The 266,663-nt window shown below is 35.8% G+C and overlaps 2 protein-coding genes and 1 pseudogene across 15 annotated transcripts; 2 read left to right on the top strand and 1 right to left on the bottom strand.

Moving 5' to 3' along the window:
- Positions 1-45,622: 45,622 nt before the first annotated feature.
- Positions 45,623-75,365, bottom strand: CUNH4orf33 (chromosome unknown C4orf33 homolog). Of its 4 annotated transcripts, XM_025874182.2 has the most exons (8): positions 75,251-75,365; positions 74,432-74,519; positions 65,920-66,109; positions 61,534-61,594; positions 58,950-59,001; positions 58,604-58,803; positions 56,254-56,408; positions 45,623-52,610 (listed from the first exon to the last, which is right to left on the bottom strand). In XM_025874182.2, the coding sequence occupies exons 2-7, from the start codon at positions 74,435-74,437 to the stop codon at positions 56,303-56,305; spliced, it is 615 nt and encodes a 204-aa protein (XP_025729967.1). In that variant the 5' UTR covers positions 74,438-74,519; positions 75,251-75,365; the 3' UTR covers positions 45,623-52,610; positions 56,254-56,302. The 4 variants fall into 4 exon arrangements, with proteins under 4 accessions (XP_025729967.1, XP_025729966.1, XP_073748370.1 ...); XM_025874181.2 differs by lacking the exon at positions 45,623-52,610 and having other exon boundaries at positions 53,928-56,408; XM_073892269.1 differs by lacking the exons at positions 45,623-52,610; positions 75,251-75,365 and adding an exon at positions 75,040-75,236 and having other exon boundaries at positions 53,928-56,408.
- A 105-nt stretch (positions 75,366-75,470) lies between these two features.
- On the top strand, positions 75,471-259,306 carry SCLT1 (sodium channel and clathrin linker 1). 11 transcript variants are annotated; one of them, XR_003208832.2, is made up of 21 exons: positions 75,471-76,094; positions 86,929-86,996; positions 103,762-103,820; positions 104,650-104,722; positions 108,467-108,522; positions 124,264-124,399; positions 129,796-129,918; positions 132,059-132,124; positions 137,448-137,518; positions 156,662-156,752; positions 159,855-159,946; positions 168,660-168,837; positions 172,768-172,866; positions 184,434-184,505; positions 195,110-195,184; positions 197,593-197,738; positions 207,180-207,372; positions 213,947-214,143; positions 234,482-234,558; positions 251,188-251,266; positions 253,791-253,845. XR_003208832.2 is itself a non-coding variant. In XM_073892263.1 (21 exons), the coding sequence occupies exons 1-21, from the start codon at positions 76,061-76,063 to the stop codon at positions 256,095-256,097; spliced, it is 2,034 nt and encodes a 677-aa protein (XP_073748364.1). In that variant the 5' UTR covers positions 75,471-76,060; the 3' UTR covers positions 256,098-259,306. The 11 variants fall into 11 exon arrangements, 9 of the variants coding, with proteins under 9 accessions (XP_073748364.1, XP_025729964.1, XP_025729963.1 ...); XM_073892263.1 differs by lacking the exon at positions 234,482-234,558 and adding an exon at positions 256,068-259,306 and having other exon boundaries at positions 253,791-253,886; XM_025874179.2 differs by lacking the exon at positions 234,482-234,558 and adding an exon at positions 257,646-258,206 and having other exon boundaries at positions 75,471-75,861; positions 253,791-253,886.
- Positions 204,977-205,656, top strand: LOC112825952 (proteasome subunit alpha type-2 pseudogene; annotated as a pseudogene).
- Positions 259,307-266,663: the final 7,357 nt, after the last annotated feature.

The following is a 266,663-nucleotide window of genomic DNA, read 5'->3' as shown; positions in this document are numbered from 1 at the left end:
TATATATATATATATATCCTGTTCCCATTGTTTCCCAGAGTGATTTTACTGAAACATTAATACCACTGAATATTTATAAATAGTAAGTATTAAATGTGGGAGACAGCTTAGAGTAATAATTGAGTTCAAATTATGCCTACTCCACTTATGTGATCTTGGACAAGTTTTTTTTTTCTCTTTTTTTTTAAAGATTTATTTATTTATTTGAGAGAGCAAGAATGAGAGAGAGTACATGAGAGGGGGGAGGGTCAGAGGGAGAAGCAGGCTCCCCGCTGAGCAGGGAGCCCTATGCGGGACTCGATCCCGGGACTCCAGGATCATGACCTGAGCCGAAGGCAGTCGCTTAACCAATTGAGCCACACAGGCGCCCTTGGACAAGTTTCTTAACTGCTGTATGCCTCAGTTTCCTAATCTATGAAATAAAGATAAAAATGGTATCTGGATCATAGGCCTAATGCATGAAGTGTTTAGAATAGTATCTGGCACATAGTAAATACTCAATAAGTGGCAGTTGCCATTGTTATTGATACAGCTGTTATGAAAAAGTTCAATGGACAAATATGTTTGTAATATTTGGGGTTAATAGTATAAAACATATTTTTCTTTTGAAGGATTTTGGAGTTACTAATATGCTAATATTCATAGTGACTCTCCAAGGGACAAATAGAGTTTGCAATGCTTTCTATTTTTTTTTAAGATTTTATTTATTTATTTGAGAGAGAGAGCATGAGAGGGGGGAGGGTCAGAGGGAGAAGCAGACTCCCTGCTGAGCAGGGAGCCCGATGTGGGCCTCGATCCCAGGACTCCGGGATCATGACCTGAGCTGAAGGCAGTCGCTTAACCAACTGAGCCACCCAGGCGCCCTAGAGTTTGCAATGCTTTCTAAACCTCTCTCATTGGAATCTTTTTTTCTCCTCCCTCAACATATTTTTCAAAACTAATATCAATGAACAGATCTGAAGGATATAAGTAAATGAAAAGAGGATTTCAAAAAGAATTTTTTAAAAAAGATAATACAAGCAAATCTATCTACTACAATCACTTTAGTAAGAAATTGTTAAAATTCTAGTTCTAAAATCAGACTTGCTCAGTCATTAAGCATCTGCCTTAGGCTCAGGTCATGATCCCAGGGTCCTGGGATGGAGCCCCACATTGGGCTCCCTGCTCAGGTAGTAGCCTGCTTCTCCCTCTACCACTCCCCCTGCTTATGTTCCCTCTCTCACTGTCTCTCTCTCTCTCTCTGTCAAATAAATAAATAAAATCTTAAAAATAAATAAAATAAAATAGGACCTGGCTTTGAGTACCAGCTCCATTACTTATGTATTATGTGATCTTAGGCAAGATAATGAACTTCTCTAAGCCTCTGTTTCCTCATTTGTAAAATGATGATAGTAACCATATCTATTTCACAGGATTGCTGTGAGGATTAAATGGAAACAATATTTGTAAAGTACTTGCCAGAATGCTGTCAAACTGGGGACAAATATTCTGCTTGGAGCATCCTGTTTACTGAGGTGTCTCCATTCACCTACCCCATCCAACTGAGTCTATGACCCTCTGATGCTGAGAATGACTTGAGAACCAGGAGAATTCAGATATCTCCAAGTATTTCTGGTTAAGGATACATTATTGCTAGTATAAGATCTTTTTGAATGGTAACATTAATCCCAACCATAAAAGAACTATGGCATAACAAATTATTCAGCATTATGACTGAGCCCTGCTGGGACTATGTCTCTACTAGGACTTAGGAGGGCCAAAGGAAGCTGTTCAGAGAGATCTTATATTTTCTCCTGGTTTTTGTGTGCTTGCTTCTGCTAGATTTCTGTATTTGTTATTATTATAAATTGGAAAATTAATGTAATTAATTATATTGTGGTTTGGGTGGGATGGAAGACAGGAGTTCTTTCTATCTTAGCTAAACACTATGGCAAAACTGTGACAACATAAGCATACAATGAATATGAACTGTTAACAACTATCATTCCCATTCAGGGTTGGATCCAAGGTTTGTGGGGCAGAAGCTCATACAATTTGGGAGGACTCTGTCTGAAAAAAGGAAATATAAAATTAGACATAGGACCTTAGAAGGAACCCATGCAAGAGTCCCTGAAGCATAAGCTTTATTAGCTTTATAGTAAATCCACTCAGAGGACAGAAAATATATATTCCTGCCTTCAAGGAGTTTTAAATATAATAAGGGAAATAAGTAAGACAGGACCTAAGAGTTTAGACAGCAGTGTAAATTATAAGACAAAATTCAATATAGTGATACATAAAGGTCACAAAGCAGTACATAATACATTTCTAAATGAAGGTAGAGTTAATACATATTACAGGAGTTCAAAAGACAGAGTGATCACCATGAACTGGATTATACTAGAAGGCTTCACAGAGGAGGTTATATTTTAGTCAGGTTGAAAGGGTAGAATTAGGGTAGGCAGAAAGAAAGGAAAATTCTGTGTTCAAAGCTTCAAACTATTTAAGTTAAAATGACAGATCTGCTTCACTGAGGCAGAGGTTTCTGGAAGACAGCAACTGAATATGGTTTGAGAGCAGCCAATTAGAGACTTTGAATAGCAGTCTAACAATTTGGGCCTTAAACTTGCAAGCAAAATGGAGCTACTAATCTTCTTGAAAATAAAAAGTGGTGTTTTAGGACCACCAGCCACGTCATTGTGTGGGATAAGCAGGATCAGCGAGACACTTGCAGCAGGAACACTATCTGAAAGCATATTATAATAGTTTAGATGGTCTTTGAGAAGTAATGTTGAGGATGGAAATGAAGGGACATATTCAAGGGACATCCCCAAAGAAGAATCAATGGGATTTGATAACTACTGGGCCAGGGAGGTTGAAAAGGTCAATGATGACACTGGGATCTCAAGGGTGATAACTTAGAGAATAACTTAACAGAAACTGGAAAGTCAGAAATAAAAGTGATTTTGTATGACAAGTTGTTCAGATTTAGATATGAAAATCTGGGGTAGAGAAAAAACATATTCAGGTTTTCACGTCTATAACAAAGTTGTAAATACGGTTTCAAGAGAGATTTAAGAGAAAGAATTTTTACCATCAAAATCTAGTAGCTTAAGAAATGGGGAAGGAGGAGCAAGATGGCAGAGGAGGAGGAGACCTAAATTTCATCTGGTCCCAGGAATTCAGCTAGATAGGGATCACACCACTCTGAACATCCATGAACTCAACAGGAGTTGGAAGAAAAGAATAGCAGCAACTCTCTGAACAGAAAAACACCACTTTCTGGAAGGTAGGATGTGCAGAGAAGTGAATCCGAGGGGATATTAGGGAAGATAGATGGGGGGGAGGGGACCTCCGTCAGCCACTACCAGCAAGTGATAGAGCAGCGAAGTACAAAATCAGAACTTTTAGAAGTTGGCTCCGCTGAGGGACGTCCCTCGAGTGGCTAAGCGGGGGGTGGAACCCTCGCAGGACAGTGTGATCTCAGGACCCTCAGGGTCACAGAAAGACCGGGGGTGCTTGAGTGTGGCAGAGCTCCCAGGTATCAGAGCAGGGAAGCCGGCTGCAGAGACGGAGCCGAGGAGCAAGCTCTCAGCTCGGGGTCGCCATAAACCGTGATCCATGGTACAGTCGGGCCACTGCTCCTCCAGCAGGGACCTAACAAGCGGCAGATCTGGGGAAACTCCCCTTCCTCCCCTGGGAGGAGCGGTGCGGGAGCTCACCACAAGAATCTGCTGGGTTTGGAGACTCCAGATGGGGTGGTGTGCCAGAGATAGAAATGCTCTTCACAGGCCAGGTGAGCACGGAGTGCGGCCAGAGCCCAGGGAGACAGGAGTGATTGATTGCTTTTCTCTGGGGGCTCACTGAGGAGTGGGGCCCTGAGTTCTCCGCTCCTCCAGGCAGAGATTGGGAGGCTGCCATTTTCACTCTCGTCCTCCAAAGCTGTACGGAAAGCTTGCAGGGAACAAAAGCTCCCAAGAGCAAACTCGAGCAGATTACTTAACATGGCCCCTGGCAACGGCGGGGCAATTCTGCCTCCAGCAAAGACATTTGAGAATCTCTGCAACAGACCCCTCCCCCAGAAGATCAGCAAGAAGAGCCAACGAAGACCAAGTTTACCAATCAATGAGAACAGCAGAACTCCAGCACTAGGGGAATACAGCACGTAGAATTCATGGCTTTTATCCCCCTGATTCTTTAGTCTTCCAAAGTTAATGTTTTTAATTTTCTTTTCTTTTCTTTTTCTATTTTTTTAATTTTTCTTTTTCCCTTTTTCAGCTAACATCTTCTTAGTCCCTTTTTAAAAAATCTTTATTTTTCATTTTTAGAGTCATATTCTATCCCTTCATAGTAGTTAACCTTATTTTTGGTATACATACAAGTTGTTCTCTATTTAAAATTTTGGGATACAGTTTCTTCTCACTGACCAAAATATGCCCTAAATCGCTAGGGTATGGCTTTGTTCTAGTCTCCTGCCTGAACACATTCTCTCCCTTTTTTTTTTAATTTCTCTTCTTTCTTTCTTGAACCAACTTCTTATTAATTCCTTTTTAAAAATCTTTTATAATTTTCATCTTTACAGTCATATTCCTTCTGTTCATCATATTTACCCTTATTTTTGTACATATATAAGTTTTTCTTTCCTTAAAATTTTGGGAGGCAGTTTCTTCTAACAGACCAAAATACACCCCAAATCTAGTGTGTAGTACTGATCTATTCACCAGCCTGATCATATTTGATCTTTTTTTTTTATCTTTTTCTTTTGTTTTTCTTTTTTCTTTCCTTCCCTTTCTTTTCCCCCGGTTTCAGGTTTCTTCTGATTTGCTTAGTGTATATTTTTCTGGGGTTGTTGTTACCCTGTTAGCATTTTGTTCTCTCATTCATTTATTATCCTCTGGACAAAATGACAAGATGGAAAAACTCACCTCAAAAAAAAGAACAAGAGGCAGTACTGCCTGCCAGGGACCTAATCAATATGGACATTAGTAAGATGTTGGAACTAGAGTTCAGAATGATGATTTTAAAGATACTAGCTGGGCTTGAAAAAAGCATGGAAAATATTAGAAGAATGCTTTCTGGAGAAATAAAAGAACAAAAATCTAACCAAGTCGAAATCAAAAAGGCTATTAATGAGGTGCTATCAAAAATGGAGGCTCTAATTGCTAGGATAAATATGGCAGAAGAGAGAATTAGTGATATAGAAGGCCAAGTGATAGAGAATAAAGAAGTGAGAAAAAGAGAGATAAACAACTGCTGGGTCACAAGAGCAGAATTTGACAGATAAGTGATACCATAAAACAAAACAATATTAGAATAGTTGGGATCCCAGAAGAAGAAGAAAGAGAGGAGGGCAGAAGGTATATTGGAGCAAATAATAGCAGAGAACTTCCCTAATTTGGGAAGGAAACAGGCATCAAAATCCAGAAGGCACAGAGAACCCCCCTCAAAATCAATAAAAATAGGTCAACACCCCGACATCTAATAGTAAAATTTACGAGTCTCAGAGACAAACAGAAAATCCTGAAAGCAGCTTGGGAGAAGAGATATGTAACCTACAATGGCAGAAACATTAGATTGGCCACAGACCTATCCACAGAGACCTGGCAGGCCAGAAAGGACTGGCATGATATATTCAGAGCACTAAACGGGAAAAACACGCAGTCAAGAATACTATATCCAGCTAGGCTGTCATCGAAAATAGAAGGAGACATAAAAAGCTTCCAGGACAAACAAAAACTAAAGGAACTTGCAAACACGAAACGAGCCCTACAAGAAATATTGGAAGGGGTCTTCTAAGCAAAGAGAGAGCCTAAAAGTAACATACACCAGAAAGGAACAGAGAAAATATACAGTAACAGTCACCTTACAGGCAATACAATGCCACTAAATTCATATCTTTCAATAGTTACCCTGAATATAAATGGGCTAAATGCCGCATTCAAAAGACACAGGGTATCAGATTGGATAAAAAAAAAAAAAACAAGACCAATTGATATGCTGTCTACAAGATACTCGTTTTAGACCCAAAGTCACCCCCACATTGAAAGTGAGGGGGTGAAAAACAATTTACCATGTTAATGGACACCAAAAGAAAGCTGGGGTGGCAATCCTTATATCAGACAAGTTAGATTGTAAACCAAAGACTATAATAAGAGATGAGGAAGGACACTATATCCTACTTAAAGGGTCTATCCAACAAGAAGATCTAACAACTGTAAATATCTTTAGCCCTAACATGGGAGAAGCCAATTATATCAGCCAATTAATAACAAGATCAAAGAAACAGATCGACAACAATACAATAATAGTAGGAGACTTTAACACCCCCTCACTGAAATGGACAGATCATCTAAGCAAAAGATCAACAAGGAAATAAAGGCTTTAAATGACATACTGGACCAAACGGACTTCATTCAGAACATTCCATCACCCAGCAACAGAATACACATTCTTCTCTAGTGCCCATGGAACATTCTCCAGAAGAGATCACATCCTAGGTCACAAATCAGGTCTCAATCGGTGCCAAAAGATTGGGATTATTCCCTCCATATTTTTGGACCACAATGCTTTGAAACTAGAACTCAATCACAAGAGGAAAGTCAGAAAGAACTCAAATACATGGAGGCTAAAGAGCATCCTACTAAAGAATGAATGGGTTAACCAGGAAATTAAAGAAGAATTAAAAAAAATTCATGGAAACAAATGAAAATGAAAACACAACAGTTCAAAATCTTTGGGATGAGCAAAGGCAGTCCTATGAGGAAAGTATATAGCAATACAAGCCTTTCTCAAGAAACAAGAAAGGTCTCAAATACACAACTAACCCTACACCTAAAGGAGCTGGAGAAAGAACAGCAAATAAAGCCTAAACCCAGCAGGAGAAGAGAAATCATAAAGATCAGAGAAGAAATCAATGAAATAGAAACCAAAAGCACAGTAGAACAGATCAATGAAACTAGGAGTTGGTTCTTTGAAAGAATTAATAAGATTGATAAACCCCTGGCCAGACTTATCAAAAAGAAAAGAGAAATGACCCAAATAAATAAAATCATGAATGAAAGGAGATCACAACCAACACCAAAGAAATACAAACAATTATAAGAACATATTATGAGCAACTCTATGCCAGCAAATTAGATAACCTGGAAGAAATGGATGCATTCCTAGAGATGTATAAACGACCAAAACTAAAACAGGAAGAAATAGAAAACCTGAACAGACTTATAACACTAAGGAAAGTGAAGCAGTCATCAAAAATCTCCTAACAAGAGCCCAGGGCCAGATGACTTCCCAGGGGAATTCTACCAAACATTTAAAGAAGAATTAATACCTATTCTTCTGAAACTGTTCCAAAAAATAGAAATGGAAGGAAAACTTCCAAACTCATTTTATGAGGCCACCATTACCTTGATCCCAAAATCAGAGAAAGACTCCATCAAAAAGGAGAATTACAGACCAATATCCCTGATGAACATGGATGCAAAAATTCTGACCAAAATACTAGCCAATAGGATCCAAAGGTACATTAAAAGGATTATTCACCACGACCAAGTGAGATTTATTCCTGGGCTGCAAGGTTGGTTCAACATCTGCAAATCAATCAATGTGATACACTATATTAATAAAAGAAAGAATAAGAACCATATGATCCTCTCAATAGATGCAGAAAAAACATTTGACAAAGTACAGCATCCTTTCTTGATTAAAACTCTTCATAGTGTAGTGAAATCAATATCATAAAATCTATCTGTGAAAAACCCACAGTGAATATCATTCTCAACGGGGAAAGACTGAGAGCTTTCCCCCTAAGCTCAGGAACACAGCAGGGATGTCCACTATCACCACTGCTATTCAACATAGTACTAGAAGTCTTAGCCAGAGCAATCAGACAACAAAAAGAAATAAAATGCATCCGAATCGACAAAGAAGTCAAACTCTCACTCTTTGCAGATGATATGATACTTTATGTGGAAAATCCAAAAGATGCCACCCCAAACTGCTAGAACTCCTACAGGAATTCAGTAAAGTGGCAAGATATAAAATCAATGCACAGAAATCAGTGACATTCCTATACACCAACAACAAGACAGAAGAAAGAGAAATTAAGGATTTGATCCCATTTACAATTGCACCCAAAACCATAAGATACCTAGGAATAAATCTAACCAAAGAGGCAAAGAATCTGGACTCCGAAAGCTATAAAATACTCATGAAAGGAATTGAGGAAGACAGAAAGAAATGGAAAAACGTTCCATGCTCATGGATTGAAAGAACAAATATTGTGAAGATGTCAATGCTACCTAGAGCAATCTACACATTCAATGCAATCCCCATCAAAATACCATCCACTTTTTTCAAAGAAATGGAACAAATAATCCTAAAATTTGTATGGAATCAGAAAAGACCCCGAATAGCCAGAGGAATGTTGAAAAAGAAAAGCAACCCTGTGGCATCACAATTCCTGACTTCAAGCTCTATTAAAAAGCTGTAATCATCAAGACAGTATGGTACTGGCACAAAAACAGACACATAGATCAATGGAACAGAATCGAGAGCCCAAAAATGGACCCTCAACTCTATGGTCAACTAATCTTCGACAAAGCAGGAAAGAATGTCCAATGGAAAAAAGACAGTCTCTTCAACAAATGGTGTTGGGAAAATTGGACAGCCACATGCAGAAGAATGAAACTGGACCTTTTCCTTACACCACACACAAAAATAGACTCAAAATGGTTGAAAGACCTAAATGTGAGACAGGAGTCCATCAAAATCCTAAAGGAGAACACAGGCAGCAACCTCTTCAACCTCAGCCGCAGCAACTTCTTCCTAGAAACATTGCCAAAGGCAAGGGCAGCAAGGGCAAAAATGAACTATTGGGACTTCATCAAGATAAAAAGCTTTCGCACAGCAAAAGAAACAGTCAACAAAAGCAAAAGACAACCGACAGAATGGGAGAAGATATTTGCAAATGACATAACAGATAAAGGGCTAGTATCCAAAATCTATAAAGAACTTATCAAACTCAACACCCAAAAACAAATGATCCAATCAAGAAATGGCAGAAGACATGAACAGAGATTTTTCCAAAGAAGACATCCAAATGGCCAACGGACTCATGAAAAAGTGCTCAACATTGCTCAGTATCAGGGAAATCCAAATCAAAACCTCAATGAGATACCACCTCACACCAGTCAGAATGGCTAAAATTAACAAGTTAGGAAACGATAGATGTTGGCGAGGATGTGGAAAAAGGGGAACCCTCCTACACTGTTGGTGGGAATGCAAGCTGGTACAGCTACTCTGGAAAACAGTATGGAGGTTCCTCAAAAAGTTGAAAATAGAGCTACCCTATGACCCAGCAATTACACTACTGGATATTTACCCCAAAGATACAAATGTAGTGATCTGAAAGGGTACGTGCACCCCAATGTTTATAGCAGCAATGTCCACAATAGCCAAACTATGGAAAGAGTCAAGCTGTCCATCAACAGATGAATGGATAAAGAAGTGATATATATATACAATGGGATATTATGCAGCCATCAAAAGGAATGAGATCTTGCTATTTGCAACAACGTGGATGGAACTGGAGGGTATTATCCTGAGCAAAATAAGTCAGTCAGAGAAAGACACGTATCATATGATCTCACTGATATGAGGAATTCTTAATCTCAGGAAACAAACTGAGGGTTGCTGGAGTGGTGGGGTTTGGGAGGGATGGGGTCACTGGGTGATAGACATTGGGGAGGGTATGTCCTATGGTGAGCGCTGTGAATTGTGTAAGACTATTGAATCACAGACCTGTACCTCTGAAACAAATAATACATTATATGTTTAAAAAAAAAAAAAGAAGAAGAAGAAGATAGTAGGAAGGGAAAAATGAAGGGGGGTAAATCGGAGGGGGCAACGAACCATGAGAGACTATGGACTCTGAGAAACAAACTGAGGGTTCTAGAGTAGAGGGGTATGGGGGGATGGGTTAGCCTGGTGATGGGTATTATAGAGGGCACATTTTGAATGGAGCACTGGGTGTTATACGCAAACAATGATTCATGGAACACTACATCAAAAACTAATGATGTAATATATGGTGATTAACATAACATAATAAAATAAAATTTTTAAAAAATGGATTTTTCTTTAGCAGATCTACAGCATATATTGGAAGGTACTGGATTTGGAGTCAAGAGGCTCTATATGTAGACACAGGTATGTTTAAAGTAGCTATAGACTACTGGACCCTTCACAGACAGAGTTCCAATATACTATGATTCCATGACAAAGTCACCTTATTTTTTCTAAACTATTCAATTAAATCTATAAATTACAACAACATAAAATATATGGGTGAAAAATCTTTCTCAAAATATATAGCTAAATTTTTTAGAAGTATCACAATACTACTGTGAATTAAAAAGGGGGGTACAGCTTTAATTTATAGTTCCTAGAACCTAGAGAATACTGTCAATTTAAATTCAATGATGCATGCTTGGCAAATACCACTCAACACCTGAAATAAAATAATTATCTATATTTATTACTTGGACTAACATGTTCACAAGCTTTGCTATTTATTATTGTTTCACAGATAATTTTAAGTGCCTATGAGATATAGACTGTTCAGTCCAAAATCTTAATTCCAAGTCACATAATTTTTGACCCCAGCTTAACCATGTCAGCGAATTTTCAGATACTCAGGTTAAATAGCATGAGGTATTTAGAAACTCTGAGATGAGTAATAAATATTGTAAGAGAGCATTGCCATATATAATAATATGTGACCTCTATTTCTCTCAGCTTTGGTACTCAAAATAGAAAATTTTTCACATTCAAATTCCCAGAATCCATCAAGAGACTGATCTGCTTACCTTGGTGGTGATGGCGGATCATCAAAGAAAGCATTCACTTCTGTCAGTAAGCCTTGACTCCTAAGTTTAAACTCGAGAGTCATGGGCCTGTGCAACATTAGTAAGTTGTTCCATGTAGTAACCCTATATTCCAACCGTCAAAAAGAGACAGAAGAGCAAATACGATGATATAAGTAAAGAAAGCAATGTATTTCTTGCTCCCCGGTCTTGATCAAATTAAACTTAAATAACATTTTTTTTACTAATATCCTCAAGGCAATCAACATCCCATTATATTTTAAAGAATTCTATTAATTGCAGTAAAACGTTTTGTATGGTATTCACTCATAGCAAAATTTGCACCAAAAATACTTTGAGGAATTGCTTTTTGTGACTTAATACACAGGTACATTTATTTATGTAGTATTTACAATGTTTAACAATGTGAATTTGCTTTTATTCATTCCACAAATAATTTTTGAGGACAAACTATGTGTGCAGTTTCTCACTAGGTTGTACAGAGAAAATTCAAAGAAATTGAAGATATAATCCCTGCCCTAAAAGAATATCTAATCTTTATAATCAGAAAGGAAGACAAAATGTATATCTACAAAATAATTAATAAATTCAAGGAAACATAGATTTAGAACCAGACTGGATTGCACAGAATAGTAACAGAAACATGGAGATAAATGTGAAGTTATAGTAGTCAGAAAATGCCCCCTGGAACTTGAGCTTCACAAGAAAGGAAAATACATATGCTGAATATAACTATCTTGGATAGCTTATTTGGAGTGTTTATTTAGCCTACCTAAATTTCAAGTTTTTCAAAAGCTGAAGATACCGACATCAGTTGGTCAGCATTTACTGTTCGCATTCCATGCTAGGTGCTGACTCCTATGTGTTCCTCCCCACCAATCTATTTGAACATTGTTCTTACCTAGGTATACATTAAATGTTTATTAAGTGTTAATCAGTTAATGAAACAAACATTTTTTGTGCAGCCACCATCTGCTTTTTCTGTGCTACCTGTTAAAACTACAAAAACAAGACATTTCCCTGGCCCTCGAGTGACTCACAATCTAGTGTAAAAGAGAACTATAAACAATATCTGAGAAAACTGTGAAAAGTGCTTTAATAGAAGCTTGGGAACACAGAGCGGGAGCCCCTAGTTCTGACGGTGGGAACTGGAAGAGCGGGAAGTGTCTCAAAGATTTGACAGAAGTCACAGTTAAAGATGTGTAGGAACAGAAGAGGAAAGGAAACCAGTGTATTATAAATGGGGAAAAAATAGCATGAACAAAAGCACAGAGCATGTTGAAAACTGGTAATGCTGGTAGAAGGGGGTGCAGATCCCAGGAGCTAACATCAGAGTTTATGCTGAAGCCACGTGGAACCACTGGAGGGTTTTAAGCAGAGAATTTACAGACAAGGTTTACGTTTTAGAAGAATCACTTTGGAGGATGTATAGAAGAACAAGAACTTGCAAATTTCAGTAAAACTATCACCTTTAGTAAAAAATCAAAATGTCAAATTATCTTGTATAGGAAATTTTAGTTGTTTTGTTATATAGTTTAAAAATATCAAATGCCAACAAAAAACTTATAGAACAAAATAAAATTAATATGCATGGACAGAAAGCACATATTTTTTATTCTAGTATTCAAATGTTCTCTGGTATGAAACTTCTTAAATGAGGTATTTATTTTATTAAACATACTTAGTATATAAAGAAAAGCTTAAATGTAAAAACAAAACAAAAACCTCACAACACCATACATAACAGTTTTGGGGTATCCTAATGTTCAGTTGCTGATGCAATTATGATGTCAATCCCATTCTGAAATACCTGATGTTTTACTAAATTCTCAACTGCTTAAAGAAACTTTCTATTAAACTTATGAATTTCCCATTTGATGCCAGCACTACATAGAACAGAATTTGGCCTGATGAAGCTTTAGTTTTAGTTTTAGTTTCTTTTTTTTTTTAAAGATTTTATTTATTTATTTGAGAGAGAGAATGAGAGAGAGAGCATATGAGAGGGGAGAGGGTCAGAGGGAGAAGCAGACTCCCTGCCGAGCAGGGAGCCCAATGCGGGACTCAATCCTTGGACTCCAGGATCCTGACCTGAGCCGAAGGCAGTCGCTTAACCAACTGAGCCACCCAGGTGCCCTAGTTTTAGTTTCTTAAATCAAACTTCCACAAAGGAATAATACATCACCTATAATAACAGGGACATGTTATTTGGCCAAGAATGTTATGATTCCTGAAAGGCAACACTGAATTTTTCTAAACTAGAGTAAGTAAACTTCTAAAAGTCAATAAAAGAGCAGATAACACTCTTAACAGACATGTGTTATTTAGCTATATAACCTTTTACTGATTTCCTTTTTTCATTTTTTTAAATTTAAGTAAAATTGACATATAATATTATATTAGTTTCAGATGTACAACAGAATCATTCAAGATTTGTATTCATGTGAAGTGATCATCACAATCAGGCTGGTTACCATCCTTCACCATACAAAGAAAAAAAATTCTTTTTTCTATCTTTGTGATGAGAACTCTTAAGAGTTGGCAACTTTAACATATGCGGTGCAATATTATTGACTATAATAACCATGCTGTATATTACATCCCCATGATGACTCATTTATTTTACATCTGGAAGTGTGTACCTCTTGATCCCATTTACCCATTTCTCCCATCCCCAATTCCTTTCCCCTCTCACAACCACTAATCTGTTCTCTGTATCTATGAGGTTTGCTTTCTTTATTCATTTGTTTTGGATTTTTTTTACATTCCACATATAAGTAAAATCATACATTATTTGCCTTTCTCTGTCTGACTTATTTCCCTTAGCATAATGCCCTCAAGTTCCACTCACGTTGTTGCAGTTGGAATAATTTCATTCTTTTTTATGGATCAGTAGTATTGCATTGTATATATACACCACAGTTTCTTTATCCATTCATCCACCCAGGGACATTTAGGTTGCTTACGTATCTTGGCTATTGAAAAGAAGGCTGCAATAAACATAGGGGAGCACATATCTTTGAATTGTTTTTTTTTTTTTCATTTTCTTCAAATAAATATCCAGAAGTGGAATGCTGGATTATATGGTAGTTCTATTTTTAATTTTTTGGGGGGAACCGCATAGTTTTGCATAATGGCTATACCAATTTACATTCCCACCAACAGTACACAAGGGCTCCCTTTTCTCCACATCCTCATCAACACTTGTTATTTCTTGCCTTTTTGATACTAGCCATTCTAACATATGTGAGGTAATATCTCATTGTGGTTTTGATCTCCATTTCCCTGGTTATTTGTGAAGTTAAGCATTTTTTCATGTGTCTTTATATCTTCTTTAGGAAAATGTCTACTTAGTCCCTCTGCTCGTTTTAATTGGACTATCTGATTTTTTGCTATTGAGTTGTAGGAGTTCTTCATATATTTTGGATATTAATCTCCATTAATCATAATCAAATATATGATTTGCAAATGTTTTCTCCCATTTAGTAGACTGTCTGTCCATTTTGTTGGTTTCCTTGGCTGTGCAGAACCTTTTTAGTTTGATGTAATCCCACTTAAGTATTTTGCTTTTGTTGCCTTTCTTTCAGAGTCAGAGCCAAATTAAATTTAGTGCTCCTGGTTTCATTGATCTGTTCTATTTTTTTTTAGTTTTTATTTCACTTATTTCTGCTCTAATCTTTATTATTTCCGTCCTTCTACTGGCTTTGGGCTTTGTTTGTTCTTCTTTTTCTAGTTCCTTAGGTGTAAGATTAGGTTGTTTCTTGAAGATTTTTCTTGCTTCTTGAGGTAGGCCTTTATTACTATCATCTCTTTTAGAACAGCTTTTGCTGCATCCCAAAGATCTGAACCATTGTGTTTTCATTTTCATTTGGCTCCATGTATTTTTTTATTTCTTCTTTGACTTCTTGCCTGACCCATTCATTTTTTAGTAGCATGTCATTTAACCTCCATGTATTTGTGGGTTTTTTCCAGAGTTTTTCTTGTGATTGATTTCTAGTTTCATACCATTGTAATCAGAAAAGACACATGATATGATTTCAATCTTTTTCAATTTGTTGAGACTCATTTTGTGACCTAACATGTGACCTATTCTGGAGAATGTTCCATGTGTACCTAAAAAGAATGTGTATTCTGCTGCTTTAAGAAGAAGTGTTCTGACCATATCCGTTAAGTCTATCTGATCCCATATGTAGTTTAAAGCCACTATTTCTTTGTTGATTTTCTGTTTGGATGATCTATCCATTGGTATAAGTGGGGTGTCCCCTACTATCATTGCATTTTTATTGATTTCTTCCTTTATTTCTAAAACTAGTTGCTTTATGTTAGGTACATAATATTTACAATTATATTTTCTTGTTGATTTGTTCCCTTTATGATTATATAGTGCCCTTCTTTGTCTCTTGATACAGTTTTTGTTTTACAGTCTATTTTGTCCAATATAAGTATTGCTATCCCAGCTTTCGTCCTTCTTCCATTTGCATGATAAATGTTTTTCCATCCTCCCATCTGCATGGGTCTTTACTTACTAAATGAGTCCCTTGTAGGCAGCATATAGATGGGTCTTGCTTTTCTATCCATTCAGTCACCCTAAGTCTTTTAATTAGAGCATTTAGTCAATTTATATTCAAAATAATTAATGATAGGTATATGCTTATTGCCATCTTGTTGCTTATCTTATGGTTGTTTTTGTAGCTCTTTTCTGTTCCTTTCCTCTCTTCCCTTGTGATTTGATGGCTTTCTTTAGTGGTATGCTTGGATTCTTTTCTATTTTTTGCATATCTATTATAGGTTTTTGATTTGTTATTACCATGAGATTTATATATAACATCTGGTGCATATAGCAGTCTGTATTAAGTTGATGGTCACTTTTAACATTTGAACGCACTCTAAAGGCACTAAATTTTTACACTCTCCTCCCCACCCACCTCACCCCCATTTTATGTAAATGATGTGATATTTACTTCCTTGTATTCTGTGATAAAATAGTGCCCATCAGCTCTTTTGTTCCTGGAGAAGTCTCCTAAAGATCTGCCCCTCCAGAGCACATTCTGAGATTAGTAAATAAATCTGCTTCCCATAAACTCCAGGCACTTTTCAAACTGCTGCTTCTATGCTGTATCTTGGTGGGGTTGTTTGTTATGCTGTCTCTTTAAGGGCAGGGACTCAGTGTCCTGTTTCCCTCCAGCTCTCCCAGAGCTGAGCCTGCTGACTTTTGAAGTACCCAGAGTTAAGTCCCACAGATTGTAAAAACTGAAGCTCCACTGGTTTTTGAAGGCAAATGTTATAAGGACTTGTCTTCCCAGTGCATGTCCCCCGTGTCATGTGTAGGGTCTGTTCCTCTCCTCTGTTCCTCTCATTTGTGGTTAGTCTTGCCAGGAATTTGGTACCTGACTGGGTCTCTGACCCTCCAACCTTCTTCCATGTGGTCTCCTCCCTACGATTAACTGTGTAGAATCTGTTTTGTCAGTCTCCAGGTTGTTTTTTGAGTTGGTTGCACTGATGTGGCTGTTATCTAGGTATACCTGTGAGATGAGGTGAGCTTAGGATCCTCCTACTCCAACGATCAGGCTCCCAGTGTTAAATCCTCATGTTGGATTGATCCCTTTATCATTATGCAATGCCTTTCTTTGCCGTTTATTATATAGTCTTTGTTTAAAGTCTATTTTGTCTAAGTATATCTACACCAGTTTTCTTTTCATTTCCAATTTCACAGAATATCTTTTTCCATCCCTGCACTTTCAGTCTTGTATGTCCTCAGATCTGAAGTGAGTGTCTTATAGGCAGCCTATAGATGGGTCTTGTTTTTTTTTTTTTAATCCATTCAGTGACTCTGTATTTTAATTGGAGAATTTAGTCCATTTACATTTAAAGTAACTTTTAATAACTATGAAATTTTTTCCATTTTGTTAATTGCTCTGTGGCTGTTTTTGTAGTTGTCTCTGTTCTTTTTTTTTTTTAATCTCTCTTCCCTTGTAGTTTGATGACTTTCATTAGTGTTATGTTTAGATTTTTTTCCCATTATCTTTTGTGTATGTACTACAGGTTTTTGCATTGTGATTGCCATGAGGGTCACATTCACATATTACAGTCTATTTTAAGTTGATAACAACTTAAGTTTAACTATTCTAAAACTCTATATTTCCATCAACACTTTGTGTTATATATGTATTTTAAATTTTTATTCTTTTAAGTGTAAATGTTTTATGTTTTTGATGTCACATTTTACATCTTTTTATTTTGTGTATCTCTTAACTAGTTATTATTTGTAGTTAATTTTACTACTTTTGCCTTTTAACCTTCATACTAACTTTATGAGTAATTAATCTACTACCTTTACTGTATATTTACCTTTCCAGTAAGATTTTTACTTCCCCCATCTTCTTACTAATCTTCTTACTAATTAATCCATTTTCTTTTCAGCTTAAAGAAGTGCCTTTAACATTTCATGTCAAGCCAAGTTTGTAGCAATGAATTCCTTAGCTTTTGCTTGTCTGGAAAAATTCTTTATCTTTCCTTCATTTCTGAATGATAATCTTGCCAGGTACAGAATTTTTGGTTGGAATTTTTTTTTCTCTTCAACACTTTGAATATATCATGCCACTCCCTTTTGGCTTGAAGAGTTTTTGCTAAAAAATCTCATGGGGGAGCTTTTGAATGTAACAAGTTGTTTTTTTCTTGCTGCTTTTAAGAGTCTCTCTCTAATTTTTCACATTTTAGATATAAAGTGTCTTGGTATAGATCTGTTTGGGTCCATCTTATTTAGAACCCTCTGTGATTCCTGAACCTGGATGTCTGTTTCCTTCTCCAGATTAGGGAAGTTTCAGCCATTATTTCTTCAAATAAGTTTTCTGTCCCTTTCTCTCTCTCTCTTTTCGTATTCTCAGATCCCATAATGCAAATGTTATTCTGCTTGATGTTTTCCTATCAGTCTTTTGAGTTATCTTCACTTTTTAAAATTCTTTTTTTCTTATTGCCTCTCTTTTTGGATGAGTTCCACTACCTGTCTTCTAGATTGCTGATCTGTTCTTTTCCTTCATGCAGTCTGCTATTGAACCACTCTAGTGTATTTTTCACTTCAGTTATTGATTTTTCAGCTCTGTGACTTCTGTTTGGAACTTTCTTATATTTTCTGTCTCTTTGCTGAAGTTCTCACTGTGTTCACCTATTCTTCTCCTGAGTTCAGTGAACATCTTTTGACCATAATTTTGAACTCTGTATTGGGTAGATTACTTATCTCTATTCCATTAAAGTCTTTCTGAAGTTTTATCTTTTTCTTTCATTTGGAACATATTCCTCTGTTTCTTCATTTTACTTGACTATATGTATTTCTATGTATTAGGTATAACAGCTACCTCTCCCAGTCTTGAAGGAGTGGTTTTTCATAGGAGATGAACTTGATCATTCAACCTTGCCCTAGTCTTTGGTTGTCTCTCCAACTTTTGTGATTACCCAAGTAGCCTAATTTATTCTTGATAAATCCCAGTTGTTGAGGGTGTGCCAAGATATGTCAGTGTTCCAAAGGGTGGCATCTCAGCACCTACTTTCAGACTGATTGGAAGCCAGATCTTCAAGCAACAGCTTTTAAGGTATGCAGATACATACCTTATGTATCTCATTTTTAAATAGATTGCAATTTTAAATCTTGCTGGCCTCTAGACTAGGAGATCTGGAGGTGTCCCCTGGCCAATTGTTGCAAAAATCTGGGCTTCAGACAAGTGTATAAGCTCCTTTCTAGGAGGCACCTGTGAGCTGTAGGGAGGGCAAAGGAGAATACAAAGATGATGTGTCCCTGTCTACGTTCCCTGAAAGCTTCTCTATACCCTCTAGATATATGGCAAACCTAAAGCTTTTATCTCAGACTGAAGGTCTAGACCAATAGACCTTTGTCACAGGAAGACTGGGGGTGTGTTTCACTCTGCTGTCTGTGTAGTGCCCTGGGGGGTGGTAACCTGCTGAGAACTGTCTTTTTGATTGCCCAGGCGCAAGTCCTCCTGACCATCAGGGTCAGATGACCAAGGGGCATCCCCTGTGTGGACTGCATGCAACCACTGGCTTTAGTAAGGCAGTGGGAGAGTGCTGAGGCTGGGGCACAACCTCTGGCTTCAGCTAGGCAGTGAAAGAGCACTGGGAGTGGTGGGGCACACCTGTTAGCTTTAGCAAGGCAATAGTAGAGTGCTTTGACTGTGTGCATCTGCTAACCTTAGCAAGGCAGCAGGAGGGTGCTGTGACTGTGACCACCTGTGTTAGCAAAGGAGCCAGAGAGAGCAAAAATGGCACCAACTAGTGCCTCCATCATTGGAGAATCCCAGCTGTCCCCTGCCTCTCTGGTAGATGCTTTAATATTAGCAAATGAATCTCCCTCACATATAGTCTAGGTACTTTTCAAACTGCTTCTTTCATCCTGGGTTCTGGGACAAGTAAATCCACATGTGAGCCTTTTAAAAAAGAGTATCTCAGTTCCCTACAGCTTTCTGGGTCCCTTGGACATTAGCCTCATTGGTTTTCAAAGCCAGACATTTTAGGAGCTTGTCTCTCCAGGGCAAGTCCCAAGGGTTGGGGTGCCTGATGTGAGGCACACACCACTCACTTCTCAGAAAGGAGCTCTGGACTTGTGAGATCCCTCCCAATGGTGGGTCACAGCACTAGCAGTGGGGATTTTGGCAAGACCACATCTCTGCCTCTCCTAACTGTCTCAGAGAAGTCCCTTTATCTTTGTTTGTGGAAGAGCTGTTGAGCTAGTTTCAGGTCTTTTTCAGGGGGAATTGTCCCATATGTAGTTGTAGATTTGGCATGTCTCTGAAAGGAGGTGAATTCAGGTTCTTCCTGTGCTGCCATTTTGTTGATAGTTTTCTTTTTTAAAAGTTTTTATTGGAAAACCACCAATGATTTTCAAGTGATAATAATTGGGAACCAAGCTGCATTAAAGTTAGGGCTGAACTATATCAAATTAGAGAATTTTATTTCTAGATTTTCTACTTGCATCTACAAGGGCAAAGAGTTACAGTTATGCAATTATGTTGAGTTGAGAGAGTCAATGTAAATACACAGTCTGGGTAACTAGGCTAAAAACTCCTAGCTATATCATTTCTTCAATTATAGAGCATATAATTTATGTCCAGCTTTTTTCAAATATGTATTCCTATTCTCTACCTTGCCTATGTATACACTACCCTTTGAAAAAAACCAATAATTTATGTAAGGTTCTACAGCCATTTTTTATCCTTCTGATAAATACATTTGAAATTATATTTTTTCACATCTAATATTAGTACTGAGTTACAATTACTTTTTTAAGATTTTAATTATAGGTGAGCAAATTATAAAATCAAACTGTCACTCTTGCTTTAGAAAGATCAGCTTATTTTACACAGTGTATGAAGTGTCAGCAAAATAAAATTATTAGCTTTGTCTAATGAGATCTAACCATGGCTAGTAATTTATTTGTATTAAAATCACTGGGATTACTATCTTGAATTCAGGAAAATAAGCATATATGTGCTATTGATACAAAGTTGCTTTATAGAATAAAATGGTGAAGCAATTATAATCTGAATTTATTCATCTGCAATTATAAATACATAAATACATATATATATGTGTGTGTATTCTAGGTAATCTTGTATTACCTAGATATATGTATTATCATACATATATCAAATTAAAGTAGGATTTAACAAGTACCATTTTTATTCCCATTAAGATATAAAACAATATTTAATTTTAAGTTTTAATTAAGCCTTATCTGTAAGCAATACATAGAACAAAATAGGGAAATAGGCTTAAAATTATATAAGGGTCTCCTACATACATTTCTATCAACTAAAATAGTGATGAATTAGATACAAATAATATTATACGAGTAATATAGAATATGAAATCAGGGGAAAAAATGTTACAAGACCCACATTGAACTGTACATATTATAATACCATAAAGGTTGTCCCACTGTAGAACAAGGTGATCTCTGAAATTACAAGGCAGTGAATTCAGAACTATAAAAAGGAAATATTACTTCATAACCTTTAGTTAACCTATAGCTACAGTTCCATAGGAGGTCATAAAATCAAATTCTGTGGTTGGATTTAAAAGCTGGATAATTTTATAGCCACTCATAATATCAAGGTTCAAGCTCATTGCCTTCAGGAGCTAGAATAGAATTCTTTGATCATTCATATCAGTAGACTACTAGGTATGAATGTGTGTGGTACTATATTTTGTGTTAAAAGTTAAATACTGAAATAACTTCTTGGGAGTCAAATGACACTGTTTACTACATTAGTCTCCTTTCTAGCATATGTTAGAGTGGTGAACAATGGAAGCCACAGGAAGCTGTCTTCAGAAGTCAGCTTCTATTCTATTATCATTCTATTATGATGAGGTCTTCCCGTCAGTTTACAAATCCACATGCACAGTTAGCTCATGTTTGATAAAACACAGGCATCAGATGGATGCTAGTATCCTTATTTCTAGGTTATTTCATCTTGAGTGATCTTCTGTTTCTTTCCAGTTTTTCATGAAGTGATCCCTGATCTCTTCAGATTAAAGTGATACTCCAAACCTACCCTCTCTATCCAGCTTGTATGTCCAAAACATGGTATCTATATTTCTAATATTTATCCATTTCTGCCTTATTCAAAATGTATGCATAAATGAAAAATGGCTTACCTCTTGATTAGCTCTCTTGTAGAATGTAAAAATCTTATAAACCGTTGCTATGCCTAAGTCATCCCTCGTGTGTTTCTAAGCACCTAGTCCAGTGTCTTCAATGTGCCAATTGCTCAGTAAGCATCTGTGGCACCAAAGAATAATTAAATGAATGAGGTTTGATGTTTATGTGGGTGTGTGCCTCCTTGGACAATCATGCATATGAAGAATTATTTTGTGGCATACCTGTTACCAATATCTTTATATAATTCTTACCTCTCCTCTTCCAGCTGGCAATTATTTTCTTTTTTGGTTACTTTTGAAAATTCCAATACTTTAAAATAATAAAAAGAAAACTAACCAATACAAAAAATTAAAAAATTCTTAAACCCAGTATTCATATGAAAAGAAATACTGTAGTAAAAATATATAAATGAAAGAATGCTGAGGCTGCATTATTTTAAACACAGTCTTGTGGTTGTTTCTGGGTAGAATTGAATGAAGCACCAAAAATATCATTTTGTTAACCTACTTCTTCCATCTAGTGGCAATAAGCAGTAAGAAACAATGTCCCAGAAAAACACCATGATCAAATGGTTCTAAATGCCATTTCAGGAACTACTGAGAGTACAACATCCAAGGTTTAAGTTATAAGTATATTTAAAAAAGTGTATAAGTATATAAAAAGTGTATTAAAATATTATAAAAATAATTCTAGCAAATTGGTAGAGTTCAGCTAGGGTAACTGTCAAAGTCACTTAAATTCATATGCGTATTTGCACATTTTAACAAGGACTTTTTTTTTTAAAGATTTTTATTTATTTATTTGACAGAGACAGAGACAGAGACAGAGAGAGAGGGAACACAAGCAGGGGGAGTGGGAGGAGAAGCAGGCTTCCCACCGAGCAGGGAGCCCAATGCGGGGCTCTATTCCAGGACCCTGAGATCATGACCTGAGCCGAAGGCAGACTCTTAACAACTGAGCCACCCAGGCACCCCAAGACTTCTGATACATATATAAATGTATATATCACCTTGTACTAAATTGGGATGAATTTGTTTGAGTATATAGTTATATTCCTGGACCAAATTTTGGATAACTATTTAGAATTCATTATTCCTCAACTATAGGCACAGGGCTCCTATGCTGTTATAAGCCTCAAGAAATATAATTGAGAGCCACTGAAATTGACCTATCCCATTGGAATTACCAGTCAAAATACTTTTGCAATAATAGTCAGTGAAATACTTTATGACCTGAGGCATAGGGTCAAGTGCAGGGTGGGGAAAGTGACAAAGTTTAAAGGAGGCACAATCAGCTATTCTGCATTGTTAGAGCTCCTTCAAGGCATTAATGGAAAATAATATGTAATGCATAGCAAATTTGTACATTCTGTGCACTCTCAAAGGCCACCAGCTTATCCCTAATACATGAGGTCTAACTGCCCTTCTAAGACTCCGTTTGCCTCACTGCAAATGTAATTAATGTTTTAGAAGTTAAATGTGGGTTATACAGAAATGGAAAAAATGTTCTCCAACACAGCAAGCTTTTCCCTTTCCCCTATTTAACTGAGCCACGTAACATGTTCACAGTTTAGAATGGTAATGTAAACTAAGAGTTTATTGGGGTGCCTGGCTGGCTCTGTAGGTGGAGTGTACAACTCTTGATCTTGGGGTTGTGGGTTTAGCCCCACTTTGGGTGTGGAAATTACTTAAAAATAAAATCTTAAAAATAAATAAATTAAGAGTTTGTCAACATTTAAAAATATATTAAGACTACATACAGGAAATGTAAGTATTAGTGAATATCATAATTATTTCAAATTCAATTATGTTTTATTAAAAGACTTTTTGTTTGTTTCCTAATTTCCAAGAACAAAGAAACCCTGCCTTACCACCCTCAACCCCAAAAGCAAATATGAGTATAGTAGGATTGGCTGCAATGCAACAAAGCCCTAAGATCAGAGAATGGAAAAAAGCCATTCCAAAGAACCCAATCAATTTTTCTGTCCCTGTGTAATCTGAGTTGGAGTAAGGCTACAATATGGTAAAAAAAATTTGTAAAAATGTATTTAGAGAACAGAGACATATTTTCATACCTGGACAGAATACATTCAATACTAAATGCCTATTCAAGATTTGAAACTCTATTCTTTATAATTAAGGAGGAAGAAAGGACTGTTATAATTTGCACACAAATGTATCCACTCACTCTTGTTTTTCTGAAGCCAACTTGTAATTACTAATTGATCATCTTTAACATGCAAAATATTTCTGAGGGACTCCCAAGATTACAAAAAAAATACAAGATAACCTTAAAATATTTTTGGCTTCTAAGTGAAAGGTTTTTTTGCATGTCACATACTTGTTTCTTCTTTCTGAATCTACACATCATTTTAAATAAACTCAGAAGATAGAGATGTGCCCAGTTTTGACTCAATCTGTTGGACTTTAATGTAGAATTTTCTCTGATTTACCTATGCCAATCTGTACGTCCCACGAAACATGAGATTTGATGCTGAACATTCTTTAACAGTTCTAAATTGTTCTGTTAACTATTCACTAGCAAAAGGGCCTCTAGCATGCAGCTTTCTTTCTCATCTTTTGAAATGAAATTCTTTTAGATGTTTCTACAAGTGCTCCTGAAAAAGTTTACCCCAATTCAACAATGATTTAAATGTAATCCTTCCTCAATAAAAACTTATTTGTCTGAAACTTGAATAATTAGAAATATTTACCAGTATAACCAATATCTCATTTCTCTATAATATCTAATAGAAATTTTACTGCACCAGTTTTATTTTAAGCACACGGTGAAAAAGAAAAAAAATACTCAAGCAAAATTCTTCATAAGACAGGAAGAACTATGACCTTTCCTAACAAACAGTAACTTCCCTGCAGGATTGAAAAATGATAAAAATGAGTCAAATACTTCTTTGGTAAAGAGCAGCATGCAGGACCTCCATAGCATGCTGCAATAAGAGTTAGGATCAGGATTGCCTTCACTTTTAAAAACTAAAACATAAAGGGGTGCTTAAGCATCCAACTCTTGATTTCAGCTCAGGTCATGATCTCAGGGTTGTAAGACTGAGCCCTCGGTTGGGTTCCACACTGGGAGTGGATCCTGCTTAAGATTCTCTCTCTCCCTTTTCCTTTGTCCCTACCCCCGCTCTCTCTCTCTCTCTTAAACTTAAAACAAAAATGCATTTTGGATATTGTTTATATCTTAATATAACTTATCAAGCTTACGGCATTAGATTTCATATTTACTTGAAAGTTTATGACCAGCAATATTTACTGTCCTTGGTTGTATTTATTTACTGATAATGGTGACAGATCAATGTGGCAAATATATGGTCAGAACAAGGTGGCAAGACCAATATAACATAGACTAATTCTGAAAGGGACACTTACAGTCATTACAAGCAATGCTTACTTTTTTAAAAAGTTGTTTGTTCTTTTAAAATATCACAATAATATTATTAATGGAGAGAAATTGTTTATAGACTCATTGCATAAGTGTAGAGGAAAGATTTTTAGCAACTCTTAATTAGTAATCAGCCTTTAGCCTTTAATATAACATTTGTTACATCTTCTAAACTAGAATTGGGAATAGATCTTCTTTAACTAAATTATTTTCATTTATTCAAAATTATTTCTAGGACTTACTGGATACAAAACATTCAGCTTATACTGTAGTGAGGAAAAGGCAAATTAGGCACAAGTCATGTCCCCAAGAAACTCTACTGTTTAGCTGGGGAGATAACCGAATAGATAAGGCAAATGCAAAAATAATAAAGCACAATAAGAAAAGCATGCAGAGAAAAGTTTTATGAAATTTTTTAAAAGCGATTTTACTAAACACAACATTGAAAGTTGGGATAAGATATATGTATGTTCTAAGGAAAAGATCTGCATTCATTCACTTATTCATTCTTTCTTTCATTCATGTGTGAGCCAATTACTCTACCAGGACACAGATTTAGATTTGTCCACTCTGTGAGAGGAATTTGTAATTTCCTTCCCCACTAACCAGAATATAGCCATGCAATGTGGTATAGTTTTGAAATTCTTCACTCTTGCATTGTAGGGCCTAGAAGTTCCCAGAAATCTGAAATTCAACCAACACCTCCAATTATATGTGTGTGTATGTATGTGTATGCATGCATGTGTGTGTGAGTGTGTGTGTGTGGAAAGGAGATAAGAATATGTTCAGAAGCATCTAAATGGTCAACTTGTAGGAGGAGGGAGGGTTTGGAATATTTTCTGAATGAAAACTACAGACAGAGGTTTAGGGAGTTAGAGGATTTTGTATGGAGGTAGAGATCCATTTCCTACTCCTATACAGAGCCCTTGGGACAGAACCTTTGCCTGGGTAGGATGGAAATTCAAAGAGGCTGACCACAAAGAAAATAAAAGACTTCTATGACCAAGCTTGAATAGCAAGCAGCAGAGTTATGAGTTCAAGGGAGCATATTGGTTTGTACTATCATAATATTAATAGTAACCAATGTAGATAGAAGAACATAAAACCCGGGTGCTTGAGTGGCTCAGTCGTTAAGTGTCTGCCTTCAGCTCAGGTCATGATCCCAGGGTCCTGGCATTGAGCCCTGAGTCGGGCTCCCTGCTCTGCAGGAAGCCTGCTTCTCCCTCTCCCACTCCCCCTGCTCGTATTCCCTCTCTCACTGTGTGTCTCTCTGTCAAATAAATAAATAAAATCTTTTAAAAAAAAAAGAACATAGGACGCTTCCATAAATATTCTGCAGTAAGTAAAACTCTTAGAGTTCTTAAAACATCCTAGAAAGGGTGAAAAGACCCTTGAACCATGATTAGTACTGAGTTTCCTGCTAGATGCAAGCACAGTCTGGGAATAGATTATCTGTTCTAGGTAAATTTTAAAAACTATAATATTTCTTTACTCACGTTATAAAAGCAAAATTCATATCTGCTACGTATTCAATTATTCAATAAATATGTGTCCAGTTCATACTGTGTGTCAAGAATGGTTCTGGGGAAAATCTCACTTGGAGCTTGTAGTCTAGTGAGGGGAATATACATACAATAAACAAATAAGTATTTAATATGCCAGGTGGTAATAAGTGCTATTAATAAAAATAAATCAGAGTATATAAAACAAAGAATGAATAAGAAGGAAATTGCTATTTATATGACATAATCAGAGAAAGCCAATGTGATAAGTAACATTTAACCAGAGATTTAAAGTCAACTGAGAAAATTAGTCCCAGTGCTATCTGGGGAATATGTGTTCTAGACAGAGTTAACAAGAGCAAAGACCTTGCAGCAGGACTCTCCTAGGTATATCTGGGGAGCAATGGAGTTGATGAAGTTGGAATGGAGAGTATGAGAGGAAAACTAGTTACACACGAGATCTGAGAGATAAATGATTGAGGCCAATGATTGAGATGACAGGCCATTGGCATTGTTGAGCAGAGGTGTGGCATGATCTAACATTATAAAAATAGTCTCTGAACTTCTTTTTTTTTAACATCCATCACGTCCCATAGTTATGATTTTATTTTTTTTATTTTATTATGTTATGTTAATCACCATACATCATTTAGTTTTTGATGTAGTGTTCCATGATTCATTGTTTGCCTATAACACCCAGTGCTCCATTCAGTACATGCCTTCTTTAATACCCAAAACCTCAGTGAGGTTTGGGTATTAAACCTCACACCAGTCAGAATGGCTAAAATTAACAAGTCAGGAAATGACAGATATCGGCGGGGATGCAGAGAAAGGGGAACCCTCCTACACTGTTGGTGGGAATGCAAGCTGGTGCAACCATTCTGGAAAACAGTATGGAGTTCTTCAAAAAATTGAAAATAGAGCTGCCCTACTACCCAGCAATTGCACTACTGGGTATTTACCACAAAGATACAAATGTAGTGATCCGAAGGGGTACATGCACCCCAATGTTTATAGCAGCAATGTCCACAATAGCCAAACTGTGGAAAGAGTCAAGATGTCCATCGACAGATGAATGGATAAAGAAGAAGTGGTATATATATAGGTATATACATGTACAATGGAATATTATGCAGCCATCAAAAAGGAATGAAATCTTGCCATTTGCAATGATGTGGATGGAACTGGAGTCTCTGAACTTCTGCTTCTACCTATGAAAAGGTAATTGCTATGAGACTTGTATATGGGACTTGCTATAGGACCAGCCATAAACAACTAGAAAAACTGGATAAAATATATGGAGCCACTATTGTCAGTTATTAGACAACATGCAGCACAAGAAAGGGAAAAAAGTGAGCCCATAACTACTCTTGCTTTTGGCCTGGAAGCAATTTCCAGAACTAAAAACACAGAGAGCTTTAAATAGTCTCAAAAGGATCAATCTGGCAGCGTAATGGGATATCATTTCTGATAGTAGGTTATAAAAGACTGCAACTTCTGTCTTGGGTGCACACACTTGCTCTCCTACACTCTTAGATTGTTTGTTCTGGGGGGAAGTCAGCTGCCATGTCAGGAAGCACCCTGTGGAGAGGTCCAGAGTGTATAGAACTGAGTGTCAACAGCCAGTTGAATGAGCTTGAAAGCAGATCCTTCTCCAGTCAAGCCTTCTGATGAAACTGCAGACCCAGTCAGTAGCTTGACCATAATCTCATGAGAGACCTTGAGAACCACCCAGTTAAGCCATTTCCAAATTCCTAACCCACAGGAATTGTGAGATAATAAATACTGTCTTAAGATGCTAATTTTGGGAGTCATTTTATATGCATCAATAGGTAACTATTACAATACCTGGAATGAAAATTTAACCTGATAGGATTGATAGCAGATTTGACACTGCAAATGACAGGTTTGGTGAATGTGAAAACACAATGATAGTAACTCTCCAAAAATAAAACATAGAGCAAAAAGACGGGGAGGGGGGCAGAGGCGGAATGAATAGACTCTCAATGAGCCATGTGACTAAATCAAGCAGTCTTGATTGAGAAGAGGAAGGCACAGGAAAAGTATTTTAAAAATTAATGGCTAAAAGCTTTCCACATTTTATTAAAACTATAAACTCAGAGATCCAAGAAGTTCAATAAAACCCCAATTAAGATAAATACCAAGAAATCCACACCATGGCAAATCGTAAACAAATTCCAAAAACCCAATGATAGAAGGAAAAATCACAAAATTGAGTGAATGAATTAAAAAAGACACATTACAAACAAAATTAAAAAGATAAAAAGATAGCACACTTTATCAGAAACAACATAAACAAGAAGGCAATGGAATTACATTTTTATCATACTGAAAGAAAAAGCCAACATAGAATTCCATGCCCAGTGAGACTATCTTTCAAAAATTAAAATAAAGACATTTTAGATAATAAAATTCTGAGTGAATTCCTCACAGCAGACCTATACTCTAGTAAATGCTAAAGGAAGTTCTTTAGGCAAAAGAAAACGATGCCAGATGAAAAAGAAACTTGGATTTCAAAGGAATGAAAAGCACTAGAAATAGTAAATATGTAGGCGGACGTAAAAAAAAAAACCTTACTTTTCCCATTTTTAAATTTTTATAAAATATAATTGACTAATTCAAGCAAAAATAAAAATATTGTATTGTGGATAGAAGAGTAAAAGAAAGTATTCTAGCAGTAGATTGTATTGTGAATTCAGAGTAGACATTTTAAAACATCTACTTTTTGAATGACACATTTTAAGAAAATTAAAAGGCAAGGCAAGCCATAGACTTGGAGAAAATATTTGCAATCTGTAAATTTGTCTAGGGACTTATATTCAGAATACATTTTTTTAAAACAGCTCAATTATAAAAAGACAGAAATGGGCAAAATATTTGGACAGACACTTGACAAAAGATAATATATGAATGGCCAAGAGGCACATGAAAAGATACTCAAAATTACTGGTCAGTCAAGAAATACAAACTAAAACAATTTTGAGAAACCAGCACACCCACACTTGAAGGTCTAAAATTTAAGGATTGACAATATCAAGGTTGGTGGGAATGTAGAACAAGAATCCTCATGCATGTTGGTACTATAAAATGGTAAAACCACTTTGCAAATAATTTATCATCTTTTTAGAAGCTAAATATACTGTTATCATATAATCCAGGTCTCTTAGACATTTACTGAAGAGAAAGAAAAACTTATGTTTGCAAAAATACTTGTATCTAAATGTTTGTAGCAGCATTACACAAAACAGCCAGAAATTGGAAGCAACCTGAATGTCCATCAACAGGTGAAGTCAATCAATAAATTGTAGTCTATCCATATGATGGAATAGCACTGAGCAATAAAAGGAACAAACTACTGATACATGCAACAACATGGAAAAAATTCCAAAAACATCATGCCAGTGACATCCCAGATACAAAGAACTGGGATCACAGTGTACAATTATAAATATATAAAATGTCTAGGAAAGGAAAAACTGGGGACAAAAAAATAGATTAGCTGTTGCTTGGGTTTGAGGATGGGAGTAGGGATTGACTATACACAGGCATAGGGGATATTTTCCCGTGACCAAACTGTACATTTAAATGAGTACATTTTAGGGGTGCCTGGGTGGCTCAGTCTATCAAGCATCTGCCTTCAGCTCAGGTAATGATCCCAGGGCCCTGGGATTGAGTCCTACATCATTGGGGCTCCCTACAGTTTTTCCTGTCCTTAAATTAATAAATAAATAAAATAAAATCTTCTAAAAAAAAGAAAAAGAATGATCGAGTCAAATCTCCTTGTAAATAAAATCATGACAAATCTGGCAAAATATGTGCTAGCAAGAGATTCCCAACCTATGGAATGCTTTTAGCAGGATGTATTTGGTTGGCTTGAGACTGCTTATGATAAACAAATAAACAAACAAACCTAGACTTGGATTTATGGGGTATGGATCCTTGGAAAATATCATAGAAGAAGTGTAATAATTTGAATATAAAATGAAGATTGTTATTGACTGAAATATAGCCCCCTTTGGTGTTAAGTCCTATAGCTGAAAACATGGGTCATATGGCCTTTGCTCTTTTTATAGGGGATTTTGACTAAGTCCACCCTTCACCTAACTTTAATTGGCCATGCTGAGCAACTCTGGAATTGGCTGAATACTCCTCAGTGGTAAACATTAAGCAAAACAAGATTCTAGGAGGGCAACAATAGATCACACTTCTAATTAAGGACATGGTTGAGGAAGCAGTTGCGATTCCCATTAATTCCCTTTTTAGCAGTCCTAGCTACCATATAAAACAGAAAGTTCCAAGGGATGCTTGGCTGGCTCAGTTGGTAGAGCATGTGACTCTTGATCTTGGGATCATGAGTTTAAGCCCCAGGTTGGGCCTAGAGCTTACTTAAAAAACAACAATAACAACAACAACAACAACAAAACACACAAAGAAAACATAGAAGTTTCCAGAACATTCCTAAAGATAAACAATAGACTGTCAAAGATCAAACAAAGTAGTCGAATACTGTTAGCCACTATCTCAAAGTCATTAAAAATAAATCTTATTTCAAGTGGGGTCCTGAGAAGAAACAAGTATTAAAGGATTTACAGAGGATGATGGCACAGGGAACACCACTGAGACCTCATGATCCTACTGGTTATGTAAGACTATCCACCGCCAGGATATTTGTAGTTGTGAAGACTTTGGAAGAAATCAAATAGTGCTACTCCACAAAGACCTCTTGGATTTGGATTTAAAAACTAACTGTGGCAGTTGCTCATTAAAGTCCATTTGAAAGATATTTGCTAGCTTGTTACTGGGTATTTAGTCAGTAGCCGCAGACCACAGAAGGGCATTAGATAATTCTGAGGCCAAATAATAATCATGTCTTGGATGATGTCAATGACCCAGAGTAAATGCTAATATGGTAGAGTGCCCTAAGGTGGGAAGTTCAGGGGGAGTGCCCTGAATACATAAGCAAGCTGCTCATCCATCCAATGAGAGAGCCCTCCAAGAATTTCCCTTCCCCACATTACTCTGACAAAGCAGCTGACTGGTTCAGTGATAGGAGTTCCTGGCTGGAAGGCCGTGTTACTGTTTGGAAATTGCCAACTATGTGCCTTACTGATAGAAAAAAAAAAAAAAAAAACTTGAGAGAAGGAACAGGCAAGTCTGAAAATTTGGCAGAGTGGAGAACTGCTAATTTAGCAGTATGAGAAGATTTAGTCTCCTGGTCTCAGAGGAGCATTTGGATATTTACAGACTCTGGGTTGTAGTCAACAGCAAATGGGTCCTAGATCACTAGACAATAGAGAATACCCTTATGTGACACTCAATTAAGTAAATCTCTGTGAGAATTAAGGAGAATTAAAGGGGTCATGTGGATGTTCACAAAACAAAACAGTTTTGTTCCAAAACAGTTCCTAAACTACCTATCTAATGGGTAGGCATGTTCAGATACAGTAGCAACCTGTGTCTTCCCTAGCAGGACATCTATAAAAACTTGTACTATAAAATCTGGAACAAGCCAAATGGGATCCAGAATTTACTGAACAATGGACTCTAGGGACCAACTTTATAATGGGGAACGTAGCATATGAGAAATCACTTCTTTGGGAAGAAATAGAATAATCCTGCAATATTAACCGATCTGTGGTATGACAAACATTTTTAACCACACTTCTACATCTGTATGGTGTAACAAAGGATTTGTAACTTTATTTATATAATTAAATAAAAAGCAAGATATATGTAAGCAATGATTTGCCAACATGAGAAAATATTCTGGGAAGCTGAATTAAATATCCCAAAAGAAGTAATACTTATGAAAACTGATTAGTCAGAGAAGGCAGTGAAATTGGCCTTAGAAGAAATATACACTGAGGTTAAATGCTTCCATCTACACATTGAAAAAGGTTCAAATAATTGTGGATAAAAGGAGGAAAAAATAGTAACTGAATTGGTAAGAGAAATTAAAAGGTCTATGGAGCTGTATGGTCATCATTAAGGTATTTTGTAGAGAGAATTCTCTACACAGCAGCTGCTGGCCTGTGATGTGCTTCTCTCTGATTACCAAGGGAACATTTTCTGGGAAAGAAGAAAAGATAGGTGTCCCCATCTAATCTTCTTGTAAACATGCTGATAACTGACTTCCTTAGGCTAAAGATATTTGTTAGCAGGAGTGTTCTTAACTGTGGAATTCTCTTAGCAAGACTGTTCCTAGAATCTGTGGATTTATAAGGCATGGCTGCTGGGAAAATATCACATAAACCCTTTACCAATCTAAATACAAAATGGATGTTTCATAACTTAAACAACCCCTCTCTTATTATGTGAGGTCATTCATAAACCTTATTTAATTTCCTCATCTATTACTGGCCAGAGAAGGTGTCCAATGCAGAAAGGAAGGGCCAAAGTAGCCACAAAGGATAGACTAGATTTTTCTCTGATTTGCCTGAGTGTTTTGACTGTTTATATCCTTGAACATATTAGTAAATCTGGGTAAGACTGCTTATTTATGTAAGTCTACTTTGACAGTGCAGTCTTTTCTATTAGATATAAATGGTAACATTTATATCTAAGTTGGAAGAAGAGAACATAATTATTTACACATATTTGCTTATATTAAAAAATGGAAGCATAAACTATAAATTTTGTTAATGGTAATCTATAGAGAAAGGGGGGTTATGGGGTAGAGGAAACTAGAATAGAAGCCGAACTTTGGGTATATCTTAATTTGTACACTTGAATTTGGAAACTCACAAATATTTTAAATTATTTTAAAAATTCCCCAAAAGTGAAAGGGGAATGAAACCAATGAACCTAACTGTGTATTGAGTTCAGTGGCATAATACAATGACAGAAACTACTTTCAACACAGAAATTTGCTATCTTTCCTTGGTGGGATAAACTCTAAGGTCAAAAGCAATAGCAAAAACAAAAATAATACACTCTTTAAACTCTTTTTGGTAATCATATTGTTGCTGACAGTATTATTTTATTCAGTCTATGGTGCATATTGTGGGAAAAAGCAAATGAGAAATTGTTGAAATCACTGAAAACTTATTTGGTTTAGAAGGGAAACAAATATTAAGTAGGAAGTATCGAAACAAAGTCATGATGTATTTGCTCTTTAAAAGGCCTAGAGGGAGTGGGCGCCTGGGTGGCTCAGTCAGTTGAGCATCTGCCTTCAGCTCAGGTCATGATCCCAGGGTCCTGGGATTGAGCCCCGCATCAGGCTCCCTGCTGGCGGGAAGCCTGCTTCTCCCTCTCCCTGCTGCTCCCCCTGCTTGTACTTTCTCTCTCCATCAAATAAGTAAACGCTTTAAGAAAAAAAAAAAAAAGGCCTAGGGGACCCTGGTGGCTCAGTCAGTTAAGCGTCTGCCCTCGGCTCAGTCATGATCCCAGGGTCCTGGGATCGAGCCCTGCATCGGGCTCCCTGCTCCGTGGGAAGCCGGCTTCTCCCTCTCCCACTCCCCCTGCTTGTGTTCCCTCTCTCGTGCTCGCTCTCTCTGTCAAATAAATAAATTTAAAAATCTTTTAAAAAAATAAATGAATAAAAAATTTTAAAAAGACTAGAGGGATGCTTGGGTGGCTCAGTCAGGTAAGCATCTGCCTTCAGCTCAGATCATTATCCCAGGGTCCTGGGACTGAGCCCCAAGTTGGGCTCCCTGCTCAGTGGGGAGTCTGCTTGAGATTCCCTCTCCCTCTGCCCCTCCCCACTGTTGGTGCTCTCTCTCTCTCTCAAATAAATAAATAGCCTAGAAAAAGGGCACCTGGGTGGTTCAGTCATCTAAGCCTCTGCCTTTGGCTCTGGTCATGATCCTGGAGTCCTAGGATCAAGCCCCACATTGGGCTCCCTGCTGAGCCCTCCTGTGCTCCTCCTTTTCCCTCTGACACCCCCAGAACACTCCCCCATGCTCTCTCTCTCTCTCTCTTTCAAATAAATAAATAAAATATTTTTAAAATAAAATAAAATAAAAGGCCTAAAAAAAAAAAAAACACGCTACCATTAGCAATGGGCACTCCTAATGTCCAAATAAGTGGTCTGTAAAAATCATTTGCCACTAAGAGAAACCAAGACTTATTGGAGAAATGGCTAGCTCTGTCTATAGCAGGCAATGTGCAAGATGAACCTAGAGCATCTTGCCATACCAGAAAGCAAATAAGCTATTAAAGACTACTAATTAAAGTCATGTTAAAAGATTTAGAAGCCAACATAAAGAGATTCCCATTGGCCAAAGATGGAAAACACTGACCATTAATGAGAAATCTGCAATGGATAGATATACTAAACTATTCTTAAATCCATGAGTTCAGAGAGATTTTTAAAAATTCCATTATAATTAAAATACAGTATTATATTAGTTTCAGGTGTACAATACCGTGTTTCAACAATTCTATGCATTATTCAGTGCTCCTCATGATAAGCATACTCTTAATCCCTTTCACCTAATTCACCCCCGCCACCACCTCCCATCTGGTAACCATGTTTGTTCTCTATAGTTAAGAGTCTGTTTTTCAGTTTGTCTCTTTTTTTCTTTGCTCATTTGCTTTGTTTCTTAAATTTCACATATAAAAAATTTCCACATGAGTGAAATCATATCGTATTTGTCTTTCTCCAACTGACTTATTTCACTTAGCATAGTACTCTCTAGATCCATTCATGCTGTTCAAAATGGCAAGACTTCATTCTTTTTCATGGGCTGAGTAATATATATATACATCATATATATATATCTCACATCTTCTTTATCCATTCATCTATGATGGACACTTGGGCTGCTTCCATAAATTGGCTATTATAAATAATGCTACAATAAACATAGGGATGAATATATCTTTTTGAATTAGTGTTTTAATATTCCTTGGGTAAATACCCAATAGTGGAATTACTGGATCATAATGATAATTCTATTTTTAATTTTTTGAGGCAGTTTCCATTCCCACCAGCAGTGCACAGGGTTCATTTTGCTCCACGTCCTCAACAACACTTGTTTTTTTTAGTCATTCTGACAGATGTAAGGTGATATATCTCATTGTTGTTTTGATTTGCATTTTCCTGATGATGAGTAATGCTGATCATCTTTTCAGGTATCTTTTAGCCATCTGTATGTCTTCTTTGGAGAAATGTCTGTTCATATCATCTGCCCATTTTTAATTGGATTATTTGGGTTTCTTGGTGTTCTTTACATATTTTGGAGACTATCAGATATGTCATTTGCAAATATCTCATTCCACGGGTTATCTTTTAGTTTTCTTGTTTCCTCTACTATGCAGAAGCTTTTTTATTTTAATATAGTCCCAAATGCTTATTTTTGCTTTTGTTTCCCTTGTCTCAGTGGGCATATCTACAAAAAATGTTATGGTCAATGTCAGAGAAATTGCTGCCCATGCTCTCTTCTGATATTTTTATGGTTGCAGGTCTCATGTTTAGGTCCTTGATCCATTTTGAATTTATTTTTGTGTGTGGTGTAAGAAAGTGGATCCAGTTTCATTCTTTGGCAAGTAGCTGTCCAGTTTTCCCAACACTATTTGTTGAAGAGACTTTTTCCCATTGCATATTCTTGCCTCCTTGGTTGTAGATTCATTGACTATATAAGTGGGGATTTATTTCTGGGCTCTCTTCTGCTCTATCGATCTCTGTGTCTGTTTTATTGTGCCAGAACTATACTGTTTTGATTCTTGTAGCTTTGTAGTACGGTTTAAAATCTAGGATTACGGGACTAGGAAAGATGGCAGAGGAGTAGGGGACCCTATTTCTTTTTTTTTTAATATTTAATTTATTTATTTGACAGAGAGAGACACAGTGAGAGAACACAAACGGGGGAGTGGGAGAGGGAGAAGCAGGCCTCCCGCCGAGCAGGGAGCCTGATGCGGGGCTCAATCCCAGGACCCTGGGATCATGACCTGAGCCGAAGGCAGACGCTTAACAACTGAGCCACCCAGGTGCCCCGGGGACCCTATTTCAACTGGTCCCCAGAATTGAGCTGGATATCTACCAGACCACTCTGAGCACACACGAAACCAGCCTGAGACGTAAGAAGATTTGGATCTCTACAAACAGAATATCGCAGGTGGTTGGTTTCGAGGTATGAAGTGGGGAGCCATGATTCTGTGGCCAGATATCAGAGGATAAAGGGCAGCAGGAGGGTGCCTGGCCATGGGGATCCTACACCGCTGGTGAGTGACAGCCTCGTGCACTGGGGATGGGGCACAGACTCGCAGACTGGTAGCTGTGGGGAAAGGACTTCAGGGCAGCCCCTGGGGGGAAACCTGGAGCAGCAGGGTTGCGCATGAGATCTGGAGGCGGCTGGCAGTTTTAGAAGCACAAAGGGCAGAGACATGCTAGGACCTGGAAGCAGGACTGGGAGCGCTGCGGAGGGGCGCACAACCCAGGATGCTGCAGTTTATAGCAGCACGGACAGAAACGGAGACAGTGTGGCCTGGAGAGCTCACTGAAAAACAGACTGCGTCTCTCTGCTCTGAGGCAGAGGGTTGGAAACGGTCTCTTCTGCTCTGACTCGTGGAAAAGATGCACAGAAAGCTGTCAGGGAAAGCCGCCAGAGAACAAAAGGCCCCCAAACTGATTCCCACTGAGCTTATCCCCTGCCATAGCGGGGAGGGCAACTTCACGCAAACAGGGTTGCCTGAGTAACAGCGCGGCAGGCCCCTCCCCCAGAAGACAGGCTGGGAAAACAAGAGGCCAGCAACCATAAGGTCCCAAGAAAACAGGTGCATCTTGCTTGGGTTCTGGTCAATAATCTGGACTCTATACATTCCCTCAAACACTCATCAACAGAATGACTAGGAGGAGGAGCCTCCAAAATAGAAAAGACTCAGAGATTATGACTTATGCTGCAGATTTACAAATGAATGCAGATATAACCAAGATGTAGGAGATGGAATTCAGGCTAGCAATTGTGAAGACAATGGCTAGAATGGAGAAATCAATTAATGGCAACATAGAGTCTCTAAGGCAGAAATGAAAACTGAATTGGCAGAACTTAAAAATGCTATCAATGAGATCCAATCCACTCTAGATAATCTAACAACTAGGGTAAGTGAGGCAGAAGAACGAATAAGTGACCTGGAAGACAATATAATAGATAGAAAGGGAAAAGAGGAGGCCAGGGAAAAACAATTCAGAATCCATGAAAATAGAATCAGAGAAATAAGTGACACCATGAAGCATTCCAATGTCAGAATAATTGGAATCCCGGAGGGAGTGGAGAGAGAGAGAGGACTAGAAGATGTATTTGAGCAAATCGTAGCTGAGAACTTCCCTAATTTGGGGAATGAAACAAGCATTCGTGAGGCAGAGAGGACCCCTCCCAAGATCAAGGAAAACAGGCCAACACCCCAGCATGTAATAGTAAAACTTGCAAATCTTAGAACCAAGGAAACCATCTTAGGGGCAGTTAGGGGGAAGAGATTCCTTATGTACAGAGGGAGGAACATCAGAATAACATCAGACCTATCCACAGAGACCTGGCAAGCCAGAAAGCCCTGACAAGACATATCCAGGGTACGAAATGAAAAGAACATGCAGCCAAGAATACTTTATCTGGCAAGGCTTTCATTTAGAATGTATGGAGAGATGCAAAGCTTCCATGACTGGCAGAACCTGAAAGAATATGTGACCACTAAGCCGGCCCTGCAAGAAATACTAAGGGGGGTTCTATAAAAGGAGGAAGACCTCAAGAGTGATATACAACAGAAATTTACAGGGACAATCTATAAAAACAACGTCTTCACAGGCAACATGATGACAAGTAATTCATATCTTTCAATAATCACTCTCAATGTGAATGGCCTAAATGCTCCCATAAAATGGCATAGGGTTGCAGATTGGATAAAAAGACAGGACCCATCCATATGCTGTCCACAAGAGACTCATTTTGAACCTAAAGATACATCCAGACTGAAAGTGAAGGGATGGAGATCCATTTTCAATGCCGGCGGACCTCAAAAGAAAGCTGGGGTAGCAATTCTTATATCAGACAAATTAGATTTTAAACTAAAGTCTGTAATTAGAGACACAGAAGGACACTATATCATTCTTAAAGGGTCTATCCAACAAGAAGATCTAACAATTGTAAATATCTATGCCCCTAACATGGGAGCAGCCATCTACATAAGCCAACTGTTAATCAAAATAAAGAGTCATATTGATAACAATATGTTAATTGTAGGAGACCTCAATGCTCCACTCTCAGCAATGGACAGATCATCTAAGCAGAAAATCAACAAGGAAACAAGAGCTTTGAATGATACACTGGATCAGATGGACCTCATAGATATTTACAGAACATTCCACCCTAAAACAACAGAATACTCATTCTTCTCGAGTGCACATGGAACGTTCTCCAGAATAGACCACATACTGGGTCACAAATCAAGTCTCAACCGATACCGAAAGATTGAGATTATTCCCTGCATATTCTCAGACCACAATGCTTTAAAACTGGAACTCAATCACAAGAAAAAATTTGGAAGAAATTCAAACACTTGGAAGTTGAAGACCACTCTGCTCAAGAATGTTTGGGTCAACCAGGAAATCAAAGAAGAACTTAAACAATTCATGGAAACCAATGAGAATGAAAACACATTGGTCCAAAACCTATGGGATACTGCAAAGGCGGTCCTAAGGGGGAAATACATAGCCAACCAAGCCTCACTCAAAAAAATAGAAAAATCCCGAATTCACCAACTAACTCTACCCCTTAAAGAACTAGAGAAAAAGCAACAAACGATGCCTAAGCCATGCATTAGAAGAGAAATAATTAAAATTAAAGCAGGGATCAATGAATTAGAAACCAGAACGCAGTAGATCAGATCAACAAAACTAGAAGTTGGTTTTTTAAAAGAATTAATAAGATCAGTAAACCACTGGCCAGACTTATCCAAAAGAAAAGAGAAAGGACCCAAATTAATAAAATTATGACTGAAAGGGGGGAGATCATGACTAATACCAAGGAAATAGAAACAATTATTAGAAATTATTATCAACAACTATATGCCAATAAACTGAGCAATCTGGATGAAATGGGGCCTTCCTGGAAACCTATAAGCTGCCAAGACTGAAACAGGAAGAAATTGACAACCTGAATAGGCCAATAACCAGTAACGAGATTGAAGCAGTGATCAAAAACCTCCCAAAAAACAAGAGTCCAGGGCCTGATGGATTCCCTGGGAAATTCTACCAAACATTCAAAGAAGAAATAATACCTATTCTACTGAAGCTGTTTCAAAAAATAGAAACAGAAGGAAAACCTCCAAACTCATTCTATGAGGCCAACATCACCTTAATCCCCCAACCAGGCAAAGACCCCATCAAAAAGGAGAATTTCAGACCAATATCCCTGATGAATATGGATTCCAAAATCCTCAACAAAATCCTAGCTAATAGGATCCAACAATACATTAAAAGGATCATCCCCTGGGATGTAAGGATGGTTCAGCATTAGCAAATCAATCAGTGTGATAGAACACATTAATAAGTGGAGGGAGAAGAACCATATGGTCCTCTCAATTGATGCAGAAAAATTATTTGACAAAATACAACATCCTTTCCTGATTAAAACTCTTCAGAGTATAGGGATAGAGGGAACATTCCTCAAGTTCATAAAATCCATGTATGAAAAACCCACAGCGAATATCACCCTCAATGGGGAAAAGATGAGAGCCTTTCCCTTAGGATCAGGAACATGTCAAGGATGCCTACTCTCGCCACTATTGTTCAACATAGTACTAGAAGTTCTAGCAACAACAATCAGACAACAAAAAGAAATAAAAGGTATTCAAATTGGCAAAGAAGAAGTCAAATTCTCTTTTTGCAGACGACATGATACTTTATGTGGAAAACCCAAAAGACTCCACACCCAAATTACTAGAACTCATACAGCAAAACATTCAGTAATGTGGCAGGATACAAAATCAATGCACCAAAATCAGTTGCTTTCTTATACACTAACAATGCAACTGTAGAAAGAGAAATTAGAGAAACGATTCCATTTACAATAGCACCAAAAACCATAAGATACCTTGGAATAAATCTAACAAAAGAGGTAAAGGATCTATCACTCTAGGAACTACAGAACACTCATGAAAGAAATTGAAGAAGACACAAAAAGATGGAAAAATATTCCATGCTTATGGATCGGAAGAATAAACATCATTAAAATGTCTATGCTACCCGGAGCAATCTATACCTTCAATGCCATCCTGATCAAAATTCCAATGACATTTTTCAAAGTGCTGGAACAAACAATCCTAAAATTTGTATGGAATCAGAAAAGACCCCGAGTCACCAAGGAAATGTTGAAAAAGAAAAACAAAGCTGGGGGCATCACGTTGCCTGATTTCAAGCTATAGTACAAAGCAGTGATCACCAAGACAGCATGATACTGGCACAAAATCAGACATATAGACCAATGGAACAGAATAGAGAAACCCAGATATGGACCCTCAACTCTATGGTCAAATAATCTTTGACAAAGTAGGAAAAAACATGCAATGGAAAAAAGACAGTCTCTTCAATAAATGGTGCTGGGAAAATTGGACAGCCACATGCAGAAGAATGAAACTCGACCATTCTCTAACACCATTCACAAAGATAAACTCAAAGTGGATGAAAGACCTCAATGTGAGAGAGGAATCCATCAAAATCCTAGAGGAGAACATAGGCAATAACCTCTTTGACATCGGCAACAGCAACTTCTTTCAAGATACATCTCCAAAAGCTAGTGAAACAAAAGCAAAAATGAACTTTTGGGACTTCATCAAGATAAAAATCTTCTGCACAGCAAAGGAAACAGTCAACAAAACAAAGAGGCAACCCACAGAATGGGAGAAGATATTTGCAAATGACACTACAGACAAAGGGCTGGTATCCAAGATCTATAAAGAACTTCTCAAACTCAACACCCAAAAAATAAATAATCAAGTCAAAAAGTGGGCAGAAGATATGAAAAGACACTTCTCTGAAGAAGACATACAAATGGCTAACAGACACATGAAAAAATGTTCATCCTCATTAGCCATCAGGGAAATTCAAATCAAAACCACATTGAGATACCACCTTACACCAGTTAGAATGGCAAAAATGGACAGGGAAAGAAACAACAAATGTTGGAGAGGTTGTGGAGAAAGGGGAACCCTCTTACCTGTGGTGGGAATGCAAGTTGGTATAGCCACTTTGGAAAACAGTGTGGAGGTGCCTCAAAAATTTAAAAATAGAGCTACCCCCTATGACCCAGCAATTGCACTCCTGGGTATTTACCCCAAAGACACAGATGCAGTGAAAAGAAGGGCTATATGCACCTCAATGTTCATAGCAGCAATGTCTGCAATAGCCAAACTGTGGAAAGAGCCGAGATGCCCTTCAACAGATGAATGGATAAAGAAGATGTGGTCCATATATACAATGGAATACTACTCAGCCATCAGAAAGGATGAATACCCAACTTTTACATCAACATGGATGGGACTGGAGGAGATTATGCTAAGTGAAATAAGTCAAGCAGAGAAAGTCAATTATCATATGGTTTCACTTATTTGTGGAACATAAGGAATAGCATGGAGGACATTAGGAGAAGGAAAGGAAAAATGAGGGGGGGGGAATTGGAGGGAGAGATGAACCATGAGAGACTATGGACTCTGAGAAACAAACAGGGTTCTAGAGGGGAGGGGGTGGGGGGATGGGTTAGCCTGGTGATGGGTATTAAGGAGGGCACGTACTGCATGGATCACTGGGTCTTATACGAAAACAATGGATCGTGGATCACCACATCAAAAACTAATGATGTACTGTATGGTGACTAACATAACATAATAAAATTTTAAAAACTATATAAAAAGTAAAATAAAATCTAGCATTGTGATACCTTAAACTTCGTTTTTCTTAAGATTGCTTTGGCTAATCTTCTATGGTTACACTCAAATTTAAAGTTTTTTCTAGTTTTCTGCAAAATGTTGTTGGTATTTTGATAAGAATTTCATTAAATCTGTAGATTGCTTTGGGTGGTATGGATATTTTAACATTTGTTCTCCCCATCCATGAACATGGAATATCTTTCCATTTGTTTGTGCTATCTTCAATTTTTTCCATGAATGTTTTAATTTACAGAGTACAGGTCTTTCACCTCCTTGGTTAACTTTATTCCTAGGTATTTTATTATTTTTGGTACAATTGTAAATGGCTCTGTTTTCTTAATTTCTCTTTCTGCTACTTCATTATTCATTATTAGTATATAGAAATGCAACAGATGTATGCTATGGTTTTGATCTTTTTAAAATTTGTTGAAACTTGTTTTTGACCTGATATATGATCTCTCCTGGAGAATGTTCCATGTATACTTGAAAAGAATGTGTATTCTGTTGTTTTGGATCAAGTGTTCCGACTATATCTTTTAGATCCATCTAGCTTGAGTGGAGTCAGACCAGGTATTTTCCAGGACTGCAGTAGCACCAAACTGCAGGGCACCCTCCCTGTGTTGTCCTCTCAGAAGCTTTCATGGGTTGGCGGGGCCTGCAGTCAAACCACGTCTGCCTCCAACCCACTGCTGAAGCTACAGTCAGACTGGTATGTGTGGTTATCTTCACCTCTTCCTGGGGCAGGAGTTGCTTTGGGGTGGTGCTGGCCCCTGCTGGGGCTGCTTGCACACTGCCAGGCTCGTGGCACCACTGTGGCATGTTGAAGGGTGTGTCTGCAGGAGAACGAGGAGTTGGGGCACAGGTCTGCATAGGTCTGCTGTGGAAGGGGACCTGCGGGTACCTGGGAAAACTCGTGCTGAGGCTGGTTGGTTTGGAGGGAGCAGATCTGAAGAAACATGTAGAACAGGCTGCTAGCAAGCTAGGTAGAGGGTGTTTTCAGTGCACCGATTCCTGCAGGTGTTCATGTGGGGTCTGGGGTCAGGGGAGGGAAATGGCACACGCCATCTCCTTTGCTCTTGGAGAAGTCTCCCAAAGTTCCCTGCCCCTCTAACATATATTATGAGATTATTAAATAAAACTTCCCATATATCCCAGGTATTATTGAAACTTTTTTTTTTTTTTTTTTTTTTTTTGGTGTATCTCAGCAGGGTTGTTTGTTGTATTGTCTCCTTTAAGGGTGGGGACTCAGCTTCTCCCTCTCCCTTTGCCTCCCCACCATCCTTACTGGAGCTCTCTCTCTCTCAAATAAATAAAATCTTTTTAATAAAAAGAAAAAAAAAAAGGATGGGGACTCTTTCCTATTGCCCTCCAGCTTTCCCAGAGTGGAGCCTGCTGATTTTTAAAGTTCCAAGTGTTAAGCCCCATTGATTGCAAAAACTCATGCAGCCAGGCCTCTCCCTGGAAGTCTAAGAGATAATTTCAAAAATCTCATTGGTCATCTTTGGAGATTGCTATAGAACCAATTATTCATAAAACTGCTAAATAAAAGAATCAAGCATTTATCCTGTAAAAACAGTGTTTCTTGGTATCCAAATAGTTGAATTGGGATTATTTTATTTTTTTTAAGATTTTATTTATTTATTTGAGAGAGAGAGAATGGGTGAGACAGAGAGAGAGCATGAGGAGGGGAGAGCCAGTGGGAGAAGCAGACTCCCTGCTGAGCAGGGACCCTGATGCGGGACTAGATCCTGGGACTCCAGGATCATGACCTGAGCCCAAGGCAGTCGCTTAACCAACTCAGGTGCCCCAAGGATCATTTTTTTAATAGAAATATTCCAGCTAAGAAATATGTAATAATGACAAAATTGGATTATCAACATTTTACAAGCCCTAATGAATTTATGAATTCAGGCAATGGTCATCAATGGCTCCTAATATCACAAAATGGAGACAACCAGTCATTATGCATCTCCTGACAGAAGAATACAACACCATCTATGAGATACTCCTACCAAATATTGAACCTGAATGTAATCAAGCTTCTAGATATAATTCACAGAAAATGGAGGAGGTAGATGAGAGCACGGGAACACAATTATCAAAATCCAGACTGAAGAATTTTATTTTTTTAAGATTTTATTTATTTAGGGGCACCTGGGTGGCTCAGTCATTAAGTGTCTGCCTTCAGCTTAGGTTATGGTCCCAGGGTCCTGGGATCGAGCCCCACATCGGGCTTTCTGCTGGCAGGAAGCCCGCTTCTCTCTCTCCCACTCCCCCTGCTTATGTTCCCTCTCTTGCTATATCTCTGTCAAATAAATAAATAAATAAATCTTTAAAAAAAGATTTTATTTATTTGAGAGAGAGAGTGAGAGAGAGAGAGAGCACAAGCGGGAGGGAGAAGCAGGCTCCCCACTGAGCAGGGAGCCCAATGTGGGGCTCAATCCCAGGACCCTGGGATCATGACCTGAGCTGAAGGCAGATGCTTAACCAATTGAGCCACCCAGGTGCCTCAAGGCTGCAGAATTTTCTAAAATATGAGGAAAATATTTAGAATAGTGGCAAAAATCAGAGTATTTTCTCTTGCACTGGACTTTGTGGTTTGTCATTTTGAGACCTGTAACACCCACAGTCATTTCATCTGCAAAAAGAAGCTGTCTTTAGATGAAGATGACCTAGAAGATGACAGAGCAAGAAAACCCCAATATAAATGGAGCTAGAAACCTGATGACACAGTGTGATTATCAATTTCTACATCAAACTGCAAAAAGTCTGTCATACCTCCTTTTACTGTTTAAGCTGGTTTGAGCTAAACTTACTTTTACTTGTAAACCAAAGTTTCTTAATTTATAGATTAGAAAGAGAGCTATATACTATGAAAATGAACCACTTCCAATGAATACATTTACAATTTGAGGCTCCATATATGCAAGTTCTATCCATCCATCCATCCATCCATCCATCCATCCATCCATCCATCCATATATGTTTTCTTTCAAGTTATAAATAAAATCAAATTGAAGAGTATAGTAGCAGGCTGTCTTTCTTTCCTTAGTTTTTAAGCTGCACTGGAGGCATGTTTAAGCGTAAGGTTCCCCTCCAAATCTTCTCCAGTCATTAATCATTGAAAATATTTTGGATATTGACTAGTTACCCAAAAGATAATACTGTGAAAAACCAAAGTGCAAAGTGTTTAAAACTGGTTTCTGTAAACACTCTAAATTGATGGACCTTGAACATTTGTGACTGGGTCCAAAATAAGAACAAAACTCTTGAAACAAATGTATACACATAATAAATGTGAGGCAGTCTGATATTTTCAATTCTATTTAATTATTTGTGTGTTACAACTCACTAAATAGATTCCACAATCCACTCCCTAACAGGTTTGCAAACTGCAGTTTGAAAAAGTCATTGATATAAATTACTTCATTATTTTTGAAAGAAGATGGTCCTCTCAAAAAGGAGAAAAAGATATATTGCCACTATTGCAAACAGTAAAATATTAAGGACAGGAAAACAGACATTCATTATCTTTAGGTTTTCTACACAAGTAGTCTACAAGATTATTTAGAATAAATTATTGCTAAATTACTTCAGTTTCTGATATGTACAGATAAAAGGCTATTATAGTTATTGCAGGTTACTCAAGGGTGTGATTTGGTTGCCAAAGTTTTCAGATCTTCTGAAGCTTGTCTTTTGATCTTTGACAAAAACCAAGGTAGTAAAAGCATTTAGTATAGATGCAGTCTCGTTTTCCTGCCTCTCTAATGTTCTGCTACACTATGATTCATTCCTTAATCATGACAAATCCTAAGAGATCTGCATTCACTTAGCCACTAGTCCACCACTGAAATAACACCTGTTGCAATGACAAATTTTCAGGTGTGACACTGTTGCAATAAATAATACCCTAGAGGGGCCTGTGGAAAAAATGTGTTTCTCTTGGCAAGTAGCTTTTAATAAGAAGTGGCTTGAACATTCATCTTCTCTGTGAGTGTACCACATAAGGTGAGATTTGTACAGACACCCCTCACTTTTCATAGATTAATAATTTCTGGTTTCCTATATTCCTCACACATGTGTAATCTTACCTCTAGTGATAACTCTTTTTACTATTCCTTAGATGAAAAATGATAGTTGGTGATAAATGCTTCTGATGTCAATTTATAAATTTGCTCTACAAGAGCAAAATTAGGGTAAGAAATGATCAGATAGCACCAGGAACGATGATTTAACAAAAAAATATGCTGCCCATATAAATCTTCAATTAGAAGATTCATTGTGCAAAATACTCATCTTAAGATGCATATGCTACCTCTTGCACTTAAGTCCAAAAATCCATTAAGTATAAATTAACCTAATGAAGTCATTGAGTCAATACCTAGTAAAATCAGCACTTAATGGAGTAAAATTTTTTACTGTGACGAGGAATAAAGGACAAGTTGGGGGTGGGTAAAGAGGACTGGGAAAGACAGAAACTTGGGACAGACCGAAGGAAGTGAGAGGTCCCTCATGTTTAGAGGCCAGAAGCAGCAGCAGAAGTGGCTATGGAAATTCTGAAAGAAACTCTATTTAGAAATCAATGCCTATTGGCTATGTACTATACAAATAATATTTTAGTGTAGGCACGGCTGAAACTAGAATAAATTAGTAAGACATGGTTCCTTTCTTTTTTTGTCTACTATCTATTACATGTAGGACACGGAAGGTCGCTTGTATGCCAGGAAAAAAAATCTTTGTTGCAAGCTGCTGAAGTCTGAGTTATAATCTGGGGAAAAATAAGAACTCTTTGATTTCCTAAATATGGGCCCATTTTCCCAGTCAAAACTAACCATCCCTGTGTCTCCCGTCTATGTTCGAATGAAAATAAGAAGGTAAAAGACAAAGATGAAGAGCTAAGAGGAGAAAAAGGGTCATGTATGGATGTATTTCCATCTCTCCTTCCCTCATTAAAACCAGTATCATTGGGATTTCCAGAGACTCTATCCCGTAGCCTTTTATCTGTACATATCAGAAACTGAAGTAATTTAGCAATAATTTATTCTAAATAATCTTGTAGACTACTTGTGTAAAAAACCTAAAGATAGTGAATGTCTGCTTTCCTGTCTTTAATATTTTACTGTTTGCAATAGTGGCAATATATCTTTTTCTCCTTTTTGAGAGGACCATCTTCTTTCAAAAATAAATCATTGGTTCAGGGTGAATACTATATCCTGTGGAACAGCAGCCCAACCTTACAGAAAGCTGAGCTTGCACTTAGTTAACACTTTAATAAGCTATTTCTTCTTTTCATTCTTTTAAGTTGGCTGCTCTCGGGTAATGCAGTATATGGTAGCTTCTACAGGAATGTACCTATTTTCATTTCTCCTCTGTCATAAAATGGGTCACTTGTTCTTGGGTGATAAGATACAGGATCTAATGTCAGGAAATCAGGCATCCTGTAAACTTTTTGGATGGTGGTTCTGGAAGATGTGTTAGGCATGGAAAGCAGATCCAAATTTAGAGTAGATGCTGATCACAGCATGGATGAATTATTTTTTCTCAAATAGGAGTTCGATATAATCAACTTGCTATCAAGTAGCTGGCAAGTCTCCTCAAGAAATGGTATCATGTTAAGGTCTTGGTATTGGCCTCGATTGCTGCGACTTGGGGCATTAAAGAGTAAGTCACTAGTTCAACATGGTAAGAAGGAATACATGCTATTGGGCCCATATGTAGCCCCTATCCCTGTCAACATGGTCCTTCTGCTCATGAATGCATTATGTAAACTCTAGAATGTCTGAGGACAGAAGCTGGCTAATATCCACTGGATGAATCACTGTGTCTACCTGGTTGTTCAGGGCTTCCTCCACAGTGTCTCTGCTCTGATAGAAATTAACGTGAAACATAAAGATCCTCATGCCTTGTGCCCCTTACTGTAAATCCATCCACATACCTCTTTCCCAAACTTCCTTGCCTCCCAACGTCAAATCTTATCCTGATCAATTAGCCAAACCATTTGCCAGGGGTCCTTAAATATGTGTACTTAAGGACATTTCTCCACAAGTAAATGGCAAAGTAGATTGCTCACATGACTGCTCACTAGAAGGCTTTCCCTTCATCACTGTCATCTGGGGCCTTTCCTGAATGGATCTATCGTATGGGAACAGTTCACTTTAAGCTAGTACCAACATTTCAAGGTAACCCATTAGACTTGTCTTTTTCCCTCTGTTATTTACTTGTGGAAATCTTCCCATGAAGCCATGCGTGTAAGTGGAGGGAAAGTCATCCATGCAATAGAAGTAGGTGACATAGGGTTCTGGGACATCTATTCATGCAACTTACTTTGTGCCCTCTGGACCTTGTCAGACTGGATCCTGAAAGTAGTACTTCCATCATATGATGGACTGTTGTTGTGCCCTCTTGACCTTATGACTTGGTAGATTTGATAATACCTATTTCATGATAGAAAGCTCTGGTCATAGTCACTTGTATGTTCTATGGTCAGGTACTCATCCTTTACTAGAAGCCAGGGACATGGCAGGAACTGCTTTTCAAATATTCTTAGCTAAGAAGGCATGGCCTTGCTCCAGAAACCTAAAGAGTCTATACTATATCTCTCCTATTGGGGCTTTCCAGAGACTCTATCCCGTATCTTTATTCACCACAGAAACCTTTAGCATAATCAGATCTACTGGGTGACAGGGCCAATTGCACCACGGCCAAAACTGCTACGATATCCTCTCTTGCTCCTAGGAATGACCACAGGGTGAGGGGTGGACCTATTGGACTTACTATGAGATATTCTTAGCCAAGATTCCTTTGATCACCTGGTCCCCATGTGTCCCATTCTAAGAGAGGGCCATAATGGCAATTCAGGTCTCTTACTATCAATGTCAACTCAGTCACTAAATTTACGGTATTCAGCAATCCGAAACATCTGAGTAGTCACCTTTCTTCAGACTAGAGTTATTCTGGTTAAATGTCCACATATCTCCCTGGGGAAAAATTAGGAGAATATTTATCATATATTCTTGGGGTAACATTTCTGGTTATTTTATTAAGGGGACCCAGCTTCTCTTTCAGTCAATAGGCTCTGGGTTTTAAAACTGGAGTAAGGGCGCCTGGGTGGCTCAGTTGCTTAAGCAACTGCCTTCAGCTCAGGTCATGATCCTGGAGTCCCGGGATCGAGTCCCACATCCGGCTCCCTGCTCAGCAGGGAGTCTGCTTCTCCCTCTGACCGTCTTCCCTCTCATGCTCTCTGGCTCTCATTCTCTCTCTCTCAAATAAATAAATAAAATCTTTAAAAAAATTAAAAATAAAAAAATAAAACTGGAGTAAATCTGCAAAAAGGGTGACAAACCAAAATGATCTATTCCAAGAGCTGAAAATAGCCTACTGCTCACCAGCTCTCAATTTTTTTTTTTTCTGGCTTATAAGTCAAGGTGGCTAGCTACCCATATCACTCTTAGGTACACCTTGGACTATTAGCTAAAGTCATGGATATCTGATGTTAATGCACTCTGACTGCCACACCAGCCTTGCTGCTCATTACAGTAATTACATTCACATGGCTTCTGTTAATTAGCATCTCCATAGGAATCTGATATTCTGGAAATTTATCAAACCCATCAACACTAGACATTCCAGTTCTATGGCAGCACTGCCTACTCAGTCCTGGGCCACAGAGGCTACCTATAGTTACCCAGATCATAACTGAGTTTCTCAAGAATGATAGTGCTCCCCTCTACAGTCTCCTCTATTCTATTCTCCTTGAGGTAAACACAGTCAGATGGTGGGTTCTCTGGTCTCATATAACATTATACATTTATAGTCTAACATCATAACATTATTATCTCTCCAAACCTTTGACCTTTCCTCGATACTCCACCAAGGCAGTTTTAGCATTTCTGCTTCACATACTATAAGCCACCATTTTATCCAATTTCAAGAATTAGCTCAGCAGCGTATTAGGTTCCAGGTGTCCTCGTGAAGATGTTAAGCCCCAAGTGTAACATCCCATGTCAATAAGCTTTTTCCCTTTCCAGCCACAGATGCTGACTTCTCTAGATACACATGTGCTCCCCTTGTTCCAGGTCCTGTATCCTTTCAGTGTGTACACAATACTTCTCACAGCATGTTCTTATTATTTCCACCACCCCTTGGGAAGTGCTGTAATCTGACCCTCATTTTAAGTCTGGTGAGGAGATGGTATATTATCTATGAGGCACCTGCTTCATGTTAGGTTTTTGGGGGAAGTGTCAAGGCAAGTTGAGGATGACTGCCTCCAACTAGGGTAAGGGAGCTGCTTCTGCCAGCCCAGTGAGTGAAAGAAAATCTGGGGTTCAAGATATGCCAGAATAGGCTCATCTATACAAATGTCCCAATCCCAGGTCTCAGGGTCCCACTCTTTTCATAAGGGACCCCTCATTTCAAAATAGGAGACCTGTCAAGGTTTAGTATTTAGTAGCATAACCATCCTTACCATTAAACCCTGAGTTTGAATTTCCATATTGTTTGTGCTCCAGCTGCTGTAAATAGGGTTTTTCAAATACTGAGGTGCATTTTTCTGATGCTCACTGTATACCTTGAGTTTGTAGTTACCTATTTTTTTCTCAAATCTCCTAAAGACTTTAACAAAAAGCAGTCAACTCCATCTTCAACAGACTTCAGAATTAAAAAAAAAAAAAGGTTGTATCAGACATTCCACCAGTGCAATTGTTGTCTAGGCGGAAACAGAGATTCCTGTTGCTTCCTATTCGACCATCCTCCCAGAATCCTCTCCAAATTCCCAAATTGTCATTTTTTATCAGTGGAGAAATACCAAATAAAATTATTTCAATGTCAGAATTATTTAAGAAAGAAAAGAAGCCTTCAACTTCATAGTCCTTGTTATTACCACTCTCTCCGTGTCAAGTGTTACCTATCACTTATACTGATGTTTGACCTACAACTGCTCCTCAAGCCAATCTACCACTGGAGAAAGTCTTAGTAATTGTGATGTTATACCAGGTTCATCACCAGAGGGGTCCCTATCACTAACTGCCCCAAGAGTGATACAATACCTGACTCCCATTCTGACAGGCTACTTTCTAGAGCTACTTCAGGTAACAATTGACTTAGCCTGGGTTCCCCATAAGACAGATCTGGGACAAGAGCCTGCATGTAGGTTGATTTTTGTAAAGTAATTACAAACAGGAGTAGGGAAGTAAGAAGAGCAAAACAGGAAATGAGAAAAAGGCAATATGAAATGTGTTATTAGTTGGCTATTACAGCTGTTATCAGTTGGCAGCTGAAGCATGATTCCTTTAGTGACCTTCTGAGGAACTGTGTGGAAGGGACCTCAGAATTGCTAACCTGAAGAACAAGAGAGGAGCATTTAACCACTGCCTCCCATCCTCCTTGTTCAAGAGTTGCCCCATGGGTTATTAGCTCCTTCACACATCCAGGGTAGTCTATGGTGAGAATGGGTAAGGGGGTTCCTGCATGTGTTCCACACAGCTGAGGCAGCAGCAAAGCTCTGGTGCAGGAAGCAAGGGGTACACAGTGCAGCTAAGGCAAGGTGCTGTGAGTTCACAGAGTACAACTGGTTGCTGTAGTAAAAATATTAGGCTTAAAGGATGAGAAGAGCTTTCCAATACACAGTAGGATAAGTGCTCTAATAAAGCAATGTTAAAATACTACGGAACCTTAAATGGGAAGGAGAAGATGATCCTTGGGCTTTGAAGCACGACTGGAAGAGTTGAGGGCTTCCCATCATTGCTTCCCCATTTGTATCCTTTTTCTTTTTAAATATCGAATTAATTATATTCATTATCTTCTTCCCCCAAAGCCTAATGTTTTAAAAAGGAGGAAAAGGAGGAGAAAAACTTATATTTTCTGTGGCAATTTTTTTTATGTGAAGAAAAAGTAGTTGCTGGCTAAAAATACAAAGTATATAATAGCCCTCCCCACCACCTTATCTTCAGGGGATATGTCCCAGACCCCCAGTGAATGCCTAAAACCATGATTAGTACCCAACCCTATATATACTATGCTTTTTTACTCTAGATACATGCCTACAATAAAGTTTAATTTATAAATTAGGAACAGTGAGAGATCAATAACAATAAAACCAGCACGAATTTCTTCTTTCCTTCTTCACAATTTCACAGATAGATTTGTTCTTACTATAGATCTCAGCAACCTCGGCACATAATTTTTTTTTTCTTTCCCTATTTAGTTGAGACTTTTCAATTCTTCACTTCAAGGAAGTACTTTCCAGCTTTTCTTTGGCACCTCTGAATTGCCAGTATCATCATCCTTGAGTTTTGGGACCTTTATTAAGTAAAATAAGGGTTATTTTAACACAAGCATACTGTGACAGCAGATCTGATGACCCAGATGGCTAAGTGACTAACGGGCCGGTAGCACATATACAACATGGATGCACTGCACGAAGAGATGATTCATGTCCCAGGCAGGACAGTGCAAGATTTCATCAGGATACTCAAAACGGCATGCAATTTAAAAATTACGAATTTTTTCTTCCTGGAACTTTCCATTTAATATTTTTGGACCACAGTTGACTACAGATAACTGAAACCAATGAAAGCAAAACTGCAGATAGGGGTGGGGGCGACTACTGCATTTACCCCTGGACTGTGACTTACACTTTACTGGAGCTGTGAAGAAGCATGAGAAAATACTTGAATAAATGCATGTACTGTGTAATCTATATAGGGGGTGAGAAGAGAGAATCTGCACGATACCGTAGTGAACAATTCAGAACACAGCAAGGAAATGCATTTATACATATATTAAACAACGGAATGATTATTCTTTCATGGTCCTGAAGTTGAAAAGCAAATTTGAAACAGTGATTACAAACCCCATTCTCAAATACTAACTTTCTATAGGGTGCACTGTTTGTATGTTACTAATGGACAAATTTTCCAAAATTCTGTGGTTGAATTGCATGCCTCTTTCAAAAGAAAATGGTTATATAAGGTGCTTTTGCTTGCTTGGTATTGGAAGAAGGAAAATATTTCTTACCTAGATGAGAAAAAGTTAAGAGATGTTCTAAAGACACCTAAATAGATAAAAAGAGGATCCCTACTGGGTTTTAAAAAGTTCACAAATCACAGCATTCAAATTCAATATTTTTATGGTTATATCTAAAATATTTGTGCTTTACTTTTCCCCATATTATAAACACTTATGCTTTATATCTGAACCTGTGATTCAGAATGACTGATTCACTTTTCAAATCAGGACACACTAAATATGTATCTCCTTTTTTTGGATTGTTTTATACGCATTTTTAAAATTGCTTCAGGTATTTTATAAGTAAGTCACCACAGACTATTTTAAATATGGCTTTCCTATCCAAAACTGGCATATTGTTGCCATATTAGTCAATTTTTAAATTATTTCCTGTATTTATCTAGGATGCCTAACACTGCCACCATTATATGTAGTTATGAAGACACTTATGGCCTTTTGTAAAAGTCTATTTATCTTACACCAGCTCTCTTTTCAGATAGAAAACATAATAAATGAAAAAAATAGTTAATAAGCCACATTTAGCTAGCACCAGTGACTGTTCTATGGAACAATATACAGTAGAAGTTAACTCCATTTAATTTACAGCTATTTTATAACAATATTTTATTAAGGTATAATTTACATATAGTAAAATCACAAATCTTAAATATACAGCTTGGGGAATGTTGATAAATGTATGCAGTAACTGTCAGCCAGATCAAGATACAAAACATTTCAACTACCCCCCCCAAATTCCCTCATGTCCCTTTTCCAACTAATTTTAATCCCCTGCTCTCACCCAGAGCAATCACTGTTCTGAGATGCATCACTACAGCCTAGTTTGGCCTATAATTGGCCTTCATATAGACGGTTATGCAGAATGTTGTACCTGGTTTATTTTGCTCAATGTGATGCTTTTGAGATTTATGTAGGTTATGGCACATACCAGTAGTCCATTCGTTTTCATGTTACTCCACTATCTGACTATATTGCAGTTTGTCTATCCATTCTCCTGTGGATAGAAACTTGATTGTTTATAGTTTTGTGTTATGAATAAAGCTGCCATAAACATTCATTTCTCTTGAGTAGATACCTAAGAATGAAACTGCTGAAACACAGAGTAGGTGTGTATTTAGCTTTAGAAATTTCCAGTTTTCCAAAGTGGTTGTACCATATATTACATTCCTATCCATAGTGTATAAAAGTTCTAGGTACTCTACATTCCCATTATTGCTTGATATTGTCAGTCTTTTTCAGTTTTAACCATTTAACCAGTGTGTATATTTTGTAATTTTAGTCATTTAGTGGTATCTTGTGGTTTTAATTTGCATTTCCTTGATGATAAGTGATGTTGACTTTCTACATACTTATTGGCCTTTTGTATATTTTTTTTTTCTGTGAAGTGTCCTTAACTGGCTTCCCCTTTTATTACTGGTTTATAGGAGTTCTTCATATATTCTGGGTAAGAGGTTCTTTGTCACATACGGATATTTTGAATATTTTATTCCAATATGTGGCTTGCTTCTTCACTTTTTTAGTGGAAGCTTTTGATGAACAGAAAGTTTTGATTTTGGTGAAGTCTAATGTCTCTTTCTCTCTTTCCCCAAAAAAGCCTTCTGGGATTTTTAACTGGGATTGTGTTGAATCTAGAGATCAATTTGGAAAAGGAAACTAGGCAGCTTATTTTCTCCTATATAAAGAAATCTATAGGTAGGCAGTCCAGATATGATACATTACTCTATTGCACTGTTCAGAACCCAGGCTCCTTTGTCTTACTGCTCAGCTGACCCTGGATTGTCTCCTCATTGGTACAATATAGCTAGTGTGTTACCTCAGGTTTCAATTATGCAATTCAGGAAAAAGGAAGGGGGAGGGCAAAGGACAAAAGGTAAAATGTGTATGGCATCTGAATCTTTCAAAAACATCTTTTCTTGAAGTTCCACCTAACACTGTATACTTACATCTCATTAAACTGAACTGTTTTATCATGTCATTTCAATCTGTAGAGGAATCTGGAAAAATGTCTTTGAGCAGTGACCCTAAAAATTCAAGTTCTGTTAGTAAAAAATAAGAGGATAAAGTATATCATTGGGTAGACAACTAGGTGGTCTGTACAAGTAATAAAAGTTCTTTGAAAAAAAAAAAAGTTCTGCAAGACTGCTATTCTCTGAGTTAAGAATGCTAGTGAAGGACCAGGTTTGGTGGAGAAGTTCATAGATGATCTACTAGACGGCTTTAAACTCTGAACTATACCACATCACAAAACTTGAAAAATCCTACACCAGGAGTGTTTGATGTTTACAAAATAAAGTGAAGATATTTTGGCATTTGGTTTAACAGCATTAAGAAAATGTCATTTGTTTGTAAATGAAAGCAGAAGCTGTTGCCCAACTTCAAGACTACTTCATTCCATTTCCTTCTACAGACTAAAAATAGTCACAAGACAGGAAAAACAGCTGGTTAAATACATATGTATCTTAATGATGCCTTAACAGATGTGGATCTCCTGCTCAACTGAAATAGGTCATTGTTTTCAACCCACTTCAAGAATGCATAGAAGATTCTGAGTAAAGAATTACTGTACATTACATGGAACTTAAAAAAATGCACAAATAAGATGTTCCAGTCTCAGGCTGGCTGAGGTTTAGGGAAGTGGGAGGAGAAATAATGGTGTTGGTTGACAGAGTCAGGGATATCTGGGGTGATGGTAATGCAAGGCAGATAGAACTGATTGATGTGACAGCTCTTAGACTGAATGACTCTGAGAAACATTTGAACTTCCTACAGTCATCTACAAACTTTCCATTTTCTTGTTAACTCATATACAACTTGCCGCAAAGATACTATATTTTCACTGACCTCTATGAAAGTAGTTGTTCTTGAAGTGTGCTGGTGATATCATGATTAAAAGAGATTATACATATTATTGATTTACCTTAAAAGATACAGAGAAGAAATGACTGATATGATCATCTACTATACTCCTAGACATCAGGTTTCTCTATTAACCACAGCTCTGATTCTGGTTGTTTCCATTCTTCTCCAAGCAGTGTATTAAAACTGAAAGGCTTGAAGTATTCCAGACGATGACTAAACACAAAGGAAAAGAAGGTGAGAATTGAAATGAATTCCGCATTTAGTAATTAAGTAAATTACTATTTACTTTGTCACATTTGTGATAGAACATTCTATTTTAAAAATAGCAAAGGTAAGATGTATTCTATGTATACAACTTTCTCACTCTTGCTATCAAACATTCAGCTCTGAAATTCACTGACATCTCAAAACACTCTCCTCTTAATTCTAGAAAAGCTCCCTCACAGCTGAGGGAAGAAATAAAAATCAACCCTCAAAACCTGACTCATCCTATCTAGCCTTAAACAAATATTATACTCTTAGAGATGTTTTTACATTCAAATTTTGATATATTTTATATGCCATATAGATAATCGTTTTAAAGTTTCAGCTCTGTAACTTAGAGGATAGACTACTTTGCCAAAGCAAGAGAGGTGAATGTAAAAGAGATTTGATCCTACTTCTTTTCTAAGAAAACCATTTAAGTATTGTGGCTTAATGAGGAGACAATGACTTAACTAACATGTTACAGTGGATCTCAGCTGTGCAGGAAATCGTTCCGCCCTGACTCTACCTTGACCAATGGTATACTCATACTTTTATCTAGGATCAGTCTCCAGTAACTTGTAAATGAGGAGCCTGAATACAGGAAGGCATTAGCTGGTGAAGAGCCAGAGAAAAAAGCCATCTTGATATGAGGGCCCTGAGTGAGTTCCATCTGGATTCCTGTCCCCTTCTGCCTCGCACTGAGCAGGCTGAACCAGGCTGAACCTGGTTTAGAGTCACACTGTCAATCCAGAGTTAAGAAGTTTAGGAAACTTCCAGTTATGAAATGACTAAGTCACAGGGATAAAAAGTACAGCCTAGGGAATATAGTCAGTGGTATTGTAATAGCATTCATTATACGGAGACTGATGGTAGCTACACTTGTGAACATAGGATAATATACAGATTTATTGAATCATTACGTTGTATACCTGAAACCAATGTAACATTGTGTAGCAACTATACTTCAATTTTTAAAAAAATTAAAATAACAAAAGAGGTTAGGGAAACAACAGAGACGGATAAGAGGTAGCAAGAAGAGAAAGGCAACAGGGAAGGGTAAGAAAAAGAGTCAGGACTGGGGACAAAAGCAAAGGGAAATGTGTGTCAGGCAGAATAAAGGAATAGGCTAGAAAAGATAAGGCAAAGTGCGTGAAGTAAGAGCACGACAGGAAGGAAAAAGCTAACAGGGAGAAGGACAAGGTAGCACTTCCTAAGAGGAAAAAGGCAGGAAAGTCAGTCTACCATGGTTCAAAGTCCATCAGGATATCTCTTTAGGCTCTTCTAAACATGAAATCTCAGACTGGGCCACACCAAGTACACCCAGAGAGATCCAGAGCAGGAATCTCAGCTTGCCCCAGGACACCATCTGCTTCTACTGTGTTTATAGCAGTCCATGGAGCACTTATAAGGCTGGCCAGGAGCTATATTCTCCTCAAGTGACAGCTTCAGGCGCAAAGAGCTAAGACTCAAACTGAAAAAGTGTAGGAGATACCTTAGCTTACATGCCTGCTGCCCCACAGGAGCCATCTCTTGTAATAATAACTTCATTATTATAGTTTCCAGCATCCCCATGGGAAACAAGACTGCTAAAGGGAAATCCCAAAGCCATGTGGCCCCTATCAGGTATTCAGAGTTTATTCATAATTCCTCTCAGATCAGAATCAGTTTACCAATTAAGGCTCATTATTATGACAGGCAAAGTTGCTTAGAAATATAGTTGACATTTTTATCCGTATGAGCTTACTAGGGGAAGAGAGCTAGAGAGTTAACTGAAGATCACATTCTCAAACTGCAAGAAAGGATTTATTAACCCTTTACCCATACCAGGAAACACAGATGTCTCTGGCCATTTAGCTCTGAAAGGGATCATAAATGAATCTGCAACCATACTTTGATACTTGCTGTTGCAATACTCACTAAGCAAGATTTTTCTCATAGCACTATGGAAATATAAGTGCTCTACTGACAGCAGTGAGAGAGACTATGTCTGTCCAAAGTCAGTCTGTCAAGTATTTACTGAGGACAATCAGGGAACACATGGCTCTGCTAGGCATTTGTACACATACGTCTTCTTGGAGTGAAAAATGTTACTACTGTTCTACCCAAAATTAGTTTCCAAAAAACTCAGAGTTGGAACCTATCTTCATTTATTTTCTACTTACAAATCAGGTTTTTGTCCTTGTTGCAGTTCATGTTGAGGTACCGGGTAGAGAGCTTCGTAGTTTCTTTTATCTTTTGATCCATGAATTGCAAATGAATTGAATTTTGTCACACTTGGTGGAAAATAACTCCAAGGAAGATAAGCTCTGCCTTCCCATTTTGTCTCTCCTCTAGACACTTTGTATGACAGAGCAAGTTCTTGCTACAGAAACAACATGTGAAACACAAAAGGTAAATTCAGATTTATACTTTAAACATTTTATATAAGATATATATATCTTTTACATATGACATATATATCTTTAAGATTACATTTAAGGATTTTGTCTAATATTTTTATTTACTTACTTTCCATACATTTCTTCTTCCAGAGAGTAAGAGCACCAAATGTTGTCCATGACTGTCAAAATTAAAACTCATCATGAGTGTTTGAAAGAAACAAATGTTATTTTCTTTACTTTCCTTCATATCTGCAATATGTGCTTATAACTAAATTTCCAAATAATTAAAAGATGCAATATGAACTGGGGCACCTGGGTGGCTCAGTTGTTGGCATCTGCCTTTGGCTAAGGTCATGATTCCAGGGTCCTGGGATCGAGCCCTGCATCTGGCTCCCTGCTCAGCGGGAAGCCTGCTTCTCCCTCTCCCACTCCCTCTGCTTGTGTTCCTGCTCTTGCTGGTCTCTCTCTCTGTCAAACAAATAAATAAAATCTTTAAAAAAAAGATGCAATATGAATATTGGATAATTATAGGGAGAACCAGTGTGTTCAGTTACTCAGAAATACCAATCTTTGAGTTTATCATTTTTCAGACAACTGCAGTCAAATGCATAAAGCTACACATGTCCAGACTGCTTTTTATATTCTGTAAATAAGAAATTATATAAAATACTTCAACTGGTTAGATGGTGCAAAGTATGAAAAAGGGGTGGAGGATACCATAGTATCTGGTGCTCATAATTAAACCCATTTCAGAAACTAAAGTATCCTAAGGGAAGCTGGCACCAATTTCTAAGTCTGAATCTAACAACTTTACTAAAGGTTATTTCGGTAAAAAACTATCTTGAAGCTCATTAGGAAGACAGAAAGTAAAAACATAGATTGTCTAATACAAGTCAACAGGCTGAAGATTTTAATTTGGATCTATTCTCTCCCACAACTGTCCTCGACCGGCCTGCCTCTTGTATTTTCCTGCTTTCTACCATTAGTTTCAGACACTGATGACATATTTTCAAAGAAACAAAACATATCCTCAGATGGAATTCTATTAAGAAAGCATAATTGGGATTAGCCAGGTCAGTAAGAATCAAAGGATTTCAAGTAGTTACATGAAGCAAATTTACTGTCATTGGAAAAGACTAAACATTTCTCCTCAGATGGTCTGTTGTGAGCTTTTCAGGGAGGATTTCCCTGCAGTAAACTATTCTAACAGAAGACAGGTATTATTTTTCATTAAAAGTTCTCTGCTTATTTTTATTATTATTATGCAACTTTAAGAATATCCTAAGAGGGATAAAAGTCCTTGCAAATTAAAACAACAATATTCCCAGAGGTTAATTAACTGTCACAGAAGTTGACTGCCTGAAGCAAAACCATGATTCTTGATTATTAACTGTCCCGTAATATATGAAACCAAACTACTCTATGGATTTTTTAACTTATTAATAATTTAACTTAAAAATCTATTTTTTAAATTATTAATTTTATACATAATGGTTATCATATAATTTTAATAAGAGAATCTAATTATCCTATTCATCTATTACTAAGTCATCACCTTGTGAAAATAAATTGATATCATCTAATAAAATTAAAACTAAGGATAAAACTAGAATTCTAGCATATCCAAGTTCTTAACTGCTTTCTAGACAAGTTATAAATCTATTTGCCTTAGCTTTCTCACCTTTATGATGAAAATAATCACACAAGAGTTGAAGTTTTCTTACCTCACATGACAGTTAAATCATATTTTTCAATAAAAGATTCTGGCATGTTAGTTAAAAGGTAACACACAAAGATACATGATTATTCTCAAAAAATATAACTGTGAACAGCTATTTTTTCTACCTTAGAATTAGCAAGAAATCAAACTAAGGAAAATGAAAATGGTATCTAAAATCTCACTTAAATCAAATGTTTGGGATGCTGCCCACCCTAAAAGGGACAGAGGCTACTGGGTATTAGATACTGAGAGGTATTTAAAAGTCAATTAAAATGAATAATGGCAATACAAAGAAATATTTCATTACTAAATATTTTACTAATTTAAAATGTTATATAGATGACAGGCATAAATTTACTTTTTCACATATATAGGAAAAAACTGCCAACAAGGTAAAGAGGGTTCCCAAAGGACTGGTTAAATTTGAACAAAAGAGTCCAAGGTTAATATTTTTAATAAGTCTAAAAAAAACTATGTGTGATTTAATTTTTATCCCTGGCACTGAACACGAAGTGACATAGTATATACTCAATAAATGAATGATGAATAAAGGAGAGAATACATAAATATATAATTACATAATACATAAAATTCAAGTTTAATATAGTTGTTTAAAAAATTCTCTAAAAGAAACTAGTTCAATTCATTGTATCTATATCTCCCTTTATTTCTGAATAGCTAATACATAATGATGCAAATTTCAGAATAAAGAGTGAGAGACAGTTTCTGTTATTTATAATGATTTTTCATTTTACAAAAAAACTTTCCATTTATTAGAAACCCAGCCACATTAGTGAATTGAAAATAATATCAACATAATATTTTCAAACATTTATAAAATATGTTATATGTTTACTCGAAAATAAAGAATTATATATAATTCAGATTAGCATTCCTCCTTTTGGTTGAGCTTTTACCATGGACCATATAATTTATAACTAGAAATTAACTTATTCAAATTATGTAGTAATTAGAAAAATTTTATACTTACGGACAAAGTTCAACTTCTAAATACTGTTCAGTTATGTCATTCAAGAAAAATGTTTCCACAACTTTTGAAAACAGAGATAAGACATACCGAGAAATTTAATTTTACTTCAGTAATAAATAATTTGTTTATTTTTTAGAATATAAAATGAATTAACTCATTATTTTTAACTATAATTCTATCCCCATAGGAAAAGGGGAAAAGCAAATAAATACACATTGCCTGGAAGAAATACACAGAAAATAAATCATCAATTTTTTCCCATATCAAATTGTCCTAAGTTAAAAAAACTAATAAAGCCTAGTGTTGGGTGAGGTTCTAAAAAAAATGAATGTTATTACGCAGACTTTGAGCCAGTTACCTTCTTCTAGGAATTTATCTTAAGGAAATAATCAGACAACTGGGAAAAGTAAGTATAATGCTGTTCATCAAAGTATTGCTCAAAAATAGGGAATGATCTACATGGTTATCTCCTATGATATAAATAAAACTCCTATTATATAGGAGAGCTGTTAAATAAATTATGGAATTTATATATTCCATGCAATAGAATGGAATGCCAGTCATTACAATCAAATATAAAGTTACATATTTTTTGATATTGGAAGACAGCCATGATATTTCATAAGCAGGCTGCAGAAAAATAACCAAATGTACATGGAATAAGAATGTGCATGTGTGCCTGTGTGTCTAGATGTCTGCAAAGTATGCATACACACACAAAAAATGACTTGTTATCTCTGATAGAGGGAATACAGGTAGGTGATTTTTCTGCTCTTTACAAATTCCTGGAGTTTTCTGAGCATGTCATCCTTTAAAAATTATTTAATTATGAAAGTAATATATATTTCTTATAAATGATTAAAACAATATAAACACATATGAAGTAAAAAGTCAAAGTCCTTTTCTTCACACTTTGCTCTAAAACCTGTCAGACTTTTTCTGTCCTTCTACAGCCTATTTTACTTGCATGGATTTTAAAAAATAAATATGGAATCATACTTGCCTACAACTATCCTTTTTCACAAAAAACTTTCCAGCATATAGAATCCTAATGCTTTTAAATTACTACATAGTACTCTTCTATAGAATGTTATAATTCATTCACATCATCCTTTATGATAGACATTTAGATTGTTTCCAGTTTTCCATGTGTTATTTTTATAATGACATATCTAAGATACAGAGTTCCATCAACAGTTCAGAGTCTTGTCCCTTTCTAAATGAATTAGAATGCTTCCATGATGCTTAATTTTATGTGTCAACTTTAATCACAGTACCCAGGTATCTAGTCAAACATTATTCTAGATGTTTCTGTGAAGGTATTTTTTTGGATGAGATTTAACATTTAAATCAGTAGACTTTTAGTAAAGCAGACTACGCTCCATAATGTGGCTGAGTCTTACCCAATCAATCAGTCTCATCCAGTCGTCTAAGCCTTAACAGAAAAAAGACAGACCTCCCCTGACCATGAAGGAATTCTGCCAGCAGACCAGCAGACTCAAACTGCAACATCAGCTCTTCCTTAGGTTTCCAGTCTACTGCTCTACCCTGCAGATTTTGTACTTGCCAGCCTCCAAAACTGCATAAGCCAATTCCTTAAAATAAATCTTTCTCTACACACACACACACACACACACACACACACACACACACACTTTCTCTCTTTGTCTTTCCCTCTCTCTCTCTCTCCCTCTCAGTCCTGTTTCTCCGGAGAACTCTAATACATCTTCTAATTACTATTTTGCATATCATCTTAAAATCATTTTTGCATCTTCTCTATATTAAATACTGTATCAAATTCTGGGAGTACCTTAATTAGTTTACAATCTAATCAGACATGAAAGTGGATACTCTTCTTTTTTAAGGTTTTATTTATTTATTTGAGAGAGAGAGAGAGCTAGGAAGAGAGAGCAGGAGTGGGGGGTGGGGGTGGGGAGAGGGAGAAGCCAGAGCAGGGAGCCGGATGCAGGACTCAATCCCAGGACCCTGGGATCATGACCTGAGCTGAAAGCAGATGTTTAACCTACTGAGCCACCCAGGGGCCCCGCAAGTTGATACTCTTTTAATAAAATTACCACAAGGGAAGGAGATACAGGTTGCTGCTACACACAAAAAAAGAAAACACTTAGCTCCAAAAAGTGGTTTAGGGAAGGATTCCTGGAGAGAGTGTTATCTAAGCTCCACCTTGAAAGACGAGTTGGAATTGGGGGAAGAATGATGGAAATCGGGCATCCCAGGGTGAGAGAGAAGTATAATCAAATGTACATGATTAGGACATATCATCCCTTAAAGAACTACAAGCAGTTCAGTCTTCCTAGGTAAACATTTCAGTGCACAAAGAAGTAATGCTGCAAAGAGAATAAGGGGCTAGATCATGGAAAATCTTATATAGAGATCATAACAAGAAGGGTGAAACTATCCTGAGAGGACAGGAAGCCTGAGAAGGTTTGTAAGGACCTGAATTATGAGTTTGAATTTTCATTTTCGATAGATCACTCTGGCTTCTAAGTGAAGGATAGACCTAAGGGTAAAAAGACTATTAAGGACGCTTTGACTAGCCCAGGTAAAAGATCATAAAGGCCTAACCTATGGTAGGGATGGTGTGAATGAAGAGGAGGTACTAAATTAGAGAAACATCGGGCGCCTGGGTGGCTCAGATGGTTAAGCGTCTGCCTTCAGCTCAGGTCATGATCCCAGGGTCCTGGGATCGAGTCCCACATCGGGTTCCCTGCTCCTCGGGAGCCTGCTTCTCCATCTGCCTCTCTCTCTCTCTCTCTCTCTCTCTCTCTCTCTGTCTCTCATGAAAAAATAAATAAAATCTTAAAAAAAATAAATAAATTAGAGAAACATTTAGGAGGTGAAGCTGATAGGACTCATAAATCTAAATATGGAGAATGAGAGAAAGGGACATCTTGGAAAGATCTCATATTTCTATATTTAGTGAATTGATGTATTATAGTGATTGGGCACATGGGGAAAGAAGCAGATTTATGAGAGAAGTGGATGAGTTGAGTTTAGGCTTCTTCAGTTTGGTGTCTATAGTACCTCTAGTAGATAAGTCACATTAATGTCTATACCAGTAAGTAGCTGGTATGTAAAAGTTCTGTATCAGTAAAAGATAACATATGTTTTACATATGATAAATTAACACTGAAAAATGCATGCTATACAGATGTTAGTATGGACTACAGGAATCATCAAAGGTTTCTTTAAAGAAATGAAACCTATATTAGACCTTGAACTAAGTACATTAGAGGCGGGGGGGTGGAGGTGGGAAATAGAATGAGAAAAGGTACATGGGTTAGAATATGCATGGAGAGTAAGACCACTAGCCTTTCAGAAGTCAAGAGTTTTTGGTTGACATATGATTCCACTTACATATTGAATCTAGAAAACAAAACAAATGAGTAAACAAAAGGTGGAAACAGACCCATAAATACAGAGAACAAACTGATTGTTGCCAGGGGCTGGGGGGGGGTGCAGAGGGTAGGGAGATGGGCAACATGGATAAAGGAGAGTGGGAAATACAGTCTTCCAGTCATGGAATGAATAAGTCACAGGGATAAAAGTCACAGCATAGGGAATACAGTCAATGCTACTGTAACAGTGCTGTGTGAAGACTGATGGTAGCTACACTTGCAGTGTGCATAGCATAATGTACAAACTTGTCAAATCACTATTTTGTGAACCTGAAACTAATGTAACATTGCTATATTAAAAAAGAGCTTTTTATTGAATAGAAGAGCCCAATTTATGAGTACTCCGAAAGCTTATAAGAGGGTTTGAACTTTATTTCAGGGATCGTTACGGTTTGTGATCTGAGGAATGGAATCATAAAGAGTATTGCAGAAAGATAAGTTTGGTAGCCTAATTACAATATATTAGAAGGGGATCATACAGCAAACCTGGCACAGTGTAATTTTATGGCATGTCCTTTAGCCTTCATTTGACATGTGAGATTAATTGCCAGTATAAAATGGAAACTACATTTCATATTAAAGTTGATAGTATTTCTATAAGTGAAACATCCCCAAACTTCCACAAAGAAGGTTTATAAGGTTAAAGCAGCAATTTGAAGATACTTAAAGACAAAACAGAAATGGTGAACTCTTTTTAAAATAGGTATCAGAAGTAAAGGAAAGAAATACGGCTGCAATTTAAAAATCTGGATTTGTACTTGCCATTTTTCACTGTTCTAGTTATATAGCTGAAGTCACATAGGTGATGGTGAAAAAGAATAAGAGACTGGTAGAGAATGGAAGAAACTGCACATGTCAGTGGTTCAGAAGAGCACTCACTTCCATACAGCAAGATAAAATAATAATTCAAGGAGAGGTTATTATAAAGAGATTTATATTTGCAATAAAATACAGTACTTCCACTTACCTTCATAATCCCAGAGTTCATTGTAAGGTTTTCCTGGTTCTCCGAGTGGGGCTGGAGGATCATTGAAAAATGGAGCACTAACTTCCATCATCACCCCTCCATCACCTGGATTCAGCCTGACAAACACTGGCTCATGCTTCACCAGAAAACCATCCCACGTGTGTTCAATTTTAAAATCCATCTGAAGATTCTAAAGGAAAAAAAATTAAAACAAACTCTAACAATAAACAAATGTTTCCTTTAGTTGGAAATGAAATGAAAATTTCAATGTCAAAAAGCAGACAGGAAGGCAGCAGAGTGACAAGAACACAGTTCTGAGAGTCAAAAGGCCGTTTGTATTATGGCAAACCATGGACAGTTCTATTGTAAAATAGGTAATTGGATCCTAAAAGTTTTAGAACTAGAAAAGTTTAAGAACTAAGTCTAGATCCAGCTCAAGTCACCTTGTAAAGAGTATATCAAAATCATTTTTAAAAACTATAATTAAGTCCACAGAAGAAACTGTTCATATATACTTATGAACTTATATACTTAACGACTATAAACACTATGAGTTTCTGTGCCATTCTTTGTCTTTTATTCTAAAGTGTGCAGGTGTCTGAATTATTGGATCCCTTAGGAATCAAGATCTTTATAAAATTCAGTCTGATAAAAAAAATAACTATAAATCAGCAGAAGCACTGCTGCTAACACTTGTTTCTTTGACTAAAACCCTTTCTTTGTAGGGTGGGAGTTGCAGGGAGGGGAGTACTCCAACCATTTCAAGGTTAATAGAGTTTAATATTGTCTTCCTTGGTCTCAGGGTATAGATTTTCTTAGCTGCTTCAATTGTTGAAATTTCACATGTTAAATGACCACATGTTTGGTTAATCCCTTCTCTCCAATTGAAAAATGGGAACAGATTTTATCATTCAAACTTTGAAATAGACTAAATACATTTGCTACAAGCAGTCTTTGCATTTTAGATTTTTTCTCTAAGGATTAAATGGACATAAATAGCATTATATTAATAAAATTACATTTTCTATTAAACACTATGTATCAGGCATTTTACAAACATTATCTCATTTAATTTCACAACAAACTTGCAAAGGAACTATTTTTATCCTCATTACAAATGAAGACATCGATTTGTCCAAGGTCACACGGCTGGCAAATCATGAAACTGAACCAATGTAAGCCATGTTTTCCCAGATGAAGATATTTCAGGAATCTGCAAGGAGATGCAAAATTTATTTTAAGAGTGGTAGATTCCCCAAATCATATTAGGTCCTTATATCTTGTTCTTGATTAGTAAGGATGCTATTTCCAGACTTCAATTTCCCTTATCTGAAGTCTTTGAATACATGTCCTTGCTTCATATGTTATTTTTACCGCAAATAATAAAGTTAAGTTTTGGATAAATTTATTTCAATTAATAGGTATTGAGTACCTATGAGGTACCAATCATTCGGAGATCCGAATATATAAGCTCTGTGGCACACAGGAATCCAAGATCTCTGAAAACCTTTTTCTAAAGTATGCGGCTCTTTCTAATTTTCACTCCAGGCTAACAAATTTTAATTGATAACCTCAAAAATTTTAAAAAATAATTCTGGTATTATATAACCCATTTGCAACTAATAGTATTTGAGAAGAGGATATATTCAACAATTTATATTCCTTATTATTAAAATAAGCTCAATGAGTGATAAGATGGTATAAACTGATTCCGATTTTTGTAGAATTTAGTACTGATTTATAAGGAATAAAATACCTCAATAATATACTGATTTTCTTTAGTTGAAATATCAGGTACATTCTTCATATATAAATGGATAAATCTCTATCCCAAATTTTGGTACTAGTAAGTATCATCTTGAAGCATATAGGAAGAAATAAGAATAAATCAAGATGTTAGAAATGCTGACTAAATCTGATTTTTATACCAATATGCTGAGAGAATATGCTATTCTCCTAACTTGGAGCTTGACAATCCTGGCAAAATATAACTTAGCGACTAAGAAGTTTTGGCAGATTCACTCATTCTCCACAGAACCACCATATCTACAAAAATACTGCACACATTAAAAGGATCCCTATCCTAATCAGTAGGGTTTCCACTAGGAATTTCCAACTCCCAGCTCTTGCAGGCAATCATCTTTACATCTAAATGGAATTAAAGCATATCCAGGGATTTGATCCTAAAAATGGCTGGTCAGTTCCATGCACACATGGTGGGTCTTGTGGTCAGAGTGAGGTGTACTTTATAGTTTCAAATTAATTCAAAATGTAATCTTTACCTGAAAGTTAAGAAGAAATTAAATATAAAAGCAGAGCTAATTTGCTGAGAGTATAAAGTAGTGGTACCTCAAGACTTTGTACTGGTCCTTTTCCCTGATGTTTTTGAGCAGTGTTTGAAATTACTGCAAGAAATACTGACTAGACTTCCATCAGCAGGGAGGAGTGCCATGGCTGACATGCCCAAGGGTAGAATGTAATTTTGGCTTTAATTGCATAAAATGGCATAGTTTCCCATTAGAATGACAAATTTGTTAATTTGCTTAAAGAATACTCATGTTAATCCAAGTTAATCCAAGTGTGCATAATATTTATAACAAAAGTAACCTAAAAAGTATAGTCCTGCCCACTAGTTTACAATGTAATCTAAAGATAACATGGACCCCGACAGAAACAACTGATTCTCCTTTCAACTTCCTGGGGATACTTAGAACTGTCTCCTGAAGCTTAATTCTCACTACCTCTCAATTTTTTTGTTCACGCACGTGCTCATATGAAGTAAAGACAGTTCAACTATCGATGTCCTTTGTGACCTGCACTAGTGTGCATCCTCTGCTCTACTTCCTGTCATTCTCTACTGCCCGTACACTGCTCTGGTCTCCCCATTCCCAAATAGAATGCCTGTAAGTAATAGGAACTCATTATTTATTTGTCAAGTGAATAATCACCCTAGTCTCTGGATCCAAAATTTCATGATTCTAAGGCTTTGTGCAAAAGAAATCAGATACCACAAATTGTTTGTGGATCATTCTCTTTCAACCAAAACAAAGGTAAGTAACTAAAGTAATATATCCAGAAACTTCCTTTCAGTTTAGTTTATCAAAGGTTTATTAACTAATCACTTGTTTCGAGTACCATACTAGGTGCTAGGGAAATTAAGCATAAGCCTATGGGGAGTTAGAGATGATTCTCATGTAGCTAATCAATCAGGTCTCATGTAGCTAAACCAGCTAGGTCTATTATCAATCGGTTCATTTTGTAGTCCAATTTAATAAGGTCAAATCCCTACACAAAACTAAGTTTTAAATGAATCAAAGATTTACAAATAAGAACCATATTAAAAAAGAAAAAAATGAATTTTTAAAGATGACCTTAGAGTAGAAAAAGCCTTTTAAAATATAACCCCAAACCCAAAAGACATCAAAGAAAAGAGTGATATATTTGGCTGCATAAAAATAACAAAACTGAAAGCAGGGGGTGCCTGGGTGGCTCAGTCATTAAGCGTCTGCCTTTGGCTCAGGTCATGATCCCGGGGTTCTGGGATCGAGCCCTGCGTGGAGACCCGCATCGGGCTCCCTGCTCAGCGGAAAGCCTGCTTCTCCCTCTCCCACTCCCCCTGCTTGTGTTCCTTCTCTCGCTTTGTCTCTCTCTGTCAAATAAATAAAATCTTAAAAAAAAAAACTGAAAGCAGAATTCTGCCTACACCCACCAAAAAAAGCCCACCATTACAAAATCAAAAGATAGTTTGGGGAAAAAAATATCTGCAACTTGTATTTCAGACAAATAACTAACTTCTTTAATGTTTAAAGGGCTCCTAAAAATCAATAAGGAAAAAGATTCAATACCCCAATGGAAAAATGGGAAAAAACAGTTGACAGAAAGTAAATACAAAATGTTCAACCTCACTTATGATAGAAATGCAAATTAAAACAACAATAAATTACTATTTTCACCAATTGGAAAGTTTGATAACATGCTGTGATAATGAGGACACTGAGAAATAATCACATTACTGTTGGGACATAACTGGTACAGCCTCTGTGAAGAGCAATCCCTCAAAATCTATCAAAACAAACAAACAAAAAAGCAAATATCCTTTGACTCAGTAATTCTAGTTCTAGGAGTCATTACACCTGCACATATTCAAAATGACATAAGTATAAAGATATTCACTGCAACACTGTCTACAATAACAAAATACCATAAGCAATTTCAATACCCATCAGTAGAGGACCGGTAAGGAATTTACGCTGTATCATGCAATGAAATACTATGTAGCTGCTAAAACAGAGTGAAGCAGCTCTCTCTATATATCTAAAATATATTAAGTGAAAAAAGGCAAGGTGCAAGAAGTATGAATTTATTTTATTAAAAAGGAAGACTATTTGCATCTATTGTTGTGAATGCATACACTATCTCAGGAAGCATATATAAGAAACCAGTGGTGGCAGTGGTTACCTCTTTTGAGGGAATTATCTGCTTGTGACAAGAGAGCAAGGGAGGCTTACTTTCAACTGTTATTACTTAAAAAAAAAAAACTACCTGAATTTTATACTATGATAGATATACATTACTATTAAAAAATTAAATGAATAATTTAAAAATATTTTTTAAAGTCCATTTTATGGCTGGATCTCTCAGAGCACGTGATATACTTCTTCTCTATATTATATATGCTGAACATTTCTTAAATGTCAGAATGAATACTAGGAATATTAGAATATATTCATTCAAAGTGATCACCAGCCTAATAGGCAATTTTGATTTTGACTGTTTAGACTTTCTTAAAAGAATGTTTATTGTTAATTTGTTTTTCCACATTTTAACCTCTATTCTTCAAGTTACTCTTTCATCAAAAAAATCACAATTTTTAAATTATTTTCATGCTTGTCTGTACTATGGAAATGAAGGAAGAGAAAGGAGACAGAACCGCAGAGCACTAAGTGCCTAGGAGACGAAAAATGTTCCACAAAGGTTAAAAGAAGGAAGTTATGGAAAAGATGTTTTCTCAACACAACGTTTTACAAGGAAAATTTCCAAATTCCTCTATTTACGAAATGTTCTTTAGTTTCCTACAACAATTATTTTTCAGTTTTGATTCTGCTTCCACCGGCACCCCTGCCCATTTATAAGAAAAACGGAGAAATGAGGAAGTCAGCCGGAAAGTGGAAGTAAACTGTGCCAGCAGAAGCAGCAGCTGAAAAATAAGTTACCAGAGAAAAAGCTAAGACTGGGCGAAGGTGCAAGTAACGACCGAGGAAACAACGCATAACAAGAGAACACAAGAAGAAAACACAGACCAGTAAGCTCTTTTCCGTGCTACACTCATCAGCTCGCAGCTTTCTGGGCAGGTGACTGGAGAGGGCTCCGCCTTAGGCTCCACCCAGCTGCCTACACATCCTGGGGGCGGGGCTTGGAGGACTGAAGCCGACTCTCCAGGTTTTTGCAGGGAAGAAAAATGTGGAAGGACCACCAGAGAACATCTGAACTTTTAATTATTCCACTCAAGTTTGAATGGTTTTCTAGAAGGAGAAGTAAGTGTAATTTGGTAATATAAATACCGTGTAACAATCTGAAAATGAACTGTAAATCATTAAGATTACAATAGAACACATACAGCAATAATTCACTTAATGTAAGTAAACTGACGATATAAGCAAAAACTGTACATTAATTATATTACACTGGCTGTAAATAATATTACCCTAAATGTAAATGATATTACACTACTGGAAGGCATATACATAGTGGTCAAAGATTGTGACATTGGAGTGCCTAGATTCAAATTCCAATTCAGATACTTTCCAACTATGATCATCAGCAAGTTACTGTAAAAAGGATTTTCTAAGTGGAGATATATAATACATTATATACACTATATATATATATGTATTTAGCACAGTGCCTAGAATGCATGTAGCAAATCCTCAGAAAAGATTAGCTCTTATTATTAAAGTATATACAGGTTTGCTTAAAGAAAATATTTCTCAGGTGCCTGGGTGGCTCAGTCAGTTAAGCGTCTGTCTTTGGGCCCAGGTCATAATCTCAGGGTCCTGGGATCGAGTCCCACATCCGGCTCCCTGCTCCGCGGAGTCTGCTTCTCCCTCTGCCCTTTACGAGGCTCATGCTCTCTCTCTCTCAAATAAATAAAATTTTAAAAAAAATTAAAAAAGGGAAATACCTCTGTTTCAAATCATTAAATTACATGTTTCTTAAGTGTTTTTTCTATAAAAGACTAGATTGTGAGGCAGGATAGTCTAACTGACCCTTGAGATAATAATATATGGTTAAGTGCCCTAGAGATGTACAACATGGTTCTGGTTGGTTCAGTTTTATTTATCCTAGCAGCTTCAGCATTTATCAACCTATTTTCCTTCATTTAGTGTCTCTTTCACACAAGACAGTGTGAATTTACTGTTTCTACACAGGATTAAATGTAAATTCATAACATAATCATACATAAACTTCTAAACTTCTCAAGAAAGGTAATAATTTACAGAACTACAATATTTCCAAATAATAGAATCACTCTGTATTTTGGTTGCTGTTACCAAAATGTCTATAGGATCTGTGGGTTTAATTCAGAAGGAGTCACCGCACCTGAACTTCACAGCTACTCTGAGAATACTGTGCATATTCTACATGTTAAAGTACAGACACTGCCATTTTCTCCTGATCGGCAAGAGCAGAGATTACATTAGTGGGTAGCCATTATTCAAATATTTTCAGGTAAAGTATTAAACTATACCATACGAAACGGCAGACAATCACAATTTCACATGGTTCAGCCCAAATATATTTTGCTTATAACATACTTTTTAAAACCTATTTGAGGGAAAATAGCTTCTGTATTTGTTTTACCGAAACTATTATTTTTGTTTTCTAATAATCACTTTTGGTGGGAGAGGGAAATAAAGGAGTTATTGTTCAGTAGATATAGAGTTTCAGTCAGGCAAGATGGAAGAGTTCTTGAGATCTTCTGTACAACAATGTGCATATGGTTAAGACTACTACACTATACTTAAAAATCTGAGAGTAGATTTCACATCATTTTTTCATTACAAAAATTATAATAATAAAAAAGACAAGCTTAAAAAGAGAGCTCCCAATTTCTAGGCCATGCTTCTCTTGCTGGTTAAAATAAAATTTTTTTTTAAGATTTCACTTATTTGTTTAAATAATTTATTTATTTGCGAGAGAGAGAGAGAGCACAAACAGGGGAAAAAGCAGAGGGGAAGGGACAAGACCACACTGAGCGCAGAGCCCCTTGTGGGGCTCAATCCCAGGACCCAGAGCTGAGATCATGACCTGAGCTGAAATCAGGAGTTGGACACAACTGACTGAGCCACCCATGCACCCCTAAAATAAACATAATTATTAAGAAAATTTTAAAAATATCTTTTTTAATGGCATTTAATTATATCAGAGAATGTTTCATATTGACAATGACATGATATTCACTTGACCCTAGCTTAAATTTCCAACTTTAAATTCTTCATGATGCTTTCGACATAGTACTGGGTGCTCAATGTCAATTTATTATACAAATTAATATTAGTAAAAGCTATCAATTTTCAAGGGTTTTCTTTATTGAAGAAATATGTCTAACATAAAAACATGAAATTGGGGCTAGAGAACGGTTAAAAACATACTAAGTAATTTTTCTCCCACTTCTCATTCCTTGTACTCAATTCCACTAATAGATACTTTCCAAGCACATCCACTGAATTCTTTAAATTAATTCCTTCATCAGATATTTACTGAAACATTATTGAGTTCCAGGCACTCTGATGGAGCCTGGAGACAAACTGCAAAACAATATGATAGAGACTAGAGGAAGAAGCATGAAGTATTAAAGAAGCACCTTCCTTGGGGAAAGTGGGTAGAGGACACAAAGGAACCTTTAAAAGCAAGCAACATTAGAGGTAATACTTTAAGGATAAGTGGAAGCATAACAATTATGTTTCATAAGAATGAAAAATATTTTGAAAAAACTCCATTGATATTCAAAAAATCAGCAGAATCTTGTAAACCAGCTCCCCAACCAAACCCCAAATCCCAAAAATGTAGTTTGTGTTGAACTTGACCATATAAGCCAAATAGTTCAAGTACAGAGATAAAAATTCCAACTTCGGATATTTATTTTACACAATGCAAAGACCACTCATCATTTATATCAAGAAGGTACTCTTTGCTTTCACCAACACTAATATATCTTATCGACTTCTAGTGTAAATTTAGAATTAAGTTTATAACTGTTTGGTGCCAAATTAAACTACAATATGACAATATACAGATTCAAATGTAGGAGAACTTAAACACAAGCCCTTGGGGAGTCAGTGAGGAGTTCATGAAGAAAGTCATACACTGACCTTCAAAAAAGTTGAAGTTTGCCCACTCAATTTCTCCTTCCAATAAGTTTTTTGTATTAACTTCATGGCCACCAAAAAACAGATCAAGTTCAATCTTCACTGATACAAAGCTGAACTTTTTAAATGGTTATTAGATATACCTTCATATTTAACAGCCAGTCTTTAGAGGAAGGGACCACCGCATTCTCTTAGTAGTGAGTATGGAGAAAGCTTCAGGACTTCAAATACCTAGCAGGACATTGTTGGACACATTTTTAAAATTTCTTAATACATTCTGCTAACATTACTTCGTTTATATAACATTAAGAGTACAGGAAAATAAAACTTAAATTGTTAGAGAAAGCCAAATGGAGCTACCTCTTGACATGTCTGTTTAGTGAAACTACTTCAATAAAAACACACAATCTATTAAAAAGCACTAAAACTAGTGGCTAGCTTCAAGTTAACATTTTTATTGCTAAGTGTTGAAATTTCCTGCAATATTAAGATAAGGCTTAAACCCAGACAAAATCAGTCTTTAATGCTGGAAATTGTCATTTACCCCAAATATGAAGTTTTGTCTAATTTTTTCTGACAAAAAAATGTAACTTTTTTCTTCTTTTTGAGCAAGGAAAGTTATCTCTAAAGAAATAACTGCTAAATTTGCAGGATCTTTGCAGTACCTCTAACTATATGCCTTATTGACACACAGTTAAATATTTAAACAGCTGTTTCCTTCCTCTAAAGACCCAAAGAGACAGGATCGTACTTAGCTTCTAGAGATCAAGTCCATACTCAAAAATCCTCCAGAGGGTCAGCCTTGGCGGTGGGCTCTGAAGCCGCGAGTCTGGGTTCCGCCTCCAGCCACAGAAATGGACTTATTTTCCACCCACTCCTTTTGGCCAGCAGGTTCTCCCAGTCCAGCAGTGTTAAGTATCAAAGATCCCGGGGGCATTTAACATATGTACTTGATGCCCTACCTACGTTTACATCTTGGGGGTTTTCTTTAAAAAAACACACACAAACACTGGGCTCCACCACAGCAAGACTCAAGCCAGCCAGCTCGACCACAGGCTCGCTAGTGGATCAACCCACTGTAATCCAGGTTCTCACAGCTCCGCCCATAGCTTGACAGATAGCCAATGGCGTGTAAGGACTCTAGGAAGCGCGATGGCGCAAGCGTTGACGGCCACGTGATGACGCAGACGGCGTTACCGTCTCCAAGGAGCGGTCCGGGGCACCGGTTTCAAAGTCGCAGGGCGGGCCGAGTGGACTTCCGCTGCTGGCCCCGGGTTTCCCCGCTGTCCTGGAGTCAACCGCTCCACCCCAAACGCTCTTCCGGGGACGCCGTCACCCGGCTTCTTGCCAGCTCCTTCGGCTATCTCCTAAGTGGCCCGATACGACCCCGAGTGACCTGCGGGACGCCTATAGCCACCTGCGTCCCCGTTTTACCCGGCCGGGATTCGGGTGAACGTGGAACAAAATTCACTTGGCGGGTCCCCAGCAGACCTGAAATCTGAAGTCTGTTGCTTGAGCGACGGGCTACGCTGGGACTCGGGAGAAGAAGGCGCGGCGGGGCTGTTGACGCCGCGTGAGTAGGATGCTGATTACACCGCTCGAGTGCTTGACAACCTCCGGAGCGTTGCTTTAGTTTTGTTTTCCCGCACAGCGAGCTGTGGGGTTTTTCTTTTTCGGTGGTGGTGGTGGTCGGGGGGGGGGGGATTGTTTTGTTTTTGTTGTTTTTGAAGAAAGTGAAGGTGGTGAAAGCTCCAAACTAAAATTCTATCGAAATGGCCACAGAAATCGACTTTCTGAGAGATCAAAGTAAGCTCCATATTCCTTTATTGAGAATTCTTACATCTAAGGTTTAATGTCGTCATTGCTGACCAACTAATGTTTTTCTAATGCCTGTTTGGTGCATGGAAATTTGTAAAAATTTAAGTTAGCTTTGCGAAAAGCTTGGTAGTATGTATGAGGATGTGTATATATTTAAGCAGAACTGTTTGGTAAATCCTTGTAAGGCTCCTTTAGCTTACATGGGACTCTACTAGACACTAAACATGGTTGTTATGCTCCTCGCAAGCTCTGGAGAAATTAGAGGGCTAATGGCCAGGAAGAGTTTCCAAGTCTGCCATTAGAACCTGGAGGCACAGTTCTGGCCATTTGTAAAGAGATGTTTATTGAACTCCTCCTGTTTCAGTTATGTACCAGGCTCTATACAGGCAGAGCTGCTGCAAAGATGAGGAGGACAGTTCTACCCTCCAAGAATTTAATTTGAGTTAGGAAATACATAAATTCCATACCCTGAAGTGGCAGCAAGTGCTAACTCTTTTGCCTCAGTTTCCTCATAGGGTTGTTGGAATGATTAAATGAGTATTAAAATACGTAAAGGATTTATAATAGTATCTGACACTAAACAAATGTGCTAAACAAATATTAACTGTTACATGATTATTAGCTGTGGTCAAAGGAGGTGACATTTGGGCTGAAATTTGAAGTACTAATATGAATTTACTAGATAAAGAACTGTGTAGGTATCCCAAATAGAATAGTGTATGCAGCGCTGAGGGAATTAGGAAGATGTTTTGTTAAAGATTTGCAAGAAGGTTGGCTTGTATGGAATGTGGTTTATATAGGCAAATAGCAAGTGGAGCTGAAAGGGAAGAATGGGGCTGGATAGTGAAGGGCCTTGTCTGCTGTGTGTTGAGTTTGGACCATTGCACAGGTTATAGGAACCACTGAAAGGAATTCACTTGAGAGCAGCATGATCAAATTGTGATTTGGAAAACCTGGTATGGATGTTATGAGGAATATGCATTATAGCAGAGTACAGTTAGGTGACTATTACATAGGAAGTGAACTAAGGTAGTACAGTGAGATTGGAGATTAGGAAATCAGAGAAAATGAGGTAGAGGGCAACTGAGCTTTTTGCATTAAGCAACAGGGAAGGTAGGAAAAAAGTGCTAAGTTCCATTTTGGAAGCTTTATAAACCAGTGGTTAAGAACTCAACCTCTCGATTCAGTCTGTCTAGGTTCATATCCTGGCTTTATCTCTTTTCAGGTCTTCGACCTTTGGCAAGTTACTTAGCTCCTCTGTGCCTTAGTTTTCTCATTTGTAAAATGGGAAGAATAGCACAATAACCCTCATGGGGTTGTAAGGATTAAACGAGATGATGTAAATAAAGCATGGTTTCTAGTACATATTAAGTGCACTATATATATATTATCTAAAATTATTGATGCACTATAATGATACTGTAACATTAGCATTATTTCTCAGGTTTGAAGTGGGAGTATCTGCCACCCCATAAGGAAGACTGGCTGGCCACCATCTTGAGTGGTGGGAGACAATAGTTGGGTGATGAATTTGGTCGGGGTGGGGAGGATACCCAAGTCACCCCAAAACTATGAGTTTAAGAGGAATGAGCCAGCCATTTTTTCCTTTTAACTGGACCTAGTGTGCCAGTTACAGCTGAGTGGGTTACCCCAGTAGGCAAAACGCCTAGACACCTAGCTGAGGTAAATATAGATGGCTTGACCTTCTCCCACCTATTCTAATCTTGTCTACACTGACTTCTTGATCTTGATTGCCTCTTTTTATTTGTTCCATTTGGATTTGGTGCTTCTCAACTTGGCAACCCCTGTGATAAAGCATTAGCTTTACAAATGACTACAGGCAATTCCAAACCAACCATGCTTCTAGTAAACTCCTAGCATATTTCCCACCTCCATCTGAGAAGGGAAATCTGATAGTCCTTAGGGACTTGTTCAAAGAGATACTTGTTTATCAAGCTAAGGAATGAAAAATCATTCTTGTAGTGGGGACTTGGGAAGTGGAGATGCACTTATTTTTTCTTTTCATTCTCTGTGAAGTGTTCTTCATAGAGCAAAAGTTTTTAATTTTGATGAAGTTCTCAATTTGTTCTTTCATGGATGTCATATCTAAGAAATCTTTGCTTAATCAAAGGCTGCAAAGATTTTCTTCTGTTTTATTCTAGAAATTTTGCAATTTTTGGTTTTACATTTAGATTTATGATCCATTATGATCCATATTTGATCCATTTTACATTTAGATTTATGATCCATTTTGTATAAGGTGCAAGATAAGGGTCAAAGTTCACTTTTTTGCATATGAATGCAATTGAAAAGACTATCCTTTCTCCATTGGATTACCATTGCACCTTTGCTAAAAATCATTTGTCCTTGGGAAGCCTGGGTGGCTCAGTTGGTTAAGCATCTGCCTTCAGTTCAGGTCATGATCCCAGGGTCCTGGCATCAAGCCCTGCATCAGGCTCCCTGCTCAGCGGGGAACCTGATTCTTCTCTCTCTGCCACTCCCCAGCTTGTGCTTTCACACTTGCTCTCTCTCTCTCTCTGTCCAATAAATAAATAAGATCTTTAAAAAAAAATCATTTGTCCTTATTTGTGTCCCATTTCTGGACTCTATTCTGTTCCATTGATTTGTTTATCTCTTTGAGCACCAGTATTCCAGTGTTTTGATTATTGCAGCTTTATAAGAAGTCATAGAATCAGATGATGTTAGCCTTTCAAATTTGTTCTTTTTCAATTATTTTGGCTATCCTAGGTGCTTTGCATTTCCATATGAATTTTGGTATCAGCTTGTCAATTTCTTCAAAAAGATATTGAGATTTTGAGAGGCATTGCATTGAATCTGTTGATCAGTATGTGTAGGATTCATATCTAATGATATTGAGTCCTCTTATGAATGAAAAGATATATTCTCTCCATTGATGTATGTATTCTTTTATTTCTCTCGGCAGCATTTTGTAGTTTTTAATATATAGGTTTTGCACATCTTTATCAGATTGATCCCTATGTATTCTGTTTTTGATACTATTGTAAATGGTATTATTCTTTTACTTTTGATTTCTAATTTATCATTGCTAATATATAGAAATACATCCTTTTTTTTGGAATATTGTACCCTGAAACCTTTTTAAACTCACTTATTCTCATAGGTTGTTTTTAGAATTCATCAGATTTTCTGCATAGATAATCTTTTCATCTGTTAATACAGTTTTACTTACTCCTTTCCAATTTGGATGCCTTTCATTTCCTTTTCTTGCTTTATTGTACTGGCTAGAACTTCCAGTACAGTGTTTGAACACAAGTGGTTGGACTGGGCATCCTTGTCTTTTTCCTGCTCTTAGGGTACAAACATCTGTCTTTCAAAAATTAAATAGGATACTATAGATTTTTTGTAGATGTTTTTAAAAGGTTGAAAATACTTCTTTCTATTCCTAGTTTTCTGAGACTTTATCAGAATGGATGTTGAATTTTTTTTTCAAATGCTTTTTCTGCATTTATTGAGAGGATCGGATTTGTTTTCACTTTTAGTTTGTTAATAGGGTGACTTACATTGATTAATTTTCATATTTTAAGCCTGTCTTACCTCTCTTTTTGGGATAAACTACTCTTATTCATGTATTATCCTTTTTATATATTATAGATTTGATTTTTTGAAAGTTTATTTAAAATTTTAATTTTCTATGTTCATAAAGCCTTTTTTCCCCCCTTCTAATTTCTTTGCCTGGTTTTAGTATGAGGCAATGCTTGCCTCATAGAATTTGTTGGAAAATATTTTGTTTTCTTCAATTTTCTGGAAAAGTTTACATAGGATTAACATTATTTCTTCCTTAAATGTTTGGTAGAACTTACCAGTAAAGTCAACTGGATCTAGAGTTTTCTTTGTGGAAAGATTTTAAACTAAAATTTAATTTCTTTAATAGATAAAAAGCTACTCAGTTGTTTGTTGTGTACTGTTGTTTTGTTTTTGTTTTGGGTTTTTTGTTGTTGTTTTTGTTGTTGTGTACTGTTGTATACAGAGACCCTCCACAGATTTCATATATCCAGAGTTCTCTCTCTGTGTAGCTTTCTCTCTCATGCTTTGCCTTGCCAATTCTAGTTCACTTTGTCTCCACTTCCTTAACTCAGTCGGCCTATCTCTGAGGCCTGCATTTTCCCTCTTTGTGCCACGGACTAGAAAGACTCTCAAGTCATTAAGTTGGAGCAGTCATAGGGTTTACCTCATTTGTTTTGCATCTGTCATCATTATTGTCTGTTGTCTAGCATCTTGCAAACCATTATTTCATTCATTTATTTGCTTTTGGTTGTATTGAGTGGGAAGGTGGTCCTTGTTACTTCATCTTAGACATAAGCAGAAGTCTATTCAAATTACCCTGCTTTTGAAATCTCAAACACAAGTTTCTTACTCCCACTGTAACTGTTCTTTGGCTTCATCAAGACTTCTGTTCTTTGAACTCTTCATTTTCCTCTATTTCCTTAACTCTTTCCCAGCTTGTTTTTACTACTTTCTCTTTTTAAAAAGGTTTATTCATTTGGGGGGGAGAGAAGAGCGTGTGCACAAGTTGGGTGTGCAGAGGGAGAGACTCTCAAGCAGATTTCCCACTGAGCATGGTGCCTGACATGGGGCTCTGTCCAACAACCCTGAGGTCATGACCTGAGCCGAAACCAGCTAAACCGACTGAGCCACCCAGGCGCCCCTGTTTTTACTACTTTCTTTACTGTAACCATTGCCTATAACCATTGCCCATTAGTTCATCTGCTCTTTTGTCAGTAATCTTTTTTAAAGATTTTATTTATTTATTTGAGAGAGAGTGAAAGCAAAAGAGATCATAGAGAGAGAGGGAGAAGCCGACTTGCTATTGAGCAGAGAGCCCGATGTGGGGCTCCATCCCAGGACCCTGGTATCATGACCTGAGCTGAAGGCAGTCGCTTAACTGACTGAGCCACCCAGGCACCCCTTTTTTGTCAGTAATCTTAATATGATTATACTGCTTTTTTGAGTAGCACAGTTGTTTAGTTTGCTTTAACAGTTTTCACACCCAACTGTTTGATAACCATAGATAAAAAACTCAACACTCTGGATAAGTACCACTACCTGCTCAAGGTTAACTCATAACTAAAAAGTGACTGAGCTAGGATTTGAACTCAGGCTGTCTAGTTCCAGTGTCTATATTCTTAACTTCTACCCAACAAAGAGACTTGCAAGAAAAAAAAAATTATAGGCCTATGCACACAGAAACTGAAGTCCTACATAAAAGGGGCACCTGGGTGGCTCAGTGAGTTAAGTGTCCAACTCTTGATTTCGGCTCAAGTGATGATCTCGGGAGCGCTGGGGCGGTCTCCACACTGGGTATGGAGCCTGCTTAAGATTCTTCCTTCCCTCCCTCCCCCTGCCATCCTGTCTCTCCCTCTCTTAAAAAAAAAAAAAATCCTACATAAAATATAAATAAATCCAGCAATGAATGTGTGTATATATATGTACATATATTTGTCCATACAATTGTCTTCATACTGGGTTCATCCCAGTGATAGAAAGATAGTTAGCATTAAAAAATTACTGAATACAATAAAGAAGACCTAGGTTAATGGAGAAACCATTAACATACCAAATTTGTGGATTAGAACACTCAATATATTAAATATGTCAGTTCTTCCACAGATTAATGATTAGACTCAATGCATTCTCAAACTTAGTTTTGACAGCATGATTCTACAATCTAGGGGAAGACGGGTACCTGGGTGGTTCAATTGGTTAGGCATCCAGCTCTTGATTTCAGCTCAGGTCATGATCTCAGGGTTGGGAGATCGAGCCTCACATCGGGCTCTGTGCTGGGTGTGGAGCCTGCTTAAGATTCTCTCTCTCCCTCTGCCCCTTCCTCCTACCCCCGCTAGCTTGCTCTCTCTCGCTCTCTCATGAAAAAAAAAAAAAATCTAGTGGAAGAGCTAAGAATAGCCAAGAGAGTTTTAAAGAATATCAAGGTGGGAAAATTTATTTGCCAGTTATTAAGACTTAAAAATATCTAATTATTAAATCAGTATTAGATTGTCAGATTGATACATACATAGATCAGTGGAATAAATTAGCACAGGAAAGACACATACATGAAACTTGTTATCTGAAAGAAGAGCAATACAAATCAGTGGGAAAAGGATATTTAGCAAATGGTGCTAGGATAATTGGCTATCCAAATAGGAAGGAAAAAATAATAAAGATACCTTTCCCACATATATAGAAAAATAATCCGCAGGTTGATTGAAGACGTGAATTCTCTTTAAACTTTCAGAAAAAAAATTTAAGAGGGTGTCTTTATGATCTCAGGATAGGGAAAGATTTCTTCAATAGATATTTGACTAGAAGAAAAAATATGTGAATAGAGTACATTCGAGATAAAAACTTGGGTATTACAAAAGACATCATCAATAAAAGACTACCCCAGCTACAGAAAGGGAGAATATATTTACAATAAATGTAACTGAGAATTGATTAGCATCCAGAATTTAGAAAGTTTGTTCACAAAAATCATACTAATAGAAAAATGGTTAAAGAATATGATCAGGCCATTTACAAAAAAATAAAATTTGAAGAACTACTAAAAAAATGAAAAATGTCATTCTCATCAGCAACCCAGAAAATGCAAATTAAACAACAATATAATAAGTACTTGTTGAATGAATGAAGGAAATAAGAGATTTAAGTTATAGTAAAATTTTCTCCAGATTAAAGTCAATCTCTGAGGATTGAATGTGTTTCCCTCGGTAATCCACAATTGACTTCTTTTTTTTTAAGGTTTTATTAATTTTTTTGAGAGCATGAACAGGGGAGGAATAGAGGGAGAGGGAGAAGCAGACTCCCCGCTGAGCAGGGAGCCTGATGTGGGCCTTGATCCCAGGATTCTGGGATCGTGACCTGAGCTGAAGGCAGACGTTTAACCAACTGAGCCACCCAGGCACCCCCACAATTGACTTTTGAACTTATTTTAATCACTAAGAACTCAGATTTAGTGTTTTTTTCTTATTTGAAAACCCTATTAGGTGGGGGGGGAAAGGTGGTTTGCATTGAAATTATTGTATCCAGGACCATATCTCCAACCTCCTCCTGAGACTCATAGGGAATAAGAGTAATAGGCAGGAACCAGATCCTATATGATGGTAAAATTTTAGTGGGGTGTGTCAAGTAACTATCTTAAAAGTTCTGTGAGTAACAATAAAAACATGGATAATTTCTTTTAAACTCAATAAAAAGTTTAAAACCATTTATGTTATCAGTACTCCATGATTATTTATCAGAATTACATATATTTGTCATATTTCACCACTAAATTATGTGTACTTTCAAGGAAGAAACTAACATAGAATGTATACCCTGTGTGTGCTATTATATATGCATTTTTTAAATTTTTATAATTATAATTAGTATGTATTCCATATATATGTGCTATGTATAACGTACACAGAAAAGTAAAGAAAACAAATATAAAGCTAAGTGAATGATTACAAGGTTCAAAACTCATATAACCAAAACTCAGATAAAAAAATAGAACATTTCCAGGACCTCAGAAGCCCCCTTGTAATCATAATCTCTCCCTTATCCTCAAAGGTAATTGAAGATAACCAAAGTCTTTAATTTTACACTATGAGCTTTATGTCGATGGAATCAAAACCATGTATTCTTCTGTTTTGGCTTAACATGATGTCTTTGAAATTTATCCATATTCTTGTATGTAGATGTAGTTTGTTCATTTTTGTCTCTGTAAAATATTCCAGTTTTAAATTTATCATGTTTATCTGTTCTTCTTTTGATGGATAGTTGCAGTTTCCAGTTTGGAGGCCATTGAGAATAATGCTGTTATCAGTATTTTTTGTCATGGCCCTTGGTGCTCAAGTGCACACATTTTGGTTATGTATATTCTTAGGAATTATATATATGTTTAATTTTAAAGTTGTACTAATTTACATTCCCACCAGCAGTGTAGGAGAGTTTTCATTATTTTACATTGTCACCAACATGTTCTATAATTTTAGCTCTTTATTGTAATTTTAATTTGTATTTTCCTGATGCCTAATGAGGTTGAGCAGCTTTTCTCCATTTATTAGCTCCCTGGGTAACCTTTATGTGAAGTGCCCATTCATGGCTTAACACTTTTCTATAGGATTGTGTTTGTGTCTTATATTTTTACTCTCTTAAAAGTCTCTTTGTTGAACAAAAGTTCTTAATTTTAATGTGGTTCAGTTTATCAGGTTTTTTTTTCCACTTATCTTTAGTGCTTTTTGTGTTCTGATTAAAAAATCTTTCCCTATCCTGAGATTTATAAAGATAGTCTATTCTTGTCTAGAATTTGTTTTGGCATTCACAGTTAGATCTTTGTTTCACCTAGAATTGATTTTTATGGATAATGTTTTATTTTTTATGAGGATATCCAATTGACCCAGAACCAATTTTAAAAAGATTATTCTTTTTTTTCATTTTTTAATTAACATGTAATGTATTATTTGTTTCAGTGGTACACGTCTGTGATTCATCAGTCTTACACAATTCACAGCACTCACCATAGCACATACCCTCCCCAATGTCCATCACCCAGCCACCCCATCCCTCCCACCCCCCTCTACTCCAACAACCATCAGTTTGTTTCCTGAGATTAAGAGTCTCTTATGGTTTGTCTCCCTTTCTGGTTTCATCTTGTTTCATTTTTTCCTCCCTTCCCCTATGATCCTCTGCCTTGTTTCTCAAATTCCATAAATCAGTCAACCAGAGAAAGACAATTATATGATCTCACTGATAGGTGGAATTTGAAAAGATTTCTCTTTACCCGTCACTGCTCTGGAGTGCCCCTTCAATCATAATTCACGTGTTCTAAATGAACATGAATTTATCTTTGTATTCTTTATTCTCTTCCATTGGTCAATTTTGTTTATTTTTATACAACTATCACACTAAATGACTGTAACTTTGTAATAAATCTTGATAACTGGTAAAGCAAGTCCTCCCCCATTCTACTTTTGCAAGAATGCCTTAGCTATTCTTGTTATGTTTCCACCTATATTTTAGAATCAACTTTTAAATTTCTGCAATATCATCTTTTGGAATGTTAACTGAGATTGCATTGAGTCTATCTATAGATCAACTTGAGGAGAACTGCTGTCTTTACAATACTGACTCCTGTAAACCATGAGTATCTCTCTCTACTTATTTAGTCTTTAATTTCTCTGCTGAATGTTTCGTAGTTTTCTGTACACAGTCTTACACATCTTTTGTTTAAATCTTTTAGATTTATTCCTAGACATTGGGTTTTTGTATGGTATTGTAAATGATATCTTTTATTCTAATTTTGTTGGCTGTATATAGAAATATAATTAATTTTTGTATATTGACCTTGTATCCAACAACCATGCTGAGGGTCATTATTCTAAAACTTTATCTGTGTGTTCTCTGGGATTTACCTATACCTATACATGATTAACTATGGATAATGGATAATGGGTTTTTTTTTTCCTTTTCAGTCTTTATACCTTTTATTTCTTACTTGACTTATTGCATAAACTTAGACCTCCAGTAGAGTGTGAATAAATGTTAAGACAATTTGTCCTTGTGTCATTCCCAATTTCCAAGAGAAAGTTTTCAACATTCTCATCCTTAAGTATGATGTTTGCTGTACATTTATGTAGGAATCTATTGTTTTATTAAGGAAATTAACTTCTTAAATTCCTGAGGCTTTATCATGAATATATCTTAAGTTTCATCAGATGCTTTTACTGTAACTTTTGAGACGATTGTGTTTGTTGATCTTTTTTGCATGTTTATTTTCCGTTTCTTTGGGGGTAGGCTTATCTTTATTATTTCCTTCACTTGATGCTCTTTGGGTTTAATTTGCTTTTCTTCTAACTTTTTGGGATAGACCAAGAGTTCATTGACCATAAGCCTTTTTTCCTAGTATGTATAATTAAAGCTATAGATTTTTTTTTTTGAGCAAGTTTGAGGTATTACATTTTCACTGTCGATCAATTCACAATACATCCAAATTTGTTTTGTAATTTCTCCTGTGACCCATGGTTATTAAAAAGTAATTTTTGAACTTCAAAATGTATTAAAATTTTCCCTTTTTGGTTTTTGATTAAACTTCATTGTGCTCTTGTCAGGTAACATGCTGTCATTGGCTTTCAGTCTTTTTGAGAGTTGAGATTTACTCCATTGCTAGCAAATTATCAGTTTTAAGTGATCCATGTGATCTTGAAATAGTAAGTTTTGTACATTTACTGTGTTCTATTATATGTTTTCTTATGATGTGAATAAAAATATCAATCATCTTATGCTTACTGAGAGCACTTGGCTTTATTCCAGTCCTTCATTTCTAGTATCTCTTACTCACTCCTGTATAATGTGGAATCTTTGTCCTTCCGTTTCTCTTCTGTGTGGAGATTTGTCCTGGAACACAATTTTAGCCAGTTTTCACTATTGGAAAAAATATGGCTATAGTTTATCTTTTCAGTTCACTTCTAGTAGCAGGAATAAAAAAAAAAGTGGAGAGTATTTTTTTACTTCTGCTAACCTGAAGAGTAAACCAGGAAAAACTGAGAATTAAAATGTAAGAAATTAGGAATATTAGTTCTTTGCAGCTATTCTTTTTCCCACTAGCAGTAGGTGGTTGGCTTACGTGTATAGAAGGGCCTTTTCTTAAATTCCAAAAACGTGTTGAAGTTGATGATTCATTTTGAGAAGCAGTGAAGACTAGCAGTTTTGCATTGGATATATCGGATAATAACTACCTTGTTTGTAGTTTTTAAATATTGAGCATTAGCCAGTGAAATACAGATTTTTTTTTACTTTGTTTCAGATCAACGACTAAATGAAGTACTTAGACGATATCACATGGAGAACTTTTCCAAATATTCGTCGGTGCAGGTATGTAAATTAGTTAAGGTCTAACAAACTAGGTTCAAATTTGTATATATATATATATATACACATATATATATAAATTCTATTTAGGATTATTCTCATGTGAAGTTGCCTATAGCACTTTGAAATTTGCTTACAATTGGGATTTTTATAAGGGAATGCTTGTTTTTGCTTAATAAAACTTCTTTGACCATAGAAATTGACTTTTTTTTCTGATTTGGAGCTTAGGTATTATGTATGATGTTAAAATGTCTGAGTTCTAAAATGAGAATTCATTGACGTTTTGAAACCTAAAATCTCTTCTTAAGATACATTTCGTAATAAGCTTTAACTTGGAATTCTCATAAATTATGGCAAGCAAAAACTAAAAACAGTAAATATATGGCATTGTTTTAATATTTCTTTCCTTGGGTACATGTTCTTATTAAATATTCTGTTAAAAATTTTTTTGAGCAATAAGGTATATTTATTGGTCGACTCTTGAGTTACACAATATTAAAAGAACAGTAGTTTCTGTTAGTGATAGCACCCTACTGAATTAATAAGGACATGTTTTGCTTTTGACATCAATGAATCTTGTAACCAAAACATATTGTTTTGGGGTACCCGGGTGGCTCAGTTGGTTAAGTGTCCAACTTTTGATTTTGGCTCAGGTCATGATTTCAGGGTTGTGAGATCAAGCCCTGCATTGTTCTGTGCTGGACATCGAGCCTGCCTGGGATTCTTTCTCTTCCTCTCCCTCTACCCTCACCCCTCCCTCCCAGTCATGTGCCCTCTCTCTTAAAAAAAAAAAAAAATTTTTTTTTAAGGTATTAAAAAGGAAGTTGTTTTTAAGAAATTAAAAAGTAATAGTTTATCTTGTTGACTTGATTATACTTATCCTTAAAGATATTAAAGATACTTTCTTTAGTGTAGTCTCAACATTTAGCCTGCTGCTCTATTTTTATTTACAAAGACCAGACTGAGTCCAAAGGGTCTTAAAACTATCCATCTACTATTTAATCATGATATTGTTTTTCTTACGTTATTTTGTTACTCATACTTAACTAAGAACTGTTATCATTTAGGTGATAGAGAATCTTTCATAATACAGCAGCCTCTAAATTTTATTCAGGTTCTTAGGTTCTTTTTCTTCTGCTTATTGTCTTATAGAATATGCCTAAAAGGAGGATTCAAACAAAAGAGTGATTTTAAAGCCCAAGAAGATCTCTGGGCATGGTATTATATCTACTGTCACTATGGCTGACTTGATTATGAAAGATGGTTTTACCAGATAAAACAATGACTGTATGTAACCCTTTAGATGCACCTGCCTTGTACGTTGTGATTAATTAATTAAAGCCTCATGGTAACATACCAAGTAAGGTCAAGTCTTCTCTTATTTAATAGTGCACTCTCCTGTGAAATTATAGCTCCTTTAATTCTCTAAAGGTACATGCTCTTCTTTTACAGGTACTATTCTTTTTTTTTTTTTAAGATTATTTATTTATTTATTTGACAGAGAGAGACATAGCGAGAGAGGGAACACAAGTAGGGGGAGTGGCAGAGGGAGAAGCAGGCTTCCTGCCTAGCAGGGAGCCCGATGTGGGGCTCAATCCCAGCACCCTGGGATCATGACCTGAGCCGAAGGCAGATGCTTAATGACTGAGCCACCCAGGTGCCCCACAGGTACTATTCTTATAGTCATACAGTCAAATCTTGATTCCTATCTCTTATTTTTGATAGTACTGTATTGTTACTGCCTAAGAGTCTTCTGCAGTTCACTGTCTCTTCAGAATATGTTGCTGTCTCAAAATATCAATTCCCATGGGTCTTGCCTTTCACTGCATAGTTTGCGGTGATGAGAAAGGAGGTGATATGAGAGTATGAGAGAGAAAGAGATTAATCTGCTTTCTAGCAATAAGGTCCATATCCTTGGCCATATGTAGTGCATTCTTTGGTTCTTCACCCCAGAAACATTATTCTGGTTTCTGAAAAAATGAAAATGTCCAAGAGGAATTTTTTAATTTGTACTTTTTTCAGTTCGTAGTATTTTTACTTTTTTCTGTTTGTAGACATAGACATAGGAGGAAACCATTATCAAAGGTTATGTGAAACCCAGGAGCACTGGCTGAGATCTCTTGTCACTAACTTTAGTGATTGCCACTAGCAACAGAAATCCTTCATAAATTTATATTTGCCCTTTTTGTTCAGCTCTGTTTCCCAGGTGCCTAAAACAATTCTTGTTAGTAGAAGCTCAATAAATACTTGTTGAATGAATGAAACAATTATATCCCCCCTTTACTTTCCTCCTACCTATCTTCCAACATCATTTGAGCTCTATATGCCACTTACAGTAAAAGTGGAGATGAAAAAGTCATGATCAGTTTGTGAAATACAAACAGTTCATCCTTTTTAGTTCTATTTTTCAAGATAAAATCCCAATGAAAATGCCTCCTTCCTTCCTCACACTAGGCAAATTGCCAGGACTTGTGTTAAATGAACATACTTTATGAAACTTTTCTATAGAAAAATAAAGCTGCCAGAATTTGATACTTATTTCTTGTATTTTAAGTTGGAATTTCAAACTTGATTTTCTATAGAAACTGTTATAAGTGATAGTTAAAATTCTTTTGTGCTATCACTATATAATGATCATTTAGGTTTCCCATGAATCAAAGAAACTTTTGTGAATTAAGATTTTTTGGTATAGTATTGTTTCTTAGGGAAATACATGATACATTTATAATAACTAATGATACATAAATTGTATGGATTTAAACTGAAAGTTGGACTTCTCCAATGTGTAGAATAGCTTGTATATTTAGTATATTTGGTTCATTATACTTTAATAATTCATCTTTTATTTAAAGATTTATTCATTTAATTTGAGAGAGAGAGCATGCGCACACATGCACCAGGGTGAGGGGCAGAGGGAGAGGGAGAGAGTCTTAAGCAGACTCTGTGCTGACTATGGAACCCAAATGCAGGGCTTGACCTCACAACCTGAGATCATGACCTGAGCCAAAATCAAAAGCTGGAATAGACTTAATCGACTACACCATCCAGGCACCCCCATTCATCTTTTAAAAAAACTTCTTAAAATTGTATGTAACCTTCTAAAGATATTTAAACAACAACTAGTTTCTTGAATGATCCTTTCTGGGTTGTTGTAAAATTTAGTTGTCTTTCTTTGATTATTTTGTTTTCTATATAAATAAAAAGTATCTCAAGTGGCATTGTTCTTTGAGAGTGTAGTAGTGGGCACTGCATGACAAATATTGAAAGATTTTAGTCAAGACTATGGAAAATTTCCCTCTTTTCCGAATTCATTGTTCCTACCTTTTTTTTTTTTCTTAAATACCTGTCTTTTCTCACTTGTAGGCTGGTTAATTCCTCTTTAAAATCTATGCCATACCAGTACATCTGTGTACTGATTAGTGTTTTGGTTCTCTTCAAACTTGCTGGAGGGACAGGGTAGAATATTAAAAATAAGTTTATTTTCTCTGAAAACTCTCCTAAAAATATCTTCCTCTTCTAGCTTGGGACTGTTTCTACTCATTCTACTTGAACCCAAATTTAAAGTTAAATTGAGATCTAGTCTGCTGGGAAAGAAATGGAACACATAAACTGGAAAGAGGGAAGGAATAAACATAAAAGCATAGTGCCAAGAAGGTATGAGCTGGTTCTGGAAGGGAAAGACAGTCATAGTGCAAATGTATTGATTGATTCAAAAAACATTATTAATTCAGCAAATCTTGAGTGCATGCTTGAGCTGGGTAAGCTTTGGGGACAGAGCTATGATTAAGATAGACAAAGGAGGGGCACTTGCATGGCTCAGTCAGTTAAGTATCTGCCTTCAGCTCAGGTCATGATCCCAGGGTCCTGGGATCAAGTCCTGCATCGGGCTCCTTGCTCAGCGGGGAGCCTGCTTCTCCCTCTGCCACTCCCCTTGCTTGTGCTCTCTCTGTGTCTCTGTCTCTGACAAATAAAATCTTAAAAAAAAAGATAGACAAAGGATCCGACCTAAGTGGAAGAGATAGGAGTGAATAATTAAGTAATTAAAATTGGTCTATCATATGAAGAAAACAGTGGCCTGAAATAGAGATTAACGTGTATGTAGTGTAGTAGTGGTGGTTGAGGCTGAGACATATATTTGGTAGAAAGGTCAGAGTAGGCCTCTCTACCACAGTAGTATTCAAGTTGGCACTGAAAGTTGGAAGAATGAGCTAGACAAGTGGACCAAAAAAGAGGCCCTGATTCAGGAAAGAATTTGACTTCTTGTATAATGTATAGGAGCTGATCCCAACTATAATCAAATAATAGTTATTTGAAAATACATTGATAGGAACAGGAGGGCCACTCCTGTTGATCATGAGTTAAAAAATATAAGACTCAATAGATAAAATATAGCAGACTACCTGTAGTATTTGAATTGACTCAAATTACTGGCTTTATAGGCCAGTACTGTCAAATAGAACTTACTATGGTGATGGAAATGTTGTATAATTTTGTGCTATCCAATATGGTAGCCATTAAACAAATGGGACTTTTGAGCACTTGAAATTAAGCTAGTATAATTGATAGATGTTTTATTTAATTTTCATTTTAAATACATGAAATTTAAATTTAAGTAGATGCATGTGGCTTGTGGCTCTTGCATTGGGCAGTGCAGTTCTAGACTGTCCATCTGATGAATTACTCAGGTTTAAAACCTTGAAGGGTTGATTTTACATCATCCCATGATGATGTTAGAAAATCAGTGATTTAAGGCGGAGCAAGATGGTGGAGGAGTAGGAGACCTGGATTTCCTCTGGTCTCAGGAATTCAGCTGGATAGGGATCAAACCAATCTGAACACCTACGAACTCAACAGGAGATCAAAGAAAAGAATAGCAACAACTCTCTGAACAGAAAAGCCACCACTTTCTGGAAGGTAGGACGTGCGGAGAAGTGTATCTGAGGCAATATTCGGGAGGATAGATGGCGGGGGAGGGGGCCTCCATCGGCCGCCTCTGGCAAGTGATAGAACAGTGAAGCACAAAATTGGAACTTTTACATGTCGGCTCCGCTGAGGGACGTCGCTCCAGTGGCTAAGCGGGGGGTGGAACCCTCACGGGACAGTGTGGTCTCAGGACTCTTGGGGTCACAGAAAGACTGGGGGTGCCTGAGTGCGGCAGAGCTCCCAGGTATCAGAGCAGGGAAGCCGGCTGCAGAGACGGAGCCGAGGCGCGGGCGCTCAACTCGGGGTTGCCATAAACTGTGACCGGCGACACAGTCGGGCCACTGCTTCTCCAGCAGGGACCCAAAAAGCAGCACATCCGGAGAGACTCGCCTTCCTCCCCTGGGAGGAGCGGCGCTGGAGTGCACCGTAGGGATCTGCTGGGTTTGGAGACTCCACACGGAGTTGGGTGCCAGAGATAGAAACGCTGCTCTGTCACAGGCCAGGTGAGCACGGAGTGCGGCCGGAGACCGGGGAGACAGGAGTGATTGAATGCTTTTCTCTGGGGGCTCACTGAGGAGCGGGCCCCGAGTTCTCGACTCCTCCAGGGCGGAGATTGGGAGGCCGCCATTTTCACTCTCGTCCTCCAAAGCTGTACCGAGAGCTTGCAGGGAACAAAAGCTTCTGAGAGCAAACCCAAGCAGATTACTTAGCCGGAACCAACAAGGGCGGGGCAATTCCGCCTCTGGCAAAGACATTTGGGAACCACGGCAACAGGCCCCACCCCCAGAAGATCAGCAAGAACAGCCAGCCAAGACCAAGTTTACCGATCAATGAGAACGGCAGAACTCCAGCACTAGGGGAGTACTGCACATAGAATTCGTGGCTTTTTTACCATGATTCTTTAGTCTTTAAAGTTAATTTTTCTGTCTTTTTTTTTTAATTTTTCTTTTTCCCTTTTTCAACCAACATCTTATCAATCCCTACTTTGAAAAAACATTTTTATCTTTAATTTTGAGAGTCATATTCTATCCCTTCATAGTAGTTACCCTTATTTTTGGCATATATATATAAGTTCCTCTCTCTTTAAAATTTTGAGATACAGTTTCTTCTAACAGATCAAAATATACCCTAAATCTCTAGTGTATGGCTTTGTTCTAGTCCCTTGCCTGATCACATTCTCTCCCCCTTTTTTTCTTTCCTTCTTTCTTTCTTTCCTTCTTTCTTTCTTTCTTTCTTTCCTTCTTTCTTTCTTTCCTTTCTTTCTTTCTTTCCTTTTCTTTCTTTTTAAATCCTCTTTTTTCAAACAACTTCTTATCAATTCCTTTTATAAATTTTTTTTATAATTTTCATCTTTACAGTCACATTCCATCCATTCATTGTATCAACCCTTATTTTGTACATATATAAGTCTTTCTTTCTTTAAAATTTTGGGAGGCACTTTCTTCTAACAGACCAAAATATACCCAGAATCTAGTGTGTGGCACTAATCTATGCACCAGCCTGATCATATTTGCTCATATTCTGTTTTTTTTTTGTTTTGTTCTGTTTTTGTTTTTATCTTTTTCTCTTTTTTCTCTCTTTCTTTTTTCTTTCTTTTTCTCTTTTCCCCTGGTTTCAGGTCTTTTCTGACTTGTTTAGAGTATATTTTCTGGGGACGTTGTTACCCTGTTAGCATTTTCTTCTTTCATTCATCTGTTGTCCTCTGGACAAAATGACAAGACGGAAAAAATTACCTCAACAAAAAGAACAAGAGGTAGTATCGTCTGCCAGGGACCTACTCAATACGGACATTAGTACGATGTTGGACCTAGAATTCAGAATCATGATTTTAAAGATAATAACTGGGCTTGAAAAAAAGCATGGAAGTTATTAGAGAAACCCTTTTGGGAGAAATAAAAGAACTAAAATCTAACCAAGTTGGAATCAGAAAGGCTGTTAATGAGGTGCAATCAAAAATGGGAGCACTAACTGCTAGGATAAATGAGGCAGAAGAGAGAATCAGCAATATCGAAGACCAAATGATGGAAAATAAAGAAGCTGAAAAAAAGAGAGATAAACAACTACTGGATCATGAGGGCAGAATTCGAGAGATAAGCGATACCATAAGATGAAACAAGACCAGAATAATTGGGATCCCAGAAGAAGAAGAAAGAGAGAGAGGGGCAGAAGGTATATTGGAGCAAATTATAAGAGAGAACTTCCCTAATGTGGGGAATGAAACAGGCATCAAAATCCAGGAGGCACAGAGAACCCCCCTCAAAATCAATAAAAATAGATCAACACCCTGACATCCAATAGTAAAACTTACGAATCTCAGAGACAAACAGAAAATCCTGAAAGCAGTATGGGAGAAGAGATATGTAACCTATAATGGTAGAAACATTAGATTGGCAACAGACCTATCCACAGAGACCTGGCAGGCCAGAAAGGACTGGCATGTTATATTCAGAGCACTAAACGAGAAAAATATGCAGCCAAGAATACTATATCCAGCTAGGCTGTCATTGAAAATAGAAGGAGAGATAAAAAGCTTCCAGGACAAACAAAAACTAAAGGAATTTGCAAACACGAAACCAGCCCTACAAGAAATATTGAAAGGGATCCTCTAAGCAAAGAGAGAGCCTAAAAGCAGCATAGACCAGAAAGGAACACAGACAATATACAGTAACAGTCACCTTACAGGCAATACAATGCCACTAAATTCATATCTTTCAATAGTTACCCTGAATGTAAATGGACTAAATGCCCCAATCAAAAGACACAGGCTACAGATTGGATAAAAAAACAAGAGCCACCAATATGCTGTCTGCAAGAGACTCATTCTAGACCCAAAGACACCCCCAGATTGCAAGTGAGGGGGTGGAAAACCATTTACCATGCTAATGGACACCAAAAGAAAGCGGGGGTGGCAATCCTTATATCAGACAAATTAGATTTTATACCAAAGACTGTAATAAGAGATGAGGAAGGACACTATATCCTACTTAAAGGGTCTATCCAACAAGAAGATCCAACAATTTTAAATATCTATTCCCCTAACATGGGAGCAGCCAATTATATAAGGCGATTAATAACAAAAGCAAAGAAACACATTGACAACAATACAATAATAGTAGGGGACTTTAACACCCCCTCACTGAAATAGACAGATCATCTAAGCAAAAGATCAACAAGGAAATAAAGACTTTAAATGACACATTGGACCAAATGGACTTCACAGACATATTCAGAACATTCCATCCCAAAGCAACGGAATACACAATCTTCTCTAGTGCCCATGGACCATTCTCCAGAATAGATCACATTCTAGGTCACAAACCAGGTCTCAACTGGTACCAAAAGATTGGGATTATTCCCTCCATATTTTTGGACCACAATGCATTGAAACTAGAACTCAATCACAAGAGGAAAGTCAGAAAGAACTCAAATACGTGGAGGCTAAAGAGCGTCCTACTAAAGAATGAGTGGGTCAACCAGGAAATTAAAGAATTAAAGAAATCCATGGGAACAAATGAAAATGAAACACAACTCTTCAAAATCTTTGGGATGCAGCAAAGGCAGTCCTAAGAGGAAAGTATATAGCAATACAAGCTTTTCTCAAGAAACAAGAAAGGTCTCAAATACACAACCTAACCCTACACCTAAAGGAGCTAGGGAAAAAAACAGCAAATAAAGCCTAAACCCAGCAGGAGAAGAGAAATCATAAAAATCAGAGCAGAAATCAATGAAATAGAAACCAAAAGAACAGTAGAACAGATCAACGAAACTAGGAGCTGGTTCTTTGAAGGAATTAACAAGATTGATAAACCCCTGGCCAGACTTATCAAAAAGAAAAGAAATGACCCAAATCAACAAATCATGAATGAGAGAGGAGAGATCACAACCAACACCAAAGAAATACAAACAATTATAAGAACATATTATGAGCGACTATATGCCAGCAAATTAGATAACTTGGAGGAAATGGATGCATTCCTAGAGATGTATCAACTACCAAAATTGAACCAGGAAGAAATAGAAAACCTGAACAGACCTATAACCACTAAGGAAATTGAAGCAGTCATCAAAAATCTCCCAAGAAACAAAAGCCCAGGGCCAGATGGCTTCCCAGGGGAATTCTACCAAACATTTAAAGAAGAATTAATACCTATTCTCCTGAAACTGTTCCAAAAAATAGAAATGGAAGGAAAACTTCCAAACTCGTTTTATGAGGCCACCATTACCTTGACCCCAAATCAGACAAAGACCCCATCAAAAAGGAGAATTACAGACCAATATCTCTGATGAACATGGATGCAAAAATTCTCACCAAAATACTAGTCAGTAGGATCCAACAGTACATTAAAAGGATTATTCACCATGACCAAGTGGGATTTATCCCTGGGCTGCAAGGTTGGTTCAACATCCGCAAATCAATCAACATGACACAATACATTAACAAAAGAAAGAACAAGTATCATATGATTCTCTCAATAGATGCAGAAAAAGCGTTTGGCAAAGTACAGCATCCTTTCTTGATTAAAAACTCTTCAGAGTATAGGGATAAAAGGTACGTTCCTCAGTATCATAAAAGCCATCTATGAAAAACCTACAGCGAATATCATTCTCAATGGGGAAAAACTGAGAGCTTTCCCCCTCAGGTCAGGAACGTGGCAGGGATGTCCACTATCACCAGTGCTCTTCAACATAGTATTAGAAGTCCTAGCCACAGCAATCAGACAACAAAAAGAAATCAAAGGCATCCAAATTGGCAAAGAAGAAGTCAAACTCTCACTCTTTGCAGATGATATGATACTTTATGTGGAAAACCCAAAAGACTCCACCCCAAAACTGCTAGAAATTATACAGGAATTCAGTAAAGTGGCAGGATATAAAATCAATGCACAGAAATCAGTGGCATTCCTATACACCAACAACAAGACAGAAGAAAGAGAAATTAAGGATTTCTTCCCATTTACAATTGCACCCAAAACCATAAGATACCTAGGAATAAATCTAACCAAAGAGGCAAAGGATCTGTACTCAGAAAACTACAAAATACTCATGAAAGAAATTGAGGAAGACAGAAAGAAATGGAAAAACGTTCCATGCTCATGGATTGGAAGAACAAATATTGTGAAGATGTCAATGCTACCTAGAGCCATCTACACATTCCATGCAATCCCCATCAAAATACCATCCACTTTTTTCAAAGAAATGGAACAAATAATCCTAAAATTTGTATGGAACCAGAAAAGACCCCGAATAGCCAGAGGAATGTTGAAAAAGCAAAGCAAGGCAAAACAAAGAAAAAGCAAAGCAAAGCAAAAGCAAAAGCAATGCAAAATGTTGTGGCATCACAATTCCGGACTTCCAGCTCTATTACAAAGCTGTCATCATCAAGACAGTATGGTACTGGCAGGAAAACAGACACATAGATCAGTGGAACAGAATAGGGAGCCCAGAAATAGACCCTCAACTCTATGGTCAACTAATCTTTGACAAAGCAGGAAAGAATGTCCAATGGAAAAAATACAGTCTCTTTAACAAATCGTGTTGGGAAAATTGGACAGCCACATGGAGAAGAATGAAACTGGACCTTTTCCTTACACCACACACAAAAATAGACTCAAAATGGTTGAAAGACCTAAACGTGAGACAGGAGTCCATCAAAATCCTAAAGGAGAACACAGGCAGCAACCTCTTCGACCTCAGCCGCAGCAACTTCTTCCAAGAGACATCGCCAAAGGCAAGGGAAGCAAGGGCAAAAATGAACTATTGGGATTTCATCAAGATGAAAAGCTTTTGCACAGCAAAAGAAACAGTCCACAAAACCAAAAGACAGCCGACAGAATGGGAGAAGATATTTGCAAATGATATATCAGATAAAGGGCTAGTATCCAAAATCTATAAAGAACTTATCAAAGTCGACACCCAAAAACAAATAATCCAATCAATAGGCAGAAGACATGAACAGACATTTTTCCAAAGAAGACATCCAAATGGCCAACAGACACATGAAAAAGTGCTCAACATCACTCGGCATCAGGGAAATCCAAATCAAAACCTTAATGAAATACCACCTTACACCAGTCAGAATAGCTAAAATTAACAAGTCAGGAAACGACAGATGTTGACGGGGATGCGGAGTAAGGGGAACCCTCCTACACTTGTGGTGGGAATGCAAGCTGGTGCGACCACTCTGGAAAACAGCATCGAGGTTCCTGAAAAAGTTGAAAAGAGAGCTACCCTACGATCCAGCAATTTCACTACCGGGTATTTACCCCAAAGATACAAATGTAGGGATCCGAAGGGGTACATGCACCCCGATGTTTATAACAGCAATGTCCACAATAGCCAAACTGTGGAAAGAGCCAAGATGTCCATCAACAGACGAATGGATAAAGAAGAAGTGGTATATATATACAATGGAATATTATGCAGCCATCAAAAAGAATGAGATCTTGCCATTTGCAATGACGTGGATGCAACTGGAGTGTTTTATGCTGAGTGAAATAAGTCAATCAGAGAAAAACATGTATCATATGACCTCAGTGATATGAGGCATTCTTCATCTCAGGAAATAAATTAAGGGTTGCTGGAGTGGGCGTGGGGTGGGAGGGATGGGGTGGTTGGGTGATAGACATTGGGGAGGGTATGTGCTATGGTGAGCGCTGTGAATTGTGGAAGACTGTTGAATCACAGATCTGCACCTCTGAAACAAAGAATGCAATATATGTTAAGAAAAAATAAAAAAGAAGAAGATAGCAGGAGTGGAAGAATGAAGGGGGTGAAATCAGAGGGGGAGACGAACCAAGAGAGACGATGGACTCTGAAAAACAAACTGAGGATTCTGGAGTGGAGAGAGTGGGGGGATGGATTAGCCTGGTGATGGGTATTAAAGAGGGCACGTTCTGCGTGGAGCACTGGGTGTTATGCACAAACAATGAATCATGGAACACTACATCAAAAACTAATGATGTATGGTGATTAAGATAAGAATAAAAAAATTTAAAGAAAAAAAAGAAAATCAGTGATTTAGGGGTGCCTGGGTGGCTCATTCGGTTAAGCATCTGACTCTTGATGTCAACTCACGTCATGATCTCAGGGTCATGAGATCCAGGCCCATGTCAGGCTCTGTGCTAAGCATGGAGCCTAAGATTCTTTCTCCCTCTCCTTTTGCCCCCCCCGTCACATGTATGCACAAGCGTGTTCTCTCTCTCTCAAAAAAAAAAAGAAAAGGATTTGACACTTTAAAGAGAGTCTAATTGTAAGAGTTTAGCAATTTCTTACACTGTACATCGACCTTCATTGATAAATGATGAGAATCCATTTCCTCATGATATGATTTGCTGCAACAACACTTTCACAAAATGCTAGTCAGCCTATATTTTCTTTCAAAGGATGTCAGTTAGGATGCCATTAACATATTTCATAGCCAGTGATATAAAGTAAGGGGCACAAAATTAAACAGAACTATGTTTAGAATATGTAGAGAGTGTGTATTTTCATTAGAGGAAGAGAAGTATCCAGAAAATTTGTCTACCCAACTAAAATCCAATTATATTGACATTCTTTTTGTAATACATTCTCACCATCATCTCAGGAAGTCATTTTTGCATCAAAATAAATAGAAATTAATTGTAGATTATCTGTTCAAGATATATAAAATGCTCCGTATGTTTCTTTTATTTAGTATAGTTTGTTTAAATTTTGATTTAGAGAATATAAAAAGGATATTTATAAATGCTTTTTTTTTTTTGGTGAGCATAGCTTAATGGATAGGATTGTTAGTCTTGTACACCTGAAGCTAATATGACATATGTCAATTATATTTCAATTAAAATATATAAACATAAATAGATGTAAGTGTATAAATACATATATATAAATGCTTTTTAAAAAAGATTTTAGTTTTTTAAGTATCTCTTCACCCAACATAGGTCTTGAACCCACAACCCCGAGGTCAACAGTCACACTACTGAGTGAGCCAGTGAGGTGCTCCTATATAAATGCCTTTTTAGTCGATTTCAATCTTATCCTCCCAACTTGATTTTTTCCACTGGGTCTTGAATTATTAAGTCATACGGTCTTTTATTCTAAAAGTTTGCTAGCAAGTGGGAAAGGATTGTTGAATCTAAATTTTTATTCTTTTGAATATTTTTCTTATATTTTGGTTTATTATGTTTATCTTTATAATCGTGTAATTTTTATAATTTGGATTTTTGGTTATTTATTCTTACATCAGTATTTCCTTAGCAACTATCATTAGAAAATGTTTCAGAACAGTGTCTTTATAGAATTCAGTTTAACTAATATATCTTGTGTACCTCCTTTATGTAAAACACTCTACCAAGAGCTTTAGTGATATGAAAATGTATATAATAAAATTACCATTTCACAGGAACCTAAAGACTAATAGAAATATGGGTTGAGATAAATATTAAATAACTAGGTATAAGGCATATTATTCATGTCTTAACCTTAAAGCCAAGTGCAGGTATCAGGGAAAAAGGAGATAATATATAGTTGGAGAGATCAGGGAAAGTTTCCTGAAGGATGTATCATGTCTGATGGGTACTGAAAAGTAGGAAGATTTCTAAAGAACTTCAGTGGGAGCTAAAAGAAGGGGTAGTGGAGAGCATTGCAGATGGACCCACTGGCATGATGAGAAGCAAAAGGAGGTGAGAAAGTGTGAGTTGTATTTAGGGAGTAAAACATACTTCATTTGTTATACTGTGTTTGACATATATGAAAGAAGTATAACGGAAAATAACATTAGGGAGGGTAGGTTGTATGTACATTGTAGAGTGCCTTAAATGGTTAAGTTGTGGAGTTTGGATTTAATTTAGTAAACACTGGGCGATTCCTAAATATGTTTAGAAGAATGATAGAGTGAAACATAATAAGAGTAACAATTAGGAAACTTATAATTGATGGGTGGGAGGTTAATGAGGGCTTGAATTATTATTTTGTAGACTGCTATCCATCCCCCAACTATTAGTCATAACACTGGTAGTTGATTTGATTTTTATAAAAATTCCTAAGAAATTTGAGAAATAATATTTTTAAAGTTTGAACTACTTAGTTATCCCAAGAAGATTTTTAACTAACTTTTGAACATTTGCAAGTTAAAATACCACTTGTCCATTAATTAATTATTTAAATAATACAATAACTATTTTTAATAGTCTAGGATTAAGTAAATCCTTCCCCGAAATTACATAGACTACTGAATGCATTTATTCTTTAATCTATCAGGGTTCTCTCTGGAAGGTTACCCTTTTTTGTCTGATTCATCTTATAGTCCTGGATCCATGTCAACATGTCTGTGAGGCTGTATATTTTCAGAACTAATGCTTTCTATGTTGGTTGAATGCTCATAATATATACCTTGGTTAGCCGGTAGATTTTCCTCCATATTAAGAAAAAAGTTTAAAAAAATAAAGAGCAAAGATTTATTAAGAGCTTTCTATATGTCAGGAATTATGCTCAACACTTTGCACATATTGTTCCTGTATTTAAATTTATTTCAAACATACATCAAAGTGCAGAAGATATTAAAACTAATATCTGTGTAGCTGCCCCCCAATTGTGTCCATTCTTAACTTTTTGCCGTGATTATTTACAGCCTTTTTTTTTAAGAAATAAAACATCGCAGAAAAAATTATCTCTGTACCTCTTGTCCATTTCCTTCCATCCCTTCCCAGTGGTAATCACCACCCTAAATTTAGTGTTTTTCAATAGTATACATGCTCCAATACTTTTAGTATATAATGTTCATATTTGAAATCATTTTATTGTATCGTTTGGCAAGTTTAAAATCCTTGTAAACATCCTTCTGAGCCATCGGTGGCATTATCAGACATTTTGTTTTGGTCATTGTGATTGGTGTAAAATGATATCTCACTGTTGTTTTATTTGTATTTCCCTAATTATTAATGAAGTTGTGCTTGCTTTTGTCTGATCTCAGATTTTCTCTTTATTTTGCTGGTAAATACTCTGTTCACTACACATGTGGAAAGTTTTCAATTTGTGGGTTTTTATTTATCTTGTTTATATGCTTTATAGTGGAAAAGTTTTAACTTTTAATATAGTCAGATGTGTCAATGCTTTACTGTTGTGTGTTAAGTCCTTCACTTGCATAAATGTGCTTCTCATATTTAAGTCTTTAATCAATCTGGAATTTCTTATTGTGTATTATGTAGGAAGGATGTCTGCTCTTTCTCTATATGAATAGCTTCTTGAAGTAACCTGTTTGCTTTTGTGATATGTCCGTAGTGATACATATAAATCTTGTTAATTCCTTGAACTACTTATGGGATCCTGTTGTATTACTTTCCTATAGCCTATCGATGGACATTTTATCTATTATTATAGTAAAAGCTGCACTAAACATCCTGTACATCTCCTTGTGTTTGAATATTCATACTTTATACTAGATAGTAGGTTTTTGGTCATGTTACGAATGTTGCTGGCCTTTTAACTTTGCTTATGGTACTTCAGCTGCATAGAAGCTTTAAATTTGGATATTGTAAGATATCTCAGTCTTTCTGTTCATAGATTTTACTCCTGGTGTCTTCCAGCTAGAAAATGTATTTTGATTGGAAGTATTAGGCACTGCTTGGTATATTGGTGAACACAACAAACAAAAGTCTCTTCATTTTTTGGAACTTAAGAAAGCTTTCTCTATCCCATGGTCAAAAATGCATTTTTCTTTCAATAATTGTTAAATATTTTTTAAAACATTTGGATCTTTATCTGTAATTTATTTTTCCATTTAGTACATGCTGGAATCTAATTTTATTTTGTTACCTAACACTGTTACTTAAAAGCAGTATTTTGTCTATTCAGTTATAATTCCACTTCTTTCATACATCATGTTTCTGTAAATTTTTTAATCTATTTCTGGATTTCCTATACTCTTCTGTTTGTTACTGTGTCTGTACCATAATGTTTTAATTACTCTAGCATTAACAGTGTTTTGATATGTAGGAGGGCAAGTCCTTTCCTCTTTTTTCTTTTCCCATTTACCTTTTTTCTATTGGAACTTTTTTTTGGAATTGCAGTGCAGTTACAGTGAATTTTAAAGAGTTAATATATTTACAGTATTGACCCTTCACATATCCATGAATGGTATAGTACCATTTATTTATATCTTCTTTTATGTCCTTCAGTATAGTTGATTTTTCAGTAGTTATTACAACTTTTTTTTGTTTTGCTTTTGTTTTTTATTCTCAAGTACTACCTTTTGTTACAGTAGTGAATAGGGTATTATTTCCTTTTACATTTTCAAATTATTACTGGCATTTGGGAAAGCTGTTCTGTTGATTTTCTGATAACTTAGTATTTTCTCTTATTAGACCTAATAATTGGTAGATTATACGTAGGTTTCTAGGTAAATGGTCAAATTGTCTGTAAATAATAATAGTATTGTATCTTCTTTTTCAGCCTTTAAATTTTGAACTCTCTACCCTGGTTCTACTGACTAGAACCTCTAGTACAGTGTTGAAGTTAGCAGTAATAGTGAGCAGCCTTGCATTAAACTGCATTTAATGCAGTGTTTTTGATGTTTTACCACGGAAGATAGTAATTGATGTAGGTTTCTGGTAGAGAGTCTTTATCAAGTTGAGATAATTCTTCCTATTTCAAGGTTGCCAAGAGTTTTTATTATGCATGGATGTTAAAATTTACCAAATAAACTTTCAACATCAGCTTAGATGATTACTTGTTTCTCTTCATCTTTTTTAATTGCATTAGATTTTCTAAGGTAAAATTTTTAATTGTATTTAATTTTAAACTACTGCCAATTTTGGGCTTGGATGATGTGAGAAAACATTTTAAAATGCAATATTCTCTGTTATAGAAAACTGTCTTCAAAGGAGATGGAGATGACACATTAGAAAACACAATAGTTGATCAAAGGTAAGGTTGAGTTACCAGAAAAATATTATTTTCTTAAGTATATTTATTGTTGAAATAATTCCTTTAGTATTAGGATTGTTTATTTCATAGTCTGCTATAATTAGATATTGAATATACAAGGGGGCAAAAAGGCAGCATTATAATCTATAAGAGTAGCTCTCAACTGGGGTGATTTTATCTCCCTCCTATTCGTAACCTCCTCTGGAGTTTCTAGAAACTGGCCCTCAGATGTGGAGGGCTAAGAGAGACTGAAGTAAGAGGCAGACCACTCCAGACTGGTAAGTGGCAAATTTATTAAACAATGGAATCTATTTATGAGGCTTGTCTTGGGAGGATGCAAGATAACTAGATTTCCTCACCTGCCTGCCATAATCTTAAAAGTTGATATAGAAGCTTTAACTTGGTTCAGTCACACATTACAGGAGGCCTTAACTGGGTTCACTTACATACCTAGTATGGATAGTCTCAGCATCACATTACTATCTTAAGGCTGTATCTTTGGAGCAGCTTCTAGAACTGGGGAAGGCAAGCAGAACACATATTTCAAGGATAGGGGAGGGGGTGAGTAGCCTCCAATTGCCCAGGTTCAGCTCAAGGGTCAACTGGCAGTTGTTTTCTTGATGAACTCCTTCATTACCTCCCCTCCCTTGATATTTGACAATATCTGGAAATATTAATTGAGCTAAGATTGAGAACAGGAAAACGGCAAAATATTGATTGCTATGGATACATTTAACATGAAAATGTTGATGTTCAATTTAATTTACATATTATACATTAACCTATATTAAACAATATGCCATTTTTAAACTATGTGTTTTTTCTTTAGCTTTTTAGCTCCTCTTATTATTGAGTATGATAAGCATCTGGAAGAGCTAAATAGGCAGCTGAAATATTATCAGGTATGAAATCATAGTTATCAAGCTTTTTATAATATTCTATTAAAAAAGTAAAATATACTCTTTTCAAAAACATTGATGAGGAATAAAATATTTAGCTATAACTAATCAATTCTTCACTGTCTGTAAGAAAGAGTTGTGTGTGTGTGTGTGTGTGTGTGTGTGTGTGAGTGTGTTTAAAAATTATTTTCAGTTTTGTTTTTTTGATCCAGTGTTTCCTTGCTCCTGGTATCTCCCAAGATCTCTTAGATGCTTGAAGCTCTTAAACTCATTATTATATGCTTATCTCTTTATTTTTTCCCCCAGGGAGACCCAAAGCCATCTCATACTTTGAGACCTTTCTCTTTACCCTCATTCTACCTGTGTATCCCATTATTTGGAGAATGGATTTTTCACCCAATTTCAAATATTATGTCCATCAAATTTTAGATGCATTTGATCAGTTTCTAATACAGGCTTAAGCTATGGCAGCTTTCCGTCTGAAATCCTTTCAGTAATTAGGGTTTATTTTAGGAGTGAACAGAGTGAAGAAACCAAGGACACTTCTATCCTAGAATTTCTAAGATTAGGATATATAGCAGGCTCATGGAGAACTAGAATAATAGCACAACATTATTCAGGATACAATCTGATTTCAGTGATCGACATTTTTAGAATATTGTTAAGATTTATAATTTGTTTCTTTGATTTTAAAAGTTTTTTACATTTTCCTCCCAAACTTTGACCTTTCTTTTTTTTTTTTTTTAGAAAGAAACTTTTTTTTTTAAGATTTTATTTATTTAATTGACAGAGAGACACAGCGAGAGAGGGAACACAAGCAGGGGGAGTGGGAGAGGGAGAAGCAGGCTTCCCGCAGAGCAGGGAGCCTGATGCGGGGCTTGATCCCAGGACCCTGGGATCATGACCTGAGCCGAAGGCAAGAAGGCAAACGCTTAACCAGCTGAGCCACCCAGGCGCCCCAAACTTTGACCTTTCTGACTGTTGGATAACCATACAAAGGAAGCATTTGTTAAAGAGATGCTATATGTCTCAAGCTAAGCTCACTAGAAGGTGATAAACTTCTTAGAGTTTGAATATACTCATTATTGTGTTTGGCTTAGATACCAATCCCTGGATCAGTTCAGTTGGGTAGCAAGGTTGACTTAATTTAATGCAAATGAAAGAAAGAATAGCAACTTTATATAAAAACACCACCTTAAGACTGATTTCCTCAGAATGGGGCTGTAAGTGTGGCAAACACTAAACTTTATTTATATCTCTTCTCTTCATGCAGGGACAGCAAGAGACCCTACCATATGCTTTGAAGTCTAGTGTATAATAAGCCCTCAATTTTTGATGAATGAATAAAAAACCAGGGCCTATTAGAACAAGATGATTAGAGCTAGCTTAACAATCTCCTATTTATAAGTTAATGAATTGACTAAAAGTGTTTTACTAAAAGAACACATAATGTTTTCATCTTCTAAAAATAAGTTAGGTTTTCCATTGCATTTGAAATTATTTATACTCTCTTTTCCAGGATTAATCCTCTAATATACATTTACAAAGTGATCCTGTAAACCCAAATTTCAAAAACAAGCATTTCTTTAAATTGCAGTTCCTGTTTTATTGTAAGTTAATTAGGTGTTTTCCTAGTCTTAACTATGTGCTTTTTTTTTTTTTTTAAACCTGTGGTCATTTAAGTTTGAACCGACCGTAGTAATGTCTTTTAATCTTTCTAATTGACAATTAAAGAGCAACAGAAAGCTCTCTTCTGCACACATGGTATTTTGCTTTTATTTTTAGGGCTAGTGAGTTAAAGTTTCTGCTGAATTCACCGAGGATTGCTATAATGACATCTTATGTGGTTTGATTGTTATAAAATGGGGTAACTAGTTATTTTGAATTAAACTTTTAAATTTTTAATTTTTTATAATCTAGCTGATTCATATATCTCTTTAATCAGCTATTTTACTAAGGTGTTTAACTTCATTTTCCTATTTAGCATTCTCAATCTAAGAGTGATTATTGAATTAATTACAAGAGAGAGAAAACTGTAGCAGAAAGCCTAAGGGTCTGTAACAAGAGTAGTTGCTACTTTTAGAGAGGAAAAGAAAATGCTGGCAGATAAATCTAAGAACAGTTGCTCACATGGATATTACTGATTAGAACTAGTTCTTAGGATTTATTGACCAGTAAAAAAATGGTTTATCTTGAAAGCAAGAGAAGTATCGCTATAGTTCTCTACATGAAAAATTTTCTTCCAAAAATATAAATAAGGGAAAATTTGATAATATGAGAGGGACTGCTGAGATTTTGTTTCCTTCCAACTATTAAATATTTTGAAATATTTTACAGTAAAGAATCTTTAGTGTGACTATAATGATTCACCTGTAATCCTAGCTATATATATATATATATATATATATATATAAACTATTTGAGTAATTTGAGTAAATATTTTTTAAGATATGCCAACATTTTTGCAACTTTTAAAGATCTTGCAAGATTTTGCAACTTTTAAGATCAGTTTTTTGGTTTTGTTTTTTTTTTTAATGACAAGAATCAGGATAATTGCTATAATAAAATCCAAACCTCTTAGTTACCATGGCATTCAAGACCTGCTGCCTGCCTTTCCAATTTTCTTTCACTTCATCATCACTCAATGTATGGTCACTTCTCAGTTATCTGATAGTGAATTCATTCATTTTGGTTTAATTGTGCTTCATTCACAGCAAGGACCTGGGAAAGGTTCAACTTTAGAGTTAGCTGTTAACTGATTTCCTAGACCAAGCTGCCACTAGCTTCTCTGGTTGAAAGGGAAGCAGAAGGGCTTGGAGCATTGCCTGTTTCACCCTTCCCTTGCCAGGTTCACTCCAGGCTTGGCTCTTCTCCTTTAGCCTAGGATACCCAATCAAGACTAATGGACATATCATGAGTTGATTGCAGTTTTGTTTTAAGTGCGATTTTACATGGCCTCTTTCCTGCTCTCCCCTTGCCTATTTACTCTCATTGAGAGCTGACAACTATGCCTGTGTTATAATATTTTTTGCCTCTTTGCTTTTACACGTATTTCTCTCTACTTGAAATGCCTTTCCTTTCCTGTTGAAATTTTACAATCCCTTTATCTCCTCAGAGAGAATTAATCTACCAAACTCATTCTCTTTATGGTATATTTTATTCTTATTTGTATTTTAATTAGTGATTCCTTTTTTCTCCATTTTTCCTATTAAAGTATATGTTGGTGATGATATAGGTTTACCATAGCAACCTTATATGGTGTGGAGAGTTTAGACAGTTAATAAAGGTGGCGAATAGGAGACTAAGTGAATTACTGCTAAAGAAGATCTCTATTTTCTTTTTCACCATTAACGTTTTACTTTTTCAAATACAAGCTCTTATATGGGCTTCACCTAAACTAAAGTGAATTAAGAATACATTCAGGGTATGGGGATCATCTGGTATTTGTTATAGTGACATACTGAGGAATATCTCATCTTTTTTTTATAAACATCTATAAATCATAGGAATGCATTTGTAAATATTTCTCAGTGTGTCATATAAATATTTTTATATTTGTTTCAAAATGAATGCTTTATTATATTCTATGTATCATTAAAATATCCATATTTACTAGTGCTTATTAGGAGTAAAGAATAGTTGTTTCTTATCAGTAGCCTAGTGCCATAGAATCTGACTGCTTGCATGGGAATGGATTACTTAATAGAGACCTGTCTGCAAAATGCATTCCATATTTTAATCTTTCAGAAACATATGGGCGAGATGAAACTACATCTTGAAAATGTCATCAAGGAAAACGAAAGGTAGATCAATTAACAGTTGATTCTTTTATTGTTATTCTAGGTAATTTTTATTGTTGTTATTTGATATTTCATTCATATAGTATACTGGTTATGAGTACAGATCTGGAGCCTGATTTTCTGTTTGACTCCTAGGTCCATTACTTACTAGCTGTGCAACCTTAGACAGTTACTTAACCTCTTTGTGCTTTAGTTTTCTCATCTCTGAATTGTAAATAATAATTTATTTCATAGGGCTGACTGTAGAGGAAGATAGGGTACATAATAAACACTTTATAAATATTAGCAATCATTAATAAGATAGTTATTTTAATCACATATGTTATGAAACATACTGATAAAACAAAAACTGACAATCCACCATCCAGGTAAGAGCTAAAAAAAGTTACCAATACTGGTGCATCTACCCATGTTTTCCTTCCCTATCCCATTCCTCTCCTGTCTTCTGCTAGATATTAACACTTTCTTGAATTTTGTGTTTATCGTTCCCTTGCTCTTTAAATTTTTTAATAGATGTGTGTATCCCTAACAATATATTATTCGGTTTTGTATTTTTTTTTTAACTATAAAAAAATCATATCATTTAGTCTCCTGGGACTTTTTCTTCTACTCAGTATCATGCACAAACAAGCACAAGAGTTTCAAGGGATAATCTTGCTGGGTCATAGATTATATTAATACTCAGTTTTACAATATAACACCAACTTAATCTCCAAAGTGGCTGTACCGATTTACATTCCCACCTGTGATATTTATGAGTTCTTATTGATCTATATGTTTTTATCAGCACTTAGTCTTACCAGGTTTCTTAATTTTTGTTATTTTGAGTCTTAAATGGTTTTTCATTGTGGTTATAACTTAACATTTCCCTGAATACTAATATGGTTAACCATTTTTCATATGTTTATTTATCCATGTGATTTTCTCTTCTCATTAAATACTTGTTCATTTCTTTTTCCCAGTTTCTATATACCTTTTCCTTATTAAATTGTCAAAATAGTTTATATACTCTGTATTCTGAATATTTGTTGGGGTGCCAATCTGTGTCAATGCAGTAATAATACTGTAAACGATAACCATTGTAGAAATTTCAGAGAGGAAGGAATTTAGTCACTTACATGTAAGTACTACTAGATCCCGGGTTTTAGGATCATAACTTAGGGGCTGTGATCTGGAGGTCAGAAATTTATGGTGCTGCCACCATCTCTGTTGCTACTCCTACAGCATCATTTCCCTAAAGCCTAGAGTCTTGCCATTGGAAAGCGAGGCACAGGGTATTGACTATAAGAATACCCTCATGTCTGTCCAGTTTTGCTTGCTGTCTGTCATACCAATAGAAAAATATTCTCAGCTCACTTCTGTTTTCCATATCCCCCTCAAGTGCTTCTCACTGGTGAAACTTTAATCCCACCCACAACTCCAGCTACAAGAACCACTGAGAAATATAGTTTTAGACTTTCAGCCACTGTGCTAGAGGCTGGAAGATGAAAAGGGATGGGAATGAATAATGTTGCTACAGTACCATACAACATGCTAGCCAGTAGGTGTTTCATATATCTGTTCCCAGGTTATGGTATGTTTCATGAAAAGAATTTTCTATTTTGTTTTTAATCTTAAGATAGGTGAATCCATCTTTTTTCTTATGGTTGTTATTCTTTGTGTCTCTAACAAATCCTCTCTCAGCCTGTGATCATAAAAATCCCTATTTTTGGCTAAAAATGTTTAAAGTTTTATTCTATCCGAAGTTTCTCAACTTTAACTTTTAAAGATCATGCAGCTGGGCTGAAATCTGATACATCTTTTGTTGTTGACTTGTATAACTAGACCAAACTGGGAGAAATAATTTTGTTTAGTTCTAAATTCATTTAAAACATGGGCTCTTTTATTTTTTTTTTAACGATTTTATTTATTTGTTTGACAGAGAGAGAGCACAAGTAGGCAGAGAGGCAGGCAGAGGGAGAGGGAGAAGCAGGCTCTCCACTGAGCAGGGAGCCTGACGTGGGGCTCGATCCCAGGAGTCTAGGATCATGACCTGAGCCGAAGGCAGCCACTTAACCGACTGAGCCACCCAGGTGCCCATAAGCATGGGCTCTTTTAAAGCTAGCATTCTTTTGTATGTATTTTGTTATATATAGCAGTTTCCTTTTTTATTGTTAATTTATTTTAGTGTAATACATGTTGTTCTTTAGGACAGAATCATCTAGAACTCCCATGGAATTCGTATGTCTTGCTTTTGACTATTTTGTCATTTTCTCACTTCCATTTTAAAAAATATGTTTCATTATTTCTCCTCTTCTCTAATTTCTGAAAGTTTCGTATGTTTAAGCTAGTTGGCTGAAGTGTAAAATAAATCTTTTAATTGGGTTTTCAATTTTTCTTATTTGCTTTTTCCCCGTGGAAGTTTTTCTAACTTTAACTTTTTATGATTTACTATTCTATCTCAAAAGAGTTATTAAATAAGCCATGCTGTTCCTAACAAAGAACATTGCTAAGATTTTTGAATCACCAATGTATGTAGATTAAGCTTGTATTTTAATGTAATGGGGTTAGAAGAGGTATTATATGGTTGAGATAATCATTTTGTTTCCTATATTTGGTTCCACATACTTACTTCCTTTCATGTCCAGGTCTTTTTAAGCCAGTCTTTTAAAAATCTGCCTTTACCTATTTAACAGTAATGTGGTCATGTCTCTTGAATGTATTTATTCCTAGTACAATAGGAAAGTGGGAAAAAATGGATTCTGAGCTTATTAAAAAGACACTTCTAGTAACTTGAAAATGTTCTCAGGTTTTAAAGTGAATTCTGCTTATTATATTTTTAGGGCAACATCCTATTTTTAATTATGTATTGCAGTTAAGGACTGCAAAATCAAGAGAGTTTATCATTTTTAAGGAGAGTATCTTAAATGTGTATACATGGTCAGTTCTGAATAATGGAAGCTAGCAGTGACATGGATTATATGGATTATATAGTAGTATGTTATTCTACACTATTGGGTTTTGGAAACATTTTAGTATTTACATTTTTATATGGGTGGATATAATGTGGGAATTGACCACGGATAGGAAATAATGAAGTCATTTTAAATCAGGCTAAGGAGGAGGTGAAAAAATACTTTCCTTCCTCCCATTTTTAAGTCTGTTCCTTGAAATCTAGTTCATATTGAGAATATAGTGTCTTGTACTAAATTTTTTCTGTAATACCATCTTTTCTCCTCAAAACTTATCAGAGGAAGTAAATTGCATAAGATAATGAAATGCAGGATTATATGTACAACACTTTCTGGCACTAAATACTAATCTTTATTGTTTGTTATATGATTATTCAGGCTATGGAAGACATCATTTGTTGCCTCCATAAGAGCCATTTTTAATTCTTTCATTCAGCTCTGATTTTGTTCCAGTGTCACTGTGCTCGGGGGAGATCAGGTGCTTTCACAGTTTTAAGTGATAAGTCTTTTATTCAAACTAGTTGGAATTTCTTTTTGCCAGGGATTGGTCTAGGAATGAACACGGGACCCTACTTTTAGCCAGTGAAGTATAAGAGAAAGTCTGTTGTAGAGTTTCTGGTAGAGTTTTCTCTCTGATTTAAAAAAAAAAAAAAAAAAAAAAAAGAGGCTGGCAAGAAGAAAGCTTTACCTCTTTCCAGCTTCTTGTTATTTTAGAAAGTGATATGTGAAGTTGGTATAGCCATTTAGCATCCGTGGGGGTAGATATCAAGATTGAAAGAAGGGAAAGATGAGAAAACCTTTGGTCCTTATTATATTATTGAACTGCTGAAACAAATCTGGAACCACTTACCCTCTCAATTTAATATTAGATGAAGTAATAAAATATTCAGTCATTCATTTATAAGTATTCATTGAGTGCTTATAAGTACCAGGCACTATTCAAGTGAATACATCAGTGATAAAACAGACAAAAATGACCAAACGTCCTTGCAGTGCCTGGGTGGCTCGGTTAAGTGTCTGTCTCTTGATTTTGGCCCAGGTAATGATATCAGAATCCTGATATCAAGCCACTTGTTGGACTCCCTGCTCAGTGGGGAGTCTCCTTGTCCCTCTTTCCCTCTGCCCCTTCTTCCAGTAGTGTGTGTACTCTCTCTGGCTCGCTCTCAAATAAATAAATCTTTTTAAAAAAATGACTGTCCTTATTTTTTGTTAGGCATTTTGTTACTTACAGCCAAAAGTACTAACTGATAGAGAAACTTAATTGCATCTGTCAGAGATTCATAAACTACAGCCTGTGGACCAAATTTGGCCTGCTACCTTTTGTAAATAAAAATTTATTGACTCACAGCCACATTCATTCATTGATATATTGTCTATGGTAAACACTGCTGTTCTTGTGCTACTTGAGGTGCTGTGAGGAAGACTGTCCCCAAAAGTCTGCCAAAATCCTAAGTTTTATAAAGTTTTAAGTTTCCATTTCAAATCTCGTATAAAGCCAGAGCTACCCTGATTTCTCTATGTCTCTGTTTATAATTGAGTTTATTTTTCTTTATGTGTATATACGTACACTCTAATTGTTTGTTATATTATTATGCAATCTATGGAAGACATCATTTGTTGCCTCCGTAAGAGCCATTTTGTATTTTCCCTTTGATTACTAGTCTCTAGTCATGCCAGCCTTCTTATTTGGCTTCCCTAAACCTGGCAAACCAGTGTCCCCCTGAAGACCTTACCTAACTCTTCTGCCTAGAATACTCTTCTCCAGACCCACACAGGAGTGTCTTCCCTTTGTTCAGATCTTTCATCAGGAAAGCATTCCCTGACCACATTACCTAGCTGTTTCCACCGTCTTCCCCTTTCTTTTTTTTTTTTCTATAATACAGTTTTATTTTATTTATGGCACCTGTTACTACTTGAAATTATTTGCCTATTTGCTTATTTTTTTTGTCTTATCTACTAGAATGTATCCTTCTTGCGAGCAAGGCCCTTGTCTATTCTTACTTACCACTCTATCCCTAACATCATTGAATAGTGCTTTATCTTTTGTGCAAAAACCATATAATTCACTCTTTATGATTTCCAGTTTCAATTTCTTTGAAGAGTAAAAACTTAGAGATGCTTTTGATCTCCTTTTGATCTTCTGTGATTTTATAATTTTTCTGACTTTTTGTAATTATTTTACTTACCTCTAATTCAACGGTAGTTATTTAACGACTCTTTATTGAGCCTTTCATTTTCAGTTTAGGTTTCATGGAAAAAAAACTCTTTTATACTTTAATTGTACCACCTTGGGTCATATTTAATTAAATCGTGCAATCATAATAACAGGTTCATGCGGCTGTGATGTAGATTGACTGTTCCAACTTCTTTTTAGTAGGCCTTCCTGTATTACAGACACTGGAAAACTAGCTCCAGATATGGATTAGTTTCTGCTAATGATACGTACTTGTAAGAGACCTAAATTAGGAGATTAGTAGGAGGAGAAGCAGTATCTGAGGGTCTATTTTCGTGGCTGAGAATCTAACAAGTGTAGTGTAGCTCTAGAGCTGATAATTCTGGGCAGCCACTTCTCTTGAAGCTAAGGCAGGGTGTCCTGCAGGCAGTAGCTCTCTGACAGTAATATCCTAATCCCAGGGTCTCGGATGAAAAGGTGTGCTCTTGGAACCAGCAGTTAGTATAGTTGCTTCCTCCTGATTATCTAGCTTCCTAACTGTGGCCTGTATATCAGTTCTCTTAGCAGATCAGTTTTGCAGTTAGCTAAACCAAGACTGACTTTTTCTAGAAACTGCACTAGAAAATAGAGATCAACTAATCAATGGTGACAGCAGAAAAAAATGAAATCTAGTTATTAATAATAAGGATAGGGGCGCCTGGGTGGCTCAATTGGTTAAACGTCTGCCTTCAGCTCAGGTCAGTCATAATCCCAGGGTCCTGGGATTGAGTCCCCCATCAGGCTCCTTGCTCGGCAGGGAGCCTGCTTCTCCCTCTGCCTGCCGCTCCCCCTGCTTGTGCTCTTTCTCTCTCTCTGACAAATAAATAAATAAATAAAAATCTTATAAAAAATAATAATGATAACACTGTCTATCTCCACAAAGCTTTATATGATTTCTCTTATCAAGCCATCCAAAATGATGGAACTTTCTTCTTTTTATTTTCCCAAGGCTCGTAGATTTTTTTGAAAAGATTTTATTTATTTGACAGAAAGACAGGGGGAGCAGCAGAGAGGGAGCAGAAGAGGCAGAGGGAGAAGCAGGCTCTCTGCCGAGCAGGGAGCCCAGTGCGGGGCTCCATCCCAGGACCCTGGGATTATGACCTGAGCCGAAGGCAGACGCTTAACCGACTAAGCCACCCAAGCGGCCCTAAGGCTCTTACATTTTGACTTAATTATTATATATTTCAATAAGTACGACTAGAACCAGAAGTCTTACTATCTTGTGTGTAATACTGCTTCAGATATTTGTTGAACATGATTAAATTATTGATGTCTAATCTTCAAGATTTATTAACAATACATAAAAAACAGTGCTTTGAAAAAGATTAATCCCTTAAATCTTTGCAGTAATTAAATGGCTTTATTTTCTCAATTATACTGTCAATATCTTTGGAGAACTAGATAAAATTCATTTAATCAGTATTTATAAATATATTATTATGTTATATATTATAAATATGTTTCAAAGAAAGGGGCAAAAATAAATATATAAGATAAAAATAAGCATAAGGATATAGAGGATAGGAAGAACAATTAACAAGTTTGAGTGTGTATTTTTCTGTTCATATGCACTCATACCAACCAACAAGAATACACTGTTGTTTTTAGAGGCCTGTGAAACATTTATAAACATAGACATGGACTGCAAACCTTGCCCACCATATACGCACATATGAATTTAAAACAATATAAGTCATGCCTACAGTAAAATTAGAAATAACAAAAAACAGCGGTGCCTGGGCTGCTCAGTCAGTTAAGTGTCTGCCTTAGGCTCAGGCAATGGTTTTGGGTCCTGGGATTGAGCCCTGCTGCAGGCTCCCTGCTCAGTGAGGAGTTTGCTTCTTCTCCCTCTCCCTCTCCTCCTCAGCCTCCCCCCACCCATGCATGCTTATGCAGTCTCTCAAATAAATAAAATCTTAAAAAAAAATAACAAAAAACAGGCACAAATAATTTTTTAACTACATTCTCAACTAACTCCTGAGATGAAAATGAATTGAAAACTAAAATTAAAAACTTAGAATAAGCAACATATCAAACTAGTGAGATGTAGCCAAACTAGTACTTAGAACATTTTTAATCAATTGAAAATCGGTGAACTAGGGTGTTTTGTTTACAGTGATATCAAGACTAGGTAATCACACTCCTTCTGAGAAAAACTAGAAATTCTAGACAAAAACTAGAAAATTGGAACAAAAATTTGACAACAATCAGATCTATTTAAGTGAATTGGACTCAGTGGAGAATTATAGGGTAAGACCAGGAAAATAATGAAATCCAGGGATATGAGCCTGCCTTTGAGCTGCCCTCCCCTAGGTGCATCTCCCTACCCTGGAGGAGGTGAAGAGAGGTTGAAAAACGGAGCTTGAAACAAATTCACAGGGCCAAAGAGATTAAATTTGAAAGTCAGGGCCCATCAGATTTGAGGGTGAGTGGCTTAGGAACTTCCCAGGCATTGGGTTGGGATACCATAGAAGTAAGAGTGACCTCCAAAATATACTAGTCCGAAAAAGATCTAAAACAGAGCTTGGAATTATCTGAATCTCCAATGTTGATATAAGGTAATCAGAGATTGATAATGCACCTAGCCACCTGGAAAAAAAAAGGAAGATCATTTTAGAGGAAGATAACATTATTGCTAGGCCTCAGAATATCTCCAAATATTTTTACATGTAATACCTGGCTCATATTTTTAAGACAGAGTTTTTTTAAAATGATAAGAAATAATAGGCAATAGAAGAAAATCCACAGGATTGGTCTTTAAAATAACTCTGCTTAATATGTTCAATGAAAAAAGACAATTTTGAGAATGTTGATAAGAGAATAGGAAACACTAAAAAAAGACCAAACCGAAATTCTGAAACTGAAAAAAAATACAGGGATGAAATAAGATATAACTGAAGAAAGAATTAATGGAATGCAATCCAAGTCTGAAGAAAATATTCAGAAGGAAGATCAGAGAGACAAGAAGTTTAAAAAAAATGCAGGAAATAATGTAAGAGACATAAGGGAAATAGTGAAAGGAGCTAAAATTCATATAATTTACATCCCAGAACGAGAGGGCAGAGAGACAGTTGATCCACAAATTAAAGAAACACCATGTATCATAAGCAGGATAGTACAAAAACTATACATACATTATTATAAGATCAGATACAAAATCAAAGACAATTTTTAAAAATGTTCAAAGCAGAAAAATTATCTTCAAAGAAACAGCAGTAAGACATAAATGAACTTCTCAACAGAAATGATGGAAATCAGGAGACAGTGGACTATCTTCAAAGCTGAAAGAAAAACTATTAACTTAAAATTATGTATCTAGTGAAACTTTTTTCTAGAAGTCACATAAGTACATTTTCAGATGAAAAGAAATTGAGAAAATTACCATTAGCAAAATTAAAATCTTAGAAGGATATTCTACAAAAAGAAAGGAAAGGGTAACTATGGGAGAAAGTCTAATGAAGCTCAACTATTTTGAAACAATAATCATGTTTCTAAAATATCTGTAGAGAGTTAAAATACAATACAATGCATTAGGAAACAAACTGAGGGTTGCTGGAGTGGTGGGGGGTGGGAGGGATGGGGTGGCTGGGTGATAGACATTGGGGAGGGTGTGTACTATGGTGAGCACTGTGAATTGTGCAAGACTGTTGAATCACAGATCTGTACTTCTGAAACAAATAATGCAATATATGTTAAGAAAAAAAAAAGAAGGTAGCAGGAGGGGAAGAATGAAGGGGAGTAAGTCGGAGGGGGAGACGAACCATGAGAGATGATGGACTCTGAAAAACAAACTGAGGGTTCTAGAGGCGAGGGGGGTGGAGGGATGGGTTAGCCTGGTGATGGGTATTAAAGAGGGCACATTCTGCATGGAGCACTGGGTGTTATGCACAAACAATGAATCATGGAACACTATATCAAAAACTAATGATGTAATGTATGGTGATTAACATAACAATAAAAAATTTAAAAAAATACAATACAATACAAAATCATAAATTTGGGGAAAGGGTAAATAGAGTTAAATAGAGTTAAAACATTCTCAGCTTCCAGCATTACCCAAAAGAAATAGAATACTAATATAATTTAGAATTTTGCTAATTCTGTATGCATGTTACAATCTCTAGGGTAGACACTAAAAGTAAAGAATCGTATAACTGCCAAACTAATAGAGTAGAAAAACAGAATAATAAAAACCTATAGAACAACAGGAACTCTCACTCATTGCTTGTGGGAAAGCAAAATGTACAGTCACCCAGGAAGACAGTTTGGTGGTTTCTTAAAAAATGAAGCTTATTCTTACCATAACAATCCAGCAATCATACTCCTTGATATTTACCTAAAGGTAAATTAGGTATGTCTTATGTCTACATAAGACTTATGTCTACACAAAAACCTACACATGAATGTTTATAGCAGCTTTATTCACAATTGCCAAAACTTGGAAATAACCAAGATTTCCTTCAATAGGTGAATGGTTAAATAAACTGTGGTACATCCAAACTATGGAATATTATTCAGCAATAAGAAGAAATGAACTATCAAGCCAGGAGAAGATATGGAGGAGCCCTAAATAGATATTACTAAGTGAAAGAAGCCAATCTGAAAAGGTTACAGATTGTATGATTCCAAACTATGTGACATCTGGAAAAGGCAAAACTATGGAGACAAGGGGCACCTGGGTGGTGCAGTTGGTTGGGCGTCCAGCTCTTGATTTCGGCTCAGGTCATGATCTCGGGGTCATGAGATCAAGCCCCACAGTCTGCTTAAGACTGTCTCTCCCTCTCATTCTGCCCCTCTCCTGACCATGCTTGCAGACACACGCACTCCCTCTCTCAAATAAAGAATCTTTAAAAAAACAAAACAAAACAAAACTATGGAGACAGTAAAATGATCAGTGGTTGCCAGGGGCTGGGGGGAGGGTACGGGAGTAGAGAAGATGAAAAGGCAGAGCACATAGGATTTTTAGGACAGTGAAACTATTCTGTAAGACACTAGTAGTGGATACATGTCATCGTAGGATGTAGGATGTATAACACAAGAGTGAATCCTAATGTAAACTATAAACTTTGGGTAATTGTGTCAATGTAGGTTTATCAGTTGTGACAGAATGTACCACTCTGGTGGGGGAGGTCATGCTGAGGAGGGCCAAGGGGTATACTGGGGAATTTCTCTACTTTCTGCACTCTTTGCTGTGGACCTAAAACTACTCAAAAATTAAGTCTTATTTTTTAAAAAGAGTCACCTAAAATGAACACGTTAAAAAAAAATAAAAGAAAGCATGAAAGTAAAGAAAATCATAATAGGCAGGGCATATAGAAACAAATACTAAGTAGTAGATATAAACCCAAATATATCAGTAATTATATTAAATTTCAGTGTATTACATGCTACAATTAAAAGTGATGTATCAGAGGAGAGTAAAAAAAGAAACCAGTTATGGTATATACTTATCAGAGAAATTCCTAAAATGTAATATAGAATGGATGCAGATAAAAGGATGGAAAATAGATAACACCATGCAAGTGCTAACCGAAAGAAAGCTGGTAATATCAGACACAGTAGACTTTAACGCAGAACAGATTATTAGAGATAAAAAGGGATATTTCATAATGATAAAAGATTCAATTTTCCCAAAAGATGTGACAGTTTTAAATTTGTGAGCACTCAATAACAAAGGCTCAGAATGGAAAATTTTCAATTTTTCTGTTCTTCTTGAATCAAAAAATTCAATTATAGCACTGAGTGGCAAGACAGACTAATTAAATTTTTTAAAAGTACTTAAAAGTATCAATAACAAAAGGTTATTTTTAAATATGTTATACTATTTTTTAAATATTTACTTTTCCTGACAGAAAATGTTTAATAAGAGAAATATGACTAATACATAAATATAACAAGAATTTTTTAAAAAGATTTTATTTATTTGTCAGACAGAGAGCTCGAGCACAAGCAGAGGGAGAAGCAGGCAGAAGGAGAAGCAGAGTTCCTGACAAACAAGGAGCCCAGTGCGGGAATCGATTCCAGGACCCTGGGATCATGACCTGAGCCAAAGGCAGATGCTTAACTGAGACTGAGCCACCCAGGTGTCCCTATAACAAGAATTTTTTTTTTTTTAAGATTTTATTTATTTCTTAGAGAGACAGAGACAGTGACAGAGATAGTGAGAGAGAGCACAGGTGGGGAGGGAGAGGGAGAAGGAGGCTTCCCGCCAAGCAGGGAGCCCGATGCGGGGCTCGATTCCAGGACCCCGGGATCATGATCTGAGCCAAAGGCAGACGCCCGACCGACTGAGCCACGCAGGCACCCCCCTATAACAAGAATTTTTAAAAAGGCACCCCAAAGCCCAGAGAAAAACTGTGATAGTAGGAAATATAAACAGATTGCTCTCAGTAATTTGAAAAAAAAAAAAAAAGAGTATGTAATATTTGAACAATGCAGTTAACAAATCTGTAAGGGACACGTATTAAATGCTACTACCTTCAGAATACATACGTCCTAAGTACACATACAATATTTCCACAATTAACCAGTTCAAAAAAGTAACTCAGGGATTTTTAAGGTCTCAGAATTACTCTGCTTATGTTCTTTGATGACAGTGAAAATTATACTAGAAATCAGTTTTTTTAAAGGTAACTAGAAAATCCCCAACTGTTCTTTAGTTAAGCAACTTATTTATAGGTCAAAGGATTAACAGTGAAAAATTAGAGCATACTTTTAACTGGTTGATAATGAACATAAATCAGTAAAGCTTATAGGTTGCCACTAAGGCCATTCTTAGAGGGAAATCCAAAGTCTTAACTGCATATATTAGAAAAGAAAGTCTAAAAATCAGTGATCTCTAAGAATTTGCAAAAGAGGTTAGAAAAAGGACAGTAAACTAACCCAAAATTATAAAACACCTGGGGAATCTGGACACATTGGGCAAGAGTCAGCAGGCATTGCAAACTGCAAGATTGGACACCCGGTCCCTAAGTACTTAAGATACTAAAACAAAAATAAGCTATACATAGGCAGTTCTTGCTATGTATGATAGTGCAGGACTTTAAAAATGACCATGCAAGCTGAAACTGTGGAAAGTGATCTTAATAATCAATGGATGAAAATTATGATTTTTCTGTGACCTTAAAAATTTTTGCAAAAATACTAGTAACTGTCTTGTTTCTAACTGTACTGTTGATTATAAGGGATGAGTTTTTTTTACAAAGAAATAAAACATTTTAATTCTCAATGTTTCTAATGTTTTTAGTATACTAAGTGAATATTAATTTTACTATTTTTTTTCATTTTATTTAAAATGACTCTAGGGGTTTACCTGAGTTGACTTATGATGAAAATACTGTATAATGGAAATGACGGAATATTATGTCATCATTAAAGTATTTATAGGAAAATATTTTATAATCTGGAAGAATGCATATGTTTCAGTAATACAGTTTAAAAGGCAGGTTATAAAATATTAACAGTATGGTATATCTGTCTGTTTTCAACGGAGAGCAAAAATTCTGCTAGAAAATATATCACACCATTAATAATGGTTTTTCTCTGGGATTTGGCATGTTTTTTTTTAAAACTCTTATTATATTTTATGTTATAAAGTAAATATTTCTTCAAATACCAGAAATACTTAAACCCATTATTATATGGTCAGTTAATCTTCTACAAAAAAAGGTAAGAATATGCAATAGGAGGGGCGCCTAGGTGGCTCAGTCGTTAAGCGTCCACCTTCGGCTCAGGTCATGATCCCAGGGTCCTGGGATCGAGCCCCACATCGGGCTCCCTGCTCCGCCGGAAGCCTGCTTCTCCCTCCCACTCCCCCTGCTTGTGTTCCCTTTCTCACTGTGTCTCTTTCTGTCAAATAAATAAAATCTTTAAAAAAAATATATGCAATGGGAAAAAGTCTCTTCAACAAATGATATGGGGAAACTGGACAGCTACATGCCAAAGAATGAAACTGGACCATTTTCTTACACCAGGCACAAAAATAAATCCAAAATGGATGAAAGACCTAACTGAGACCTTAAACCATAAAAATCCTAGAAGAGAGCATAGGCAGAAATGTCTCTCACATCAGCTATAGCAACATTTTTTTTTTTTTAGATAGGTCTCCTGAGGCAAGGGAAACAAAAGCAAAAAATAAAACACTGGGACTACATCAAAATAAATAGCTTGTGCATAGCAAAGGAAACAGTCAACAAAACTAAAAGGCAACTTACAGAATGGAAGAAGATATTTGCAAATGACATACCTGCTAAACAGTATTCAAAATATATAAAGAATTTATATAACTCAACACCAAAAAAATAGTCTAATTTAAAATGGGCAGAAGACATGAACAGATATTTCTCCAAAGAAGACACAGATGCCCAACATCTGAAAAGAGGCTCAACATCACTCCTCATCGGGGAAATCAAATCAAAACCACAAAACTACAGTGGCTACAGTGGTGTAGCCACTGTAGAAAACAGTATGGAAGTTCCTCAAAAAAGTAAAAATAAAACTACCCTACAATCCAGTAATCAGACTACTGGGTATTTACCCATAGAATACAGAAACACTAATTTGAAAAGATATATGCAACCCTGTCTTTATTGTAACATTATTTACAATAGCCAAATTATGGAAGGAGCCCAAGCATCCATCAATAGATGAATGGATAAAGAAGTTTGTGTGGGGCGCCTGGGTGGCTCAGATGGTTAAGCATCTGCCTTTGGCTCAGGTCATGATCCCAGGGTCCTGGGATCGAGTCCTGCATTGGGCTCCCTGCTCCTTGGGAGCCTGCTTCTCCCTCTGCCTCTCTCTCTCTCTGTCTCTCATGAATAAATAAATAAAATCTTTAAAAAAAAAAAAAAGTTTGTGTGTGTGTTTGTATACATACATTCAATGGAATATTATTCAGCCATAAAAAAGAATGAACTCTTGCCATTTGCAATGACTTGGATGGAGTTAGAGTATAATGCTAAGTGAAATAAGTCAGAGAAATACAGATACCATACGATTTCACTCATGTGTGGGATTTAAGAAACAAAACAAATGAACAAAGTGGGGGAAGAAAAGGGAGACAAACCAAGAAACAGACCCTTAGCTAGAGAACAAACTGATGGTTACCAGAGGGGAGGTGGTTGGGGGGGATGGGTGAAATAGGTGATGGGGATTAAGGAGTGCATTTGTGATGAGAACTGGGTGAAGTATAGAATTGTTGAATTGCTGTATTATATGCCTGAAACTAATATAACACTGTATGTTAACTATATTGGAATTAAAATTAAAAACTTAATAAAAACAAAAAAATAAAAATACTAGAAATGTTTTAAAGTATGAACATCTGTGTTATTGATAAAAATTTTTAACTAGGGAATAATTAGCAACCTCTGTCCTTTCCTTAGGGAGTAATTAATTTTTTTGTTGTTTCTAAGGTTAATTACCTGTGAATTTCATGTGTTAGATGAACTTTGTTTTCAATAAATATATTCTAAAAATTGAAATTGAATTTTTCTAGTTTCAAAGGAGATTTTAAATACAGTAGGTAATTCTCTTTATTTTAAATATATAGATGCAGGTTCTTGAACTTCAACTACCTTCAACTATCTTCAACTACCTTGAGATGTGTTTATTATAAATAACATTTTCTGCTAATAATTTATACATTAAAGGTTTTCAGGTCTTTCTGATACTATATTTTTTTCCTTTTAGGTTTGTATCATTTTAAAGTAAAATAGTTAGTCTTTTCAGATGTACTTTCTAAAGCTTTCTTTTGGTAGCTGTTTTAAAATACAAAATATCTGTAATTTAATGTTAAGATTAATTTTGAATTTAAGGCTTTCAGAGTTATGGTCAAGCTTATGTAAAATGTGCTGAAAATTAAAGCCTCTAATCATCTTGCTTTCATAACCAGCAATTTTATTCAACTCTGTTTATTAACTGGATTAAGTAAGATGTTACCTGAGTTTAAGGGCGCCTGGGTGGCTCAGTTGGTTGAGCGACTGCCTTCGGCTCAGGTCATGATCCTGGAGTCCCGGGATCGAGTCCCACATCGGGCTCCCTGCTCAGCGGGGAGTCTGCTTCTCCCTCTGACCCTCTTCCCTCTCGTGCTCTCTGTCTCTCATTCTCTCTCTCAAATAAATAAAATCTTAAAAAAAAAAAGATGTTACCTGAATTTTGTGAAACACAATGAAGAAAATAATTCTATAATATTTTATATCCCATTTCCTTTTAATTGCCTAGATGAAACCACTGTTATATTTTTTTCCTGAATGGCCTGTTTCATAAATTAATAGGGTGTAATATCTGAATTTTACCTTGTTGAATAACTAAAATCTCCTTAGGACAAACTGATTTATGGTTGAATTAATTATGACAAATTTAATGCATTTGAAATTGTTAGATTTTTATTTTCATAGCACAGTATTTAATGGTGATTAACAATTTAATTTTTGAAGTCTACTTAAAAATTAGTTTTATGTAAGGAATTTTTTTTAAAGAATGTTTTTGGTGCTCCAATGTTTATTTAGTTTACCTTGAAACAGTGATTATTGTTGGTAAAATGAATTTATATTATTACTGTGTTAACTCTTTTTTCTGAAGGTTGCACAGCGAATTAAAAGATGCTGTTGAAAAGCAACTGGAGTCCTTTCCCTTTGGCACAGATGTGGGAAATGATATATATACAGATGATGAAACAGTTAGGAATCTACGAGAACAATTACAACTAGCCAATCAAGTGAGTGATGTAAATTTTTTTAAACTATATTCTGAATAAACAGAATTTTTAAAATCTGTGTTAATCATTATTTATGAATGATAACAGAATAGCAAAATTAGTACTTATTGATTTCTACAATTTATAAGAACAGTTAACAGGTAACAAAACTTACAATATATACCGTCCCTGGTTGTTAAAAATATAGCTACCAAATGTATATTTTAATTGAATCATAAATCTTTTGACATTTTTATGTCATAAAAATATCTTAATGCCTGGAGTGCCTGTGTGGCTCGGTGGGTTGGGCATCTGACTCGATTTTGGCTCAGGTCATGATCGTGAGATTGAGCCCTGCATCTGGCTCCGTGCTCAGTGAAGTCTGCTTGAGAGTCTCTCTCTCCCTCTCCTGCCCCTCTCCCAGCTGGCTACATGCATGCATGCATGCACTTTCTCCAAAATAAATAAATAAATCTTTTAAAAAATATATTTTAATGCCCAAGAAAATTTTTAAAGAAAAAAATAATCATCCACTCACTTAAATTTACATTTTTCATTTTTCTGTGTTTTCTTCTGATTCGGTGTTTTCCTCAATTTTCAAAGATTATAGAATTATATTTTTCAAAAATTACACTTCTCTTCTCTGTACTACTTTTTCTCCTTTTTTCCTCCCTCATAGTAACTGAAATATTTGGGAAGCTATATTATATATATATATTATATATATATATATCTCCATCCTGTTTTCAACACTGAAATTTGTGATTGTACATAAGGGAATTTTATTTTAATTTACAGTTTTATATCCTAGGCATCTCATATCTTATATGTATTTGAATCTCTGTTCTGCTTTCTAGCTTTGTGCCTCAGTTTCTTCATTTATAAATGGAAATTACAAATTCCTTATTATAATTTTGATTTTATAGTTATCTATGAAAAATCATTTTTTATACCCTAGAAATTTAGTTTTGGAATTCTTATATTTATGAAAGTGATAATTACCTGATTAAATTAAACTGGATTTAAACAGGTTATATTTACCATGATAAAGGAGCGTGTATTTAACACTGATTTTATTTTTTCATGTGTAAAGGGAAGGAATTTGAAAAAGTAATAGAGGAAAAAAAACGAGAAAGCATGCTCTTTCAAACTTTTCCAACTTTCAGACTCTAGTTTTAGCTCTGTTCAAAATATTATCAAAAAGGATTGATAAATGTTTATACAGAAATAAATGGAAATTAATTAAGACTTATGAAGGCTTTCTAACAGGCTATCAAAAGCTAGTGCACAATATGCAATTCTTCGTACTCTGGAAAAAGATTGTGATAGACCATATGTAAAAGAACCCTCTGTTATATACCTTAAATATATGCAATGATTATTTGTCAATTCTACCTCAATAAAACTGAAAAAAAACTTTTTTTTAAAAGGAAGTGGAATGAAAACTAGATAAGATTTGTAGTTTCAAAAAACAAAACAAAGAACCCTGTCTCTAAAAAGCATCTCTCTGCAGTACTTGTATTGCTATAATTTCCAATGTTAATTTTATTAAAACTTCAAAATTACTTATTAAACCAAATTTGTTCTCTCATTCCTTATCTTTTTCTCCTCCTGCCTTACCCTCTCTTTGCCTTTCTCCTACATCTTGCTCCACCTCATATTATTTCTCTGAAGATTGTCCTATTTTTTTTGCTACATTTTGGATCAGTCACTTCGTAGAAGAAATTGATGAGGTCCAACTCTGAGCAGTCAAAAGGAAAAAGCTGATTGGTTATAAACACAATTTCCCCCAAAATCTATAATTTACTTTGTTAATAAATATAAAATTTTAACTGAATGGGAGTTTAGGCTTCTTATGAAGTGTAAATAATAGAAAATGTTAATAACTCAATAGTATCAAAACAGTAATGTCAAATATTCTGCTTATTATTCATATATGTTTACGTATTTTGTTTTTAAGGTGTGATAAAACACATAAAATTATTTTGGTATCCATCACTAAATTGAAAGACCTTTGTCTTACTCATGAAAACTAGTTGAATCCAAACCGAAGAGACAAAAATTAGGTTAAATACAATTTATAGTAAAAAATAAAATAATTATTATGCTTTATCAAAGTAATAAGCATAAAGAAATTGACTATTCAGATATCTTCATTTATTTCATAAGTATTAATTAGATGTCTATTAGATATCAGGCACTGTGCTAATTGTTGAGGATACGATAGAGAGTGTTGGTTCCTGCTTTCGTGGAAAACAAGCTTTTGTTAAAAAAAAAAAAAACTCGTCAAACTTCTTGAGTTTGTTCTCTATTTGCTAGCTTTGTGATCTTGGGAAATGTCTTTTTACCTTACCTTCATTTATATATGGAGATTATAATAATTCTTATCTCATGGAGTTCTTATGGTAATTCAGAAATTCCCATAAAGCACATAATGCCTAACACACATGTAAATTAATAAATTTACGTATTATTTTTATCATCATCATTACTGAACAGCAAGATAAAGAATTAAAATTGAGTGCAAAAGGTGCTGGGTAAAGCAAATGTAATGGCCTTGGAAGCTGATAACACTAGTACAATATTGAGTACCTAACTTAATATTTTTAGTTTGGAGTATTTTGTTCTGCTATGATAGTGTGATTTGTAAGAATCTTTCTGGGGGCAGGTTGGCAATAAGAGCCTTAGAAACATTTATATCCTTTGACCAATTAATTAGACTAGGATATCACATAGATTCTAGGAATCTATCCTAAGAAACTGTATGTAAAAATTGATGAATAAATGTTCATTATACTATTATATATGATAATGAAAATTGGAAATAGTTTAAAAATCTAACAATATGGAATCACTTAAATTGGTTTTTCAAATGATGGGTTATACCATTTAAAAATTTTATATTAGTACATTGGTTCTCAATTTTTTTGTGCATTATAATTTCCCAAGGGCTTTTTGAAATAGATTATTATTCTCCTTTCCCAAGGGGAATCTCAAATCTTGAATCTTCTGATTCAAGAAGTCTGGGCTCAATAATTTGTGTTTCTGACGCGTTCTGAGGTAATGCCTGATGGTTTAGTCCTCCTATAAGAACCACTGCTTTAGAGATTCTTGGTTTTCTATTTGTCCCGATGATTCTTACTATCAGGCAGGTTTGTAAAACTACAACCTTTTGAGGTTATGACGTGTCTTTCTGACCATTCTACTGAAAAGAAAATGTTCTTATGGAATTAAAATGAATTGTCCAAGATCATTCAGCCAAAAATCAGCAATTGAATCCAAGTCTTTTTTATTGTTATGTTAATCACCATATATTACATCATTAGTTTTTGGTGCAGTGTTCCATGATTCATTGTTTGTTCATAACACCCAGTGCTCCATGCAGAACGTGCCCTCCTCAATACCCATCACCAGGATAACCCATCCCCCTACCCCCCCTTATGGCTCCAGATTTGTTCGTCTACACATTTTAAAACTATGTAAGTTTTAGGCAAACCTAATTGATGATGTAGAAACCAGGATCATAGTTATTTTGGGGGAATAGTAGTATCTTGAAGAGAGGGGTATCGGGCTTCTAGGTGCTAGTAATAACATGCTCTTTCTTGAACTGTGTGCTGGTTACATAGATGCAATCGCTTTGTGAAAATTCATGATTTCTGTGTTTTCTGAATACATGTTATACTTCAGTAATAGTTTCCTTAAAACTTATGAACCTCTGTTTACTTTAAATGTATACTCATTATCTTCTTAAAACGCTTATCTTTTCACTACACCTTGTTACCTTCTTACTAAAACAGGGTGGCTTAGTTCTGACCTGGGATTTAAAAGTTTGGGCTTTTGGGGCACCTGGGTGGCGCAGTCAGTTGGGCATCCAACTCTTGGTTTCAGCTTGGGTCATGGTTTCAGGGTGGTGGGATTGAGCCCAGTGTCAAGCCCTACATCGGGCTCTGCACTGAGTGGGGAGTCTGCTTAAGATTATCTCTCCCTCTCCTGCTGCCCCTCCCCACCCCTCTCTCTCTCTCTCTGTCTCTCTCAAAAAAATAAATAAATAAATCTTTAAAAGTTTGGGATTTAGAAACAAAGAGGTAAATGTTTCCTCCTGACTCTGTCAACAACTTGCTGAGGAACCCTCAGCAAATGGCCAAAACCTGCTCCACTCTTCTTTTTAGACAATAAAAAGAGAATAATGCTCTTTACCTACTAGCTTAGCATTTCTTACCCTTTTTGGTTTCAGGACCCCTCTCCAGGATGCTTAAAAATTATTGCTGACCTCGAAGAATTCTCTTTTTGTGGATTATATATCTATCAGTATTTGTCATATTATAGATTAAAACTGAGAGATTTTTAAGAACAAATGGAAGCATAAGAACACATTCCAATACCCATCAGAGAGATGACATCACATCATATAAACTTTGGAAAACTTCAGTGTACACTCATGAGAAGATGAGCGTGAAAAAGGCAAATAATGTCTTCATATTATAATGAACAAAATTTTGACTTCAGGAGTCTCTATATCACACTTTGAGACTTGCTGTGTTGAAAGAATAGTTAATGATGTGAGAAAACTCTGATTATAAAATGCCAAGTGAAAATAATACGGTACAAATAGTACACTGTATGATTCCCAGTTTTGTTAAAAGAACAGAAATACAAACTTCTTTTCCAAAATCACATTTAAAAACATGAATACATCCAAAATTTATAAAGATGCTTATACCCAGACACTAGCAGTATTTACTGTCAGGTGGTAAAATTACAGGTAATTCTTGTTTTCTGTTTTGCTGTCTTTTCCCAGCTTTCTATAACATTTATTACTTTTACAATCTGAAAAAAATCTTGTACTTTATCAGGGACAATTATCTTTAGTAATTTCCAAGGCTTATATTTTCTTATGGAACAAAGATAGTGCTTTAAATCCATATCTCTGATTTAAGAGTTAAATTTTAGCTATGAAATCTGAATAAAAAGAAAATTTCAACATAAGGCATTTTCATCTTTAGGTTTATTCTCTGAAATGCTTTTTTTTGTTGTTTTATTTGATTTTGGTGTTTTGTTGTTTGGGTTTTTTAGAGGGAAAGAGAGGGAGAGGAAGAGGGAGAGAGAGAGAATCTTGGGCAGGCATCATGCTCAGCACAGAGCCCAATGCGGGGCTCTGTCTTACATCCCTGAGATCATGGCCTGAGCCAAAATCAAAGGTCAGGTGCTTTATCAGCTGAGCTCCCCTTCTCTGAATTGTTATTAATACAAGTATATAGCATCAGAAATATTACAACTATACCATCTTTACACAAGTTCCATTTTTATTTTTGTGACTTTATATACAAGGATTCATTCTGTAAAAGAGTATGATTCATTTGTACTATGCAATAGCCTGCTAATAATTTAATGAATTCTTGATTCTTTTTGTTTTATAGGAAAAAACTCAGGCTGTGGAACTCTGGCAGACTGTTTCTCAGGAGCTGGACAGACTTCAGAGACTTTATCAGGAACATATGACTGAGGCCCAGATTCATGTAGTTGAAAGTCAAAAACAAAAGGTAATCTTGGATTTCATGGTTTTCTTGTATATCAGTTTTCATGTAAATCTTCATTCTTGAGAAACTCTGTTTTGAAGAGGAATGCTTAAGTGTCTACTGTGTTATGTATGTTAGATAGATCTTTGCTGGTTAGAAATTTCTTGGACAGTTAAAGCAATGCCTAGTATACATTAGGTTTTATAATGTGATTATCAATGAAAGCTATATTTAGTTCTAAGAAGCAGCTATATGATGATTCTGTATAAATGAACCCCCAAAGCTTCTATATTGGCCTATGACAGGAACTATTCATTAGATTATGGCCAGTGAAGAAACCTGCTCAAATATAATGACAACACCATGTGAAGTGAAAATGTTAACACTCTTAAAGTTACCTCTAAAATAGATGTCAAGCGGGGGCGCCTGGGTGGCTCAGCCATTAAGCGTCTGCCTTCAGCTCAGGTCATGGTCCCAGGATCCTGGGATTGAGCCCCATGTCGGTCTCCATGCTCAGCGGGAAGCCTGCTTCTCCCTCTCCCACTTCCCTTGCTTGTGTTGCCTCTCTCGCTCACCTTCTCTGTCAAATAAATAAAATCCTAAAAATAAAATAAAATAGATGTCAAGTGTATTTAGCATAAATTAATCAGAATAGAATTTTACAATAGGAAGAGATCTTATTGGTTATTAAGGCATTCTTTCTATTCAGAGCTGGAATGATTTTTGTATTCTTTCAAAGTGGACATCTAAGCTTTTGCTGTAAACCTCTGTTGACAAGAACTTATCATCTCAGAAGACGATCCATTCCATTGAAAAACCTGCCTCCTTGATCCTTCCATTGGTTCTTTTTCTGCTGTGAACATTGAAAACTATGGAGTATTCCAAATTCTGATTCCTTTTCTATGGATTTTGAGAAGGCAGACGTTTAAATACATTGGTTATCACTCCTTACTTCAATTCTCATTTATGGACTTCTCAAATTCCAGTTTATGAATGTTCCTATTACTGTCATCATAATTAGGAATTTCTACCTAAAGGAGTCATAATAATACTTACATGACACTTTGCAGTTTACAAAATGATTTTTCTATATATGCTCTGGTTTGAAAATAACCTATATGTAGTCTGGGCAAGACCTTTACCTCTGAGGGAGGGGAAATGGGGAGAATGGACAAAATGGGTGAAGGGGAGTGAGTAGGAAATATAGGCTTCCAGATATTGAATGATATAAGTCATGGGAATAAGAGGCATAATAATACAGGGAATATAGTCAATGATATTGTAATAGCATTGTATGGTGACAGATGGTAGCTACACTAGCAGTGAGTCATAGCGTAATGTATAGAGAAGTTGAATCACTATGTTGTACACTTAAAGCTAATGTAACATTGTATGTCAACTATACTCAAATTTAAAAATTTTTTTAAAAATACACATACATACACGGCATTTTATCAAAAAGAAAAGGCTTTTACCTGTGAGATCTAAGAAACTATTTCTAAAAAAATGTAAGTTCTTTGAGGCTGTTTCCCCATTTAGATCAATCAACTAAGTCCTGTGGTATTTTTTTCACCTTTATTGTACTTTAACTATGCAGTTAGGTTTTTTGTACAAGCCTTTACAAATAATACTTTGTCCTTATTTCTCCAGTTATGTCAGTCTTTAATTCTGTCATCCAACATATTAATAGCCCCTTCCAGCTTTGTGTCACCTGCACATACAGTGCTTAGTAGGATCATAACAGATAATCACAGTCTGAAACTTGGGCTTTCAAGCTATGAGAATTTTAAGAAGGGGAGAGAGAAACAATAATTTCTGTGCCAGGGTTTATATTGTAGTTTTTGAGTCAGTTTGAATGTAGTTTTTCAATATTGTGCAATCTCTCTCCAGCATGTCTATTTACTAATAGAGTGATTTCTAGAAATAATGGCCTTACATAAAACATAAATAGCCACATTTGTTTCTACATTGTCACCTTATTTAATTTTGTAGTCATTTAAAAAAAATTATCTTATTTCTTCAACTGTTAATTCACACAATAACAGAAGACAACTAAATTCATCTAGACTTAGGCATAATGATTTTAGACTTGATTTTAGGTTAATTTTACATATGGGTTGTAAACAGAATGCTATTTATACACACCTCTACCTTCCTACTGTAGGATCAATTGACCAATTTTCAACAATTGACCAGGCAACTTCATGTAACTAATGAGAACATAGAAATGGTAAGTGAAAATATCCATTTAGTGTACTTGTTGATATAAACAAGAAATTGTGACTTTAATATTTATTTATGCTAATAAAAATCAATAACAATAAAGCCCATGTATGTGAAATGAAAATAGGTAGGTGGTACTCTTTTCTCTTTATCTGTCTTTTCCTTTCACATTCGATAGCATGACAATGTTCACAATACTTACTAGAGATCTAAAGCTAACATTTTTCTGAAATATCACCTAATCTATTAGTAATCTTAGGGTCCTTGGTAGGATCTCGAGAGTAATCTAGACTGTGAGCTTCTCAAGAGTAGAACTCATGCTTTATTCTTAGTATTTCATTTAGTATGCTGGTAGGTATATAATAAGAATTGTGGAACACTTAAATGAATAGCCCAGTTTCTTAAAAGTAATAGGACATTAAGAATCATTTGTTAGTTGACTGGACATCAGTATTAATTGGTACATCTAAATTTCCCTTTAATTTTTTTCTAAAAGAAATGTAATAATTAGCCTTCCTAGTTCTGCTCTTTACCTTTTTTCTCCTCTCACTTTTCTTTTTTTCTTTTCTCTCCTTTTCTTTTCCTTTCTTTTTGGCATTTTATTTTACCTCATTGTTGAGTAATACAATTATGACATCCCAGGTAATTCCTCTCTTTCCTTTCTTCATTTTGCTTAGTAACTCTGCTAATTCTTGTTCGTACCTAATGAAAATGTCTTTGTTTAAGAGTGGAGTTGTGCCATCAAAAGTACGTTATCCAATTTTTTTCTATTTTTCCAAAATTTTCTCCTTTAACCATGTAAAAAATTATTAAATTTCACTTGTTACTTCTAATCACTTAAAATTTTTGATAATATACTTCTTAGACATTTTAAATAGTATTAAAGTACTCCAAAACAAAATGACTGATATCCATAATTAAATCATATTTCTGCATGAAATTAATAGCTTAACCTCATATCACAATTATTCGTTCTTTCAGTATATCTCTTAGAATTGCAGGGATTATATAATCCTTTGGTATCTTATACCATAGAGCCCCTACTTGGATATAAGCCACCCCAAATCATTCTGATGAAAGTCAGGGGAAATGAATATTTGAGTATTCATAGGAAAAAAATTAAAAATTTCTAAGGGACAAGAATTCACAGATTTTAGCCAAAACTAAGAATAGGAAGTGATGGGTACAATAAAAGTGATAAAGAAGTGACAGGATGGATGAAAGAGTCGTGTTGTAAAGAAAAAGAGACTATGCGGGTGGTTAAAATAAAGGAATATGGTAAGAGAAATTTTAAAACTTAAGCTTTTTTTTTTTTAAAGATTTTATCCATTTATTTGACAGAGAGAGAGACAGTGAGAGAGGGAGGACAAGCAGGTGGGGTGGGAGAAGCAGGCTTCCCGTGGAGCAGGGAGCCCAATGTGGGGCTCGATCCCAGGACCCTGGGATCATGACCTGAGCCGAAGGCAGACGTTTAATGACTGAGCCACCCAGGCGCCCCAAAATTTAAGCATTTTTTCAAGTACTTACTGGGTATCAAACAAGACTGCTGAATGTGAAGGGACATAGTTAAGTGATTATAAAGATCTTGTGCTTCTCAAAGAGCATTCAGAGAATAGTCGCAGGAGCAAGTTTGAGTCAAAATCAAACTTGAAGAAAAGTACTCATTAAAAAGTTTTCTGATTTCACGAATAAGCTGATTAAGTGAATAGGTCCCTATAGATGTACAATCATTTGATGAGTACACAGGAGTAAATATCCTTCATGACCAATGCACATTTGTAACCTACAGAAGGTAGAATCCCCTGATGTGAATGGTACATGAAAGTACAAGTTTATTTACTATGGCTATAGATACAATGGGATTTTACATTTCCTAGAGATTATCTTTACTGAAATCATATTCTTTTTTGAGATTTGTTCATCTCTATAAAATTATTCAAAAATATTTTCTTTTCTTTTTTTAATTTATTTTTTTTGATGTAGTGTTCCATGATTCATTGTTTGCATATAACACCCAGTGCTCCATTCAATATGTGCCCTCTTTAATACCCATCACCAGGCTAACCCATCTTCCCACCCCCCTTCCCTCTAGAACCCTCAGTTTGTTTCTTAGAGTCCATAGTCTGTCATGGTTCGTCTCCCCCTCTGATTTCTCCCCCTTCATTTTTCCCTGCCTACTATCTTCTTTTTTTTTTTTTTTTTTTAACATATAAGGTATTATTTGTTTCAGAGGTACAGGTCTGTGATATACCAGCCTGAACATGCCCGATCTCATCTGATGTCAAAAATATTTTCTGGGCGCCTGGGTGGCTCAGTCGTTAAGCGTCTGCCCTCGGCTCAGGTCATGATCCCAGGGTCCTGGGATCGAGTCCCACATCGGGCTCCCTCCTCGGCGGGAAGCCTGCTTCTCCCTCTCCCACTCCCCCTGCTTGTGTTCCTGCTCTCGCTGTCTCTGTCAAATAAATAAATAAAATCTTTAAAAAAATATATATTTTCTGATTGCATATTAAGTTCCTGTCACTGTTAAAGATTCTCTAGTTGCAAGAGAACTGTGCATCTATCCACAAACTCCTGTCCTACTTGGTAAGACAGGGATGATATATGAAGTAATCATGATCAGTGATTGAAAGGGATGCTTCCCTGGACCTTTCTGAATCTCCAAATTCTAGAATATTAATATAGCATATAATTTTCTTTGTAATGACAGAGAACACCATATTCAGATGCAGTTGTTGAGCTCTACTAGGCTTGCTAACAAGTTAGTTCCCAACACTAGCTTTTTTAAAATTCACAATTCCAATTTATACTTTCCCTAATCACTCTACATCATTTACCTTTAAGGTGCTCCCAAATGGTAAAAGACACAAGCATTAATTATGTTAGAGCCAAGACAGTGTGTATAATAAAACGTTAACAGTACATTACAGACATTAAAGAATTCAGAGTTGTGAATCATTTTGGAATGAAGTCATTGATAGTTTCACAGGAGAATTTGAAACGATATTAAAGGTCATCTATTTCCTCAAATGATATAGGCATCCTTTTATTAAATGCTTTTCAGTTAGATGATCATTAGCCTCTGCTTTAACTATTACCTGTAAGAGATTTATCACTTCCTCAAAGAGTCTGTTCCTTTGAATTCTGATTATTAGCTAAAATCTGGGGCACCTGGGTGGCTCAGTTGGTTAATCGTCTGCCTTCCACTCAGGTCATGATTTCAGGGTCCTGGGACATAGCCATGCATCAGGCTCTCTGCTCAGCAGGGAGTCTGCTTCTCCCTCTGCCCCTTACCCCCACTCATGCTCTCTCTCTCTCATAAATAAAATCTTAAAAAAAAAAAAGAAAGCTAAAATCTTGTTAAATTTCCTCCCATTGATACATGGTTTTATCTTTTGGAGTAACAGAACAAGCTCACGTCTTCAAATCAACCCTTTAGTTTATTTGCGTGCAAGCATTATGTCTTTCCTGATTCATGCCCAGTGTTGCACCCAATTTTTTTTAAACTATTCTGGTATGGTATAATTTACCTGCCTCTCATTATTCTGGCCTTCTTTCCCTGCATGTGATAGTCGGTTTTTTAAATTGTGGTCTGTGAGGGGCGCCTGGGTGGCTCAGTCATTAAGCGTCTGTCTTCGGCTCAGGTCATGATCCCAGGGTTCTGGGATCGAGCCCCTCATCGGGCTCCCTGTTCGGTGGGAAGCCTGCTTCTCCCTCTCCCACTGCCCCTGCTTGTGTTCCCTCTCTCGCTGTCTCTCTCTGTGTCAAATAAATAAATGAAATATTTTTAATTAATTAATTAAATTGTGGTCTGTGAATTGAACACTAAATTCTGGTCTGCAATAGTCTGCTTCCCAAAATAAAGATAAAAATGCAGTCTTCAGGCTCTCTTTATGTTTCATTGGAGGCACTCATTCATTTATTCCTTAAAGGTATAAGTACTTAGAATGCATTAAATCATGTGCCAGTCACTGGAAATTCTGGGAGAAGGTAGTCTTCAAAGTATTGTAGCTATGAACTTTAAATTTACTGTTTGAATATAATGCAACATGCATTGTAAAAGTGCATATAAAGTTTTATCAAAGTGCAGAAAGGAAACAATTATTTCTGTCTTAAAGTGAATGGATGATGGCAGAATCAAATTACAATTCCAGAGGGAAATAAAATAGTATATTAAAAATATGAAGCCCTGGGGTGCCTGGGTGGCTCAGTTGGTTAAGCGACTGCCTTCGGCTCAGGTCATGATCCTGGAGTCCCGGGATCGAGTCCCACATCGGGCTCCCTGCTCAGCAGGGAGTCTGCTTCTCCCTCTGACCCTCTTCCCTCTCGTGCTCTGTATCTCTCATTCTCTCTCTCTCTCAAATAAATAAATATTTAAAAAAAAACATGAAGTCCATAAGATTGGGTAGAGTATGAGAGAAGCACATTGAAAACTGCTTCCGGGAGAGGCAGCTGGAAAGATGTATGCATGATCTGTTGGGATAGGAAAAAACTGAAATCAAGGCTGTCGATTAGGAGGTAACTATAGTCTAAATAACATTGCCCATAGGCATATAGATAAAGATGATAAGGATAAGGAATTTGTGCCTTCATGGTAAAATCATCACTTAGAGAAGAAAATCAATTCCCTTAGAAAAATTTTTTCTACACTTCGAAGTCTGCTTCAGTATCTTCTGTTAGGTTCCTTCTCAGGTTAACCCTGAGAAAAGTGTTCTAATGCATGTCATTTATTTAGGAGATAATACCAAGGAGCAGCCAAAGGGTTTCTAACAATCATGCAAATTAATACCTTGGGTAACTGAAACTTAATCCTACCAGTGGATTCTGGAAGCCAGTGTAGAACAGGCGCAGACTTATTCCACCACGGGGCACGGGAGGACTTTGGGAAATTTACATACCAGTTCTCTTAAGTCATTGTTATCCAGCTCTTCCAGAGCAGGCTGGGGACATGAATTCTACAGCACCTGTCATCTTCTGTGCAGTTAGGTAAACAAATTCTGGCACTAACCATAGTTAGTCCAGACTCCACAAGTTACTAGCATAATCCCCAACAAGACTACCCGCACTAAGACACTAAGTGGGACAGGCTTGAATGGCCAAGGAAAACCATAAGACATCAAAAAGCAGATGCAGGTGGTTTGAAGTGAAGCAGGTGTCCACTGGAGTAGTAAAGTGAAGGCAAGGAAGGATTGCCAAGGTTTTATTTTACCGTCAAAAACTCTGATCATTATCATGACTCTGTTTTTTTCTACTTATATGCCCTACCGTTAATCCTTAAAGATGTAGTTTTAAGTGTTCTAATACTGAATGTTTCTATTTTTTTCTTGTGGCAGACTAACCAACACTTTCTGAAAACAGTAACTGAACAAAATGTGGAAATTGAGCGACTCCGAAAACAACTTAGGTATTTTCAAAAATGAATTTTGTTATTTTATTTAACAATTATTTTTCTTCAGAGTAAGTGATGATGCCATAATTTTTCCATGAGCATTTTTTTCTTTCCCTTTTAAGCCTCTGTCAATAGCTTTCTATATGTGTGATCTGTTAGTACCAGAAAAGGCTGAAATCAAGATGGTTAGGAGGAGACAACTATATGTATGTGAAGGGATGTTCCATGAAGGTAAAACCAGTGCTTATGGAGGAAAATCAGTTGTCTTAGAAATATTTTTTCTGCACATATCTTTTATTCCCCAATAAGCAGACCCTGAGAAAACGGTGTCAAATCATGTAGTTTATTTAAATGTAATACCAGTAGAGGAGTGGGGAAGTGAGACAGGGAAAAAGACAAAGCCAATAGAGGGTTTTTAAAAATCTGGCAGGTTAATACTGTACATATTTATTGTGGCCCAGTGGTTTAATAATCATTGCATTGACTTCACAGGAAAAACTTTTTTACTTTTTGTTCCCCTTATTCATAATACCTAAAATTCACAAGTATAGTCATAATAGGGTTTTGCTCTATGATGCAGTCATTTAGAAATATCTTTAAATTGTAATATAAATCAACATTTTATAAAAAATGTAAGTTTCTGTTTGTTAAATGAACCTTGCTATTTATTTTTTGTACCATCCTATATTTTGCCCCACAAAATATTTTGCTTTTTTAAAAAAAGAATTTATTTTATTTAAATTAATTTAATTTAATTTTCAACAATTAAATTTTAATTTAATTTAAATAAATTTACTTTCTTTTCCCCTAGACATTTCTACTTGTGGGCTCTTATTTGGTCATCCTTATTTCTTTAGATGTTACTGATTTTACAGCTTAAAGTAGAATGACTTACTTAATTGCAAGATTTTATTCTTTTTTTCAAGATGGAAGTTGGTTTTTTTAATTATAAAAGTAATATAAGTCCATTATAGAAAACTCTAGGTAGTATAAAAGTATAACAAGTTGCAGTGCAGTTCTGGCACTAACCATAGTTAGTCCAGACTCCACAAGTTACTAGCATAATCCCCAACAAGACTACCCTCACTAAGACACAAGTTTAGGGATCCCCAGGCCACCCACACCCCTCACCAATTGGCTGTAAATGCAAGTGTTCCCACTAACTACCCAGGCTCAGTAATTCTCTAAAATGGCTCAGGGAACTCAGAAAAGCACTGTACTTATGATTAGTTTTATTTTAAAGGTCACAGATCAGAACCAGCCAAAAGAAGAAACCCATTGAGTGAGATCTAGGAAGGTCTCAAAATTTGAACTTTCATGTCCTCTGGACATGGAACCAGGGAGCATCACCCTCCTGGCATATCACTATGTTCATCAACTAGGAAGCTCAGCTAAGACTTGGTGTCCAGAGATTTTATTGGATTTTTATTATGTGCATATGATTTATGTTAAATGTAAATAAATAAATTTACTTTTTAATATTTTTGAAATGACTGCATCATAGAACAAAACTTTGACTATACTTCTGAAATTTAAGTACTTTGACTGATTGAATCATTGGCCACTTGATTGAACTCAATCTCCAGTCTCCCTCCCCTCCCTGGAGGTCAGGAAGTTGGGCCTGTATCACATGGCTCAAAGCTCCAACTTTCTAATTACATGGTTGCTCTTTCCAGCATGGCCCACCTCCCATTCTGAAACTATCTAGGGTCCTACCTTGAGTCACTTCATTAGCATAAACTCAGATGTGTCCCAACGACCTACTGTAAATAAAAAAGATACTGCTACTATGGGGGGAGAGGGGGTAGTGAAGGGCTTGCAGTTTTAAATAGAGTATTCAGAATATCTCACTGAGCAGTTGAGATTTGAGCAAAGACTTGAAGGATGTGAACAGATTATCCATACAATACAGGGAAAGTGTTCCAAGTGTAGAACTTGCCATTGCATAGTTGGAAACGTGCCTAAGGAACAGCAAAGAAGCTGGATGTCTCTGTGATCTATTGCTGAGTAGCAAACCATTCCAATACTTTGTGACTCAAAACAATAACCCATTTAGTTTATGATATGGGGGGGACAATAGAGCAGTTTTCCGGTCTGGGCTTACTGGGCTGTATCTACTGGACTTGCCTATGTGTCTCTAGTCAGATGGTTGGTCTGCTAACAGTTAGTGTAGTAGTTGGCAGTGGATGATAAACCTGTCTGGCAATTGGCAGTTTCTTCACCAGGACAACAAAGAAAATCTTACTTCTTCACTTGGTCATGCAGGGTTCCTGAAGATAGTAAGAGAGCAAATCCCAATGTACAAATACTTTTCAAGCCTCTCTTGGGTTATATTTGTTAATTACTCCTGGCAAAGCACCTCACCAGGTCAACCCAAATTCAAAGGATAGGGAAATAGATACCCCTCTTGATGGGAAGATTTTCAACATCATGTTACAAAGATGTGGATGTACAGTAGGAAGAATTTGGGGCCATTTTTTATACTCTCTCTCACTAGTATACAGAGTATACTGGAACAGAGTAAACAAGGAGAACAGTAAGAGATAAAGTCAGAAATGTTTTGGAGAGTGGAAGACAAGGTCATATGGGGCCTTATAGGCTGTTGTGAGGACAATGGTTTTTTGTTCGTTTTTTAGGAATGGTTTTTAATAGGAGATTGATATGATCTGACTTATATTTTAATCGATTGATCATTCTGACTGCCATATTGAAAATAGACTGTAATGAGGCAAAAATGGAAGCAAGGAGACCAGTGAGGAAGCTATTACAGTAACCCAGGCAAAAAATCACGTTGAGTAGGACTGTGGTGGTAACGGTGGGAGATGGTTAAGACATGGTCAGGTTCTGGATATTAATGTTTTATATGGTAGGTTCAAGAGGATTTACTGACAAATTGGATGGAGGTAACAGGGAGATTGAGTCATAAGAGTGACTTGATGGGTTTTTTTTCCACAGGCAACCGAAGAATGTACTGAGAAGTCTACGTATAGGTGGCCAGATTTGGTGGGGGAGGAGGCAGTTTGGGCCATATTGAGTTTGCAGTAACTACTGGAAATCCTCATGCTGATAACCATTAGCAAGCAGTTCAATAGAGATCTGGACTCAAGATATGACATGTTTGATGATCAACATAATAGTGTTTAGGGGCACCTGGGTGGCTCAGTCGTTAAGCGTCTGCCTTCGGCTCAGATCATGATCCCAGGGTCCTGGGATCGAGCCCCACATCGGGCTCCCTGCTCGGCAGGAAGCCTGCTTCTCCCTCTCCCACTCCCCCTGCCTGTGTTCCCTCTTTTGCTGTGTCTCTCTCTGTCAAATAAATAAAATCTTAAAAAAAAAAAAAGAATAGTGTTTAAAGCCATGAGACTGGAATAGATAAGTACAGTTGACTCATGAACAACACAGGTTTGAACTTCATGGGTCCATCTATATGCAGATTTTTATCAATAAATATATACAGTATTATAAATGTATTTTCTCTTCCTTAGGAATTTCTTAACTTTTTTTTTCTCTAACTTACTTTATTATAAGAATACAGTATATAATATGTATAATTTAAAAAATATGGGTTAATCAACTATAAATGTTATCAGTAAGGCTTCTGGTCAATAGTACACTATTAGTAGTTAAGTTTTGGTGGTGTCAAAAGTTATATGCGGATTTTTTACTACATGGTGTGGGAGGTCGGTCCTCCTAACCCCCATGTTGTTCAATGGTCAACTTTTCTTGGATGGGAAGATTAAATTCCCTAAAGAGAATAAGTGTTGCCAGATCTTTAAAATTAATCTCAGTGTAATTTGTGTTAAAACTCCTGTAGTTTGTGTGTATATATGTGTCTGAGAGAGAGAAACTTGGTAATCTAATCCTAGTATCATTAAATAAGAAAGTGCCATTTATGAAGACCATTCTTTAGAAGAATAAAATGCAATGTTATTTGTAAGAGCATGAGTTTGACAAAATAGAACAGAAAAAAGAGTAAATAGAAATTTAGTATATGACAGAGGTGGCATTATAAATCAATAGGGAAATAATCATATGAGGGATGGTTGCTATCCATGCAAAAAAATCTGTAAAGTTTTGCTTTTCATATTTAAGTATTTATGTGGTTTTATGGATTAAGTATCTAAATATAAAAAGCAAAACTGTATAGATTTTTTTTTAAATATCGAACAATCTCTCTTGAACATTTTGCTAGGAAAGTGTTTCTTAATCAGAATTTAAATGCAGGCCAAAAAGGAAAAGATTGATATATTTGAATATGTTAAAATGTAAAACTTCTGTTTCAAAAATCAATATGTCAAAAGACAACCCATAGTCTGAGAAGACATTTGTAGTGCATATAATTTGACAGTGCATTAGTGTTGAGGATACATTAACTAAGCATCAATAATAAGAAGAAGTCCATAGAAAATTGGGCAAAGGATATGAACATTTCAAAAGTCATAACAATCAAGAAAATGCAAGTTAAAATAATGTGATACTATTTCTAAATACTAGTACTGAAATAATGTGGTAATTATGATACCAATTATCAGTATCAGAAATATGTGGAGTGTAATAACAAGTTACAAAAGGAAATTACAGTACAGATACAGTTGATATACATTTTAAATATTTTAAACAGTAGTGTATATTGGTAATGGATATATATATCAGTATACAGTAAAATAAAATATATATATTCTATGTGTGTATATATATTATAAAAGAATAAAATTTAAAAATTACTAGGACTGATATACCCTAACTTCAAGTTAGTGATTGTAGAAGTAGGGCATTGGAGACAGCCTAAGCGTCTATCACTGAGGAAATGGATAGGTAAAATGTGGTGTTTGCATCCTGTGATATACTGTGCATCATTTAGAAACATGTATTTACATGTAAAGGTGTAGTTACAGCAACATAGATAGATCTAAAAAACAAGGTTTATATTAAAGTAAAAAGAGATACGGATCTATAGCATAAAAACATGCATGCAGGGGCGGCTGGGTGGCTCAGTCGGTTAAGTGTCTGCCTTTGGCTCAGGTCAGGATCCCAGGGTCCTGGGATCGAGCCCCGCATCGGGCTCCCCTGCTAAGCAGGGAGCCCGCTTTTCCCTGTCCCTCTGCCACTCCCCCTGCTTGTGCTCTTTCTCTCTAAAACAAATAAATAAATAAAATTTATTTGTGTATGTCCAAGAATATATCACATTTTAAATTGAACCTACAAAATGAAGGGGAATGAGAGAGGGATTGGGAATGAACAGGAAAATAAAAGAAACAAACGAGAGCAGTCTTTCACAACTAATAGTGATAACGGGCCATGGAAAGAGTAGTGTGATTAACTCTACTCTGCACTCAAGGTTCAGAAAGAGTGGAAGATAAAAGAATATGACTTATGGTGTATGTAGGATAAATCAGGGTGTGGAGATTCTGGAAGGAAGATGAGTAAGGAAATTGACTGATAAAGACCTACAGTCATATGATAATAGAAATAGAAAAATTAAAATGCATATAAAAGATTCCATGTAGGAAAAATGGGCAGAACTTGGTGGTATCAGGCTAAAGGACAGGGGGAGAATTTCAGAATTTTATTGCTAAACATATCTCAATGATCATCTTAGTTTAACTTCCCAATTTTATAGAAGAAACCAAACTGAACCAAAGGCTCAGAAATTATCTTGTCCAGGGTTGCACAACAAATTCATGGAATTAGAACTCATATCTTGTAATTGCTAATCTGGTGAGTTTCTAAACCTGGCTTTCTAACAGTATTCACAGCAGTAATAAAATTGAGAATGAGAATTAATTATTAAAGGATCATGAGTGGTTAAATGGACTTTTGACATCTGCATGGAAGTTTCATTTGGTTTTTGGACAGTTGGGCCTAAAAATTTTAAATTAAGGTTAGAGATCAGTAAAGCTAGTTGTGGTTTTCTAAAGCCTAAAAGGTTTTAAGTGTTTTATTGTCCCTGAGCAATTTTGCCATAATATTTACTGACAGTATTCCATAGCTTAACATTAAGCAGTTCATGGTTGTATACATAAAACTATGCTTGCTTTTCCTGCCACAGATTTGAAGAAACATAAGGATAAGCAGATGCTTCTTTTAGAGAAGAGGGTGTTGCTTTCAAGCTTGACAGATTCTGAATGATGGGGCATATTGACATTACCAAAATTTAGGTTTTGAGATGCCCCTATAACTATGCCAAGAATAACTAAATTGAAAACTCTTTAAATACTAGATTTGTTTAAGTTTGTACTTACACTGAAAACAATTAGTTTCGTTTGCTGTCTGGTTTTATAGTGCAAAAAGAAAATTGGAATCATGGGAACTTATGAAAGCTTTTATAATTTTCCTTTTCAGGAGTTTTTGGTGATACTCTGTCATAGCAGATAAAACTCTTCAGCCTAGTTTCTAAGAACCATCATTCAGCTGCCCCCCTCAACCTTCCAGTTATGTACAAACTGCTCAAAACAGTCATTTTACTGTTTTTCATGGAAAAACTTTGGGTTTCTTCCTTTTGCCTTTGATCATTATTCTGTTTCTCAGAAAACTTATAACTTTCAAAATCTGGTTAAAACCTCCCTTCTCCAAGAAGACTTCTCTCAATTCATTACACCAGATTTTTACTCTTTTCCTATGGATATACTCAGCATTTATTCACTTTAAGATGAGATTTTATGCTATTTCTCTTTCAGTGCTTTTTTGTCATATATATTTGTTTATAATGTATATTTAGCTGACTTATAGAAACGATTATTTTTCAAGTCGTGCTCAGATTGTACATCTGCCTTATAAATTTTTTTTTTATTTTAGAGAGAGAGAGTGAGCATGAGCTGGGGGAGGAGCAGAGGTAGGAGCAAGAGGGAGGTGGAAAGAATCTCACGAAGACTCTGCACTGGGGACAGAGCCCACTATGGGGCTCTACCTCACAATCCTGAGATCATGACCTGAGCCAAAAATCAAGAGTTGGAGGCTCAACCAACTGAGCCACCCAGGTGCCCCTGCCTTGTAATGTCTTGGAAGGAAAGGATTGTCATTTGTGTATCTCAGGAATAACTTATTTTATTTTTGTTTCATTTTGTTTTTTGTTTTAAAGATTATTTATTTATTTGACAGAGAGCGGGGGCAGGGGGTAGGAGCAGAGGGAGCAGAGTGGGAGAAAGAGAGAGCAGACTTCCCACTGAGTGTGGAGCCCGATGCCGGGCTCTGTCCCAGGACCCTGAGATCATGACCTGAGCTGAAATCGAGAGCCAACCACTTAACCAACTGAGCCACCCAGACACCCCTCAGGAATAACTTGTAAAAGGACCTAACTGTAAAGATTGACTAAAGCACTTGCATAGGGATCCATATTAACCATTCATCAGATTAAAAAATTTTAGCCACTAAGGAATGATCTCATTAACAGATACAGATATTATCTTCATATAAAGAATCTATAACTTGTCAATCACCTTATTTTATATTTATTGAAAACTTGAACATATACATGTGTGCTCAGAGTGTAGAAACAGTCCTTAATAAGTTTCTGTATGATATAGCCTCAAAATTGTTGTAATTGGACCCATTTCACAAATCTTTTGTGAATTCAACAGTTTCTAAAGATGAGATCCCATTCAGTTTTTCTAGCTTGAGGTTCTTTTTGTTATTTCCAGTCACATAGGTCAGAGGTACTAAACTGAGCTTCTTACCATATCTCCTGAATCTTTTTGTATTTGCGAATGACACCATCCAGTTCCTGCTTCAGAAAACCAGGAGGCATCCGAAATCTTTTGCTGTCCCAGCTCTACCCCCTAAATGTCTCTCAGATCCTCCCCTTTTGTATCACTATATTGTTACTGTTTTGCTCAGTCCATCAATGCTCCAGTAACCTCCAAATTAATTCTCCCTCCCCATCTTCTTTTTTCATAGTCATCAAATTATCTTTCTAAAATAAAATCTGATCATGTCTTTCTTCTTTGATGGCTACTATATGCCTATAGGATTTAATTCAAATTACTCAAAATGACATTAAAGCTTTCTGTGACTTGACTCCTGGCAACTTAACGCATATTTTGTCAGTCCTCACCTCAATTTCCTGAACTGTTTTCAGTTTCCCGAACAAGTCATGCTATTTCATAACTCCCTACTTTTGCTCACATTGTTCAGGCTGCCTGAAAGGCCCTTTGCTGATAAATGTCCTCTTAACTTTCAAGGTTCAGCTCCAGTGTCACATTTTCTAGAAATCTTTTGCGAAATCTTTATGGTTTCTTCCTCCTTGGGTAGGAACCAATCATGCCTACCTTTTGCTTCAGCCATAGACTGCACATACATCTGTCACAGCGTTTTTAACACAGTGTACATAATTCTTTACAAATTGATCTCTCTTTGCTAGTTTATAAGCTCCTAATTTAGCCATTTTTATCTTGCATCATCTAACACAGTGCTAGACACATGGCAAGTGCTCAAAAAATATTTTTTGAGTCATTAAGTCAGTTAATTAAGTAATTAAATTGTATCTCATTGGAGGGGCAAAACTAAATTTATGTGGGTTTTTTATTAATGTACTTTACCCTTGGTCTTTTGGGGGCACAACTGTTTTTCTTGAACTGTAACTATTTAGAAAATTATATGTTAAAGTCTTCAGTTGTGGAGTAATGTATGTCTACTTAGTAGTTTGATTTCTAAAGTACACCTGAAAAAAAAATTTTTTTAATAAAACTAACAGTAGCTTTGCAGACTAAATTAAGAGATTTTTCAGTGTTTCCCATTATGGATCCAGACTTTAAGCTATATTGACTTTTAAATCTGTTTATTACTAATCATCTCTAGGTTTAAATGCATGATAGACATATTTAAGTATTTTTTATGTTTAGTGTTCTATTTAAATGACATAAAATCCAAGAAATCTTTAAAATGTGATTTATAACTAAATGGTTTTATTGAAGAGCATAAGAGCTGATGTGATAGGAATGTAATTTTTGATACAATTTTATTATGTTTCATGCAACAAAGTTTAAGTTACATAATCATTGTGTTCATCATTAATTTTTTTTACACACCAGCGCAAAGCATAAAACATAGTCTCCTCAAAGCATAAAACAAATCACATCACTCACCTTTTTTTAACACTCAGTGGATTTTCATTGCAATTGTATTTAGTCTCTCTTCTGTGGGGTTCTTCCAAGACCTCCAGTATATAGATGTCACCTGATATTTCTTCAGATTACTATATTTTCTCCTTTCCGTTTTTGAAAATTGCTTGGAAGAAGAATCTGTATCTGCTGTAGTCACTCTTTGGAATTTCTTTCAACTTGGATTTAGTCCCACCTCCCTGTTCTTTTCCTCAACTTTACTGGTACCATTTTACCTTTTTTGCCTGAAAACAAAATCTTCTATTCTCTGTGGTTGATGATTTTTCTGTCCTTCGTGAACATTTCTCTACTGTCTTTTGTGTTTGCACTTTCCCCCCCTCCTTACATGATCACATTTATCCTACCCAACTTAAACTTTAATCTCAATAATATTGTTTCCCAAATATGTGCCTCTGGTCATGATCACTTTGTGGAGCTCTATACTTGAATTGCTAGAGCAAGGGTTTTCAAACTTTTTTTTTTTTTTTTTTAGCAGCAGAACCCTTTAAAAAATCTAATACATAGAACCCCAATATATAAAATTGATAAAAGTGGAACTGCTATGGTTGCAGTGAGGAGTGCAGGTCTTCCTTATCTTGTAATTAATACCATCATCAAACCTAGGAATTTTGCTTGATACTTCTCTTTTGCTTCGCCCCTGCATTCAAATTTTGTTGGCTCTATATCCAGATTATCACAAATCCAATCATTACCACCACACCTCTATCCCAAGCCATCACTGTCTCTTGCTTGTATTAGTCTTCTATCTGGTTTCTCTGCTTTCACTCTTATCCCACTGTAAATCTTCCAAGACCTCCAGTATATAGATGTCACTTGATGTTTCTTCAGATTATTATATTTTCTCCTTTCCCTTTTTTGAAATTGCTGGCATATTATAAGCACTTAATAAATATTTGTTCAAAGAATGAATGGATAGAATCTCTTAGATTCTGCCTTGGTAAAATCTATGCCATCTTACCCAGTGGAACTGCTTACTTGTCACCATCACTCTAGTTTAGATCTTTTCTGCCTCTGGCTCATTTATTATGATCTATTGGTTAAAGAAAGAGGCAGAACCATCATTCTGGTTCATCCTTTTTCACAAATCCCAGATTTATTTTTTTATTTTATTTGTTTTTATTATATTCAGTTAGCCAGTATATAGTACATCATTAGTTTTTGATGTACAAATGCCAGATTTAAATTCCAAAAGTACAGCTCTGATCCCATTATTTGAGCAACTCCCCCATTACATTTAAATTAATACAGATCACTTAATTTGTTAATTGAGCCACATTGTGACCTCCCATCACCTTTCCAGTCTTATTTCCCATCTTCTCTAAGCAAGTCCTACACTTTCCCACCTTCATGCTTGTACTTATTTTATTCCTTTCTGAAGCTGTCTCTTTGTCCGCGCTTGTGTGATTCACCATTTCTTGGCCAATTTTCATTTTAAATACCTCCTGCTTCAATATTCTCTGATTTAAATGCAAATAACTGCCTACTCTGAATCATAATACTTTCTTTTAATCTTTGGTGGTGCTTGAAGAAGTGTGCTTTGTGGCCCTTCTTTTCTTTTTTTTTTTTTATTTATTTATTCATGAGAGTCAGAGAGAGAGAGAGAGAGAGGCAGAGGCAGAGGGAGAAGCAGGCTCCCCGCCCAGCAGGGAGCCCAATGCGGGCCTCGATCCCAGAACCCCGGGATCATGACCTGAGCCGAAGGCAGACGCTTAACCATCTGAGCCACCCAGGCGCCCCTTTGTGGCCCTTCTAAAGATTCCTGTGTCTCACCTATGTTCGTGTGCTTTGTACCCCCTTGCATAACATCTTTTGTGTCTGATACATGACAGGTGTGTGGTAAAAATTTTTTAACATGTCCGTTGCATAAGCCTATATAATAACAGAAAAATTAATATATTCTCCAGATTATCAGTGATATTTAAACTTGTAAGACTCTAAAGCTATATTTGTAATCATTGTTTACAGTATTTTTGCAAAGATAAACATGTTGATTGTGTAGTTATTCTGTAAAATCTAAGACAGTGGCTGTATATCAGAATCAACTATAGTGATTCTGAAAAAGAGAGATGCGAGGTACTACTCTCCCACCCCCCAACATTCTGAAGTAAGACTCAGATAGAGACTATGTACATATGGTTGCAGAAAGTTCACTTTCATACATAGAAAGTATACAGAACTACTTGTATGATAGAAAATTATATTCTAACATAGAATTCAGCATTTTGAACTAAAGTATGTATAATTTTGAACTAAATTGTATAAAAAATTATACACAAATGAACTGTTTTTAGACTGTAGAAGCTCTTAAAATTTTGATAGCTCAGTACATGAATTATGATTCATGTACTGAATTATTAGTACAGTATCAGTTATGGTAAGAAGTGATCTTAAAAATTCAGAACTTTGTCTAAAATTATGTTTGGGGACTTTCTAAAGTTTTTAAGCACAAATGATTGGTTTATTTATACCGGATAATTATAGAAGTACTTATTAAAGTACCTAATGTGTGTATTTTTCTTTTACATTTAAAAATTTAGAATATTTGGGGTGCCTGGGTGGCTCAGTCAGTTAAGCATCTGCCTTCAGCTCAGGTCATGATCTCAGTGTCCTAGGATCGAGCCCCGCATTGTGCTTTCTGCTCAGTGGGGAGTCTGCTTCTCCCTCTCACTCTCCCTCTGTGCTCACTCTCTCTCTCTCAAATAAATAAATAAAAGCTTTAAAATAAAAAAAATTAGAATATTCAACAGTAACCTAATTATGGAAAAAGCCCAAATGTCCATCAACTGATGAATGGATAAAGAAGTTGTGGTACACACACACACACGCTCGCACACACACTGGAGTATTATTCAGCCATGAAAAAGAATGAAAATCTTGTCATTTGCAATGACGTGAATGGAGCTAGAATGTATTATGATAAGTGAAATAAGTCAAAGACAAATGCCATATGATTTCACTCATGTGGAGTTTAAGAAACAAAACAATGAACATAGGGGAGGAAAAAAAAAGAGCAAACCATAAAACAGACTCTTAATTATAGAGAACACACTGAGGATTGCTAGAGAGGAAGGAGCAGGGAGATGGGCTAAATGGGTGATGGGTATTAAGGAGGGCACTTGTGATGACCACTGGATGTGATATATAAGTGATGAATCACTAAATTCTACTACTGAAAGTAGTATTACACCATATGTTAACTGAATTTGAACAAAAACTTGAAACAAAAAAAATTTTAAAAATTTAGTATACATATCAAATCAGTAAAACCTGGGTTTTATTTCTTTCAGAACTTTACCATTTTTCATTGTATGAAAGAAATATAAACATTTCTAGAACTCTATTGATATGAGACTACAAAAGAAATGTATAAAAATTTATCTTAAAATAGACTCACTGTATTTGATGTTAAATCTCAAAAAATACATATTGATAATTAAGACATTTTAATTTCTGTCCAAGTTAATGCTATAATTTAAGTATAGTACTATATTGTATCTTTTATACTTGGTTATACTTCAATTAACAGAGCGAAGATTTTTTCTTTTACAGGTTCAATTCAAATCTCTGCTATTACAAGTAACAAAAATTACACTAATGAAAAATCCTAGAAATTTTATTTTTTGTGTGTTTGGTGTAAGAAACTTGTCCAATTTCATTATTTTGTATGTTGCTGTCCAGTTTTCCCAACACTATTTGTCTTTTCTCCATTCTTTTCTGCTTTGTTGAAGATTAATTGACCATATACTTGTGGGTTCATTTCTGAGTTTTCTGTTCTATTGATCTATGTGTCTATTTTTGTGTCAGTATCATACTGTTTGGATTACTACAGCTTTGTAATGTAACTTGAAGTCCAGAATTGTGATGCCTCCAGCTTTGCTTTACTTTTCTGAGGTCTTTTGTGGTTCTATACAAATTTTAGGATTGTTTGTTCTAGCTCTGTGAAAAATGCTGGTGGTATTTTGATAGGGATTGTATCAAATGTGTAGATTGCTTCAGGTAATACAGACATTTTAACAATATTTATTTTTCCAGTCCAAGAGCATGGAATATTTTTCATTTTCTTCGTGTTCTTTTCACTTTCTTTCATCAATCAGTGTTTTATAGTTTTCAAAATACAGGTCTTTCACCTCTTTGGTTAGGTTTATTCCTAGGCATCTTATTGTTTTTGGTGGAATTGTGAATGAGAATGACTCCTTAATTTCTCTTTCTGTTTCTCCATTATTGGTGTACAGAAATGCAACAGATTTCTGTATGTTCATTTTGTATCCTGCAACTTTTCTGAATTCATGTATCGGTTCTAGCAATTTTTTGGTGGAGTCTTCCACATTTTTTACATAGAATATCATGTTGTCTGCGAATAGTGAAAGTTTGACTTCTTCCTTGCCAATTTGAATGCCGTTCATTTCTTTGTGTTGTCTGATTGCTGTGGCTAGGATTTCCAGTACTATGTTAAATAACAGTGGTGAGAGTGGACATCCCTGTCTTGTTCCTAACCGTGGAGGAAAAGCTCTTAGTTTTTCCCCATTGAGGATGATAATAGCTTTGGGTTTTTCATAGATGGCCTTTATGTTGAGGTATGTTCCCTCTAAACCTATTTTGTTGAGAGTTTTTTCATGAATGGATGTTGTCCTTTGTAAAATGTTTTTTCTAAATCTATTGAATCATATGGCTCTTATCCTTTCTCTTATTGGTGTGATTTATCACATTGATTGATATTACAAATTGAACCATTCTTGCCACACAGGAGTAAATCCCAGTTGATCATGGTGAATGATTTTTTAAATGTATTGTCAGATTCAGTTTGCTAGTATTTTATTGAGAATTCTTACATCTATGTTCATCAGGGATATTGGCCTATAGTTCTTTTTTTCAGTGGAGCCTCTATCTGGGTTTGGTACCAGGGTAATGCTGGCCTCATAGAATGAATTTGGAAGATTTCCTTCCTTTTCTATTTTTTGGAACAATTTCAGAAGTATAGGTATTAATTCTTCTTTAAATGTTTGGTAGAATTCCCCTGTGAAGCCATCTGGTCCTGGGCTTTTGTTTGTTGGGAGTTTTTGATTACTGATTGAATTTCTTTGCTGGTTATCAGTCTGTTCAAGTTTTCTATTTCTTTCTGTTTTAGTTTTGGTAGTTTGTATGTTTCTAGGAATTTATCCATTGTCCAATTTGTTGGCATATACTTTTTTTATAATACTCTCTTATAATTGTTTGGATTTCTGTGGTGGTTGGTAGTTAATTCTCCTCTATTGCTTGTGATTTTATTTATTTGGGTTCTCTTTTGGTACTCTGACTAGAGGTTTATCAATTTATTCATTTTTTTCAAAGAACCAGCTCCTGGGTTTATTGATGTGTTCTATTGTTTTTTCAGTTTCTATATCATGTATTTCTGCTTTAATCTTAATTACTTCCTTCTGCTGACTTTAGGCTTCATTTGTTGTTATTTTTCTAGCTCCTTTAGGTGTAAGGTTAAGTTGTTTATTTGAGATTTTTCTTGCTTCTTGAGGTAGGCCTGTAGTGCTGCATACTTCCCTCTTAGGACTACATTTTCTTCATCCCAAAGTTTTGGACCATTGTGTTTCCACTTTCATTTGTTTCCATGGATTTTTTTATTTCTCCTTTGATTTTCTAGTTGACCCATTCTTTGTTTAGTAGCATGTTGTTTAACCTTCATGTATGTGGTCTTTCCAGATTTTTTTCTTATGTTTGATTTCTTGTTCCATAGTGTTGTGGTCAGAAAAGGTGCATGGTATTATTTCAGTCTTCAAATAATTTTCAAATATTTCTTTAAAAAAAAAATTTTTATTTATTTATTTGAGAGAGAGAATGAGAGACAGAGAGCACGAGAGGGAAGAGGGTCAGAGGGAGAAGTAGATCCCCCACTGAGCAGGGAGCCCGATGTGGGACTCGATCCCGGGACTCCAGGATCATGACCTGAGCCAAAGGCAGTCACTTAACCAACTGAGCCACCCAGGCGCCCAATTTTCAAATATTTCAATCAAGTATTTGTTGGGCCTGTTTTGTGACCAAATATGTGATCTATCCTGGAGATTGTTCCATGTGCACTTGAAAAGAATGTGTATTCTGCTGTTTTAGGATGGAATGTTCTGAATATATCTGTTAAGTCCATCTGGTCCAGTGTGTCATTCAAAGCCATTGTTTTTCTGTTTAGATGATCTGTCCATTAATGTAAGTGGGGTATTAAAGTCTCCTACTGTTATTGTGTTACTCTCAGTTAGTTCCTTTATGTTTGCTTTAAAGTCTAGTTTATCCAATATAAGTATTGCTATTCTGGCTTTCTTTTCACATCCATTTGCATGATAATTGGTTTTCCACCCCCTCGCTTTCAATCTGCAAGTATCTTTATGTCTAAGATGAGTCTCTTGTAGGCAACATGTAGATGGGTGCTGTTTGTTTGGGTTTTTTTAATCCATTTGACACCCTCTGTTTTTGATTGGAGCATTTAGTCCATTTACATTCAAAGCAATTATTGATAGGTATTTATTGCCATTTTATCACTTGTTTTTTCACTGTTCTGGTGATTTCCTCTGATCCTTTCTTGTCTTTGTCACTTTTGGTCTCTCCTTTGCACTCCAAGAAACCCCTTTGATATTTCTTGCAGGGCTGGTTTAGTGGTCATGAATTCCTTTGGTTTTTATTTGTCTGGGAAAATCTATCTCTCCTTCTATTCTGATTGATAGCCTTGCTGGATAGAGTATTCTTGGCTGTACATTTTTCCCATTCAGCCCTTTGACTTTATCATGCCATTCGCTTCTGGTTTGCCAAGTTTCTGTTGTACAATCTCCAGCTAGCCTTATGGGTTTTCTCTTATAAGCTAAGGACTTCTTTTGTCTTTTTGCTTTTAAGATTTTTTTTCCTTTATCACTATATTTTGCAAATTTAAATACAGTATGTCTTGGTGTTGGCCTGCTTTTGTTGATTTTGATGAGAGTTCTCTCTGCCTCCTGTATCTGGATGTCTGTTTCCTTCCCTCAATTAGGGAAGTTTTCTGCTATTATTTCTTGAAATAAATTTTCTGCCACCTTTTTTCTCTCTTCTCGGACTCTTTAGAATACGAATGTTATTATATACATACATGTTCTCGTTTTGCAGAATTCTTCCTATCTTTTATTCAGGTTCATTATTTTCCATTATTTTGTCTTCTAGATCACCAATTCCTTTCTCTGTGTCTTCCAACCTGATGTTCCTTGCATCACACCTGTTTCCAATCTCATTTATTGTATTTTTCATCTCTGATGGATTCTTTTTTAACTCTTTTATCTCTGTGGTAAGTGTCTCACTGATGTCTTCTATTTTTCTCAAGCCTGCTAAGTATCCTATGATTGTTGCTTTAAATTCTTCATCAGACATGTTACTTATATCTGTTTTGCTTAGATATCTGGCCATGGTCTTATCCTTTTCTTTCATTTGGGATAAATTCCTCCATCTTAGTATTTTGTCTAATCTCTGCCTTCTTCTTTTTGTTAGAAAAGCCAGTTTTGTATCCTGCTTCTGAAAATACTGGCCTTATGAAGAAGAAATCATGTAGTACCCAGGGTCTGGCACTTCAGGGAGTGTCTCCACTGTGTACTGAGTATGCTCTGCTATTGTGTTTTGGCTGCTCTCTCCTTCAGGCCAGTCTTCTGCAGAGGCTCTCCTAGCCTCCTGTGGGCAGTATTTGGTCCCTGACTGAATGTAGTGAGTTTTAATGAGGTGTGCTCTGGTCTGCCTGTGAAATGAGACCTGATACCACCTCCACCAGAACTAGGGCCCTAAATCTAAATCTGCTCAGAACCCTCTGGTCTGGAGACATGGTGTGGGCAGGGGTCTGTGCTGGTCTTCTGGAGTAGGGGCCCACCATGCTGAGACAGAGACAAGTTTGACTAAGAAGGGCCGTCCCACCAGAGCTCAGGGGTTTGCACCTTAGGCAGCCAATAGTCACGCTGTGCTGCTTCCCACAGGTCGCTCTGTATTTATGTTGAGGGGTGGGGGAGGGAAATGGCACCAGCCAGCTCCTGTGTTTTCAGAGAGGTGTCTTGGTGAATGCTGCCTCTCAGGGATTAATTGAATTAAGGAAGAGACCCACAGTGAGGACTTCAGTTTGGAAACTACTGGACCAGTACTGGAAGTAATGATGGGACCAAAGGTTGGGCCATGAAATGGAAATGGAATACACAATTGAAAGACAATTTAGAAGTAGAATCATTAGGAAAATTAGAAATCAGGAGACCATCTATTGTAGGGTTTTGGTCTTTGCAGACTCCTTGGGGCCAAATGATGATTAGCCTTATATGCCATACAGAGAAGTGTTGATTGTGTGCCCAAAGAAGTAGGGAATCCAGAAAATGTTATTAAACAAGGATTTTTAACAGATTGTCTAATCCACCTCCCTATTGTTGGACATAAGATAGCTGAGATGCTTGTGGTCAGGTGAATTACATTAGGCCACATTCCTAGTTAGTGACAGAACTAGGTTCCTGACTCTGGGGTTTTCCATATTGCATCCTATTTTGATTGTATCTCTAACCGATCATTTTTTTCCTTAATCATGCCATGGCCTTACTTAAGTATCTTACTACTTAATTTTTTCCTTTTAAAATATACAGAATGTTATAAATGGTAGGTTCATTTATTGATTCATATGATAATTGCAGTCCTGAAATTATCTCTAACCTTGAGGAAGATTTAAAATACATTGGTATAAGGTGGTTTTTGGTTTTAGTTTTGTTGTTGGTGAACCATTTTGCAAGTAGAAAAAGTCTGTTTTATGTCTGATAAATTCAGATTTTTATAAATTAGATTTATTCAAAACAAAGCATTTTCCTAAAGTGCTTAATTTTATATTATTGGAACCATTTTTTTGTAGACAGTGTATCATAGAGAACTCTGTTTAAATACCAGTTTCATTACTTAATTTGTGAATCCTTGGGCAAGTTGGTAAATCTCTGTCAACCTCACTCTCAACTTTAGTTTGGTGGAATAGTCTTAATAGTACTTAATTTACAGAGAAAGTTAATTGTACTAAGTGAGATGATTGCAAAGCACTTAGGACAGTTTCTGTTACCTAATAATTATCTGATACATTTTAGCTACTGTTAGATTTTTATTTCCTATTGCCTTATGCTAATCAGTAATGTAATTTATAAATACTGTTAGCCAAAAGTAAATCAATTAACATATATTGTGAATTTCTCATCAAATAATATTTTAAGTCCAACAGCACTAAAATGGTTGATTTATAATACCTACATAAAATATAATTAAATAAATATGGGCAGTTCCTGCACTAAAGTAGCTTTGTTCCTAAAAATGTTTATGTTTTTTACGTAATCCAAGTGTTTTGTATTCATACTTAATGCTTAATTGGTAGGATATTAAAAATCTTTTTTTCTGTTTCAGAAAGTCTTACTATTCTAAAATCTTTTTCTATGGGGAGTCAAGAAGATATTGAAACTTATTTGATACTAATGGAACATTCAAAAAACTTGTTATTTTTGTCCTTTGCAACTATAATTTCTAAAAAAAATTAACTATTACACTATCTTGAGACAAATGTTTGAATTCATTATATTAAGTGGTTATATAATACATACTCCTGGTGTTTAAGGAGTGATCAGACATTGAAGCTTTGGTTCATTTTCATAGAAAAACCAATCAGTGATATTTCTTTAACTCTATAAATTCAGGAAGTTATAAACGTAACTATATTCTACTTAGCACTGCCATTCTTGTTAGGTAATTTACTAAGATGATAAAGTGCTTTTTCATGAAATATGAATCATTTGAGTATGAAATATAATTTATCCAAATAAAGTATTAATGACTCCCACTTTACACCCCTGCCCTTCACCTATACTTTTCCTCTTTACTCTTCCACGTGCATTTTGTCAGTAATAAAGGAATCTTTCAGTATATACCCCTTAGATCCATTTTTAGGTACATAAGAGTTACTAGTGATTTTACCAAATTTAGATTTCTTTTCTAGCTTTTTTAATTCTTTATGGCCTATGAAAAGTGTTTATTAATTTACTTTCTACTTTAGGCAAGCCAAGTTAGATCTGAGAGTTGCAGCAGCAAAAGTGGAAGAGTTAAATAACACAACTGAAAATCTTCAAGGACAAATGCAAAAGAAGGTATTTTCCTATTTCTAAGACAACTGGAAGCCTATAGCTTAGTTTTCTGTGAATTTTATTATTAATATTTTTTGGATTAGGTGTTAAAGAGGGTTGCTGGAAAATAAATTAAAAATCATTTTATTGCTCTCTAAATATAAAATACAAAATTAGGAAGCTAAATTATAATTTTGGAAATTACTTCCATTCACTTTATCCTGAGTCAGTAAAACATTGTAATCATTCCTAGACACATCATTACTGAAAGACATATTAAGTGAAGATGAAGTTTAATTAATTGGTAATACATAGATGAAAAAAAGCATGTAATACTACATTTTGTGTTATTTATGGAAATACTTATTGGCATAAGAGACCCTGGTTTTTATGTGTAATAGTGACATTTCAGGAAAGTGTCAAGGAAAGGTCAGGCTTTAGATTTAGGTGGATATAATTATTAAAAATTCTAGCTGTGGTATTTACTAACTGCGTAACTTTTCTAAGCCTTATTTCCTAATCTGTGAAAGTTGATTATAGATTTCTAATGTGATTTGTGAAAGGCTTATGTAAAACTTCCCATAGATAACAGTTATAAAACTTGGATACATTCTTTAAAACACTGGGACACACCCAAAAATAGAAAGACACTGAAAGAGGTACAAATTGTAAGTTTTTGAATTTCTGACCTGAGAGTTCTTGCGAACTGCCATAGCTTCAGAAAACAACAGCTTTATGTGGACTTAAATAGCCAAGATCAAAGTTAAGGGTAGGAAAAGCAGTTGAAAATTTAAAGAAGAAATATTGGCAACAAAAGAACAACAACAACGAAAAACAGAGAGAAAAACCTAAATCCTGATTATAAACTCTGACCAGATCCAGGGCTGACAGCCAAATTAGGCATATGGGGGTAGGAGAGGGAGTTGAGTGAAAAAGTAGGCACGGACCTGAAAGAAAACTACTCTTGAAAGATAGAGCTATATGGAACTATATGTCTGAGTTTACCGCTTCTTATAATTGATTGCATTCCTGAAATGTGTGCTGTTCAAGCAACAGAAAGGCACAAGAGAATTTCCAGGAAGCCTAGGTAAAAAAGCAACCATGGAAAGAAATAAGAACTGATCGAGCTTGAATCGAGGCAAGATAATTGCCTCCTTGAACAGAAAAACTAATAATCCTCAAGAACAAAACAGAATCCAAAGTAACTGCAATGCATTATCTATATTATACAGTTTTCAACCAAAACTCTCTAGACAGTAAAGTGTGACTGATGGGGCTGGGGTAGGGGAAGCAAAGCAGTCCATAGAAATTCATTCTCAGCAGACCTAGCTCTTGGATTTAGCAGGCAAAGACTTCAAATAAGCGGTTATAAATATGTTCAAGGAATTAAAGAAAATGTGTATTTAAGTTAAAGTAAAATAAGGCTTCAGTGATGGAGCAGATAGAGAATTTTAACTGAGAAATAGAAAATAATTTTAAAAATAGAAATTCTGGAGTTTAAAAGTACAGCAACCAAAATAAAAATTTAATTAGATGGGCTCAAGAATAGATTGGAAAAAGCAGAAGAAATAAGCCATGAACTTGAAGACAGATCAACAGAAATTTTCCTATCCAAAAAACAGAGTTTAAAAGATGGAAGAAAAATGGGTGGCTCAGTCGGTTAAGCAGGTGGCTCTTGATTTCAGCTCAGGTCATGTTCCCAGGGTCCTGGGATCATGTCCCGCATTGGGCTTCGTGCTCAGCAGGGAGCCTGCTTCTCCCTCTCCCTCTGCCTGCCACTCCCCCCTGCTTGTGCATGCTCTCTCTCTCTCTGTGTCAAATAACTAAATAAAAATCTTTAAAATAAAATAAAAGATGGAAGAAAAATGAACAAGACCTCAGAGATCTGTGGGAAAATACGAAGCAAGCCAACAGGAATGTAATTGGAATTGCAGAAGGGAGGGGGACAGAAAAGATGTTTAAAGTAATAATGGCCGGAAACTTCCAAAATTTGGTGGAAAACAGGTAGGATAAACACAAAGAAAATTACTTATACACATCATGACAATACTGACAGCCAGTTATAAAGTGAAAACTTGAATGCAGCAACAGGAAAATGGCATGAACTGGGCAACAGTGGTAAGAGTAATGGCTGACTTAGAAGAAACGTGTAAGCAAAAAACATTGGAATAATATATCTGAAGTGCTGAAGGGAAAAAAATGCTCACTAAGAATTCTATGTCCAGTGAAACTGTACTTCAAAAATGAAGGTAAAATAAAGGCATTTTCAGATAAATGACACGAGAGGATTTGTCACTAGCAGAGCTATTGTTCAAAGAATGTTCCAAAAGAAATTCTTTAGGCAAGAAGGAAAGGACACCAGATGGTGACTCAGATATAGGAAGAAATTAAGAGCAACAACAATTGTAAAACAGTTTTAAAAGAGCATATTCTAAAGGCAGATTATTTGCATACAAATCCCTGCTTTGTTTTGTTAGATTTGCACTATAGAAATATTTTGAAATATTGGTAGACATTTATATGCAATGACTTTTTATTATTGTTTTTCTAATACAAAATTGATAGTGAGATTTTCTTCCCCTTTTTTTACTATGTACATGATTTATTTCCAAACTGTTATTGCTTGTTTATTTTCAATTTTATTCCTTTTCTAGTTATAAAAGTAGTGCATGCTATTCCTAAAAATTCAAATAATATTGAAAAATATAAAGAAAAGCACAACATATATACAAAATATATAATAGAGGTAATGCAAGATTACCTTGCAGGTCTATCCCTAGGAAATAATCACTGTTAACAGATTGTTTATAGCATAAAGACGTTTTTTCTGTGTGTGTATATATATATGCATATATGTTTAAATTTTTTTAATGTGAAAGGAGTCGTACCGTAAATACTATGCTACAGAATGTTTTTTAGTGAAACAGATTTCATGGACAGCTCTCAGACATCTAGATCAATTTTTAAGGAGTTGATTAGATAATGCTATATTGGTATCCCTTCTTTAAACTTACATATTAAATTCTAGAAGTGTAATAACTTTATAGAGTGAATTCTTTTCTTTATGTTGTATAATGATGTATTGTATGTTCACATACTCAAGCTTCCAGTTTCTTTATTTTCTAGGAGGAGGAAATGTTGTCTGCCCAAGGAAGAGAGGAAGCATCAGATAGGCGTTTACAGCAGTTACAATCTAGTATAAAACAATTAGAAACAAGGTAAATTGTTAAATACGTCTAGCTTTCTCTGTAAGCTTCAAAATGTTTTCCACATTGGAGTTTCAGTTTATGATATTTTCTAGAATATGTATTTTATAACTGCTAAACAAACTATAATCCTAGGTTTTAAATCTGATTTACTGGACATTATTTTAAAAATCATGTTCAAAACATTGATATATTTTGAATGTATATTCAAAGATCATTTCTGTCTACCTTTTCCCCAAAGCAGTCATAGTCAAGTTTAGTCAATCCCCAAATCAGAAATGTTCTTTCCATCTTAAAGCAAAAAAACAAAGTTGGGTAAAAATTAAACAGAAAAACTATCTTACTAAGTAGGTACACAAGAGAAAAAGTACTCAAGAAATCATTATAGGTTTTCTCTGGAGTCTTCTGGAGCAGTAATTTTCAATTATCTTTGAAGGTCTGGACTACTCTTTAAATATATTCTGTAGGTTGTCTTTAATTGCTATCTTAATGTAAATGTGCACTATAAAATCTTTTGTTGTTTTTGTTATTTCCTAGTCCTCGTTGAATGTTCCCTTAAAAGATTTGAAAATTGTCATTTGTAATCTATTAAAGATAACAGTGATGACCATAGCCCATAAATTCACTTTATGAGTAATAGCCAAAAAATCTACTCTGTATGATTGGAATCTTTTACACTGAGAAATAGTCTGCTGATCTGAGCACATTAAAAATTGAGATCTCAGTTCTAGTCATAGATCCAAAGTTAATTTATTGTTTGTTGAGAAAAAAAAATTAGTATGTTTGACCTTCTGTTTCCTCTTCTTCAGAGTATTAATAAAAATAATTTCTTTCCTCATGGCAGTTGAGAACTAATTGATTTTAACTACTAACTTGAGACTTTGATGAAAAAAGTTGTAATTTTTAAGTGCTAGGGTTTTGGGTTTTGCTTTTCACTTTTCTAAACTTTACAGCAGTTTATTGATTGATTTGATTATACTACTGCTTTCCTGAACTTCTTTGTGTTAACCTTAGAAAAAAAGTCTGGTTGTAGATTTTCATTTCTATTATCTTAGTAGATATTCTATGCTATGAAAATAAATGCTAGAGACTTAAAACAGTAAACTCTTGAACAGTGAATTTTAATTCCTTTTGATTCTAATAATACTGAATCATAAAGAATCAAATTGTTTTTTTCATTTAACAGTGCTTTGTCTTTTTAGTTTTGAGAGTTTGTGGATTTTTGTTATTGTTGTTTTAAATTTTTTTGCTTTTAGTATGAAGCTATAATACAACCTAACCAAATAGCTAAGAAGAGATCAGTGCATGTATAAGAAAATCTAAGGATATTTTTTAAAGTCCAGTATGCAGCTAGCCACCTCTGAAAAGGAAATTTTTACATTGACTGCCTTTTAGAGCTATTAAACTAATATTGTTACTGTTATGATAAAAAAAAAAGCTTATATACTTTAAAGCTTAAAAAATCTCTTGTACTACTGATTAAGAGAAAGCAGAGTTACTAGTGTACTTGATGTGTGTTTCTAAGCACCATTCAGCCAATCTGTTTTAGGTGTAAATGTATCCTATTTAATGGAACTGCCAGTTAGAAAAGTTTTGTTTTTAATAGTCATCTCTGTTCCACAAAATCAGAGACATTTTGGCCTCAATAAATGCTTTTTTGCCATTATTAAAATTATTATTTTTAAAATTATTATTCGTGATCCTTTCAAATGTCATAAACACCTAAGAAGCATAAGTTATTTCGTTCTGTCTTTCAAAGAAAGGGTCCCTCCTCTCCCCTTTTAGATGATTCATGGATCCTGGGAATTGCCTCCAGAGAATGACAGTTTTTTCTGGGAAAGATTTTGCTGGTTTGTATATGCTCAGCTAAATAAGGCAGAAGTTAAATGAGTGGAATTGGTTTAAACTACCTCTTCATACTTTTAAATTTGGTGTTTCTTTTAAAATAATATGCAAATAGGACTAAGAAATTTTCGTTTAGGTGACTGGTAAATAGTGAATTTCATTCTAATCATTGTTCAGCTTTTTGTTTGCTGCCGTACTCCTAAGCATAATAAAATACGTAAATTCTTTCATTAAAGATGTTGAAATATGGTCTTTTGGAAGGCCATGCATTGGAAATTAGTGAATATGGTTGGATAAAATATGGAGGACCTTGGAAATAAAATTAGTCAAATTTGGATTTCATGTGATGTATTACATACAAATTCTTTATCTAAGACTGCATGATGAAATTAGTATTTTACAAAGATTAATTTGATGATATTCTCAAAGTAAGGCTATCTGGGGACGGGACTATAAATTGTTGGAGTAAAAAGATTTTGAGATTTAGAGGCAGAATTGCTTTGATTTCTGGTTCTGGTACATTCTGTCTTTATATCTTAGAGAAGTTAACCAACCTCACTTAGCTGCAGTTTCGTTAGGATTAAATGAGAGAAGAATATGTAGGGGACCCAGCACCAAGTTTATTATTCTAAAATGAGTCTACTTATAATAATAAATGATAATTATTCCCAATGGTAAAAAATGGTTTTGGATTTTAATTGTTTTAATGGCCTTAACGAAATAGAACAAGGTAGAAAAAAGGTCTGTGATCAACTGTCACAAAGGATAAAACAGTCTTCATTGTTACAAAGAATAAACGTCTTAAATCTTTTCCACAGTTATAACTCCTTGATTTATTATGAAATGTTTGCAAATTAATCTGAATATTTTTGAATATTGCCATTGACCAAATAAAATTATTTAATTATTGTATCAGTTCTGTAAGAAAAGTTTTGTATGTTATAAATTGGATAAATTGGCTTTATTCATTGTTACTTTTGTTTTTATCAAAGGAAAAATATATAAGCATTGTTTCAAAAGCATACAGTACCACAAGCATTATAATGAACAATGGTTTCTTGTTAATTATCTCATTTCTTCACATCGCAAGTTTTCTATGTACTTCATACTAATTCATAGCCAAGTACTCTGTCAAAGCTCTAAAATGCCTCTCAGTCTGGTCAACCACATGAGGTCATTGTAATTACATCCTTTTCTTGAAGAAATCCATTGGTGTTCTCCATCCCCTGCCTAAGACCGTTCACTAGGACTGATGCAAGCTCTCATTTTAAAACCTTAATTTGCTGTGGTCCTGGGATTTCCTTCTTGCCATTCTGTATTGGAGCCTGTGTCTTTTGCATTCCCATGGCTGCTTCTTTATTGACCCTCTCATTTTAATTCTCCATCAGCTTTCTGAAGATACATGGGACACATTTTTTTTAATTTAATTTTATTTCATTATGTTATGTTAGTCACCATACAAATACATCATTAGTTTTTTTTTTCATCATTAGTTTTTGATGTAGTGTTCCATGATTCTTTGTTTGCTTGTAACACCCAGTGCTCCATGCAATACGTGCCCTCCTTAATACCCATCACCAGGCTAACCCATCCCCCCAGCCCCCTCCCCTCTAAAACCTTCAATTTGTTTCTTGGAATCCATAATCTCTCATGGTTCGTCTCCCACTCTGATTGCCCCCCTTCCTTTATTTTTCCCTTCCTTCTCCTAATGTCCTCCATGCATGGGACACATTTTTTAAGATTTGCTTATTTAGAAATATCTTTATCCTACTTTCAAAGGTGCTTGATAGTTTTGTTGAGTAATGAATCATAGGTTGGAAATCCAAGGTTTTAAATCCTTTTTCCTTAGAATGTTGATATTTTCCTTAAATTGTCTAGCCTCTAGCTATAGGAAAATATTCTTATGTCATTCAAAATTAGTTTTTTATATATGATTCCTCTTTTCCCTCTGGAGACTTTTAGGATCATCCACCCACCACCACCACAATCAGTGTTCTAAAATTGCACAGTGTGTACATGCTGTGAGAATCCTTTTTCATTCATCTTACCGGGAAATTTCAGTCTAGAAATTCATTTCCTTCAGTTCAAGGAATTTTTTTATAGATTTTTTCATTTGATAGTTTTCTTCATTTTTTCTCTGTTCATTTTGCTTGAACTTAATATTAGTTAAATATTGGACCTTACGGATCAATTCCCTAATTTTCCTTTCTTTTCTCTCTTGTTTTTCATTCCTTCATTTATTTTCTCCTTTCTTGGAGGTTTCCTTAAATTTTCTTCTAATTAACCATCTATTGAATATTTTATTTTAGCTATCTTAATTTTATTTTAAAGAGCCATTTCTTATTCTGTTTCTTTTTCTGTAGTAGCTTATTCTTATTTAACAGATGTTATATCTTAGTTCAGTATATTAAATATATATATTATGAGGTTTTCTTCTGTTATTGTCTCTGCTTTCTCAATATTCCTTTTTTTCCTATATGCCCTTCTGTCTTTCTTGGTGCTTGGTGATCCCTTCTATCCATTGATATTTAAGAGTAAGATAACAAAGTACTTGCTTTAGCAGCACATAAAAATTGGAATACAGAGAAAATTAGCATGGCCCACAGACAAATTCATGAATCATTCCATATCTTTAAAAACCAAACTTGTAGGTAGAGAACAGACTGGTGGTTGGGTTGGGGGGGTGAGATGGGTGAAGGTGGTCAAAAGTTATGAATTTCCAGTTATAAAAGACATACATGATAGGATGTAATGTATAAAATGGTGACTATAGTTAATAATACTGTACTGTATATTTGAAAGTTGCTAAGAGAATAGATCTTAAACATTCTTATCATAAGAAAAAAATAGCTATATGTGGTTGTGTATATTAACTAGATTTATTGTGGTGACCAGTTTACATTGTATACAAATACCAAATCATTATGTTGTACACTTGAAACTAATATAATGTTACATGTCAAATATATTTCAGTTAAAAAAAAAAGAGAGACACCAAAAAGCAGATTAAGAGGCTAAGTGTGCATAGGTGGGTTGTGATCTGGTGGACTTTACTGTATTATGTTGAGGCAGTAAGCTGGCTTTTTCCTCAAGCAGTTCCCGTATATCAGAGTCTTTGCTGGGCCAGTTTCCCCAGGGTAGGATTTGTCAGTCTTCTGCTGTGGCCTGGGAATAAAAATGCACAAGCCTGAGTGTATTCCAAAGTTGAAGAAAGAGTCTGGGAGTAATGATGTTCAATATTCAGACTTTATTCAATACCGTAGGTTTTAGTATGCCTTCTTACCCCCAACTTTACTTGAAATGACAGCCCCTTGCTGTGTAGTTATAGGTACATAGATCTGTGGGCTGAATCTGTATCATTTAAGTGGAAGTTTGTGTTTGGCAGTATATTTATTAGGAACATGGACTCTGGACCCAGACTGAGTTCTAACTCTGACTTCACCAGTAACTAGATAAATAACCTTGGTCATGTTGCTTACCCTTTCTGTACTACTCTTTCTCCATCTATAAAATAAATGTAATGCTATAACCTGTCTTATGTCTCCTATAATAAAAGCTTATATCCTACCTCATAGGTTAATGATATAACCTATCTCACAGCACTGTTGAAGATATTGAGGATTATGTTTTCTTTCATATAAAGTACCTAGCACAAAGAATGTAATTATACGTTTTTGCTGTTATCCTTTTCGTTACCATTATTACAAGGAGGGAACTTGACCCAATTTTAGTAAGTTGACGGGATTCTTATAAGATTTGGCTTATAAGAGCATGTAGAAGTGCCTTTATGAGAATAAGAATAGTAGTAATATGTCTTTTATGTTATAAAATTGTGGAAACCTATAAATTATGAAGCTGATGGTCTGAATCTGCTTTACTGTAACTCCACTTCACTGCTAAAACCAGTCTGACTTTTCAGAGCCAAGTGGCTGCTGGGGCTGCTAGACCGTTGAATGCATGTGAAACTTTTAGTTGCAAGGCTTTTTCTGACATGACTAGGTGTGAAGCCTGGGTGAGAATGTCAGGGAGCCTTGACTCAGGGTTGGAATTCACCCAGTCCTGAACAAAGCTTGTTCTTGAGAGATGAAGTAGGTGCATGCCCTTCATGAGTCACCTGCTCTGCCTGGCCCCGAAGAGGCCATGGTGAAACAAATGGTGAACTAATACTAGTAAAGTGCTATATGTCCTATGCCTCTTTGAGAGAGGTTGGGGCTGCTTCATTTTCTTCCACGAATGCTTTACAGTAAAATAGAATGAATAATGTCATATATTTTGGCTCAGGTCATGATCTCATGGGTGATGAGATTGAGTCCCAAGTCAGGCTCTGCATTCAGCGGGGAGTCTGCTTGAGATTCTCTCTCTCCTTCTACCCTTTCCCCCCTTGCTCTCTGTCTCTCTTTCTCTCTCTAAATATAAATGAATAAATCTAAAAAAAAAAAAAAAGTAAGGCCCAGTAATATATTAGAAAACACCTAAAACAAAGAGTAAATGAACTAGAACATAGCTCTCAAGGAAGGGAAGATGAAGAGAATTAGTTTTAAATTTAAAATAAAGGTTTTAGTGGAGCACATTAGCAACTTAAACAAAAAGAAAGGAGGAGGGACAGTCTTAATATTACACAAGGTCTGGTTTCATGGTAAAAAGCAGTAAACAGAATAAAGAGGGACCTTATGTATTGAAAAATGACACCGTTTTGAAAAAGATACAACATTAATATACCTAAGTACAGCAAGTAATAGGATAGCTAAATATGTGACGCAAAAGCTAGGAAATTTGATGAAAGGGTGGTTTTGATAAAAATATAGTTATGGTCATTATTTTGGGCCATCTGAATCTGGAATTCCCCAGATTATAGCTCTTCATGAGAGAATCAGCTAATTCTGTGGTGAAGTTTTGAGCATGTCCCTTGCTGCAAAGATTCAAACTCGATTTTCCAGCTCTCGCAGTAAGTCTGTGAACTTACCAATATCCTTTTTAATAAACCCTTTTTCTGCTTAAATTAGAGTTGGCTTCTACTACTGGCAACTAAGAACCCTGACTAAAATGGTGGTAGACCTTAACTCCATTCAGAATGAAGCAGATATACCAAACAACAGCAACAACAAAAATGTTTAAAAATAGAGATCTAAAAGGTAGGCTGAGTTCTCTCATTTCCCAAAACTGGGAGAGTCTGAGGTGTGCTACAGCAGGGAAGTTTCCTCCCGGTTCTTCGGTGTGGGTAGCGGGAGTGGGAAGAGGCTAGAGAATGCTTCTCCTGCCATCACTTAGAAAAAAGAAATGCCTGAAAATAACAAAGAAAAATATGAAATGTAAGAGAAGTTATTTTACCAGAATGTATCAGAACCTATTATAAAGCCATATTGATCTGATTTGGGTATAGAATAGATCAATGAAACATGATAATCCATAAGTAAATCATTATATTTGCATATTTTAAGTATGTTAAGGGGATTATTTCAATTCATCAGTTACTAATGGTATTCCTACAACTGACCATCAGTCTGGAAGTTAAATTGGACTTCTCTCTTATAACACATTCAGAAGTAAACTCCAGGAGTGCCTGGGTGGTTCAGTCGGTCAAGTGTCTGCCTTTGGCTCAGGTCATGATCCCAGAGTCCTGGGATCGAGTCCCACATTGGGCTCCCTGCTCAGTGGGAGTCTGCTTCTCCCTCTCCTCCCTGCTTATTCTCTCTCTCTCTCACTATGTCTCTCTCTCTCTCTCTCTCAAATAAATTAAAATCTTTAAAAAAAAGTGAACTCCAGATGCATTTAAGATTTACTAGTAAAAATATTAAAGGCATAGCAATCTTTTGAGGAAATCTAGGAAATTACATTAACAATCTATGGAAGAAGGAAATAGTCTTTATAAAAAATGAAATCCTACAAGCTGGAAAAAAAATCAAATTTAACTGTATTAAAGTGAACATTTTAGTTTAGTAAATTCCTAAATAGAGTCAGTAGGCAACAAAAAAAGTAGATTTGGGAAAAATATTTGTAGCATACAGAATAGCCTGAAGGTTTATATCTTAACATTCAAAGAGTTCATATAGAAGAACAAGAAAATAACCCATCAGAAAAAAAATTGGCAGAGGATATGAAGAGGAAATTCAAAACGGACAGTTCACATGGCTGACAAACTAAAAATATGCTTAAACCCTCCAGTAATCAGGGAAATACAAATTAACAGTGAGATGAAGTTCCATCCATCAGACTAGGAAAAGAAAGAGCTTTTGGATGTATTGCTTGAGGGGATTTCTCTAAGATACAGAATGAGAAAAGCAAGTGCAGAGAAGGGTGTATATTATAATTTTCATTTTTATAACAAATTATGTTTAAAAACCTATGGACCAATGTGTATATACTTTGTATGTTTATCTGTGTATGTACATGTGTATATGATTTTATGAACATGGAGAAAAATATAAATCGATACACATTAGTAAATCAACATGGGTTACCTGGGTAGAGAGTGGGTAAAGGAAGCCAAGCAAAAAAGGAAAAATTTTAAAAGATCATATAAATAGAAAGAATAACTCATTCTTTAAGGAGTTGCTCTAAAACATTGTCATGTAACTATAATATGCTGTGATACTGTAGAAAGTGTAACATAATTAGAGTCAGAATATCTAGGCTCAGTCTCAGCCCCATAGCTCATTAGCCATATGGCCTTAATCAAATGCTTCACCTCTTTGGGTCTGTTGTTCTTTAAAATGGAAATAATGAAACCTACTTTATAAAACTTTGGTGCAGATCAAATGAGAAAATAAATGTGAAAGTAACCGGAATAGTGTTTGTTCTATTATAGATGCTCAGTAAATCTATATTTTCCTTCTTCCCTTTAAAAATATTTGACTTTCGCAATGTAATTATTTACTTTTAGACTCTGTGTAGCAATCCAAGAAGCCACCCAATTAAGAGCACAAAAAACACATTTGGAAAAACAGACTAGAGAATTACAAGCAAAGTGCAATGAATTAGAAAACGAAAAATATGAAGCTATTGTAAGAGCCAGAAATAGCATGCAGCTCTTAGAAGAAGCTAACCTTCAAAAAAATCAGGTAAGAAAACTAGTAAACATGTTTACAAATAATATAATATGACCTAATAAGGGAGTCAATAATTACAGAATGAACACATGAAAATGAAACTACTTTGCTCTCCATTAGCAGACATATTCTTCGTGGTAAGACTTAATCATAAAACATGATAAAATGGGGGCACCTGGATGACTCAGTTGGAAGAGCATGCGACTCGATCTCTGGGTCATGAGTTTAAGCCTCACATTGGGTGTAGAGATAACTAAAAAAACAATAAAATAAAACAAAATATGATAAAATGTCAAACCTTTTCCCAAAGCTTTCATATCAGATCTTATGTCTCCAATCCTGATGTAAATAATACTCATCCCCTATAGTCTCATACTTTAAAAAATCTGCTATAGCACTTTAATGCAGTATACCCTCTATTTTATTCAGTTGAATCAGATTAATCTTACTCATCTTCATTTCCCCTTCATCACTTACATAATTACTCTAATAGAGCAGAAGCTTAATTGACAGGAATTAAATTTAGCTGTAAAGATTTATTAACTAGAACCTTCATGTCACTGTTCTTTTTTTAACCCTCTAACAATTGTGATTCCTATGCTATCACATATTATAGTTTTTTTCTTTTATTACTTCCATATAAATGGTATATAGTTCATAGAGGTCACCAAGTGGATAGATTTGTTTTTAATATTCTTTCCTCCTTTATTTAGAGATCATTAAATCATTACTTCATTTAACCAACATTTATTGAATACCTAACATATGCATAATTGCTGGGAAATATGGGGAGTACAAAGGAAATGCTTTACTTATGTTTCCTTTTTTACATAGTAGAGGGTTTTTCAAGAGGGCTTTTAAAAATGAAACAAGCTATATAAGTCACATATTAAGAAGCTAATAAGTAAAAAGGAAATAATATTCAAATCTAAACCTTGAGAATGCAAAGGTGCTTGTCATGCCTTTCAGCTAATAATTTCATCTGTGATTTGAATACTGTCTCTTAGAATGGTTGAAAGGCACAACATAGATATAATATGCTTGGGAATTGCTCTAAACTCTAAGTTAGCTAAAACAGTTCAGAGCAAGACAAAATTGTTTATCTTTCCCCTCTGAAGCCTAGTCATATGAGCATTGTTAATATCAGGTCACTAAAGATGAACATTTTGTGTAAAGCACAATGGACAGAGAAGTAGCTATATTCATTGCCTATCCCTTAAATCTACTCACTCAGGTCCAAAGTCAACAGACCCTTAAAGAGCCCATTTATGGCTACAGTATTAAGCTCCCTCCTGACCCACTGTTTAATTGTTATAGAAGCAACCTTTAGTTGCTTGTTCCAGAAAGTCAAGGATTCTCTCCACTGATCATACAAACAGACATCAAACACAGCCTATTATTGTTCTTTTATGATGCTTCCCTATTTCTTCATTGTCCCATTCTCTCCCACAAAGTTGTTACATCAAAACAGCTGTTACTGTATAATTTACAATAGCCAGGACAATGGAAGCAACCCAGTTCCCATCCATATGTGAATGGATAAAGATGTGGTGTATATATACAATGGAACATTACTCAGTCATAAAAAGAATGAAATCTTGCCATTTGTAATGACATGGATGGACCTAGAGGGTCTAATACTAAGTGAAGTAAGTCAGAGAAAGACAAATACCATATGATTTTACTTATGTGGAATTTAAGAAACAAATGAACAAAAAGAGACAGACTCTTAAATATGGAGAACAAACTGGTGGTTGAGGGAGGGCAGGTGGATGGGGAGATGGGTGAAATAGGGGAAGGGGATTAAGAGTACACTTACTGGGACGCCTGGGTGGTTCAGTTGGTTAAGAATCTGCATTCAGCTCAGGTAATGATCCCAGAGTCCTGGGATCGAGTCCTGCATCAGGCTCCTTGCTCCGCAGGAAGACTGCTTCTCCCTCTCCCACTCCCCCTGCCTGTGTTCCCTCTCTCGCTGTGTCTCTCTCTGTCTCTGTCAAATAAATAAATAAAAATCTTTAAAAAAAAAAAAGAGTACACTTATTATGATGAGCACTGAGTAATGTATAGAACTATTGAATCATGGGTGCCTGGCTGGCTCAGTCGGTAGAGCATGCAACTCTTGAACGCAGGGTCATGACTTCAGCCCCCACATTGGGCATGGAGCCTACTTAAAAATAAAGAAATAAAAAATAATTTTAAAAAAACCCTGCTGAATCATTATATTGTACACCTGAAATTAATGTAACACCCTATTAATTCTATTTGAATAAAAAATAGCTGTTAATTCTCACTAGCTTACCTATTTAAGCAGGAAGAAATTTGTTAAACAATTTAAAAAAAGCAGGAATGTGTATGGTATCTTTGGAAGGTAGTGGGATCAGAACACAAGGCCATTTATTATGTAATGATAAAAAAAAAAGAGATTCAGTCAGGCCTAAAATTGGAGCAGTTTCAGGCTCAGATATTTTTGGGTTTTTTAATTTTTTATTTAAATTCAATTAGCCAACATATAGTATAGTACATCATTAGTTCCAGATGTAGTGTTCAGTAATTTATTAGTTGTGTATTAACACCCAGTTCAGAAAGATATTTGGCCTAGAGATAAATTTGGGAGTTGTCAGCATATAAATGATATTTAAAACCAAGATACTGGATTAGACCATCAAGGGACAGATGAAGATAAAGGACTAAGGACTTAAGTCTTGGGTAGTACTATTTTTATTTGTTTAATTCAGCTTTTATTTTAATTCCAGTATAGTTAACATACAGCATTATATTCGTTTCAGGTGTACAATATAGTGATTCAGCAATTCCATACATCACCAGTGCTCATCACTTCACATGCACTTCTTAATCCCATCACCTGTTTCACCCACCCCCCCACCTATCTCCCCTCTGATGGGTAGCGCAATTTTTTTTTTAAGATTTTATTTATTTATTTATTTGAGACAGAGAGAGTGAGAGAACTGGAGCAGGGGGAGAGGGACAGCGGGAGAGGAAGAGTGAGAAGCGAACTCCCCACTGAGCAGGGAGCCCAACACAACACAGGGCTCGATCCTAAGGACCCTGGGATCAGGACCTGAGCTTAACCAGCTGAGCCACCCAGGTGCCCCTGGTAGTGCAATTTTTAAAGAGGTTCAGAAGAAGAAACAGGAGTGTAGACTAAAAAGGATTGATCAGTGAATTAGGAGGAAAACCAATACTGTGGTGTGCTGAAAGCCAAATAAAGTAAAACAAAAGAGTAATCAGTTATCTCAAGTGCTGCTGACAGATCAAATAAGATAGTTATTCAAATTTGACTCATGGGTTATTAATGGAGACTATGGATGGTGAAAGCCTGATTGGAGTTGGTGTAAGAGAGAAAAAGTATTGGAGATGAGCAAACACAGACTATAAAGGAGTTTTGCTCCAGAGGGGAGCAGAGAAATGAGGTGTGCTGACAACAGAACTGGGATTATAAGAGTATTTTTTAGTTGGGAGAGGAAAATGATTGAATAAATAGAAACATCAAGGAGTTAGGTGACAAGGGACATAATTTGAATAATACCAAATAATGGAAAGAAAGGGAAGTCCAAGAGATTTTTTTTCCAAGACTTTAATACCTAGACTTGATGGCATTTTGTATAGTGAGTAAAGGAAAATTGAAAAATAACTCTTAAGATTTCTAGCTGTAGAGGTTAGAAGAGTGATGGCCCTGGCCGAAATAAATACCAGAGTAAAATAATAAATTTTTAGGACAAGGTCAGGTGAGAAGGTTAGGGAAAATAAGTCTCATTCATAACTTAGGCAAGATTCCAAGTGATGTCCCAGAAGTTTAGAATAAGATATTTGCTTTCAACAAGTGATTAGTGGAGAGGTTTTTATTCATTTACTGTGTTATCTTTATTAATAATGATGTGATTTATAATAACATGAAATGATTATGTGATTATTTTTCTGAAGGCTCTACTTGAAGAGAAGCAAAAAGAAGAAAATATAGAGAAAATGAAAGAAACAGTCTCTCGGCTTGTGCAAGATGCTGCCATAAGAACCAGGAAGGAAGTAAGGAGTCTTTAAACTTTAAACGTTTACAGAATTTCACAACCCAAGACTAAATACTACCTAAGCTTTTGCCTAATGGACCTAGCTGATTAACTATCAGCTAACCTAAACCAATTGTGCTAAATTTCAAATAAAAGTCATCTCAGGATACCCCTACCATTTGAGCTAGAGTGGGGCTAAAGTGGGGACAGAGGAAGGTGAAGAGGAGGAGAGGGGTTTAGGCTAAGAATATTGTGAACATTAATACACCTGAAGTGTAAAATTAAAAAGAAGCCTCAAAAAGAAAATAGAAGGCATAAGAAGTAAGAGAAGAAAACCTACTGTTGGCCTGCAGAATCTTAGAGCAGCATAGGACTGGAGAAATCTGGTTTGACCTCTTTTTTATTGGTAAATGAAACCATGAGAGGTTGTTGACTCACTCAAAGTTATATACGAATTAAAGCCAGAATTTATTTTTTTTAAGATTTTATTTATTTATTTGAGAAAGAGTGAGGGAGACAGAGAGAGAGAGAGAGAAGGAGCAGGGGGAGGGGCAGAGGGAGAGGGAGAAGCAGGCTCCCCACTGAGCAGGGAGCCCGATGCAGGACTCGATCCCGGTACTCTGACCTGAGCCGAAGGCAGACACGTAACTGACTGAGCCACCCAGTTAAAGCCAGAATTTAGACTCATACCTTCTCCTGGCTGTACTGAGCCCAGCATTGTTTTGATCGTATCATGCTGGCACTTGTACAATATGTGAATGTGTTGTTATTTTCAATTCTGTTATCAAGACTAAATCTGATATTTTTGTGTTAAACTAATGAATTGTTTCTTGGTTTGAATTGTGAGGCTTATGCAAATTAAAACTGGGAAATGTAAGTTTACTTTCATATAAAGAGACAAGGAAGACATAACATCTATTTGCCTTTTCTTCTGGTATGGATATGAATCAATTCATAAGTGTTGTGGTAAAGTTTGAAAGTGTAAAGTGAATTATGGAGGAACAAAGAGAAAAACCCATTTTAAAGATAAAAAAACTCAAGTAACTTGCTTTAGGGTTCTCCCTCTAGGAAGTAGCAAAACTAGATGTAAATACAAGTCTGTTGATTCTAGAGCTCTCCTCTCACTCACTATGAGAAATTGTTTCCCATTAATTTTGTATTCTTTTGTTTTTAGAAATTTTCAAACCCATAAAAAGGTTAAAAGCTGTACAGTGAACACTTCTTTTCCCCTTACCCAGATAATTCTTAATGTCTTGCCACATCCATTCCATCTCTTTCTAAACATACACACACTCTTTTCCCAAACATTTGGACATTGACTGCAGGCATTATGACACTTCACTCCTAAATATTTTGGCATGTTTTTCCCCTGAGGACATTTTACTACACAACCACACCACTATTACCATACCTTAAAAAAAAAACATTATTTTAATCTACACTCAAATTTCCCTAAAATATCCTTGTTAGCTTTTTGGTTTTTTAAATCCAGGATCCAATCCAAATTTATGTATCATTGCATTTGACTGCTATGTCTGTGTAGTCTCCCTCAAACCCAGTCCTTAGCCTTCCTCTGTGTATGACAAAGAATCCTTTATACAATCCAGAATATTCCACATCTGGATTCATGTGACCATTTCTTCTTGATTAGACTTAGGTCATTTCTGGCAGAGTGATATGTATATCTCCCACTTGATCACATCAGGAAGCTAAAATATAAGGTTGTGCATTGGTTGAAGCTAAGCTTGACCACATGGTTAAGGTGGTAAGATCAGAACTTTCCATTTGTATACTTTATAAATAATTGGAGGAAATACTCGAAGATAGTACGGGTATACTTTCTACCAAAAACTTCATCCAGTGGTCTTAGCATCCATTGATAATCCTTGCCTGAGATAAATATTATAAGGAGTGATTACAAATGATTATATTCTCTCATTTTTATACATTTGTTAGCTGTCATTTTTCAGTAAAGAAGAGTTTTCCCCTCTTTTTTAATATGATGGTTTCATTGGTCTTTATTTTTTTGTTATAATCCATTACCATAATTTTTTTTCTTCTCATATTGTCTCTGTAGCTTTTTTGCATCAACGATGTTCCTCTCTCATTTTGTACTTTCCCTGCCTCAGATATGGAATCAGCCACTTCTCCAAGAAACCTTGGTTATAATTTTGATATTTGTGCCAGAGACATGAATTTGCAAAACTACTGTTTTCATTTTTACTGTAATATTTACATTAAAATGCCTTCCTATATATTCATAAAGGCTATCTATGAAATGGTTAACATAAAGGATTGAAAACTAATAATCCTTTCCTTTAAAATGAGCTCCTATAAGATAGTTGGATACACTGTATATTCCATTACTGGATAAAATAAAGGTATTCTTTTCTTACCTGTATTTTTCTTTGGGCAGGATTACTTCTCTCCTAGACAGACTGAAGTAAACTTGTTTTAAACAGTTTCACCAGTTAAAAAAATAAAGCTAATGTGCTTGCTTTCCTCCCAAGCAACTAACTGGTAGAGTTTTCATTCCTATAAATTCTCTGTATGATATTTCTTGATGCAAAAATGTTCCTTAGAAATCTGTTACTTTGTCACAGGCTGAAATTACATAATTTCCTAAGATAAAATTTCTAATTCGAAGCAGAATCCAAACAAAAACCTGGGTTTTTTTAAAATCGTCAATTCGTATACCATTTCTCTAGAAATCCTTGTCCTGTTCTTAGGGTTAAGAATACTGTTATCTTTGGTTGTAGTTTGAAATATTTTTGATGGGATATCTTTAAAATCTTTAATGAATTTTGTGACTTTTAGTGATAAAAATGTTTTATCAAAGTATTCATGATATGAGAACTCCTCTAATTGATTTCCTAATCCTAAAATAAATTCACGTTGGGGCACCTGGGTGGCTCAGTTGGTTAAACGTCAGACTCTTGATTTCAGCTCAAGTCATTATCTTAGGGTTGTGAGATCAACCCCCCTGACAGGCTCTGCCCTGGGAGTGAAGCTGCTTAAAATTCCTTCTCTCAAAGGAGGAGTAGGGGGACCCTCAGTTCGTCTCATCCCTTGAATTCAGCTAGGTAGTTATCAAATCATTCTGAATATCTAAGGAATCAATCGGAGATCTAAGAAGAGAAAAGCTGCACGTCTACAAGTAGAAAAGCCACCACTGTTTGGAAGGTAGGAGTTGCAGAGACTTGAATCCAGGGTTATATAGCGGAGAATATGGAGGAGGGAGGGAACCTGCTTAAGAAGGATACTGCAAAGTATTATAAGCAGAGGAGTGCAAAATCAGAACTTTTAGAAGTTTGCTGCAGTGGGGGATGTCCCTGACTTAAAGGTGCTCAGGTGGTAAAGCAGGGCAGAATTCCAGGTGTAACAGCATGCTCTCAAGATCCCTGAGATATATATCCATATATATGGATCTCCATATTATAGGGTTCCCAGAAGATGAGGAGTAGGAGAAAGGGGCAGAAGGCTTATATGAACAAATTACAGCTAAGAACCCTCTAATCTGGGGACGGAAACAGACATTCAAGTCCCGAAGGCGCAGAGAACTGCCCTCAAAATAAAAAAAAAAAGTCACCAGCTTGACATATTATAGTGAAGCTTGCAAATTTCAAAGATAAAGAGAAAATCCTGAAGGCAGTTCAGGACAAGAGGTTCTTAACCTACAAGGGTAGACACATAAGGCTGGGAGCAAACATGTCCACAGAGACCTGGCAGGCCAGAAAGGGCTGGCATGATATATTCAGCGTGCTAAATGAGAAAATAATGCAGCCAAGAATACTTTATTGAGCAAGTCTGTCATTCAGAATAGAGGGAGAGATAGTTTCCAGGACAAACAAAAACTGAAGGAATTTATGAACACTAAACCAGCCCTGCAAGAAATATTAAAAGAGATCCTTTGAGCAGAGAGAAAGCCCAAAAGTAACAAAGACCAGAAAGGAACAGAGACAATCTACAGGAACAGCAACTTTACAAGTAATACAATGGCACTAAATTCATATCTTTCAGTAATTATTTTGAAAGTAAATGGACTAAGTGCTCTAATCAAAAGACATAAAGTATCAGAATGGATTAAAAAACAAGACCCATCGATATGCTGCTTACAAGAGACTCATTTTAGATCCAGACACTTCCAGATTGAAAGTGAAGGGGTAGAGAACCATTTATCATGCTAATGGACATCAAAGGAAAGCTGGAGTAGCCATCCTTACATCAGATAAACCAGATTTTAAACCAAAGACTGTAATAAGAGATGAAGGAGGACACCATATCATAATAAAAGGGTCTAGCCAACAAGAATATCTAACAGTTGTAAATATTTATGCCCCTAACTTGGGAGCAGCCAAATATATAAACCAATTAATAACCAAATTAAAGAAACTCATTTATAATAATACAATAATAATAGGGGACTTTAACACCCCACTTATAGCAATGGACAGATCATCTAAATATCAACAAGGAAAGGACTCTGAATGACACACTGGACCAGATGGACTTAACACATACCCTTCAGAGCATTGCATCCTAAAGCAGCAGAATACACATTCTTCTTGAGTACGCATGGAATATTCTCCAGAAAAGATCACATACTTGGCCGCAAATCAGGTCTCAACCAGTACAAAAAGACTGAGATCATACCATGCATATTTTCAGACCACAATGCTATAAAACTTGAAGACAACCACAAGAAAAAATTGGAAGGACACAAATACATGGAGGTTAAAGAACATCCTACTAAAGAATGAATGGGTCAACCAGGAAATTAAAGAACAATTAAATACATGGAAGCAAATGAAAATGAAAACACAACAGTCCAAAAGCTTTGGGATGCCAGTGCTCCTAAGGCGTTCCTAAGAGGAAAGTATATACCAATACAGGCCTTCCTCAAGAAACAGGATAAGTCTCAAATATACAACCTAACCTTGTACCTAAAGGAGCTGGAAAGAACAGCAAATAAAGCCTAAACCAAGCAGGAGGAGAGAAAAATAATAAAGATTAGAGCAGAAATCAATAATATAGAAATTAAAAAAACAGTAGAACAGATCAACAAAACCAAGAGCTGTTCTTTGAAAGAATTAATAAGATTGATAACCCTCTAGCCAGACTCATCAAAAAGAAAAGAGAAAAAGACCTAAATAAATAAAATCATGAATGAAAGAAGAGAGATCACAACCAACACTGAAGAAATACAAACAATTATAAGAGAATATTATGAGCAATTATATGCCAACAAATTAGGCAATGTGGAAGAAATGGATACATTCTTAGAAACATGTAAACTACCAAAACTGAAACAGGAAGAAATAGAAAACCTGAACAGACCCATAACCAGCAAAGAAATTGAAGCAGTAATCAAAAAATCTCCCAACAAGCAAGAGTCCAGGGGCTTCCAAGGGGAATTCTACCAAACATTTAAAGAAGAATTAATACCTATCCTTCTGAAACTGTTCCAAAAAATATAAATGGAAGGAAAACTTCCAAACTCTTTCTATGAGGCCAACATTACCTTGATCCCAAAACCAGAGACCCCACCAAAAAAGAATTACATACCAGTATCCCTGATGAACATGGATGCAAAAATTCTCACCAAGATACTAGCTAATAGGATCCCACAGTATGTTGAAAAGATTATTCACCATGACCAAGTGGGATTTATTAATGGGCTGTAGGGGTGGTTCAACATCCACAAATCAATCAGTATGATACACCACGTTAATAAAGGAAAGAACAAGAACCATATGATCTCAGTAGATGTAGAAAAAGCATTTAACGAAATACAGCGTCCTTTCTTGATAAAAACTCTCTGCCATGTAGGGATAGAAGGAGCATACCTCAATATGATAAAAGCCATGTATGAAAAACACACAGCAAATACCGTCCTCAACAGGGAAAACCTGAGAGTTTTTCCCCTAAGGTCAGCAACATGACAGGGAAGTCTGTTCTCACCACTGTTGTTCAGCATAGTACTGGAAGTCCTAGCCTCAGCAGTCAGACAACAAAAAAGAAATAAAAGGCATCCGAATCAGCAAAGAAGTCAAACTCTCATTCATTGCAGATTACATGATTCTCTATGTAAAAAACGTAAAAGACTCCGCCGAAAAATTGCTAGAACTGATACAGGAATTCAGCAAAGTCATGAAATATAAAATCAATGCAAAGACATCAATTTCATTTCTGTACACTAGCAATGAAGCAGAAGAAAGAAATCAAGGAATCGATCCCATTTACCATTGCACCAAAAACCATAAAATACCTAGGAATAAACCTAACCAAAGAGATAAAGGATCTGTACTCTGCAAACTGTGTAACACTTATGAAATAAATTGAGGAAGACACAAAGAAATGGAAAAACATTCCATGTTCATGGATTGGAAGAAAAAATATTATTAAAATGCGTATGCTACCCAAAGCATTCTACACATTGAATGCAGTCCCTATCAAAATACCATCAGCATTGGGACGCCTGGGTGCCTCAGTCAGTTAAGCGTCTGCCTTCGGTTCAGGTCATGATCTCAGGGTCCGGATCAAGTCCTGCATTGGGCTCCTTGCTCAGCAGGGAGCCTGCTTCTCCCTCTGCCTGCCACTCGCCCTACTTGTGCTTCTCTGACAAATAAATAAAACCTTTAAAAAAAAAAAACTACCATCAGCATTTTTCAGAGGTGGAACAAATAATCCTAAAATTTGTATGGAACTAGAAAAGATCCCAAATAGCCAAGATAATGTTGAAAAAGAAAACCAAAGCTGGAGGTGTCACAGTTCCAGACTTCAAGCTGTATTACAAAGCTGTAATCATCAAGACAGTATGGTACTGGCACAAAACGACACATAGATCAGTGGAACAGAATAGAGACCCCAGAAATGGACCCTCAACTCTATGGTCAACTAATCTTTGACAAAGCAGGAAAGAATGTTCAATGGAAAAAAGACAGTCTCTTCAACAAATGATGTTGGGAAAACTGGACAGCCACGTGCAGAAGAATGAAACTGGACCACTTTCTTACACCATGCACAAAAAATAAACTCAAAATGGAATAAAGACCTAAATGTGAGACAGGAATCCATCAGAATCCTGGAGAACGCAGGCAGCAACCTCTTTGACCTCAGCTGCAGCAACTTCTTACTAGACATGTCTCCAAAAGCAAGGGAAAGAGAAGCAAAAATGAACTATTGGGACTTCACCAGGATAAAAAGCTTTTGCACAATCAAAAGGAAAAAATCAACAAAACTAAAAGGCAACCTATGGAATGGGAGAAGATATTTGCAAATGACATATCAGATAAAGGGCTAGTATCCAAAACCTATAAAGAACATATCAAACTCAATACCCAAAAAACAAATAACTTACAAATCACTTACAATTCCACTACCTAGAGATAAACACTATTGTTAGCATTGTCCTCTGAATTTTCATTTAATTGCAAATTATTAATGATGTGGTGTAGCTATCTGTGAAACAAAACATTCTGGAGCTATATACATCAACCTTCAAATAGTGCTAAGCCTAGAAGATAGAATAATGAGGACCCTTTCTCTTTCTACATATTATAATTTTGCAGTGTGTGGAATTTCAAAGAGTAGGTATTATTTTCATTAACTATGTATAAATAAGCTATATATATAATATCTTATAGAGCATGTAGTATATCTTCCTTATATCCATTTATATTTTTAAAATATATTTTTTAATGTTTTTGTTTAAAAATTTTCACCTGTATTGGTGATAATTGCCCCACTTATCATAATTTGACATGTCCTCCAAATATGTAGAATTAATCTGTTGAATTGGGGATTACTTATGTCTAATGACTTTAGAAGTATCTTTTTATTAACAAAGTAAATATAATGAATTGTCACATATTTATGTTCTGGCTGTAAAACTGAACAAAATATGACCATAGCTTATTTCTTTAAAATACAGATGTAGCTTTTTCTCAGATCTCTTTCAAACAAGTAAAACTTAATTTGTGAAAATAACATTTTATTTTCATTTTGATTTTAAATCATGGCTTAAAATTTGTGATCAAAATTATATTCATCCAGTTAGGCAATATTTGCACCATTATTGGCCTTTTCTATGTCTGTCTCTTGGTAATTTACCTTACTATTTGGTTTATAAATACCCTTACTATCCATAAATTATCAAAGAAGATGTTTACATAAAGAAAGTGAGGGGCGCCTGGGTGGCTCAGTTGGTTAAGCGGCTGCCTTTGGCTCGGGTCATGATCCTGAAGTCCCTGGATCGAGTCCCGCATCAGGCTCCCTGCTCAGCAGGGAGTCTGCTTCTCCCTCTGACCCTCCCTTCTCTCATGTGCTCTCTCTCTCAAATAAATAAATAAAATCTTTAAAAAAAAAAAAGTGAGGTTAGGATAAGAGAGGTGACTTTGGTTCCCATACAGACTTCTGAACCCCAACTGCATTAAACTCCCTCTCAAATATGTGTATTTGCTCACGTAACAAAATTTACATTGTGTTTTATCAGATACTAACCTCAAAATATTTTCTGTGACCTTTGTAGCATAGGATTTTACTGATGATATACCATCAGTTTCAGTAGTCCTACACAGTCTTTTTAGTAAATATGAATAGGTTAATTCACTGAATTTATCAGCGTTACTGTAAAAATATTTCAAAATATATTTACTACTATGGTATTAAACCCTCATACTAGCTGCATCATTTCTAGATACTAAAAAGAACATTTTTTGTGTGAGAGACAGACATGACTGCCCTCAAAGGAACTAAAATTTTTATATTCTGAAAACCATGACTTTATTTCTCTGTGCCTTAATCTTCCTCATCTATAATGTGGATAATAACTACTTGATCAGATTCTTGGTGAGAATTAATGAGATAATAACACTTTAATAAGCACTCTAAACAGTTCCTCACACATCAGACCTCAGTAAATGCTGTGATTATCACTGATCCATAAATAGGATGGATTGATCCTTCGTATAATTATTCATAGGCAGAGTTTGCACCAAATTAAATCTAAATAAAGCTCAAAGGGACCCACATATGTTTGTCATGTCTTCAGAAAGGTAACTCATATTAATTAACCAAATAAAATATATGTCAATGTAATAAAATATGTCAGTGTTATAAATGTTCTAAGGAAGGCTTACCTCATGTTTTGGAAATAATCTATTTTATAAGATCCTAGAAAATTTCCAAAACTCTTTGGATCATACATGTTTACTAATGACATAGCATCAGTATCAGTATTCCTCGTGGTCTTTTTAAAAAGCATGAGTAGTTATTAGAAAAATACATTGTCGGGGCGCCTGGGTGGCTCAGTTGGTTAAGCGACTGCCTTCGGTTCAGGTCATGATCCTGGAGTCCCGGGATCGAGTCCCGCATCGGGCTCCCTGCTCAGCAGGGAGTCTGCTTCTCCCTCTGGCCCTCTTCCCTCTCGTGCTCTCTATCTCTCATTCTCTCTCTCTCAAATAAATAAATAAAATCTTTAAAAAAAAAAATACATTGTCATAGGAGCCATCCCAAAGAGAAGTAACTAATTCTTCAAAATATTCTGTATACATAAATCATAATGTTTTTAAAGTAATTTAAATGTTAATTCAAATAAAAGTTTTCCTCACAAAATAATTTACTTAGTACTGAAATATGTGCAATATAAAAAAATATTCTTCTGTTTATAAAACAAAAGTGCCTTAAAAGTTATTAGTTACATTTTTAGTGTGTAATTCAGTTTTTCTCTTGACTTGCTCTATGGCAGGAGTTCTCAAAAAGTGTTGCTCAGAGCGTCTGCAAGGTCAAACCTAACTTTCATACTTAGAGTTTACCATTTGCTTTTTTCATACTCATTCTCTCATGACTGTACAGTGTTGTTTTCCAGAGGTTGATGATATGCAACAACACAACAGATTGAACATAGAAGTAGATATGAGAATCTGGCTGTCTTCTTTTGAGCCAGACATTAAGGAAATTTGCAAAAATGTAAAATACCATTCTTCTAAAAAATTTTCAGTTTTGGAAAATCTACTTATTTTTCATAAAAAATGTTATTTATGTTAACCTGTAATGACTTTAGTTACTATCTTTAAAGAGATTAGTAATTATTTTGAAATATTCCCAGTTTTCACTTCTGATATGGTAAACTTTAATAGAAATTCACTCTCCCTCCACTATCATGGTAAAGTCTTGATTCTTTAATATACCATGTGCTTATTTTTTTAATTTAATTTTATTATGTTATGTTAATCACCATACATTACATTGTTAGTTTTTGGTGTAGTGTTCCATGATTCATTGTTTGCATATGACACCCAGTGCTCCATTCAATACGTGCCCTCTTTAATACCCATCACAGGCTAACCCATCCCCCCACCCCCCCATTTGTTTCAGAGGTACAGGTCTGTGATTCATCAGTCTTACACAATTCACAGCGCTCCCCATAGCACATACCCTCCCCAATGTCTATCTCCCAGCCACCTCATCCCTCACATCCCCCACCACTCCAGCAACCCTCAGTTTGTTTCCTGAGATTAAGAATTCCTCATATCAGTGAGATCATATGATACATGTCTTTCTCTGATTGACTTATTTCGCTCAGCATAAAACCCTCCAGTTCCATCCACATCATTGCAAATGGCAAGATCTCATTCCTTTTGATGGCTGCATAATATTCCATTGTATATATACAACACATCTTCTTATCCATTCATCTGTCGATGGACATCTTGGCTCTTACCACAGTGTGGCTATTGTGGACATTGCTGCTGTAAACATCGGGGTGCACATACCCCTTTGGATCCCTACATTTGTATCTTTGGGGTAAATACCCAGTAGTGCAATTACTGGGTCGTAGGGTAGCTCTATTTTCAACTTTTTGAAGAACCTCCATACTGTTTTCCAGAGTGGCTGCCCCAGCTTGCATTCCCACCAACAGTGTAGGAGGGTTCCCCTTTCTCTGCATCCTCGCCAACATCTGTCGTTTCCTGACTTGTTAATTTTAGCCATTCTGACTGGTGTGAGGTGGTATCTCATTGAGGTTTTGATTTGGATTTCCCTATGCTGAGCGATGTTGAGCACTTTTTCATGTGTCTGTTGGCCATTTGGATGAGTCCATCAAAATCCTAGAGGAGAACACAGGCAGCCACCTCTTCAACCTCAGCCACAGCAACTTCTTCCTAGAAACATCGCTAAAGGCAAGGGAAGCAAGGGCAAAAATGAACTATTGGGACTTCATCAAGATAAAAAGCTTGTGCACAGCAAAGGGAACAATCAACAAAACCAAAAGACAACCGACAGAATGGGAAAAGATATTTGCAAATGAAATATCAGATAAAGGGCTAGTATACAAAATCTATAAAGAACATCAAACTCAACACCCGAAGAACAAATAATCCAATCAAGAAATGGGCAGAAAACATGAACAGACATTTTTCCAAAGAAGACATCCAAATAGCCAACAGACACATGAAAAAGTGCTTGTTTTTTATGACCTAAGAGTTATAATTTTATTTTTTATCAAAATTATTATCCTAAATATTTTTATTGGGTATTAATCATTTTTTGAGAACCTAAACAATTTATAAATGTCTTAATTTACAGGTTGCAAGCACAAGAAAACAGTGTAATGTACAGATTTCTCGACTAGTAGAAGAACTGTCAGCCCTTCAAATGGTATGTTAGAACACTATATTGATATTTTCTTCTGAATATTGATTATTTTAAAGTCCAGGATGCATGTTAATGTATCTTGTAATGGGCATCCTTGTCCATTCAGAAGATACTTAATAAGTAAGCATAAGAATTATGCTAGATGCTTAGAGAAGAGTAAAAATCAAAATAAACATGTTACCTGCAATCTTGGAACTTATGGTCTAGCAAGAAAGATGGATGGCATTTATCACATTTTACTACAATTACTTTTTTTGACAAAGAACACACAGGGTGCTATTGAAGCACCCATCTGCAACTGCTACCATATGCCAGGTTCATCTGGGAGATGAGGGAGAAAGAGAACATATATATGACAGTGGGAAAGAAGAAAGACAAGCTTCCCCAAAAAAATGAGTACTGAAGTATAAGTAAGCAAAGAGGAGAAAGGAAAAGAGTACTTGTGTGTCTAGAGGTGAAATTAAATGTGTAAATTTAACAAGATTTGATGAAATGGAATTTAATAGCCTTGCTTACAGGGGAATAAAAGTACAAGAATCTTCAGAGATTGGGAAGATATTTTCAACTTCACAAACTCTAATATTTTCTGAATCTCTATATCACTTTTAATCTTTACTACAAAACTTAGCAATGAATAATGTCTTGTAATAAATATGTTACATTATGTTAGTTCTCTCTGTCTCCTCTCCCTCCTACCCTCTCCCTTCCTCTTTCTTCATTAAAATCTTATCTTTCCAATTAGATTGTAAATACCTCAAAACAGAAGAGTCTTAAGCCTCCTTTTATTTTCCCCATTGCCTAGCACAGTGTTTTCACAGTATGTTCTTTAATAAATATTTACTGACTGGTATTTAAACAACTCTGAAAAAGGAGCACATGTTCCACATTCTACAAACTCTGTAATGTACATGATGAGACTTTTGTCTTTGTGTATAGATCCTGAGAGTAATAGAACAAGAAATTGTTACTTTTTGTTTGTTTAATGTCATCTGTTTTAAGGGTGAAGGAACATTAAGTAAAATTAATGGGATGCCATGTGGCCAATTAGTCATGTCTAATTATTTGTTGTTTTTCAGTTTTGCTTCCTCTTCTATCACCTTGCTCTTGTGCTTGTTCTCTTACATGGACTGATTTAGCTCTCAGCAGATTCGCAGCGTAGAAGAAGGTCCTACCCCAGTCCAGCATCATTTAATGGCTTATAAACTCTGAAAGGACAAGAACACTATTTCTTTCTCTTTTCCCAAAGGAATGCGTGTTGGATAAGATCTGCAGAGATTTTTGGGCGCCTGGGTGGCTCAGATGGTTAAGCGTCTGCCTTCGGCTCAGGTCATGATCCCAGGGTCCTGGGATCGAGTCCCGCATCGGGCTCCCTGCTCCTTGGGAGCCTGCTTCTCCCTCTGCCTCTCTCTCTCTCTCTCTGTCTTTCATGAATAAATAAATAAAATATAAAAAAAAAAAAAAAGATCTGCAGAGATTTTTAAAATAGTGACGCTTAACAACCACAACCAGAGTTACATAAACTCACTTTAGAGCAAAAATTTTTATTTCAGTTTATTACAAAAAGGTATTTCTTATGATTTATAGTAAAACAATTGTAATCCATAGCTAAGTGGATTTTTCTAAAGATATTAAATATTGTCTGATGTCATATTGATTCCATGGGGAAAACTGTGCTGATTAATTGAAAAGTGTTTTAAATATTAGGCATTGAGAAATATGTCTGAAGGAAGACACATTTGATTACTTTAAAGAGCAGATTTTCTCAGGTAACTCAAAAACTCAGACTGTGGTTTGAGACATAATAACCTGACATTGGCTATTGATTTATATTCTTAAGTACCGAAGTCAAGGAGAGAAGTTAAGCATACTTTAGCTAACCCAAAACTAAGTTACGCTTGTAGGAAGGAGAAAAATTTGTTTTAGGTTAGTGTGCAGATTTTTTGATAGGTTTAAGAAAAGACCCGAGCCAGTCTAGCCACACATCTCCCTTTGGAAAGCAGCACAGCTTTTATTTTCTCCTACAGGGTACAGTTTCTTTTAAAAATAATCAAGGTTGGGGCGCCTGGGTGGCTCAGATGGTTAAGCATATGCCTTCGGCTCAGGTCATGATCCCAGGGTCCTGGGATCGAGCCCCATGTCTGTCTCCTGGCTCAGCGGGGAGCCTGCTTCTCCCTCTGCCTCTCCCCCTGCTCGTGCTCTCTCTTTCTCTCTCTCTCTCTGTCTCTCTCTCTGTATCTCTGTGTCTCGAATGAATAAATAAAATCCTTAAAAAAATACTCAAGGTTTTTTGGGTGTTGAATTTAAGAAGTTCTTTATAGATCTTGGATATCAGCCCTTTGTCTGTAATGTTATTTGCAAAAATCTTCTCTCATTCCATGGGTTGCCTCTTTGGTTTATTGACTGTTTCCTTTGCTGTGCAGAAGCTTTTTATCTTAAGTCCCAAAAGTTCATTTTCGCTTTTGTTTCGCTTGCCTTTGGGGACGTGTCTTGAAAGAAGTTGCTGTGGCTGTTGTTGAAGAGGTTACTGGATTTTGATGGATTCCTGTCTCACATTGAGGTCTTTCATCCATTTTGAGTTTATCTTTGTGTATGGTGTAAGAGAATGGTCGAGTTTCATTCTTTTGTATATAGCTGTCCAATTTTCCCAGCACCATTTATTGAAGAGACTGTCTTTTTTCCATTGCATTTTTTTCCTACTTTGTCAAAGATTATTTGACCATAGAGTTGAGGGTCCATATCTGGACTCTCTATTCTGTTCTATTGGTCTATGTGTCTGTTTTTGTGCCAGTACCATGCTGTCTTGGTGATCACAGCTTTGTAATACAGCTTGAAATCAGGCAATGTGATGCCCCCAGCTTTGTTTTTCTTTTCTAACATTTCCTTGGTGATTCAGGGTCTTTTCTGATTCCATACAAATTTTAGGATTGTTTGTTCCAGCACTTTGAAAAATGCCATTGGAATTTTGATCAGAATGGCATTGAAGGTAAAGATTGCTCTGGGCAGCATAGACATTTTAACAACTTTTATTCTTCCAATCCTTGAGACGACGATTGGCTAAAGAAGATGTGGTCCATATATACAATAGAATATTACTCAGCCATCAGCAAGGATGAATACCCAACTTTCACATCAACATGGATGGGACTGGAGGAAATTATGCTAAGTGAAATAAGTCAAACAGGGAAAGTCATTTATCATATGGTTTCACTTATTTGTGGAACATAAGGAATGGAGGACATTAGGAGAAGGAAGGGAGAAATGAAGGGGAGGAAGTCAGAAGGGGAGACAAGCCATGAGAGACTATGGAGTCTGAGAAACAAACTGAGGCTTTAGAGGGGAGGGGGGTGGGGGGATGGGTTTGCCCGGTGATGGGTATTAAGGAGGGCACGTATTGCATGGAGTACTGGGTGTTATATGCAAACAATGAGTCATGGAACACTACATCAAAAACTAATGACATACTGTATGGTGACTAACATAATAAAATAAAAAAAATTAAAAAGCAAAAAAAAAAGAATACTCAAAGTTTTAGTTCTGCCAACTAGCAGAGATTGCTGTTAATCTACAGCAAATGAGTAAGAAGATTGGTTATTAATTTTATACAAGTTAAATGAAAAGTTCCTTATGATCTTTTTTGTATCAGTGAATTTAAAAAAAATTTTTTTTTTAATTTTGAATCTCCATGTTTGTAGGTATTTAGATATCTTTTTATTATTGTTTTCTAATCCAGTTAAATAGATGCCACAGATTATAATCTATATTATATTGATTCTTAATATTTGTTATGATTTTCTTTATGGTAGACTATAGGATATGATTTTGAAAATACTCCATGAATACTTGAAAAAATATTTAGTATCATTTGGTCATATCTTTCCCAAAAGGTAGGAGTATTGGTGGTGATTAATAGCAAATATCCATGAAAGCTTTTTAATAATAGTAATTTTAAATGTTTGTTTTAGCATTACAGTGAATTTTTAATAGAATTAATATATTTCTCTCTAAAGGTTTCAACTTTTCTGTCTTATTTTAACTTTGAGGTTAACCCAATACTCTTTCAGTCCTCATTTTATCAATGAAATGGTGGATTGGGTGGACAGAGATGCATAGGGTATTTATCATGTACCTTTCTTTTTATGTCATTCACCAGATTCAGAAGTGTGATCCAACATGGTTATTAATATCTACATTAAAAATCATATGGGAATCATATCAATAGCTGCAGAAAAAGCATTTGACAAAATCCAACCCCCATTCATGATAAAAACTCCAAGTAACTAGAAACAGAGGGGAACTTCCTCAACTTGATAAAGAACATCTACAAAAAGCCTACAGCTGTGAAACCAAAAAGATCAGGAACAAGGCAATCATGTGCCCTCTCACCACTGCTTTACAACATCAAACTGGAAGTACTAGCTAATGCAATTTGACTAAAAAAGGAAATAAAAGTTGTACAGATTGGGAAGGAAGAAATTTGTTTGCAGATGACATGATTGTCTATGTAGAAAACAAACCAAAAAAAGAACAAAAAAACTGTGGAACAAAAAAGCAATTACAGCATAACAAGGTTGCAGGATACAGGGATAATATACAAAAGTCAAGTGTTTTCCCATATACCAGCAATGAGCAAATGGAATTTTAAATTAAGAACATTTTGCCATTTACCTTAGTACATAAAAAAATTACTAAGTTATATATCTAACAAAATCTATATGAGGAGAGCTCTGATGGAAGATATCAAAGAAGAAGTAAATAAATGAAGAGATAACCCATGTTCATGGATAGGAAGACTCAAAGTCAAAATGTCAGTTCTTCCCAGCCTGATCTATAGATTGAGTACAATCCCAGTCAAAATCCCAGCAAGTTATTTTGTGGATATTGACAAACTGATTCTAAAGTTTATCTGGAGAAAAGGGTTAGTATCCAAAATCTGTAAAGAACTTACCAAACTCAAAACCCAAAAAACAAATAATCCAGTTAAGAAATGGGCAGAATACATGAATAGACACTTTTCCAAAGAAGACATCCCGATGGCCAACAGACATATGAAAAGATGCTCAGCATCACTCATTATCAGGGAAATACAAATCAAAACCACAATGAGATACCACCTCACACCTGTCAGAATGGCTAAAATTATAGCACAGGAAACAACAAGTGTTGGTGAGGATGCAGAGAAAGAACACTCTTGCATTGTTGGTGGGAATGCAAACTCGTGTAGCTGCTGTGGAAAACAGTGTGGAGGTTCCTCAGAACGTTAAAAATAGGACTGTAATATGATCCAGCAGTTACACTACTAGATATTTACCCAAAGGATAGAAAAATACAGATTTGAAGGGGTACATACATCTCAATGTTTATAGCAGCATTATCAACAATAGCCAAACTATGGAGAGAGCTCAAATGTCCATTGACTGATGAATGGATAAAGAAGAGGTGTTTTATATATGGGAATATTACTCAGCCATCAAAAAGAATGAAATCTTGCCATTTGCAACAATGTGGATGAAGCTAGAGTGTATTATACTAAGCAAAATAAGTCAGTCAGAGAAAGACAAATACGTATGATCTCACTCCTATGTGGAATTTAGGAAACAAAACAAATGAACATATGACAAGGGGAGAAAGAGAGAGAGAGGAAAACAAACCATAAGAGACTCTTAACAATAGAGAACAGGGCACCTGGGTGGCTTAGTTGGTTAAGCGTCTGCCTTCGGCTCAGGTCATGATTCCAAGGTCCTGATATTGAGTCCCAGGTCGGGCTCCCTGCTTCAGCTCCCTACTCAGCAAGGGAGTCTGCTTCTCCCTCAGCCTCCCCCTCCCCTGCTCATGTGCACATGTGCACTCTCTCTCTTTCTCAAATAAAATCTTGGAAAAAAAAAAAAACAATAAAGAACAAACTGAGGGCCAATGGAGGGAAGTGGGTGAAGGATGGGCTAAATGGGTGTTGGGTATTAAGGAAGGTGCTTGTTACAGCAAAGGAAACAGTCAACAAAACTAAGAGGCAAGCCACAGAATGGGAGAAGATATTTGCAAATGACAGTACAGATAAAGGGCTGGTATCCAAGATCTATAAAGAATTTCTCAAACTCAACACCCAAAACAAATAATCAAGTCAAAAAGTGGGCAGAAGATATGAAAAGACACTTCTCTGAAGAAGACATACAAATGGCTAACAGACACATGAAAAAATGTTTATCATCATTAGCCTTCAGGGAAATTCAAATCAAAACCACATTGAGATACCACCTTACACCAGTTAGAATGGCAAAAATGGACAGGGAAAGAAACAACAAATGTTAGAGAGGTTGTGGGGAAAGGGGAACCCTCTTACACTGTTGGTGGGAATGCAAGTTGGTACAGCCACTTTGAAAACCAGTGTGGAGGTTCCTCAAAAATTTAAAAATAGAGCTACCCTATGACCCAGCAATTGCACTCCTGGGTATTTACCCCAAAGACACAGATGTAATGAAAAGAAGGGCCATATGCACCCCAATGTTCATAGCAGCAATGTCTGCAATAGCCAAACTGTGGAAAGAGCCGAGATGCCCTTCAACAGATGAATGGATAAAGAAGACGTGGTCCATATATACAATGGAATATTACTCAGCCATCAGAAAGGATGAATACCCAACTTTTACATCAATATGGATGGGACTGGGGAGATTTTGTTAAGTGAAATAAGCAGAGAAAGTCAATTATCACATGGTTTCACTTATTTGTGGAACATAAGGAATAGCCTGGAGGACACTAGGAGAAGGAAGGGAAAAAAATGAGGGGGGGGTGGGAATTGGAGGGAGAGATGAACCATGAGAGACTATGGACTCTGAGAAACAAACAGGGTTTTAGAGGAGAGGGGGGAGGGGGGATTAGTTAGCCCAGTGATGGGTATTAAGGAGGGCACGTACTGCATGGAGCACTGGGTGTTATGCACAAACAATGAATCATGGAACACTACATCAAAAACTAATGATGTAATGTATGGTGATTAACATAACAATAAAAAATTATTAAAAAAAACTAATGATGTATGGTGACTAACATAACATAATAAAATTAAAAAAAAAAAGGAAGGCGCTTGTTATGTTGAGCACTAGGTGTTGAATATAAGTGATGAATCACTGAATTCTCCTGAAACCAATATTGCACTCTCTGTTGCTAATTGTAATTTAAATAAAAATTCAAAAAATAATTTTTAAATAAATAAAACTTATCTGGAGAGACAAAAGACCCAAAAATAGCCAACACAGTATTGAAGGAGAAGAACAAAATCAGAGGACTGACACTACCAGATTTCAAGAATTACTATAAAGCTATAATAAGCTAGTGTGATATTGGTGAAAAAATAGACAAATAGATCAATGGAATAAAATACAGAATCTAGAATGGAATAAAATATAGTCCCACTTAAATGCAGTCAGCTGATCATTGACAAAGATGCAAAGGCAATACAGTGGTTCAAAGACAGTCTTTTTAGCAAATCGTACTAGGACAATTAGACATTCACATGTAAAAGAATGAATATAGACACAGACCTTACACCCTCCACAAAAATTAATTCAAAATGGTCACAGACCTAAATGTAAAACACAAAACTATAAAATTCCTAGAAGATAAATAGAAGAAAATCTGAATGATCTTGGGTTTGGCAGTGAATTTTTGGGTATAACATCAAAGGCATGACCCATGAAACAATTGATAAGTTGGACTGAATTAAAATGAAAATTTTCTCTGTGAAAGACACTGTCAAGAGAATGAAAATTCAAGCCACAGACAGGGAGAAAATATTTGCAAAAGGCATAGCAGATAAAGGACTGTTATCCAAAATATATGAAGAACTCTTAAAACTCAACAATAAGAAAACAACTCAATTAAAAAGTGGGCACATGGGGTACCTGGGTGGCTCAGTTGTTAAGCATCTGCCTTCGGCTCAGGTCATGGTCTGAGGGTCCTGGGATCGAGCCCTGCATCGGGCTCCCCACCAACCCCCTTCTGTATTCCCTCTCTCCTTGTCTCTCTCTCTCTCTCTCTCTCTGTCAAATAAATAAAATCTTTAAAAAAAATAAAAAGTGGGCACACGTTGTGATGAGCACTGGGTGTTCTATGCAACTAATGAACCAGTGGCTACGCTGAACATAATAAAAAAAAAAAAGTGGACCAAAGATCTTAACAGACACCCCACCAAAGAAGATATAGAGATGGCATATAAGATTATGAAAAGATGCTACACATCATATTTCACCAGGGAAGTGCAAACTAAAACAATGAGCTGCTACTCATTATGCCAAATATGTACCAGATACACCTATTACAATGGCCAAAATTAAGAACGCTGACACCACCAAACTCTGGGAAAGATGTGGAGCAACAGGAATTCTCAATTCATTCATTGGTGGGAATGCAAAATGGTATAGCCACTTTTGAAGGCAGTGTGATGGTTTCTTACAAAACTAAAATATTCTTACCATATGGTCCAACAATTGCATTCTTCCGTATTTAGCCAAAGGAGTTGAAAACTTATATCCACACAAAAACCTGAACATGGATGTTTATAGCAGCTTTGTTCACAGTTGCCAAAACTTGGAAGCAACCAAGATGTCCTTTAGTTAGGCAAATGGACAAATAAACTGGTACATCCAGACAATGGAGTATTATTCAGCACTAAAAAGAAATGAGCTATCAAGCCATGAGAAGACATGGGGGAAACTAAAATGTGTATTATTAAGTGAAAGAAGCTAGTCTGAAAAGGCTACATCCTGTTTGACTCTAACTGACAGTCTGGGAAAGGCAAAACTATGAAGACAGTAAAAAGACGTTATCAGGAGTTTAGGAGGAGAGAGGGATGAATAAGCATAGATGAAGCACAGAGGATTTTTAGAACAGTGAAACTACTCTGTATGGTACTATAATGGTGGGTACGTGTCATTGTAAGTTTGTCCACACCCATAAAATATACAGCACCAAGAGTGAACTCTAATGTAAACTATGGACTTTGAGTGATAATGTTGTGTCAGTGTAGGTTCATCAGTATTAATAAATATACCACTACAGTGAGGGATGTTGAAAATGGGGGAGGGCTCTGCACATATGGGGACAAGAAGTATAGTGGAAATCTCTAACTTGTCAAGTTGCTGTTAACCTAAAACTGCTCTAAAAATAGTCTGTTAACAATCACATAAGATGAGTTATGAACATAGGAGAAATCCCAAATTTCACACCATAAAACCACCTTTTCATAGATTAGCAATTTACTGTATGAACATATTATGGCACATTAAAGTTTCATTTCTTGTACACTAACAATTCTGCCTTAATGAAAGATAATAAATTTAGATCAATCATCTGATTAGTGACATAGGGTTAAGGGTCTTCAGTATAATCAGAATTCATTTGGGGTCACAATTTAGAAGCTCATTTTAAAATTTAAAAACATTGAGGGGCGCCTGGGTGGCTCAGTCATTAAGCGTCTGCCTTCGGCTCAGGTCATGATCCCAGGGTCCTGGGATCGAGCCCCGCATTGGGCTCCCTGCTTGGCAGGAAGCCTGCTTCTCCCTCTCCCACTCCCCCTGCTTATGTCCCCTCTCTTGCTCTCTCTCTCTGTCAAGTAAATAAAATATTTTTTAAAGAAAATAAAACAAAAAAAATAAAATTTAAAAACATTGATATACAGTACTTCTGTAAAATAGAGTTATGCTAAAGATAATTGAGTATCAGTAGTGTACTGCCAGTAAGGAGGTTCCTCCAAAGCATAATATACAATTAATAGAAAATAATCACAGCCATTATCGAAAATAAATAGATAAAAACAAATAGCTATGAGGAACCAGTCATTATAAATGATTGTTTTCAGTTTTACTCTCATTTGCAAAATACTAAATTTTATCAACTGATTGATATGCTTGCTCAGTTTTACCGATTAAAGCCTTTGGAGCAGAAATGTTTTATAATCATGCTAATAAAATTTTTACTGTGTCCATTGGCTCTTTTTTCTTTTTTTTTGAGAGAACATGTGAACAGAGGGCAGAGCAGGAGAAGGGCAGAGGGAGAGGGAGAAGTAGAATCTTGAGCAGACTCCCCACTGAGCACAGAGCCCAGTGCGGGATTTGATCTCACAATGCTGAGATCATGACCTGAGCCGAAATCAAGAGTCAGATGCTTACCAACTGAGCCACCCAGGCACCCCTTGGCTCTTTATAAGTTTTGCAAAAAAAAAAAAAAAAAGTTTTAGAATTTATTTATATACCTGTGTGCCTTTTAGGCCACAGGTTATCCGCAGGGTGTGGTGTCGCTGTCCTCTTCTGTGTTCCTTTTTAAAATACGTCATAAGAGTATATGAATAAAACATATGAGAAAAGGGTCTCATTTTTTTCTCTCTAGAATCCCTCAACCTCTGTCACTAATTTAGAATGTTTACTTAGAACTCCTGAGATAGGTAGCTCTTTGAAGATGGAAGTTTTTTGTTTTTGTTTTTGCTTAATAATCAATATGGTCCTGCTGTATTGATAGGGTAAGTGTGGTATTCTTGTTATGAACAAATTATTTTATGTATCCATTTTTTCTTAAGATTTTACAAATATATTTATTTCCAATATGAATTGAATTTATAGGAGTGTGCTGAAAAACAAGGCCAAATTGAACGAGCCATTAGGGAGAAAAAAGCAGTGGAAGGAGAACTAGAAAAGGTAAAAAAAAAAAAAAAAACCTACCTAAAACTCAGCTGCAAATGCTCACTATTACTCTCCACTTTCATCACACTGTCTATTAGCAACCCCTACAGTGTAAGTGAGTGTTTTTATTTGGAATATATTCACAATCAACACTTAAATATTAGTATTGCCTGAATACATTTCTTTGTAAGAGTGGCCATAGTATGTGTACTTTTTACTTAAAGGTATAAATTTTATGAAGTAGCTATATTCCTTGTTTAAACTTCATCCCAATAGTAAATTTTACTTGGTCTCCCTTCTGTTTTTAAATTTAATGCCAACCTTTATTGGGTGTAAGCCATCTATAAAAACAAGTATATATAACCAGAAAATTAGAATATTACTCTGATTTTAACCTTTTAAATGTGTAGATTTTTATTTCTTAAGTAGGAAAGTATTACCCCAGTGATATTTGAGAAAAAATAATGTGAAAAGTCTATAGTTTAAAATTTTATTTCTTATTTAAATATTTTTTTTATCATCAGTAAATATCCCACTCTTTTAAAATGCCTTGGGAAAAAAGGGAAATGAAACTTGATGCAGCATATACTGTGTTTTAAGTGCTGCATTAGGAACTCGTAGAGGTTAAGTAACTTACCCATGCTAACAAGTAGTAAATGGTAGAGCCAGATTTGATGTTCAAAGAAAACTACATAGTATAAAAAGCATGTGACATATCTGTATTAGTGACATAAAAAGATCATGACATCAGATAGTAAAAGAGTCACTTACAAAAGCAGCATATAGCAGAAGTATATATGTCATGTTCCAGGTAGGACATTTATGGTCACCAGTCTCCTGTGAGGTTGATTCCTTCTGAATTACTATTATGGAATAGGGATCGATCCCATTTAGATTGCTACCTACTGTACATCATGGCTGTGATAAATTTTTTAAATCACATGGCATAGATTAAGGAATAGGCTTAATTGAGGAAATGTAAAACAAGACTAAAGACAACAGGTAAAGAAAAGGCACAGGTCCCTAATTCTATCCCACTGTCCCAGACAAGTGTGCTAAAGTCAAAGTACTGATATATATATATATATAGACATAGATATATCTATATATATACACACGTCTGTATTTTAGTAGTGGGACATTAACTTGCTGATATTCAACCTTTTTATAGAGCAGGAGTGACAAAGCAGTCTTTTCAGTGGGAGAAGATACAGGTTGCTTGGCCAGGCAGTCTGGATTTAGAGGGTAGCTATGGGTAGAATTTGTCTGAAATGTGAGCTGCTTAGCACCTGGAAACTTTACGGTTCTCAGGGTGTTACAGCCCCTGTGTTGTGGTAGGAAGCCTGTCTTATAAGAAGCTGAGCTTGGGTACACCCACTCCTGTTGGGAAAAGAGGCAGCCCCATTTCAGTTAGATTATGGTCTAGTTAATCCAGAGTAAGATTATAGAATCACTTTCAGATAGTTCTGTTTATTGCATCATAGCATATATCTGTATTCTTTAATATCAGAATACAGAATTGTCTTTTTTTTTTAAGATTTTATTTATTTATTTGAAAGAGGAAACATGCATGAGCATACTCGCCTCTGAGCAGAGAGCCCAAAGCAGGGCTCAATCCCAGGATCCCGAGATCATTACCTGAGCCAAAGGCAGACACTTAACCAACTGAGCCACCAGGTGTGCCTGAATATAGAATTGTCTTGAAGGGTATTCAAAACAATTTAATCAAAACAGTTATCTCTAACTGGTGACATTTAGAATATTTCTTTTCTTTCAGCTATTTTACATTTCTTTTTAAAATATTAAAACTATCCCAAGGACCAAATGGCTTCACAAACATATTCTACCAAACAGTTAAAGAGTTAATACCTATTCTTCTCAAACTATTCCAAAAAACAGAAAAGGAAGGAAACCTTCCAAATTCATTCTATAAGGCCAGCATCACCCGGACCAGACAAAGACACTACTAAATAGAACTGCAGGCCATTATCCCTGATGAACATGGATGTAAAAATTCTCAATAAAAATACTAGCAAACTGAATCCAGCAATACATTAAAAAAATCATTCACCATGATTAAGTGAGATTTATTCCTGGGTTGTTAGGGTGGTTCAGTATTTGCAAATCAATCAACATGACACATTACATTAATAAAAGAAAGGATAAAATAAATAATTTTAAAAATAACATATTAAAACTAGTTTGCAGTGAGCATGAATACTTTCAAAAAATAAATAATTTTTGTGTCAGTTTTCAACATTTTTTAAATATGAAATAACCAAAGTTACTGATATGTCTTACTGTGTAACAATGGGAACAGATGAACACATGATTATGGGTTTTTATTTATCATTGATAAACTGTGTAATTTCTTAAGACAGTTTTCTTCTGTAAGGTAATATACATATAATCTTCTTTTGCAGATTTACCATGAAGGTAGAGTAAATGAAAGTGATTACAGAAAACTAGAAGAAATGCACCAAAGATGTCTGGTTGCAGAGCGTTCAAAAGATGATCTTCAACTAAGACTTAAGACAGCAGAAAATAAAATAAAACAACTTGAAATAAAGTAAGTTATTCTTTTCGATTTTCTGTTAACATTTTCAGAATTCATACACTTTATGACAGATTCTTTACTTTTTTTAAATATGACTTACATATATGATAAAAAAAAAACTTTAGCACCAAATAGAATTTTTTAAGCGTCTTTCTTTTTTTTTTTTTTTATTTTATTTATTTATTTTACAGAGAGAGAGAGCACAAGCAGGGGGAGCAGCAGGCAGAGGGAGAGGGATAAGCAGGCCCCCCGCTGAGCAAGGAGACTAACATGAGGTTTGATCCCAGGACCCTGGGATCATGATCTGCACTGAAGGCAGATGCTTAACGAACTGAGCCACCCGGTCACCCCTTTAAGCTTATTTCTGAAAACTAATTTCCTCAGGAAGAAAAGATTTAACAGTATTATACCATTTTATTTTAAATTTCTCCTTTTTGGCAGTTAAATAGAATGCTGATAAGACTGAGTTTCATACTAACTATGCAGCTTTTACAGTAGCTTCCTTATAATTATTGCTTTTATACTCAGTTTATAATCCATCATGTTTATTTATTACATTGTCTACTAAAATGGTAAATTTATAGCCTGGCATATCCCTTCTGAATATTTTTCTACCTTTCTCCCCCAGAGTGTTATTTAATACAGTAAAACTTAATTTGAATTGCATGAAGTCTCAGTCTGTTACAGAATATGTTTAATATTTTAAAAATAAAGAGGAATAATGTCAGCAACACAGTGGAATGAATTGGAGGTACCCAGCCCATGTCCCTCCACAGAAAAATATATGAAAGGCATCCCTGGACAAAAATGCTTTTGTGAGAGCTTTGGGATCCAGGTAGGAGGTTACAAAACACTGCTGGAGCCCAAAAACAGGGAGGGAAGCTTATGCACCAGTGGCAGTGCACCCTATGGTCCCATCTCCCTATGGTCTTGGCTCTAAGCCTACTTGTCCACAGTCCTATACCTGGCCCCCTCCACCAAGGGACTCAGCAAAAGCCATCCCTGTGGATACTTCTGATAACAGGTCTGCCAGCCTCAGAGCTGACTGTTGTTCCTGCATCCCAGCTCTAGTTCCACTCTCTTATGGTGTGGAGGCGATCCTGCTCTCCCAGAAACCAGCCCAGTAAACTTATGGGAGTACTAACTGTTGCCCAGCAGAAGTCACACCTGACTACAGACTTAGCAAAAACCACAAGACATGGATCCCGCAGTGCTCTACCACAATTTGAGGTAGTCTTTCATGGGCAGGAATCCACCCAAAAGACCCAGCAGAAGCCACACTTGCAGATGCTTCCAGTTAAACACCCACTGACCTCAGACCTGAGTACAATCTCGGAGGCAGTCTTGTGACCCAACTTTAGTCCCACTCTACCACAGTCCAAAAGCAGTCCTACCCACCCATGAACCAGCCCAGTGACATGACAGGAGCACCCTTAAGAACCCATGGGACACAACACCTGCTTGTGCCCCGATGACATGCTTGCCAACCATGAACCTGGCAATAGCCACATGACACGGTTTCAGCCTTACTCAACCACAATCCCAGAAGCAGCCCTATCAGTTGTAGGACTTGGAGGGAGAAAGTCTACCTGCCAAAATCAGTTTGTAAAGACTGGAAGAGGAATCTGCTTTTTCAAATATACAGATACCAAGAAAGAATCAGGCAAACATGTCAACACCAAAGGAAGCTAAAAAAGCTCTACTAACTGACCCAAAAGAAACGGAGACTTATGAACTGCTTGACAAAGATTTTAAATATTGTCTTAAAGAAACTCAGTAGACTATGAGAGAACACATTCAACTAAATGAAATCAGAAAAATGATACATGAACAAAATGAGAAGTTTAACAAAGAAATAGAAACCATTAAAAAGAAACAAATCCTGGAGCTGAAGAACTGAACTGAAAAATTCTATAGAGTTTCAGCAGCAGACTTGATCATGCAGAAGAAAATCAGCAAACTTGAAGATAGGTCCTTTGAAATCATCCAGTTAGAGAAACAAAGAGAAGAAAGAATGAAAGAGTGAAGAAAACCTACATGAGCTATGGAACATCTTAAAGTAAACCAATATACACATTATGAAAATCCCAGAAGGAGCACAGAATGAGAAAGGAACAGGAAGTTTATAAAGAAATAATAATAGAAAACTTCCCAAATCTGGGGAGGGAGTTGAACATCCAGATCCATGACACCCAAAGAATCACAAATTGGCTCAACATCAAGAGGTCTTCACTTAGACACATTATAATCAAATTGCCAAACATAAAAAAGAATTTTGAAAACAGGAAATGATTCATCATATACAAGGGACTCCCCCCAAACCCTATAAAACTGTCAGTGGATTTCTTAGAAGAAACCTTGCAGCAGAGAGAGAGTGGTATGATATATTCAAAGTACTGAAAGAAAAAAACTGCAAACCAGGAATACTATACCCAGCAAAGTTATCCATCAGAAATGAAGGAGAGATTAAAAATTTTCTAAGACAAGCAAAAGCTCAAAAGGGGTTACCTCACCATTAGAGTTGCTGTATAAGAAATGCTAAAGAGTTTTTCAAGTGGAAATGAAAGGATACTAATTAGCAACATCAAAATATATGAAAGTATAAAACTCACTGGTAAAAGTAAGTATATGGTCAAACTCAGAATACTCTGCATATAATAGTACATAAATCACTTTTAACACTAATATAGAAGTTAAAAGATAAGAGTATTAAAAATAATAGAGATACAGGGGCGCCTGGGTGGCTCAGTTGTTGGGTGTCTGCCTTCGGCTCAGGTCATGATCCCGGTGTCCCGGGATCAAGCCCCGCATCGGGCTCCCTGCTCAGTGGGAAGCCTGCTTCTCCCTCTCCCACCCCTGCTGCTTGTGTTCCCTCTCACTGTGTCTCTCTCTGTCAAATAAATAAATAAAATCTTTAAATAATAATAATATAATAGAGGTACAATAATGTGTTAATTGATATACAATATAAAAACATGTATGACATCAGTAACAAAAATGTGAGGGAGCAGAGAAGTAAAAGTGTGGAGATTTTTATGTGATTGAAGTTAAATTTGTTACAAATTTCAAACTATAAGATGTTTTATGTAAGCCTCATGCTAATCAGAAAAAAATGTGTAGTAGACAAAAGATAAAGGAATGAAAGCAACCACTATAAAAATTCAACAAAAGACAGCTAAAATAGGAATATAGAAACAAAGGAACTGCAAAACAGAACACAGTTAACAAAATCACAATAGTTATTACCTGTTAATAATTACTTTTAATTTAAGTGGATTAAATTATCTAATCAAAAGACATAGACTAAATGGATTAGAAAATAAGATCCAGCCATATGGTGCTTACTAGAAAGTCACTTTACATTTGAGGAAGCACATAGGCCAAAATTGAAGAGATGGCAAAAGATATTCCATGCAAATGGTACCCAAAGACAGCAGGGGTATCTTATATCAGACAAATAGACTTAGGTCAAAAATTATCATGAGACAAAAATGATTATTATATAATGATAAAAAGGAGTTAATTCACAAGAGAAAATAGCAATCATAAAACTATATGCATTCAGCCTCAGAGCACCTAAATATATAAAGCAAATATTAACAGAGCTGAAGGGAAAAATAGAGAGCAATACAGTAAAAGTAGGAAACTGATAGCTCACTTTGAACAATAGATAGATCATCCAGAACAGGAAATCAGTAAGAAAACAGTACCTCTGAACAATGCTAAAGACCAAATTGGCCTAACATTCTGTCCAACACACCAGAAGACACATTCTTCTCAAGTGTTGAATTCTCCAGGATAGATCAGATGATAGGCCACAAGTCTTAGCAAATTTAAGAAGATTAAAATTATATCAAGTATCTTTTCCAAGTGCAATGGTATGAAACTACAAATCAGTAACAGGAGGAAAATTGGAAAATTAACACACTCTTGAACAATCAGTGGATCAAAAGGGAAATCAAAAATATCTTGACACAAATGAAAATGGAAGCATAATATACCAAAACTTAGAGGATGCAGCAAAATCACTTCTCAGAGGGATGTTTATAGCAAAGTTTATAACAATAAATATACATTAAGAAATCTCTCAAATAAACAACCTAACCATACACCTCAAGAACTAGAAAAAGAAGAAAAATATTAAGCCCAAAAGGAAGGAAATAACAGAGATAAGAGTAGAAATAGAGAATTTTTACAAAACAATAGAAAAGATCAATAAAACTGAGACTTGGTCTTTTGAAAAGATAAAATTGTTTTTAAAGATTTTATTTATTTATTTGACAGAGACACAGCAAGAGAGGGAACACAAGCAGGGGGAGTGGGAGAGAGAGAAGCAGGCTTCCCACCAAGCAGGGAGCCTGATGTGGGGCTTGATCCCAGGACCCTGGGACCATGACCCGAGCCGCAGGCCGACGCCTAATGACTGAGCCACCCGGGCACCCTTGAAAAGATAAAATTGACAGTCTTTTAGCTAGACTAAGAAAAAAAGACTCAAAATCAGAAATAAAAGAGGGGAGACATTATAGCTGATACCACGTGAATACAAGGGACCATAAGAGACTACTGTGAACAATTATATGCCAACAGATTAGATAAACTTGAAGAAATGGATAAATTCCTAGAAACATATGACCTTCCAAGACTGAATCTGAAAACTAGTAAGGAGATTGAATCAGTAATCAAAAACCTCCTTGGGTTTTGGAAAAGTCTAGAACCAGATGGCTTCACTGGTGAATTCTACTAAACATTTAGAGGAGACTTAAATTCCAGTCCTTCTCAAACTCTTCCAAAAAATTGAAGAGAGAACATTTCCAAACTCATTTTATGAGGCCAGCATTACTCCGATAACAAAACAAGACAAAGACACTATCAGAAAAGAAAATACCAGGCTTGGGTGGGGGGATGGGTTAGCCTGGTAATGGGTATTAAAGAGGGCATATAATGAATGGAGCACTGGGTGTTATACGCAAACATTGAATCATGGAACACTACATCAAAAACTAATGATGTAATGTACGGTGATTAACATCACATAATAAAATAAAAAAAAGCAAAAGAAAATAGAATACCAGGCTTAATATCCATGATGAACACAGATGCAAAAATACTCCAAAAAACATACTAGCAAACCAAATTCAATAGCATATTAAAAGGATCATACATAATTGTCAAGTAGAATTAATACCTGGGAGACAAGGATGGTATGCAGATTGGTAAATGGGCTATACCACATTAAAGAATGAAGGATAAAACTCATGATCATTTCAATAGATACAGAAAAAGCATTTCACAAAATATAACATCTATTCATGATTAAAAAAATAACAAATTAGAGAAGAAATGTACCTCAACCTACTAAAGGCCATATATGACAAGCCCACAACTAACATCATACTGAATGGTGAAAAAAAGCTAAAATCTTTTCCTTTAAGATCAGGAACAAGACCGTGGTGTCCACTCTTGCCACTTCTATTCAACATAGTAATGGAAGTGCTAGTCAGAGCAGTTACAAGAGAAAAAAAAAAGAAAATCATCCAAATTAGAAGTAAAATTGACTCTGTTTACAGACAATATGATCCTATATATTGAAAAAACCCTGAAGATGCCACCAAAAAAGTCATTAGATCTAATATATAAATTCAGCAAAGCTGTAGGATGCAAAATCAACATACCAAAATCAGTTGCATTTCTATACACTAACAATAAACTATTTGAAAAAGAAATGAACAATCCCATTCATAAGAGCTTCAAAATGAATAAAATACTTAGACTAAATTTAACCAGGGAAGTGAAAAAACTTTACACTGAAAACTAAAAATCATTGGTGAAAGAAATTGAGAAAGTCGCATATAAATGTAAAGATACCATCTTCATGAATTGGATGAAATAATATTGTTAGAATGTCCATACTATCCAAAGCAGTCTTCAGATTTGATAAAATTCCTATCAAATTTCCAATGGCATTTTTCACAAAAATAGAAAAAACAATCCTAAAATTCATAATGGGGGCGCCTGGGTGGTTCAGTCAGTTAAGCATCGCCTTTGGCTGGGGTCATGATCCTGGGATCCTGGGATCGAGAAGCCCTGTGTCTGGTTCCCTGCTCAGCAGAGAGCCTGCTTCTCCCTCTCCTTCTTCCACTCCCCCTGCTTGTGCTCTCTCTCTCTCTGTCAAATAAATAAATTCTTAAAAAAAATTCATAATGAATCTCAAGACTTTGAGTAGACAAAGCAATCTTAAGAAGAACAAGCTGAATGCATCACAGTTCCTGATTTCAAAAAATATTACAAGTCTTCAGTAATCAAAACAGTATGGGGGATGCCTGGGTGGCTCAGTCAGTTAAGCATCTGCCTTCAGCTCAGGTCATGATCCCAGTGTCCTGGGATTGAGTCCAGCATCAGGCTCCTTGCTCAGCGGGGAGCCTGCTTCTCCCCCTGCCTGCCACTCCCCCTGCTTGTGCTGTTTCTCTCTCTGACAAATAAATAAAATCATAAATAAATAAATAAATAAATAAATAATAAATGAAAGAAAAATTATTTTAAAAAATCAAAGCAGTATGGTACAGGCATAAAAAGTAGACATGTAGATCATTGGAAATAAATACATGCATTTATGGCCAGCTGATCTTTGACAAGAGTGCCAAGAACACACAATGGGGAAAGGATAGTCTTTTCAATAAGTGGTATTGGGAAAACTGGATGTCCATGTGCAGAAGAATGAAATTGAACCCTTATCTCACACCATATACAAAAATCAACTCAAAATGGATTCAAGACTGAAATGTAAATCCTGAAACTGTAAAACTACTAGAAGAAAACAGGGGGAAAGCTTCTTGACGTTGGTCCTCGCAGTGATTTTCGGATCTGACCCTATAAGTACAATTAACAAAAACAAAAATAAACAAGTGGAATTACATCAAACTAAAAAGTTCCTGCATAACAAAGAGAAAAATCAAGAGTGAAAAGACCACCTACAGCATAGGAGAAAATATTTGCAAGCAATATCTGATAAGGAGTTAATATCGAAAATATGTAAGGAAGTTGAACAATTCAATAGCAAAACAGATAAACTGCTTTAGAAATGGGAAAAGGACCTGAAGAGACTTTTCTCAGAAGACATACAAATGGCCAACAGGTATATCAAAAGGTGCTCTTCATCACTGAACATCAGGAAAATGCAAATCAAAATCACATTGACGTATCCCCTCACACCTGTTGGAATGGCTATCAAAAAGAAGATAGACTCCAGAGAAAGATGGCAGAGCACAGGTACAGCTTTTGGCTGACAGCATTCAGCAAATGTAAACTTATCCCGATTGAATATGCTTTCACTGCTGTAGCTGGAGAAGCCCCTCCAGTGGGAATTAAAGCTGCAAATAGTGTGGTATTAGCAACTGAGAAGAAACAAGTCCATTCTGTATGATGAGCAAAGTCTACACAAAGTGGAGTCAGTCAGGCTTGGTGTATAGTGGCATGGGCCCAGATTACAGAGTGCTTGTGTACAGAGCTCAAAAACTAGCTCAGTGATACCTCATTTACCAAGAACCCATTCTAGCAGCTCAGCTGGTATAGTGATGCAAGAATATACTCAATTAGGTGGTGTTCATGCATTTGGAGTTTCTTTACTAATTTGTGGTTGGAATGAGGGGCAACTGTATTTATTTCAGTCAGATCCATCTGGAGCTCACTTTGCCTGGAAAGCCTCAGCAATGGGAAAGAACTATGTGAATGAGAAGACTTTCCTCAAGAAAAATAACAAAGACCTGGAATTTGAAGATGCATTCATATGGCCATATTAAGCCTAAAGGAAAGCTTTGAAGGGCAGATGACAGAAGATACCATAGAAGTTGGAACCTGCCATAAAGCCAGATTTAGGAGGCTTACTTCAACAGAAGTTAAGGATTACTAGGCTGCCATTAGCACAATGAAGTGATTGGAAAATCCACAATTTCAGATAATTCCTCTACTTAACCATGTTTAAAGCATGTTTTGTTTTGCAGGCTTTTTGCATACTTATTTCTACATGGCTTAATGGACTGATGTTTTTTAAATGACATTCATAAATCATAATAAACTGTTAAATCCAAAAAAAAAAAAAGACAAAGGATAACCAGTGTTGGTGAGGATATGGAGAAAAGGAAACCCTTGTACATTGGTGGGAATGTAAATTGGTACAGCCACTATGAAAAACTGTACAGAGGTTCCTCAAAAAAGTTTAAAAACTGCAATATGATCCATTTCTGTGTATATGTCAAAGGAAACAAAATCGCTGTCTCAAAAAAATATCTACACTCTACATTAATTGCAGTATTATTCACAGTAGCCAAGATATGGAAACAACCTAAGTGTCCATTAACAGATGAATGGATGGGGGGGTGAATAGATGGATATTTATTTCTAGTTATCCCCCCAGTTCTCTATTTTTTTCTTACAATTTGTTGAAAACCTAGGTTGTTTGTATTCTAGTTTCCTCTGCCTGCATGCATATATGTGATGCCATTTACCTTGTTTCTCTGTCCCATGTAATTCCTAAAAACTAGTAATCAAATCAAGAGGCTTGACCTGATCCAGTTCACATTTTTTTGTAAGAATTCCTTATAAATGGTAACATTTTGGACTTCAGTTTGTAGGCACATAATATGTGATTATTTCTGATGTTAACATCTTTCTATTTTTATCATTTGATGATCATTACCTAGATCTGTCATTTCCTTAGGAACTTCATCAGCCAAAGTTGAAATAGGAAAAAAGAGCCAAAGTATTATGGAAATAAAAGACCTTATATATTCCCTCTGACACGTATTGACCAGATAATGTTCGCAGTATTTGATTAGCAGGATTGAAAAAATGGAAATTTTTAAAGATAGGAATAAAAATTTGCCATATATCGAAGCAATATACATTTGAAGGTTTTGTCACCCCGTAATCCATTATTGAGAAAGTTCAAGAAATATAACCTATTTAAACTGATAAAACAAGAGGTTTATAGAACTGGAAGTTTATTTTTAAGAAAATTTTTAAGTCATATAACAGGAAAATATGAAAAGGTCTTATTGTAATTTAGTAATATAGACAGCTAATGTGTCTTCCTATGGAGTTGATTGAAGTAATAAAGGAATTTTGATCATTACCTACATCACCTTCCTTACCATTAGCTTCAGTTTATCCCCTTGAAGTCTTTGTTACACAGTGATTCTCACTTTTAGCAAAATTTGAAAAAAAGTTTCACATAGATTTTCTAGGTGAGTGGTAACAGTTCAGTTTATTAGATGAGATTGCTAAATTGGTTGTTATTTGCCTGGGATAATACAACATTGTGAAACTACATAGTTTAAATCTACAGTGAAGAGTAATGGGTCGGAACAAAGAATACAAAAGTCTATACTATAAAACATAACTTCTTGACTTTCATTACAGATCATTAAGTTTAAAGGTTCCTTTTGTTTTTTTAATCAGTTCCTCAGAAGAGATATCCCGTTGCCAAGAAATGATTCAGAAACTTCAAAACATATTGGAGTCTGAGAGAGAGAACTGTGGGTTTGTCAGTGAACAAAGGCTGAAACTTCAGCAAGAAAATGAACAGTTACAGAAAGAGACTGAAGATTTAAGAAAGCTTGCTCTCGAGGCTCAAAAAAAAGCCAAATTAAAGGTATTTTGCAGACTAGTTAGAGTTAAATGTGTATTTGTGAAAGTGAAAATATAAAAAGCATTTAGAGAGACCCAGTAAAACATTTTTAAGGTCTTTTTATCAGATAGCACTAAATCATAATGCAGAGCATTAACCAGTCTTTTTTGTATTATAGAATTTGGCAAGCATACTTGAAAATGATTGCTTTCACTATCCACACACACACAAAATTCTTTGCAACCATGAAATACACTGATATTCCCGCCAAAGCAATTTAAGCAGTGCTAGCAAAACTATAGATTAGATAACTTTATAGACTACCATCCTCTCTTCTATAATAGCCTCTTAAAAATTAAACTCTAAAACCAACTTTATAGAGGATGCTACATCAGTATGCTCTGAGAACCTCTCATATGTAGTCTAAAATTTCCATGCTAGGATGAAGGCAAGGGACAAAAGTCTCCTTTAGAAAAAAAATTCTCCTTTATTGTCACTCTCTTTTACTCCTTCCTCATGCTAATGTTTAACATGCTTTGACAATAGGAACAAGATAACCTGTTTAAGAGAGTTTCAAGAAGCACTGATATCATCTTTACCATGTTCCTTGCCTTACCCCATTCCACGCAACTTTTATAAAAGTTGTCATTAACTCTTTATGATAAAGACCTATATCTTCCAGTTTCATAGAAAGGATATGAGGTGGCAGTATTCATGTTTCACTTTGTTTTTTGTTGCTCTATACTCATAAGAAGTCACATTCCAGTCTAATTCATATCAGCACATTTATTGAATGCCTCCTACTGCAAGCATCAAACACTATTTATAAAAGCTTGAACTCTGAAAGAGAGCCTTATATCATACAGAGAAGTTTCTACTTTATGCTTTAGTCTGTGGGGATTCAAGACTTTTTATAAAGCTATAGTAATTAAGACAGTGTGCTATCAGTATAATAATAATTAGCTTGATCAATGGAACAAAACAGAGTCCAGGAACAAACCCATTTTTCATAATCACTTCATTTATAACAAAAGCACCACTGTAGTTCAATATGGAAAGAATTATCTTTATAATAAATGATGCTAGATCAATTTGGTCCATATTTTAAAAATAAACCTTGACCCCTATATCATACCATACATTTAAATTAATTTGAGCTGCCTTGTAGACATAAATGCAACATATAAAACAATGGAGCTTCATAGAGAAAATCTTCATGATCTTGGGCAAAAAATGAGAACACAAATGCAATAATCATAACATAAAGATTAATTGGATTTCATTAAATTAATATTATTGAGTCATCAAAAGATACCACAGTACAATGCTGACTCTGGTTTGCCAGTTTTGCCTATTGAAAATCACAATCTAAATTGTCAAAAAAAAAAAAGATACCATTAAGAGAGTGAAAGTGAAAGAAGGTATTTATAATACAAGAAGTATTTGTAATACATAAAATATAGATAGTGTGTAATATAATACATTTATAATACAATAATATAATATATAAATATGCATTTATATATATAATACAAACAAAAAGACTAAGATTTAGAATATAAAAACTGTTACCAATTAATAATGATAAAAACCACAATTAATAAGAAAAAAACAAGCACCCTATTTCCAAAAATGGGCAAAAAACTGAAATATGCACTTCACAAAAGAGAATATATGAAAAAATGTTCAACTGCATTATTTATCAACAAAATATAATTAAAATTACAATGAGGTACCACTGCATACTTACCAGAATGGCTAAAGTTCAAAAAAAACTAAGAGCATCAAGTGTTGACAAAGATAGATGTAAAGCAACTGGAACTTCCATATAATACTTAGTGAATGTAAGTTGATATAACTACCAGTTAGCGGTGTCTTTTAAAGTTGGACATGCATATCTACAATGCCAAATAATGCTGGCTTCATACCCACAGATATGAGTGCTTATGTTCATGAAAACACACATATAAGAATATTCATAGAAGTTTTAATCTTGTCAAAAATTGAAAATAACGCAAATGTCCATCCACATGAGATTACATAAATAAATGGTGGTGTACTCAAATCATGAAATAGATAGCAGGAATAAAAAAGAATGAACTATGTCTATAAGTAATAATGGATGTCTCACAGACCTAATGTTGAACAAAGAAGCCAGACATAAAAAAGCTCATAGTCTATTAATTTCATTATATAAAAGTGAAGAATAGGCATAATTACCTATGAGGGTGAGATCAGAATAGCAGTTACATTTTCGAAGGGTAAGTAATGATTAGAAGGGCATATGAGGGAGCCTCTGGGGGGGCATCTAAATCAGGGTGGTGACTCTGGTATGTCAGGATATTTGTAAAACTTGAGTTGTACCCCTAAGACATGTAGTGCATTGTAAGCAAAAGATAAATCTTGGCAAAGGAAGGTCAGTAGGATTGTAGATAAAACAAGAATAGTTTTGAGTTTGATGCTTATGGAAGCTGGGTGATAGGCATATAGGGATTCGTTGTAATATTCTGTTTTGTGTATGCTTGAAAGTTCTCATACTAAAACATTTCCATAATAAAATAAGTCCGTGTACTTTGGTGAAAAAATGTTATATCTTCCTCATATTTTAAATTTCATATTATAAATTTCATATGGATTAATAATTAAAGCTACTAGTGAAACTATAAAACATTAGTAGGAAATGTAGGCAAATGTATAACTGATAGATGAAAAAGAACTTTCCTAACAAAACAAAACCAAAAAAAAAGGAAGAAATATATTTCTTATATATATATAAATATATAAACATATATTTATATATATAAATATATATTTCTAAAATATTTCTGCAAATAAATATATTAATAGATTTAAATATATAAAGTTTTTAAATATTTAGAACCATTTTTTAAGTGTTTAGAAAAGAAATAACTGGGGGAAATAATTTTAGTAAATATAACAAAAGACAAAAACCATATAAGGAGCTTTGAAAAATATTAAAGAAGAATATTTGTAACCTATAAGAAAAACATGTATGAGACATGAGCAGAATTCACAAACTAAGGAAACAATTGCTAATGAACAATATTTAAAGTTTAAACTCACTGTTGATTAACTGCATGGTTACCAGTGTGAGTGAATGTGCACCTGAACATTTAAAATGGTACAGAGTCTAAAATTTGTTCATAAGAAAATAATTAGAATATTTCATAATTTAAAAAATTCATTGCAGCCTTATTCATAATAACAAATTAGAGACAACCTCTAGAAATAAAGGAACAATGAAATGGTACAACTATACAATACTTTGAGTCATTATTAAAAATTGTTTCCAAATAATTTATAATGTTTTTATATTGTTGTATTCTAGGTTTAAAAATAATAAAAACATCTGAATATATATTTATATATATATTGCAATTCTATATACACTAAATTCTAAAATTCATAAATAAAAACAATTATGTAGAAGTAGACGTGGTTATCTCTGAGTTGTAGATTACAGAGACCTTATATTTTTAATTTTTTTATTTTCCATTATTTTACAATATACATCTGTTCTGGGGTTTTGGTTTTTATAATGGGGAAGAGACGAATCAATGACTTTCCCTTACCTGGTACTACATTTTATCTATCTTTAACAGTTCAGGATAGTAATTGATATTTTAGAGAACAAAAGAATGACTGAAAGCTTATCTATCCCACGTGTCCCACCAAAACTGCTCCCTTTTTGTCAAGTCTGCATCTAGCTTAAGAATTATTGGTAAATAAAAATTGGTAAAAAAATGGGGAGCTAACTAGGCAGGCTGACGTCTAAAACTATATAGATGCATATATCAGTTTTTAATATATATGTGAGCAAGACAAAGACAGAAACACACAATTCCGCCTAACATAACCATGGGTTCTCCAAAGTTGAGATTGAGGCAGAGAAGGAGAAGGAATATATTCAAATCTAAATCTTAACTAACTAGATAGCTATAAATTCTATTTTATAAAGGAGAATCACTGTCAGATAACTGCTGCTTTGTAGCTGATTCCTTCTTTGCCAACATAGGAACCTAGTGCTACACTTCGCTGCTTTTCTTCCCCTTGAAAAAGAGTGTGATCTTCCCTAGACAAACTGAAAGGAGCCAAAAAGATCAAGACAGTTGGATATTGAGAGGTCAGTTGGCTGAGAACCTTACAACTTATTATATGAAACTTTCGTTTGATCTTAAGGCCACTGCATTCCTTTCAGCCCTAGCTTTCCCCTTTTCTAACTTCTCTGTTCTTTCCGCCAGGGCTCTCCATTTCTTTGTTTCTAAATTCTCCTCATAAGTACATAAAATTAGGAAATGGATAGTTTTAGCATTCCACTCTATTTGTGTGAGTGGTTCTCTGCAGAGGAAGAACACAAAGAAAAAAGGGAGGGAGACCATAAATCCTTTCTTCCTACCAATATACTGAATTTAATCATCAGTTGGATTTTTGTTATAGGAGACCTGGTTGTAGCCCAGAGTCTTCCAACATCACTGCCGGCCTGTCCAGTTTAACAACTGGAATTTTATCAGCTAAAGGATCCCGGGGTGTGTTTAAAGACTAAATTTTGATACCAAAAAGCCATCATTCACTCTGTCTACACAGTGTTTTGATGACTTTACTATGTTTCGGGTGCTGACGATATAATGAAGACATGATCCCTCTGACCCAGCCCCCTCCTTAAAAACATAATGTTTGCATGGAAATGGGCAAACTTTAAACATACATTTACAAACTAATAAATGCACTTTAGGAAAAACTTAGGGCCCTGTAGGATCTTATAACAGAGGGAAGTGATTTTGTCTAGATAGAAGCAATAACTGAGCTAAGTTTTAAAAGTTGAATACAAATAACTAAGACAAGCAAGAGGGGTAAGATTATTCCAGGCACAGGGAACAACATGTGAAAATGAGCCAAGAATGAGACGGCATTGTGACAGAAACAAAGAAAGAGTAGGGAATAGTGATATAACACAAGCTTGTAGAAGTAGGCAGAGACCAGGTTACCATGAAGGACCTCAGAACAAGGCTTGTCAAAAGTACAAACAGATTTTTCCAAGAGGAAATGGGGAGCTAACTAGGCAGGCTGACGTCTAAAACTATATAGATGCATATATCAGTTTTTAATATATATGTGAGCAAGACAAAGACAGAAACACACAATTCCGCCTAACATAACCATGGGTTCTCCAGACAAAGTTGAGATTGAGGCAGAGAAGGAGAAGGAATATATTCAAATCTAAATTTACAGAATCCAATAATACAAAAATTAGTAAAGTAGCAGGAGTCAGGGAGCGTCAGGAGGCTTTAGTACAGTACAGAATTAATAAATCCATGGTGGTTTTCCCAGTATTTAGGGCCAGTATTTAGAAAGTCTTAAATTTCTACTTGTGTACTATTTGAGAAAGAAAATTTAAGCAATTTAGGAAACACATTGCATTTAAGCAGAAGTAGTAAGAACAGTGTGTTTGCAGTTTACCCCACAAACCATGGATTTTGCTCTTATTGGGTTTTCCTTGGTGTTGAGAAAGTTGAGTCCCTGATTCATTCTTTTGATTTTTAAAGTCGCCGTATTTAATGAATTATTAGAAGCTATACCAGCTGTGATGATTTTTAAAGCACACTACTTTAAAATACCACAAGATATTCTTTATAATATTTCTTTAGTAAGATAAAGATGGCCCTAGAGTACACCAAAGAACTTGTTCTAGTGACGATTTTCTCAATTGCCTCCAGGATAGTAATAGGTAGTTTCATTCTAGATGCATGCAAGAGAAGGCAATTCATTACATACATTGAATGCCAGAGAGCATTAGGGCTTCATTTTCTCCCTGATCCCGAGTCAAGAAAGCTTCTAGAGTATCCAAAGAGCACTTACTTATATGTTTATTCTGCATTAGGGTATTTTTACTATAATGACATAAATTACCTAGAAATAATGGAAGATATTTCCATATGAGATTCTGAAAATCATTAGTCTTTTTTTCCTGAAAAAAAAAAAGTATATCATAACTGAAGTGGTAAAGGACTTCTTGTATATGATTTTCTTTACAAAACCCTTTGAAAGACAATTTGAAATTTAGTATGAAGTGACTTGAGATTTTGAGTTGTTGAATACATCAAGGTGCCAAGAGGGTGGTGCACTTGGGGAGGTTGTAGAAGCTCTGTAATTTTTTTAATGACTTGAGGAAAAAACTCTTCAGTTACTGAGAGCATGAATATTTTCCATGGATTCTGGCAACAGAAGTTAAAGTAGATAATAAGAGCAGTTTATATTAGATAGTTTACTTTTTTCCTACTGGCAGTTAAGGTGTTGAAGAAAGTGTTGCAAAAAAATCGTAGTCCATCATAATTCTTGTTTCACTAAATTTATATTGTACTATAAATTTATATATATAATTACATATAAATATATAATTAATCTAGGATAAGTCTTCATTTGTGATGAAGACATAAACTTAATTTTTATATAGATTTCTCATCCAAACATTTCTGTGCCTCAACACAATGAATGATTTCTTTTGTGTATTATCATTGATCAGTATATCTCCTATAATAACAAAAGAAAAAGAAGATACTGTGTTCATTTTATTCCTTAGATCAGTACAATGGAACATGAATTTTCAATAAGGGAACATGGATTTGAAGTTCAACTGAGAGAGCTGGAAGATAGTAATCGAAATTCCACTGTTGAACTGAGGCATCTCTTAGTGACTCAACAGAAGGCAGCCAATAGGTGGAAAGAAGAAACAAAGAAACTTACTGAAAGTGCAGAAATTAGAATCAGTAATCTAAAGTAAGTCCACTATTAATTGTTTGATACATTTTACAGAATAAATTATTTAACATTTAATGGTCCTTGCCGTAATCTTGTAAAAATCTTATGTTTTTATTAAGCAAATATTATTGAACTGCTGTGAAAAATATTAAGCATTATAAACCAAAACTCATACTGTTTATTTTTGTAAATTTTATGCATATTCCACAAGATATAATGACTTTTGTTGGACATAGCAGTTTAGAATCTTAATACTCTTTGCATATAGGCATAGCATAATAATGTTTTGTGGTTGGGCAGCAGAATCTGATTGATTTGCAAAGCCTAAAGTATTTGCTCTGTGGCCCTTGGAGAAAAGGTTTGCTGACCACTGCCCAGAAAGTACTTGAGCTTTTAGGCTGAATGCAATGGGATGCTGTGGAAGGCTTTGAGCAAAGTGATATGATCAGGCTTAAATGTTCAACAAATCAGTTTGATTGCAGTTTGAAGAATAGACTGTAGAGGGGCAAGGGTAGAAGGGAGAAGGTAGGCAAGTATTGTATAATAGATATATAAAATGTAACTTGGATTAGATTTTAAAGGGTTGGAGATCATTAAAAAAAAGTTTGAGCCATGTTAAATATGAGCTGCCTAGAAAACATGTAAATTAGGATATCAGCTAGTCAGCTGAGTCTGTAAGTTTGGAGTTCAGGGAAGAGATTGCAGCAGGAGCTATAAATGTGGGAGTCATTAACATACACGTGATTTTTTAAGTCATGGGATGAGAACATGTAGAAAGGAAGTCTAGATAAATTAAACCTAAGGACTGAGTTCCAAAAGTTAAAGTCTGGAGAGATGAAAATTCCACTGCAAGAGACTGAGAAGGAATATCCAGAGAAGTAAGAATCATGATAGAATGGTTAAAAAAAAAATTATTTTTCAGAAGGAGTATAAGCAATAATAATAGGTGATATTTACTTACTAGCACATGTTTGTTCTAAACAACTTACATGCACTTAATCTTGACAACAACACTACAAAGTGGATAACACTATCATTTACATTTTACAGATAAACTGAGGCTGAGGGAGGTTAAGGAACTTGTTCAGAATCACATAGCTAACAAAATGACCAGTAAAGACAGTATGCTCTTAACCATTGTTTTATAAAATGATACTGAGTGGTTGAGTAGAGTGAAGACAGAGAATGGACCTTTTAGTTTGGCACCCTTTGATGGTCTTTTTTAACCATGATAAGAGCAGTTTTGGTAGAATGCTGCAATAAAAATGTATTTAGGATGAATTTAAGAGAAGAGAATTTCTGCTTCCAGTTTAATGGTGAGCTAGGTAATTGAAACCTCTACCACAACTAAAAAAATTAGATGAATTATAAAAAGCATCTACTAAGAGCATTAAAGAACTAACAAAAATAATTATTACCAATTTGGCCTTATCCCAGGAATGTAAAATTAATAAGTTAATATAATTTATCACATTAACTTTTTTAAAAGAGAAAAATGATAAGATCTCCTCAATAGATACAGAAAATTGGCATTTGATAAAATTTGATATCCACTTATATTTCAAAATAACTCTTAGCAAACGAGGAATAGAATTTCTTTAATTTTGTCAAGGTATCTATTCTAAAGCAAACATTATTTTTAATGGCAAAAAAAATGTTAGTAATTTTCCTTTGAAAATGGGGAAGATAACAAAGAAGTTCATTATTACCACTTCTATTAATATTTGTATCAGAAGTCTTTATCAGTGCACTGTGGCAAGAAAATGAAATAAAAGGTATACAAACTAGAAAGGAAGGAAGAAAACAATCATTCTTCACAGACAACATGACTATATATGTAGTAAGTCCAAAATAATTAATAGATAATAGGCAAATATACAAAAATCAATTGTATTTCCACATATCTGCAACAAATACTTCAAAACAAAACTTTAGTAAAATTTACAATGCATCAAAAAACATCAGATGCTCAGGAATAAATCTAACAATGTGTGAGACTTCTACATGAGAACTATGATAGCAGGAAGATTAAAGAAGGCCTAAGTAAATAGAGGTCAAGTTAATTGATCAGAATACTCAGTGTTATGAATTTGTTAACAACCCCCCCAGCCATCTGTAGATTCTATACAGTATGTATAGTATTCTGCCCTTTAAGAGGGGAAAGTGTTCGTGTGTGTGTGTGTATGTACACATATATATACAAGCATGCTATACATACACTACGTTCATACACATATGTACACATTCTCTTCTTAAAAATAAGAGAGGTGACCAAAACAATAATTAAAATGGTTCTCTATGAGGAGAGAGAAAGGAGTAAAGGATGAAGGCTAGACTTCTTTGAATGAACCTTGTCTTATAGATATATAGGCTTGAGTTTAAAACTATATAAATGTTCATATAATTATCTTTTAAATTAAATCAAAATTTTTAAAAAACCTAAAAATCAAAAGTAAAATTAAACAAATGAACTTAATTGTGTAGGAAGCTGATGGCTTAACTACACAAATAAATTATTTCAAGTGACATTAAACAGAGTAATTAGACTGTATATCCCTAGTGAGATAAATCCTAAGGATAAAAGAAAATGTAAAAAACCATAAACTGCCTTTAGTAGTTATATCATTAGAAATAATATTGGTGTTATTATTCTGAAACTTATAATTACAAGATAAAGGAATTGAGTAATTATAGAAATGCCTTTAAGAACCAAGATTTTTATAATAAGAGGGAAGAAACTCAAGGAAATTAAATAAAACTTGTATTTCTACACTGAAATTGGGAATATTATCATGGGAACTCATGATGTGTTTTACTCTTAAAAACATGTATTTCCTGGCTCTGTCCACTTAAGGGACCTAAGAGGCAGTGACCGGTATTCAGTTGCAATGAGGTATCCTAAAAGAAACCAGGACTCTAGAGAAATGATTGATTACAGATCTAGGATAGAAAAGTATAATATGAGCCTAGAAGCTGTGGAAAGAGCCGAGTTGCCCTTCAACAGACGAATGGATAAAGAAGATGTGGTCCAGATATACAATGGAATATTACTCAGCCATCAGAAAGGATGAATACCCAACTTTTACATCAACATGGATGGGACTGGAGGAGATTATGCTAATTGAAATAAGTCAAGCAGAGGAAGTCAATTATCATATGGTTTCACTTATTTGTGGAACATAAGGAATAGCGTGGAGGACATTAGGAGAAGGAAGGGAAAAATGAGGGGGGGGAATCGGAGGGGGAGATGAACCATGAGAGACTATGGACTCTGAGAAACAAACAGGGTTTTAGAGGGGTGGGGGTGGGGGGATGGGTTAACCTGGTGATGGGTATTAAGGAGGGCATGTACTGCATGGAGCAGTGGGGTGTTACATGGAAACAACGAATCATGGAACACTACATTAAAAACTAATGTACTGTATGGTGACTAACATTAAAAAAAGAGAGAGAGAAAAGAAAAGAAACACTTTGATGTAGCAAAAGGGGAGGAAGGTATCAAGATTATTTGGGTCATATCAGAAGGACCCAGGAGCCAACTTAAGTAGGCCCCTTCTGGCTGATGTGGGAACAATTTGAACATCAAAAAGAATATCTGCAGTAAATTGAAACATGTCAAATATACTAAAAATCCATGACTTCAGAATGATATTAAAGAAAAAAAGCCTTTGGTCACCTTCGGAAGATCCTATGGAACCAGCTCTTTCTGAAAAAAGATAAAGGGGAAAATCAGGCTTTTATTGTACCTTTCCTTTACTCACTATACTTCATGAAATGCTTCTTGGCCTTTCCTACTATAATAGACCTTACTTCACTGATTGGGGAACCAGTGTAGGGATTTTGCCAGTTAGTTGCTCAATGTGTCTGTTCCGATTATGCATCCCAGAACCAGGGAAATAAACACAGAATAGGATTATAGACACACTGGTTGTGAGACTTAGTCCAAGACTTCACTGATGACCTGATCTGCATAAACCTCTCCTGGTTGGTGGACCACAGTGCTATTTGGGGTCTCTAGGAATTTTTTTCAGCAACAATGTCCAGTAATCCTGAAAATGTCTGGATTCCTCCTTCCCCACTGCATGGTCACCCTGCTAACTCTTCACAGATCCCTTAGGGGAAGGCCAGGAGGAAGTATATACGGGAACCTGCAGCCCCTTTCTTTATTCAAGAGGCTTTGAGTCTGTGAACTGACTCAAGTTTGAGAAATGGTTATAGGGCTGTGACACTTTCTTGTAGTGATTCAAGTGAGGTTTCATTTTCTACTTCTCCAAATCAAATAGTAGACCACCCATCTATTTCAGTTCTAGGGTCACAGTGATCAAACTAGCAAATCCCAAAGATCTCTGCAGATCAGACTTTCCTGATAACTACTTCAACTTTGCTGCCCATTCTAGTAATGATGCGCACATTTTCTTTGGAGATTTAAGGCTGCTACATCACCCTTGCCATTGAGAATCCTATCATCAACATTGAATTCAGGAAGCCCGGATCCATGATAGCAGTTGTCATTTCTGTTCCACAGTGAATAATCTACAGAGCTCTGCAGGGATACTGGAACAACTCTCATGACTATATTTCACACAGTCTTCATGAAGAAAATGTCCTCTGGACCCTACTGAGGGTCAGAGTTGAAGGATGGATGAGCTGCTTTTACATTAAAAAAAAAAAAAAAAAGAAAAAAACCTCACTGTTGTCTTCCGGTCTCCCCCAGCCTTAGTAACTTCCTCTACACTCCTGATTCTCAGATGGGGATTACTTCATCCTTCTCCCCTCCCTGGAACATTTGTCTTAAAAATATCCAAAGACATGTAGGGATGATTCTGGATCTAGTGTACAGAGGCCAGGGGTGCTGCTAAACATCCTATAATGCACAGAACAGCCTCTCAAAACAAAGGATTTTCCAGCCAAAGATGTCAGAAGTGCCAAAGTTGACAAACCTTGCTTTACACCATAACAAGGATTTTCTTATATTTCAATATCATTCAGTATAGGTCACCCTTGAACCCAGATTTTGTTCAACTAAACAAACAAATCAAGATACTTGAGCTAACACACTGAATCAAGAATATCTGCTTTGTGAGCCCACATTGAAAAATTTGGCCTAATTCTAAAGTTATTTCTTCTGCTGTAATACACCCTTAGGATCCATTCCCGCACATACTCCCCAGGTTCTGTCTACATACAGTTGCCAGTATTGTGTAATGATTTTAAGGTATTCTACCTCCTCACAGGTCTTGTTTTGTAGGTTATTCCCTAGAGCCTATCAGACTTGACTCTGGCTGTAGGTATAGAAGTAGTGAATGAATGAATGAATGAGAGGTAAATCCTGAAGTGAATCACCTGTTCCTTATAAAACAACTCCCTCAGGGGAGACCGTTCAAACTCCTTAGGCAGAGGATACTTACCTTTCCAAATAGTGTGGAAGGACTGCTTCTTTTGGCAAGGGAGGCATGCTAGAATTTAGGGATTCAAGGCCCCAGCTTCATTGGAGTCTGTCTGAACACATGTTCCCATCTCAATTTTCAGGGAAGGAGAGGCCCTGCAAGGTTGGGAATTCAGTTTGTGTTATAATTTAACCACATACAGGATTAGACTTTGCATTTGATGATCAGAAATCTAGGCTTTGCAACCAGAGGAACTGGGGTTTCTTTTAAGGTAGTCATAACAGCTTTCAGGTCCCTAACCTGGACTTTGAGCTCAGAATTTAAAACTCTTGAGTTCTTTATTGTCATCTTCAAAGTTCTCCAGTGTACCTAGAAGTCCCATTATGCTCCTCTTTCACTAGTGTTTTATGTCCTTAACTACTTGGTCCCTCAAAAACTTATCCTTTATAGGCACTTGATTATATAGGCGATAATTTAAGTAACTATTTGCCATTGCATAGCATGGATTACCAGGGTACCCTTTACCAGTGGCCTTTAAAGCTAATGAAAGCAGAGAACCAATTCCAGATAATCCAGAACCAGTTAGAGTACTCATTAGCAAGGTTATATTCCTCTGGGACAGGACTACTTCTGGAATTGAAACCAATTCCTGTATGTATTAGGGTTTATTCAGGAAAACAGAGCTACTCTGAGTGATATAGAATATGGGATTTATTTTGGCAGTTAGGTCTGACACAGTTGTGGGAGCTGGTCGAGAAGTCAATGCAGTGCAGTTGTTTCTGCATCTAGTGTTAAGCCTGAAGTCACAATGGGCCAGCTAAGCTAGAAGTCATGAGGAAAAGCTGGATATGAATGAAAGCAACTCTAAGGACAAACTGGCACCCTGTTTTCATTTATCTCTCATCATCTTCAACCACTGTCATAGATGACCTGTAGGAAAAGCTGGTGCCATTTACCATGCATCTGCACATGACTCAAGAGGCTGAAAGAGGACATCTGCCAAGAAACAGAAGACGGAAGTGCTGTGGATCCAAGCAGTGCTCCACACCAATATAGTGACCTAACATATCAGCAACAATGTGTATTAGTTGCTGCAATGCCAGCTGCCCTGCTAGCCTTCAGAGCCTGCTGCACAAATTTCTTTTATGGTCAACACCAACCCAGGACCAGGCAGGGAAGGGAATGCTGGGAAATGTAGTTCTAGCTTAGCTAAGTTGATGTAGTCCAAAGCTGCCACCATGTATTTGTCATAACTTAATTAGTGATGTTGAGCAGTTCACAATGTTTACATAAGGAAATAGGAAATCATATAATATAAAATAGACTTAAATGAACATCAGTCTAAAGATTATATTTATGATAGCTATAACTTGTTGAATACATACTATTTGCCACTTAAACTCATGTAATGGTCACAAAAACTTTATGAAGTAAATGCTATAATATTCCCTGTATTAGGGTTTTCCAGAGAAACAGAACTAATAGGATGTGTGTGTATGTGTGTAAGTGTAAAAAGGTTTATTTTAAGGAATTGGCTCATGTGCTTGTGGAGCTTAGCAAGTTTAAAGTTTTTCTGAGGGAGAAAACTGACAAGCTAGAGACTCAGGAAAGAGTTGCAGTTTGAGTCCAAAGACATTGAGGCTGGAGACCTGAAGAGCCATTGTTACTGTTCAAGTTTCAGGCCATCTCTTGAAGAATTACCTCTTGCTTGGGAGAATTAAGCTTTTTGTTCTGTTAGGCCATCAACTAATTATATGAGGTCCATCCACATTATGGAAGGCATTCTGCTTTACTCGGAGTCCAGTGATTTAAATGTAAATCTCATCTAAAACATTCTCACGGAAACATCCAGAGTAATGCTTGATTAAACATCTGGGTACCATGGCCCAGACAAGTTGACACATAAGATTAACCATCACGCTCTCCATTTTACACAGGAGGAAACTCTAGACTTTAAAAAATTTACAAAGATCCATAATCTGTTATCTGCAATTTTAGATTTGAAAAAACTCTAACAATAGAATTTTCCTAAGTTAGCTGTCTACACTTTGGTGGCAAAACCTGACCTGAACTGACAGGAGGCTATTTATGGTATAGGTATATCTATGTGTGCACACATACCCATATACACATATATACACATCCACACAAACATTTCAGTTATTGTGCCTATTCGTATGTTTTACTGAGAAATATTTCTGACTATTGTAATCTCTATCCTACTCTAAACCTCTAAAATATTTTTTCTTGGATGTCTTAGGCTTTGCTATATTGTATATGTAATTTGCACACACCAGCTAAGTACTCCCAGTAGGTTACTGATAGTGAATGTGTTTTATTTTAGTTTGTATTCTCTGAAGTATCAACAAAGTACTTTGCCAAAAGGACACACATACAATGTAGAATGTAATTGCCTAGAGTCTGTCAAAATAGTTTTAACACAACCCTATCTATTGCTCTCATCTGGGCTAGAAAGCTTGTTAAGGCCTTTTACAACTTGTGAGTTTAGGAATAGTACTTGATTTTTTGAAAAATAATTCACCCAAGTTATATACTCATTTTATTATAGAGGAACTTTTACATGAGTCCCTGGAGTGGTCCTATTATTACATAGAGTCTGTGAGTTGTAAGATCATCCATATTTTTTGGTAGGATATTTTATTAGTTCAGGAAGATCAAAGAACATCTTCAAAAATTATAGATATCTTAGACTTTAAGTTTTTTAGATCTTAGATTCTGTACATTCATATTTTAGTATATAGGATTAAATATTTTTGACCAATAAACACCTCAGTTTATGCAACAAATGTCCTATAAATCGAATTCTTATATCTGAAATCATCTTAAATGCTCTGATTCATGCTTTTAAAATAACCTGTAAAATAAGTGCTCTGGGAAGGAAAAGTTGTATAGTTGTTTTTGATTATAGACAAATCAGTGATTCTCACAAATTATTTTTCCTCCAAAACATAAGCTGAGGCAGAGCACAAAATAGAGATGTCCCCACATGTAGTATACACAAAAGATTAAAACAGAGTAAAGATGAAAAAAAAGCAGGAAGGGAAAAATGAACGGGGGGGGGGAATCAGAGAGGGAGACGAACCATGAGAGACTATGGATTCTGAGAAACAAACTGAGGGTTCTAGAGGGGAGGGGGTGGGGGATGGGCATTAAAGAGGGCACATACTGAATGGAGCACTGGGTGTTATATGCAAACAATGAATCATGGAACACTACATCAAAAACTAATGATGTAATGTGTGGTAATTAACATAATAAAAGAAAAAGAAACAAAAAACAAAACAAAAAGATGAAAAAAAAGAGTAGACTTGAATCACCTTAGAGGAAGATGGAGAACACACTGGTGACATTAAACCCAGATGGTCTATAATCATAAAAAGAAATTGAGTGAAATGCTTTTTTAGTGAAAATATGCAGAATACATCCAAAAACATGAAACTTTGGTAGCTGTGGTATGGGGTTTTTTTTGCAGCTGTCAATTAGCATTTTATTTTTTTAAGTTTTTATTCTAATTCCTGTTCGTTAACATACAGCATTATATTAGTTTCAGGTGTACAATATAGTGATTTAGCAATTCCATACAGCATCTGGTGCTGATCACGACAAACGCACTCCTTAATCCCCATCACCTATTTAACCCAACGCCCCACTCCCCTCCCCTCTGGTAACTATTAGTTTGTTCTCTATAATTAGGAGTTCGTTTCTTGGTCTTTTTTCCCTTTGTTCATTTGTTTCTTAAATTCCACATATGAATGAAATCATATGGTATTTGTCTTTCTGTGACTGACTTATTTCACTTAGCATAATTCTCTCTATCTCCATCCATGTCATTGCAAATGTCAAGATTTCATTCTTTTTTATGGCTAATATTTCATTGTATATGTATATGTACACATACACACCACATCTTTATCCATTCATCAGCTGACGGACACTTGGTTCATAACTGCACATTTTGTTTTCTATAATTTAAGAAATTAATGCATGTGTTGGATCTTGTTTATATGTAATTATCTCACCTGTGAATATACCAGTTTTATTTCTTTCCAGTCATCATATACTCTTGTTCCCTTTCTCACCTGTTACACTGATGAGCCCTCCTGGATCGTGCAGAATCAGAGGACGAGGACTCCTGTCTTTTTTTCAATCTTCCTCTTTGTGTATGATGTTGTCCCTGTTGGGGGTAACTTCTGTTAGAGTCACGAAGTTTCCTTCTTAGTTTACTTAGTTTTTATCGTAAATATTGAATTTTGTAAAAGCTTTTCCTGTATTATTGGAGGTAATCATTTTATTTTTTCTTTTCAATCTGTTAGTGGGATAAACTTTATAGGTCAGTTTTGCTAGGGTACCAAGTTCGCATTCCTGTAATAAAACCAGCACAGCTGGAGTGCATTCTCCTTATGTATGGCTGGATTTGGCTTGCTAGTATCTTGTGTACTATTTTTTCATCTATGTTCATTAGAGAGACTGACCTGAAACTTTCCATTCTTGAACTTTCATTAAGTTGTAGTATCAAAGTTATGCCAGCCTCAAGAAATTGGAGACTGGTATTTTTTCTGTTTTCTCATGAACTTTGTATTTTAGAAATGTTTAGTCTTTGAATATTTGGTAGCTCTCTCCAATGAAATTCTCTTGGCCTGGAGTAGTGGTGGTGGTGGTGGTGGTGGTGGTGGTGGTGGTGGTGGTGTTTTGGGATTTCTATGGTAATATCTTTGTTCATTCCACTGAATAGTTATAGAACTCTTCAAATTTTCTATTTCTTCTTTGAAACAGTTTTGGTAAATTATATTTTTCTATAAATGTATCCATGTCTTCTAAATTTTCAAGTATTTTGGATGCAATGTGTGCATGTTATATGATGTCTGAAGTAGCTGTAATGATAACCCTTTTTGCATTACTGATGCTGGTATTATTTGTACCTTGTCTGTTTTGTCTTTATCATTCCCACCAGAGGATTATCAATTTCATTACTCTATAAATAACTAACTTTGATTTTTTAATCTCTCTTATTTTATATTTGTTATATATTTTATGTCTGCTCTTTATTACCTCTCTCTTTCTACTTTCTCTGCTTTCATGTTGCTGTTCCTTTTCTATCTTCTTCAAATAGAAGCTTAGCTCACAAATTTTCACCTTTTCTTTTCTCTTAATTGAATGGATTCTTAAATGTTACAGATTTTCCCCAGATACTGACGTAGCTTTAGCATACAAGTTTTGATATATCCAGTATTTTCACTCTTATTTACTTCAGAGTGTTTTCTAATTTCATTATTTCTTCTTTCAATCCATGTATTATAAGTACATTTTTAAATTTCTAAACATATGGGGATATTTTAGTTATCTTTTTGTTAATTACTTCTGTTTTCCATAGATCTGTCTCTTAGAAACAGTATATGGTTCTGTTTTAGACCATTTAGTTCATTTATATTCAGTGTAATCCAAAGTATATTGAGATTTGTTATCTTTATTTTATTTTAGTACTTTCTATTTTTGTCAAATTTGCTTTCTTTTTCTTTCCTTTCTCATCTTTTTTATTGACTTGGTATTTTTTTTAATCATTCCACTTCTCCCCCTAAGCTTTGGAAATTAAATAACTCTGTATTCTTTTGGTTGTTACCCTAGAAGTTATGCCATATATATTTACCATAGGAAAGTCTAAAGTTAAAGCCTTTATCCTCCTGCCAGATAATAAAAGAACTTTGGAACGTATTAACACCATTTATTTCCTTTGCCCAACTTATATATTATTGTTGCTAGATTTTAAAGTCTGCTTTGTAGTGTTTTTATTTCACCCTACTAATTGTTTTATTTAATTAGAGTTCATTTATATTAGCCATATATTTACCACCTTCTTTGTTCTTCACTTCTTCTTATATCTCAAACATTCCAGGTAGGACTACTTTTCTTTCTAAATTATATCTTTTGGAAGTTGCTTTAGTGAGGATTTGCTGGTGATGAATTCTCAACTTCTGTTTGTAAAATATATTTATTTTATATCCATATTTGAACAATATTTTGCTTTCTGACAGAACTCTAAATTGAAGCTATTTTCTTGCAGAAAATTAAAAACAACAATCTGTTAACCTCTAACTGCTTTTGTTTCTGTATAGAAATCATCTGTCCATCTCACTTGTCACCCCTTTGAAAGTAATCCCTTTTCCTGTGGCTATTAAAATGTTTTGTTTTTCTGTAATTTCCCTGTAATATATCTAAGTATGGGTTTCATTTCATTTGTTGTGTTTTGTGCCTTTTGATAGTGTAGATTAGTATTTTGGTTCAGAAAATTGCCAGATATCAACTCTTCAGATATGGCCCTGGGAATCCCTACTTCCTGCTATGATGGAGAAACTGGTGCCAGACTTAACTTCCCACCAGAAACAACTAGAAAATTGGACAAAATGTTCGAAACAATTGTTTTTCTGATCCATGAGAGACAAGAAACAAGGTAAAATGTAGAATCACCTTGGATTTCTGCCTAAGGGTCCTTTCAGGATCATGGTCCAGAGAAGGTAATCTCAGCCACTGCCAGATCTGATGCCTGAGTAGCTGAAATTTGCAAGGCAGAGAACCAGAGTAGATAGAACTACACAGAGAAAGAGCTTCAGAAATCTGCATAGTCCTTTTGAATGTTTTTCTCACTCATACATAGACTATAACTCGAAGAAGCCAGGCAAACAATGACAAGGGAGTTGTAAGCTGAAAAACATCAAGAACTCACATAGGGCTAGGAGATATTAGAGTTCTGTCCAGCCAGAGTAGAGAATCCTTGTTGAATACATAGTGCATGCAGTAAAGATTACAGAATCATTTCACCTTATTAATAGAATTAAACCAGCCAAGAACAAAAGGTATTCTAAATTCACCTTGACAAGACTTAAAACCAAGCCTCAAAATAATCTAGCGTGTTCTCAAGTAATTTAACTGCCTGCAAGAACAAATCCAATACTTTTATTAGTAGATAAGTAAAAATGGTACCCATAGCCAGGAAGAAAAAGCAGTGCATAAAAACACATTCAGAAATGACAGAGGTGGCACAATTAAGAGACAAGAACTTTAGCCATTATAAATATGCTCAGTGATTTAAAGGAACACATGAAGATGATGAGAAAAGAGATGGAGTATACAAAAAGGAACCAAATGGAAATTTGGGCATGTAAATTATAATATTGGAAATTTTGTAATTTACTGGATGTGATTAACAACAATTTACACACTGCAGAAGAACAGACAGAGAACTTGAAGACAGAAAAAAAAAAACTATCCAAAAATGAAGCATAATGAGAAAAAAAGGCAGGGGAAAAAAAAAAAATAAGCAGAGAGCCTCAGTGACCAGAGAGACGATATCAAACAGTATAAAGAAGGGTGGGGGTGGGAGTTAGGAGTATTTTAAGAAATAATGGCCCAAAGTTTTCCATATTTGATGAAAAACCTTTATATTAGTTATTGATTACTGTATAACAAATTACTCCAAAATTTGGTGCTTTAGAACAAACATTTATTATTTCACAGTTTCTGTGGGTCCAGAATCCAGGCATATCTGAACCAGAAGGCCTCTGACTCAGGATCTGTCATGAAACTGCAATCATCTCAAGGCTTCACAAGGGGGGATTCACTCCCAAGTTCGTGCTAAAGTTATGGCAGGCCTCAGGTGTTAACTGGTGTTGGCAGATGTCCGTTCCTTGCCTCGTGAGCCTCTTTACATGTGTACTCACAGCATGGCAGCTTGCTTCCCTCAGAGTGAGAGCTGAGAGAGAAAGGGAGGGAAGAAGAGGGGAAAGCAAGACAAAGGTTGTGGTCTTTTTTTAACCTAATCTTAAAGTGACATTCCATCACTTTTACCTTTTTCCATTAATTAGAAACAAGTCATTGAGTATAGCCTCCTCTCTTCCACTTGAGTGTGGGGTTCTGAATACCAGGAGGTAGGGAAATTGGGGGCCATTTTAGAGGCTACCTACCACACTATTATATCACACGATATACAAAGTAACTTGAAATGAATCATAGTCCTACTAGATATAAAAAGAAAAACAAAATTTCTAGAAAAAACATGAAGAAAATCTGTGGTAAGCAAAAATTTCTTACATAGGACACAAGAAGAACAAATCATTAAAAAAAATTGAGAGACTACATTGTATTAAAAATCCATACTCTTCAAAATTCACCATTTAAGAAAATGAAAACAAGACTATGAGAAAAGAGTTGCAAATAGTGTAACTGACAACTTGTATTCAGATTATTAAAAACAAATCTTACCAGTCAATAATGATAGTAACGGTTTGGTAGTTTACTACAAAGTTAAGTATGTACTTACTATATGACCATGCAGTTGTACTCATAGATATTTACCCAAGAGAAATGAAAACAGATTCATACACAAAAAAACTTGTGCACAAATATTTGCAGCTGCTTTATTTATAATAGCCAAAAATGGGAAACAACCCAAATGTCCATCAAGAGTTGTGTGGATAGGGATGCCTGGGTGGCTCAGTCAGTTAAGCATCTGCCTTTGGCTCAGGTCATGATCCCAGGGTCCTGGGATCGAGTCCCGCATCCAGATCCTTGCTCAGCAGGGAGCCTGCTTCTCCCTCTGTCTGCAGGCTCCCCCTGCTTGTGCGCTCTCTCTCCTTCTGTCTCTGACAAATAAATAAATAGAATCTTAAAAAAAAAAAAAAAGAAATGGAGCCTTCTTTAAAAAAAAAAGTGTGGATAAACACACAGCGATAAAAGGGACAAACCACTGATAAATGCAACATGAATGATTGTCAAAAATGAGATGAAACAAAAGCCAAAGAAGAATGCACACTGTATGATGACACTTATATGAAATTGTAAAAAAGACAATTCTAATCAAAAGACAACAATATGGCGGATGCCTAGGCCTGGGGGTGGGACAATGACTGCATGGGGTCATGAGGGAATATTTTGGGGTGAGGGACATATTCTGTATATTAACTGTAATTGTAGTTATATGGGTATATGCATTTGTCAAACCTTACCAAGCTCTATACACAAAATGGCTACATTTTATTTCCATAATTGGACCTCAATAAGGTTGATTTTAAAAACAAAAACACTTCCCCTGCGCAATTCCCTCTCTCCCATCCATCTGGGACTCTGCTTAAAGGTATGTTAGACTTTTATATTACATTCCTATGTTTCTCTTTATTTCCATATTTTTCTTTTCACTGTGCTGTATTCTGACAGTTTCTTCAAATCTAATATTTTATAAGTTCTCTTTTTGTGTTCAATCTGCTGTATGTGTCCATTGAGCTTTTATCTTAAGTTTTTTTTGTTACTAGAAGTTCTATTTAACTTTGTCATATCTGCCATTTTACATTCTTAGAGCCTCCTGTTTCTTGCTGACGTTTCCAAGTTTGCCTGCTTTTCTGTTAAAATAGTAAACATTATTTGAAAGTCTACATCTGATAAATTCAATATCAGACAGGTTTGTTTCTGCTGATTCTGTGCATGTTGTCTGGTTTCTCTATCTACTTGCTAGTAATTGCCCTGGAAAATTTTTGTTACGGGGTTTACATAGAGAGGCTTTGCCTTTGCTACTTCTGGGTGGCGTAGAGCACTTCTGGTTTTGAGCACATGACGGAAGGTAGGCTTTCTGGCCCTCCCTAGGTATTTGTTCTTTGAGGTAAACCCTGTAAGATGGCTGGTCTATGGCCACAACTTCACAGGAATGTTTCTTCTTATTCTTCTCCTGTTTTGCTTATGACCAAAGTAGCTTCCCGATAGTCCTATGACTTTGTGAGGAGGGATGTAGATTAAGATATGGTTCACCTTTATCCTGAAGGAGTAATCCCTTGGGGTCCCAGATAAATGTTGGGTGTGGTCCCACACCCCCTTCTCTGAGTGGTAACAGAACCAGATCCTAAATGTGGGGTATTGTAAGTGCCTTCCAGGGCATAAGAAGCTTTGGTGTTCCAGTATTCTGCTTATTTTTCTCATTACAAACTTCCATTCAATAATTGTCTTGGGACTTTTTGCTACATTTTCATTTCTTTAATGCCTTTAAAATGTTGTAGAGTTTTTCATGAATCGATTAATCAGCATGGCTTTGTGTGCTTTTACTGGATCCAAGCATAGACTCTTTAAAAATATCCATCTCATTTAGCACCTTGATTGATGTGTCTTGGTGAAAACCTGGTGAAAATCTTCAGATAATTTTTGTCTTATACAGAGTTTACATGTGTCTTTGGTCAATTACAGCATCCTGGAAGTTGAAATGGACTGTAGTTACAAAATAGATCAATTAGAACTATTACAGGGAATTAGCATCAGGGTCATTAGAACCAGTGTTGCATTTGTACAACATATTACTTCTAATTAATAAACATTGGCAATTGATATTAGTATTATTTCTTAACTAAAATATGTTGTGTACCTTTGTGTTTTAATTGTGTTACTTTGAGATATAGTGAGGCCAGACACAGATCAAGAGAGAGACACAGGAAAGAGTTCTATAATTTCTTATACTCACAGTTCCCTGGGGCAAACACAAGGCCACTCAGGGTTGGTCACAAGGCAGAGGAAGTAGGGGGAACAGTGAGCAAGTCCCTTTTTTGTAATTTCCGTGGAAGAAATGAGGCAGGGCAAGTAGTTTTAGAAATTTGAATGATTTCCGTGGGCTCTGGTTGTCTGCTATCTGGCCCTGGGGTAGTTAAGGCAACTGTATAGTGGTCCCGATTATGAGAGCCCAATAAGCAAAGTGGTTGGGAGTGTGAATTTAATCGGCTGCACAAGAAGGGAAACCAATGGGCCTCTAGCTAGGGCCTCAAAACTGAGTCAAGACAACTTTTAAAAACAACTGTATTATACCTTGAAGCAACTAATAGTTTGGAGTCGTAAACCTAGGATATTAGGACACATTATTTTAATAGGACAGAAGTGCCTAACTCTGACTTATTTATATCACAGTGTTGAAATGAGAGATGAAAAAGTGCCTGTCATGTTAACTGAGATCTTAAAAACATCTTGAAAAATGTAGCACAATTTGTAACTCTACTTCTTGCTTAGTGAGAGATTTCCCATACTGAGGATGTCCTGTAAAGATTTAACATCCCATTTTCTAACATAATAGCTTTTTATTCAGTCAGTATGCTTTGATGATTAGAAACTGTAAATCTACTCTGAGAAAGCTTTTGTCACTTGGCAGATATTTTGCATCAGGCTTAAGAAAAAGGCAGTGCCACTTCTCTATGGGTCTCATTATACTTGATTTTTTCATAGTTCTCGGGGGAAAAAAAGTAATGAATAAGTCAATTTGGTTTAATATTATCTTTGTATTAAAAATTATATGTAGATTATTAAAATGATATAAACTACAAGAATGTAAGCACATTAAAATTTTATATACTTTATTGTATTAGTAAACTTACCTGGAAATATCCAAATTTGCTCTGATTTGGGGTTTTAGACACCTTCAAAAGTGTTCAGCAAGATTATTTGCATCTTGACTATCTCTTGACTCCATTAAGGTCAGAACGAAGTTCGGAATTGCAATTTAAAGTGTCTAATACTTCAGTTTGCGGATTTATACAGGTACTTCCAGAAACAAAAGCAGATACCTAAAAACTCACTTTAACTTGTATAAAAAACATCTGAGTGACCACTCTTTTCTAAGCATTCTGCTAGATGCTATAGAAACACAAAGATGAGTAAGACAAGGCCCTGCTCTTAAGAAATTAGTATATCCCATTACCCACTTTTGTTTCTCCTTATAGCATTCATCATTAACAGTAATTGCATTTTATATTTATTTCTTTACACTTTTTATCTTTTCTCCCTCACAATAATATCAGCTCTATAAAGTAACTTGTCTCTTGTGTTCCCCACTATATCCCTAGACCATAAAAGAGTGTCCAACCCTAATGGATACTTAGAACATATTTATTGAATGGATGAATGAAAGCTAGTTGATTTTTTTCAATTATTGTTTCTTTTCTAGGACAAATTCTCTTTCCAATTTTGATCCTTTATGAATAATTTTAGTTTTTGAAATGCATTTGAACTTTGTGAAACATGATAAAGTATAATGTGTCCCCACTATCCAAGAGACTAAGAAACATAAATTCCCATAATTATACCACTGCCTTATAGTGAAACTTTTTTCTCATCTCATAAATTTTTGAAAGTGCTACCCATTCTAATAATTATTACAAAAACTATTGATGATAAAGGAATACATAGTCCAAGACATAGGCACCAGGATTGAGTGAAATAAGTTTTTTAAAACTAGTGCTGCTCATAATCAAGATCATACTTTCAGAGGATGAAATATTACACAAAACAGTGTGTCTAGGATTATTTATCCAGTCATGTTTAAACTCATGTTTGAACTCCTGTTCTAAATTTCAGGTACACATTAGTCATATATTACAAATCTCTGTGAACTCTGCATGTATATCCACAGGCACCAATACAACAGTAGTTATTGTCACATAATATTTGTTGAATGAATATGTATATATGAGCATAACTACATATGTAAACATAAAATCCATAGCTTAGTGTTGGGCACTTGATAAGTATTCTGTAAAATGTCTATAGGTGATTCAGTTGAATTACTGAAATGTAATTTTTTAGAGGAGTTTTTGCTAGCCAATAGTACAAGACCAAAGAAGAATCCCTTCAGCCTGAATTCTGGGATGCAAGGCCAGTTTTATGAGCAAGCAGAGTAGGTAGCTCCATGTATGACTGATTCAAATGTGTTTCCTAGAATGCGTCTGGTGTCAAAAAAAAATCTCAGTCTACTGCCTGTCATCACACCACCCATAACAATTCTTTTGAACACTGGAAATTATTTGTTTTTCATAGACTTTTGGTGGTGTTTTTAGCTAAAATTCAGATACTGTGGGAAGTAGTCCTATGGTTTCCAATAGTCAGAATCTTGAAAACAACATGGATGTGGTCCATAGAATGGCAACAAGCGGAAATTGCACTGGCTCCTCTCCTTGTACCTCCTTTCCTGTACCTTCACAGTGAGTTGCTGAATCTGGCTGATCCTGCCTCCTTAATGTTTTTCAAAGACATTTGTATTTATCCTCACTACCTGTACCTTAGTTCAGGCCAACCCTCATCTCTTACCTGGATTCCTGCAACAGCTTTCTGGTTGATTTCTGGAACCCTAAACTTGTCTTCCTTCTAATCCATTTTCCACACTCTATGCCAGAGATGCCTCTTATAAATGTTGTTAATTCATTTTACTCTCCCACCCCCAATTAGGAAGAAGGTGGCCACAGGGATTTTCTCATCTGGCCCTTACATGTATCCCAATAACATTTCTTATCACTTTCTACTTTTTATTACTCTCTTCTACTTAAGAAAATTTTAGAGAGGGGCGCCTGGGTGGCTCAGTCCATTAAATGTCTGCCTTCGGCTCAGGTCATGATCCCAAGAGCCCTGCATCGAGCCCCGCTAAGCAGGGAGCCTGCTTCTCCCTCTGCCTGCCACTCCCTCTGCTTGTGCGCTCTCTCTCTCTCTCTCTCTCTCTCTCTCTCTCGTGAATTAAATCTAAAAAAAAAAAAAAATGAAAAGAAAGGCTTTAGAGAAACCACCATCACCTTAAGGTCCTTTTATTATAATAAGAAATTAATATTACCAGTTTTAAAGATCAAAATTATATCCAAAGTACCCAGTCCTTTAAAAATGGCTTGCTAGCTAATAAACCAGCCAGTCATTTCTCTTTGTTAAACCACAGGGCATCGGTAGGTAATGAAACTGCTATGAGGGGTGTGAAGCTGCTTTGCCATTATCCAGCAAGGAATCGTACCTTTTAAAAGACAGTAGCAGTGAACTAGACAGACAAAAATCCTTGCCATCGTGGAGTTTTCATTCTAATAGAGACAGTAAACAAGAGAAATTAAATATAAAATGTGGTAGATAATAAGTGCTAAAGAAAAAGATAAAGTAGAAAAAGGGAATAGGCAGTATTTATATTTTTAGAAGGGAGTGTAGTTTTAGAAAGAGTCGGCAGGGATAATCATCATGAACTCTCCTAATGCTTTCTCTTCTTCCTTTTGTCGAATAAGCTCTGGTTACATCCAGTTTGTTGTCCTCCCTGTACCTTCACCCATTCAGCTTAAAGTGGCTGGACAAAAACACACAGCCATGCTCGTGGTCTCGCTCTAAATTCATGATCACAAAAAGGGTCTTTATGATGCCAGGCAGTCTGTCTGTAGATTCTATTCTCCTTGGCGACTATTTCATACCCTCTTGTCCTTCCTCAGATCTTTTACATCTCCTCCCCACCATCACTTTCATTTGGTAACTTCAGTTCCTCTTTCACCGAGAAAAGAGAAGCAATCAGAAGAGAACTTCTGCATTTATATTTCTATGTGCATCTTTTCCTGTATACCCTGCTATAATGAGATAAACTGTCCCTGCTCCAACAATATAAGGCCAAACTCTTCATTTGTCCCAAAGATTTCATCTCCATTTTGCTATACGGCCTCTTGTTGAATTCTCAATTAAAAACAAATGTTTTTTGAAAACAATTTTCCATAAAAAATAGGATGCTTAATATAGCAACATGAAGTGGCCAACTACCCTCAAGAGAGAAATAAATAGAAAATAATTCATGGAATAAGCAACTTAAAAGTAACCAACCAATCTTCTAAGGAACATTTCTACCTAAATGAAATCTTGGGTTGTAAATTTGTTTAGACTTTCCCCCTATGCTGGTGCGCCATGGTCAGATATGCTCAGCAGACCACATTAGGTAACAGAGCCCTGCCTCGCCCAGTCAAGAAAGTTTGTACCTTGGTGCCTGTTGTACCTTGAATCCAGTTGATATAACTAGGATTTTTTTCGGTTTCAGACCTTACCCTCTTCTCTGTCCAGCCTTAAAAACCAGGTTTTGGTAAACAACTTTCCAAACCCTAAATAAGTTAAAGCTACCAAATTTCCAGTAATTTAGTGACTTTTTCCTTACCTCTTAGATAAAAGGAAAGAAAGTAAATAGAATTATTTCCTTCAAAATCAAGAGAATAATACCATCACTTGACGCCGAAAATGGGTAAGATTATTTTTCTTATATTATGCAATATTTTTAAATACAGCTTTTAACATCAGTTAAAAAAAAAAAAGTGAGCAAATATTGCCCTGCCATCAGAGACACTACATTCTACTTGGGGAGTCAGACTATAAAGATCTATACTAATGGAAGTTTACTCTGCTACCACATTTTTAGCAATTTGATCTCTACTTTTAGTGAATCAATTCTTTATCTCTTTTACCACTCCTATGAATTTGAATTTATATCAAACTCAATTTGTATGTCATTGCTAAGAACTTAAATTGTTCTCAAAGCTTCTTAAGTAATGTTTCAGAATATGAACTTTTCAAATCTCCATTCAGCACATAACTGAAGGCATTATGTTCATTTTATTTCCAGTTTACATAGAATCTTAGAAGACTATGTATAGTTTCCCAGAGTGGTCTCCATCTTTTATGCATAACTTAATTTGACAGCCTTTTAGATATTGAAAAATATAAGCTTAGACTCATATATTCATCAGTGGCCTTAAACAATGAGCTACTGAAATACATTTTTAGAGACCTAAAAAATTTTCTCCTATACATAAGTGACTGACTTAAGATCTTAGTGTAAGAATCAGTTGGGGTATGTAAAAAGCTACCATACTAAATTCAAATCCAAGGTCTGCCCCACAAATGTGTGATTATGTATAAATCAATTTTTCCAAGCTTCAATTTTATCATTTACAAGAATAAAAGCTACATTAGGTTGCTAGGGTTATTTATGAAAAAGTGTAAATATCAAAGTGTCTCATAAACTGTAAAGTGAAGTGTCAAGCAAATATATATTTTTATTCAAATTAGAAATATACCCAGATTTTGTTCTTCAATTGCCTTACTGTCCCTGAATTGCTAGTTCTTGACTGTCCTTGATATATTTTCAACATCCTTTCAATTCTTATCATGGTCTTATCCTTTTAAGTTCAAATGGATCTTAGTTATTATCACTACTTTTCTTTCTGCCATTCTACTTCGGTGTAACTGTTTTTAATAAACTCACAATACATATGGAAAGAATCCTTTAAATGCACTTATTAAAGACAGGAGCAAAAAAACAAAAAACAAAAATCCACAGATTCTTCCAGCCATCACCTACCTCTCCTGCTTTTGCGACAGAGCAGTTTTTTAATAAATTTTAAAAGCCCCATGTTCTGTGGCATTTGGGGTAGGTTGAATAGATTGGAAAAGATTGCTCAAAAGTAAATCGATTATCAAAAATAAATAGGTTACATTTTTTACATGCTTTGAATTTTTAGAGTAGTCATATTTCTTTAGACATCTTTTTAAAAGAATAATTATGCTTAACTATTTCTTGTTATAATTTTTATAAAATTGTAAAAATGTGAGAAAGCAGTATATTCTAACAAGGTTCATTGCATATATTTAAGATTTTGCATAGGAAAATCTAGCTTTCATAGGTTATAGTTAACCTTTGCTTGATATTCCTCTGTTGATTGTTTAAACCACACAGTTGGAAATAGAATTACATTGGATTATACTAAGAAAAACTTTCTCCATGTCTCTGTGTCACTAAAATTGTACTAGTATGCTCAGACATGTCAAAACTAAAATGTTAACTTTCAACATAGGAATATTTTCACAAGATTTTGCATTAAGATTATTTCCTTTCACAAAAGGATTATATATTTAATAATATTGAGAAAACAGTATGTTTTTAGCACATAAGGAGGCAGCACAGCATTAGAGATGAGAGCACTAACTCAAGTCAAACCTGAATTTGAATCCCACGCAACCCCAATCCTTTCCACTTATCTATAAACCCCATATGTTATTGTAAGACTTTATTCATAAGATAACAAATATAAGATGTTAACTCCATGCCTAGCATGTAAAATATTTAGGAAGCAAACAGTGAACACTGGGCTTAGGGAATAAGCCTTTATAAATGCTAAGAAATTGTTGTATTCAAAATAAACCATGATATAATGCAGGAGACTTATATGAGAAGTTCATGTGCTTATTCCATTTTTAATTTATGAAAACATTACTAGTTTTAGAAAGCGCTAGATTTTAGGCAAGATTTATATATATAAATTGTATCTCTCCTCTTTGGAGATATAAATAACACTGAAGAATATATATGAAATCAAGTCAAAAAATCTTTCTGTAATAGAAATGTAGCTACTAAAATATTTTCACTGAGATAGCTCACTTATTGGTCATAATAGAGAATTGTATGGACACCACAATAAATTTATAATTCTTGAAGTAGAAAATTAAAATTTATGCTTATTCCAATGAAAAAATATGAATGTGATGATCTATACTGAACATATTTACAGTAGCATCCATATTGGGCATTAGCAATTTGATGTATGCTCTGTTGTACCAGTAGTGCACAAGGCTAACTCCTAGATGGTATTTCTGTGTCTTTGGGGAAGGATTAATCTGCTACCCGTAGAAATGCTTTTGTTGAGGCGCCTGGGTGGCTCAGTCGTTAAGTGTCTGCCTTCAGCTCAGGTCATGATACCAGGGTCTTAGGATCGAGCCCTGCATCGAGCTCCTTGCTCGGCGGGAAGCCTGCTTCTCCCTCTCCCACTCCCCCTGCTTGTGTTCCCTCTCTCACTGTGTCTCTCTCTGTCAAATAAATAAATAAAATCTTTTAAAAAAAGAAAAGAAATGATTTTGTTTTCAGAATGATTCAATGGTGCAATCCAAGTCTTCAACCTATTAGGTCTTCCACTAATAATAAATTACAAAATAAACTACAGAGCAGTACTTAAAAAGCAAATGGCTCATTTGATGTATTTGACTCTCCCTTTAAGAGTTTCCCTGTATATACCATGAATTTATACATTCTACATTCAAACAAAAAGTGTTTATTACTAGCTATCAAAAATGAGCTCTGAAGATTAGGTCCTAGCATCCTGCTTCCCAATGTGCCATTATTGTGCCATATTAAGCATCAAGGCTTTCTCCCTAAAAATGTGCCCCTTAAAAACTTAGTGCTAGTCTGTACTCAACAAATCTTGAAAATACTTGGCTGTTTACCTCTATCCTCTGCTTTATAACAGTTAAATTCTTACAACTTGGCTATTTTTCTTGCTTATTATGTGTCCACCTATTTACTGTGATTAGAAAAATACTAGAGGCAAAACCAAATACCAACATAGCCACAAAACCTTTAGGATGTTAGGGTCCTCTCTGGACTAATTGTGCTGCCTTCGGAAACCTTTGTTCCTTCTGATGACTGACAATTAAATATAGTTACCAGGTACCTATGATTTCTTAAGATCTTACCATAAGTAAGTATAGCCATAATTAAATGTAACAAAATAATTAAATAATTTTCCCATAGAAGGAAGTTTTTCATCTTAGTTTCAAAAAAGCTAGTATAAAAGCTTTTTAAAAATCTGAGCTCCTCTGTGGTATCTTCTTTCAGTTTGAAGTTTGCTTTAATTTGTAAAATTTTATTAATTCATCTATAATTATTCCCAGTTTCTCTTTTATCTTGAAATATATGTAATATGGAATTTTGAGCTTCCAAAAGGAAATCATTTTAATAGTTATTATTAATGTATAATATTTGTAACTGTCCTATATCTGTAGTAATTTTACTTGAATGAGACCCTGTTATTTTTACAGATTAAATCAAAAACTTCTTTTTTTTAAGATTTTATTTATTTATTTATTTATTTGACAGAGAGAAGGAGCACAAGCAGGGGGATCTACAGGTAGAGGGAGAGGGAGAAGCAGGCTCCCCACTGAGCAGGGAGCCTGATGCGGGGTTCCATCCCAGGACCCTGGGATCATGACCTGAGCTGAAGGCAGACGCTTAACTGATTGAGCCACCCAGGTGCACCTAAATCAAAAACTTCTATAGGAAAAAAGTGAGATGAAAGTTACCCTACCAGATATTAAAATATGTAAAGCTGTATGGTAGTGTTTACACAGGAATAGATAATTTGGACAGAATACTGTAAAACAAAAACCATGTAAAATTAGAAATTTTGTTCATGATAATATGCCATTTTAAATCGATGGTGAAAAAATGATGTTGGAAAATTTTTAAATCATTTAGAATATTCTGTATTCCATATATAAGGTAAATTCCAGGAGGATTAACAAGCTAAATAAAAAAGAAGGTATTAGAAGAAATAGGATTATTTTTATTACCTTGGAATGGAAAGGTCTTTCTAGTTAAAACACAAAACTCAGAATGCAAAAAAGGAAAATATTGATTAATTGATTTAACCATAAAAATTAAAATTCTAGGGGCACCTGGGTGGCTCAGTCATTAAGCGTCTGCCTTCGGCTCAGGTCATGATCCCAGGTTCCTGGGATCGAGCCCCGCATCAGGCTCCCTGCTCAGAGGGAAGCCCGCTTCTCCCTCACACACTGCCCCTGCTTGTGTTCCCTCTCTCTTTGTCTCTGTCAAATAAATAAATAAAATCTTTTAAAAAAATTAAAATTCTGTATAAAGAGAGGTACTAAACAAAGATGAAAGACAAATGACAAAAAATAAAGGACTAATATGCAGAATTCATGAAGAATTCCATAATTAAGAAAAAGATTAACAACCTAATAGAAAGATGGACAAAGTAGGTGAGCTGGCAGTTCACAAAAGCAAAAATACAAAGCTCCTTTAAACTTAGCAAATCAGGCTCAGCAGCACTATTCACTGAAGAAATGCAAATTTAAACTTTTACCCAGCAAATTGACAAAATTGTAAAAGATGATTATTTAGTGTCTGCAAATACATGAAGAAACAGGAATAGGTATACAGTATTGGTGGGAGTGTAAATTGGCAAATCCTTTTTATAAGGTAATGTGGCAGTATCTAACAGATTTAAACTGTACATATCCTTTTGAAATCCCAGGTACAGAAACCTGTCCGAAGAAATACTTGCATATATGTAAACATGTGGTATCATATTTGTCCTTGCCACCTGTTAGATCCTTCACATCTTTAATCATGACTGTTAGATCAGCCTCCTTCTCTCTGGTTTCTCTGCCAACAGTTTTATTCTGCTCTATTCCATTTTTTAATACTGCTGTCAGAATTTTTTTCCTGAAAAGCAATTAGGATTCTGGCCCTGCCTACTTAAAGACTTCTGCTTTACTGCTGCCTGTATGTTTTTTATAGTCTTTTCTCCACCTTTTTATCAGCAATCTGCCAGTCTACCACTGTCCTTCATGTTCCTTGTAGTTCCAGCTACACTGAATTCCCACTTCAATAAACCCAGTGTTCTCAGCCAGCCCTTTTACAGCTCTTAGTCTGCACTCCACTCACTCTTTGCTTATTTATTGAATGGCCTTGTTCTTTAAGTACTGATGATACAGCAAAGCCCAAGGTCCCCCTGTTTTGTTTTGTTTTATTTGAGGATGTTATTGATGGGAAAGTGGAATTATTATTGAGTGTGTTTGTGTATGGGGTGTGTGTGTGTGTGTGTGTGTGTGTGTGTGTGTGTGTGTGTGCTTAAAATCAGTAAGTAGTATGTAGAAAATTAAAATAAGTCAATGTGATGATGAATGGGTGGGTACCTGAGAATGGTAGACAAGGAAGATCCTGTGAGAAAATAAATCTTAAGATAATCTAATGACAAAAAAGGATCCTGTCATTTAAACATCAGGAGAAAGAGCATTCCAAGCAGAGAGAACAGTTAGTGCAAAAACCCCAAGGCAGCAATACACTGGTATGTTTGAAGTAAAAGAAATAGTATGCAAAATAAAGGCAATAGTGACAGATTTGGGAAATGTATTATATTAAGGATTGCCAGCCACCAAAGCAAACAAACTCTGTCGTCTCATAGACTTAACACAACAAAGGTTTATTCCTTGCTCATACTATTCATATCAGGCAGTTTTGCAGAAAGGCTCTGCTGGTAGAGATTCCACCATCTTGAACATGTGGTTTCCTGAAGTCACTGAAACAGGGAAGGAGAGGGATGGAAGAAAACTGGCTCTTAACTAACTCAGCTCTGAAGTGGTACACATCATTTCCTTTTACCTTCATTGGCCAAACTAGTCATATGGACCCAATCTAACTGCATAAGAGTCTAGGCAACATATATGAAACAAACAGAATGTTTGGCGAACACTGTCTCTGCTGCCGACGGGAACCTGATCTGGTAGGTTTTTATTAGCCACGTTGAAGGGTTTTAAATGTGAATGAAGGCCAATGGTCAGTTTTGAGAAAAGTTACCTGATCTGATTTTTTTTTTGAAAGATCACTCTGGCTATTTTGTGGAAAATGAAAGTGAGTAATAAAGCTGAGGAAAAACTTAGAAGGCTACTGCAAGGTTCTTATTAAGAGATAATGGTGGCCCCACTCCCCCACTTGTGTTCCCTCTCTCACTGTCTCTCTGTCAAATAAATAAAATCTTAAAAAGGGGGTGGGGGGGCGCCTGGGTGGCTCAGTCGTTAAGCGTCTGCCTTCAGCTCAGGTCATGATCCCAGGGTCGTGAGATCGAGCCCCGCATCGGGCTCCTTGGTTGGCGGGAAGCCTGCTTCTCCATCTCCTACTTCCCCTGCTTGTGTTCCCTCTCTCAATGTCTCTCTCTCTCTGTCAAATAAATAAAATCGTTAAAAAGAGAGAGAGAGAGAGATAATGGTGGCTTAGACTAAGAAGAAAGAGAAAGGTGAATTTGTTGGGAGTTTTTTTTTTTTTTTAGAGGTAATAGAAGGTGCTGATGGATTGGATGTGAACTATGAAGGAAAAGGTAAGAATCAAGGATGATTCTAGAGGTAGTCTGTACATGCTATTTCTTTGTAGGGCTGTCCTTTCCCAACTCCCACCTGGAAAAAATTTTCTTCCTTCCAGACCCAACTCAAGTATCATTTTTTTCTGTAAGATATTTTTAATTCCCCTGACAGATCAAGTCTTTCCTTTTTTTTCACTCCCATACCATTCTGCTCATTCTTCTTTATGACACTTACTGAACTTCCATCTCTTTCTTCTGTAAGACCATATAGTAGACCAATAAAATTGTATTGAATGAATGAGTGACTTTACAATATGTAGTATTTTCTAAAGAAAATCTTTTTCTGATGAAAATATTACATATTGTATATTCATTCAGTACAGTTTTATTGATATATATATATATATTTTATATGAATACACAGCATTTGAGCCTAAGGAATTTTCTTCAGTCTCTAAAACATTATTCTTGGCTATATATCTGTAATGTTTGGCTGCCATAACTGCTTTTTTTTTTTTTAATAGAATGAGAGGCAGCTGCAGGTACTGGCAGATTACAAAATGCATAATTACTAAAAGTGACTGAAGCACATTACAGTATAATTCAACAGAAGAAAAACATCTGGCACACGCTATGTTAATTTGTCATAAGGGAGTTTCAAAGAAAGCCCTTGCTGCAGCTGGCGGGGCCATCATTTCCCCGAAATGAATAGTACACCTTTTGTTTTGAATTCTCTCATATAATATAAAATAGGGCCTTATGTGATTTAATCTTTAGTCATCACTAAAGGATTACGGGCATTGAGGAAATTTCCCCTACGCTGTATCAACCAAAATATACATGGCTTATTCTTATCTTAAACTGTGCCTCAATAATAACAGAATGATCTGTGCAATTACAGTAATTGATGATAATGCCTAGGATATTGGCCCAAATTTTAAGCTCCCGTTCCTTAAAGAACCATAACTTCTCTATTTTTATTTAAAATATTTGTGGTGTTTTCAAAGAAACACCACAAATGTAGGGAAGATTTTGTTCTTAGCCTCATAACTGTACTTTTCAGTTATTATCTATGCCAGTGATGCTAAGAATTAAGCACATTTCGAGTGGAATTTCTTCCTTTCAGCATGGGTTAGGTATTATATCCATTTCTAAAAGGGTTAAGTATTACTATAAAAGAGCTTGTAGTGCTGACATTTTTGAAATAATGTATATTTCCAACTCTACTGAGCATATCCATAGGTACGTCAAAATCAGTATGTTCAAAACTAAACCCATTATTTCACACATAACCCAAGTTTTTATTTCATCCTGTATTTCCTATTCCATGAGTGGTGATAGCTACCCAGTTGTTCAAACAAAACTCCAGATGTCATCCTGAACTTCTCACACCCCTAAATCAATTACTACTAATTCTGCCTCCTAAATATCTCTTGAATCTGTCCATTTCCCTCCAGTAGTTCAGGCTATCAACATTGCTCACCTGGATTACTGCTATAACCCACTGATTTACCACAGTCATGTTTCCTTACTACTTTTCCTTGCTGTAATCAGCAAGATTTTCTGATACTCAGATCTAACCATGTCACTTCTCAAAATACTCAGTGCCTGGGCGCCGGGGTGGCTCAGTCAGTTAAGCATCTGACTCTTGATTTCGACAGAGGTATTGATCTCAGGGTCCTGAGTTCAAGCCCTGCATCCGGCTCCACCCTGGGGGTGGAGCCGGATGCAGGGCTTGAAAAAAAAAAAAAAAAAAATCAGTGTTTCCCCAGTGTATTGAGGATAGAGTCTCAACTTTGTGTCAAAACATAGAAGATCCTTTGCAATATGCATTTCCTGTGTTTCCAGCTTCTCTCTTTTACTCCCTCTACCACCTCCTAGTAACACTCTGTGCCCTGTGCATACTCAACTCCTTTCAGTTCCTTAAATTTATTATTCTTTCTTACTGCCTGGCCTCTGCACATGGATATGATTGTAACACTCTTCTTTTCCTTACCCTGCTTACTCTTCTGTTTCTCTTTCATATATCAGCTTAAAAGCCTACTTCCTCTGGAGAGACAGCTCTAATCCCTAATCATCCCTGTACATTCCCATAGCACTTTTTATAGCATTTACTACCTAAAGTAGGAGCTTTTCAGTATTTAGTACTTTATAAGTTTCACTATGGCAGTAACTGGGTCTTGGTCCTCCCTGTCTCCCTAGCATTTAGCATAGTACGTCGAATGTGACAGGCATTCATTTCAGTGTTTGTTGAATGAATGAACTTTATATTCCCTCAATCTTATCCTAAGATCAGCACTTAAAATTAGATGTTGTGAAGAAAATTCACATATTACTTTGTAACTTTGAGTTTATTCTTCAAATAACTTCTTAATAAGCTTCCCATGAATGATTTTTGTACATAAAGCTCCTTCTGACATTCATTTTCCTAGTAGGAATCTCCCAAATTTATGATACCACTTGGTAGCTACTTTGAAAATGTAATCACTGAATCATCTAATTTGTTTTCTTGTGAGAGCAAATATGTGGTGAAAACTTTGAAAAGGCAAAATATAGCATATTAGAAATGTTTTATTAAAATGTGCTAGTTAACTGATTCTGTGGAGTTACCTAAAATTTGTCTCAGCTAAAAACCACTCTGTGTTCCAGGCACCTTTCTAAGCCTTGTGAATACAGTTCCTCCTCTTTCAGAGCTTTCATTCTAATGGGGAGATAAAATAGTAAAAAAGTAAAGCAACAAATAAGATAATTTTAGATGTTTTAAAAAACAAATGGGCACCTGGGTGGCTCAGTTGGTTAAGCGACTGCCTTCGGCTCAGGTCATGATCCTGGAGTCCCAGGATCAAGTCCCACGTCGGGCTCCTCACTCGGCGGGGAGTCTGCTTCTCCCTCTGACCCTCTTCCCTCTCGTGCTATCTCTCATTCTCTCTCTCTCAAATAAGTAAATAAAATCTTAAAAAAAAAAAAAAACAAATGAGTTGATATGATAGGCGGTAACTGGGACAGGGGTGGGAGCTGAAAGGGCTGCACAATTTTTTAAAAAGTGGTCAGAAAAGCTGGCATTTAAACTGAGGCCTGAATGATAGAAATAAATCAACTCTACAAGAAAGCCAGGAAAATATTCCAGGCAGATGGAAGAATAGCAAGTACAAAGCTCCAGTATTAAGAAAGAGTAAACCCATGTACTTAAAGTATAGTGAGTGAAGAGACAAAGTATAAGGTTGAGGAACTAGGCATAGATCAGATCATGAGACTCTTATAGGGAGTTTTAAGTAAAATATTTTTACTTACTATAAGTAAAATATTTAAGTAAGACAATTTTAAGTTAAAAGAAAGACCAATGTACAGTAGTGGGAAATCACTGAAGAATTTTAAACATCCTTAGATCTTTAAAAGATCACTTTAGCTATTGTGTATTGTGTATTATGGACTTAGAGAAGGGGCAAAAATGGAGTCAGGGAGACCAGATATTAGATTATTACCCAATATTCCAGGCAATAGATGATAGTAGCTTAGAGCTGAGTGTGGTCAGTGGAAATGGAGAGAAGTAGGCAGTTATGAAATCTATTAGGGAGGTAAAACAAAATTTATTTGTTGTCAAATACAGGGAATGAGTCAAGGGAGGAATCAAAGATGATGCCTTAGCTTAGACTTGAACATCTGGATAGATGGTGAGGCCTTGTACTGGGAAGGAGGAAACTTGGGGTGGTCTAGATAAGAAGTAGTTTCCATTTTGGACAGGTTACATTTGAGGTACTCATTAGTGTTCCTTGGCAGTCATGGAATAGATGAGATCACTTAGGGGGAATGTGCAGATAGGGAAGGAAAAAACCTGGGACTATGACCAAGAGCACTCTAATATATCTAAAGCTGTCCTGACTGCTTAAACCTGTGGTATTTTTAGTTAACTGAATGAGATTTGAAACCTTAGGATGAATTTCCTTTTTTAGTAGTCAGGTCTTTTGAAGCCCTACAAAAAGTTGAGATCACAATCTGCAATTACTGACCATTTTGCCACATATTTAGGATTAAATTTTTTAAGAAAATCTTCATTTTGCCTTTTAGGTCTTGATATTATATGATGCCACAGATATGCTTTGCTAATATCTCTTGTAATTATGAGGCAGTGTGATTTAATTGAGAGAAGATTTTGATTAAAGACTGGGTATGAACCCCATTTTTTTTTCATTCAATCACTGCATGGCCTTAGGAACATTGAATAACTTCTCTGAGTCTTAATTCCTTTACTTAGAGGATGAGAATAATAACTACTTTGCAAGCTTGAAGTGACAATAAGGTACAGTAGTGAAGTTAAGGTACAGTAGAGAACTCTCTTGGCTGATGTCCACTTAATCATGTAACATTAACCAGTGAACTAAATTGCTGTGCGAAGAATGCTCACCAGTGTCCAAAGCGTGCTACATGTCCTTGCCTTAGTTGACTCCTCTAATGCTGTCGTCTGTCACTTGCTTTACAAGTGTCACTGTGTTTGCTCCCAAACTAGGTTATAACAGTTGTACTTGTTTTAGAAATACATAAATAAATATACCAGTGATATATCAATACAGAAAGAGAAAATTATGATTTCTTTCAAAACTGAATTGGATACTTTGGAGAATTTGCTATTGTGGTACATTTAGACAAACAACCCTGAAAGAATAGAGGGAATACTGTGAAAATCTAGAAAACTCTGTATTTGGATTGCTTGCCAAGTGCCCTTACATGCTTGAACCACATTAATGAAGCCAAAAGTGGAAATAATTGTAGATGATACATTATGGATGTGGTTTGTATAAGAAAGACATTCAACATTGAAACACTCCAATCAGTGCGCTCATACTTTAAAACATAAAAACCAAAAAAAGCTTTGTAGGGGCGCCTGCTTGGCTCAGTCATTAAGCATCTGCCTTTGGCTCAGGTCATGATCCCAGGGTCTTGGGATCGAGCCCCGCATCGGGCTCCCTGCTCAGCAGGAAGCCTGCTTCTCCCTCTCCCGCTCCCCCTGCTTGTGTTCCCTCTCTCGCTGTCTCTCTCTCTCTCTCTGTCAAATAAAAATCTTTTAAAAAATAATAATAAATAAAAATTAAAAAACTTTATATGTTCTAGACAAAAAGTCCAGACAAAATCCTTATCCTTCCTTAGGCCTCAGACCTCTTAAAAATCTCAGTAAATCTATGGACTGTCTTCCCAGAAAAGACAAACACACAAGATCTTACAGATAATTTCAGGGTACTTGGGAGCATACCTAAAGCCTATCTGTGGACCACAGATGAGGAACCCTTGCCTTAGGTTCTCACTTTTGACCTACTTTCATCTCAGATTGATGAGTTTGATGACTTATCAGTGTTGATTGTAATATTTTGTTTACTAAAGCATTTAATGTTTTCTTAACAGATACAGCATATATTATTTTATAAAATTTTGCTTACAGAGAAGGCAGTAAATCAGTTGTATTTTACAACTGTCTTTCTAAATTACATTTTGTAGGCATGACTAGGATTTTATGTCCCATGCACATGAACTATATAAGCGAACTAAAAGTATTTAGGACACTGATGGGCTAAGCAATTCCCAAGGATATAAGGAATTTGTCGTTCTTATACACTTACATTAAAATTGATAGAAGATAATTTTACCTTAAACTTTATAACATATTGTATAACTGCTAGAAGTTATATAGAGAAATTGAGTACAGCTTCCTTTAAATTCTTTAATTTGAATAAAATATGCTTTTTAAGTGCCATAAAGTCGTACAGAAACAAAATGTCACCTGTCTCTTTACTGTCTGTCGGGCTGTGCTTAAATCATCCCTGATAGGTAAGGATGTTTCTGTTTTTAAAGATTTCCAGTGAAGAGATTATATAGCTTTAGTTGGCAGTTGTTTCAAGTGTAATACCACTGTGAAAATCTCTGCAAAGTCTTATTTTATGTTTATCCTAAATCACTAATGATTTAGGGACTCGTACAGGGAACTCTCAGTAATGTTATCTAATGAAGAGAAAATTTCTCATAGATAATACAGACCTGGGTCATCTTCCTGCATCTTTCCTTTATTTCTGCAGGGAAATACCCTGACAAAGAAATAAGAAGTTGCAGAGGACTGACAGGCAGGCTCTAGGAATGTCTCAGGGGATAGAGTTGGCAAAATCACTTTTCTCTCCACCCTTTAATACCTTCTAAAATTTCATTCAGAAGTGAGATTGAAGGAAATGCTTAACTGAAAAGTATCCTTTTCTTAGCCATTTCAAATCCTTTGTAGGAAGAACTAGAACATAAATAAATCTAAATAAATAAAAATAACCTTTATCTACAATATGTTTTGTGGTAGATTCCTCAGTAAATGTTTGTTGAGCAAATAAGGAATAAAATTTTCTAACTGCCAGGTTTTCTGTAGAAATTTAGCCATAAATCAGCAAATGTTTATTGTAAGGCACTGTGGTAAATACTATGGAAATTAAAAACAATCCCCTTTTTAAAAGTTTCCATTATACTTGGGGAAGTGTGTGTGTGTGTGTACATATATGTTATATATGCTTACACACACATATAAATGATTAGCTTTATAATAGAGAATTGCTTAAATTCTTAGAACTTAAAATAAGAATCAAAGCTTTGATTTGAGAAGAGAACTGTCTGGATTAAAATGAACTGGAAAGGAGGTATAGAAGGAAGAGGGTGCCTGGGTGGCTCAGTCAGTTGAGCATTTGACTCTTGATTCTGGCTCAGGTCATGATCTCAGGTCGTGAAGTCAAGCCCCATCAGGCTCCACACTGGGTCTGCTGGAGGTTCTCTCTCTCTCCCTCTCCCTCCGCCCCTTTCCCTGCTTGTGTGCACTAGCACGTGTACTCTCTCTCTCTCTCTCTGAAATGAATGAATGAATTAATAAAATTTAAAAAAAAAGGGGAAGGGGGCAAAGGTGGAATCTTAAAGAATGGGAGGATTTTAAAGGGAAATCTAAAAAAGAGGATACAGAAAATGACAAACATGAGCCTAAAAGTGTTACATATATGGTTAATGTGTGAGATTGTGAGAACCTAACCAAAGTGGAAGGCGGCTACTGGAGATAAGATTAAAAAGAGGTATTACACAAAATTTTGGAGGATTTTGAATGCCAGCCTCAGGAATTTGGATTATTTTGTCCAATAGCAGAAAGCCACTGGAAGTTACTGCTTAAGAAAGCAAATTATTAATTTGCTCTCTCTCAACTTAATGAAAAAATAAAATCTTGAAAAGAACTTGAGTTGTGATGGTAGCACTGCTATAGAAATAAAAAGATGCAAGAGACATTGCAAAGGAAGAGTCTATTTAGGGGCAAACTACATGTTGCATTTAAGAGAAAATGAGAAATAGAGTTGAGGTGTTTAACTTATAAGGCAATGAGGGCAGAGATGTCGATATAAAAATTGAGTAGCAAGATGAGAAGGAGGTTTTCAAGGAAATGCAAAAAGTTTGATATTAGGCATGTTAAATTTGAATAAAAGACTGAACCTTTAGGGAAGAAGTCAGAAATAAAGATATAATTTGTTAGGTTTTTATGTGAATGTATAAATCTTTATATTCCTCGAATATCTAATACACAAACTCACACGTATATACTCTTCACTTCTTCATTCAACTAACATTTAGCAATTGCCTGCCATGTTGCAATGTAGGGGAGTGGTTAAGAGCACAGAGCTTGAAACAAAAGGGCCCAGTTTTTGCATTCTGACTCTACAACTGGACTAGCTACATGACCTACCTTTATTTTTAAATTTCTGTTTTTAAATTTTCTCATATGTAAAACTGGGGATCTCATAGGGTTATCATGAAAACTAAATAATTTAAATAAAACACTCAGAAGTGCCTGGCACATAGCACTATGAAAGTGTTTGCTGTTATTATCACCATCATCATCATCTTCGCTATTACTTGTCAAGCTCTACTGAGTACCAAATCCTAAGGATAAACGTGCTCACCATCCAGTAGGGGTTACAGAGCTTGATACACAACAGCATATTTACACAGATTAAAAATAACTGAAAGTTAATCATTTGAATCTTTGTGGTCTTAAATTTTGTGGAAAATTATTACTGTCTAATAGTACTTGTCAGAAATTATTACTTTCATGTAAAATGTCATGGGTAAGTGAATAGTTTAGGTATCAAATTATGCAGTAGGTGTTTTCTGAGAAGGTCTTATATAAACTGAATGTTGGCTAACTTTATACATGGGATCATTGTATCATCTTAATCTCAGTAGTACTCAAAGGTTATTTCTCAGTAGCACTAACGTGCATAAATTTACCTTTAATTACATTTGGCCTAGAAGACTAGCCACTTCAGTCATTTTGCCTTTCGTCGCTTTGTTATGTTAATGTTGAGGTGCAGCAGTAATTTTAAGCTACACAAGGTACTTGAAAGTAAGCACAGTAATTTATTCTACGTTATTATTACCACCAGAAGAAAGTGAAGGTAAAACATTTGGGTTTGTCTGTCACAGAATCAATGATAGATACTCTGTGTCCTCATAAACTGTGCCATATATGGATGAAGCCATTTCCCTCTTCGTTCTGTTATGGCAATAATTATGTGTTTACTACCATATACCTTGGCACATAGTGTTCAGTAAATATTTGTGGAATTGATTTTGTGGATGACATTATTTTTTATTCTCTCCTATATATTTATAAAAATTGCTTGCTGATTTTAACAATTACTCATACACATATAGGTCACTTAAGGGGCTTACCACGTTTTTAGGCTGTGCAGCTCATTTGGAAAAAATTGAAAGCTGAAGTTATTTTAGAAGTGTTAATCTGTTGATTTATTTAAGAAGCAGAAGGTCAAAGGATAAAAAATCAATCCTGAATTAACTGGGTATTTTAATACTCAGAAATTTGATCTTTTTAAAAATTATTTTTAAGACTATATTGTTTCTGGGATGCCTGGGTGGCTCAGTCAGTTAAGCATCTGCCTTTGGCTCAGGTCATGATCCCAGGGTCCGGGCATTGAGTCCCACATCGGGCTCCTTGCTCAGTAGGGAGGCTGCTTCTCCCTCTGACTGCTACTCCCCCTGCTTGTGCTCTCTCTCTCACTCTCTGACAAATAAATAAAATCTTTAAGGAAAAAAAAAGACTATATTGTTTCTGCATCTAACCTGAGACTCTTGAAATTATCTTTGGCCAAAAGCAAGATATGCTCATATGTTGGAGGAAAAAAAAAAGAGAAAGAGGAAAAGGAAGACGGCCAGCTCTGTGTATAAGATAAATCCAGCTATTAAAGCATAACGGATATGAATAAAATATAGCTCATATACAACCAAAACATAAATACCAATTCTGAATATACTACACTGAAATGATGTTGGAGTGATTAATATTACCTTAGATTTCTAAAAATTGAGTTCCTCTAAGAAGCACTCTATATGAATCTTAAAAATGTATACTATAGCTAAGAATCACAGTAGCTCTTATGAGATTTTATAATAACAAATACTTTATCTGTTTAATATGAGTATATGTTCATTTTAATGCCAAATAATTCCTCAAGATAATAATACTGAAAACACTTAAGTACTTTTAGAATATATGTGTGTGTGTGTTTTGGGGGGTTTTTTTGTGTGGTAAAATATATATAAAATTTAACAGTTTTTTAACATTTTTATAGTTGTGATAAAATACACATGAGATTTACCATCTTAATCATTTTTAAGTGTACAGTTCAGTAGTGTCCAGTGTTGTATTCACAGTGTACAGCTAATCTCCAGAATACATGTGCATTTTATAAAGAAATAAATGAGTCGTTTAAAATATGGTCTATTGAAAAGAGACTTTGTTTTACACATAAGGTATTTTTGTTTAAAACATGAACAGAACATATATCTCACTAAAAAAGATTCTATTTTGCTAGATTTTTGAACAATGATATTAATGACTTGGGTGGGGGGAACTGTCTCTTGATTAATAGGAGTGAGCTGAGTCGACAGAAACTTCATACCCAAGAGCTGCTTTCTCAGCTGGAAATGGCAAATGAAAAGGTAGTTGAGGTAAGATAATGACTCTCCTGGGAAGTACTTTCTGCTGCAGCTTGATACACATGTTACAGAATTTTATCTGAGCCAACTCCAAATTAATTCTCTACTTGGAAATGACCATACAGGGGTGAGTACTCCTTGTAGAGAAATCATCCATAACCCTAAAAGTCCACATTTTATAATGTGAATAAAAGCTTTGAAAGTCAGTGACTCATCATATGTAAATGACAAAAGGTAGAGCTCCTATTTCAGTTTCCCCAATATAACTTGTGCCGTGTTGCAGAAAATGTGTTAAGATCCCCTTCATTTCTAAGCATGTTTAAGATTATATTTTTTAGCCCTTTCTCATATTTTGTTTTAATTCAACACATAAGAAATGTAGAAATTACCTTTGCCTACTGGAATGTATTAAAATACTCCTTCAGATTAATGCTTTAGAACTAAATGCAACAAGAGCTCATCATTTTCCTCTTTGAATCTTTAAAAAAAAGTTAATGTCTAGATTATGATTAGAGCTTTCTAGAACTCTAGTTCTTCGTTTGATGTTCTAACTTCAAATGTATTTGTTGGAATTTCATTAATACGCTATATGGTCCACTATATTTTTGTGGCCATCTATAGAGAGGCCATAATGAAATCATTACTCTTAAGTTTCAAAGCACTATAAATTGATATGAGCCATTTAGAATACAAACAATAGCCATTAAAATACTTGTAGTTTTCAAAACTTCCAGGAATCTGTACTTAAGGAAATAATTTAAAATATGAAAAAATTTAAAGGCAGATATTCAACACAATAATGTTAATAATATTAGAAGATCAAAAGCAACCAAAATAATCAGTTGAAAAAGAACAGTTGCATATATTATGATTTACCTAACCTGGACTGTTTCTTAACCATTATGATGGTAGCACAGAAAAATGTATATTGTATGTAATCTGATGGTACCTATGAAAGTGATTATTATAGATGATGTGATTTTACCCCCAGGTTTTCTCTAGTGTTAATGATGTGCCTTTTAAATTTAAGACTACATATTTAAATATCTTAGTAAATTGAAACAGCCAGTATAGTTCTCTTCATAAAATTTAATTTTGCTTTTGGGCACAATAAAAAATATAATCTTGTTTTAGCAGTATATTGTTATTTCAGTATTTTATATTACTAGGCATGACATTCACCGTTACCACATATGTTAGGGAACTATCTAGTTCTTCATAGAAAGTGTGTTTTTTTTACTATTCCTGATTAGACTGCTGTTACTCTCTCAATTCAGAAAAGTGCCAGAAAACCACATAATAATTCTAGTTGTACAGAAACTTTTTTTTTCAGGCTAGTAAGTATGGAAAGGACAAATACATTTTATAATTGATAGTTTCTTTGAACTTGTCTGCATGACAGCATGTTGTGATAGATTTATATTCATAATGTCCATATAGTTTCCTAAGGCTACTCTAACAAAGTATTATGAACTTGGTGATTTAAGCAACAGAAATTTACTGTCTCACAACTCTGGAGGCCAGAAGTCCAAATCAAGAAGTCAGCAAAATTGGTTCCCTCTGAGGGAGAACCTGTTCTATGCCTCTCTCCTAGTTTCTGGTGGCCTCATGCGTTCCTTGGTTTGTAGATGGTATTTTCCCTGTGTCTTCATGTGGTCTTCCCTTTGTCCATGTCAGTCTCTGTGTCCAAATTTCCCCTTTTTATGAAGGTACTAGGCATATTGGATTAGGATCCACCCTAAAACCTCATCTTACCTTAATTATCAGCAAAGACCCTATTTCCAAATAAGATCACATTCATAAGTACTGGGGTTTAAGACTTCAACATCCTTTTTTAGGGACATAATTCAATCCATACCAATGCCATATTTGTTGATGATCCTAATATCCTCTAGAGTATACAAATGTATTAGGGAGCATGTAGAAACAGAGTTCTTCCCCCTTTTAAGTAACACCTTTAACATACAAATCGTTTAAGATGAGTCTATCTTTTTCAAAAATCAAGATTTCTAGAATGAATATTTTCTGTTCTCTGCACTTTAATAGTGGCAACGTCACAATTTCTCTAGAAGCTTGCTTTCACATGGTAGTTCTGAATCACTAGCAAACAACATCAACACCACCCAAGAACTCGGTAGGAGTGCCAATTCTCAAAATTCATCCCATCCTACTGAAGCTCTGGTTGTGTTTTCATATTCTAGGTGATTCTGAAGCAGTGATCTAGCATCCCAAGGTTAATATCAAATATTAAAAAAAAATGTATTGAAAATCTTGGTCTTCTGATTCACTTTGATTTTAAATTTAATTCACTTTCTTTGGTAACATGTAGAGGGGAAAAAAATAATGTAGTCAAAGTGTGAAACCAATTTTGAACTTTGAAATTCATAATTTGAAAAAATGTAAATTTGGAGCTATATTATCTTTGCGTTTTATAAGGAGTAAAGGAATACTCAAATTTTTCATTGATTATTCCACAAAACCTTTCTGTGTCACATATGGATTTCTAACTTGTTTGTTTTGTATTTCCCCATAACAGAATGAAAAACTAATTCTAGAGCATCAAGAAAAAGCCAACAGACTTCAAAGGCGTCTAAGTCAGGCAGAACAGAGAGCGGCTTCGGCTTCCCAGCAGGTAGGGAGCTTCCTCATTATCCCTGACAGTAAATAGTCTGAGTAGATCAAAAGATAAGAAAAGTTCCTCAAAAGTTCCCAGAGAACTAGTAGTTTTATTTTTACTTGATTAAACTATTTAAAAGTAGTCTCTTTAATATTTGAGGTTGAAAAAGTAAACTTTAAAAACAGAAATAAACACGAGTCTCCTAAATTGACACCTAAATCTAGAACTGTGCTGTCCAATATGATAGCCACTAGCCATAAGCAGCAGTTTAAATTTAAATTAATTATTAAAATTAAGTAAATTAAAATTTGAAATCCTCATTACACTGGCTGGGTTTCTTTCTTTTTTTTTTTTTAGATTTATTTATTTGAGAGAGAGAGAGAGTGCACATGCAAGTGAGGGAAGGAGCAGAGGGTGAAGGAGAGAATCTCAAGCAGACTCCATGCTGAGTGCAGAGCCCAATGCAGGGCTCGATCCTACAACTCAGAGATCATGACCTGAGCCAAAACCAAGAGTCCAGATGCCTAACCGAATGAGCCACCCAGGTGCCCCGCACTGGCTGGCTTTCAAGTGCTCGGTAGCCATATGTAACTATGATCCTCATATTGGACAGCATAAATAGAACTCTATGATCACAGAAAGTTCTTTTGAACAGCACTGCTCTAGAATTTTATTCTGTCTAGGCATGATCACTGACAGATTTGAAAGTAGAAAACATTGCTTTGAATGTAATATTTCTAATTGCACTTTGTTTTTATTGTAGTTTTTTAAATGGAAAAAATGACTTAAAGGTTAAGTTCATTTAATGCACATTTGTATATAACCATATAAATCTAAAATACTGTATAAGTTGTCCAATGGGAAATAGAGTAGAAAATGCAGAACATCAATAAAATACTAAGGGGTAATTACTCATACACACATCATGTAAAGAAAATGGGCCAGTTACTTAAAGTGGGAGCAATAGTTCCTCCTACCTCCTATTAGGAACAATATGAGATCATCTAGTGATTATAAAGATAGGCTGGAAACAGTTTAGATGGATAGATCTAGATAGGCAGGCAAAGAAACCATGTTACTACCTTATTAAATATGTTTGGTTATAAATGTACTGTTTCAATCAAAATTAATATTATGCATAGATATAACAGTATTTCATACATACTACAGCAGCTCTAAATACTCATTGATTTCAGTTTATGTATGTGATATTTATAGATTTTTTTTGAAATCTACTTCTGATATGAACAATGCATGGCACTTAAAGAAAATCCAGTAATTTGCCCTTCTGTTCCCCTCTCCCTTGAAAGTAATTATAGCTTTATCGAATAAATTTAATTTTTTATTAAATTATGAATTAATGGATTAAGTAGTTTATCATTCAAGAAAGCATTCATTCATTTAGATTATAAGTTAACAGGAGCCAAGGTGTACTGGGCAGTATCTTAAGAGTGTGTGTTTTAATGTCAGGCACATAGCCTGGGGCCATTAAGTAGCCATGTGATTTGGGGCAATTTCAACTTTTCTAAGCCTCAGTGTCTTCGTGCTTGATGTAGAATAATAACACTTCCCTTATAGAGTTACTGAAAAATCAAAGGAATTAACACATATAAGCATTTAGTATAATCATTAAGTGGTTAGTAAATACTTGGTTATATAAGAAGTTAAATTCTACATCACAGTCCTAAGAGCTTTAAGTTTGCCTTTTTTAAGGAATATGGTAAAGAAAATGCCTACTTAAAATCAACTACCTTGAGTTCTATAGGTACAGTTATAGAACGTTAGTTAGATAATCCAGTTGGCATCTCGTTTAGTCTCCGTCCAGGTAGAATTAAACCCAAGCATCCCAACACAGGTGTTTTTCTCCTGTTACTTAAACTCTCTAATGACAAAGATTTCACCCTTCTGTTTGTGAGCTTTTTTTTTTTTTAATGCTGTGTCAGTAACCACTTCACAGTTTTTTCCTTAAGCTTTTCTCCTTCCATCCTGTTTTCATTGAAGATGAAAAGTAATCATTCAGCATTGTCCTTACCCACAAAAAGGAATTATTCCCTAGAGTGGAGTTAATATTTTTTCTCTCTTAAATGAGTCCAAGTTATAAACTTTTTGTATTAGACATATGTTCAGTTTTTTAAAATCTTTATCTTTGCTTTCTCTGGATTCTTTCTAATTTTCCCATCTTCCTCTAAAAACTAGAAACTGTTATTAGAAAGACTATCCTGGTAAGGGCCTGATTACTCAACAAAACAAAGGATTGGAGTTAGAAGATTATTATTTCCTCTAACATGCAGCCCAGCATCATGCGCAAGCCCTGCATTGTACCGAGTCTTCCATGCTCTGAATGTGCTATTCTGATCAACTTTTTCTGTACATTCTTCATCCATCTTTGGACTATGGTTATATGTTCTAAGTGTATTAGTCTAAACTACTGAAAGCCATACTGCGTTCTTTTAACACTAAAATCAGTGTGGTGAAGCCTTTCTACGCAAGAACACAAAACCTAGGAACTATGAAAAGAAATTAATAAATGTGAACATGTAAAATTTCAGATATCTGCATTTTAAAGTCATAAAATCAATGACAAACTGAGAAAAATATCTGCAATCCTGTGACAAAAGTAATATCCTTAACATATATATAAAGAATGGCTAAATCAACAAAAAAAGTGCAACAGTACAATAGACAAAGAATAAAACTTATAGAAAAGGAAAGACAGATGGCTTTTAAATATTTGAAAAGATGCTCATCCTTACCCATAAGACAAATACAAGCTTAAACCATAATCACATATCATTTTTCACCGTTTCACAATCATGTCAGATCATGAAGTTTGTTAATACATTAAGCTGGCGCTTCCACACATTACTAATGTAAATGTGTGTTGGTGCAATCTCTTTGGAGCCCAATTTGGCAGTATCTCTCAAAAAATTGTGATGTACATCACCTTTGACCCAGTCGTTCTAAGAATTTATTCTGCAGGTGGTGTCCTTGGACCTGGGCAAGTCTGTGCAGGAAAGCATGTCAAAATACTAATTGCAGCATTGCCTATAATTTTAAAAGATTAAAAGCCACCTAAATGCCCATCCATAGAAAACCAGGAAAGTTTGCTGCTGTTAAGGGGAATAAAGTAGGTCTCACATGGAGTCATTTGTAAAGTAGATCATTTAGAAGGAAAAAAACCAAGATGAAAGGTGTGTATTTTATCATTTTTTAAATAAAAAGAGGTGAGGAAATATATGCATCTATTCTCATTTAGAATTTATTTCTAGAAATATACTTAGAAAATGGAAATGATTGTATCTGGAAAGAGGGCTATAGAATGAAGGACAGCGGTGAGACGGATTCTTTATGATGTATACTCTATTGTACTGTTAGATTTTTTTTTTTACTTTGTATGTATAATATCAACTCCAATTGATTACCAGTCTTGTGTTGTGCTGGCTCACACTTAGTTTGTATTTTACTCACTTTTCTAGTTAACTTTTTATCTAGATGTTTTTAATCCATCTGTGAAATATGTTTTAGAATTCTAAGTACTGTATATCACTCTGAGCTATGGAATGTCATATTTGCCCTGCATATCTCTAGTGTAATACAGGTATTTTAAAGTCTCAAGAGTAAAACATACATGAACACCAAAAATGACCTCTTACAGGACCCTCTCCAGTAAGATTATTTTCAATAATTGTAAGTTGTGATGCATTATACTTTGTATTAGTGTAAGATTTTCCATAGAAAAAGTAACTATTTACTGATTGTCTATTTTAATTGCAGCTCAGTGTGATTACAGTGCAGAGAAGAAAAGCAGCCTCCATGATGAATCTGGAAAATATTTAAAAATATTCATAGTTCACTCACAGAACTTTAGAATTGGGAAAGCTGTTGGACTAGAAGTGTATTGAAATGGTAAAAACCTGCAGAGAATGGTTAAGGCTTGTGTCATTTTGCATAAGCATTTTCCATTCTGTTTTGAGGGTTATGGGAAAACAGAACAGTGGCAGCTTCCTGTAAGTAAAGAAAATATAACCCTATATTGAGCTTCAGTGGAGAATAAAGCCAACTGAGAAGAATTCATTGCCTTCATCAACGTGTCTGTTTTTCAATTCCCCCTTTCTTCCGTTGGAAGAGCATAATAATTTTCAAACTATACTAATCATGGGAAAGAGATTTTTAAGACAATGTTAGATTTTAATATTTCAGGTTCCATGATTTGAGAATTTTACATCTAATTGTTACTCCTAACTCATTTTTTTAAGTTCCCAAGTATCCAATTTATTATAAACTCATAAATGTAATAAATTATGCACTTTCTAAAATGATTCTGTCATGTATTTTAATGTATAATTGTAGTGATTCGTTTTTAATTTACACGATTTCCAGTATTTATCATATATTGATATTTAAGAATATGGGAGGTTTTGTTTTTTGTTTTTGCTCTGTTACTCAAAGCAGTACTAATCAAGTGGAATCTTCAAGTCTGAGAATGCGTGGGCATTGAACTATTGCAGTCTAGTTGATTTTCACAGATCCACGTAGTTAGCTCTTCTCTGCTCCTAGTTTGAACTTGGGACACCTGCTTTCTGCTGATGAGTGCAGATAAGTGCGCATCTGGTTAACAAGTTAGGAAACTATTGCAGTAGTCCAGATAAAAGATAATGAATTGAGTTTGAAGTGACATGAAAACATTCATGTGCCAATATTCAAGCAGCTGTCAGAAGCTTAGGACTGGTGCTAGCAAACCGGGATAGGAAGGGTGTCTTTGGCACGGGACTGAGAATCGAAGCCATGGAGTATAGGAGCTTGCCTGGAGGCTTCATGTGATGTGGCTGACTACCTCTTCCCCTCATTTCTTGTGCTACAGCTCTGATGGTGGCCTTCTGCTTCCGTCAGTACATCATCCTTCCTCCTCGCAGGATCTCCATGCCTCCGTTGCCATCTGCACGTTCTTCAGATCACCACTGCTCAGACATCCCTGTCTCAGAGAACCTTCCAGCCCCCAGACTAGGTTAGGTCCCCTTGTATTTCTCATAACAGTGTGCTGGATTTTTGATTCATAGCACTTGGGAGAATTTGTAATTAACTCTTTTTGAATTTTTTCTTCAATGTCATCAGTCTGCAGACTCCTTGAGAACAAGACCCATGTCTGCTCTCCTTCCTTGTATTCTTAGCAACTCAACATAGTTTCTGGCACACAGAGGGTATTCAATAACTGTTTTATTCAGAAACTGAAAAAGAATTTTTAAGGACAGGACCTTAGAAAATGTCTTCATTTTGTTGAATGAGTTCGGGGAGAGGAATCCTTGAAGGAGACTGAACAGGAGCAGTAAGAAGGCTGTAGCCAAGAGAATCCAAGATGACAAAAACTAAAGGAGGCAGGGATTCTGATCTTATGTGTAGGAGGGGACAAATGGTTCCTAGTGTCCAATGCCGTGATGAGATGAAATAATACAAATATGATATTTATTTTTTTTTAAAGATTTTATTTATTTGACGGAGAGAGACACAGCGAGAGAGGGAACACAAGCAAGGGGGAGTGGGAGAGGGAGAAGCAGGCTTCCCGCTGAGCGAAGAGCCCGATGCGGGGCTCAATCCCAGGACCCTAGGATCATGACCCGAGCTGAAGGCAGACGCTTAATGACTGAGCCACCCAGGCACCCCCAAATATGATATTTAAATGATAATTAGGCACTTAGCTTACTTTCATTTCCTAAGAATTTTTCATTTGATTGATTCTCTAATGTAAAGTTCTTCCCATGTCATTCGCAGACTAATTTCCATGTAATGAGTTATGTTCATATTCATGTTTATAGAATATAAAATTTATTTTTAAAAACTTTTAATTAGAGAAGATGTTAGAATTATATCGTACCAAAAAAAAAATGAGACTGGAGGAGGAAGCACTTTGGAAACTAACATCATAGACAAATGGAAAGTATGATTGTTGTCCTTTTTCAAGAAGAAAATCTAACTTCCCAGACTCATTTCTTCAAGGTAAATCTTTCAGCATAAGCACTTTCTCTGAACTTTGGCCATAAGCACCTACTCTTTACATTTGAATATTGATAACCTTCTCTCCAGTTGGATCTCCTTGAATACTTAGACAGTCTCCAAGTAAAGGATAGGCGGATAGGCTACTGACAGGCAGATGATAGGCCTTTCTTACCTCTGCTGAATTTGAACAGACTTAAGCTGTGTTTACCAACAGAACTGAACATACATGTTATTTTTCTTTCAGAGAAGTTTGTTAGCTGATGATTTCCAATGTAAAAATGTAGTGGAGTTTTTGACTTTTCTCATATTGGTCAGTCTTGCCTTCATTTACAAAGAATATAAGCATCATTTTTCTGTGAACTGTATTTTAGGAGACAGGGGAAATGAATAGGAAAAAGAAAAGAAATGATGTAAATCTGAAATTGAAGACAACACAGCCAGTTCATTTTATTTATTCATGTTTCTTTATTTGTGTCTCCCTGAAGAAGAAAAGAGATATGATTACCTCTTCTTCCCTTTGTATACAAATATGCAAATTGGGGCAGCCAACAATCTTCTAATTTCTCCTCTGGTGTGATCACTGTAACTACCCCAAATATGGGAGAACATTAGCAACAATTCAGTCATTCGTTTATTCAGCAAATATGAATATTTCATAGCTGCACAGTCTGCCAAGCCAACTCTCAGACAAATCAAGGAAGAATGAAAAAATACTTTAAACATTTTGGTATAAATTCTGTTCTTTAACCATAATGTATTTTATCAATTTTTCCAAAATAGCAAATCTGTAATGGGCTTTTTTACAAACATTTTAATCAAAAATAGGTTTTTTTTTAGTTTATTTAAAAATGTATATATACAAAGAGATATGTGCACAGAGAAGAGACAGACACGGCAGTACCCCAGTGTTATGTATGAAATCTGTCCCTTACCAGCCCTTCAGACTTGTTCATATGTGTGCCTCTAGGGCAGTGTTAACTGTCTTATCTTAGTATTTATATAGAAACTAAATATGTATCTACTTAAATAAGAAAAATCATAGGATGGGTGGGAAGGCATCTTTAATTTTTTTCAACACTGGCGCTCACCCAGCTACCAAGGAAACAATCTACACTGAGGAAGTGGTCTTGTAGCCCAAGGGTTCAGCACAAAACATGCTCATGTGCCCCACTTTTCTGTAGACACTCCCATGTACTAGCTCTAACACCACTCTTGTTTCTGCCACTGAAAAAGTAGACTGGAATTTTAAGCATATGAGAATAACATTATGGAACTGACTTTGAATCTTCTCTAGTTTATTTCTTTCTAAATACACATTCTTAAAGTTCACTATTTTTAGAAAACAAATTGCTGTTATTGGACACCGCTGTTGAAATTCACTGGGGTGGAGGGGATAGGGGTACTCTCCTGGAGCTGGCCCAGTCCCCACTTTACAACAGTTTTGACCATTAGAAAGTTCTTCCTTACATGGAACTGAGATGTGTCTTTCTGCCTTAGTTCTACCTTGTGCAACAGAGTCTAAGCCATCTTACATGTGGCAGGTCTTTGGCCTTTAGAAAATAATCATCACATTCTCCTTGCACTTAGCAGACATCTACATTTCCTCAGAGGACTTGGTTTTGAGTCCTTTTGCCAACCAGGCACTGGCTTCTGAAAGTCCTCCAATCTTCATATATCCTGCTTCATTCATTCAATAAATACTTATGAGCACCTGCTTTACACCAGGTATGCTTACGATGCATCAGTCTTATGACCAAAACCAAAAATTATATTCAGGGTGTAAAAAAACTATTCCCTTGTTCTAGATTATGACAGAGAGGTGGGGAGAGGGTAAGTGGTAGCTACCTGAGTGTGGGGAAGACAATGTATTAGAATCTCCAGGGCAAGGGTATGGTTCAAACTACATACCCTTCCCCTTTTCCCAACCCCAAGAACAGTCTGACACAGTCTCTTAGGGAAGCATGCTTTGGGAGTTTACTATAGTTAGTGATTCATGGAAATGTACACATAATTTCTCATTAGTATTTGGAATGAGAAAAAAGAAAATTACTATTCTAGAGTGTGCACTTCCATTAATGCAGCTTAAAATCATGTTCACTTTTTTAGAGAATTTGAATTTCACTGTTGGAGATATTGAGCATATTGTTGACTCAAATCTTAAAGCCTTTTCCAGAACTTTTGTTGCTAAGCCATATCTTTGCCCCAAAAGCCAGACTGGTCATCCATCCCTTTTAAATTTTATTATGTCATTACAGGGTGCTGCTGAGGTCCTTTTAGCTCCAATTCTGTCATCCAGTTTGTTACTTATAAGCATAGGGACCGTGTCTGCCTTATTTTGTTTTAGTGCTATGTATCTTGTATCACTGACAACTTTTTATTTATAGCAATGCCATCTATCAATTTGGTAAACATACCACCCATATTTTCATGATAAGCATGAGAAAGAGGAGACCTAGACAGATGTGAGTACAGTTGGTCTCTTAGAACACACCAACCACCAGATCCCATAATGGATAATTAATCAGGATCCATAGGGCCTGGTCATTTCAGCCCGTTTTTAATCTGGCCCATTTACTGCTGCTTCACCATCACAAAAGCATCAAGGAAGACCCAGCATTCTGTCCAGCAAAAGTTCCTTTATGCCACAACTGTCATACTTTCCAGATCTAATCTAGTAATCCTAAGAAGAAAACGTAGTCAGATTTCTTTTTTTAGGATTTATTTATTTATTTGAGAGGGAGAGAAGCAGACTCCATGCTGAGCACAGAGCCCCACTTGGGGCTGAGACTATGACCTGAGCCGAAATCAAGAGTCAGCCACTCAACCGACTGAGCCACCTGGGTGCCCCCAGATATTTCTTTTTAGTAGATCCATGTAGCAGCCTAGTAATCACTGGGGTTTTTTTATGTTTATTTAAAACCCTTGAAGCTTTTAATATAGCATCATGGAAATTTTCATTCAATATTTTCATCCTATTTTCAAAGAATTAAAAAAATCAGAGCAAAATGTGGTGCATAGAAAATCTGTTAGCACTAAGATTTGTGAAAATTAAAAATATGAGACTAGCATCTCCTTTCATATAAACTATAGGGGATAAAAGAGAATGGGAAAAGTTATAATCATGTTTCTACAAGTAACCAAAAGAATGCATTGGGGAATCTTTCCCTGGATCTACAGTGATCATGCTGATCTGTATGACTACTATCTATTTATTGAGCACCTGTCATATGTAAGATAGGTGCTGGCATTTTGCATTTATTACCTCTTAGAATTCAGCAGACCTGCTGGTTAGGTTTTATCCTTCCCTTTCCAAAGATACAAGGTATTATAAAAGTTAAGCAACTTGCCTCAACTAGTCCTAAGTACTCAAAGTAAAAAAATGCCTTTCAAACATCATGTTGAATACCATGCTTGTTTTAACACAGGAAATCATACAATAGGATATCAACCACTTTACAATTGTTAAACACAATTTAACATATTTATGATTTTTTGGTAAATATACTTTTTTGGGGTGAAATTGTTATCACCCCCTAAAGAAATCTAAAAACCTTCAAAAGAGGTTATTCTAACTTCCTTTGCTTAGATCTCTGTTTTCCACTAAAGTTACTTGACTTTTTGGTTATGGCCAATTTCTTTTCAAGGTTTGAAAAAATTACCAAATCCTACTAGGTAGGAAGATGCGTTTCCTAAGTTTTCTATGTAATGCAATCTCTTCTGAAGATTTCCAGATTTCTTGAATGAGTGGTAACAATTTCACCCAAAAGTATCATATGTATCCAAAAGTCATAAATAAGTTTAGCAATTATAAAGTAGTTGATAAAATATTGTATGATTTCTTATGTCAAAACAAGCATGGTATTTTAAAGCATGATGTTTGAGAAGTGTATTTACTCACTTTGAGTAAGTGCTTGGAACTAGTTGAGGCAAAGATATGATCACAGGGATTTAATCTGAAAAAGAGAAGCTCAAACAATTCAAACAGGAAAGCTGGAGCAGAGCCATAATTAGCGAGAGAAGAAGGAAAGTGCCCTTTGAGGCTGCTACATGGGGGAGGGAGACACCAAAGAAAAAGATTTGCTTCATAAACAAATTGTATCACACTGGTAATAATCCTGAAATTAGAACCATCAGCCAGATCAGTGGGTAAAATAACCATAATTAACCCATAATTATAAATGCACTATTTCAAACAGCCATATGTAAGCCAAGCAGTAGTGAGAATGTCAGGATACACTGGTGATACATTAGGAATGACACATGTTTTTCTTTTATCTTTGCTATTTAATTTGGCATTGCTTGATCTATTCATTTCTACACTTGATCCAAGCCAAAAGACTGAGAAGTGACGACTTATTTCTAAAAACTAACCAGACTTATTGTACTTTATATCACAAAAATACTAAAGATTTTGCATAGCATCAGTCTAAAGTCTGAAGACATTAGTCTTAATTCCGGATTCATCATCAAGAAACTATGTAATTTTAAATAATTCTCTTTAACTTTCCAAACCATGTGTTAGGGCATCAGGAGAATTAAGTTTTTGATGGCAGTGTTATTTTCCTGGATCCTATATGCATATATTTTATCTGTAAATGTGTGTGTGTGTGTGTTACATAAATGTATATGAAATGAAACCAATTCCATTCTCCCTAGAAGGCAGGGACTGACCACATGCCGATCAGGCTGCTCATTATCCATTAGGTTATGTCCAGTCATTCAACTGGTACATGAACATAATGTTTTAAGCCAACATTATTAGCTCTACCTTGTAGAAATTCATTGAACTGAAGTTCACATGTATAATCCTCAGTATACTCAAAAACACACGAACTATTTGATGTGAACTATTTTTATATTCTGAGAGGCAGTAGAGCCCAGGGAATTCAGTTACATCCTGGCTGAGATTAACTCCCAGCTCTCCCACCAACTGACCTTGCGCAAATTACTTCATTTCTGTGCCTCAGTTTCCTCATCTGCAAATTAGTGGTGCCCACCTCACATTGTGAGGGTTAAGCAAATTAAGCAAAGATTAATGCATAAAATACAGACCAGTGTCTGCCATTCCATAAACCCTTGTAATTATCTTCAGAAGTCTGAAGGGTCCCCCGAAGGCTAAGCGGAATGACAGAATCCGTTTTTATTGCAGGTTTTCACTACCGAGATGGCATTGTCAAGGCTGTAGCTACTGGGGGCGGGGAGAGGGAGGTATAAATTTCAGCAAGACTTGAGTCAAGGAAACAGGGAAAAGGCTGCTGCTATAATCCAGGCAAGAAATGATGAGGCTTGAACTACGCGGCAGGTAGTAGTGGGATTGAGAATAGTGAAAAATACTGAAGTGGGATACAGAGACCTGGCTCACCGTGTGGCTGTGGGAGTTCAAGGACGGACTCCCAGGTGACCCCAGGTTTCAGGCATGGATGACCTTTTCTAGGCAGGACAGGGAAGTGGACGAGCCCCACGGTCTCCAGCGCCCGCCTACAACCAGGAGGAGACGCCCAGTAGGCAGCCCATGAGGACTCAGAAGAGCTGGACGGCACAGACCTCAGACTCTGCAGCAGACAGTAGCTGAAGTCAAGCAAGTTGATAAATAGATTTGCTTTAAAACTCATTTTCAATGACCAGGCAATCTTCTCTTCAACCCCAGACTAGAACACACCATCTAATGCAGTTCTGAGCATTAAAGGGAAATCATACTGAAGATTTCAATCTTGAAGTTAATGGCAAAGTTTGCTGCAGATGGCTAATGTTTCAAAGGTAGAATCTGTTTTCTAAGTGATCTGGGTAAAAACATGAACACGAGTCCCTGGTGCCACATTTCCCATCACATATTGCAGAACTGCCAATGATAGGCCCTTCCTTGGGCTCCTGGGGACTTAATTTCCCCGGGGAACTATTGTGGTTATTCAACTTAAGACCTTGCAGGAAGAACCACAGTTATTTCTCTCTGGGGTCTTACTCAGAGCAAGCAACATGGAAATAAGTAGTCACGAAGGAGGAACAAGGAGAAATAAACAAGCTTTTAGCCAAATGTATGAACAATTCATATTTTAAAGCAAAACTGGCCAAGATTTTACAAAAATTATAAATTAGGGACAGTAACACCACCCTGTTGTGGCTTATAATCTACAAGAGAATGCAGACTGTAAACCCATAGCAGCTTTGCTGTTCCCACTATAAAGGAAGGTGTGTTTCATTCTATGCTAATTTCTGCCTGTAGTGGTTAAATAAAGACTGTTTCGGGCCGGGAAAACAAAACCAGAATTTAGAACTAGGGTCTAGGCCCAGTTCTGCCAATGCTTACTGTTGTAATCTTGGACCTACCTCCTTTGTGAAACGCAGAGATCTCTTCTTTGTCCTAGTGTTGCAGAATTCTGTGATCAAAAGACAGCATTTAACGAAACTACCCTTTGAAAAATTATTCCTGAAGGAACTTAAAGTCTTCCTGTCATTCAGGAATAGCATTTCTTGCCTCAGAAGGCTCACCGGTCAACATGTTGGAGAAATCAAGGCCTTGTTCCTACTCACAGTCTGTCATTTACTAAATGCCTACTGCATGCTTTAGATGTTTATGAACTTGCTTGAAATATCACAATAACCCCCGTAAAGGCAGTGGGATGTAATCTTTTTTTACAGAAGGGAAGATGGAGGCTTATGCTGGGTGAGTGACTTGGCAAAGGTCACATGGCTGATAAGCTGCAGTTCAGCCTTTAAACCCAGGTCTCCCTGACCCTGCAGTCTAAGTTGCTTAGACTCAACAACAGGTTACTTTCAGATCAAAAATTGTATTCTGGAAAGAAC

The sequence above is a fragment of the Callorhinus ursinus genome, unplaced genomic scaffold (assembly GCF_003265705.2).
Source record: "Callorhinus ursinus isolate GAN/ISIS: 27379988/994484 unplaced genomic scaffold, GSC_fseal_2.0 scaffold4, whole genome shotgun sequence".
Lineage (NCBI taxonomy): Eukaryota > Metazoa > Chordata > Mammalia > Carnivora > Otariidae > Callorhinus > Callorhinus ursinus.
Note: the sequence above shows the minus strand (reverse complement) of the source record. Positions and strands in the feature narration are given on the sequence as shown.

What these genes read in the sequence shown, in the direction of transcription:
- CUNH4orf33 (XM_025874182.2), bottom strand. An exon ending in TGAACTCTGGGATTATGAAG is followed by an intron (nt 61,595 to 65,919) that starts GTAAGTGGAAGT and finishes TGTTTTCAAAAG; the next exon opens with TTGTGGAAACATTTTTCTTG. An exon ending in GAAGAAGAAATGTATGGAAA is followed by an intron (nt 58,804 to 58,949) that starts GTAAGTAAATAA and finishes TTGTTTCTGTAG; the next exon opens with CAAGAACTTGCTCTGTCATA.
- SCLT1 (XM_025874178.2), top strand. Translation starts at nt 76,061, where the DNA reads ATGGCCACAGAAATCGACTTTCTGAGAGATCAAA. An exon ending in TGGAAGGAGAACTAGAAAAG is followed by an intron (nt 195,185 to 197,592) that starts GTAAAAAAAAAA and finishes CTTCTTTTGCAG; the next exon opens with ATTTACCATGAAGGTAGAGT. An exon ending in ATAAAACAACTTGAAATAAA is followed by an intron (nt 197,739 to 207,179) that starts GTAAGTTATTCT and finishes TTTTTTAATCAG; the next exon opens with TTCCTCAGAAGAGATATCCC.